The 230,819-nt window shown below is 37.2% G+C and overlaps 2 protein-coding genes across 10 annotated transcripts; one reads left to right on the forward strand and one right to left on the reverse strand.

Moving 5' to 3' along the window:
* Window positions 1-2,620: 2,620 nt before the first annotated feature.
* Window positions 2,621-29,235, reverse strand: DHFR (dihydrofolate reductase). 4 transcript variants are annotated; one of them, XM_067031234.1, is made up of 6 exons: window positions 28,720-29,235; window positions 28,336-28,385; window positions 25,770-25,875; window positions 18,907-19,033; window positions 12,759-12,874; window positions 2,621-4,839 (listed from the first exon to the last, which is right to left on the reverse strand). In XM_067031234.1, the coding sequence occupies exons 1-6, from the start codon at window positions 28,803-28,805 to the stop codon at window positions 4,761-4,763; spliced, it is 564 nt and encodes a 187-aa protein (XP_066887335.1). In that variant the 5' UTR covers window positions 28,806-29,235; the 3' UTR covers window positions 2,621-4,760. The 4 variants fall into 4 exon arrangements, with proteins under 4 accessions (XP_066887335.1, XP_066887336.1, XP_066887337.1 ...); XM_059060685.2 differs by having other exon boundaries at window positions 4,676-4,839; window positions 25,770-25,870; window positions 28,331-28,385; window positions 28,720-28,899; XM_067031235.1 differs by lacking the exon at window positions 28,336-28,385 and having other exon boundaries at window positions 3,367-4,839; window positions 28,720-28,842.
* Window positions 28,944-211,957, forward strand: MSH3 (mutS homolog 3). Of its 6 annotated transcripts, none has more exons than XM_059060650.2 (24): window positions 28,944-29,264; window positions 30,516-30,636; window positions 39,989-40,209; window positions 44,691-44,897; window positions 46,533-46,649; window positions 47,049-47,166; window positions 48,788-48,933; window positions 58,822-58,988; window positions 86,369-86,481; window positions 89,313-89,427; window positions 94,859-94,943; window positions 97,655-97,764; window positions 116,438-116,570; window positions 130,381-130,568; window positions 131,295-131,463; window positions 137,248-137,312; window positions 139,718-139,834; window positions 146,060-146,167; window positions 152,352-152,463; window positions 178,179-178,336; window positions 197,350-197,536; window positions 201,925-202,054; window positions 208,710-208,881; window positions 211,205-211,957. In XM_059060650.2, exons 1-24 carry the CDS (start codon window positions 29,061-29,063, stop codon window positions 211,311-211,313), a joined length of 3,372 nt encoding a protein of 1,123 aa, XP_058916633.1. In that variant the 5' UTR covers window positions 28,944-29,060; the 3' UTR covers window positions 211,314-211,957. The 6 variants fall into 6 exon arrangements, with proteins under 6 accessions (XP_058916633.1, XP_058916632.1, XP_066887334.1 ...); XM_059060649.2 differs by having other exon boundaries at window positions 28,948-29,267; XM_059060651.2 differs by lacking the exon at window positions 28,944-29,264 and adding an exon at window positions 29,471-29,561.
* Window positions 211,958-230,819: the final 18,862 nt, after the last annotated feature.

Genomic DNA, 230,819 nt, shown 5'->3' on the forward strand with positions numbered 1-230,819 from the left:
GCATCAAAATGTAAGATGTATAGATGGATGTTTGGCTAAAAATGTGATAAAGCAGAGATAGCAAAGTGTTAACAATGATAGAATCCAGGTGATGGGTAAATTCTCTCAACTTTTCTGTGTGCTTGAAAGAGTTCATAATAAAATGCTGTTGGTGGGGGTGGGAAATGCCAGGTTTAAGTTACGCTAATTCACCTCTCAAAGAGGACTGGCAGTGCAAAACCAACCTGTGGGCAAACTTTGGCTTTTTTTTTTTTTTTTTTTGCGGTATGCGGGCCTCTCACTGTTGTGGCCTCTCACGTTGCGGAGCACAGGCTGCCGACGCGCAGGCTCAGCGGCCATGGCTCACGGGCCCAGCTGCTCCGCGGCATGTGGGATCTTCCCGGACCGGGGCACGAACCCGTGTCTCCTGCATCGGCAGGCGGATTCTCAACCACTGCGCCACCAGGGAAGCCCCAAACTTTGGCTTTTTGAAGGGGGCTGTGACCAGAGGCTGAAAAAGGGGCAGTCTCATTCAGGGTCCCTTTCCCAAATGATTCTGGCTGGTAGATGGAGTAGAAAATCTCTGCTCTCTCCAGTTTTTCCTGAGTCCAGTATCATCATGTCTCCTTGCAGATTAACCCTCTATTCCTTTAAGTGTTTGTCTTCTGTGTGTCCTATGGCCCTAAAGGTAGAGGTAGAGGTAGAAGACACCTAAAATCTGTCTTCCAATAAACACATTTCACATTTATTTACTTTTACTATTGACTGCAGTGTTATTTGAAATAGCACACAACAACGTGATTTGCTTTTTTTTTTGTCCCAAGGATAAAGAGGTTTAACAGAAATGTCAATGTACAGCAGCACCCCCTTATCCAAGGTTTCTCTTTCTGCAGTTTTAGTAACCCAAGGTCAACCACAGTCCGAAATATTAAATGGAAAATTCCAGAAATAATTAAAGTTTTAAACCTCACACCGTTCTGAGTAGTGTGATGAACTCTCACACGGTGGCCCACTTTGTCCCTCCCAGGACATGAATCATCCCTTTGTCCTGCCTGTTAGGACTTAGTAGCCAACTCATTTATCAGATCAACTGTTCAGGTGTGCATCACCCCTGATTATTTGGCTGAGTATAGATTTATCAGTTGAAAATAACTTCTCTCAATTTTGAAGGCATGCTTCTATTACTTGAGTTTTTTTTTTTTTTAAATTCCCTCTCTCCTTCCTTCCTTCCTTCCTTCTTTCCTTAAAGGTATTTCAAATTTAGTGGGTCCAAAGCCAAAATCAAACTTCACCAGAAAATCCTGTTACCTCCAACTTTAAAAAAAATTTAATTTTGCTTATTTTTGGCTGCATTGGGTCTTTGTTGCTGTGTGCAGGCTTTCTCTAGTTGTGACGAGCAGAGGATACTCTTTGTTGCAGTGCACGGGCTTCTCATTGTGGTGGCTTCTCTTGTGGCAGAGCACGGACTCTAGGCGTGTGGGCTTCAGTAGTTGCAGGACACGCATTCAGTAGTTGTGGCACATGGACCCTAGAGTGTATGGGCTTCAGTAGTTGCTGTGCATGGGCTCAGTAGTTGTGGCACGCAGGATCTAGGGTGCAGACTCAGTAGTTGTGGCACATGGGCTTAGTTGCTCCATAGCATGTGGGATCTTCCTGGAGCAGGGATTGAACCCATGTCCCCTGCATTGGCAGGTGGATTCTTAACCACTGTTAAGACCAGGGAAGTCACCAGGGAAGTCACCAGGGAAGTCCCTACTTCGAACTTTTAAATCTATCCTAAATCAAATATTTTTACTATGCCCAGTCCTCTAGTCTGAATTACCATCATTCTTCTCCTGAACTTCTAATTGATTTTCCTGATTCTGTATATTTTAAAATTGTAAAATATTTCAAACAATGTGTGGCTTTATACTTTTTACTATATTAAAAAGTATGAAAATCTTACATACAGTCATAAACATGGAACTGCTTTAAGTGTGTAGCATTCGCTGTTCCTATGCATGCCAGCAGCCTCTTATTGCAAACACCTGGGACTCTAGCAGTTGGAGTGTGTTCAACCATAAACAGGTCAGGGAGCTGACAAACCTGGGAGCAGCCCCAAATCAATGAGTTGGGGATAAATACTCTGGATTTCCTCCCCTCCATTTCCCAGGTATCTTAGCACTATTGAGTTTGTTACCCAGTGGGAATCTGCTCACTGACCTTGAACTGCCTTCTCACCTTCCCGGTTTTACTTTTCCACATACCAATTGGTGCTTTCTGGTGTCATCTATCAAGTAAACTGCTTCATTCTAATTCTAGTCTCAGGATCTGCTCTGGGGGAAGCTCAGTATAAGACAGTAACATACTCATTTTCTTGTCACTGGACTTGCAGGTTGTTTTGTTTTTCTGTTACAAACAAGGCCGCAACATTCTTCTTCAATCTTCTCAAGATTTATGTAGGAGGTTTTCTCTTGGTATTGAGTGGAACTGCTGGGTCAAAGGGTATGTGCATCTTCATCTTTAATAAATATTGCCAGCATTTTAACAGTCTGACAATGTTAAGTATTGGAGAGAATGCCACATCTGATGTGTATGGATGGTACCTTGCTGTAGTTTCATTTATTTTTTAAAAGTTTATGTATTTTATTTTTCTGTTTTTGGCTGCACTGGGTCTTCGTTGCTGCACGTGGGCTTTCTCTAGTTGTGGCGAGTGGGGGCTACTCTTTGTTGCGGTGCATGGGCTTCTCGTTGCGGTAGCTTCTTGTTGCGGAGCACGGGCTCTAGGCATGCAGGCTTCAGTAGTTATGGCACGTGGGCTCAGTAGTTGTGGCGCATGGGCTTAGTTGCTCTGAAGCATGTGGGATCTTCCTGGACCAGGGCTTGAAACCATGTCCCCTGCATTGGCAAGCAGATTCTTAACCACTGCACCACCAGGGAAGCCCTTGCTGTAGTTTTAATTTGCATTTCCCCAATTACTAGTGGGAAGGTACAACTTTTTATATATTTTTGGCCCCTTGAGTTTCCTCTTCTCTAAATGGCTTTTTCTTTTCCTTATCAGTATCTGATATCTATAAATTCTGGATACTAATAGTTTTCTGGTTATGTTCCTTGCAGAGAGCACCACTGTCTTCTTGTGGTTTGTAAGTCTTAGTATTGATTCCTATTCTTCTGTGTGATTTGTTTTTTTCCCTCTATGGAAGATTTTTGGACATTTCTTTTTATTCCTGATGTTCTGTAACCTAATTTTACTGCTAAGCATAAAGGGCTCAATTTATCATTTTAAGTAATTTTTCATGAAAATAAGTACATAATGCTACAAAAAAAATCTAATCACAACAGACATACCTAACGCAGAAAATAACACTCCCAACTTTGATACTGTCAACAGTTTGCAGCATGCTTTTTCCCCACACATGAACATTTATTAAACATTTTGAGTGTTATACACAATTTGCTTCTTTTATTTAGCAATTTTTGGCATTTTCCTGTCAGTACTTCATTCTTTTTAACTGCTGCAGATGTTACATTTTATAGACATATTGGTTAGTTATTTCTTATTAATCAACATTTGGGCTGTTTCTAAGTTTGAAAAAAAAAGTTGCAACAAATACTCTTGGGTCCATTTCTTTGTTCAGGATTAATTTCTAGAAGTGGAAGTTCTGGGTCCAAACCCAGAATATTTTGAATTTTAATTGATATTGCTAACTTATACTCTAAAAAGGTTGTACCAATTTATAAGGCAGAAGTGCTATTTTTTTGGATACTTAATCTAAATCTTTGCTAACGTGATGTGTAAAACATGTTTTAATTTTCATTTTTTAATTCTTTTAAGTTTAGTTTCTAACTTACTAATTTTGGTTTCTAGCAATATTCATTCTCAATTTATTACCTCTTTGAATTTTTAATTTTAGCCATTATGTTTGATATTAGATTATTCTTTTTCGTAAAGAGCAGCCAATTCTTGTTCTATCATTGTAACATCCCATGTAATCTCACTGAAGATCAGAAACAAAGTTTTTAAGGTGTCAAACCTTCTCCTTTAACCACCGAAAAGGTAGTCTCGTACATGCCTCTTTACTATACCTGTGGAATATCCTGGATTTTTCAACTTATTGACTCCTGGTCTGAGTGAAGAGAATTTTTTTCAGAGTGTGATATAAAGTAATTCACAGTCCCTCTTTTGATCTAATTTAAATAACTGAATGCTAGCTTTTCTGTTTATAATCCATTTCTGACCTTTGGACCCATCTGCCTAGCTCCTAGCTCTATAGGCTCTGGTTTCAACTCATGCTACCAGGGCACTCTCCCACTTTGGACTGTCTTGGTAGATATTCTACCCTAGGCAGGTGCTGGTCACCTATTTTTTTTTTTTTTTTTTTTTTTTTTCCTGTATGCGGGCCTCTCACTGCTATGGCCTCTCTGGTTGTGGAGCATAGGCTCCAGACGCGCAGGCTCAGTGGCCATAGCTCACCGGCCCAGCCGCTCCGCGGCATGTGGGATCCTCCCAGACCGGGCACAAACCCGTGTACCCTGCATTGGCAGGCGGACTCTCAACCACTGCGCTACCAGGGAAGCCCCTGGTTACCTATTCTTGACTCTTGATGGGCATTCAGGAAGTTACAGCAAGAAATGTTTCACAGATGGTGATACAGTCTAGTTAAGATTAATGGGAAATAAAAGTACTTTGCTTAGAAATAATTATCCATAGATCTAAAGTCAACAAAAGTCTCTACAACAAAAAATACGTAATTTTGCTGGGGGAGGAGGAGGCTTGAAATAGATCAGAAAACACTTTCACATTAATTGTTCTTTTCATATACTTCAAATTTGTACTTAATGCCTTTCTCCTCCTGGACATCAGAAGGAACACCTGGATATCTGTAAAAGAAAAAGATGTATAATTAAATATTATGCAAATACACTACACATGCAAATAGTAAGAAAAATTTCAAACTACAGAAAGTTAGAAAATAAAAAGTATAATTCTTCTTCCTTTCCTTCTAACTCCTAGTTTTTCTGCCCCAAACTAACCACTGTTAGCAGTTTCTCTTTTATGTTCCTACTCTGTCACCCAGCTAATATGAAATTTCGTAAGAACTTTTTGCAAGTCTTACATTTGGTATCAAATCTCTTGTGTGAGCAAAGAAAAAATGAAACACAACCTTTAGCTGTTAGAGTGGAACTGAAGTTGTGTGTGGTGCATGGGGATTCTTGATTTCCGTTTTATCAGTGGACACCACACTGCTCTAATTCCCCACTGTGTGGCTTATTTCATATCCTTTACTAGAATCACTGTTTATCTGATCTTTTCTACTCCCTAACACTCACTTAGGTGTGTGTTTCCCTCAGCTTCTAAGTCAAAACCCAGGCCCTCCTTTGGGTATATACTTAAAAGTGGGATTGCTGGATCATATGGTAGTTCTATTTTTAGTATTTTGAGGAAACATCATACTGTTTTTCATAGTGGCTGCATCATATTACATTCCTACCAACAATGTACAAGAGTGCCAATTTCTCCACATCCTCACCAACACTTATCTCTTGTAGGGGTATCTGCACTTCCATGTTTACTGCAGCATTATCCACAATAGCCAAGGTATGGAAACTACAGTGACACATGAATATATAAAAAAAAATGTATACATACAATGGAATATTATTCAGCCTTCAAAAAACAAGGAAGTCCTGCCATATGCAGCAACATGGATAAACTTGGAGGACATTATGCTAAGTGGAATAAGTCAGTCACAGAAGGACAAATACTGCATGATTCTACTTATATGAGACATCTACAATGGTCAAATTCATAGAAACATAGAGTAGAAGGGTAGTTCACAGGGGTTGAGGGAAGGAGGAAACGGGGAGTAGCTGTTCAAAGGGTATATAAAGTTTCAGCAAGATGAGCAAGTTCTGGAGATCTTCTGTTTAACGCTGGGCCTATAGTTTACAATAGTGTATTGTACACTTAAGCATTTGTTGAGAGTAGATCTCATGCTGTGTTCTTATGACAACAAAAAAATTATTTTTCACTGAACACCACTGCTCCCCGCCCCCCGCCCCCACAAAAAACCCCAAACCCGGGTCTTCCACTGAAGGCTCTTCTGACCACTCTTGGCCACAGCCCTAATCTTGGTGCAGTTCCGTAGGTTTGTGCTGGCTGTATCCACTGTGCTCGAGGTGAGGGGTCAGGAAGACTTGCTTTAGTCAGGCTTGTGTTTGAATCTGGTTCTGCTGTGTGACACTTAGCTACCAATAAAAAGTCTTCATCCTTATAGAGAATTTAGCACTATGCCTGATATATTAAGTGCTCTGCAAATGTTACCCATTAATGATATTAGTTTGTTTTGTCCCCCTAACTATTTTCTAACCTCATTGTAGGCAGAGATAACATAGAAAACAAGTTTAAATCTCTTATGATACCCAACAGAATGCTGAGTAATAATAGGAATTAACCTTTTGTTGACCGATTAGAGATTATGCCATTTTGAAAAAAAATATAATTAGAAACATGAAATAACAATAGCATAATAATATGTAAGAAAAAAAAGGAGAATATATTTAAGAGGAAGAAGGTATGTTTCTATTTACTAACCATTTCCTAAGCTGTTTCTGTTCTACTGTTTTAGTAGCAATAGTTTTTTCTTTGTTTAAAGAAATGATTTTACTAGGCCAACTTTAAACCACAATTTTACTTTCTTAGATGAGCCACCAAAAGCAACATTTACATTTGTGCGTGTGTGTAAAATTCTCAAGAGTATCAAGATTGTCAGTTAACAAGGTAAAAGCAAAGTATCAAATCAAAGCTATTTCTAAAACCATGAATAATAATGATTTAGAAATAACTATGCTATGGGCTAGATATGGTCACTAGTCATGGTAACAATGTTTATTTTCTCTGTGAAACAAAAACTTAATTCTGCTTAAGATTAATTTTACTTTTCACAATATTCACGTATTCAGTCTGTTTTAATAATGATAACTACCTCATAATCATAATTCCAAACTTTTCTGAAGAACAAACTGTCTAAGAGCAACCTTTGAACTCCAAGTTTAAGTCTAACAGGATTTGGAAATACCACCTATTTATTGTGAACCACCCAGATAGATGGTCTTTTCTAGAATCTTCAAGCATTAAAGAAGCAAATGAATACAAATAATCATAAGATCTGAACTGACAAAGGATCATGAGAATAATGCAGAGATGATCTGATGGAAGGTCTAAAATAGAGGTAAACAGAGTTCCTGGAACAGGTATCTATAAGAACCAAATCATAACTAAAAATGATGACTCGATAGGAAGCACAGGCTCAGGAGGAGAGGGATCCACAAATAATATGGACAAATATGCCAGGATCCTGTTGGACAGTCAAGAAATAATGGGAATGGAAGAAGAAACATAAGCCCATCTAAATCCTACTTCAGGTGTCTACTGGTGAGGGGCATCTGTCCCAGCTCTGGAGCCAATTACTGCCTCAAAGGCCTCTTCTGGTCTTTAACCCTATTTGACTACATGGTCACATGAAAGGTTGTTAACTAGAAGAAGTCTGTTTGGGGCTCATTAAGTGGGAAAACTGCTGCTATAAAATATTTTGCTCTGATGGTTTGGTTGAAGCCTAGTGTGAAATAGTCTGAGATAGAAAGACTTCTTCAGGCAAGATGAATAAGGGCAGAGCCTTAATGGACAGGCTGTCATGGTGTTGTCAAAAAAAATTATTGCACTGACAATGACCCACTGGGAAAAAAGCGAGACACAAAGTAAAACCATCTTACTTTGTTAATATTCTGCTTTTAGACTTCTACCTCTTGTGGCTTCATCTACATTTTAATTTATTCTCTTCTTGCTTCACAGTAGTCTTCTTTCATTTTTATTTCATTATACTGGCGCTTTTATTACCAGGAAGTTTGGTGTTAATAAAAGATACTGTGTTTGAACTGAAACCTATGTAACCACAAGAGGCCTAGGATAGGGATAATGGAAGTCTAAACAAAGTGGGTAGCTGTGGGGAAAAAATGAAGGGGAGTAAAGAATGATTAGAACTCATTTCTGGACAGTAGGGAGTAATTCTAAGTTGCCCAATGTAGAGAGATTTGGAAAGAAAGCTCCAGAATTGAGCAATGTTATAGACGTCCAGGGACAAAGCATATTCTCTTTGCTTCAGAGGTTTCCTTTTTCTCTATTTCATGAAAGATTTATACTACTTCATATCTCCCTTATCCCTTAGGGGATTCCCTCCATCCCATGTTAAAGAGGCTGTTACTACGTTGCTACAGGCTTGAAAGTACAGATGACCATGATGTGCTGCAGTGGAATAAAGGACTTTTTGTTTTCTTCCATAGCCTTGTTTAGAATGTCCATTTTGGAGCAATTTCTTTGAATTTTGGCTTTGGATAGCAATTTCCTATCTCTGTCTACTCACCATTAAAAATTTCTCAGACATTTAAAGAAGAATTAATACCAGTCCTTCACAAACTCTTCTAAAATGTATTAGAGGAGAGAACACTTCCCAACTCATTCTGTGAGGCTAGCACTATCCTGATAGCAAAACTAGATGAAGACGTTACCAAAAAAACCTACGGACCAATATACCAATATCCTTATGAATATAAATGTAAAAATCCTCGACAAAATATTAGCAAATGGAATTCAGCAACATATAAAAAGGATTATACATTACTACCAAGTGGGATTTATCTCAAAAATGCCAGATGGGTTTAACAGAAAAATCAACTAATGTAATATACCATATTGATAGTGTATTAAGTATTAATTATATGTTTTGTCTTATTAATGACAAAAACCACATGATTATCTCAAGAGACTCAAAAAAAAGTATTTGACAAAACCCAATACCCCTTCATGATAAAAACACTCAAAAGATTAGAAATAGAAGAGATCTTCCTCAGTGTGATAAAGGGCATGTATGAAAGACCCACAGCTAACATCATATTTAATGGATGCTTTCTCTCTAAGATCAGGAACAAGACAAGGATGTCTGCTCTTGCCATTTCCATTGAACATCATACTGGAGGTTCTAGCCAGGACAATTAGGCAAGAAAAAGAAATAAAAAACATCCAGATTAGAAAGGAAGAAGTAAAACTATATTTGCAAATGATATATTTGGTATCTAGAAAATCTGAAGGAATCCATTTACAAACAGAATAAATGAGTTCAGTGAGGTTGCAGGATACAAGCTCAATAAACAAAAATCAATTGTATTTCTATATATTAGCAATGAACAATCTGAAAATTAAGAAACAATTTGATTTACAATAGTATCAAAAAGAACAAAATATTTAAGAATAAATTTAACAATGAAGTGCAAGGTTTGTACACTGAAATCTACAAAACACTGTTGAAAGAAATTAAGGAAGATCTAAATAAGTTGAAAAGACATCAAATGTTCATGATTTGGCAGTTAATACTGATGTGATGGCAATATTCTCCAAAGTAATCTAGATACAGTGCAATCTCTATCAAAATCCTAGCTTGCTTTTTGGCAGAAATTGACAAGCTGATCATAAAATTCATATGGAAATGCAAGGAACATAGAGTAATCAAAACAACAACAACAAAGTTGGAAGACTAGTACTTCCTGATCGCAAATGTTACTACACGGCTGCAGTAATCCAGACAGTGTGGTTCTGGCATAAAGATACACATGTAGATCAGTGGAATAGAACCGAATGTCCAGAAACAAACCCTCACATTTTTGGTCAACAGATTTTCCACAGAGGTGCTAATTCAGTCGGGGAAAAGAACAGTCTTTTCAACAAATAGTGCTAGGACAACTGGTGTGCTGCTTACCAAAGAATGAACTTGGACTTCTTCCTTATAGCATATATAAATGAACTCAAACAGATCATAGACTTAAATTAAGAGTTAAAACTATAAAACTCTTAGAAGAAAACACAGGAAAAAATCTCTGTGAGCTTGGATTAGGTAATGGTTTCTTAGGTATGAAACCAAAAGGACAATCGACAAAAGAAAAAAAATAGAAAAAATGGGGCTTCCCTGGTGGTGCAGTGGTTGAGAATCCGCCTGCCGATGCAGGGGACACGGGTTCGTGCCCCGGTCCAGGAAGATCCCACATGCCGCGGAGTGGCTGGGCCCGTGAGCCATGGCCGCTGAGCCTGCGCGTCCAGAGCCTGTGCTCTGCCACGGGAGAGGCCACAGCAGTGAGAGGCCTGCATACCACACACACACACACAAAAAGAAAAATTGGACTACATAAAAATTAAAAACCTTTGTTCTGCAAATGATTAGGAAAAGTGAAAGTCAATTAGGAAAGTGAAAAGACAATTCAGATAATAAGAGAAAATATTTTCAACTCATATATCTGATAAAGGACTTGTATCCAGAATATTCAAAGAACTCTTAAAACCCAGTAATAGAAAGATAAATAACCAAATTTTAAAAATGTGCAAAGGATGTGAATTGATATTTTTCCAAAGAAGATACAGTATATAAATCTCCAATAAGCACCTGAAAAGATGTTCAACATCATTAGTCATTAGGGAAATGCAAATCGAAACCGCAACCACAATAAGGTACTACCTCATTCCTACTAGGATAGCTATAACCAAAAAGGAAGACAATAACAAGTGTTGGCAAGGGTATAGAGAAACTGGAAGCTTCGTATGTTGCTGGTGGGACTGTAAATGGTACAGTCACATTATCAAAAGTTCAGCAGTTCCTCAAAATGTTAAACTATATGACCCAGTGATTCTTCTCCCAGATTATACCCAAGAGGAATGAAAATATACATCCCCAGAAAAACTTGTACATAAATGTTCAAAACAGCATTACATTAACCAAAAAGTGGAAATAAATAAAATGTCTACTAATCGGTGAATGGATAAATAAAATGTAGTAAATCTATACAATGGAATTCTTTTGGGCATGAAGTACTGATACATATTACAACATGGATGACCTTGAAAACAGTATGTTAAGTGAAAGAAGCCAATTCCAAGAAGGACTTCATATTATATGATTCTGTTAACACGAAATATCCAGAATAGGCATATCTATAGAGATACAAAATAGATTTAGTGGTTCCTAGAGCCAGCAGGGGAAGGGAATGGAGAGCGACTGCTAATGTGTACAGGGGTTCTTTCTGGATGGTGAAAATGTTCTGAACTTAAGATTGTGGTGATGGCTTCACAACCTGAATATACTAAAACCATTGAATTATATACTTCGAACGGGTGAATGTTGAGATGTGTGAATCATTTCTCAGGATATGTTAATATTTTCTTTTCTAAGAGTCAAAGAGCCAGAATTGTATTTGTTTTAAGTTATCAAGGATCTTGAAGGGTCATAGCTTTGGAAAGAGGTCTAATCGAGAGTGACAGGGTTTACAAAGTTATTTAATATGAAACTGATTCATACAGTAATCTATTCTTTTTGTTAGTAGCAAAAAGAAAGGTAAGAAATGATGGATAGCAGAGATCAATATCCACATAATGTGAGAATCAGCAATCTAAGCAGTACAAGAGAAAATAAGGTGGGACAAAGAAACACAGCTGATTAAAAAAATATATATATATATATATGAAATCAATGTGATTTTTCTAAGTAGTCACCTTTGGAGACTATAAGCAAAAGCCTGTACTTTAGCTGTTTAGAAACTTTTTAGAGTTCTTAGAATTTCCAGTTTTCTTTAGACCTAGTTAAGAGCCCAAGAAAATCAGTCACAAACTTCATTTGATTTGAGACCATTACCTATATTACTCTGTAAAGTAATATACTTTATTTTAAAGCTTGGCCATCCATTTATTCAGACTTGGCTCTGAATGCTGCTTTTAGGAGGTATTTCCAAAATCAAACTTGCACTCAAAGAATGACTGTTTTCAACTGAGAGTGTTTGAAAGAATGTGTTAAGAGCTAGTCTAAAAGTGTTGATATAATTAATCTTCTATTCTGCATAGCCAACAGCTGAAAAGTGCTTTTAAACTAAAATGTTTTCAAAAGCAGACAGTTTCATGCTAAAATCAAAGTAAACTACAGAGTAAATCAAGTGTAACATCTTCTTCCACCTCCACCACTAAGTTAGTTCCTTCATCTTTCACCTGAACTACTGTAACTGGTCTCCCTGCTTCACTCTTTTCCCCTCCAGCCCATTGCCCATAAATAGAAGAGTATCACTCTCTATTCAGAACCCTCTAAACTTGCCCTGGGTCTGATCCCTCTTGGGCTCCCCCTCTCTCACAATGCCCACCATGGCTTTCAGGTTCAGGGAACATGCCAGGCTTCTTTCTGCCCTCAGTTCTCTGAGCTAGCTACTTCTGGTTTCCGGAATGCTCTCCTCAGCCCTTTGTGTGGCTGGCTTCTTGCCATTTAGATCTGGTGTAGACATCACTCTTCAGAGAGGACCTCTCAGACTACACAGTATCTACCACATCACAGTATTTCAATTTACCACACAGCAACTCTTTGGATGTTTATCTATTATTTGCCACCCTTCTCCTCTACTATAAATGATGTAATCTCCTGGAGAATAGTGACATCATCTGTCTTGGTAAACATTGTATCCCCAATGCCTAAGACAAAGTCTGATGCTAAATAAGCACTGATCTTACAGAACGAACTAATGCCTATTCTCTAGATTTCAGTGAAGTCATAAAACCTGAATATTCCCAAGTCTGTTAAAGCAGATATCCAAAAATTCCTATAGTTTTTGTCTATAAAACACATTGCTACTTCGAATTCAATCTGAAGAGACATTCTCTTTTCTATAATTCTTAAGCAGGAAACCCAAAGGTGCTTCAGACCAATTAATAACATTTTACTTACTCTGGGATAAGTTTATATTTTTCCAAATCAATTTCTGGAAAAAATGTGTCACTTTCAAATTCCTGCATGATCCTTGTCACAAATAGTCTAAGATGGCCTGGCTTGTTCATGGCTTCCTTTGAAATAAAACAAAAGGCATCAATTTCCTTATTTATCTGTGTCAAAAGTTATAGAAACTCTAATATTTTTGCTTTAATTACATACTGAAGTTTGTACTAGATATTAGAGACATGCTACATATCTTGTTACCTCCAAAGCATGCTATTTAATTATCCTATTCTTTAGTTTGGGACCCTGCAAAGTATGACTTAGTGGGGAATGGCCCTAATCATTTATCAATAATTACAAGGGTGAGTTCAAACAACTCTGGGCTCTAGTTTGCTTACATGAACTCTTTTCTTCATTTTAAGCATTCAGTTTTGTCTTTTATCTTTGGTTGTTGTTTAAGAATTAAAAACCCCAAATTATCTAGTTACCCTCCATAGAAAAAATTTACATATGTATATATGGATAGGATAGTAATTTCATGAGACCTTGACTAATGAAAATCCCAAGGGCATACTCAGTACATATACATAAAATTTAATGCCTCAATTTCTCAGCAGGTAGTTACAATGCGAGTAGGTAATTTATTCTGTCTCTTGTTGCTAATGATTACATTTGGCATTATATTGGTAATGACTTTTCTAGTACTGCCTATAGTACTATTGATAGTTTATACAGAAAAAAAACTGCCCTGGAACAAATACCTTAAAATTCTAATACAAAGTCAGGAGTCCTAACTGCAACTCTAAGAAAGCAATAGCTCTTGATTTTGAAATAGCTTTTGAAACAAAACAAAAACACATATACATATAAATTCAACTGTGTGTAATCCTTAAAATTCCATACAAAGGGCATAGAACAAATTTTACTTTTTATTTTCAATACTATGGCTTACATTAAATCATTTATTCTCTTGCCCCAATCAAATCAGTATTCTACCAATTCTTACTGTACCAAAAATTAGAAAAATTGAAGGGACTAATCACAGAAGCATTGATCTGTATCAAAGTTAATGATACCTGGCCCAACTTTTCTTTTTCTTTTTTTAACATCTTTATTGGAGTATAATTGCTTTACAATGCTGTGTTAGTTTCTGCTGTATAACAATGTGAATCAGCTATACATTTATATATACCCCCGTATCTCCTCCCTCTTGCATCTTCTTCTCACCCTCCCTATCCCACTGCTCTAGGTGGACACAAAGCACCCAGCTGATCACCCTGTGCTATGTGGCTGCTTCCCACTAGCTATCTGTTTTACATTTGGTAGTGTATATATGTCCATGCCACTCTCTTACTTCATCCCAGCTTACCCTTGCCCCTCCCCATATCAAGTCCATTCTCTACATCTGCATCTTTATTCCTGTCCTGCCCCATGGTTCTTAAGAACCATTTTTTGTTGTTTTAGATTCCATATATATGTGTTAGTATATGGTATCTGTTTTTCTCATTCAGACTTACGTCACTATGTATGACAGTCACTGGGTCCATCCACCTCACTACAAATAACTCAATTTCATTTTTTTTTATGGCTGAGTAATATTCCATTGTATACATGTGCCACATCTTCTTTATCCATTCAACTCTTGATGGACACCTAGGTTGCTTCCATGTCCTGGCTATTGTAAATAGAGCTGCAATGAACATTGTGGTAAATGACTCCTTTTGAATTATGTTTTTCTCAGGGTCTATGCCCAGTAGTGGGATTGCTGGGTCATATCATAGTTCTATTTTTAGTTTTTTTAGGGAACCTCCATACTGTTCTCCATAGTGGCTCTATCAGTTTACATTCCCACCAAAAGAGGGTTCTGTTTTCACCATACCTTCTCTAGCATTTATTGTTTGTAGATTTTTTGATGATGGCCATTCTGACTGGTGTGAGGTGATAACCTCATTATAGTTTTGATTTGCATTTCTCTAATGATTAGTGATGTTGAGCATCCTTTCATGTGTTTGTTGGCAATCTGTACATCTTCTTTGGAGAAATGTCTCTAGGTCTTCTGCCCATTTTTGGATAGGGTTGTTTGTGTTTTTGATATTGAGCTGCATGGGCTGCTTGTATATTTTGGAGATTAATCCTTTGTCCGTTGCTTCATTTGCAAATATTTTCTCCCATTCTGAGGGTTGTCTTTTCATCTTGTTTATGGTTTCCTTTGCTGTGCAAAGCTTTTAAGTTTCATTAGGTCCCATTTGTTTACTTTTGTTTTTATTTCCATTTCTTTAGGAGGTGGGTAAAAAAGGGTCTTGCTGTGATTTATGTCATAGAGTGTTCTGCCTATGTTTTGCTCTAAGAGTTTGATCATGTCTGGCCTTACATTTAGGTCTTTAATCCATTTTGAGTTTATTTTTGTGTATGGTGTATGGATTGCAGTAAACTTCCCTCTTAGAACTACTTTTGCTGCATCCCATAGGTTTTGGGTCATCGTGTTTTCATTGTCATTTGTTTCTAGGTATTTTTTGATTTCCTCTTTGATTTCTTCCATGATCTCTTGGTTATTTATTAATGTATTGTTTAGCCTCCAAGTACGTGTATTTTTTACAGAATTTTTCCTGTAATTGATATCTAGTCTCATAGCATTGCCATCGGAAAAGATACTTGATACAGTTGCAATTTTCTTAAATTTACCAAGGCTTGATTTGTGACCCAAGATATGATCTTATCTGGAGAATGTTCCATGAGCACTTGAGAAGAAAGTGTATTCTGTTGTTTTTGCATGGAATGTCCTATAAATATCAATTAAGTCCATCTTGTTTAATGTATCACTTAAAGGTTGTATTTCCTTATTGATTTTCATTTTGGATGATCTGTCCATTGGTGAAAGTGGGGTGTTAAAGTCCCCTACTGTTACTGTGTTACTACTGTTGATTTCCCCTTTTATGTCTGTTAGCATTTGCCTTATGTATTGAGGTGTTCCTATGTTGGGTTCATAAATATTTACAATTGTTATAACTTCTTCATTGATTGATCCCTTGATCATTAGGTAGTGTCCTTCTTTGTCTTTAATAGTCTTTATTTTTAAGTCTATTTTATCTGATATGAGAATTGCTACTCCAGCTTTCTTTTGATTCCCACTTGCATGGAATATTTTTTCCAGCCCCTCGCTATCATTCTGTATGTGTCCCTAGGTCTGAAGTGGGTCTCTTGTAGACAGCATATATACAGGTCTTGTTTTTGTATCCATTCAGCCAGTCTGTCTTTTGGTTGGAGCATTTAATCCATTTACATTTAAGGTTGTTGTTGATATGTATGTTCCTATTACCATTTACTTAACTGTTTTGGGTTTGTTTTTGTAGGTCTTTTCCTTCTCTTGTGTTTCCTGCCTAGAGAAGTTCCTTTAGCATTTGTTTTAAAGCTGGTTTGGTGGTGCTGAATTCTCTTAACTTTTGCTTGTCTGTAAAGGTTTTAATTTCTCCACTGAATCTGAATGAGATCCTTGCTGGGTAGAGTAATCTTGGTTTTAGGTTTCTCCCTTTCATCACTTTAAATATGTCCTGCCACTCCCTTCTGGCTTGCAGTTTCTTCTGAAAGATCAGCTATTAACCTTATGGGGATTCCCTTGTATGTTATTTGTTGCTTTTCCCTTGCTGCTCTTAATATTTTTTCTTTGTATTTAATTTTTGATAGTTTGATTAATATGTGTCTTGGCGTGTTTCTCCTTGGACTTATCCTGTATGGGACTCTCTGCACTTCCTGGACTTGATTATTTCCTTTCCCATGTTAGGGAAGTTTTCAGCTATAATCTCTTCAGATATTTTCTCAGACGCTTTCTTTTTCTCTTATTCTTCTGGGACCCCTATAATTTGAATGTTGGTGCGTTTAATGTTGTTCCAGAGGTCTGTGAGACTGTCAATTCTTTTCATTCTTTTTTCTTTAGTCTGCTCTGCAGTAGTTATTTCCACTATTTTATCTTCCAGGTTACTTATCTGTTCTTGTGCCTCAGTTATTCTGCTATTGATTCCTTCTAGAGAATTTTAAATTTCAATTATTGTGTTGTTCATCATTATTTGTTTGCTCTTTAATTCTTCTAGGTCCTTGTTAAACTTTTCTTGTATTTTTTCCATTCTATTTCCAAGATTTTGGATCATCTTTCCTGTCATTACTCTGAATTCTTTTTCAGGTAGACTACCTATTTCCTCTTCATTTGTTAGGTCTGGTGGGTTTTTACCTTGCTCCTTCATATGCTGTGTGTTTCTCTGTCTTCTCATTTTGCTTGACTTATTGTGTTTGGGGTCTCCTTTTTGCAGGCTGCAGGCTCATAGTTCCCATTGTTTTTGGTGTCTGCCCCCAGTGGGTAAGTTTGGTTCAGTGGGTTGTGGAGGCTTACTGGTGGAGGAGGCTGGTGCGTGTGTTCTGGTGGATGAGGCTGGATCTTGTCTTTCTAGTGGGCAGGACCACGTCCAGTGGTGTGTTTTGCAGTGTCTGTGAACTTATGATTTTAGGCAGCCTCTCTGCTAATGGGTGGTGTTGTGTTCCTGTCTTGCTAGTTGTTTGGCATAGGGTATCCTGCACTGTAGCCTTTTGGTCATTGAGTGGAGCTGAGTTTTAGTGTTGAGATGGATATCTCTGGGAGAGCTATCACCATTTGATATTACATGGGGCTGGGAGGTCTCTGGTAGACCAATGTCGATCTCAGCTCTCCCACCTCAGAGGCTCAGGCCTGACTCCTGGCCGGAGCACCAAGACCTTGTCAGTCATACGGCTATTAGTGTTGGAGTGCTCCTACAGAGGCGGGAGGAGGCTGGGGCTCACTGTGGGGACAAGGACAGTGGCAGCATAAGTTCTGAGAAGTACTCCTTGGTGTGAGTCCTCCCAGAGTACACCATTAGCCCTACCAAAGGGCCTGTAGGCTCCAGTGTTGGGTTGCCTCAGGCCAAATAATCCTGACCCACCATTTTTGTACAGGGTCAGATGGGAAATATTTTAGGCTTTGTGGGTCATATGGTTTCTTACCTTTGTAGGCAAAAGCAGCCATAAACAATACTAAACCAAGGGCATGGTTGTGTTCCATTGAAATCTTATTTACAAAAACAGGCTGGTAGTCCTGAATGTTCTGTAAGTCAGTGTGATGTGAGGCGGATAATGCAAAAACCTACAGATTCTACTTCTTTATTATTTATATTAGTACAGATATATTAAATTATATAAATGTATTTAAGTACTTATATTGTTTAAAGAATACATTTTCAAGTGACTACAGTATTGAATCATTCAAAATGTGATCGGCACTCAGCAAAAAAACCCACTTATTTTCTTAGAAATTCATTCTTGGCTGAAAAGATCAAAGGAAAATGTCCATTTTCCCCCTATTACAAATGGAGAACATTAAAGATTGTAGAAACAGGAACCCAAGAAACAGAGTTTTTATAATGCCACCTAGGATCCTGGTATACTTCTTTCTAAAATAATTTCAGTGTTCATATATTACGACAAGCCACAAAGGGTAGGGGCTGATTTTTCCTCTCCATAAATGTAATCTTTCCTCAGTGTTATAAAAGAGTTATAAAATTCTAGTTATTATCCTCAAAATTTTTAATGCTGGAAGTCATCTGGTATCAAGAAAAAGGAATATTTTCTATTTAACACAGTGTCTTCCCTTATGATACGAAATCATGTAACACTTTCCCCCTACCCTCACTTTATATGAAAATTGTTGAGGGAAAGTCTTGTGCTTTGAACAAGTTCAGATACATCTAGTCAGTGTATCTCAATGGAGAGGCACAGCCTTTCTTCAGTAAGGGACATAATATTTATCCTTGAGGAAAAGATGATAGCTTAGTGTATCTAGGCACATCCAGGGAGGAGAAGACAATGCAGTGCAAGTACAATTCTCAGGAAGGATTTAGAATGTTTCTAAAGTTGGAAACATCAACTATTTTGAATTGAAAATAGACTGGTACAGACCTAAAAACTTACTTTAAAATTTTCATTTAGTTTGTATGATAGTATCAAACAATGAATAGTGCAAATTGGCAATATGTCTAACTTCCAGGAGAAATAATGTGCTTCCTTTGCTCATGGCTTAATTTTTTAAAGTTGAGATGGCAGGGAAGCTGAAAGAAAGAGGGTAGACTATTTCCTTATAGTCACAGATAACGTTACTTACCTTATAAACAGAACTGCCTCCCACTATCCAGACCATGTCCACTATATTTGTTAATTCTGGTTGCTCAATAAGTTTTAAGGCACCATCCAGACTTTTGGCAAGAAAATGAGCTCCCTGTGGAGGTTCCCTAAGATTACAAGAAAGAATTACACATAATTTCTATAAAACCCATTCATACTAGTCAATCTGACTAGGAGGCAGTAATTATAAAATTAAAATCATCATAAATATGAAACCTTTCAATAAAAAGCATTTAACATCAGTATGGCCCATGGCCAATAATTCAACCCACATTTGTGTATGTATGGTCTACAATGAATCAAAAACAGAACCACTTGTGATACTGCATGATATTTGTGGTGGAAAAAAAATCACAACAGTAGTTGTTTCCGGAGGGATGGGCTAAAGATTCACTGGGAAGGGGCTTGAGGTGGCTTTCTGGGAGTGACAGTAATGTCTTATATCTTTGATATGGGGTTACATAGGTGCATATATTTGTTAAAATATAGCAAATGTACATGTAAGACTTGTACATTTCATTGTACATAATATTTATTTCAAAAGAAAAAAACAGTAAAGTAATATTAAACTCTAGTTAATGAGATATATAATGAATTATATAGGGGAAAATATACTAATGTCTGCAGTTTTGGAAAAGCATAAAAATAACAAGACTGATGGATGGTTGGATGGATGATAAAACAAGCATAGTATAAAATAATCTATGTGGTAGAATCTATGTTGTGGGTATACAGGTGTTTACTGTAAAATTCTTTCTATAGGCTTGAAAGTCTTCATGATAAAATGTTGGAAAAGAGTGTTATGTTTGAGTGACTGTAGTTTGGAATGATATTCAAACTGTTAATATGTGGTTACCTTTGGGGTGTGGGGAAAGGATTCTCATGTTTCAAACAATATAGAAATAAATGAATTATCAAAAAATGAGCATGTTATTACTTTGTAATTAAAAATCCCAAAGGGGAAAAGTCAATTAATTTATTGTTTATATTGACTAGCTCAGTCTCTCCCAACCTCCCAAACTTATTTTGGTGAGAGTTTGCAATTCCCTTTATAAATGAAGAAACACGCAGAAATTGCTTTCAGAGTAATTAGACACAACAGAAATCACAATTCAATGTCAAGTTCTTAGACTGATGCTTTTAAAAAATAATATAATTGCCTTTGAACTAGTAGTTCTAACAATGATTAACTAAGAGCTAATGGGGACTATTCATTCTCTTTGCTGCCCCCTTTCTCACCTTCTTGATATCTATTTGACTTACTTCGCTCTTTGTCATCTCTCAAGGAGTTAAGATAGCACAAAAGAATGTATTTGATTCAAAGCTGGAAAAAGACACGGAGACTAGGGTGAAGCTAAAGGAGCCAAGGGATCCCCAAAGGTATCAGGGCAGTTGCAGTGACTAAGATGGACCAGGCCATTCGAGGGGAGAACTGAATTTAGAAGAAACAGACTTGGAGTTGGGGGGAAAAGACAGTCTAGTTAATAAACAAAGTTTACAATGACTTTGAAAGAGTCAAGATGGTTTTAGCAACTGAGGATGTTTAAGTCAGGACTGCTGACAGGAGTTAAGGTAGGATGTAAATTGGTGATTTAGAAACATACGAGGAAAACCGGAAGAGGTATTCTAGAAGTAGGTGGATTACGGCAAAATGATTTAGAAGGTGGTATACATGGTTGGTGTGGACTTCAAAGAAAGGGGACAATCTTTTTGTGAAGACTGTGGAACAATGGCTTGAGAATGATTCAAGGGATTAAGGTAAAGACTACTACTTTGCCCTTTTGCAGTGAGTCTAGAAAGGAAAACAAAGAGCAGATTAAGGATTTGTTTCAGATTTTTGTTATAACAGACATGGAGGAAATGCTTCATTCAGCACAGTATTGCTACTTAGTGGTATAGAAATGTTTCACAAGAAACACTTGACCCTAGATGGGCAGAAAATTAGCAAAAATATTGAGCCAATGGTTGAGTTCATCAGCCTCTTCACAGCACAAATCCTAGAAACTAACACAATAAATACCATATGGCAAGCACTCAATATTGTTACTTATTTCATTGCTAAATTTTCTTTCTATAATTATCTCAATCCGATCCACATTGGATTCCCTCACAAAGGACAGTTGGTATGTGGTAGCACACATACTCTACATCAAGAAGTGTGTGGCCATGGTGGATATTTTGCTTCTTACCCAGAATCTTGAATTCCCTCAGAGGGTTGCCATGAAGATTAAAAGAGATAATGCACATAGCAGGCACTCCAGTGATACTTCCATCCCTTTCCTTAAAAGCCCTATTCAAGGGAGGCTGTTTTTTACCTGATGGATAGCTGTGTTACAAAGAAAATATCTAACATTTATTGAGTACCTACTTGCTCTGACAAGTAGTAGGGTCAGGCAGTGCTTTATACTCATCATACCATTTAATGTTGCCAGCAGTCCTATGTAGGTACTATTATCCCTTTTTACAGATGAGGATATTGAGGTTGAAGGATTAGGTTGCCAACAGTCACACAGCTAGGAAATGGTGGACCTAGGATTTGAGTTCCAGCAGCCTGACTTTGGGGCCTGAGCTGCACTTATTATTCAGACAATAGGCTTTCAACTGGTGGTCATAGGCTGCAAAGGTGTTAGATTCTCCCTCAGGCCTCAGATGGTGTGGCCTAGTTTAGGCAGAGCCCTCAGGCCAGTGTTTTCTGGCCTTGAGCTACCTCATTTGATTACCGTGTGGGTATTATATAAACATTATCCTTTCCATTGTGCCTGATGTAAAGAGGATGGCAGATAGAATTCTGCCCCAATTTCCCTGAGGACTGTTGGGAAAAGTTAAAAACAAAAACCCTAGGCTAGAATCACATCTTAACCAGAATTCAGAAATATGTTCACTTTAAGACCTTTAATACTCAGTCTTTAAAAATGTGATTTCTAACTATTAAAAATTGATTCAAATATGCTTCATCCTCATAATTGAATACTATGTGGCCACTAAAAATATTTATAGAAATTAATCTTTTATTATACTGAGTGGGGAAAAGGCAGGTTACAAAGTGTTGTTATGTGGGATGATTTTATTTTTATAAACTGACTACAGAGCATTTATTCCATGAAAATTCTGGAACCCCTACTTTGCTAGGAGATATGCTAGGTGCTGGAAATAGGGATTTTTTAAAAAAATGCACTTCCTGTACCAAAAAGATTGTGACGGCAGGCAAATAAATAGCTCGGCAGTGGCCATAAAAGTGAAAAGGACATGCAATGGGGATGTATGCAGGATGCTAGATGGGCACAGAGGTTGTGCATCATCTGGTTGGGGTGACAGGAAGAATTCTCTTTGGAGTCTGATCCCTTAGCTGAGTCTTGATGGAGGTAAAAGCATGAGCAAAACACAGAAGTGACAGGCCACTATAAATATTATTGAGGCTTACATTAAGGTTATTTAACAAAAGAAAGCTCCATGAAAATTGAGAGGAGAAGAAAAGTAATCTGTGGTGAGGTTTAAAATACTAAAGGGCAGTATAATAGAGCAAGGTATTGAGGACAGAAAAAAAATGGAGTCTAGAATAAAACAGTGGAGGCGGTGGAAGGAATTGATTTTAAAAGCAGGGCATTTTTCTGTCTCAAGATTGAGGGAAGGAAGAACAAAGTGATACGTTAAGATGAAAATAAGATCATGAGCCTGTCCATTGTGATCTCATTAATATTAATATTTTCAATAAGCTACAAAATTATGTAATTTTGCTAAAATAGCAAGGACTGGGGGAGTAGGACCTGATATCTGTAGGGTACCTTCTGTGTGCCAGAAATTTAACATATAAAATATTAATTAACCCTCAAAATCACCCTAAGAAGTTGTCATTATTAATCCCATTCAGCTGATAAGAAAGTTGAGGTTCAGCAAGGCTCAAAGTTAAAAAAGCCTAAAGCCGCAAAGTTAATAGGTACTAGAACAGGTATTAGAAGCCAAGTTGGCAAGTCTTTGCTACACCAAGTATGTGAGTGGTGGGGAGAGAACTGAAGCTTTATGAAGGGAAGAAAGTTTTAATCACTGTGGAGTATATGATAGAAGGACCATAAAAAATTATTCTGCTGGGCTTCCCTGGTGGCGCAGTGGTTGAGTCTGCCTGCCGATGCAAGGAACACGGGTTCGTGCCCCGGTCCGGGAAGATCCCACATGCCACGGAGCGGCTGGGTCCGTGAGCCATGGCTGCTGAGCCTGCGCGTCCGGAGCCTGTGCTCCGCAAAGGGAGTGGCCACAACAGTGAGAGGCCCGCGTACCACCAAAAAAAAAAAAAAAAAATGCTATGAACATTTGTGTGCAAGTTTTTATGTAATCATGTTTTCATTTCTCTTGGTTATATACCAAAGAGTGGAATTGCTGGGTCATATGATGATTCTATGTTTAACATTTTGAGAAAATGCTTGTTTTCCAAATGAGGCTGCATAATATTTCTTTTAAAGCCACAACTTGATTATCTAGAAAGCTTTGGAAAGGCATTTTTCCTATACCTTATTAAGGAAACAGTTATGCAAAATGACTAGTATCTGGCAGCAAATTTTTGGATTACTTTGAGGATTCAGTTTCTTTTTACATTGTGGGGTGGTGGTGAAAAATTGAATATCTCTAAAAGCTTGCATGAGCAAGAGATTTACATGTGTATATCTCCCCCCTTTTATTTAGGACCTAGCAGTGCCTGGCACATAGCAGGTGCTCAGGATATGTGTGGAACTGACCAGCAAGTAGGGAAGCAGAAGGAAGGACAAAAAATAACTCTAAATTTTTTCTCTAACTGGTATCCCTATTTCCTTGGTGTGTTTGGTGATAAAGATTTTAAATTTTCTCTCTGCCTTAAAAAAAAAAGTGAAATGCACCAACAAATGTTACATATAAATACATAAGAAACAACTGAATCCAATTACATACACCACAGGGGGGTCATAAGGAAGAAATAAAACTCATCATTTGAGAAGATATGCTGGCCCAACTGAACATCTCCCCCACTGAGATTTCTTTATGTTTGTTTTAGCTCAAGCTGGCCATAAATAAACTTGAGTAGTATTCAAGAATATGTTATTAAAGAGTCTCTGGGAATGGCAATACGGTCTGTGAATTTGGATTCTATGATGTAAAGATATAATCAGAATATCCTAGCAACCAGGAGAAAGAGAACAGCATGAAGATCGGGGCAGATGGCAAGATGCACATCAACATATTCCCCATCACCCAAAGGCAATCAGTGAAATATTCTGGTATACTTTCTTCCAGGTTTTTAACCTATACCATTCTAGGAGGGATTTAGGAGAAAATCTATATAAGCCTGAGTCCCCTTAGGCTATAGCTGTGTAGTGTTTTTCCTTCCGTGGTTGGATAGTCTTCATGTGTTCACTTGGCTAGGCTATAGTACTGTTATTTAGAAACTAATCTAGGTGTTGCTGTGAAGGTATTTTGCAGATGTGATTAAAGTTGATAATTAAATGACTTTTATCTGGGTGGACCTAATTCAAGGGGTTGAAAGGCCTTAAGAACAGATCTGAGGCTTCCTTGAAGAAGAAATTTCACCAGCGGGCAGCAGCTTCAGCCCCTTCTGCAGAGTTCCTGCCTGCCCTTCCTGATGGCCTGCCCTACAGATACTTGGACTTGCCTACGCAGCCCCACAACTGTGGAATTCCCTGCAATAAAATTCTTTTATCTATCAATCTGTCTATCTATCCATCTATCTATGTTCTACTGGTTCTGCTGCTCTGGGTGAACCCTAATAATACACATGGGAAAGGAATATTATGACCACCGTTATTAAGCAAGCAGTGCCCTAGGATGCTGCATTTTTTGTGTGATTATATTATTAGTTTAAGAGAGAATAATTACCATGCCAGTCCTAAACTTTCCCTTATAATTCAGGTTCCCCTCTCCCTCCCAGAACCCCCCTGCAAAACCCCTTGAGGTTCCAGAAGTTATTTTAGTGGGCTGGGACCAATGTAAAAAATAACAAAAAGAAACAAAACAGCAATCAGTTTGCATCACATGTAGAGTAAATGCCATGGAAGGCTTGGTGAAGGTAAAAGCACTGGAATTGACTTGATGAAGAGTCTTAATGCTTTTACCTAAACTGCTTCCCCCTCCTCACACTGCCAAGTCCCCAGGGCATTTCCAGGCATCCAGAACTATGTTACCTAATGTTAAATTGGTAAACAGAAAAATTCCTCCCCCAGGCCAACTAGAGACACTGACTAGAATTCCTAGGAAATGCTTCCATTTCAAAACTTTGAAAATTTTAACCTTCAGATGCTGGGTAAAGAACACAAGCACAAAATATTATTTGGCTGTTGTGGTAAACTAGAAATAACAGGGCACAAGACTATGACCAGTTTTTAGCCCATCCTAAAATTTACATCTTATTGCATTTAGGGCTAGGTAAAGAGAGGGGATAACCACTTAAGTTTGGCAAGTTCCATAATATATGTATTTTGATTTCATGTGAAACTAGAAAAGTTTATTAAATTACATTATATAACTGATATTTAAGTCTACTGAATAATGGTTCAAGGAAACATGTAAATCTACACTTGATCTTAGCCAAAAGGCCGAGAAGCGATGGAAACGTGTAAATCTATTACCATAGTTAGATTTAATGTAATTTGTCAATGTGATGAAATCAGTCACTTGAGTAACAGAATAAGTTACTGTCATATGGCATAAATAACTGCTTCTTATTTTGTGTAATCACCTTTATGATATTAAGTAGCTTCATCCACAGTTACATTCATACTATTTTATTTTGTCCTATACTGACCTCTACCATAAGAAATGGAACATGATTTTCTTGTGGTGAATTTATGGTATAGTACTTACTTGAGTTCTCTGCTGAGAACTATATTAATTCTGTCCTTTAAAGGTCGATTCTTCTCCGGAATGGAGAACCAGGTTTTCCTACCCATAATCACCAAATTCTGCTTACCTGTAAAATCATATGCAAAAGATAAATATATTTTGGGAGTATACATATATATTTTTTATATATTCATACATATATGCATAGATATGATTGTCATAGGGACACCTAGTGGATCTGCTTTAAAAAATTAAAATTTAAAACAGCTTTATCAAAATTTACCATTTGTCATCCACTATCTAAGTCTAGTAACTGTTATTTCCTTTGGCTTTTGCCAACTTATAACCAATATACAGTTTTCATCAACTGTAGTCATGTATATTATAGTAGTTAAGAGCAAAGATTCTGGGTTGAAGTGCTCAAATTGAATGTATTCTGTCATCTACTAGGCGAGTCATGTTTATCTCCTGTGCCTTATTTTCCTTATCTATAAAACAGAGATAACAATAGTTCCTACTTGTAGAGTTGTGGCAATTGAAGACTTACAACAATACTCAGCATCTAATATGTACTGTGATAACTGATGTAACAGTATTATTCATATTTGCATACTTTGTAGATTTAAATTAGTCATATTTTTTAAAGACAGCTGCTTAATATTCCTTGCAATTAGCTTAAAACATTATCATTTGAGTTTCTGTGCATCTATTTCAAGTATAACACTTCTATAAAAACTTTACACATGTAAAGCTTCCATTTTTGTTTAATTACTTAGGAGAAAAAAACCCTTGGGAGTCAGCTATCTGGATCAAAGGAACATACTCATTTCTATGATTTTTGGTATGTTCTGATAGACTATCAAAAGGACTGCATGTATGTTTTCTTTTTTTAAATGTAGTTTTATTACTTAAAAAAATTATTTATTTTATTTATTTATTTTTGGCTGGGTTGGGTATTCATTGCTGTGCGTGGGCTTTCTCTAGTTGCGGTGAGTGGGGGCTACTCTTCATTGCCATGCACAGGCTTCTCATTGTGGTGGCTTCTCTTGTTGTGGAGCATGGGCTCCAGGAGCATGGGCTTCAGTAGTTGTGGCTTGCGGGATTCAGTAGTTGTGGCTCGCAGGCTCTAGAGAGCAGGCTCAGTAGTTGTGGTGCACGAGCTTAGTTGCTCCGTGGCATGTGGGATCTTCCTGGACCAGGGATCACACCCGTGTCCCCTGCATTGGCAGGCGGATTCTTAAACACTGTGCCACCAGGGAAGTCCCTGTATCTGTTTTCTTAAAGAATCATCATTAGTTTGATTTTATTTAAACAAAAACACTAAATTTACAAACTGCAAGTCATAAGACTAAGCATTTTTCAGATTTTGCTTCACTACTCTTACCAAATATTACCTTCATATGTTGGAAAAAATTTTTTTCCTCCAAGAATAAACAAACAAAAAACCCCCTATAATTCAGAGTACCCTTATACAATAATACACTATATTTTCAAAGACAGAGCTTTACGTGTTCAATAAGGAGGTATCAACTATTAAAGCTAATGGAACTAATAGGTGAGGAATTCTGATGAGGAATATGGCACAGACCTGACCTAACAACTAAGGTAGAGATGATGAGTGAAGGACATAGGGAGGCGTTAAAAAAAAAAAAAAAAAAAAAAAGCCAAGACATCCTTGGTACCCTTTCATTTGTTCATCCAAGTAATACTATATTTACTGAAAACCAGCAAACAGGTCAGGCATGGGATGCTCTTCCTATTAGCAGGCCATACTTAGGATTTTTGAGAGTGGTTCATGTCAATTTTTTAGCTTCAAGCTTTTGCCATCATGTCTCCACTAGTGACTCAAGGGCCAAATTGAAGTACCTTTTATCTGTCCTGTTATAGTTATGCTGCATCTGCTCCTTTCTGATTTACTGTTTCCCTGTTTACTCTGCTATTCCTCCTCTAATGAATAAACACACGTCTCTTAGGTTTTTTCTCCCTCATGCCCACATTCTTATCCTTGGTTATCCTTTCTTTCCTTTTCAATTCACCTAGTTCCCCGTGCCTGAAATTGTCCCGGATATCCTACAAGCACTTTAAAAATCATCATCATTACAGCTGCACGCTATTCCCCACTCCTTTATTCTCCATGTCACCCAGACTCTCAACTGAAAATCTGAGAGTTCGTTCATCTTTGATGCCTTCCTGCATCACCTTTAACTTTCTAATCTCCAAATTGAGTATCCCGTAACCGCTTTTTGGACTTTTGTCCTCTCCATTGCCATTCAGGCACTATCATCTCTTCCAGCAGCTATTTCAAAGGCCTGTTCTGGTTTCCTTTGCCAGTGCTAACCTCCACAGAAGCCTCTACCTAGCTTCCAATTTTGACCAATACCTGAGTTGTACGCGCGCCCACATAAAATTTCAAAGAATTTTTTTCAAAAGAAAATGTTTAATGAATCTTGGGAACATACACATTTACGTTAGGAAAAAAGGTCCCAGACTAACATGAAAAACTTTTAATTTAAGTAAAATTTGCACTGGTAAGCTTCCTTAGGCAAGACCCTTCGCAAATTTGAATCACTTAAAAATCCCACATTACCTTCTACTGAAGAGGTTGTGGTCATTCTTTGGAAATACCTGTATTCATTCCTACAAGTTAGAGAAACACATAGTTACTCAGAATGTGATCCCGTGGGCTTCATCTCTAACGCACCCGACAAACGGTGCGCTGGGGGGACCTCCAGGACTGTGACTTTGCTCTGGGATAGGACGCGGGGGGAAAAGGCCTAGCGGTGCAGCTGCAGCGGGACGGAAATCACTAAGTAGCCGCCAGGCTCCTGACGCGGAAAGAAGTCTAAGCCTACCTCCCGCCAACTCAGGTCACGAGTCCGACCCCTTCTCGCAGCGTCGACCCGGCCCGGCCCAGGTGCCCCGATTAAGCTCCGATCCAACACACTCGACCCACCCCCGGCCCAGCAGGTACCTGAGCGGGGGCCAGGGCAGGTCCCCGTTCTTGCCGATGCCCATGTTCTGGGACACAGCGACGATGCAGTTTAGCGGACGAACCATGATAGCGGCAGAAAACACTTCCGAGCTAGCACGTCACACTAACACGGGGATTACCCGCCAGTTTGGCGCGAAATTTTGGTCACCCCGCCCCCTCAGTCCTATTTGTGCAGGCGAGACCCCGCCCTCGTCCCGCCCTCCGCCCCGGCGCACTGCAGGGTTGGGACGTGCTCGCGCCCGCAGACGCCCTGGGAACGGCGGCCGCGGGCTCGCGCTCCCAGCTTGTCCTGCTCCGGGGTTGTGGCTGCCTGCTCCGCGATGTCGCGCCGGAAGCCGGCCTCTGGTGGCGCCGCTCCCGCCGGCCCAGGCCCTGCAAGGCAGGCGGTTTTGAGCAGATTCTTCCAGTCTACGGGAAGCCTGAAATCCACCTCCTCCCCAACGGGTGCAGCCAAGAAGGCGGATCCTGACTCTGACTCCGCAGCGCCCCTAGCGTCCACTCTCCCGCCTCAGTTGCCGCCACACGTGGTGGGTTCGGTCCAGGACGGGGCGGGGCCATCGGGGATTGGGCGCGACCGTACGGGCGGGGGCGGTGCTTGTGGGTGGAGCGGGAGGAGGCGGGGACTGTGCGCGAGAATATGCGAGATAACTGGGCTAGGCGGGAAAGGGGCGGGCTCAGGAAGGAGAAAGAGGGAAGAGGCAGGGCCGCGTCCGTCCTAGGTGCAGTTCAGACATTTTAGGGTAATGTTACACTTGGGGTAATAGATTTGAGGCTAAGGTCATACCGGCTCTTAATGGCAGACCTGAGCTCATTCTCATGAGGTTAGAGTCAAAGGATACATATTTTAATCTGCATCCTCTCCCCGCCTCCCCCCCTTTTTTTCTGGAATGAGGGTTGAAGAGGAGCATTATTTATTTGTATGTGTTTGGTTAGCTGACTAGACGAAAACTGCCGTTAAATCTCTAGTTTTAAAGGCTGCAACAGCCTTGCTTAGCATTTCAAGCATTTATGGGTCAAAGTCATGTTGTGCAGTTCCCTGGTGACTGTACCCCTTTGTAGTTCAGGTTATAAAGTCTCATACACAATTTGGGTGGATAAAGTTTCTTAAGATGATACAGATATGATGGCTAGTTGCTGTATGCTTCCTGTTGCTTCAAAATCTAGTTCCCTTCATTTATATTTCTTCCATAGATGATTGTTGCTCTCCTGTCTTTGTTTTTTGACCATAGCCTACATTTTCATGAATTCACTGAGATTTTATTTTATGCCTACCATTTAGAGGTTATTTGGTGAAGGACTTAAGTTTTTGACAGGTTTTCTGCCAGCATATAGTCCATAATCTTGTGGCATTTTCAGTGGTGAACATAAATCAGGTTTGAATGTGAAACAGTTAAATGACAATTAACATTTCAAAAATGATACTGTTTTTAATTATCTGTCTAAATTCAACTTTTCTAAATATTAGGTTTTTTTCTTAAAGGTAGTCTATTTAACATAGGTAAGTAGGGTGATTCATAATCTGAGATAGGGGAAGGCTGATTGAAGAAAAGCAGCAGCCTTGGTTCTAATCCTAGGAGGGCTTGAGGTGCTGAGGCTTATGACTTGCCAGTCTCCACCTTGTCTTTGAAGATGGTAAAACAGTTCACCTATAACCTAAATAGATGACTCTATGAAGGGTGGATGGTAAGAACCTTGCTGTCATTCAGAAGTAAGGTTTAAATTATTTTGCATACATCAAGTTTTGAGATTAGAGATAATATTGTTTTCTAACATAGGTTGCAGAAATCGACAGGAGTAAAAAGAGACCACTGGAGAGTGATGGGCCTGTTAAAAAGAAAGCAAAGAAAGTCCAAGAAAAGGAAGAAGGAAGTGATTCAGTAATGTCTGGGAACCCTGGTGAGTTCTGGGGCAATTTTTCTTAATTCTTACAAGTCATGACTCTGATATTCTCTCATTCTCCTGAGGGCAGAGGAGACTGTTGGAGTATTGTGCCATTTTTTCCTTTGTGGAGAAAGGTCTCCATTGTGCTTGAATAGACTGGCCCCTTCATAAGGGGTGGTGTGGGTAAGAGGTTGGGGGAGTGGAGTTAAGAGCTGGAGTTCTGCAATTTGGCTGTAGTTCTCCCAATTTTCTCTCTTATTCCCTCTAGCAAATTTTTGTCTTGATTATAAAAGTAAAACGTTCTTGTTATAAAAATTTTCAAACAATACAGAAATGTAGAAGGTGGACAGTAAAAGACCTCATACTCTCCCTTTCAGTAAGGGCTACTGCTAATTTTGGGGGATGCTATACATTCTTCCAGGTTTTTTTGTTTATACACATCTATATGTACTCAAATAGACCCCCAAATTAGTTAACTAATAATGATATTTTATAAATTGTATTATACTATATATACTAATTTGCAACTTTTATTCCACTTAGCAGAACATTTTGAACAATTTTCAATGTCAGGACATGTAGATCTTTCCTGTCCTTTTTAATCGTGGAGCTGCTTTTTCTGTATGCTAAAGGGTTTTGTGTAAAACCACTATTCCTGAGCTGTTGGACTTCTAGGGAAGGTATTGGGTACAGATGGTTGAGCAGATTTTTCTCTAGTTTTTGGCCTCAGACAATTTGTGATAGGGGAGGACAGAAAATGCTTCTTTCTTCATTATCCCCAGGAATTTAGGTAAAGAAAATGAGACAAAATTTTTAAAAAAAAGTTTCAATTTAGTGGATCAAGAGGTAAAATTTGGATTTAGGGTTCACATGAAAGCCTTAGTATGAAATAACTATAGAAATGGAGACGTATGGTTAAAGAGAAGGATAAATCTGATGATACCCTTTTTCTCCTCCTACCTGAAGGGGCCATGATGAGAGGCATGACTTGACAGAATTTGCATTTTCCAGGGTTGTCTACCTTTCCTTGCTTCATTTCTCTACATAGATCTGATCTATTCAGTTTTTCAGTAAATTCGTCCAGCTGTTAATGAACCCTCTGTTTGCCTGCCATTGTTCTACAGGCTTTTTTTAGTTCTTTTATTCTTCCAAACAACCTTGCTGTCCTCCTTTTTAGAAGAGGTGGGTGATAGGTGAGGATTGAGGGTTACCACACTTAAGTAACTTTTCCAGGCACCCAGGAGAGCTGAGGTGGAAAAGGGGCAACAGACTTGGAATGTTTTGAAACAAGACCTTTGCTACTTGGTAAAAATCACACTCAGGAAGAAGAAAGAGCTTTCCCAAGTCAAACGCTGGGTGGTTGCTCCACCTTGGGTTTTTTTTTTTTTTAATAACAGATTATTAAGATATAATCACATGTTATACAATTCACCATTTACCATGTACAATTCAATGACTTTTAGTATATTCACAGAATTGTGCAGCCCTCATTAAGTCAATTTTTGAGCATTTTCATCACCCTCAAAGGAAACTCAGTACCCAATAGCAGTCACTTCTCATTTTCCCCAAGCAGCGCCCCCCTCACTGACCTAAGCAACCACGAATCTATTTTCTGTCTATAGATTTGCCTATTCTGAACATGTCATATAATAGAATCATACAGTATGTGGCCTTATTGTCTGGTTTCTTTCACTTAGCCTAATGTTTCCAAGGTTCATCCATGTTGTAGCATGTATCGGTACCTCCTTCCTTTCAAAAGTTGTTTTGATTTAATTTCTTTTTATTGTGGTAAAGTACACGGAACATAAAATTTTCATCTTAACCATTTTTAAGTATACAGTTCAATTAAGTGCATTCATAATTTTGTACAACCATTACCTCCATCCATCTCTAGAATTCTTTTCGTCTTGCAGAATTGAAACTCTATAGCCATTAAATAATAGCTCCACATTCCCCCCTCCCCCAGTCCCTGGCCATCACCATTCTACTTTCTATGATTTTGAGTACTCTAAATTACATCATTCCTTTTTATTGTTGAATAATATGCCATTATATGGATCCACTTCAGTTCTTAATTCTTCAATTTATAAGCTCTTTTTTATACCTAGGATCCACAGGGGAAGGAAGCTTTTATACTCACAAGGAAACTTGATACATTTGAAAAGTGATTTAAATATGTGTTTTGAAAACAAATTGAATAATAATAAAAAGGTAAAACATACATTTGAAAAGAAATTCAAATATATATCTCTAAAAGAAGAGAAGTCACAGAAAAGTATATATTAGAAAAGTCCTATATTTACGAAGAAAGAGAGTTATAGTATTCCTTCAAAGGTTCTTAACCTTTAGCATTTGTGACATCAAGGTGTTTTTTAATTATGGTGTTGATTTCCCTAATATTTTTTTTTCCTCTGGCTGCTTTTACGATTTTGTATTTATCACTGGTTTGCCCACATTTGATTTTGATGGGCCTTAGTCTAGTATTTTAAAAAAAATTTATTTCTTCATTAATCTTTATCCTGTTTGGAGTTCATTTAAAGCTTCTTGGGTTCCATGGGTTTATAGTTTTCATAAAATTTGGAAGAATTTTTTGGCCACATTTTTCTCAAATTTTTTTTCTCTCTTCCCTTTCTCTTCTGAGAGTTTATTAATAGAGATGCTAGATTATTTAACATTATCCCTCAAATAAGGAAGCTCTTTTCATTTATTTTCCAGTATTATTTTCTCTTCTGCTTCATTTTGGATTGATTCTCCTGCTGTATTTTCAAGTTCAGTGATATTTTTTTCCTGTAGTATCTAATATGATGTAAATTTAATTCAGTGAAATGTTCAGTTCAGATATTGTATATTTCATCTCTAGAAGTTCTGTATTGTTCTTTCTTTTTAAAAAATCTCCCATTTTTCTATGTGAATTGTATTTCAGTAAAGCTGTTACCGAACAAAAACCTTCCATTCTGCTCCTCTTTATTTTTTCCTTTTCATTCTTGATTATATGGAACATGTTTATAATATGTGTTTTCATGTCCTTATATGCTAACTCTGTCATCTCTATCATTTGTGGTTTTGTACACCTTGACTGATTTTTCTACTTTTTGCATGTTTAGTAATTAATTATTTGGATTGTATTTTGGTTTTTTTGTTTTTTAAATTTGTTTATTTTTGGCTGCGTTGGGTCTTCATTGCTGCGTGCAGGCTTTCTCCAGTTGCTGCGAGCAGGGGCTACTCTTCCCTTGCTGTGTGCGTGCTTCTCATTGCGGTGGCTTCTCTTGTTGCAGAGCAGGGGCTCTGGGCACGTGGGCTTCAGTAGTTGTGGTGTGTGGGCTCAGTAGTTATGGCTCACGGCTCTAGAATGCAGGCTCAGTAGTTGTGGTGTACAGGCTTTGTTGCTTCACGGCATGTGGGATTTTCCTGGACCAGGGATGGAACCCCTGTGCCCTGCATTGGCAGGTGGACTCCCAACCACTGCGCCACCAGGGAAGTCCTGATAATAAGTATTTTGTGTGTTGTTGTGTGCTGGGATTTGTGTTTCTTTAAAGAATGTTGAATTTTGTTCTGACACGTAGTTAAACTCCTTGTGAATCAGTTTGATCTTTTTAGGGATTATTTTTAAGCTTTGGAAGAGAAGGTCTAGGGTAGCCCCGTTCTTAAGCCTTGACTTCTAGAGTTGGAAAAGGATGCATAGTTGCAATAGCACACCATTATATAGTATTTACACCATATGAGACCATACATGTTAATAATCTTTAGATTATAGATAATAGTAAAATGTAATAAAAGTTTTAGGAAGCAATGAGGTCTGAGTATTTATTACCTTTGTTTTTAATGTAATTCATTTAATTGTAAGTTTATATACTGTAACATCATAGCTGTGTTTTACAACTGGCTCACAAAGTTCTTGAAGATTTCACTTACCAGTATGAGCTGGCTCCAGTTGTCTCTCTGTGTGGGCTAATTTGAGCTTCCTCATAGCATTGTGGCTGGTTTCCAAGAATGAGTATCCTGAGAGAGAGCCAGACAGAAAGCTGTATTGTCTTTCACAGTCTAGCTTTGGAAGTTATATAGTGTCACTTCTGCCATACTCTGTTGGTTGAATTAGTTACAAAGGCCTGTGTGGGTTCAAGGGGAAGGAACATGGATCCCACCACCTTTAAGTGCAGGAGTGTCAGCATCACATAGGAAGAACATATGGGATGGAATATATATATGTCTGGCTATGTTTGGTAAATAAAATCTCCCCAGGTTCAGACTTGACTTTTTGTTATTATTCTTATTTTAATTACAGATAAACAGTGTAGAACTCTGTCTCAAATGCATTTTGATAAACACAAATATCCATTACCTTAATACTATATAAATGTGGACTTTCTAAAATCAATTAAGGATATTATAAAATATAGCCAGAGTATATAAAAATAAGATACAATTTTTTAAAAAGACCCAGGAAATGTATCAGTTATTATACCTTTAAATCATATCCAGAAAGTTCAAATTGAAATCTGCCTTAAATTCATTTTTTCCAGTTTACCCTAAACCATTTTATAAAAGACATCGATTAATATTTATAATTATTACACACTGCAATTAATATCCTAACATCAAAGCTACTTAGTTATTTAAAATTTTTTTTTAATTGAAGTATAGTTGATTTACAATGTTGTGTTAGATTCTGGTGTATAGCAAAGTGATTCAGTCATACATTTTTTTTTTTTTCGGATATTTTTCCCTTATAGGTTATTATGAAATGCTGAGTATAGTTCCCTTGTTATACAGTAGGTCCTCATTGTTTATCTGTTTTATATATAGTAGTTAGTATCTGCTAATCCCAAACTCCTACTTTGTCCACACCGTGCCCCCCACAACCCCCCCACCCCTGGCCTTTCCCCTTTGGTAACCATAAGTTTGTTTTCTAACTCTGTGAGTCTGTTTCTGTTTTTGTAAATAAGTTCATTTGTATCACATTTTAGATTCCACACATAAGCGATATATGATATTTGTCTTTGTCTGACTTCACTTAGTATGATAATCTCTAGGTCCATCCATGTTGCTGCTAATGGCATTATTTCATTAAAAAAAATTTTTTTATGGCTGAGTATAAAGCTACTTAGTTTTATTATTTATTTATTTATTTATTTATTTATTTATTTATTTATTTATTTATTTTTTAGCTACTTAGTTTTAGTGAAAAAAACAAATTTGTTCATGGAATCAAATATGCCATTCCCCCAATTCCCTTTTTTGCATTCTGTAATGACTGCCTATTATACAGGGAAATAAATTTTATCCAACAAACTTTCCATTTTCATTTTATGCTCTTGAAAAAAAAATCACCTTTTGACGTTTAAAACAACATGCCCCAATTTGGAATGAATATTTAAAAACAAGGGCACTAAGATTAAAAATAAGTCTTTTAAAAGAAGAGGAGGTTCTGCCCTTTACCTGGGTTTCTGTTGTTAGACAAGATTTGAAACTGCCTCTTAAATCTATTTATTTTTCTTTTTAAGACTCTCCTCCTTGACTTGTGTCTTATTTTTATCTGCCTAAGCTTAAATATCTTCTTTTGAGATTAAACCCTCAAAAACATTGGCTGTAAGTTATCTTCCCAAACAGAGAATTCTTGAGACCCTGAGATCTATGAACATGGATTTGTTGTTGTTTTTAATTCATTATAGATGTTTAACACATGTAGAGAATCATAAGCTTGATAAATTTCACAAACTGAAGTCACCTATATAACCATCACTTAGATCAAGAAACTGTATTACTAGGACCCCCAGAAACCTCTCTGTGCTCCCTCCCGCTGGCAACCCCTTCCCCCCACCAAGGATAACCACTATCCTGACTTCAGTATAGATTGGTTTTGCCTCAACATTGTGTTTAATTTAACTGATTTAAAATGTTTGTAATATTCCAGAGGTTTTTCTTTTTTCTTTTTTTTAAGATGAATTATTTTATCTGTAAAACAGATTCTTATACAGATTTTTAAAAATCTGTTTATAGTGGCACATATTTATATTTCAGCATCTACTCTGTGCTTTCTTATAGATTAAAATTCTTTATTTAAAATATGATAATTCTTCTACCTCCTTGATCCTTCATAACCTAGGCCTAGAGGAGGAAGCCTGAGTAGAGAAAGTAACTGTTACGTATTTACATTTTATGGTACACAAAAAATTAAAGCTCAAACAGTGAAGGTGTTAATTCAGTGACAGATTTTTACTGAGAAGTTTTTGGTCTATTTAACATGTTGGGACAGCAACCAATGGCCTTATTTCTAGGGTATATCCTCTTAAGGGCTCAGAGACTTTAGTGATAATGCTGGCAAGTCTTAATCTCATATTGTGGCAATTTGATAGTTCATTTCATGGCATCTTCAGAAAAGGAAATAGTTTAAGTGAGGTTTTAAGTATAGGAGCAGAATATGGAGGTTGTTAAGGTTTATTTGGGTACTGTTAAACTAAAACAGGAGAACAGCCAGTTATTTTACCAGCAGAATGGATTTATCTGGGAGCAGCTAAGAACTGCAATTTAGGACACGCAACTATGGCAAACCACATGCAAGTTCAGCAAGGCAAAGGAGAGGAAACTATTTTATAGAGGAGAAGAGGAATTTGGGAGGGTCATTGGAGGAAACTGGGAGTTCAAAGTATAGTGGCTTTTCTTTGGCTGAGTTGTGACAGTCTCTCATTGGTTGAACTGTTGCCAGGCAAGGAGAAAATCTTCCTCCTGCTGGTGGTAGTAAACTAGTGTCACTTCTATAGGAGACGCAAGGTAAGTCTCTTCCTGTTGGGGTCTGTATTGATGCTGGGTGGTGTGTCCAGGAGAGCTCTCCCTGCTGGCCTCCCAACTCCATTTTAGGAGGTGTCCTTTTAAATTTTCATAGTACTCAGTTTTCCATGAGCCAGGTTTTTCACAATAGTTACAGTCTTCCTCAGGCCTAACGGAGGGACTGGTGCCTATATCTGTGTCCCTTCTTAGGCATGAGGGTTTCGTAGCTCTTGGGGGCTTTGCACTTGAGAAGCCTTCCAATTTAGTTTTTTTCATTGAGGGCCTTATGAGGTGTTAGAATCTCTCTTAGGTATCTGTGAGGAAGGGAATGAAAGATTTTGATTTTCCTATGTAAGCTTCATTCTTGCCACAATTAGCATGTTCATATTTCCCCCTGGTTTTCTTTTAGATGGCTCAAGATTTGATGGTTCTAGGAGCATTAAGAAAAAATTGTAATTTTGGGTAATTGCTTGTGTACCAGTTCTTTCTTTTATTTTATAGTTCAGGAATCATAATGGCTTGATATAAGTGAACAAGTGTGGGACACCTTCTTTCCTAACTCTTGAGCGGTGGTGCCCTCGTAGAAAGTCATTGTAGCTTAAGGATGAAAGATGGCTACGCAGAAAAAGGAGAGAAAAAACTTTTAAGAGATGTGGAAGGGTAGCAGAGAGGTTGTACAGAAGCATGGGCTCAATCCAGGATCTTTCTGAACTGACAAAAACCTTTCTGTATTGAGCTTAACTCAAGGATGGAGCTTCGAGGTGGAATCTTCCTTGGCAGTGGTGAGAATAGGGTGTGGGGGGGGGAGGGATGGTAAGGAGGAGGGCAAGAAAGTGAGCCATCAAGTGCTCTTACCACATGTACGCTAAGTCCTTGCTGCACATCCAGCTGAGCAGACCCTGAAGTTTGTGGAAATAAGGCCATAGACATGGAATTTTTTGAAATATGAACTTTACTGTTTACTTAAAAAAATAAATAATGGGAAGAAAAGAGCAGAGCATTCACTAGCTAGAAGAGTCCCTGGCTACTTCACCTTAGTTTGTAACACTTCAGTTTTAGATACTGTTTTTTCACATGAGTGCAATTCGAAGACTTATACCCCACCCTTATCCTGGGAAAGTTTCTTTGTATCGATAGGGGGGAAGTCCTTATATAATATAAAAATTTAGAGTGTATGTTTGAAGAGTGATTCAAGTATACATCCTGAAAAGGGGAGAGTAACAGTAAATAAGGTGAATATATACATTTGAAAAGAGATTTCAAATATACATTTTTCTAGCTACATGGTTAACAGAAGACAGGATAAAGTATAGATCTAAAAAGAGGCTTGAATATTAATATGAAAATATTTAAACTTTTAGAAATGAACAAAACCCAACTCTTGCCCTCAGAGTGTTTTTGCTTTAATGGGAAAGTAAGAGATAATAAATGCAGTCCCAGTTTCTTTATATTAAATAGTAATTACCTAATAGTATTGCTCTAAAGGGTGAAAAGATGTATTCTGGCATATAGTAGATAGCCAACACATGATAGTTTCCCTTATTTTATGGGTTGCTTGCTTATTAATAACTGCTAATTGGCAGAGTGTGATAAGTGCTGTAGAGAAATGTGATCTTGTTATAGGAACATAGAAAAAGAAAATATGACTTTAAACTGGGAGAATTAGCAGAATTTCAAGAAAAAGTAGTTTTGAGATGGGTCTTGAGGAAATGAGTACAATTTGCCATGTGGAAATTGGGGTCAAGGGCATTCTGGGGAGAAAGAATAGCATGAGCAAAGCTGTGGAGACAGGAAGGCACATGTCCTGGGGGTGGTGATTTGGTTTCCTTGGTGAATTCCTGGTGTCAGTATCTTTAGGTCTTTCCCATGGAGCTGGTCAGTTTCCTCAGTCCAGAGTCTTGTGAGCTCCTGCCTGGAGGGAGAGCTCTGGCTGCCTGTGTTCTGAGAGCTGGTGAGAAGAGGCTGGTTTCTCCGCATACAGTAAGCCTGTATTCACATCATTCTTATAGCTCAGGCACAGTACTGCATCTCACCTGTGACTGTTTTGCCTTTTCCAGAGAAATCTCCAGTCTTCTTCTGAGGTGGAAGGATGACAGTTACCCTTGAGTTTGGAGTGGGGTAGGGGTCTTGGGATTAAATTGTTTTGAACCAGTTCTGTTTATTTTAGAACCTCCCTTTTTTCCATTTCCAGAGCTACTGGTGCCCTGATTCTTGAGCCATTTAATAAGCATTTTGTGTTGTAAGTAGGATTGGTTCCTGGTTTTATATATTACTGGTTTAGGATTTAGCTTTCAGGTATGCTAAATTGGTTATTGCTTATCCATTTATCCTTCTAGCTTCAGATATTTTGTTTGAGCTGTCACCTCTTCTTTTCTATCTGCCATGTTGTAGTTTTTAATGGGGTTTCAGGACCAAGTGAAATTAGATCTGTGTTTCAATATGCCATCTTCACCCTGAACGCAAGGTTTCTTTATTTCCTTATCACATTATAGTTAGATTCATTGCTTTAGTGAGAAGCTCCCTCTTTAAAAATCCTATTCTAATTATGAATTGACATAATGAGATAAAATACTATTGTTATATTTTCTTCTGACTTGCTAAGAGCCAAAGAAACATCTGAGGACCAGGATCGTTTTAAAGTCTCTGGAAAAATTGAAAGAATTCTGCTGGGAGTCTGCCCTTCCTCAAAATAGAGTCCAGACAGAGTCTCTTCAGAAGAGATTTGCAGTTCTGCCAAAATGTACTGATTTTGATGATATCAATCTTCTACGTGCAAAGAATGCAGTTTCTTCTGAAGATTCCAAATCTCAAACTAGTCAAAAGGTATGTAACTCTTATATAGATGAATATCCAGTTACTTAGAACTGTAGGTTCTGAAGTGCCATTAGGTTTGTGGGTTCACTCAGGGCACTGGTTCCCAAACTTGGCTGATCATCCAAATTAGCTGAGGGAGCTTTTGCTTTTTAGTTTTTTGTTTTTTTTTTTAAAATTCCTGGAGATTGTGATTTACTATGTATTAAGGCAGGATGAATTGGTTTTATTAAAACAACACAAAACCAAGAAAACCTCCCAGCAGATTCTGATGTACAGCCTGGATTAGGAGCCACTGACTTGGGGGTTCCTTTATTAATAATTAATACAAGCACAGTTCCTTATAGTCCTCCTTATAGTTTCCATGATTAGTCTGGAAAACCACAGTGAATAATTTATAAAGATGTTTTGAGGTTTTTAGTTGAAAGCTTGGCTGATATAATAAATTCAGAGTTTAACCAAACGTATATTGCTTCCTTACTTCTTCCACTGTTTTGTGATTATTAGTATTTTTCACTATTGCAAAATCAAGGAATTTAACTCTTGATCCATCATTGAAATCTATAATTCAGAATTAGTGGTTCTCAGCCCAGCTTTAAATTAGAATCACCTTACTGTCATAATTTTGTATGGTGACAGTTAGTTATTGGAATTATGATCACTTCATAATGTATTTGACTATCAGATCACTATGTTGTACACCTGAAACTAACGTAATATTGTATGTCAACTATATGTCAATAAAAAAAAAATACCAATAGTAAGAACCCTGCGTCAGAATCATGTTTAGTTAGTTTTCATGAAAAACTGGGCATGGATATCATTTAAAAGCTCTCATTTTAATGTGTAGCCATGATTGAAAACCATGGAATTAGAGAACTAGTGCTTTACTTTTTTTTTATGAGTCATTTAAATCTAATGAAAACTATGGATTCATTACTCAGAAAAATACTCAGACCAACACAATTTTGTATCTAATTTTCAGAAGTTCACACTCCTTCCCACAAAGTCCAGATTCATGAACTCCTCCTTCAGCCAGGCCATAAGATCCATTGACTTATTTTACATCATCAGAAAAAAAAGTTGCTTTGTTTTTATTTTTAATCTTTTTTTAATACTTAGAAGCAGTTCACCTGAGTGTAGTGGTCATAAAGTATAGAGGTCAAAAAGTTTGTCTGTATATGTTCACTTTATTAATTGGAGAATTTACCCTAGGGTCTCATGAGATTTACTGTTGGTTTATACATAAAATGACCAACTTGGCATTTCTGATTCACAGCACATTAGAAGTAACCAGTTAGAAGGGACACCTAGAAATAGGTCCTGAAATTCCCATTTTATTATTCTGATCATCCTCAGTTGTCAAGACAAAGTTAAATTGAGTTCAGAATGCTGTCTCTGGGAATACGAAAAAGAGTATATCTGAGAAATATTTTCACCCAAATGGTGGGGAAAAAACGTTGCTTAATACTCAAGTATTCAGATTGACTTGTTTATTCGTATCCCATATGCTTAAAGCTATTTGCTGGATTCCTACTTTCACTCCATATATGAATAAGGTATAAAGTAAGAACTTTCTTTTTCCAGGCAATATATTTTTTTAAGTATTCATTAAGTTTTGCAATATGTGGTTTTCCTGGATTTTAGGTAACAGTCATGGAAATGAAGTAGAAAATCCATCATAATTAAAAGCAAATGCATTCTCCAACCTGGTATATTGACCCACTTTTCTCCTGCCATGCCAGTCTATACCTTACCAGATCTCATTGCTGATCTTCGGAGGTTTGCTTGGCTACGCTATTCAGATAAACTGTGTCTCTACCTGCTATTCCAGCTAAGCTGAATTTTTTAAACCTTTAGCAACTGCAACTGTAAAGAATGTCTTTCTGGGCTTTCCTTGGACTGAGGTCCCCTCCCTGGGCCATATAAGGCATTTCTCTTTCTCTCTTCTCTGCCTCTGCTGGTATGGTCTTTTAGGCTATATAGTGTGTGTGTGTGTGTGTGTGTGTGTGTGTGTGTGTGTGTGTGTGTGCGCGCGCGCGCAGCTAGGCGGGCCTCTCACTGTTGTGGCCTCTTCCGTTGCGGAGCACAGGCTCCGGACGCGCAGGCTCAGCGGCCATGGCTCACGGGTCCAGCCGCTCCGCGACATGCAGGATCCTCCCGGACCGGGGCACGAACCCATGTCCCCTGCGTCGGCAGGCGGACTCTCAACCACTGCGCCACCAGGGAAGCCCTAGGCTATATTTTTAATTTCAGGAGTAGCTGGTAAATTTTTAGATGTTGGCAGTGACTCAGTGACAGTTAATTAGAAGCTGGATTTATCCTTTTGACAAAAATAATTAATCAATAGTCAATCTAAGAAAGAAGTGAAAAATTTTATTTGAGCCAACCTGAGGATTATAACCCGGGAGATAGTCTCTCAGAGAGCTCTGAGAACTGTTCCAAAGAAGTAAAGGGGGAGGCCAGCATATATGTGATTTTGGTAAAGGAGGTATGTGCACTCAAGCACACATCTCTGTAGAAGGCTGCTGTTAGTCACAAGGAACAGACATCTTAGTTGATGATTTTAGTGCTTTTCTAAGTATGGGATGATGCAAGAATCCAGGTTTATTAAAAAAATTTCTCCTGAAAATAACTATCTGAGGGCAAGTTTCAGAAAGTGCCTCATCCTGATCTTCTTCCTGAATTCCTTTCAGGGTGTAATATAGGTCAGCAACCACGTAGCTAATGACTTCATTCTTTTAGAATTGGGTGATGGGCAAACAGTCTTTATTTTATAATCGGTTCCCTTTTGGTCTTAATTTCAACTAAGGTTTGGGAGGCATTTTGTGATCAATTTGTCCTGTGGCACTAGGAATACTCATTCTCAGGTCAGGCAAGGATTTTGTTGATAGGCCACTCACTGTGCTGCTACTGGACTAGGCCCTGTTACCAGTAGCCGAAAGCCTCTGAACCACCTGTCTTATAGTCTGTTATGGTCTAGAAAAAGATTCCCTCTTGTTGCTTCTTATATCTGGAGTTACACTATTAAACTATTAAAATCACTGATCATATAGGATTGTATATTTTGTCAATCATTTAAAGTCACCTAATCATTATTAATTTTATTGGAGGCTCAGTCATACATTTGGTGATGCAGGAAACGATTATAAAATAGGCAGAATATAAGTAATATAGCTAGTAACATTAATAAGGTCATAAGCAAGTATTTAAGCTAAGAAGACTTCCATTAGGTGCCCAGTATCTCCCCAGGTTGTCTGACTGGTATGTTATGCACCAATGGCTATCTTTAAGGGAGATGGTATGTTGGCATTGTATATAAAGTTCACCATAGATGTCTGTGTGTACGAGGCGAGTGGAGGGTCATCACAACCCCTTACAGGATTGAGAAAGAAATGTTAGCTTCCAAGGAGTTCTAAGGCTGGCACCAGAAGGAGGAAAATTGATCTTAATGGTTGAGCAGGTATTTCTGCCAAACCTAAGCATAAGGCAGATAGATGCACAATGCACACTGAAGGGGAAGGAGGGGGCAAAAATGGGGAGAGAAAAATTTTATGTTTAGATTTTTCTTGCCTTGCCTTAAAATATGAATTTTTATGTCATCATTTGTACAGATTTGTTTCATTTTACCTTAATAAGTCTCAGAAGCAAGGAATTTTCTCTAAGCTGTGAACTGGATTTAATTATGGTTTTTATATAGACAGGTGGATATCAGGAATACTAATGTTGAAAATGTAACCTTGTGCTTTATGCTTTCCAAAAGCTGTTTCTCATCTCTTTACCAAACAAATTGTGATTCTTTCTTGGAATAAAGATTATGGAATATACTATCTTTTAGACTGTACTTGGAAATTTAAACATTAAGTGCAGCTTTAGCTGCTGGCTTGCTTGTTGAAAGTGGTTTTGCCTTACCGCTGAGAGAGACAGATCGATGCCTGATGACTTTTTGTGCCTTATATATCTGGGAATAAAGAAAAGAAAATGATTAATTATAATTGGTTTAATGAAATCCAATTTAAAGAGAAGTATAGAAAGCTTTTCTAGTTTAGGCTTTCAAAATTTGCCCCAATAATTATATAGTAGTTTAGTTTGGCTCACTTTTTTAAGTCATTTACTTTGAAAAAATTCCAAACCTGCAAGAAAATATGCCTAATATATGATATACTCTTGTAAACTTTTCACTTGGATTCACCAATTATTAGCTCTGTGCCAAATTTACGTTCTGGAACTATTATTACAGTTAATACTTTTTTTTTTGTGGTACGTGGGCCTCTCACTGTTGTGGCCTCTCCTGTTGCGGAGCACAGGCTCCGGACACACAGGCTCAGCGGCCATGGCTCACGGGCCCAGCCGCTCCGCGGCATATGGGATCTTCCCGGACTGGGGCACGAACCTGTGTCCCCTGCATCAGCAGGCAGATTCTCAACCACTGCGCCACTAGGGAAGCCTTACAGTTAATACTTTTTAAACTATAAAAATCTTTTTGTTTCCAGGACAAGACACTCAGTCATTTTGGATCATCACATAGCAGTTATGAAAACTTACAGAAGACTTCTGATTCTAAACCATCTAACAAACGGACGAAAAACATCTACACCCCGTTAGAATTACAATACTTAGAAATGAAGCAGCAGCAGAAAGATGCAATTTTGTGTGTGGAATGTGGATATAAGTATAGATTCTTTGGGGAAGATGCAGAGGTAAGTTGTTTTCTCAGACACTGTTTCCTGTTTTTTTGTACAGCCTTAAATATTTTCCAGTGTTTTTATTTCATTTTCTGACCTTATGGAGAAGCTAATGTGATCACTTACCTTCAAAAATACTTTCATTTAAAGTAAAAACTAAAAATAGTCACAAGCAAACTTGGTGGATTCTAGATTTGTGGGGAAGGAAGTGAGGGGTCCTTATTGGAATGTTCGTGCTTATTCTACACGGTGCTGGCTCTGTACCTTTCATCCATCGAAAGTCAATTGTGAAAGAACCATAATCATATGAGTATTCCTAATGAAGACTCAAGCAAGAAAAAAAAAATTGAGAGGTACAGAAATTCCTCTTTTTACCCTTAACTTACGAATTTTTCATAGCCAGGAACATAGTTAAATCTCAGTGGAAGAGCACATTAACTCTGCCAGCCGCCAACAAGTGTGTGAAGTCTTACAGGTCTTTGTATATCCGCTGTCTTGCTATCTTAGTCTAAGTTGGGTTTGTATTTAATTTGGAGTGTTTGACGTAGGCCTAAGTTAAGAAGGTTAAAAGTAAATTTGAGTATTTAGGGGCAAGCTTAGGCTTGGTATTGCTGGTGGTGCTGTTGAAGTCATGAATGATTGTGATGATCCCTTAGTTTTAGGCCTGGTTGGATAGTACATCTTCAGAGAGTGATGAGGTGGCTCATCTGCCACCTCATGGATGGGGAATGGAGACCTGGCCAACTTTCGTTCTTCTAGTGCCCTAAGTCCTGTGGCAGGAAAGTGATGTTCTCTAGTTCAGATGGCATGATGCTCTCTTCTGTGTCATGAAATTAGACTTTGAAACAGGATCCGCATGTTTCCTGAGGACAGGAACCACGTGCTTGGCCTCTTATAGATGAAGGGGTGAAAGGAAGTGCTGTTCTCTGCCCTTCTCTCTAGGTTGAGTGCTAAATTCAGCCTTGACCACAGTAAAGACTGATGTCTTCTTGCCCTGCAGTGATGAACTACTAATACAGTTCAGAGACGGGTGGTGTAGGGGAGTGAGAGTGGAGGAATGACTCCAATTCTGTGGCTCCAGTGGGCAATATCTAAGCCCTGGGACTTTGTAGAAAAACGTAGGGAATCAGGTGGTGCTGCCTGATTCTGCATTCCTATCATTCATGCATCAATAAGTAGCTAACCAGACCAGGGGGTTCTCTTCTCACTTCCTCAAAGATGCCCTCTGTCCAGGGAGGTTCATCATTCACATATACTCCGTGGTTTCTCCTAATTTTCAGTTATTTGCATGTGCTAAGTAGCAAATTCTTATTCTATTTCAGTCTCATGGTCTCTGTATTGTTCAGGGAAAGCTCAGCACTTTTTAGGTTTTGATAGATCTAAGGACATAAAAGAAAACCTGTCATTTTTCTGAGTTGTTTAAAACTATAGATGTTGGCTTTGAGGTTAGGCCATGGACACTGTTAAAAAAAGATAAACCATAGGCTTCTACACAGCAAATGTCTTTTAAACTTTTTATTGACATACCGCACAGAGAAGTGCACAAATCCTAAACGTATACCTTGATGGATTTTTAACAAAGTGAACAAACACTGCACAGGGAATCTAGAAGTCGAAATTTATTGATATTTTCTTCTTAAATCTTTTTAGATTGCAGCCCGGGAGCTCAATATCTATTGCCATTTAGATCACAACTTTATGACAGCAAGCATACCTACTCACCGGCTGTTTGTTCACGTACGCCGCCTTGTGGCCAAGGGATATAAGGTCAGCTTTGGCTTCAACTTGTGGGAAAAGGGGATTGGTGTCTCTTCCAGAGAGGGAAATGTTTTCTAAGATGGTAGGCTATAACTGGTTTTGGAATTCGGTATTTTGGAGAAATTAAAATTTGTCATAATTATTGGCAGTATAGCTCCATGAGTTTTTATCATATTAGATATTTAGGGTAAAAAGTTTTTCAACTCTGTGATGGAGTGTTTCTTCGTGATTTATTCACACTTGAAAGGTCCTTGTGGTACTTATTACTTAAACCCTACCTCTGGACATTGTGGACTAATTCGTTTATTTTAAATGCTTCAGAATTAACCTTTCAAAATTTAGAATTAATGTTTTGTTAACAAATTTTCCATCATATTTGATATTCAGTATTTTTTACTCTTGTTGAAGGTGGGAGTTGTGAAACAAACTGAAACAGCTGCATTAAAAGCCATTGGGGACAACAAAAGTTCACTCTTTTCCCGGAAATTAACTGCTCTTTATACAAAATCTACACTTATTGGAGAAGATATCCTTTTCGAATAGGAATTGTTTTTCTTAAATGTTACAAGGGCTTTGTTTTAAATGGCATTTTTAAAAACTGTTCTTTGATTTGATACCTTTTTGATGAGATGAGGCAGTATTGGTAACCTTGACCTGTGATTAGTGAGATACTGAAGAGAGAAGAGTTGATATTGGCTGGAAAGAAGCATTTTTCAAATGCCATAGTAAAAAGAGGGTTCATTGTATTTTAAGAGCAAGAAAAAAGAGAGCCTGATAAAAGATGATAGCAAGTTAGCAACTGATGTGAAATTGCATCTTTCCTAGACCTTTGTGTGCAGTGGTTAGGTGCTTAGGGCTTACAAGCTCCTGTAGATCTTCCTAAGATGAGACCTAAAAAATAACTAATTTACTTCAAAATGTGAAAAGAAAACTACCAAGTTAACACACAGTTAACTGCTTATGAAACATAATAGTAGGTCATCTTCATTAATTGTTAGCATCATAAGAATTTTATTACTTTTAAAAATGGATTGTAAGCTTTCTCACTTGCAAGAACCCTCAGTATATATAATGATTGCCCCCCAGTTTATGGTCATTGATAAATTCAATGAGTTACTTGAAGCAAAATGATTTTAACAGCGAAGTCATAAAATTCTGTCAATTATTTAAAAACCAAATAATTATATATCAAATATGATAAGGAAGCATTTTGTTTACTGTGGAATGGGGTCAGGTCTCAGAATAAAAGAATGTAGGGATAAGGTCTTAAATGATACTGTGTGAAGGTATTTCTGTTATGGTTTATTACAGATGTGCCTATTTAGAGGCCTGCTTAGCTTCTACCCAAATTCTGAAGGCTGTTTTATTCCATTAATACCATGAATACAGAACGGTTATCACTCAGAGTGGACCCCAGACCATTAATAGCTCTGTGTTGTTCTAAGCTGATCAGGCTGTAAGAACTCGGTAATTTTATTGTTTCTTTTGCCCGAACTTGAGTCTCTTTTTCAAAGCCTGCTTCTAAAACAGCACCCCTCCGTGCTTCTCTTTTGCTGCTGCTGTAGCTCTTATCTGCTGATGCCCAAAGTGGATGTTCCCAGACTGACTTTGTCCAAAATCATCTTTCATCCCTGAGAATTTATGTAATGGACTTACTGCACACACACACACGTACACACATGCACATGTATGTATGTTTCTGTTTTCTTTTTTGGTTTTCTTTTCTCATATCTTTAAAAAATTCTCTTGCCATGTCTGAGAGCTGTTAGGTACTTTAACGGAGGAAAGTAATTTACACTATTTTAGTGTATCCATGCTTTGACTTGTGGCATTAAACATCATGAGATTTTTAAGGATTCAAGGCTCAGCATTATCCAAGTAAAGCAGAGAGTTAAAAATTGGCACTTCCACAGGATCTGAGGCATATCATAGGCCCTTTGGAAGTGAGAGGGTAATAGTTGTTGTTCTTATGAATCTTATATCTTAGGGAAGGTAAGGCATGTAACTATGATCAGAATAAATCAGAAGAATAAATGCTGTATGGAAGAGTTTTGCATAAAGCAAAAATGCCCAGGAAAATGAACCATTATTTTAAGGGAGAAAAGCTAATGGGAATGTATCATTTGTTTTTCTTTAATAATTATTACATGTAAATCCTTTAGTCAAGCTGGATGATGCTGTTAATGTTGATGAGATAATGACTGATACTTCTACCAGCTATCTTCTGTGTATCTATGAAAATAAGGAAAATGTTAAAGACAAAAAAAAGGGGAACGTTTTCATTGGACTTGTGGTAAGTACTTTGTAGGTGAAGAATGAATGATAGGGACTTCCCCGGTGGTGCAGTGGTTAAAGAATCTGCCTGCCAGTGCAGGGGACACAGGTTCAAGCCCTGGTTCGCGAAGATCCCACATGCTGTGGAGCAACTAAGCCCATGCGCCACAACTACTGAGCCTGCACTCTAGAGCCTGCGAGCCACAACTACTGGGCCTGTGCACCTAAAGCCCATGCTCCTTAACAAGAGAAGCCACCGCAATGAGAAGCCTTCGCACCACAACGAAGAGTAGCCCCCACTCACGGCAACTAGAGAAAGCCCGTGAGCAGCAACGAAGACCCAGTGCAACCATAAATAAATAAATAAATAAATAAATAAATAAATAAATAAATAAAAGAACGAATGATAGATGTTCAAGGAATCTTTAAATATGAGTAATCATGTATGGTTTATAATGAGGCTATCTGATGGGTTGTGTCCTCAAGTAATTGTACTAGAAAAACATTTTCCTCCTAATTTTATATGTTAAATTACTGGTTATAATTTTCTCAGGTGGCTACTTGGCATTCTATGCTATGGAGGCATCCAGATAGTTTCTGTCCATGGGCTCTAGCAGTTTAGGGTTGAAGATGGACCCAGCGACAGGCATGCATGTGGACAGTGTACAGATAGCAGAATAAAAGTCAACACATGCATGGATAACAAAGGGTTTTACAAATTTCCTCTGGGGATTTGAAGTTAAACACAAATGATTATGGGATTGTCATATCTAGTTTAGAGGAAAGTTCAACAGTTAAAGGGAAATGATAGCTGGCTAGTACAAAACTCTCTTTTTAATAAGCATTAGGAATATTTATAACCAGTCTTCCAGGTAAGTATAATTTGTGAATCATAGTTTTATTGATCTTGCCTTCTGCCAATTTGTGAGCAGATTTGCCCATTTATAGACTTACTTGGACTCTGCTTAAAATCTTCGGTTTAAGGGCCCTTCGGAACTATTAGATTCCTTTGTTCTGTTAAGCCCAAGTAGGACCCTTTGCCTAAGTAATAACTCATTCTCTTTGTTTTTTACAAACTTCTGCAACCAGCTACAATATCAACAAAAATTCTTACAACCTAAATGTCTCCAAAGTACCTTTTAATACCTCATTCTGACTGCATAACTTTGTGCTAACTTGACATTTGCTTAATCAGTAAGCCTTTCTCTCTGGGAGTTTGCATTACTGTTGGATGGCTCTAAATGATTTTTTTACCCTTGAGAAGCACTTTTTATCTAGCTGCAGGCAGTTGAACCTACCTACAAATAGTAAGGTTACTTGCTTTTAAGCTTTATCAGATGTAATGTGCTATTTTATATTTACTTGGAACTCAATCTAAGGAGCAGAGCTGATAGTATACAACTCCTACTTTGTGCAGTTTAGAAATATGCTCTGGCCTACTGCCAAAGTTAACCGTATTGTATGAACTGGCATGCAAAAAATAAAATGAGAAATGATAGTTTGCATCTCAGGCATTTTCTTGGGACCCATTCTTTACCTCACCAACCACTTTTGGGCTGATGACATCCAGAGGTCTGGTCTGGGCTGCACCTCTCTTCTGAGCTTCAGGCTCTTGCTTCCAACTCTTCATTGGACAAGGCACTCAAATTCAGTGTGGCTGAAGTGGATCTCGTCTTCCTTTACCCTATTCTTGCTGGGTTTTTCCCTGTTGTGATGAGTGTCACATTTTCCCCAGTCACTACCTAGGAGTCATCCTTTGGATACTGGTAGTTAGTCTGAAATCAAAGGCTTTTGTGTTGTAGTGCCACTGCCATCAGGCCTGCTACCTTCAGGCTGGGCAATGCACAGCTTTATACAGACTGACTATGGGTTTATCAATGTTACATATCACACAGAGTAGTAGATGTTGCAGGTTTTACGATATAGACCATCTTTCTGATTTAAAACTCAGAGCGGAATTTATCTGTCTGATAAATTTATTACTTGAACTTCTGTTAATAGCTTTTGTAAAAATTTCGTTATAGATTGGGAGATAAACATATATGTGTATGCTAATGTACTTATAGTCCAGCTATCTGGCCACTAGAGAAGGCCTCTGGGCTAGAATTAAGGAACTTCCTCGAGCCAGAAATGAGTGATTTAAAAAAAAATTATAAAATAATTGAGGAAAAAAAATGCATAAAACAGAAATTTACAGTGTAATATGAGACAACCACCCAGGTTAGGAAATACAGCACTGCTCACAGAAGGGCCCCTTCCCTCTAGAGGTAACCATAATCCAGACTTTAAGGTAATAATTCCCTTGCTTTTAGATACAGTTTTTACTACCTTAAAACGTATATAAATGTAAATATGTTGTATGTATCCTTTTGGGTCTTGCTTCTTTGTTCACCATTTTGTACATGGGATTTATCAGATATTGCATGTGTTACCTTAGTAGTGTTTTTTTGTTGTCATTGCTACACTGTATTTCATTTTAAAGTTTTTTTCATTCTTGTGGATTCTTTCCAGTTTTTACTTGTAAAAAGGATACACTATCAACCTTTTTGCACATGCCTTATACATGTGCCTGAGTTTCTCAAGAGTATATAGGTAGGGTATGAATTGCTGAGTTATAAGATGTGGATGTTTTCAGCCTTCTTAGAAAATACCAGGCAGTTTTCTGGAGAGGCTGTGTCAGTTGACTTTCCACTAGCCGTCCACGAGTGTAGGGACTGGTTATTTTTCCTCCTGTTAGCTCATGCAGTCTGTAACTGGCCACATGCCTTTCGTAATTGTCAGTAGTGAGTAAGAGTATGGCTTGTGGAGTCAGACTATGTGAATCTTGCCTCCACCACTTTATCGCCCCTCGACCTTGAGTAAATTACTTAATCTTTTTCTTCTCTTCCAAACTATGATCTTTTCCAGGTTATCTTGGCTATTATTGGCTTGGGGTGATGGAGATGGCTTTTAGTTATCATAGTTATTTCCCTGGATAGACTATGTACATAGTGTTTATTCAGAGTTTGTTATATTTGATTTTTTTTTGCAAAAATTATACTTTATTTTTCTGCAACATCTTTATTGGAGTATAATTGCTCTACAATGGTGCGTTAGCTTCTGCTGTGTAACAGAGTGAATCAGCCATATGTATACACATATCCCCATATCCCCTCCCTCTTGTGTCTCCCTCCCACCCTCCCTATCCCACCTCTCTAGGTGAACACAAAGCACTGAGCTGATCTCCCAGTGCTATGCGGCTGCTTTCCACTAGCTATTTTACATTTGGTAGTGTATATATGTCCATGCCACTCTCTCACCTTGTCCCAGCCCACTCCTCCCTCTCCCCATGTCCTCAAGTACACTCTCCACGTCTATGTCTTTATTCCAGTCCTGCCCCTAGGTTCTTCAGAATCTTTTTCTTTTTAGATTCCATATATATGTGTTAGCATACAGTGTTTATTTTTCTTTTTCTGACTTACTTTACTCTGTATGACAGACTGTAGGTCCATCCACCTCACTACAAATAACTCAATTTTGTTTCTTTTTATGGCTGAGTAATATTCCATTGTATATATGTGCCACATCTTCTTTATCCATTCATCTATCGATGGACACTTAGGTTGCTTCCATGTCCTGGCTATTGTAAATAGTGCTGCAATGAACACTGTGGTACATGACTTTTTGAATTATAGTTTTCTCAGGGTATATGCCCAGTAGTGGTATTGCTAGGTCGTATGGTAGTTCAATTTTTAGCTGTTTAAGGAAGCTCCATACTGTTCTCCATAGTGGCTGTATCAATTTACATTCCCACCAACAGTGAAAGAGGGTTCCCTTTTCTCCACACCCTCTCCAGCATTTATTGTTTGTAGACTTTTTGATGGAGGCCCTTCTGACCAGTGTGAGGTGATACCTCATTGTAGTTTTGATTTGCATTTCTCTAATGATTAATGATGTTGAGCATCCTTTCATATGTTTGTTGGCAATCTGTGTATCTTTGGAGAAATGTCTATTTAGGTCTTCTGCCCATTTTTGGATTGGGTGGTTTGCTTTTTTGATATTGAGCTGCATGAGCTGCTTGTATATTTTGGAGATTAATCCTTCGTCCGTTGCTTCATTTGCAAATATTTTCTCCCATTCTGGGAGTTGTCTTTTCGTCTTGTTTATGGTTTCCTTTGCTGTGCAAAAGCTTTGAAGTTTCATTAGGTCCCATTTGTTTATTTTTGTTTTTATTTCCCTTTCTCTAGGAGGTGGGTCAAAAAGGCTCTTGCTGTGATTTATGTCATAGAGTGTTCTGCTTATGTTTTCCTCTAAGAGTTTTATAGTGTCTGGCCTTACATTTAGGCCTTTAATCCATTTTGAGTTTATTTTTGTGTATGGTGTTAGAGAGTGTTCTAATTTCATTCTTTTACATGTAGCTGTGCAGTTTTCCCAGCACCACTTATTGAAGAGACTGTCTTTTCTCCATTGTATATTCTTGCCTCCTTTATCAAAAATAAGGTGACCATATGTGTGTGGGTTTATCTTTGGGCTTTCTGTCTTGTTCCATTGATCTATATTTCTGTTTTTGTGCTAGTACCATACTGTCTTGATTACTGTAGCTTTGTAGTGTAGTCTGAAGTCAAGGAGCCTGATTCCTCCAGCTCCATTTTTCTTACTCAAGATTGCTTTGGCTGTTTGGGGTCATTTTTGTTCTAGTTCTATGAAAAATGCCCTGGTAGTTTGATAGGGATTGCACTGAATCTGTAGGTTGCTTTTGGTAGTATAGTCATTTTCACAATGTTGATTGTTCCAATCCAAGAACATGGTATATATCTCCATCTGTTTGTATCATCTTTAATATCTTTCATCAGTGTCTTATAGTTTTCTGCATACAGGTTTTTTGTCTCCTTAGATAGGTTTTTGTTTGTTTGTTTTAATGTTTATTCCTAGGTATTTTTTGTTGTTGTTGTTGCAGTGGTAAATGGGAGTCTTTCCTTAATTTCTCTTTCAGAGAATGTGTGTTTCCTTCTATTGTGTTTCAGGTTTTTCATCATTAGTGTATAAGAATGCCAGAGATTTTGTATCCTGCTACTCTACCAGATTCATTGATTAGCTCTAGCAGTTTTCTGGTAGCATCTTTGGGATTCTCTATGTATAGTATCATGTCATCTGAAAACAGTGACAGTTTTACCTCTTTTCCAGTTGGATTCCTTTTTTTGTTTTTCGTCTTGGATTGCTGTGGCTAAAACTTCCAAAACTGTGTTGAATAAGAGTGGTGAGAGTGGGCAACCTTGTCTTGTTCCTGATCTTAGAGGAAATCGTTTCAGTTTTTCACCATTGAGAACGATGTTGGCTGTGGGTTTGTCATATATGGCCTTTATTATGTTGGGGTAAGTTCCCTCTTTGCCTACTTTCTGCAGGGTTTTTATCATAAGTGAGTGTTGAATTTTGTCGAAAGCTTTTTCTGCATCTGTTGAGATGATCATATGGTTTTTTTCCTTCAGTTTGATAATATCGTTTATCACATTGATTGATTTGTGTATATTGAAGAATTCTTGCATTCCTAGGATAAACCCCACTTGATCCGGGTGTATGATCCTTTTAATGTGCTGTTGGATTCTGTTTGCTAGTACTTTGTTGAGGATTTTTACATCTATCTTCATCAGTGATAGATGGCCTGTAGTTTTCTTCTTTTGTGACATCTTTGTCTGGCTTTGGTATCATGGTGATGGTGGCCTTGTAGAATGAGTTTGGGAGTGTTCCTCCCTCTGCTTTATTTTGGAAGAGTTTCAGAATGATAGGTGTTAGCTCTTCTCTAAATGTTTGATATAATTCGCCTGTGAAGGCATCTGGTCCTGGGCTTTTGTTTGTTGGAAGATTTTTAATCATAGTTTCAATTTCAGTGCTTGTGATTTGTCTGTTTATATTTTCTATTTCTTCCTGGTTCAGTCTTGGAAGGTTGTGCTTTTCTAAGAATTTGTCCATTTCTTCCAGGTTGTCCATTTTATTGCCATATAGTTACTTGTAGTAATCTGTCATGATCCTTTGTATTTCTGCGGTGTCAGTTGTTACTTCTTTTTCATTTCTAAGTCTGTTGATTTGAGTCTTCTCCCTTTTTTTCTTGATGAGTGTGGCTAATGGTTTATCAATTTTGTTTATCTTCTCAAAGAACCAGCTTTTAGTTTTATTGATCTTTGCTATCATTTCCTTCATTTCTTTTTCATTTATTTCTGATCTGATCTTTATGATTTCTCTCCTTCTGCTAACTTTGGGTTTTTTTTTTTTTGTTGTTCTTTATCTAATTGCTTTAGGTGTAAGGTTAGGTTTTTTATTTGAGATTTTTCTTGTTTCTTGAGGTAGGATTGTATTGCTGTAAACTTCCCTCTGAGAAATGCTTTTGCTGCATCCCATACATTTTGGGTTGTTGTGTTTTCATTGTCATTTGTTTCTAGGTATTTTTTGATTTCCCCTTTGATTTCTTGAGCGATCTCTTGGTTATTTAGTAGCATATATTTTAGCCTCCATGTGTTTGTAATTTTTACAGTTTTTTTCCTGTAATTGATATTTAGTTTTATAGCGTTGTGGTCAGAAAAGATACTTGATACAATTTCAGTTGTCTTAAATTTACTAAGTCTTGATTTGTGACCCAAGATATTATCTATCCTGGAGAATGTTCTATGAGCACTTGAGAAAAATGTGTATTCTGTTGTTTTTGGATGGAATGTCCTATAAATATCATTTAAATCCATCTTGTTTAATGTGTCATTAAAGTTTGTGTTTCCTTATGTATTTTCATTTTGGATGATCTGTCCATTGTTGAAAGTGGGTTGTTAAACTCCTGTACTATGATTGTGTTACTGTTGATTTCCCCTTTTATGACCATTAGCATATACGGCACCTTATGTATTGAGGTGCTCCTATGTTGGGTGCATAAATATTTACAATTGTTATATCTTTTTCTTGGATTGATCCATTGATCATTATGTAGTGTCCTTCTTTGTCTCTTGTAATAGTCTTTATTTTAAAGTCTATTATGTTTGATATGAGAATTGCTACTGCAGCTATTTTTTGATTTCCATTTGCATGGAATATCTTTTTCCATCCCCTCACTTTCAGTCTGTAAATGTCCCTAGGTCTGAAGTGGGTCTCCTGTAGACAGCATATGTACAGGTCTTGTTTTTGTATCCGTTCAACCAGTCTGTGTCTTTTGGTTGGAGCGTTTAATCCACTTACATTTAAGGTACTTATCGATATGTATGTTCCTATTACCATTTACTTAATTGTTTTGGGTTTGTTATTGTAGGTCTTTTCCATCTCTTGTCTTTCCTGCCTAGAGAAGTTCCTTTAGCATTTGTTGTAAAGCGGGTTTGGTAATGCTGAATTCTCTTAGCTTTTGCTTGTCTGTAAAGGTTTTAATTTCTCTGTTGAACCTAAGTGAGATCACTGCTGGGTAGAGTAATCTTTTTCCTTTTCATCAGTTTAAATATATCCTGCCACTCCCTTCTGGCTTGCAGAGTTTCTGCTGTGAGATCAGCTGTTAACCTTATGGGGATTCCCTTGTATGTTATTTGTTGTTTTTCCCTTGCTGCTTTTAATATGTTTTCTTTGTATTTAATTTTTGACAGTTTGATTAATATATGTCTTGGAGTGTTTCTCTTTGGTTTTTTCCTGTATGGGACTCTCTGTGCTTCCTGGACTTAATTGACTATTTCCTTTCTCATATTAAGGAAGTTTTCAACTATAATCTCTTCAAATATTTTCTCAGTCCCTTTCTTTTTCTCTTCTTCTTCTCAGACCCCTATAATTTGAATGTTGGTGTGTTTAATGTTGTCCCAGAGGTCTCTGAGACTGTCCTCAGTTCTTTTCATTCTTTTTTCTTTATTCTGCTCTGTGGTAGTTACTTCCACTATTTTGTCTTCCAGGTCACTTATCTGTTCTTCTGCCTGAGTTATTCTGCTATTGATTCCTTCTAGAGAATTTTAAATTTCATTTATTGTGTTGTTCATCATTGTTTGTTAGCTCTTTAGTTCTTCTAGGTCCTTGTTAAACGTTTCTTGTATTTTCCTCATTCTATTTCCAAGATTTTGGATCATCTTTACTATCGTTAGTCTGAATTCTTTTTCCAGTAGACTCTGTATTTCCTCTTCATTTGTTTGGTCTGGTGGGTTTTAACCTTGCTCCTTCATCTGCTATGTATTTCTCTGTCTTTTCATTTTGTTTAACTTACTGTGTTTGGGGTGTCCTTTTCCCAGGCTGCGGGTTCGTAGTTCCCATTGTTTTTGGTGTCTGCCCCCAGTAGGTAAGGTTGGTTGAGTGGATTGTGTAGGCTTCCTGGTGGAGGGGACTGGTGCCTGTGTTCTGGTGGGCAGGACCGCATCCGGTGGTGTGTTTTGGGGTGTCTGTGAACTTAGTATGAGTTTAGGCAGCCTCTCTGCTAATGGGTGGTGTTGTGTTCCTGTCTTGCTAGTTGTTTGGCATGGGGTGCCCAGCATTGGAACTTGCTGTTTGTTGAGTGGAGCTGGGTCTTAGCATTGAGATAGTGATCTCTGGGAGAGCTCTCACTGACTGATATTACATGGTGCTAGGAGGTCTCTGGTGGACCAATGTCCTGAATTTGGCTTTCCCACTTCAGAGGCTCAGGCCTGACATCCTGCCGGAGCACCAAGACCCTGTCAGCCACACGGCTGGAGAAGGCAGGCTGTGAGTTGGATGTCAGTCACTGCCCTGTTGTAGCTCTGTCTCAACTGTCTCCAAAAGTCACTGAGATACATTGGGTTATTCCACCATTCCTCAGAACTTGCACATGCAAGTCTGGGATTTGTAGAAGTCCTCCTGATATTCTTCATTGAAATACCTTGCATTCATGGTAGTGAGTGATATGCTAATAGTGTTAGTTCTCTTCAGTTCAGAGACTGGGACAGTCTGAGCCTTCATGTGGCCAAGTCAGGAGCAGCTGGCCAGCAGTCCCAAAGTGATAACATGTCAGATTCCAAGAAGGCTTTTGCAACTAGAGAAAGTCTGCGCACAGCAATGGAGACCCAATGCAGCCAAAAAAAAATATTTTTAATTAAAAAAAACAAAAGAATGTGACTCCAGTAAACAAATTAACATGCCAGAAAGAAAAGCTGTGTAGTGGATGCTGTGGTGAGCCACCCAGACCTCGCCTTCCGGACAGACATTCCCATCCCCCCTATATTTTTTATTTATTAATTTTATATAATGAAATGGTACCTTATTCCTACTCTGGTGGCCAGATTTCTAGAAACATATCACTTCTTACTCTCAGTAATGGCAACCACCATTTGTACAGTACTTTATAGCTTAGAAGGTGTTCATTTGTTTTCTGATTTGACCCTTACTATAACTCTATGAGGGAAGTAGACTGGTTTATCCCCAGTTACAGAGGAAGACCCTGAGGCCCAGGAGAGTTTGGTGACTTGTCACAGTCACTCAGTCTGGTGCGTTAGATCCAGGACTTAGTTGGACTCAGGGTGTCTCTCTAAAATCCCATCTAGCATAGTTAAGATTGGTGAGTCTAACTTCTTGTTTAAGAGTCTTGGAGGGCTACCCTGGTGGCACAGTGGTTGAGAATCCGCCTGCCGATGCAGGGGACACGGGTTCGTGCCCTGGTCCGGGAAGATCCCACATGTCGCGGAGTGGCTGGGCCCGTGAGCCATGGCCGCTGAGCCTGCGCGTCTGGAGCCTCTGCTCCGCAATGGGAGAGGCCACAACAGTGAGAGGCCCGCATACCACACACACACAAAACAAACAAACAAACAAACAAACAAAAAGAGTCTTGGAAAGCAGACAGGTTTTCAAACATTTTAGAAATGCAAATACATACTTGTGAGTGTCGTCTTTACTATTTCCACATTTATTAATGCTGTGTCATAGTTATAATGGGGAAAATATATATATTTCTCTGCCATTATATTTTTGTTTTTAGGGAGTGCAGCCCGCCACAGGTGAGGTTGTGTTCGACAGTTTCCAGGACTCTGCTTCCCGTTCAGAGCTAGAAACTCGGATATTGTGCCTGCAGCCAGTCGAGCTTCTGCTTCCATCAGACTTGTCAGAGCAAACAGAGATGCTCATCCACAAGACCACAGCTGTTAGGTGAGTTGGCACATTGCTGGAAAGTCATGTTGCTTCTGAAACTTAGATCTGCTTCCCAAACTGATAATAATGTTGTTAAAAATGATTTTTCTTTGTAAAAATATTTCATCAGTAGTAGTGGAAATTCTGAAAAAGAAAACCAAAATGACCCTTAATATCCCCATAATGAACGCTTTTAGAAGTTGTTCTTTTTAAAGGGGGTTATGATATTTAATGAAATTATTTGATAATTAATGGGTTTATGATATTATTAAATGATATTATTTGGTAATTAATCTTCAGTTTCTGCAGATAACCATTTCTTAGAAAGTTTATATAATTTTGGAAATGCCTTATTTGTGCTGCAAGTTTCAATTTGTGGCTGAGTCCACTAGTTAAATTTACTAGATCTGTGGTCACTCCTCTTATTTATGAGGCAGTGTGCTAGGCACCATGGCGTATGGAGGGAGAAAATGTGCTTGTGATATGTGTCTGGCAGAGTTTATAATCCATTGGGAGAGGCAGATGTATAGAGACCTAACTGGATTCCCAAAACATGATGTATTGCATGAGAGACATGAAGGTGCCTAGCTGAGAAGATTCTGTACTGTTACCCAACGAATTTGGTGGGAGAAGAGACTTAAAAGGTGGTCTGGGGCTCGGGTGAAGAGGACTTTATATATTGAGGAATTTGGACTTTAGACTAGGCTGGAGAGCCGACGAAGATTTATGTTTAATAGGTTGACAAATGAATTGGAAAATCAAACTAATCGATTCAGTGAAGTTCTGTATGTTTCTTTGTTCTTCGAGTTGAATGTTCCTTTTTCATCTGACTTGAAATTCTTTCAAAGTAGCTTTCAAAACATGTTTTTCTGATTGTGACACTAATCTATGTTCATTTAGGAAAAGTTAAGAGTTAAAAAAAACCCATTAAAATAACAAGCTATTAAGTCAGATAACTACTGTTAAACATCTTGGTGTATTATTTTTGTGTTTATGTATCATCATTTTTTGTTTATAAACTTTGATTCATGTTGCAAAATCAGTTTTGTAGGGCTTCCCTGGTGGTACAGTGGTTGAGAGTCCGCCTGCCAATGCAGGGGACACGGGTTCATGCCCTGGTTCGGGAAGATCCCACATGCCGCTGAGCGGCTGGGCCTGTGAGCCATGGCCGCTGAGCCTGTGCATCCGGAGCCTGTGCTCTGCATTGGGAGAGGCCACAACAGTGGGAGGCCTGTGTACCACAAAAAAAAAAAAAAAAAAAAAAAATCAGTTTTGTATTCTGTTTTTTTTTTAATTCCCCATGTATTTTTTTACTTTATTATGGAAAATTTCAAATGTATAAAAAATTATACTGAATAGTTTAGTGAACCCCGTGAATCCATCAACCAGCTTCAATATTTCTCAACCAGCCAATCTCATTTCATCTATAACTCTACTCTCTCCCTCCCTGGATTATTTATCTGAAGCAAATTCTAAAGAACATCACTGTATCTGCCAATATTTCAGTGAGTATTTATGAAGACAAGATAACTACATAATATTCAGTCATATAAGTAGATCATACAGTAATTTATTCCCCTTTTGTTAGATTGTATTCATTTATTTCAGTATTACAAATATTGCTATGATGAATATCCATGCATAGAAATATTTGTATGCATTTCTGATTATTTCCTTAAGCTAAATTCCTAAAAGTGGAATTAATTGGTTAGAGAGTACAAACGTTTAGAAAACTCTTGATTGCTTGCTAGAATTGGTAATATTAATTTATATTTCTACGACTATAGTATAGGCAGGTTGTTTGAGCCCTTGCTAGTATGGGAAGTGATCATTGAAATAATTTCTGCCAGTTGGATAGATGAAAAATTCTTGATGAATTTCCCTTATTTTGTTCTTAATCCTTTTCTGACAGTGTTCAAACTTGGATAATTAAAAGTCAGACAAGTAGACTGATAAGGGATGCTGCCTTTGGAGGGCTAAAAAAGTTAATAAAATCTCTAAAGATTTTAAAGATAGTCTTCTAAAACTATATTTCCCATATTTTATATCTTTGATTTTGTTAATTTTCCTTTGTACCTGAGTGTATATTTGATTAAGTTAGGTGTAATTGAGATTAAAGTTGATCAGTTGAATCAACACTCTCATTTTTCTGATTTCTACTTATTTTGTTTTAGCTTTTATTTATTTTCACAATTTATGATTTATTTTTAGTAGAATACTATGATTCAAACCAGTACTACTGAACAACAGCTAGAAATGAAGACCACATTAAGATTTTGAAACAGCACATCGTTTAGAAATCTATCACACAAGGTATAATGCCCAACAGACAAATGTATAAATTAATTTAGACGAGTAGAAATTCTTCAGTTGGCATAGATTATCCCATTTTGGTGGCAAACACTGTTTTAACTAGACAAAATATTTGAGACTATATTATCATATCTCATACTATGATTATTATTCATTCTCTCAGAATATTAGATATATTCAATTCTAGCTACAGTATAATCACAGCATTCTAACTAGAAAGTCTTCTTTTTTTTTTTTAACATCTTTATTGGAGTATAATTGCTTTACATTGTTGTGTTAGTTTCTGCTGTATAACAAAGTGAGTCAGCTATATATATATACATATATCCCCATATCTCCTCCCTCTTGTGTCTCCCTGCCACCCTGCCTATCCCACCCCTCTAGATGGTCACAAAGCACTTATTTTTATAAAACAATAAAGGCAAATTTCAATAAAACATTAAAACATTCCACAAAGACATTGCCAAAATGGAATTTTTTGGCTGGCAGGCAGCATCACCTGGGAATATTCCTAAATGTTTACTCATCAAATGAGATTCAAAAGCCATGTGGCATACCAAAGATAGTTTGGGTGTCATATGTGGGTATTACCAAATTTGATGACTGTCTTTGTCTTGTTTTGTATTTTTCTGGTTAGCATTGGGAGTATGTAATTTTTCCTGTTTTTACTAAGCACATGTGATTTTTTATTTTATTCACATAATGGACTAAACAGTCAACAATTAATCCACATTTCTGTGTAGTCTAAAGCTGATCTACATCTAGGTATAAAATGGAGCAGTAGAGATTCAAAAGTCAAACGGTCAAGCAGTGTGGCCTTGTGACATAGGGTTTGGGTTTGAAAATTGGCTTTCCTCTTAGTGACTTTGGTTGGATTACTCAGTTGTGTTGTCCTTCAGTTTCCTTTTCTGTAAAATAGAGTAAGTAAGAGTGTTTACCTCATAGGATTGCTGTGAGGATTAAATAAGTTAAAATAAAGGCAAAGTGCTTGCAATAGCATCTAGCATAGAAAGCTCTCTATAGATGGAAGCTGTTCTTTCTGTTATTCCCATCAGCCATTATCTCTTTGAATACTGCCTCTCCCCTCTGCTCCACTGGACCTCCTACTAGAAGTATGTTGGACCTTCATATTCTACTCTCTGTACATGGCCCTTTATGGTGTCATCTCCCATCCACAGCTATGATTTTCATATGGTTTTTGGCCCTTGGGGATTACCGTTTTTAATTTTTTTGACTCTCTTGAAAAAACATTTTTGCTTATATATTAATTCGCTATTTCTCTGTATTTTTAGTGTCCTGCCTGGACCAATTAAGTCCTCGATACTTAATGGTAGCATTCCATTATTTTTATGCTTAGACATATCGCTCCTTATTCTGAAAACACTTACATAATTAGTTATATATTTTTTTAGTTGATTTATTATTTAAAAAAATTTTTACATTCAACTTCTAATTCACTTTTTATTTTGCTTTTTGCTTTACTGTGTGAAGTGTGGTCCTACCTTAATTTATCCCTAAATGCTAATGGGACCACTTTAACATCCATAAAATTTAGCCTTTATCAACCTGAGATACAATTCCTAGCCTTATTTTTTTAAAAAAAGAAAAAAGTTAGCAACGGGGATTGGGAATGCTTTTAATTAGGGTATGAAGAGCTTGCCAAAACTCTGTTCCATATTTGCTACCAGTAAATAACATAGCATTGAATTTTCAAGGAGAAAGGTTTGTTTTGTGTTTCTGGTGGTATCTTCTTCTTTGTTTTAAATAGTGATGGGTAGGTTCTTGAGTCTCAGATTTAGAATTCCTTTTTTTTCTTCCACTATAAACCTGAAGTTAAAACCAGCAGTTTTTGTCACTTAGTGGTTGATATTTTATTAATACTGAAGACATAATAAAGCTTTGTGAGAAAAGGCAGAATGCCTTGGAATTACAGAATATCCATTTTAAGAACGTATTAGGTTTTTTGTTTTGTTTTGTATTTTTTAACTTTGACCACAAGAGGTCTCCAAAGCATTTCATATACCATGGATAACAATTTAAAGACTATGAAAAGCTTCATTTTTATTTTTATATGTCTAGGTCCAGAATTAATTTGTATTGTATGATAATTTAGAATGAATAACTATTAGTCAAAGATAGTACTAAGCTAAAGTTATTCTTTCTCAATAATGATAAACTCAATTTTTCTTCAGTGTATTATCTTTTATAGATAATTTATGTAAAATTTTATAGATCATTTATGTAAAGTGTGTTTATAGATTTCAGTTTGGTTCTTAGGAAATTAGTCTTACTATATTAATTGTTATCTTTTCCATTTGTTGTAAGAATGTATACATTCTTACGTTCTCTCTATAGAGAGAAACAAAGGGAAAGTAATGATTTTAAGCACTGTATTAACTGCAGTTAAGATCACTTTAGCTTAGAGATGTTATACGTTTATAAAACTGGTCAAGAGGAAAGGTGTAGAAAACAATAAGCAAATATTAATTAATATTTACTAGTTCTCAAAGAAACTGATTTTTGAGGCAAGTCATATGAGCAGAGCAGATGATGGTCAACTTTGAGTACAGAGAGGGAGAGCTTTCTGGGCCCTGACATAACCAAAAAAGGCCTGTTGGAGGAGGTTGGCTGGCATGGGGGCATTTGCAGGACAGGGGGCTTTGAACTGGTAGTGGGGAGGGAGGACGGCATGTTGTGTGTGTGGAAATGACATGAACTCTGGGGTCCACAGGCTAGAAATATTAGAGGAGGTGTGAAGACAGTGGGGAGACTTTTCTGATTGGAGGAGAACTTTCATGTTGAGAGTTGGGGGAAGAGAGAGTCAAGGATCTTAAAATCCAGCAAGGGGGTGTGGACTCCTAATGGAAGGCAGTCGGGTCTCTGGGCAAAGAATGGCATGATAGAAGAGGGCTAGTGTGAGTGTTGAGATAAAATAAATAAATAAACAGTTCCCATAAAAGAAAAAAGTGTACAGAGAAAAGGATAAGATCAAAGAGTTTGGAGAATGTCAGTAATTGGGAGTCGGAGGAAAAAGGATAGAAAGAAACATAAAGGGAGTGGATAAAGAGCCAGGTAGAGAACCAGGACAAGGTAGGGTTATGTAGTTGTAGTCCATCTGTTGCAAATGATATGGTCAGTGGTGTGTGTTCATTTTTTACAATAATAACTCTTAAAATTTTCTGAAGCTGCATGACATTTAGAAAATTATACTTGGCTAAAAACTAACAGTGACCATTTGATAACCATTTATCAGTCTGGTGAGAAAGGAAGTCTAGGTTCCCCCCTTGGCCTTTGCTAGCATGGGTGGAGTTGGACCACATTTTTTTTCTGTGGTGTTTGGCTGGAGTAGAGTGGTTATTGTCTAAGAGTTTTCTGTTTGCTTGGCTGCACCTTTCCTGGGTGTTTGGGGAGAGCAGGATTGTTGGAGCTTTTTTGCCTGCTCCTGTGGGCCTTTCCCGATTGTCAGATTCTTCATCTCCAAGGCTGGGATATATGTGGCAAAAGTAAACTCAGGGGACTCACCTCTGTGTCACTCCTCAGGTCTTGAGTTCCCTGCTGCTCTGCTTTCTATCCGCCTTTCAGAGTGTCTTCTATTTGTTTTATGTATAATGTCCAGGGAGTACTCAGCAGGAGAAAGAGGGAAAAGTATGTTTACTCCTCTTTCCCAGAGCAGAAGTGCTTCTAATCAAGATCTTATTTTAGAAATTGCTCTGAGTATGAATGAACTTTGCTTCCTTGATATTACTTTAATTTAATTAAAATAAAATTTAAAAAGCACTTGGATTATGTTGATAATCCAATGTGCAAATCTTTACTATAGTTTTGTATGTGGAGTGAGTCTGACTCAGGGAAAAAGAAAACTCCGTTTTCAAAATTTTTATAATTGAAAAAATTGAAAATTTGTTTTGCTATCACCTAAAATTTAAGCATGTTGGTTTTTTTTTTTTTTTTTTTTTTTTTTTTTGCGGTACACGGGCCTCTCACTGTTGTGGCCTCTCCCGCTGCGGAGCACAGGCTCCGGACGCGCAGGCTCAGCGGCCATGGCTCACGGGCCCAGCCACTCCGCGGCATGTGGGATCTTCCCGGACCAGGGCACGAACCCGCATGCCCTGCATCGGCAGGCGGACTCTCAACCACGGCGCCACCAGGGAAGCCCTAGCATGTTAGAATATTTTTAAAAGCACAACCAATGGGGAAAGTCCTTCTTCCATTCTTTGGTGAATTAACAATCTGAGCAGACAAAAAGTAACCATAGTGAAGTTTTACCAGTCCTCCATCAGAGTGCTGCCACGAGGATTAAGTCATATTAGCTTTTTATAAAGTTTCTCCTTTATTGCTTATTACCAAAAAAAAAAAAGATTAAGTGTTTAAGTTAAAATTTGAAAGGAATTGAAGGAAACTCAAAACCAAGTGAATTCAGAGAACCTGGAAAAGGGCATAAATCAGGTGTAGAGTCTTAGGTCAAAAGAGGAGTGGCCGTGGAACAGGGAAGGTTGGGAGTGGGTGACTCTGGGCACTGACCACCACTGGTGGAGCCGAGTCACACTTGGTGTACTTACTTGATAGAATTTCAAGCAGTTCACAAATATTTTTTACTTTCATAGTTAAATATTTATTTAAGGTATATTAAAAATGTATAATTAGTGAATCAAACCTGTGATTTCATAAATTTTTACGGCATAGGAAGATTCTTAAGTTGGTATTTGTTTTGAAAAAACAGTGGGTTTGTTTAACAAAAACTACTGAGTTGTAGTAGTGGTGTACTTACAGATGTGGGAACATTCTTGAAGGTGGAGGGGGAATGATGAGGTAGGGGAAACATGCTGGAGCATGCTGGAGCACACTTTAGGGGCAGTGTATGTCATGTTTATCTGCTTCTTGTCATTTAGGTTCTGTATGAGTGTTAGAGCTAAATCCAGTATAAATGGGACCATTGCTTGAATGAAAAAAAATCCAAGCCAGAGTTTAAGAGAAATGCAGGTGATGTATTTGAGGTCCAGGAAGGGCATTTAAGCTGCCTGGAGTTGGGCTGATCTCCATTTTTTACAGCAGTTGACCTTTCTAATTGAGGTATTTTATTACACTTTAAAGTTTATTTTATTAATTTAGATAGCTGGCAGTAAATTCTGATTGATTATTCTTTTCTTATCACTAAGAAATATTTGTATTGATAGATGTTTGCAGTGGATTCTCACCTTTAGATCCATCCTCTGATTTGCACATTATTATTCATCCATCCATTCATTCATTCATTCTTAAAAATATTTATTGTGTGCCAAGCTTATTACTAGATGGAGAAGATACAAAAATGAGTAAGGTCCCTACCTTCCAGATTCTTACAGTCTACAGGACTGGTAGTCATGGAAACGAACAGTTATAACAAAAGTGCCAAATGTTATGGTCTTATAGAGTCACTGGTAGCATAAGAACATGAAGCTTTGTCTATGCAGTTAAGCGAGGCTTCCCAGAAGAGTATACCAGAATTGAGACTTGAGCATGACAGCCAGGCTGATGGGGGTTTGGGAGAGAGAGTGTGGCTTTCTCAGGGAAAAGAAACTAGTTCGGTTGGCTGCCCTGCCAGGGTGAGTGTAGCAGCCTAAGGCAGGACCAGATGTGGGGTTTGGAGAGAAAGATTGTATAAAGTGGAACTGAAAGAGAATCAAGGTTGGAACAGTGGAGAGAGAGCAATATTAAGGAGGGGTTGGATTAAAGGTCTCCTCAGAAAAAGACCGAGAAGGGATGGCTTGTGACAGAAACTGTGTCATAATAATCTTTTGTGTCCCCAGGACCTATTAGAGTAGCTTGAATATAGTAGGTACTTAATAAATGCTTGATGAGTGAATGACTAAACAAGTAACTTTTGGAATAAGGAGAATAATGAATATTTCCTGTTTGTTTTTCTTAGGAAAGATGAATTGGGTTTTATAAACTTGAAGGGATTGTTGTAGTAGCTGGAAATTCGTACAGGATATATGATGGTAAATGTGTATTTAAATGGTATGAGGATAGTCAACTCATTTTGGGAAGACCATATTAATTTCCTATCATTTGACAGCAAGGTTCCAACCTCATCTCTGGCACTTGAAACTTTTTCTACTGTGATGCTCATAGGAAATCTTTTTTTGTTTTTTTCTCTTTCTGTTCTGTTTTTCTTATTTTCTTTATTCCTTGTTTCTAGAGTAGAAGATAGAATGTAAAGTTGGCTCCTTTTTCATTCTGTTTCATTATGTTTATTATATAATAATTTCACTTCACTATTTAGAAAATTCAAAATTAGAATATTGATTGTGGTAGTAGATTAAGTAGCAGAAATAAATCTAATACACATAGGAAAATGTGTCTGAAGGCAAACATTTAAAGAGGAAGTCTTAATATATTAAAAATTTGTTTTATATTGATTTCCTTCTAAAAATTATATTAATTCCTTCTCTGGTAGAAATGCCATTGTATTTTCAGTAGTTTTCTTGGGGCAGATAGTTTTTACATCTCTAGCTAGGACTTTTAATGGGTAGCACTTTTTTAAAAATTTATTTATTTATTTATTTTTGGCTGCGTTGGGTCTTTGTTGCTGCATGCGGGCTTTCTCTAGTTGCAGCGAGTGGAGACTATTCTTCATGGCGGTGCATGGGCGTCTTATTGCGGTGGCTTCTCTTGTTGCTGAGCATGGGCTCTAGGCGCGTGGGCTTCAGTAGCTGTGGTTCTCAGGCTCTAGAGCGCAGGCTCAGTAGTTGTGGCACAGGGGCTTAGTTGCTCTGCGGCATGTGGGATCTTCCTGGACCACGGCTCGAACCTGTGTCCCTGCATTGGCAGGCAGATTCTTAACCACTGTGCCACCAGGGAAGCCCTTAATGGGTAGCACTTTTAACTCCTATATATGAAAATCCAGATTTTAAAACACAATAAATTAATAGATATTCTACAAGAGTGTTTGCTGTGTGGTTTATCTAAATAGTGAGCGTCTTTGTGCATTTTCATTGAGTGTAACTCCTCAGGAATATCTCTATTTTAAAAGAATAATGGGGTGTACATGTTATAGGTTTATTGATAGTAGTCGAATAGGAAAAAACAGAATTTGAGGAGTCTGGAGGAGTGATTACTACAGAGAACTCCCAAGGTGGGGCCAGTTCACTTGAACAGAAAGTTGGGAAGCAATCGTGTGAGATGTGCAGAATCGTTCTACTACTGTTACTTGATTTTTGTAAATCACCTGTTCGTTTGGGGCTGGAGATTTAATTTCATAAAGTTTCCTAATTAACTAAAACATTTTATTCTGAAGTTACATGATCACCAAGGTAATTAGTGGCAAAGCCCACTAGATCTCCAGTCCTATTTGATGTTGATAAGTCCGCCTCCTGCCATCATTAAGATGTAACCTAATAGCAATATGAAGTATAAAAATCTCGTTAATTGAACTCTTAAAAAAGGTAACCATCTGTCCTTAGGATCTCTTCAGTTATTTTTTCTTCCCTTTCCCTCTTCATAGTTCAAAGATTCATTTCACTTTCTTCCCTTCTAACAAAGCTTCCTTTCACTGTCTACCTTAAATCAAAACCTTGGTTCAAAGCGCACCCCGCCTCCCCACCAGGCTTACTTATGTCGGAGCCTTTGTGGTCGCAGACTTATCCATTAGTCTTTTCAATGACTCCTTCCTGTCAAACCTTTCTGCTGAAAGGAGATTTCTTTCTAATTTCCATTATTTTTGTTGATTACTCTAGAATTATTCCCTTACCTCTTATTTTCAGGCCAGGAAGTTCTTCTCCCTCCCATCCTCTTTTTGTGGATTCTTTTTAACCACTAACCCAAGTCTTCATCCCTAGAGCAATAAAAGTCTGTGAAGTCCTGGCTTGCCTTTTCCCTCTACCATTTTTCTTCCCTACCTCCCTTTTCCTCTTCCCTTCCTTACCCCTTCTCCCTTCACCTTTTTAAGGAAAATACCTGTCTAGTATTTGATTCAATATATAATTTGATTTAATATACATAATGCTGAGGTTGATGGCGTTTCTCCAGGCTTGTTTGGGAGCCCCTTCACGCAACAGCAGCTCAGAAAACTCTGACAAGTTCTTAGGACTCTTTCCCTCAGCACCATCATGAGCTCTTTCTCTTACTTTGTACCTTCAGCTCTGATCAACTCTCTTGGCCATGCTGAGCTGGGCTCTCCGTCTCATGGGAGTGGACATGGGCCCTGAACACACTGTACTAGATTGTGTACTAAATTGCCCCCAGCCCTAACAGGAAGGCTGGTGGAGAAAAGAATTCATGATGAGTGGATCTCTGTGTCTTCCCTGATGGCCATGTTGGACCATGACCACACCACAGGGTTAGTCCTTACCTGGTGGGGCCATTGAGATCAGGGGAGTGCTGAGTATCACATGACATCTTTAAGATGGTTTGTGTCCAGCCAGGGAGGCCTGCATCTGACCCACCCATCAAGGCAGTGCTTTTTGAGCTGTGGTCACAAATCATTAGCGGACTATGAAAACAATCTTATGGGTTGCAATTACCACTTAAAAAAAAGAAATACAATAGTGTAGAGTCAAAGATAGATGGGTGCATTGTATGTAATAAGCTAAGTATTGTTTTATGAAACTTTGTTCTGCCATTTGCTGTACATCCTAATCATGTATTTAACCCAAGAAAAAGTTGCTTCCAAGACAGATTGACTTCTGGTCATTCCTGTTAACAATAAATCAGGTAAGGTATACAAAACACATTAGCTAAATAATGTTTCCCTTTCCATTCAGCTTCACAAACAGTTATTGTACAGTTACCCTGGATCTTCTTAAGATTAGAAGATCCATGACCTTTGCCCATTAAAGGCTACCAGTCTACTTGGAAAGCCAGCACATATACAAATCGCTGCAGTACAAAGTAGATTATATAGTGTGTGTGATAGGAAAGCAAACTAAATATTAAGAGAGTACATGAGAGGGAGAGGATAATTCTGTGTAGAGCAACACTGTTCAGTAGAAATGTAATGTGAATCACATTTGTAATTTAAAATTTTTGGTAGCCACATTAAAAAGTAAAAAGAAATAGGTGCAATTAATCTGAATAATATACTTTATTTAATTCAGTATATCCAAAATATCATTTCAACATATAACTGTTACATCCCTCTTTATATATTAAATCTTTACATTCCTTTTTACAAAGTTTTCGAAATCTAATGTGTATTTTACACTTATAGCACACTTCAATTCCAACCAGCCCCATTTCAAGTGCTCAGTAGCTCCATGTGATTAGTAGCTGCTGTATTAGACAAATGCAGTTTTATGCAATGTAGGGAAGCATCATGCAAGAGAAGGCCTAGAAGGAGAGGCAACACTTAACTAGAGAGGTGTTGGGAAAATACATTGCACAACGAGAGAAAAGTTTAAACAAAGGTGAAATAAGAGTTTGTAGGGACTTCCCTGGGGGCGCAGTGGTTAAAAATCTGCCTGCCAATGCAGGGGACATGGGTTCGAAGATCTGGGAAGATCCCACATGCTGCGGGTCAACTAAACCCGTGCACCACAACTACTGAGCCTGTGCTCTAGGACCCGCGAGCCACAACTACTGAGCCCATGTGCTGCAACTACGGAAGTCCACGTGCTCTAGGGCCCGTGTGCTGCAACAAGAGAAGCCACTGCAGTGAGAAGCCCATGCACCGCAACGAAGAGTAGCCCCTGCTCACTGCAACTAGAAAAAGCCCACATGCAGCAATGAAGACCCAGTGCAGCCAAAAAAAAAGAGAAATTCTAAAGATTTTGTAAAAAACAGTGACGCTCTTACTATATACCAGGTATATTCAATGATGATTACTCATATTAACTCATGTAATCTTCACAACAAAAGTTTGAGGTAATTACTATTATTATATAGTAATTACTATGTAATTTATAAATTATAAATTTTTTATAATGAGGAAACAGGTCTAGTAGCATGTATGCATATATTCATGTATCTGTCTTTCTGTCTCCAAAGATTACCTTGTCCCAAACCCAGGACCTGTGAATATGTGAGGTTAAATGACAGAGAGGAAATAATGGAGCTCCTCAGCTGATTTTAAGTTCGGGAGAGTACCCTGGATTATCCAGGTGGGCTCCATAATCACAAGTCCTTTAAATGTGGAAGGGGGGTGGCAGAAGAGTCAGAGTGATGTGCTGTGAGTGTTTGACCCGCTCATTTTGGCTCAGAAGATGGAGGAAGAGGCTACAAGCCAAGAAACGTAGACTTGCCTCTAGAAACTGGAAAGGGCAAGGAGCCAGATTCTCTCCCAGAGCCTTCAGAAAGGGAACACAGCCCTGTCAATACCCTGATTTCAGCCCAGTGAGACCAGTGTTAGAATTCTGACCTGCAGAACTGTGAGATAATAAATGTGTGTTGTTCCAATAAGCCACTAAGTGACAGGTGTTTAATACTGTTGAGATATAATTTTTGCAAGTAGGAATGTAAAAACTAGTTTGCTTCTGACTAAAATATTGGGAGTTTGGAAGTACTTGATAAAATGATTACTGCCCTTTTTAAGTAATTCCTGGTTGCCAAGTCAGGCAGTCATTTATGTATCAGTAAGGATACTTTACAGTCTTTATGTAACTTTTAACTCTCAACCCCCGGATATCACAGAGTTTACTTGTGGGTGATTAAATTGAGCAAGACAAGAGATTGCCCACCCATAGAGAATAAAATCCTATTTCTTCTGCCTTCTGGAGAACAGTGGGAGCAGCCTGGCCTGCAGGTTGATTGTCATAGTCTACCTCTTTCCCACCTACTTATTGCTACAGAGAGACACAGAACTTAGCCTCTCAACACATTCTGTCATTTTTCTGGGGCTGCAGAAGAAAGGGCTTCCTTGGGTTAGTTCCAAGGCCCTGTGAGCATTAAAGTATTTTTGCCTGTAAAAGGAGAGAAGCCTCTCTCTCCCTCCTTGCTTGCTTGTTTCCTTTCACTTTATCTTTCCCTCTGTACTGACAATGCGAAGATTTTACTTAAAGGGTATGTGTTTTATTCAGTTTTGCCATTATCCTATATACTAAAATACTACCTTTGTCAAAATGCTGATATTTTACAATTCTCTGCAAATACATAGATAAAAAGCATTTTTTTAAAAAAGAACAATTCCAGAGTTAAATACTGGCTAAATGTTGGAAACAATAGTGGAATTCATTCGTCCCCCGGGGCCTCGGTGATGTGAAGTGTTTATAGGTGTCTTTTCTCTAACGGCAAAAGTGGAAAACTTAGGCTTTTCATGTGTGGTGCTGTCTTTGCCCCAGGAGCTTAGTGAGTGCAGCCTCATCTTCCAGAATTCTCTATGTGGCTTAGGGAATGTGTATGATTTTCCTGCATTCCTTCTCGGAGGCTCTAGGCCACGCTGATTGCTCCTGAGTAATGTCAGGTGCTTGTTGCCTACTAAACAATCCTTGTGTCTAAATCGTATTTTCACATATAAATAAAAAGGTGGTGATTTTGTTTTACAGATAGATTTTCACTTCCAGACTTTTCTATTTGATTGGATGTATTTAAACAACAAGTTATGCAAGAAGGTTAAATTGATTGATTTTACAAGAGTTTGAGTTGAAAACCCATTGCTTAAGTAAGGTAACATGAAGCCAGGAGTATGGCACTTTCTCCTGTCTAGTCCCTTGTCCCTTTCTCTGGGCTCTAGTTGCACTAGACTAATTGCTGTGTTCTAAACATGTCATGTACAACAAGAGATGGTACAGGACAGTGGTCTTGAGTACAGAGAGACAACCTGTGTTTGAATCCTAGCTTCCTTGGTTTTTTGTTTTTGTTTTCGTTTTTTAGCTCTGGATCTTATTAACCTCTGTGTGGCTCTGTTTTCTTATACAAAATCAGGTATATAATAATGGAACTTTTTCACAGAGTAGTAGTGAGGATTAAGATAGTTAATACATATAATGGGTTTAAAACAGTGCATAGAACATAGTAAGTGCTCAGTAAATATTAGCTCTTTTTTTCATTCTTCACTTGTTTTTTTGCCATTCTTAAGCTATTCTTATGTGGTATGGTGTGTTTTCTCCTCATCTGTCTTCTAAAATAGTCTGTATTTTAACAGTCTTATTGCTTTTATGAAGCTGTCCTGCAATTTTCAGTTGGGATTCTAGCCTTGGCTGTACATTGAAATCACCTGCGTATTAAATACTGCTGCCTGCCGTTTTTGCTCTGTGCTAGATTTGGCTTGTAGTGGCTTGTGAGAATGGATGGTTATATTTCCATGGAATTTTCTTTCAGGTAAGCTTTGATAGCTTAAAATCAGCCATGGTGAGAATATATACACTCTTGAAATTTGCAGATACTACCATAAGCATTCTTTTCAACCTACTTGGTATTTTAGTGATTTGTTTATAAGCGTCTCTAAATAGATACTGAGCCCTTTAGTAGGGTTGTGTTAGTTTGCTAGGACTGATGTAACAAAGTACCACAGACTGGGTGGCTTAAAAAGCAGAAATGTATTGTTTTACACTGCCGGAGGCTAGAAGTCCAAAATCAAGGTTCCAGCAGGGTTGGTTCCTTCTCAGGGCTGTGAGGGAAGGCTCTCCCAGGCCTCTCTCCTTGGCTCATAGATGGCCATCTTCTTCCTATGTTTCTTTATATAGTCTTCCTTTTGTGTGGTGTCTGTGTCCAGATTTCCCCTTTTCATAGGGACACCGGTCATATTGAACTAGGGCCCACCCTAATGACCTCGCTTCAACTTGATGACCTCTGTAAGCACTCTGTCTTCAAAAAAGGTCACATTCTGAGGTACTGGGGGTTAGGAGTTCCACATAGGGATTTTAGGAGGACATAATTCAGCCCGTAACACACAGCAAGGAACTCCTTTTTTCCATTTATTCCTGTAGTGAAGATTTGTTGAATTGAAAAGGAAACATCAGTTAGTTATTCATGTACTATGAATTCCAGATCGTCAGTTTGTTGATTTTATTATTTTTTTTGAAGCAGCTGTTTCTTGGGATAATATCAGAGTTCGTTATTTGTAGAGAAAAATAGTTTAGGAAGATTGGTTATTTTAAGTTGTCTGAGGCAGGCTCGAGCTTGTTAATGAACTCAAAGGCATATGATCCGAGTGAAATGGTCTTGATTTTGTGTCTGTCACTGAGAGAATGCTTTTAATCATGCATGAAAAAAATGTTTGAGATGAATATCCACTAAGCTGAGAATGTTTTAATGCTGATCATTCTCTTGAGGATTATATAAGACTCTCAGAAAAGTAGGATTTCTTTTGCTTTTTCTCGAGGGCATATAATGTCAGGTAAAGATTTTGTGATTTTTGTGATTAACAAAAATGTCTTTGAACCACAGGAAGCGTAAATTATTTTGTAAAAATTTGCTTTGTCTTATGATGATTGTGTGTATGTGAAATAGTGGATGACATTTAAACTATGATCATCTCAAAGCATATAAATATGGAATTTTTGTGTGTTTGTTTTTTTTGGTTTTTTGGGGGTTTTTTTGTGGTACACGGGCCTCTTACTGTTGTGGCCTCTCCCGTTGCGGAGCACAGGTTCTGGACACGCAGGCTCAGGGGCCATGGCTCACGGGCCCAGCCACTTCGCGGCATGTGGGATCTTCCCGGACCGGGGCACGAACCCGTGTCTCCTGCATAGGCAGGCGGACTCTCAACCTCTGTGCCACCAGGGAAGCCCTGGAATGTACTTTATGAAGTTAAATGTTTTTCTTCAAAATAAGATACTTCTCTGCACCATTGCTTTTTGCTGAATAAATACTTGAATTAGAATCTTATTCCAAAAATGTATTTGAAATACACACTGGCACAGGAATTTGTTGGTCTAAATGTTCAGATTTTTTTTTGGAATTTTATTATTTTTTATACAGCAGGTTCTTATTAGTTATCCATTTTGTACTCATCAGTGATTTGTTCTCTACATCTGTGTCTCAATTTCTGCCCTGCAAACCTGTTCATCTGTACCAAAATGTTCAGATTTTTTAATAGAAAATTTTCAGCTATAAATTATATATGGCAAATACATAAAGCTTTAAATTAGTTTTGGAATAAAGCTTTAATTTTTAATCAACCTTAAGTATAATTTACATGCAATACAATTTACACATTTTAAATGTATGAGTCAAATCAATTTTGATAAATATATACATCAATATAACCACCAGTCCAATTAAGATATAGAACATTTCCATCTTCCCAGAAAGTTCTCTGTGCCTCTTTGCAGTCATTTTTCTCCCCATGTCCACCTCCTACTCCAAACAAATACTGATCTGATTTGACTGTTACAGAATTTCACATAGATGGAATCATTACGTTATGTACTCTTTCATATCCAGCCCCTTTCAGCATAATGCCTGTGAAATTCACCCATGCTTTGAGTGTATCGGTAGTTTGTTCCTTTTTATTGTTCAGTAGAATTGCTACAAAACTTGTTTATCCATTCACATGCTGAACATTTGAGTTTTGGTACTGTGACTGATTGAACATGTCAAAAGTGGTTTGCGAAGTTTCGTGCTGATGATTTCTCGCTGGACGATGCTCCACTGTTGGGTAGACCAATTGAAGTTGATAGCGATCACATTGAGACATTAATTGAGAACCATCAATGTTATACCACACAGCAGATAGCCTACATAATCAAAATATCCAAATCAAGCATTGAAAATCATTTGCACCAGCTTGGTTATGTTAATAGCTTTGATGTTTGGATTCCACATAAGTAAAGAGAAAGAAACCTTCTTGACCGTATTTCTGCATGCGATTCTCCACTTAAACGTAACGAAAACGTTCTGTTTTTAAAACAAATTGTGATGGGCGATGAAAAGTGGATACTGTACAATAATGTGGAACAGAAAAGATTGTGGGGCAAGCAAAATGAACCACCAACAACCACACCAAAGGCCGGTCTTCATCCAAAGAAGGTGATGTATTGTGTATATCGTGGGATTGGAAGGGAGTCCTCTATTATGAGCTCCTTCTGGAAAACTAATTCCAACAAGTACTGCTCCCAATTAGACCAACTGAAAGCAGCACTCTATGAAAAGTGTCCAGAATTAGTCAACAGAAAACGCGTAATCTTCCATCAGGATAACGCAAGACCACATGTTTCTTTGATGACCAGGCAAAAACTGTTACGGATTGGCTGGAGAGTTCTGATTCATCCACCGTATTCACCAGACATTGCACCTTCAAATTTCCATGTATTTCGGTCTTTACAATATTCTCTTATTGGAAAAAAATTTCAATTCCCTGGAAGACTATAAAAGGCACCTGGAACAGTTCTTTGCTCAAAAAGATTAAAAGTTTTGGGAAGATGGAATTATGAAGTTGCCTGAAAAATGGCAGAAGTTAGTGGAACAAAACAGTGAATACGTTGTTCAATAAAGTTCTTGGTGAAAATGAAAAATGTCTTTTATTTTTACTTAAAAGCTGAAGGAACTTTTTGGCCAACCCATAGATTCTTTTCCCATATGAGTCATTACAGAGTATTGAGTAGGGTTCCCTGTGCTATACAGTAGGTCCTTATTAGTTACCTATTTTATATATAGTAGTGTGTACATGTCTAGGTAACTGGTTTTAGAGTTTAGCAACTTCTGTTAATTTTTCTAAAGGTAAACTTTAAAATTAACCTGTATCTTTTGTTTTGTCATCTTTGAAGACTGCTATTTAAGTGGCCTTTGAGTGACTTCTTTTGTTTCTACCTGTGAAATGAAAATGCTTTGTGTCTATTTAAAGGCATTTCAAGCATCAGAAGTAGGTGAGGTGCTATTTTGGGGAGGGGTAGTGGTTTCTGAAATCCCACATTAGCTTTTCGTCATCTTCATCCTGTGCTCCCCTGGAGTGAAAAAGGTACTGTTAGAGACACGTCTTGGTAGCTACTGAGAATATCTTTCATTGCTGATGTGTTTTTTCCTTTGTGCCTGTCCTGTCCAATTTCATCTATTCTAAAGCGCTCTCCCTTTTTTCCCTTTTCCTTTGAGCACATGACTATTCCAATCTTTCATTCTTAAGTAGCAGTAATAATGTTAATAATAACAGCAATAACTAACACTATGTATTAGACACTATTCTAGGGGCTTTATAATATTTATTGACTGATTTAATCTTCACAAACCCCCTGTGAGGGAGCTACTATTCTTTTAATACAGATTTCCAGGAAACTGAGGCAGAGAGCTGTTAAGTCTGGGATTATCCAGCTACTAAGTGGCAGAACTGGGATTTGATCCAGACTTCCTGGCTCTGAAGCACAGGCTCTGAACCACTCCATTATACGGCTTCTCAGTAAAAACACAAAGAAGCAACCATTCCCTTCTTTCACCTCTGCTTCTGGACTTCAAAAGGAATCATGTTTTATAGCACTGTTGACATTGTTTTGGTTAATATTCCATGAAACTTTCATTCCTTTATAATGCATATTACAGTTTGTATTTCTATCTCTGGCAGTAAAGTTCCTGACAAAAAGCATGTGTGCTTCAAACAAAGTAGCTTTATTTCTGAAGGTATTACTTTACAAACTGCAGTCCCACATATCCAGTAGAAAGCACAGGCCATCCTAGCATGTGGTTATTCTTCTGGGAAAGCGTCTTAGAGGAGGTGAGTCATGGCTGGCTTGTTAAGTAAGAATATGTGCACAGGGCTGGGGGTATGGTATGTGGAAATGGGTGGCAAAAAGACCCAGGATTGGGATGGACTGAAAGATTAAGAAAGGATAGAGGTTTTAAAATATTGTTCCAAGGGAGTTCATCCTTAGAGAAGATTTCCAGGGTCGGGGAAGAAGAGCTGGGAGGTTATGACTATAGGCAGAAATGATGCCTTCTCTAGGCCCTTGGGCCTTCTGCCTCCATTCCCTTCCCCTTCGTTTTTCTCTTCCCCCTGATTCCCCAAGTTTGAGCACTCTCTGACCTCATTGCGGAAAGAAATACTTCCCTGTCAGGTTAGCAATTTCCAGACAGATGAGCAATTTTTTGTTGGAGTGTTACCTTTTTCTTTTTTCCTTAAAGTAACAACTACTATAAAAGAAAAAGTAAAATCGAAAGCTAGAGAAAATTTTAGAAAGGCATGAGTTTACCTAGTGTAGACTTCTTACCTTAAGATAAGGTAAGATAAGATAGGACCTCCTGTCTTAGTCTTTTGAACAGCAGGCACAGCTGCCATTCGTGCAGGCATTGGTTACTTCCTGGGCCTTAGGCCTCCTCTGTCTGAGGCCCCATGGAGTTTGCATAGTGAGTGAGGAGAATTCTCAGTTCTTCTGGCTCCCCAACAGGCCTATCCTCTGGGGCTAGGTCCTAGTGTTTCCTTACTTCGGGTCTTTCTAACCCTGCGGGGGCTTGCCCTAAATCTGCTTTTAATTTCTAGCCCCCAGTGGTAACTTGTCTAAGGTCCCTTTATCTCTGCTTGGTGGGAAAGTGTGTGTGTAGTGGGGGCCGGGGGCTTCCTGGTCTCTACATTCTCTGACTTGTACTCTGTCTCCCTCTTGATTTGGTCTGAAGCAGGCTCACCAGCTGAAATCAAACTGGGTCTTTCTCACCTCAGTTCACTGTTGCCCATCTGGCCGACCGTAGAGGTTGCCATCTTTCTAAGATGCTGTCTGTGTGATTGTGTCCACTTCCTTCTCTGGACAGCAAAAACTCCTTTTTTGCTTTTTGAAAACTGTATACTTTATAGTGAGTTCTTATTGAATTTTTAAAAGTTAAAAATGAACATATTGGCTCATGTAAGTGAAAAGCTTGAAGGTAGGCTGGAATTGGGCATGGATGGATTTAGGGGCTCTTCTCTTTTGTCTCTCCCTCTGGCGTTTGCCCTCCTACATTCCACAAGGTAGCAGGAAGGTTGCAGCCATTCCATTTCCTGGACTCCTAGCCTCCCAGGTTTAAGTCCAGGGAAGTGGACAAACATCTTCTCCTGGGAGCTCCTGTGTAAATCCTATAATCCACTCTTTCCTTTTTCTTTCTCTCTTCTTTTTTCTTTTTTTTAATTCCTAAGAAACCTGTGCCTATACCAAGTTCATAGACGTATTCCTCCATATTTTTCTAGAAGCTTTAGAGTTTTAGCTATTTATTTATTTATTTATTTATTTATTTATTTATTTATGGCTGTGCTGGGTCTTCGTTTCTGTGCGAGGGCATTTCTCTACTTGTGGCAAGTGGGGGCCACTCTTCATTGCGGTGCGTGGGCCTCTCACTATTGCGGCCTCTCAAGGAGCACAGGCTCCAGACGCACAGGCTCAGTAGTTGTGGCTCACGGGCCTAGTAGCTCCGTGGCATGTGGGATCCTCGCAGACCAGGGCTTGAACCCGTGTCCTCTGCATTAGCAGGCAGACTCTCAACCACTGCACCACCAGGGAAGCCCTCTTTCTCTCTTCTAAAGAAACAATTTTATTTTTTGAATAAGTAGTATATTCCAATGGTTCAAAAATCTAAAACTCTTGTAAGGATATGGGATGAAAAGCTTTTCTTCCATCTTGTCCTTTTTATCATTAAGTACCTCTCTTTGTCTTGTTATATTGCTTTTTGTCCTGAATTTTATCTTGCCTGATAAGAAAATCTTGTCCCATGCTTTCTTTTTATTTGCACTAGCCTAATATATTCATCTGGGCAATTTTTTTCCAGCCAACCTTTTCTTTCTAACCTTTTTGAATTACTTTAAGTTTTGCTCCTATTGGTAGTGTAGAAAGTTTTTCTTCTTCTTTTCAAAATAAATAAATTTATTTATTTATTTATTTATTTATTTATTTATTTATGATTGCGTTGGGTCTTCATTGCTGTGTGGGCTTTCTCTAGTTGCAAGAAGGAGGGGCTGCTCTTTTTTTTTAAGGTGTAAATCATATAATCAATCTCCAAAATTAAATGTTAGCAAACTCCATCAGTATACTAAAAAGGATAAATACAAGATAGTGTGATGCCTTAGCTGAAGAATATAAAAACAGTTCAACATAAAGAAATCTAATAATATAACTCATCACATTAGTAAGGTAGAGGAAAAAAATATATGATCATCTAGACAGATGTGAAAAGTATTTTGATAAAATTCAACATCCATTCGTCCATTATTAATTACAAGACAACACCAAAAATGACAGCAATGCTTCAGGAAACTTCTATACTGTGTAAGATTATACAGGTGAAACAATAGCAAGCACTAGTAATAGACCCAAAAAAGTCAGAAGAATAACAAGAATAGTTACTATGACCACTAGTATTCAGCATTAGGGGCTACTCTTCATTGTGGTGCATGGGCTTCTCACTGTGGTGGCTTCTCTTGTTGCGGAGCATGGGCTTTGGGTGTGTGGGCTTCAGTAGTTGTGGCTCATGGGCTCCAGAGTGCAGGTTCAGTATTTGTGGTGCATGGGCTTAGTTGCTCCGCGGTATGTGGGATCTTCCCGGACCAGGGCTTGAACCTGTGTCCCCTGCATTGGCAGGCAGATTCTTAACCATGGTGCCACCAGGGAAGTCCCAGTTTTTCTTCTTTTGTAATCCAATCCGAGGTTAATTTTCTTTAAATAAGTGAGTTTAGCCCATTTACATTTGTCATTATGGTAGATATATTTGATATTAGTTTGTCCATATTCAGTTTTCTATTTTTTTTTTTTTTTTTTGCGGTATGCGGGCCTCTCACTGTTGTGGCCTCTCCCGTTGCGGAGCACAGGCTCCGGACGCGCAGGCCTAGCGGCCATGGCTCACGGGCTTAGTTGCTCCGCGGCATGTGGGATCTTCCCGGACCAGGGCACGAACCCGTGTCTCCTGCATCGGCAGGCGGATTCTCAACCACTGCGCCACCAGGGAAGCCCCAGTTTTCTATTTTTATATCTTAAAGAATCTTCCACTATGGCCTGTTTTCCTTGCTGTTTTTCTGGGGTTATTCTGATATTTTCATTCTAGTGGTTGTCTTTATAATTTGACATAATGCCCTCAGTCTTCTAAGAAAGTGATGGTTCCCTATTATAAGAAGTAATAAATTAATGAATTTCATCCTAATTCTGATACAGAGGCATTGTAACTATGTTACATAGCCTGTTTTATTCAATCTCGATCTCTATTGCATTCTGTCCTCAGAGGAAAGAATTTATCACTCAGCAAGCTTGGAACTCAATCTGTATTATTATTATTATCAACAAGTACACTGTCAGAAGAGGCCTTGGGTTTTCCTAGAGTAGATTGTCAGCCTTTAGCAAGGCTCTTTTTATCTATAAAAATTATAGTTTCAAAAGTCAGCATAGATCATAAATTGGTAAGTTGACATTTGGTCACAATTAAGCATTATCAAAATCTTTGTAGGTAGTTTGCTACTCAGCACCAGAGAATCACCAATTTTATGTCCAAGTTGACATTCATTACTGGGTCTAAATTTCCCCCTTTTTTAAGTGTAGGTTCCACACTTGTTGAGAGTTTTATTGCCTCTTAATTTTTCAAAAACAATATATTTGGCAACACAGAAGCATGTAACATATGAGAAGGATTTTTTAAAATTAGAAATCTTGGGACTTGCCTGGTAGCCCAGTGCTAAAGAATCCACCTTACAATGCAGGGGACATGGGTTTGATCCCTGGTCAGGGAACTAAGATCCCACATGCTGCAGGGCAACGAAGCCCGAGTGCTGCAACTACTGAGCTCATGTGCCTCAACTAGAGAGTCCGCGTGCCACAAACTACAGAGGCCACGTGCTCTGGAGCCCGCACGCCACAACTAGAGAAGAGAAAACCCGCTGCCACAGCTAGAGAGAAGCCCGCATGCTGCAACAAAAGGTCCCGCATGCCTCAACGAAGGTCCCGCGGTGCCGCAACTAAGACCCAATGCTGCCAAAAATAAGTAAATCTTTAAAAAAATAAAATAAAATTAGAAATCTTAAAACAGTCCAGCTTTGCATACCCCATGTAGTGATTGAGACTCATATGCTGACATTAGTCCTCCCATCCAGTGCAGAAGGGCAGTTGCCACCCCAGGCCCATGGAAGAGGAGCACAGCCTCTGTTCAGCCTCTTTTCTGTTCAGAAGGCTTCAGCCTCTGGTCACAAACAGCCTCTGTAGAGGGTGGGAAGGTGTTTTTTTAATAATTTTTTAAGTCCTAGGTCAATTATGGGACCATTGTTGACTTCCTTAATTTTGGGGGGAACAGATATTTACTGCTCACCTCTAATAGAGCAGCTAAAAACATAGACTGTCTTTGGAGAAGATTTGTATTTCCACTTTGTACTCTAGTCCTACAATGGCTGCCAGTATTGTTTGTGTAGATGAGTGTCTTCAGTCTGCAGTTTGCCTGTGAGTCACCCCGAAAACCCTGTTGAAAATGAAAATACCTCGTCTCCTCCAGCTTCTTGCTGAATCTAGATGGAACACATTTGGGGTGTGGCATCTGTGCTTTTAATGTGTGTTGCAGGTGATTCTGATGCAGGTATTTCACAGGCTACAGTTTGAGGAAACCAAGATTGACAGTTCTCTGTTGAATATAGAAATTTTACTAAAATCTAGTTTGACAAAATTCTGGTTGGTTATTACTCTCTATGTATACAGTGTTTCAAGTAGACTTTTGTTTCAAAGATACAGTGATTGGATTTTACCATAAAGAAATCTAGGGAAACAGAGAAGTGATTTCACATATAACTCCAATCAGTTTGTGGAAAAAATGTTTGCATGAGGGTATTTTATATACAGATTGCAGAATGTTGAATTTAACACTCTTGTAATGCTTCCATGAAAGCCTCAAGGGTAACTGACAAGTCCATCTTTATCAAAATTAATGTGTTTCTAAATCCTTATCTGCTTCTCAAACAAAATATTAGAACAGTAGTTGAGTTACCAGCTGTCTTGTGTGTTCCCTCTAGGAACTTGTACAAAAGCATTGTGGAACTCACCTAAGGTCATTCATTGCTTTTTGAGTTACTAAATAGCTTTGCAGTAGGCTTCTAAAAATCCAGGTATTAAGGGTGTCTACAGGAAGATAAAAATTGATAAGAGATTTGCAATAGTTAGTCTGATACTCTCTCCATTGGATTAAGGTGGAAAAATCCTCTTCAGCATTACAGATGGGAGAAAATCCTCCCTCTTAGATTTCTTTCTGAAGCAGCTTATGCCTGTCTAGTCTTGCAGTAGAACAGAAAAAGCCTTTGGAGCTAGGTATGCTGGCACAGATTTTCTGGGGGAAAAGAAAAACACTAAGAAATCAAATTTATAACTTTATTTAAGCAACGCAGAACATCATGACAAGTATAATATATTCCAGGAATGCAAAGATCATTCAGCATCAGAAAATATGAATAATATCTTACCAGATTAAGTGAGAGGAAACAATATGATTATTTTAATGCCTATAGAAAGAGCATTAGCTAAGATTCAATAATCCTTTATGACTAATATTTTATTTTTGCAAAAACTGGGAAACTTAACAGACCTCGGGCTAATACGTCATTTATTCCAAAACCCATTAGTAAAAATCATATTTAAGAGTTGAAACTTTGGAAGCATTCCCATTAGTATCAGTAAGAAAACAAAGGATGGCTGTTAGCCTTACCTTTGTTCAATGCAGCCCTGAAGGTCTTAGACAGTAGTGTAGTGAAACAGGAAAAAGAAATGAAAAATAGAAATTTTCTTCTTGAAGATGATATTAATTCATACATAGACAATATAGGAAAAAAGTGTTTAACATTGTTGCTACATATAAAAATTTAGATTCATGTACACTGGTGATAAGCTTTTAGTCAATGTAATAGAAGAAAAGATTCCCTTCACAGTCGTATTAATCTATAATATATCTAAGAGTAAGCACAATTAAAGATATATATAACATGGAGAAGATTACAGAACATTATTGTTAGGTATAAAAGACATGAATAAATACAGATAATATGCCATCTTTAATAATAGGATATCTTGATTTGTTAAGATATCATTTCTCTCTAAATTAATTCATTGCAAATCCAGTCAAAAGCCCAATAAAGTTTTTGTGAAACTTGACAAAATGAACCTAAAATTTCTAAAGAAATTCAAAAGCCCAAGAATAGCCAAGACAATCTTGAAAAGCAAGGTAGGGGCCTTGCCACAGATATTGATACCAAACCATGGAAATTACAATACTGTGATCCTGATACAGAGATAGGCAAAAAGATCAGTGGAATAGGATAGAAGCCAGAAACAGGGTCACACATATTTAGAAATGTGGAGGCAGCATTCTAAATTAGTAGGAAAAGATGAAATGTTTTATAATGGTGCTTGATCCTTATTTGATAATCATGTGGAAAATAAAAGTGTATTTCTACCTTCACACCATCCTCCAAAATAAATTCAGGTGAATTAAATTTGAAAAGCAAATCCTAAAAATTTACTCAAAAATAAGAAATAATTGAAAATTTAAAAACAGATATGAAGAGACAAAATTGAGCTATTTGTAGTGAGGTGGATGGACCTAGACGCTGTCATACAGAGTGAAGTCAGAAAGAGAAAAACAAATGCCGTATGCTAACACATATATATGGAATCTTAAAAAAAAAAAAAAAGGTTCTGAAGAACCTAGGGGGTAGGGCAGGTAAAGACGCAAACGTAGAGAATGGACTTGAGGACATGGGGAGAGGGAAGGGTAAGCTGGGATGAAGTGAGAGAGTGGCATGGACATATATGCACTACCAAATGTAAAATAGATAGCTAGTGGGAAGCAGCCGCATAGCACAGGGAGATCAGCTCAGTGCTTTGTGACCACCTAGAGGGGTGGGATAGGGAAGGGTGGGAGGGAGACGCAAGAGGGAGGGGATATGGGGATATATGTATACATATAGCTGATTCACTTTGTTATATAGCAGAAACTAACACACCATTGTAAAGCAATTATACTCCAATAAAGATGTTAAAAAATATGTCCATCTTCATGTATAAATTTTAGAAATATAATTCTGAGTGCGAAAGCAAGTTGTAGAAGGATAGGTGTAATAAAGTACTGCTTATATGAATTTAAAACATGAAATGATACAGTGTATTGTGTAAAGATGCTAAAATATATTGTAAAGTATAAAAACATACATGGTGCTAATATGCACCAAATTGAAGGTTGTGTTTACCTCTGAAGATGATAGATGAATATGACTGAAGAGGGACGTGTGCAGGATACACCTGTATCTGTAATTTTTTTTTTTAGATAAAAATATTCTAAACCAACATGTGGCAAAATGTTAACATCAAGTGAATGTCCAATAGTAAAGAAATGGTGCAATAAATTATGGCTTTTACATACTATCAAATATTTTTCAGCCATTAAAAAGAGTGAGTTGTAGCTAGGTCACTTTATATGGAGGGATTTCCAAGAGTTATTATTTAGTGAAGAAAAGAAGATGCAGGGAAGTTTGTATAAAGTCATCCCCTTTTTATAAAACAATGCATGTATGAGTAGGTGTATGTGACATACTTACGTATGACCATATGAACATGAAAAAGATGAGGAGGGATTCCTCCTAGGCTGTTAACAGGGGTCGGGAGTGAGGTGACTAGGAAAGGAGAGGAGGGGAGGGGAGGGGAGGGGAATGGGGAGTCAAGCAAACTAGAAAATGGAAAAGACAATGATGCTCTACTAGCATGGTTGATGATTTGATGATTTTGTTTATGTACTTACATGATCATTTATGTATACACACACACATATATGCATATTTTTTAAAAGTGTAGAACCACTTATAGAAAGAGTGAGAGTTGACTTAAGGGGAATTTACTATGTTTGACTGGAGGCTGTGGTAGAAGAAATGGACTTATTAGCATAGTGCCAACCAAAGATGCCACTTCAAAGAAATTAATGATGTATTCTGTTTCTAGTGGATTTCAACAATGGATGCAGTTAAATGGATGCTTTTCCATTTTTCTCCCTTTTGTGTTTATTAAAGTAACTGACTTTAATTTTAATGAGTTTTTAATAACAATATATATAAAGTACTGACAGTGTGCTAGGTGATATAAAATACCAGTAGTAAAAGTAATAATATTTTATGAAATGCAGCCTTTTGACAGGGAAACCTTAGCTCTTTTTCTCTTTTTTTTCAACTTGGGAGAGAATAAGGAATGAGTCTTATTTATTTTGGTCAGGTCAAGGCCTAAATACAGTTAGTGCAAGATTATGGATAATTAATTTTTTAATTTTGCATTTTTTTCTTTCAGCGTGCGGGATGACAGAATTCGAGTAGAAAGGATGGATAACATGTATTTTGAATACAGCCATGCTTTCCAAGAGGTTACAGAATTTTATGCAAAAGTCGTAGTTGACAGTAAAGGTAAATATTTTATACATGTTAGCCATGTGTCCTCAAATTTAACTGAGTTGAAATTTGGATAAAGGTGCAAGTTTGACTTAAACTCTAATGGAAGCTAGATAGTTATTGATTAATAACTGGAAGTAGAGGGGAGAGTTCACTGTTCTTGTACTCATCAGAAGCACAACTGCAGCTGCTTCTTTGTAATTATGACCATTTAGTAACTTGATGTTTTTGACATATTCATTGGAGTGTAACAAGTTAGTTACTGAAGAACCTTCCTTTTTGCTTCCTTTAAAAGATAGCCCATCTTCCCTGGTGGTGCAGTGGTTGAGAATCCACCTGCTGATGCAGGGGACACGGGTTCGTGCCCCGGCCCGGGAAGATCCCACATGCCGCGGAGCGGCTGGGTCCGTGAGCCATGGCCACTGAGCCTGCGCGTCCGGAGCCTGTGCTCCGCAACGGGAGAGGCCACAACAGTGAGAGGCCCGCGTACCACACACACACACACAAAAAAAAGATAGCCCATGATTTTCCTGCAATTTTATAAAATGTCTGGGTAAATCTCCTAATGAAGGCTAGCATTTCCAAAAATTGATGGCCAGAATTAAAATACCAGAACATTAGCGACAGGGTCATAATATGTTGGATTACCATTGTTTGTCTAGTTCACATTTTCTCAGCCAAGTATCTGTTTGATTTGGTCTGTACCCCTCATTCCTACCAGTTCAGCTTATGCTAAGATCCAATTTTATCCCCTATCATAAGCTGCAGAGCTTTCACTGTTAGACCAGCCTCCCCCAGCTCCCTCTTAGGCATCAATGTCTTGTTGGCATTTCTTTCCCCATCCCTTTTAATGTCATGGTGTCTTGACCAAATTGAATCAAGTGTCTGAGAGTGTAACCCACTTATAATGGCAGTCCAAGATATCACCAAGGGATCATCATCTTATGTTCAACTAAAGACAAGACTAAGTCATGAAGCTATCATAAGCCACTCTTGGCATCAGATTCACTTAGAAGGATATAGGACAGAAAATCCAGTTTGCCAACAGGATGCTGTTCCTCTTAGTGGGAGGAGTCCTCAGCAGTCTTTGCAGCAGTCCACAGAGTCTTTGGGTGCTTAAAATCCCCTCCCTCCTTTAGTGACTGCTCAGTTGCAAAGAAAGCAGACTTTCATCAGGGGGATGCATGATCTGCCCTGGCTTAGAAGCCCCATGCCCTATAGGAAACCTTATCTCTTGCTGGAATTTCTCCAAAGGACATGCCAAGTTCAAAGAGTCAGTGTACTCAAGGAAGGCCAAAATTCTGGAGTCTGGTATTTATAATTTCCCCTAGTTCAGATGCAGTTTACTGATTTCAGGTCATTTTTACCATACGCAATGCTACGTCATAACACAATGGCACTTCATCTTTGTCAGGTTTCCTGGGGAACAGAGCTAGACAGTTAGAAGATGAAATTCTCAGTAGAAGGGAAAAGAGTTTTATTAACTCGTTATTTACACCTTGGTTTTATAAAAAGCTATAGTTGAAAGTAATGTATTTTATATTACAGATTTGTAGAGGATATCTTGTAATTTTTTCTAAAGGTTATAAATAACTACTTCAAAAAAGTTAAAACATAGTTGTGTGTAAGGAAAAAAGTACAAGTCCTTCCCCTCAAATCCTTAAGAATTTTTTGATGTACACATCTACACATAAACATACATATTTCTATGTATTTGTTTAATATAACTTGTATTTATTCTTTGAACTAATTTTTATTGAATGCCTATTTGAGGTATTTTACGTACTGTAAGGAATTAAACAGACAAAAATTCCTGTCCTGGAGTTTACAGTCTAATAGGGGGAGGTGTACAATAAAATAGTGTTTAAAGGTGATGAGTACTATACAGAAAGGCAGGGAAGAGGTGAATTTTTAAGTAGAGTGGTGAAGGAAGGCCACACTGAGAATGTGGCAATTCAACAAAAGTTTGAACGAAGATTAAAGGAGTTAAGGGGGGAAACCACATGGACATGTGAAGGAAGTGTTTCAGGCAGAGACAACAGTTAAGTACAACATATCTTAAGTGCTTGGTGTGTTTAAAGAATATCAAGGAGCCTGGGTGCTGGGACAGAGTAACCAAGAGGGAGAATATTAGGAGGTGAGCTCAGAGATGAAAGGAGATGGAAGGCAGGTTGTATAGGGACTTTTAGACCCTGTACAAACTTGTGCTGCTTCTCTCAGTGAGTTGGGAAATGTTGGAGGATTTGTAAGCACAGTAATCCAGTTATGTGACGTACATTTTAAAAAGGATTCATTTGGCTGCTCTGTTAAGGATACCCTATAGGGCACAGGGATAAAGGTGGGAGACCAGATGGAAAGCCATTCCCATTAGTAGGTGCATAATAATCTGGATGTACTGAAATTTATTTAAGTAATACCTTATTGATGTTCATTTAGGTTGTGTCTCATTTTTTAAGAGGGAAGAGATATGGGGATATATGTATATGTATAGCTGATTGACTTTATTATAAAGCAGAAACTACTAGAAAAGATTTTTCAACTCAACTTTTTGGTATACACATCTTTAACAAGCATTTTGGAGTATTTCTGGGTCAAAGGGGATGAGCATTTTACACTTTGAAAATAGTTGCTCTGTTGCTCTCCATAAAAGGGTCAACCACCATCAGAAAATGCCCCTTTTTCAGTACCCTAGGTATTTGTAAACTTCTGTATTTTTCCAAAGGGTAATTTTAGGAGATAAGGGTCTGAATTATTATTTCAAAAATCATAAACTAAATTTTATTTAACTTAATGTTTGTTTTTAATAATGAATAACTTTAATGAAGGTGCATATTCTGTTTTTTTAGGTTCTCAAAGTTTTTCTGGCATCATTAACTTGGAAAAGCCTGTGATTTGCTCTTTGGCTGCCATAATAAGATATCTGAAAGAGTTTAACTTGGAAAAGATGCTTTCCAAGCCCAAGTAAGTGATTTCTCAAAAATAAAAAAAGGGTGGTGCTATATTAAAAAACATTTCTTAAATTGAATTTCATAAATACTATTGAATTGAATTTTGGTAAGTACTAGGTAAGAAGTTTACCTGCTCTGGATAGAATATTCTGGGGCCAGAATGAGTTGTGTGGTATTGTTGCTGAAGATTATTAAAAATATTAATTGACATAAATTAAAAGAAAGCTTAAGAATTCTTTCAGTTTGTATTCATGATAGCTATTGAATGTATTATAGTGTTGACTACAACACTATAATATAAAATTGTGCTTTATACTAATGTACAGTTAATTGAGAAGTAGTATTAAGAAGTGGTATTGAAAAGCATTCATAAAACTTCATCACCTTTCTTATTTTGGTTTCAATTCTTATTTCGCAGACCATAAAGTTGAAGATAAAGAGGACAGCTACTAACATAGACAGCTTTTTTTTTTTTTTTAAATTTATTTATTTTTGGCTGCACTGGGTCTTTGTTGCTGCACGTGGGCTTTCTCTGGTTGTGGCGAGCGGGGGCTACTCTTTGTTTCAGTGTGTGGGCTTGTTGTGGAGCACGGACTCTAGGCGCACAGGCTTCAGTGGTTGTGGCTCATGAGCTCAGTAGTTGTGGCTTGCGGGTTGTAGAGTGCAGGCTCAGTAGTTGTAGCGCACGGGCTTAGTAGCTCCGTGGCATGTGGGATCTTCCTGGACCAGGGCTCGAACCCATGTCCCCTGCATTGGCAGGTGGATTCTTAACCACTGCACCACCAGGGAAGCCCCTTATAGACAGCTTTTTGAAAGAGTGATTAACTTTGTAGAGTTGAGAGATTTAAAAGCTGGCAATTGACATTCTAGAAAAATGCTAGTTTAAAAGCCAGTGGAATAAAAAAAGGATAACAGAATAATTTTCTTGCTTTTCCATATTCTACCTTCACTAGCCCCTTATCTTTGGCTCTGTGAAGAATTACCCTATATCATATCGATCCTGGATAAGTAAGCTGCTTCCTCTTCTGCGGAGGTGGGGTGGACAGATAGGAGCTATCTCAGTAAAATATCATTTAGTACCAAGATTGGGAAATCCTTGTCTATGTCTATTTTAATCCCACCCTGAAAGCAATACACTTCCAAGACTTCTACCCAATGCCCTAAGTATTTTGAGGTATTTCTACTCTCTTTAGTCGGAGAGCAAACTATTCTAAGCCCTATGTGAACCCTTGTTCATCCTACTGTTTCTTGTGGTTCTTTCCCTGATCTCATGTGAGGTCCTCTGCATATTTAAGGATCAGTGCTTGGCCAAAGACTTTGAGGGGACCCTCTGCATATCTCTGTATGCAGCTCTGTCATCTCTGGTATTCTGTCTCACAAATTCTACTTTCCTTGGTCTCTCCAAGGAGTTAGTCATAGTGTTTACCTCTTTTGTTTTTCTTCTCTCAGGGATCACAGTTCTATGCTGCCTGATGTCCAACTGCCCGAAAACAGTTTTAAATGTACATATATATGTATATGTATGTGTATATATATATATATATATATATATATATACACACATATATATAGTGTGTATGTTGTGTGTGTATATATATATTTGTATAATTTTCTAGTTGTGGTTAAAGGACAGTACTCATGCATTTAATCTTTTACGAATGAAAGCAGAAGTGAGGTGCTATGATTGAACACCATAAAAAAAACAACAGAAGAGGGAGATGTGTAAAGTAACATCAGCTATCCTAAAAAATGTCTGTGTTCTGAAACTTCTGGAAAACTAATTTTCACTTAAAAATTAGCAATGGGAAAAGAACCAAATTGAAATCCCATATAAAATTATAATAAAAAAGAATAAGTGGCAGGATAATGTCCTTACAGAAAGTGAATACATGCCAGAAAGACATGCCCACAAATTAAATAAAAACTATAACTTACTACTTCAAAATGAGCTAAAAGGAAATGATGCTAAATGTGAAAGGACAAATGAGAATAGATGAGAAATAGGAAAGATTTGAAATGAGGTGATAGGGTTTGAGAATAAACTATATATTAAAGAAAAAGATCAATTTAGGAATAAAGAGTAAACTAGAAGGAATACAAAAGTAAATAAATACAACAGAGATACTTTTAAGAGAAACAGAATTTGAAAAGAGAGAGATGCAAGAAAAGATTAACATGGCAAACCTGAGGAGACAACTATCCTTAGGAAACCCTACATGCAAGCTTGACCTTTGACTGGCATCTGAGACCTTGCCTTTGGGGAGGGTTTCCAGCATTCTCTGGTAAGAATGGCTCACTGTGCCTGAATGGTTTCTGCAGACAGTATGGTTTATGCTGAACACCTACTTGTTTTCTGGGAGCTGGAATTTTGGTACACAGTAGGAAAGAGGTGCCTATGTGAATGCAGCCCCCAGTGAAAACCCTGGGTGCTGAGTCTCTAATGAGCTTCTCTGGTGGATATTTTACACATGTTGCCACAACTCACTGCTGGGGAAATTAAGTACATCCTGTGTGATTTTACGAAGAGAAGACTCTTGGAAGCTTGCCCTTGGTTTCCTCTGGACTTTGCCTTATGTACCTTTTCCCTTTTCTGATTTTGCTTGGTATCCTTTCACGGTAATAAATCATAGCTGTGAGTATGACTATATACTGAGTCCTATGTATTCTCCTAGTGAATCGTTGGGGATCTGTTATACACCCTTCTTATTTTCTTCTTTACTATGCATACTGGCAGCATTTAGGAATGCAAAGATAATTGTTTTAAGTGCAAATAAATTAGAAATGAATCTACAATAAAACTGAATTTTTGTCATATGATACAATGTATAATTCATAAATTAACCATCAAAAGGTTAGACAAATGGTGAATGTATGAACTCTGAAAACTACATAGAGAACTATTATCCACTATAGATTTCATATGTAATGTGGTAGGGTGTCTTTTTTTTTTTTGTCTGTTTTCATTTTCAAATAATATTAATAGTATTTAAATAGAATCTTTGTAAGGGGTTGATCTTTCACATAAGGTCTACACCTTTGCTGCCTTTGTCTAAATCAGAAAGATTGGTTTTTGTTTTTGTTTTGTTTTTCTTTAAGTAGTATAGGAATGATGTAGAATCTTACATTTCTTTGGCAATTTTCAGAAAGAACATTTTTCTCCCATTTATAAAACTTGAGGGAAAAAAAAGCATCCTTTGTATTATTGTTGTCTGAAATATTAATGAAGTATTTTCCCATGTTACTTGGAAGATTTCTATGGAAGTTCACTCAGGATGAATACTAGCCAGGCATTGTTTATAAGGTTTATTTCAAAGCACATAAAATTTGGCTTTTTCCAAAGGATGAATAATTAAGAATTGCTTGATCAGTGATCATATACTGTCAAATTCCTAAGGATGCTGGCAGATATAACCCTGACTTCAAAAGTATATATATAATTCCTAGTGGAAATAGACACTGACAGAAGGAAGTTTCTTTTGTATTTGTAAGGAAGAGTCGGAACTCCAGAGTACATTATCATACAAACATATGGGAAACCTGAAGCATAGTTAGTTCTTATAGTTGCTTGGTAATTATCATTCCATAGGAATCAGTCTAACTTAATATTGCCCAGTGGTTGATCTCTTTTATTAAGATCAGTGCAGATGTCAATGCTGCTGAATTGTGGGTTCTTAATGCCAACTAAGCATCCTTCGAGAGTCTGTGTCTGATGAAGGTACTCAAGTGTTCATTAATCACCCCTAGGGTGTAGGTTAAACCTGTCAAGAACAGGGGAAGTAAATGACTTTTCTTTAAACACATGGGAACTGTTTAGATAGCAACTCAGAGTCCAGGCTAGCAATACTTCCAACTTGTATCTTTGACCATGAAGGTGTGTGAACATCTGTCAGCTGTACAGCAAATCACTTCTAATTGTTTCTTCCTGAAAATAATGTTTTACATTTTATTACTGTCTCTGGGTGTTTCACATACATTTCTGGGCTTTATGACTCAAAGGAAACCAAACAAACCCAAACTGGTCTCCCCATAGAAAGATGGCAGACCTCTGCTGAGCATATACTTTCTGCTAGGCTCTGCAGGTGCTGCAAAATGTATAAGACACAAAGAACCCATGCCTCCAAGGAGCTTAGATCTATTTATGAGGATAGCAGAAAAAGATAAATTACTGTAATGCAAGGCAAATTAAGTTAACGGTTATAAGAAGGAGAGAATGGCCTACACATACCTACTATCAGTGTTGGAGTTGCTTCCCTCTAAAAATCATTAACAAGTCATCCTTTGGAAGCTAGGTCAAACCTAACCTGTTGCAGGTAAATTACACTGCCAGGGGACAGTGTTCAGTTACTAGGCAACATTCCTAATATGCATTAAGTTATTTCTTTTTCAGGGCTCTGGAACCTTAGTTGTGGGAGTCATCTAGAAGTGGAGGCATCTCTCAATGAGCACTGGCTCCTTGGGCTCTGATTTTAGGCTCTAGATTGCTGGATGAAAGCTCGCTTCCATAACTGGCTTAGGAAACTGGATTTTATTTACATCTTATTACGGACATGATGAGTGGGATTAGTTTTATGATGCAAAAAACACTCAAGCTTTCCTTCCAAATAATTTTAGTGACTTGCCGTTATTTTTCTTGCTTTGAAAAGTGAGCCATCAAATCTGTAAGTGCTGTGGACAGAAATGTCAAAGGACTGGCTTATAAAGGAAATTAATTACTGGATTAGTAATTCATTGATTAATATACTTTTTAACATGACAGACTAATAAGGACAAAATTTGAATTGTGCATATATTTGTTAATCACATTGAACTCAATAGTCAAGTTTATTTGAAATTTATTGAACTTTTAATCTAGTTTGGGATAGTTACAGGGACATATAGAGAATGTGAATTCTTTGAACTTAAGGAAGTAATTTCTACTTTTTCAGTTTTATACTCTACTAAAACATTAGCCACATTAATTTGTGATCTTAATTATAGAGTAAATAACATTTGCACATACTGGAATGTTGATTAAAAGCTTTTAAAGTGTTTATCAGGATGATCTCATGCTAAAGAATAAGGAGGACATTTTTAAGTATACTGACATATTTTTCTAGCAAATTGCATAGCTTTTCCTGAAGAGACCACCATTTGCTCTGCCAATGATAAAAGACTATGTTTGGTTCTATTACTGGAAATATAAAAAAATTTAAAAATTGTTGGTACCATTACTTCCCTTCCTTGTTCTTGGTTTTGGTGTGACAACAGCTGTCCTTTCACATCAGTTTACCTAACAGCGCCCAGCGTTGATAGAAGATACTCTCATAATGAATATTCTTTTTGTCTTCTTTTGGTTCGATTTCCTATCACAGGAAATCATGTTACTGGAGTATTTCTAATGCCTAAATTAGTTTTTCTATTTCTTTATGCACTTGCATCATGGCTCATATTTCATTCTTTTACAGGAATTTTAAACAGTTGTCAGGTGAAATGGAATTTATGACAATTAATGGAACAACATTAAGGAACCTGGAAATCCTTCAGAATCAGGTAAACATAAGGCATATTAGATTCAAAATGGTTTTGAAAAAAAATTTGGGATAAGGTAGCAGTCTGTTCTTAGATACGCAGGTGAAAACAGTGTTGTCTTCAGCTGACAGCTCTGCCTGACATCTACTGGTAACTGCAGTGCTCACTTTTTTTGAGGACCAAATACATGAAATACTTACTTGGGGGTTACATTGGGAGCTATAGAGCGGTGCTTTTTTTTTTTTTTTTAAGATGTTGGGGGTAGGAGTTTATTAATTAATTTATTTATTTTTGCTATGTTGGGTCTTTGTTTCTGTGCGAGGGCTTTCTCTAGTTGTGGCAAGTGGGGGCCACTATTCATTGCGGTGCGCGGGCCTCTCACTATCGCGGCCTCTCTTGTTGCGGAGCACAGGCTCAAGACGCGCAGGCTCAGTAGTTGTGGTTCACGGGCCCAGTTGCTCCGCGGCATGTGGGATCCTCCCAGACCAGGGCTCGAACCCATGTCCCCTGCATTAGCAGGCAGATTCTCAACGACTGCGCCACCAGGGAAGCCCCAGAGCTGTGCTTTTTAATGATTGAAGCGACACATCCATCCTGATAATTTCTTTATCAAATATTTCTTTGGAAAGGCATCATCTTTGGAAATTAATGTAAAGTGGATTTTTTTGGTCTGCTTGGTTATGTTTTTTCTACATACTTTTAACTGATTGTTGAAATCTCTGCAGTCTTACTTCATTATCCAGCATATAAAACAAGTTTCTCTGATACTCAGTTTGACTGTAAGATGCATAATATTTCACTTCACAAACTTCCATCATTGTTTACTTGCCCTTTATTGATGAATGAGAGGGATAATGGAGACATTACAATTATTGCTTTCATGTATTAAACTATCACTTGGAAATATGAGATATTATATTGTAAACTAATGTTATTATAACATAAAGTCACAGAAAGAAAAAGCAGTTCCAAGTCATTTGAGTAAGTAGTGGAAAAGCTGAACCATCTGCTGTGAATCACCAGAACTGCTGTGCATTAAAGTAAATGCTGAATTTATTCTCCTGACTCCTGGGTTTGTATATTGCCGTCTAGTTTCTCTCACTTGGTTTCTCCCTCTGCCAGGCTGTCCTTGTATACTGGAGTCAGCCTTCCTTTTATGCAATAACATTATCATGTCATTCTGTCATCCGGAAGTTGAGCATATTTCCCGCAAGTCTTTCTCAACATCCCTGAGGTAGCAAACAAAAGGGCATTTCTGGGGTGAAGAAGAGCCCACAGTCAAAGCCTGTAGACACAGCCCCAGTATTCCAAGATTTCTTTACTTCTGCCACATCCTCCCTGTTCACATCCTATTACAGTGGAGTCAGTTCTGAAATCACATTCCTAAGGCAAAAATCATCCGTCATCAGAATACCCTCTAAAATCCCTTTCTTTATCAGGACTTGGGCCCTTGTAGAATTAGAAGCTGAGAATTAGCATCTTCTCCTTGTCTTTGTGTTTCGGCTTTGGCCTCCTTTACCTTAGAGCAATGGAAGGGGTCATGAGGAGGGAGCTGGCTGGCAGGGAGAGCAAAGGTATAACAGGACTCAGGTCTCCCCCACCTCTCCCTCTCTTGTCTGAGCCTGCTTCTCCAATGATGCCAGGTAATTAGAGAATGATTCCTGGGACCCTTTACTGTGGTCCAGGCAGTCAGGCTCTTGTCTCAGAAAGGGATGGTGCAGTCCCTGATGTGGAGTCTCATAGGTCTGCTCTGCCTGCCCAGCTCGTCCTCAGGGAGCCTTCCATGACCACTGTAGTTTCCATGTGTGCTCTGCTTTAAACTCCTAAAGCCTGGAGAGGTTATAGCACACTTTTTATAGTTGATTTCTGCCAGGTGGCATTGTGTTCTCATTAGGAGTCTTTTCTCCCACACTTGGATGTAAGTGCCCTGAGGGAGGGACCATGTCTTAATATACCTTTGCTATTATTCTACTGAGCACTTATTCTGTAAGTACCTGCTCATTGATTTGAAGGAAAAGGAAAGAGTAAAAAAAAAAAAAAAAAAAAATCAGGTGAAAACAACTTTATGTTCCAAATAGAACTTAAACCTATTATTAGACATTTTGTACTACAAGGTAACCTTGGTAAAATTTAATACCATCTATAGTTAATTGTAAACATTTTTTAATGGCTTAACTTTAAAGTGGCAAAGCATAGGTAAATTTTTGCTAAGGATTTAATAAAACAGACTAAAATCAAACCCTTCAGGGGTACAGTCCTAGAGTGCAGTACAGGTTCACTTCTCTCCTTAAACTTGTTCAGTGTTGTCATAAGAGTATCTGTCTTTAGAATGGCAACTCTTAGGTAGTGGGAGATACTGAACTGCCAAAGGAAAATGAAATTATCTTCACTGTGCTTTCTAGGGTAGGAAAGGATGCAGTTATACTTTTGAGATGTTTAGGACAAACATTTCAAAAGAGACTTCTCAATAATTTATTGTTAGTTAACTAAAAACTATACATAGACTGTATCTTTCTTGTGTAAAATATAAGTACTTTGTGTGTGTATATAAGGATGTGTGTATGTATACATTCATTGACATTAAATGAACACCTGTTTTGAGCTCTGTCTTATGCTAGGGCTTAACATTTAAAATTGGGGTCTATGGAATAATGAGAACGCATGAACAACTAGCAGTTTTGCTACAAATACAATCATCTAGTTAATAAACCTTGTCTTCTGGTCTTTTTTAGACTGATATGAAAACCAAAGGAAGTTTATTTTGGGTTTTAGACCATACTAAAACTTCATTTGGGAGACGGAAGTTAAAGAAGTGGGTGACCCAGCCACTCCTTAAACTAAGGTAAAAGGAATTGTCTTTTGTGTGTTTAATCTGAACACTGTTTTCAATCGGGGAAGATTTTATTTTGTATCTGGCAATAGACTATTATCGGGAAGATTTTTTTCCTTGTCCCTAAGAACGAGACTGCTTTCAGTTGGAAGACATGGGGTCTGCCCGGAGAAAGTGAGTTAACCAGTTAGTTTGGGTCATCAGTAGCATAAGGGTTTAGGGAGAGAGAGGCTGGGGAGATGGGGCACTGCCTTTTGTTGAGGGCTTTGAAGGCTGGGCTGAGGAGCTGGTAGCCAGAGGAGGTTAATCCAGTGATTCTGCACATGGGAGTGATAGGATCAGAGCTGGCTTGTGTGTGGGAGCAGACAAAGTGGTCATGGGTGGGGAACAAGTTAGCAAGTTCACGGAGAGGTTCTGAGGACCTGAGCTAAAGAAGTAACAGTAGGAATCTGAAAGAGGGCTTAGATGTGAGATGTTTAAGAAGGTAGGATGAGTAAACTAGGTGTGCTTTCAGGGAAGGTAGGTGAGTCTGGTGCCTAAAACACAGTGGTTTCCAAGCTTGTCTGCACGTTGGAATCACCTGGGAAGCTTCTAAATACTTAACGCCTGTATCCAACCCCCAGATACTGTGATTTCAGTGGCCTCCAGTGTGGCCTGGGAGTTAGAATTTTTAAAAGCTCCCAGATGATTCTGACATGCAGATAGATTTGGGAGCTGTGACCTATGCCTGTCACATAGTAGGAGTCCAAATAATGTTGACTGACAGACTGAATGAATGCATACTATTATTTATTGTGTTTTTACTATGTACCAGTATTTAATATTCAGAATCATCCTCTGAGGGTGGGTCTTTGAGATGAGTAAGCAGATTCAGAGAGCTTCAATAACTTGCTTAAGGTTTCACAGCTGGTAGAGCCTAGATTTAAAATCAGCATTGTATCCATCTTGAACAGCTTGCCATATGGACGGACCAGAGAGAGTATAGTGCTGGTGCTGTTAGTGGGCTCTGTCAACTGAGTCAGTCCCACTAAGGCTGCAGCTCACCACCCCCTAGCCCACCGTGTTCTCACCTTTGCAGTGGTATGGTACCTCCTCACAAGGCTGCTGTAAGGAATAGAATGAGGCACTAATCTTCTGCCAGTTTTGAGCTCTTTATCGTATAGCAAGCACTATGCTAGGGGCTTTACGTGCATCGTCTCTTAAACTACACAGCAGCCTCACTAATGGCTGCATCTTATGCTGTGCTTAGTAAATAGCCATCTTTGGCAAAGGATAGCAGATGCTGTTACTGTTAGTCCTAAGCCTTAAGATAACTGTTCTGATGATGATTGGTTACTAAATCACTTCAGCTTTTAGTGGGTCATTACAATTTCTTTTCTTGACCATAAAGACCTTTGGACAGGGGAAACTGACTAGGTAAAGAAGGAATTCTGAAAATGGAAGTATCTACTTTGGTTCAGTATTCAAACGAGATAAAGATACCTCATGGAGCAAAAGCAGACAAGATGGCTTTCTGTAGATAGTCTGTGGACAGCAATATAAGGGGTGTTGCCTTCTGGCTGATAGAAAGGCATCTAAAGCATCCACATTATTATTTTATTTGGTTGGTTGAAATATTCAACAGAAACAGACTTGCTAGCAGACTTTTTCATGCAAATTAAATTTTTTATTTCTGTTGTTAAATTTGTTTTGTATAAACATGATTAATTTGAGATAAATTCAGTAGACCATGTTGTATACTCTTTGGGGGTTGATCATGTACTCTTTGGGACCCTCCTTTCCCAGAAAGGCTGAGAGAAGGTACTCCATGCATTGAACTCCAGTGCTTTCAAGTATGAACTTTAGACCAGCCTAAAACATATATAGCTGAAAACAGGCATACAAAACTTCTTCCTTTGCCATTTTTATGTTAAGTCATAGTTTTAAAACTTTAAGCTTCCTAATCCATTAAAATTGAATTCAGGGACTTCCCTGGAGATCCAGTGGTTAAGAATCTGCCTTCCAGTGCAGGGGATGAGGGTTCGATCCCTGGTCAGGGAACTGAGATCCCACATGCCGTGGGGCTGAACTTGTGTGCCACAATTAGAGAGCCTGCATGCCACAACACAGAGCCCATGCGCCACAACTACAGAGAAGCCCGTGCACCGCAACTAAGACCCGACACAGCCAAAAATAAATATTAATAAATAAAAATGGGTTTAAAAAAATTTCACTTCAAAAGAATTCCAGTTATATCTTAATTGCACTTGCCATGTCTTCCAAACAAATACCTAGAGAAAATCTTCAGCTGATTAGTCAGTAGTTCAACTATATATTTATTGTTGTTGTTGTTTTAGTACTAACATTAGGTGCCATGCATCCAGGCTAATATTCTGTCTCTGACATAGGCAGCCAAAGGTTAGTTTAGGGCCTAGTTTTCGTCTATAGTGAGATCGTACAACAAATAATTGGTGACAAGGGAACTTAGCAAGATATAAGATGGATCTCCTAAAGTTCTTCAAGAGCCCACTATTTGTCAGTCATCCATGAATTCTCTTAAATCCTTTAGGATCTTTTTAATATTTTTAGCCTATTTTAGCTTCCAGGGCAATCACACAGTTCATAAATTCAGGACCAAGTGTTTCAAGTTTTAGAGGATTTTCCACTCCCACTACTTTTTATTCTATAAAATGGCCTCTTTGGTGCAAATTTTTCTAGTGACTTTCTAGAAAGTATAAATGGCTTTTACCCTATACTTACTGATTCAAAGAATTCACTTGGGTTATTGAGGTCAGATGTTACTCTACTGAAACCACATTGGCTTTTATGAATAGGTTATGTTCTTATGTGTTATGCCCCATACGTTTTATCAGTTCTGAAATTTTCGGCAAGAAGATTCTTCATTGTAGGTCTCTGGCTTCTTATAACTGAATGCCATCTTGGCAAGCCATTAGTCCTAAGACCTTTTAAAACTAAATTATATTGAATTCATTTTTTTAGAGATTCCATCTTTGAATTTCTTCTGCTCCTTTTAGTTGATATGGTTTTGTCAGTCTTTTATACATATACTATAGGTACTTTATTGGTTTTGTCCACAAGCCCCAAAATGCAAATTCTTCTTGTAAATAGTGACTGGTTGGGTGGGGGGAGGGGCAGAAAACTTTGAAAAGTGTGTGATGAGTATCTAAAATGGTATTTTAGGCAAAATATTAATTTCCAAGGCAGATTTGGTCATCTTAGAAGAGTATTCAAGATTCAGTAACTTACCCTATATTTTGAAATATTAAGCAAAGGTAAGTTCTGAGTTTTCTCCGTGAGTACCTCTTCTTCTGCCTGCACCTTAAGTGTTGATGTTACCTGTGGTTCTTTCCTGGGGCATCTTCTTACTTTCAGCACTACTTAGGATCTTATCTGTGGCCATGGCTTCTCCTGTAACTCATGTGCTGATGACTTTGTTTCCATTATCTCCCGCAGCTCCAGACCCACACATCCAGTAGCATGTCTCTGCCTCGGGAAATGTTCAGCATGAGTATGCAGAACAAATTGGAAATAAGACATTTCCTTCAGTGAGATAGTGATTTCTTGGAAATGCAGCTGTGTGTGTGTGTGTGTGTGTGTACGTACATGCGTGTGCATACACACTAATAAAACAGCAGATTATTAACCACAAAGGGAACCTGAGAAATCAGTTCCTCCCCTTCTAGTGGATGAACTCTTTTGATCAATGATGAAAACATTGTCTTTCTGCAAGAAGTAGTATTATATCATCTTGCCTTTTTGTAAAATCACTTTTTATGAGAGGCACTCAGATGAAAGCCCTTTCATGAAAGACTTTTTATTAAGGAAACTAAGCATCTCCATGCCTCTGGTATTGCCCTTCTCTGTTTCTATCTGCATTACCCAAAGATGATATTTTTTTAAAAATGTATATCTGATTATGTTTTGCTACTTACTGTTTACAGTTCTCACAGCACACTAAGGTGTGATTTATTTCTGGACCTTTGTACAGTCTGTTCCCTTTTTCTAAAGTGGAAACTACTAATTTTTGTCTCCCTCCTAACTTGCTGGCTGCTTCTTCAGTTTCCTTTGCTCACTTTTCATCTTCTCTGTATCTTTTAAATATTGGAGTTCCTGAGGCCTGAACCTTAAGAGCTCAGCTTTTTTCCTTCCCTTATCCTTCCCTCCCCTTCTCTTCTCTCCAATGAACTTACCTATGTCCATGACCATATATATCAAAATGTCAGTGATTCTCAAATTTGTATCTTTGGTCCTTACTCCCCTCTATTCTCCAGGCTTATATATTCAACTCAGGCTCCTAAACACATAGGTGTATCACAGTCATCTCAAACTTAACGTATTCAACCCTTTCCTCCTCCTGGTTCCCTGTCCCCTCCACCTAATGCGTTGCTTGGGCCAGAAACCTGGGAGTTACTCTGGACATTTCCTTTTGACAACCACATCCAATCTAATACTAAGTCCTATCGCTTTTACCTCTAAAATATATCCAGAGACTGTGCATGTCTTGCCATCTTGACTGCAGTCAGTCCCACTTGGACTGCTGCAGTATCCTCATAACTGATCTCTTTTTTGAAAATAAAAGCTGAATCATGTTACTCACCTGCCTTAAACTCTTCATTGGCTTTCCATTGTGCTTCAGATAAAATTAAAATTCTTAAACATGGCTGTTCTGTCTGACTCTCCTCTGCATTCATGCATTCATTGTCGTCTGTTCACTCTGGCCTTCCTTTAGTTCCTGAGCATCCCAGAACTTTTTCTCTTCCCATGGTCTTTGCATTTACTTGTCTCTCTACCTAGAATATTATTCTCTTTCTCTTCAGTTTTTACACAGCTAACTGCTTTATTCTTTAGGTTTTACCTTAAAGTGTTAGTTCTTCAGAGAGGTTTTCTCTGACCTCCTAATCTAAATTATGTTCTTCATATTATTCTTGGATAGCATATAGGACTTATTATGATTGATAATTGTTTATCAGTGTTTGTTTAATATCTGCCTGTCTCACTCATCTGTGTGTTTCGTTTATAACGAGCATTTGATAAGTATTTTTCACCTGTGCTCATTTTTCTACATTTGCACTTTTTAAACAAAATATGTGTTATTAGTGTCAAATACACATAATGTAAAATTTATCTTAATCATTTTTATGTGTACATGTCATTAAGTACAGTACATTCATTAAGTACATTTTAAGTGTATTAAATACGTTAGTATTGTGCAACCATCACCACAGTCCATCTTCAGAGCTCTTTTCATCTTGCAAATCTGAAACTCAGTACACATTCATGAATAACTTCTCATTACTCCTTTTTCCTAAACTCTGGCAAACACCATATTACTTTCTGTCTCTATGAAGTTGACTATTCTAGGTACCTCATATAAGTGGAATAACACAAGGTTTGTATTTTTGTGACTGTCTTACCATTTAGCATAATATCTTCAAGGTTCATTCATGTTGTAGCATATATCAGTATTCCTTTTTTTAAATTGAGGTATAGTTGTATAGTTGATTCACAACATTATCACTGTGTTGTATACCTGAAACATATAATATTGTAAAACATAGTGATTGAATATTTTTATAGATTATATTCAATTTAAAGTTATTACAAAATAATGGCTATAATTCCCTGTTTGTACAATATATCCTTGTTTATTTATTCTATACATAATAGTTTGTATCTCTTAATCTCATACCCTTATCTTGCCCCTCCACCTTTCCCTCTCCCCCTTGGTAACCACGAGTTTGTTCTCAATGTCTGTGGAGTCTATTTCTGTTTTGTTGTATAAATTTGCTTGTTTTATTTTTTAAATTTCACATATAAGTGATACAGTAGAATATTTGTCTTTCTCTTTCTGACTTATTTCACGAGCATAATACTCTCTAGGTCCATTCACATTCTTGCAAATGGCAGAATTTCATTCTTTTTTATGGCTGAATAATATTCCATTGTATAAATATACCACATCTTCTTTATCGATTCATCTATTGATGGACATTTAGGTTGCTTCCATTTCTTGGCTATTTAAAATAATTCTGCAGTGAACATTGGGGTGTATGTATCTTTTTGAATTAGTGTTTTTGCTTTCTTCAGATATATACCCAGCAGGAGAATCACTGGATCATATGGTAGTTCTATTTTTAGTTTTTTGAGAAACCTCCATGCTCTTTTCCATAGTGGCTGCACCAATTTACAGTCTCACCAACAGTGTATTAGGGTTCCCTTTTTACATATCCTCTCCAACATTTGTTATTTGTAGACCTTTTTATGATAGCGATTTTGACAGGTGTGAGGTGATATCCCCTTGTACTTTTGATTTGTGTTTCTCTGGTGATGAGCGACATTGTGCATCTTTTCATGTGCCTGTTGGCCATCTGTATATCTTCTTTGGAAAAATGTCTGTTCAGGTCTTCTGCCCACTTTGGAATCTGGTTTTTTTTTTTTTTTTTTTTTTTTTGATATTGAGCTGTATGAGCTGTTTTTATATTTTGGATATTAACTCCTTATTGGTCATATCATTTGCAAATATTTTCTTCCATTCAGTAGGTTGTCTTCTCATTTTGTTGATGGTCTCCTTTGCTGTGCAAGAGCTTTTAGGTTTAATTAGGCACCATTTGTTTATTTTTGCTTTTATTTCTTTTGCCTTAGGAGACAGATCCAAAACAATATTGCTACAATTTATGTCAAAGAGTGTTCTGCCTGTGTCCTCTTTTAGGAGTTTTATGGTTCAGGCCTTTCATTTAAGTCTTTAATCCATTTTGAGTTTATTTTTGCATATGGTGTGAGGAATGTTCCAATTTTGTTGATTTACATATAACTGTTCAGTTTTCCCAGCACCACTTACTGAAGAAACTGTCTTTTGTCCACTGTACATTCTTGCCTTCTTTGTCATAGATTAATTGACCATATGTACGTTAATTGACCATGGGCTCTCTATTCTGTTCCATGGATCTATGTGTCTGTTATTTGTGCCAGTATCATACTGTTTTGATTACTGTGGCTTTGTAGTATAGTCTGGTAAGTATTTATTGAATGGATAATGAAAAGAATGACTCATTAAAGTCCTAATTCAGACTCCTCCTTTGAGAAGTCCTCCTTCTTCACCTTTTTCCCACTATAGAAAGTTATCTCCTCTCATTATGTCCTGTTTCTTACTACTCCACCCCAAACACACACATAGAATACACTGGCAGCTCATAGTACTTTGAATATAACAGATAATTAAGAAATTATGAACAAATGAATCCATTTGAAAATCTTAGGGTTCTCAGTAGGCTTTGAAAATAAAGGCAAACCTGTATAAGGGAAGTTTATTTTTCTAAGAAAAACTTCTTGATTTTAAAGGAACCTTAGAAGCAGTTTTCTTTCATGTGACTCCTTGTTTTAGTGCCACAGAATTGATTCTGAGAAATCATTTCTTCTCTTTTAGTGGAATAATTGCTTGTTCAGGTTTGAAAACATCGTACTTAACAGTGGAAGAAATGGTGTGGCAACATCTTGCATTCTTGTCAAACCCCTAGTGGAATTAGAATAGATAGAAGTTGATCAGAGAAAGTCATGTGACTTAGTAAGGAAGCCAGGCTGGGTGACAGGAAGGGGCTATCATCCACCTCAGGCATAGCTAGTTTTAAGTATCATGTAAAAAGGTCTAGCTCATAACTCTAAACACATCTGAGTCAGAATTTATTTGCTTAGAAATATTTGGGGTCAATGTGATTTTCTTATGGCTCTTAAAGACCATACCTGTAGAATCTGAATTACATCATTGGTGATTTAAACAGTGTATTAGTTTACTATGGCCGCCGAAACAAAGTACCACAAACTGGGTGGCTTAAATGACATAAATTTGTCTCACAGTTCTGGAGGCTAGAAGTCCAAGATCAAAATGTCAGTGGGCCTGTGAGGGAGAATCTGTTCAGTGTCCCTCTCCTAGCTTCTGGTGGTTTGTTGGCAATCTTTGGTGTTACTTGGCTTGGAGATGTGTTGTCTTTTATCTCTGCCTTTATGTTCACATAGTATTCTCCCTGTGTGCATTTCTCTTCATTTGGCATTCTTTTAATAAGAATATAGTCAAATTGGATTAGGGGCCTACCCTATTGTAGTATGACCTCATCTTAACTAATTACATCTACAATAACCCTATTTCCAAGTAAGGTCACATTCTGAGGTACGGAAGTCTTCAACATATATTTTTTTAGGGACACAGTTCAATCCATAACAGATAGGCTCAATTATTTCATATCTTTCCTCCTCTTGGCATGGGCAGATCAAATGTACACATCTCTGGAATGGAAACAAGTGTTTGATTATTATTTAAATGTATCACACGTTTATTCAATATCTGTAGTGAGGTTGTAAAGAACACTGAATTTTGTAAATTGCAAACATTATGCAATTTTGCTCCTATAGTACAGTATTCTGAAAAATCTTTCATCTCCCTTACCTTTGAAAAAACATTCTGGATTGTGTCTGTCCAGGTGAAGGTATTTATGCAAAATGTTAGATTGATTTTAGGGATGAAAAGGAAACATTTTTTTTTAAAAAAAGAGAGGAAATATTTTGGTAGAAAGGAGCAGACATCCAAATCTAAGAGTTGAGGAAAGAAGAGTAGCCAAGGTGGGAAGAGAGAAGTGCTTGAGAGGTGACTGTTGCTCTGTAAAGTAGTCTCTATGTGGGGGGAAACAGAAGATGAAAACTCAAGAGGATCATATGAGTGGAAAGAAAATGGCAGAAAGGGAAACCAGTGTCTAACTGTGCTGCATTTTTCATCTGTGTTATCTCTGTTCTTTCAAGTATCCTCAGAGATGGTTACTGCTTCTATTTTATAGGTGAGAAAAACTGACACTCAGGTTCATTAACCAAGATCATCCAGCAAAGCACATAGGGGCATATCTGAAAGCACAGTTTTGGAGTTAATGAGATACCTGAGCTTGAGTTCTGATTCCCTCATTCAGTTGTGTCACTTGGGTCAAGTTATGAACTTTTGTACACCTCAGTTTCTTTACCGGTAAAATGGGAATTGCATTACCTACCCCATAGTGGTGGTGTGAGGACCAAATGAGATGGTACATATAAAGGATTACTGTGGTTCCTGGTATCAGTTGTGCACTCAAGAAGATAGCTGTGAGCTTTGTGATACCAAAATATTGTAAGCAACCTAGTTAGTAGTAGGGGAGTGGAAAAATAGTTATCTGGTCATACATTAGAATATTATATGGCAGTTAAAATGAATGACTCAAGTCTACATGTTTCAGTGTGGATAAATCTCATAAAAACAATGTTATAAAAGAATACATAGAGCACAATAACCATTTATCTGAATTTTGTAACACATTTATGTTGTTTAGGGGTTCAGACATAAGTGGTAGAAATATAAAAACAGGAAGAAGAAAGGATATTTACTAACATCAGGAAAATGGTCTGGGAAGGGAGGAAAGGGAAAGAAATACAGCTGGGGTAGTGTTTTATGTGTGTTTGCAATGTTTTATTCTTAAAAAGTAAATAATATAGAGAATATAATACATACACACACACACACACACACACACACACACACACACACACACAAATACATATGAATTTTTTTAATGGTACTGCTACCACCCCTTCACCACCGTCCTAATCAGGTGAAAGTGAGATTCAAACCCAAGCCCATCTCTCTGGAAAGCCCATGTTAGACTTGAGAGCATCTGTTTTCCACCACATCTTGTTTTAGTAAGATGGGAAGACAATCATAAGATGACCTGGTTGGGGGCTTCCAGTGGTGACAGGAAGGAGGCTGTGTGTCCATGATGTCAGTTGTCCAATATCTGTCCTGTCAGTTCTCCTGAATCTTGTATACAGGTACTTGCCTGTATTTTATCTTTTGCCTGTAGCTGTAGTCAGAATCGTGAGGAGAATTTTCAATGACCACTGGCAAGGAGGTAGAACCTTTGTGTGAGTCGCTTCTCAGAGTGACACAACCATTAGCATTTGAGCACTGTCACTGTATGTGGTTGGGCTTGGATCACAGCCTTTTTCTCTTTTATTTAATACTTTAACTTGACTAAGTCCTGGGAATTTAGGAAGTTCAACTTTCTGTTCTGATTGACCAAGTGCACATTAACACTTAGTAGTAGTATAAGTTAGTTATTTTAAACTCATTTATTTATTTTTGGCTCTGTTGGGTCTTTGTTGCTGCTTGTGGACTTTCTCTAGTTGCAGTGAGAGGGGGCTACTCCTTGTTGTGGTGCATGAGCTTCTCACTGCGTTGGCTTCTTTTGCTGCAGAGCATGGACTCTGGGCACACGGGCTTCAGTAGTTGTGGTACGCAAGCTCAGTAGTTGTGGCTCGCAGTCTCTGGAGCACAGGTTCAGTAGTTGTGGCACATGGGCTTAGTTGCTCCGTGGCATGTGGGATCTTCCTGGACCAGGGATCGAACCCATGTCCCTTGCATTGGCAGGCAGATTCTTAGCCACTGTGCCACCAGGGAAGTCCCAGATAGTTATTATTAATTTGTATTATTTAGTGTCAATGACACAGTGTTCCTATTCTCAAGGAGTTTCTAATCTAATTTGGTCAAGGTGTAATCTAGTGAGGAGAAGGAGATGCAAGTGATGGAAACTTTTATACCTAAAATAAAATGCTTGCGACTCACTGTATAGCTCAATAACATAATTAGAACAAATGAAGAATACTTTTATAATTCAAATTAGATTTTTATAAAACTGCTTAAGAGAATTAAGCATGCTAAGTTTATTCTTGGCATTTAAATCACACAAATATTTAAGAAAATTGAAAATTGTTGGTTTTAGGAAATAGGTCCTTGACTAGATTTTTGTATAATTTTCTAAAGTACATTTTAGTGATAGTTAATTTTCTTGAATAATTAAATGACTTTTATTTTGGTAAACCCATATGTTTAGAGTATTAATATTTGTATGTCTAATTTATAGAATTTATAGCCCTGGCCTAAATGACAAAGTAATAGAATATTATATATTTGCTCCACTTAACATTTAGTTTATATTAGCAAAACTAAATACCATTTTAACTCTCTGGAACGTCCTGAAATTAACTACATGAGGAGGCCCTGTTTATTCTTTGTGGTTTCCCATGTTCCATGAGCCTGCCAACAAATGTTCACCTGTGGTGACTCTGCTCTTAGCCCAGTGAGACGCACTACTTCTCATAAATGGGAAGGAAGAGTGGTGGGTGAAGCAAAACTGGGAGCTGTGACTGATGGTATTGACCCCATGCCTCTTTTCCTTTGCTGTGTGGATGCAAGTGAGAGCGGAGAAGGGGACTGCTGCCACCAAGAAAAAAGTGATCCTAAATGCCTCTTACCCAAACGTCTGCCCTGTTATTGCATATGGATTAACCAGCATCTTTTGGGATGCAGTCTATTCAGGAACCTTTAGCTGGTCTCTGCTTTGTTCTATAGTTACCAGGTTTCCAAGAATTCTTAACCACAGGCCCACCTTCACTCAGGTTGGTTATTCTAATTTGTTTTATCTCTGTGGTCTGGCAATTTCTAAGTTGTGAAATTTATTTAAAATTGTCCCATTGTGCGTTATGGTTCCTAGCGAAAGCAAATACAGGTCCTGCCTGAAGGGATACACTCTCATCTAGGCCTCCTAGGAATCTCAAAGAGCAAGTTCTGCTGTAAGCTCATAAACCATAATTACAAAAGACGTGGAGAAACAAGTAATCATGAGTTGAGTCAGCAGAAATTATAAACAGTAGACTTAGAATCCCAAGACCTTCAGATAAGGGGATTATAAAGATAAATATTGAACCTCCAAGTTAAAAGAAATACAAAAGAGAATAAAAACATGAGCACAGAACAAAAATACCATCAAAAGAGATCAGGTTGATTTTTTAAGAAGAACTACATACAACTTTTAGAAACGGTGGGTGGGTTAGACCAGAATAGATGCAATATCTGAAATCCAAGATGATATCTGAAGAAATTACCTAGAGTGTAGCACAGAGAGACAGTGTGATCAGGGATAGAAGAGATTGAAAGACAAATCAAGTCTAACATAATCCTCATCAGATTTCCAGTAGAAGAAAATGAGAGAGAATAGGAAAAGAGACAATATTCAGAGAGATAGAAGATGAGAGTTTCTCATATTTCATGAAAGATGTGACTCCTTAGGTTTAGAAAGCACAATTGAATCAAAGTGCAATTGAAAACAAACAAGAAATCCACATTTTGCTAAATGATGATGAAACTACACATGACACTGAATCAGAGATAAAAATCCTATAGAGAGCAAGAGAAAGATCACCTGTAAAGTAATGGAAATTATATAACTGATTTGATTTCTAATTTCTCTACCTGTTGTGTTCTTCATCTGCTTTCTTTTGACAATGTCTTTTGAATTTATTGAGTATTTTTTATCATTTATCCCCACACCCCACAAAGCTTGATAGTTTGTATGTCTCTTCCTGTTGTCTGTTGTTTCTATTGATTCTTACTCATCTCGTTTCTTTTTATGCTTGAATGCTGGTTATATTATTTAGAAATTTTATTTTTAAGAATAAAGTGAGAGAGCAGCACTATTTACAATAGCCAAGACATGGAAACAACCCAAGTGCGCATCATCAGACAATTGGCTTAAGAAGATGTGGTATATATATATATGCAATGGAGTATTACTCAGCCATAAAAAGAGTGAAATAATGCCATTTGCAGCAATGTGATTGGACCTAGAGAATATTATACTTAGTGAAAGTCAGAGAAAGACAAATACTATATGTATCACTTATATGTGGAATCTAAAGGTAATACAAATAAATCTATATATAAAACAGAAACAGACTCACAGAGACAGAAAACAAACTTATGGTTAACAAAGGGGGAGGGGAGGGAGGGAGGGAGGGAGGGACAAATTAGGAGTATGAGATTAACAGATACAAACTACTATACATAAAAATAGATAAACTGTATAGCAAAGGGAATTCAATATCTTATAATAACTTATAATGGAATATAATCTGAAAAAAATGAATCACTTTGCTCTACATCTGAAACTAACACAATATGGTAAATCAACTATACTCCAATAAAAATAAATAAATAACACGAGAGCTAAGGTGAGGGTGTCTTTTCCCAAAGAAGATTTTCATTTGCTTCTGCCAGATTCTCAGTGATACTTCCAGTCTAGGACATCTTAATTCAAGTTCAATGTTTGACATGTTTCAGTTCATCCAAATGATGCTCACCTAGTCTACAAGTTTACCCTTACTATGAGGCCAGCTCGTTTTTACAGCAGATTCTTCTGGCATATCTTTTTAGTGCAAAAGTGGTTTTTACTGCTGGATTATTTCTTTGGGTTCTTGCTTTCTTTTAGATTTTTGTATAGTTTTTCCTTACCATTTTGTTAGTCCTTTGATGCTTTCATGAATGTGTTTTATGTTTTGTTTGGCTTTTTAAATTGTCCTCAGTGGGAGGGATGGTCTGAAAATACCCATTCCCATTATCATCAAAAACAGAAATCATATTCATGCTCTTTTCAAAGACTCAGATTTGTGGCCTGAAATAATAATGGAAGGTAGCTGTCAGAAAATTGTTCTATTTAATATTCTGAAAAGGGTGAATTGTCTCTTGGTAAAATGATGCCTCATTTGAACATGAGTAATAAAAATCCTTAAAAACTTGGGTGATTTACAATTTGCAACAAAGTAAATATTGTGAATAGCTCTTTAGAATGTAATTTCATAAATAAAATAAACTCTTTCTTTCATGATCTATAAGGTTTTGAGTGTGATATTTGTGGATGGCATCCCATTGCATCTCATTACCCAAGTAACTCCTTCTTCCTCCTCTCTCCCTCCCTCCTTTATCTAATCAGTCACAACTCCTGTTTGTTTTACCTCTTTAATATCTCTTGAAACTATGTGCTCTTTCCATTGCTATATCCTCTACTTGGGTTCACATCATCAATGTCACTCTGCTGGATTACTGAAACGGCCTTTTACCCAGTCTTCCTGCCACTGTTCTTATGTCCTTGTCAACATTAGCCATTGGCTCCCTTTGCTCTCAGGATAAAGTCAAAGCTCCTGTGTGGCTTGCATTACTCACATGACCAGGTCCCTGCTTACCTTTCTAGCTCCTACAATCACACTTTCACTCTCCATCTTCTATTTTTGCAGTTGGTGCTTTATAAGCACTCAGTAATTGTTCATTGAATGAATGAGTGAATGGTGTATGTGAAAGGCAAAGCTAGGTGGATTCAAATAATGATGGTTAGGACCTAGGAGAAGGCCTATGATTCATGTTTCTACCAGAAAGTTGTTTAGGTAGTTGGTTTAGTCATATCGCATGAGTAATGTGTTAATGTCTGAATTTAATGTACTCATTTTATATCATCTCTTTAGAGCTAACCTTTCAGTAAAAAATCAGAACAAACAACAACAAAAAACCTCTCCCCAGTAGTTTATTTCTTTCCTCCCCAAATAACCTGATGTTAGAATTATAGAGGCATCTCCACAAATAGCAACCAGCAGGTACAGACTGATCACATGTCCTTACTATGGCAGTAGCTATAGGTGATACACTGTGTTTCTGAGTGACAGCCACATACAACAGATATTAACGTCATCACTCAGTTCATTTTCAAACGTGAAGGACTCTAGCGACACCCACATTTACTCGTTGGATCTTTGGTGGTAAAGAAGAATATTTGTCATCCCCAGGACCTCAGATTCATTGTTTTTTGTCATATGGAATGAAATGAATGGCTCAGGTGTCCTCTTTTCATTTGTTTAGAATGTATCATGTGGTAAGATCAATTGTAGAATACCATAGGGCACCTTGGAATAATATCTTTATTCTCATATTATTGACAGTGCTATTTCCTGTTTTGTTGATCTCTCTTATTGCACCAGAATAATTGTTTTCTGTTCTGGTGGTCTGACCTATTATTTTATTATGGTTATTTAGAAAGTCTTATACCTGCTAATTAAAGAACAGTTCTAAGATATACCATTTTATTTAAAAAACTTGATTAGAAGTCATTTTTTATTGATTTGCATTCTGATCTGCTTATAGGAGATAAAAGTGGAAGTATAGCTGCCCCAGTGATGAGAAATTCATGGTGGTAAACAGTGCCTCACGCCCTGTCCACGTCTCCCCCTCTCCCTGCCGTGTTAGACATCTGTAGTTGGTTATGGCATTCTTTCTCAATGTACCTACTAACCAATCTTAGCACTGTACTTCAGGTCACTACTACCAGTCAGATGTAGCACTTGAGATGCCAGAAGTAGCTTTCCTTGTGTAACCCTTTCCTGTTCACTTTGCACAAAACACCTTTTTGCATATCTATGCCTAAAGGCTTGTCTACACATAGTTATTTCCAAGCTTATGTTTTGAGTGCTGTTTCTCTCTCCCCTGAGCTGTTCTCTGTGATGCCTACCAAACAAATTTCATAACCAAATAAAGGTCTCTGTAATAATAATGGTGGTAACAGCTAACATGTATTGAGTAGTTACTACGTACCAGGCACTGTGCTAAGTGCTTAATATGTGTTATTTCATTGAATTCTTGTAACAACTCTATGAGTTAGGGACCATTATTATTTCCATTTTATAGGTGGAGAAAATAGGGCAGGTCTAAATTACTGGTAAATGGAAGAGCCTGGATTTGAACTGTGGTCATTTACGTTTTCAGCCCAAATTCTTAAGCTCTGAGCTGTTACCTCCCTAATAAGTGAAGGCTGGGTTAATGTGAAAGTGATTCATAGTGAACAGGCTTTTGTCCGGGCTGTCACAAGGCTAAAAAAAGCTACTACCTTTCTATTTTCCAAGAAAGTATTTTTTTCAAAGTCTTTTGGAAGACTTCATAAATAAGATTTAGGTTTTTATTAACCTCTTTTGCTTTTATCTTTCCATATTTCAGACAACCTTTATAATTTTTGAGGGAGTAGCTATCTGGCTGTCTTTAATACATTCACAGATGGCATTATTTTATCTGTCCTCATACCATCTGCAGCATCAACTTAGTCTATTTCAATTGGTGTCATCTTTCATTTGTGCAGGAGTGAGTTATTAAAATAAAACTTTATATTTGTATAGCATTTGGGGTAAACGTTGTGATAAAATAAATCAATGTTTTACCCTAACAATCTTATGCAAAGAAAATTTAATTTTTTATTTTTTCACCTCATCTTGTTTTATTTTATATGTAGTCTTTGAAATTCAATTGAATCAAATTCAGCAGCTACGTATTGAGCACATATCATGATCTCAGAACTATGGGACTGAAGAAATGATGCCCATTCTCACCAAGCTTACTGTCTAGTGGTAAAGATAGTAGAGAAGTAAATATAGTTGTAAGTTCCACTATGGAACGAAAATAGAGGGTTGTATGGAAAAGGATGGCAAAGGATGAAATATAGTCTAGTGAGCCTAGAAAGCCCTTTCAGAGGAAGGGTGAGAAGGAGTTTGCCAAAGTGGAAGCTGGTAGGCAGTAGGAAAGGGGAAAGGAGTCTTCAAGGCAGAGTGAGGAGCAAATGATAAAGCCCTGATGTCAGAGAACTTGGAGTGACCGAGATGTTGGGAGAAGTTCAGTCCAGCTGGAACTTAGAGTGAAAGGAAGAGAGTGACAGGTGATCTGAGACGAGACTTTTGAGGTAAGCAGGGATCAGTTGTCTTATACGTCAATTAAGGATTCTGGATTTGAATCTAAGATTAATGGCAGATCATTGATGAGCTTAAGGCAGAGGTATGGCATGAACAGGTTTGGGTTCTAGGAAGACCACTCGGGCGACAGTGTGGAGAATGGATTGGAAAAAGGGAGTGCACATGGGGTGGAAAGTTTGGAGGCTGATTTGGTAGAACATTTCTCTTTGTGAGAAATGATTTTTACTTAGACTAGGGTAGTGGCAGTAGACATGGAAAGAACTGAAGAGATTTAAGAGGCCATCGCATTGAGAATGGAAGAATCAGCCTGTGTGTCTACAAAGATCTGGCTTATTCTACTTTGTCATGCTAAACCAAATGCCTGTTCTACATAGCGGAGGGTGAGCCAGAGAAAAAATGGAACAAAAATGAGACCTGTGGACTTCCCTGGTGGTCCAGTGGTTAAGACTCTGGGCTCCCAATGCAGTGGGCCTGGGTTTGATCCCTAGTCAGGGAACTAAAGATCCTGCATGCTGCAACTAAGACCCGGTGCAGCCAAATAAATAAATATTTTTTTTAAAAAATGAGACCTGAAGTTAGTATCTGTTTTGTGAACAGGCATGACTTCACAGGATAGTTATAAGGTTAACAAAGATAAAAGCACTCAATTAATTGTGAAGTACTCAATTTAATAGTTATCTAGGCAGGATTCTGATATAAGGTTTGCCCTTCACATCAGTGTATATGATATCAATAGAACTTTGATAGATGTGTATTCAACAGCTGATGGCCCCATTTCCCCCCAAATGTCAGTTCATTCTTTCATTTGCTTGCTTGTTTGTTCATAAATTGATCCAAAAAGCATTTATTAAAGGCCCATTTTCTACTAGATATGTTTACTTATTTCAGTCTTTTCACATATGGCCATCATACCTAGTGTAGGCCTTTGACGTGTATAGGTGCTGGATGGGCCTTATCTCATTTAGGATACATTTAGTCAGGTTTCCATGTTGAGTTGACAGAGTCTCACCATTTCTCCCCAAGTGGCCCATCACCTTGGGTGTAGCCATTCATAAAATCCTGCAGCCCTGGCCTCCCATGTCTCCTGATGTTTTTCCTCTGCACTTTCCTTTTTGTTTTTTTGGCTGTGCTGTACGGCATGCGGGATTTTAGTTCCCTGACCAGGGATCGAAACCCGTGCCCCCTGCCATGGAAGTGTGGAGTCTTAACTACTGGACCACCAGGGAAATCCCATCCCCTGCACTTTCTATTGCTGCTCCCAGTCTTTGCCCAGGCTCAGTGTGCCTGGTCCCATTTCAGTCAAACACTTGATCAATTCAACCACCACCACCAAGTATTCTCTCAAAAAAGTTGGTTAGCTGAAAGAATTGCTTTTTGATTGAGATGGTCCGTCCTTTCAGTCAGAGTAGGAAATTCATTTGCCCACTGTAGACCCATTTTATTAGCCAGGTAATACAAGCAATGGTAGCAAGTAAGTTTTCAATCTCAGTGGTCTAAATACAATACAGGTTTATTTTTTGCTAATGAAACGTTCATTTGGTAGCAGATGTGGGAGTGGAGGGTTTTCTGCTCTACTCACACACCCATGCTGATGGAGTCAGCAGGTGAGGGGCTCACAGAATTGCCCTGGACTCAACATCCAGTTGGCAAAGGGGGAAAGAGTGAATGTGAAAGATCACAGGAGGTTTTTATGGGCCAGGGCTAAAAGTGGCGTAATCATTCCTACCCACATTTCACTGGCTAGAACTTGGGTACATGGCCATACCTCACTGCAGGGGAGGCTGGGAAGTGTAGTCTGTGTGTTTGCTCTGGAGGAAGGAAAACTTAAGGAGCCAGTCTCTGCTGGCTAGTTAATGACTAGCCATCTAGTTAATGACTTTCCTTGTGTGGTACCTGCTCTTCGATTTCGATGATAAGGGGCAGAGAAGGGTCAGAGGTATGGAGGAAGAATCTCCTTTGTTCTTTTCTGAGTGGCTGCTCTCACAGTGCTGGGCATTAGAGTGAGAAATGTCTGCAGTTTGAATTCCTAACATATCTGATAATTGCCATTACTCTGTTCTCACAGGGAGATAAATGCTCGACTTGATGCTGTATCTGAAGTTCTCCATTCAGAATCCAGTGTGTTTGGCCAGATAGAAAATCATCTACGTAAGTTGCCTGACATCGAAAGAGGACTCTGTAGCATTTATCACAAAAAAGTAAGTGTGATAGAAATTGAATCTTTTAAAACTGATAATGTTCTTCAGCTTGAGGACACCAGGTGCTAATGGGAAACATCTCAGAGCTTTATTTTTATTTTATTTTGTAAAATCTTGCAGATAACATGAGAGAATCCTTAGGGATTTTAATTGCGCAAACTGAGATTATTCCAATTTTTGCATTGTAAATAGTAAAGTTTGCCCACTTTTGTTAACTATAGCAATACATAGAGGCCCTTCTGTTATAATACAGGATGTTCTCCTGTTTCAACCTCAAAGTATGGACCATCATCAAAATAGGAAATTTACTTAGACCATCTACTTTTAGAAAGAGATGCCTTATTTCTTTTGACCTCAGAACAACTTCTTATTTGACTTAACCAAAGGAGAAATCTGCTAGTAAAATATTTGTGGTGGTATTATTATACAGACAAGTTTGGATATTGAGGGTAAGTAAAAAGCATTCCTTTGATTTTCATCACTTAAGCTTTACAGTTTAAGTCATAACAGTAACAAGTGAGGTTTGTTAGAGAAATAATTTGCTTTATCTTCAAAATATGCCTAAAATTTTTAAAAATTATCAATTAGTTATATTTATAATTGTTAATAAACTTTTTATAGTGTCTTATCTACTGCAGAAGTCACTCACATACATTAGACTCTTTGTTCCTTGTAAAAAAAAAAACTTGGTGAGGTTAAGAAGGTTTAGCACCTTCTTACTGGTGGGAAATTATGTATATTGCTGTCTTTATATAATGCTACAACAGCTTGCATTACCTTGACTAAATGATGATGCTAAGAAGAGGGTTAGTAACTTGTTACTAAGTGACAGAATTCATATTTAAATGAGGGTCCTTGATTGGGATTTAGTGGCTTACAGTTTTGGACATTACCATTTTTGATGTAGTAGCAGTTTTGAATACCATTGCATTTTTTTCCCTGGTTGTCCCTACATAAGCAAATTTTATTTTTTGCCCAAATGTAAACCCTTGCCAATTTAATAATTTTATTGTAGAATAATTTTTATGTGCCCAAACTTTAGTTGTGACCAATTTTTCACAAGTCTTTACTTTTTTTAGGCCTTTTCCCCCATAAAGTTTTACTAGAATAATAACTACTGCTTCCAAGAATACTTGCAGTGCCCAAGAGGACTTACGTAACTGTTCCATATGCTCCGGCTACATTTGAAAAGAAAGAACAAGTTGAAATTGGGAAATACTAATCCCTAGGGAAAAAATGTGTGCATTGGTTAGGGGTTGGCAGCATCTGTTGTACCATTGCTTGGTGCACTGTGTTGTTGTTTTGCTGCCAATAGTAGAGGCTACCCTGGTAGTTGAAAGTCTTACGGTTGACTCTTTTGAGGTTACAGAATGGGTGTCAAACCATTTGTTACTTTGTTTTCGACCTTGACCCAGTGGCTGACAATCAGGGCATATAACCGGTCATCAAGCAACAGATCTCCAAACACATTTTCTTCACTACTTGAAAGGATTCACTGACAGATGTTAGAGGTTTTTGTTTTTCTCAAAAGAAAATAGAAGCGAAGCTGAAAAAATTATCAGTTGCTAATCAGAAGAGCTGAATCAAAGTATCCATGGCATGAAAATGGGTGCTGTGTTTTCTATTATGCCTTTCTGCTTCTCTTTAAACTGTACCTTAATATTTGCATTTCATAAAGTTTGTGTACTTATAAAAGTTTTAAAACTCTGGTAAATGTCAGAATCTAGTTCTTTTTAAAATTGAGGTATAATTGATAAACAATGTTATTTTAGTTTTAGGTATCAATATATAACATAAGGATTCGATGTGTATATATATAAATATATTGCAGAATGATCACCACAGTAAGTCTGGTTAACATCCTTTACCATTGCATAGTTACAAAGTTTTTAAAATTTTCTATTGATGAGAACTTTTAAGATCTACTCTTTTAGCAACTTACGAATACTTTTCGACCATCTTCACTCATTTTGCCCACACAACCACCCCCTGCAACCACTAATATGTGCTCTGTATCTATGAATTCGGGTTTTCTTTTTTTGTTTTTGTATTTAGATTCCACATATGATGGAATATGATCCTTTTAAAAGTAACCAACAGGCAGAGCAGGAATGACTTTTTAGAGTTTCAAACTATACTGAAGGAACTTGTGACTCACTCAGAAGCTGTTCCTTGTTGCTGTTTTAGTGTTTACACAAGAACGTGCCTAAAGATTGATTTGAAAAGTGAAGATTAGAAATGATTTGGTAACAGACCAACTTTAGGAAGTCTGAATGCTTTAAAGCAAATTTTTATAGATTAGTTAGCTGGCTCTTGGAACATACCATCAAACACATGTCTGTTCTTTATCATTAGATTACTCTAAATAAGCTTCTGCTGTATGCACCAAATGGTGAGTGATATCCTGGGTACAGATTGTGCCAATTATGTGAAATTCAGAAAATGGTAAGGAACACGGTTTGGATGTTGTGGAAGTGGTAGGCCTAGGCCATCTGGCTGTGTGGAAAGTGTCGTGGAATAGGCACAAATAGGTATTTTTATGATGATAATAATAGAGGATACCAAGTGGGCCAACTCTTAAATAAAGTAAGCATTTCTTTTGATAGTAAGACTTCAAATTTAAATCTTAGAAAATAGTGGTAGTCATAGGAATTCATATTAACTGCTCAATAACTATTTTGTAAGAAAATGATACATAAGTGCTAAGGGTGGTGAATACATTTAAAGGATTATAGCACTTAGTAAATGTTGAAAGGAGAGTGTTTCCAGAATTTTGTAGGCGAGAATAGTTTCATAGCTAGACTGGTAGAAGCCCAAAGCCATGTTGTCAGTATGGAGCTTAGGCTGGGGTTCTTCCAGTCCTGTGATGACCTGCCTCGGCACTTGGGCATGTGTTCTCAAGCTCTTCCACAGAGAAGGTTGCTGCCAGAAATGCGGTTGAACATGAGAGACTCCAGGAGCAACTGTTTTACCCTTATCCTCAGCTTTCTTGCAGCTCCATTGAGTCATTTTGCTTAAGAAGTTTGGGAGCGACCTGCCATGGGCACTTAGGACTTGATTGCAAGCACTTCTGGTTTTCACCTTGCTTCTGTTGCTGACTGAAACTTTATATCATACCTGAACGTGAACCATCAATCCCCTTTTTTGCTTATCAAATTACAATTACAATAATTACAAGACATTATTATTCAGAAATTCTATTGAAAATGTTAATTTTTGCTCTTTTATTAGAATGTACTATTAAGTGATTCTAGGTCAATTCTAGGCTGTAAATTAATTCTAGGCTGCACATCTATACAAACAGTGCAGCTTCCTGTATGTATCTTTCCTAGCAAGCCATGGCCTTTCTGGAGAAAAGGTGCTTTATGATGCATTTTGAACTCAGCTTTTGTTCAGTTGGACCTAACTTCTTTTTTTTTCTTTTTGCATAATTTACTTCATTCCTTGTAGTTAATTATTATCTTTCTAAATATGTTCTTAGCATTCATCCATTTATATATATATATGTATATATATATATATACTATTTATGTTGTGTACTTATCATTAACTCAAACTTACATTGTCCTCTCATCTCCAGATATTTATTTTCATCAAATATTCTGTTAATTTCATTTTCTTGAGCCTTCCTACCTGATCCAACCTGGACTGGTTGCCCTGCTATACCTGTTGAATAGCTATCTTTTTATTTTTTAAAAAATATTTATTTATTTATTTATTTTTGGCTGTGTTGGGTCTTCGTTTCTGTGTGAGGGCTTTCTCTAGTTGCAGCACGCGGGGGCCACTCTTCATCACGGTGTGCGAGCCTCTCACTATTGCGGCCTCTCTTGTTGAGGAGCACAGGCTCCAGATGTGCAGGCTCAGTAGTTGTGGCTCACGGACCTAGTTCCTCCACGGCATGTGGGATCTTCCCAGACCAGGGCTCGAACCCGTGTCCCCTGCATTGGCAGGGAGATTCTCAACCACTGCACCACCAGGGAAGCCCTAGCTGTCTTCTTAGATTCCCTTTATTTCCCTTGAATTGAATCTTCTGTTTTCTGTATTCCATACTTCCTCTTGGTTTATTTTTTCATTTTGGTAGAGTACATTCTCTAGAAGCATCCTGAGAAAGGGAACTGGAAGTAAGTTTTGAGACATAGATGTCTGGAAATGTCTTTTTTCTTTTACTCTCACACTTGATTTGTAGTTTGGTTGGGTATAAAAATTCTAAGCTATAAATTATTTTCCTTTAGAATTTTTGTTACTTCATTGTCTTCTTCAATAGCTTCTACTATTGTTGTTAAACAGTCTGAAGTCATACTGGTTCCTGATTCTTTGTGTGACTTTTTCTTGTTGTTGTTCTTTTTTTTTCTCTCCTTCTGGAAACGGAAGACTCTCTCTGTCTCCCGTGTTTTAAAATTTCATGATGATTTGCCATGATTTGGTTCTGTTTTAATTCATTGTATTGGGCTCTTTCAAGCTGGTAACCAAGTTCTGGGAAATTTTTCTGAATTATTATTATTCTTTAAAGTTTGGATGTACAGTTCTAAATTCAAAATTATTATTTTTAATTGAAGTATAGTTGATTTACAATGTGTTAATTTCTGCTCTACAACAAGGTGATTTAGATATGTGTGTGTATGTATATATATATATACATATACACATTCTTTTTTTAATATATTCTTTTCCATTATGGTTTATCACAGGATATTGAATATAGTTTTCTGTGCTATACACTAGGACCTTGTTGTTTATCCATTCCATATATAATAGCTTACATCTGCTAATCCCAACCTCCCACTCCACCCCTCCCCCAACCCCCTCCCTCTTGGCAACCACAAGTCTATTCTCTATGTCCATGAGTCTGTTTCTGTTTCATAGATAGGTTCATTTGTGTCATATTTTAGATTCCACATATAAGTGATAATCATATGGTATTTGTCTTTCTCTTTCTGACTTCCTTCACTTAGTATGATAATCTCTAAGTCCATCCATGTTGCTGCAAATGGCATTATTTCATTCTTTTTTTATGGCTGAGTAGTAGTCCACTGTATATATGTAACAAATCTCTGAATTATTTTTTGATGATTTCTTTCTTTCTGCAGCTCTGTTATTTGAGTTGATTGATTCTTCTGGACTGATTATCGAACTTTCTTCTGTATTTCCATCTCTTTACACTTTTGCTTTACCTTCTTGGAAATTTTATCATATTGATCTTCTGCCTCTTTTGTTGCATTTTTCATTTCTCCTCTGATAGTTTAAGTTCTAAAAATTTTTGGTTGTTATCTTGTTCTCTGAATGTTTCTTTTTTATTCTTTTTTTATTTTCTGTGGTATGTGGGCCTCTCACTGCTGTGGCCTCTCCTGTTGTGGAGCACAGGCTCTGGACGCGCAGGCTCAGCGGTCATGGTTCACAGGCCCAGCTGCTCCGCGGCATGTGGGATCCTTCCGGACCAGGGCACGAACCCGTGTCCCCTGCATTGGCAGGCGGACTCTCAACCACTGTGCCACCAGGCAAGCCCTGAATGTTTCTTTTTTTAAAAAAAAATAACATGCCATTCTTACTTCATGATTCTCTGTTTATTTCAATACTCTTATTTCAATATTCTCTGTTTAACTGAGGATATTGTTAACATTGTTTTAGAAGATTTCTTCTACCTGTATAGGCTCTATTTCTTCTAGTATTTGTTGGTCCATTAATTGATTGTTTGTTTTAGTTTTTGCATTTCATATTAGAATTTTTAATCTGTCTGATCATTTTTAAAGAGTGGGAACTAAAATGCTGATGGCAAGGTCTGTGTAGTTGAATATGGCTTGCAAATTATGAGGTGAACTGTAGCGTGAACTCAATGGTCCACTTATTGGAGGAACTCCTGGTATATGCTATCTTTAGAATTTTCCTCTTGGGCTTGTGAGATTCCCCAGGGACTCTTTCAGTTTTCTGACTGCTAATGTTCTGGGAGCTCAATGGGGACAGCTGGGAATCTCAGCATTCAGTTTGTACTCATTCCTTTAATCCCTTGCTTTTGGTGATACTCTCATCCTTCACTGTGCCTGAAGCTGGTTCACACACCCTATGTTTTACCTTCTCCAGAGAAGAAAACTACAGTTGACCCTTGAACAGCATGGGTTTGAACTGTGCGAGTCCTCTTATAGCAGATTTGTTTCAATAAAGATGTACTACAGTACTACATGATCCATGGTTGGTTGAATCCATGGATGTAGAAACACAGATATGCAGGGCTGACTGTAAAGTTATATTCAGATTTTTGACTGTGTGAAGGGTTGGCACCCCTAACCTCCACATTGTTCAAGTGTCAACTGTAGTCTTCTGTAGGGTAGGAAAATAGTGGTTGTTTAGTAGCATATTGAGGAATTTAATTGCTGCTTAATTCACTTTCAACCAGTTGTTTTCTCCCCTCCCAACTCCCGTACCCCCAGCTTCCACTTCCACTTTGTGCCACCAGTTCCTGAGTCTTAGGATTCTGTGTATAACTCAAGTGGGGTCCTACTTTTCCTCATAGCTGCTTAAGATTCAAATACCTTGAGGCTTCTAAGTCAATTACTGTTAGTCCATTTTCTTTGTAGCTTCTAAGGGGTTGTTGCTGTTGTTTTTTCTCCTAATTATTCTTGAGGTTTCATGACTTTTAAAACAATCTTGGTCTGTACCTTCAAGACAGAGTGAAATTAGATGCACATGTTTAGCCCATACTCTTTATCCCAAGCTCCAAAAGTAAAAATTATTCACATTCGAAGATGGAATAGAAGGACATGTGCTCACTCCCTCTTGTGAGAGCACCGGAATCACAACTAACTGCTGAACACAGAAAGGCACTGGAACTCACCAAAAAAGATACCCCACATTCCAAAGACAAAGGAGAAACCACAATGAGACGGTAGAAGGGGTGCAATCACAGTAAAATCAAATCCTGTTACTGCTGGGTGGGTGATTCACAAACTGGAGAACAATTATACCACAGAAGTCCACCCACTGGAGTGAAGGTTCTGAGCACCATGTCAGGCTTCCCAACCTGGGGTCTGGCAGTGGGAGGAGGAATCCCCAGAGAATTGGACTTTGAAGGCCAGTGGGATTTGATTGCAGAACTTCTACAGGACTGGGGGAAACAGAGACTCCACTCTTGGAGGGCACACACAAAGTAGTGTGCACACCAGGACCCAGGGGAAGGAGCAGTGACCCCATAAGAGGCTGAACCAGACCTACCTGCTAGTGTTGGAGGGTCTCCTGCAGAGGTGGGGGCGGCTAACCGCTGGGAAAGGACACTGGTAGCAGAAGTTCTGGGAAGCAGTCATTGGTGTGAGCCCTCCTGGAGTCCGCCATTAGCCCCACCAAAGAGCCTGTAGCCTCCAGTGCTGGGTCACCTCAGGCCAAACAATCAACAGGGAGGGAACATGGGCCCACCCATCAGCAGACAGGCAGATTAAAGTTTTACTGAGCTCTGCCCACCAGAGCAACACACAGCTCTACCCACTAGTCCCTTCCATCAGGAAGCTTGCACACGCCTCTTAGATAGCCTCATCCACCAGAGGGAAGACAGCAGAAGCAAGAAGAACTACAGTCCTGCAGCCCACAGAACAAAAACCACAATCACACAAAGACAGGCAAAATGAAAAGGCAGAGGACTATACACCATATGAAAGAACAAGATAAAACTCCAGAAAAGCAACTAAATGAAGTGGAGATAGGCAACTTTCCTGAAAAAGAATTCAGAATAATGATAGTGAAGATGATCCAAGACCTCGGTAAAAGAATGGAGGCAAAGATCGAGAAGATGCAAGAAATGTTTTAACAAAGACCTAGAAGAATTAAAGAACAAACAAACAGAGATGAACAATACAATAACTGAAATGAAAAATACACTAGAAGGAATCAGTAGCAGAATAACTGAGGCAGCAGAACGGATAAGTGACCTGGAAGACAGAATGGTGGAATTCACTGCTGCAGAACAGAATAAAGAAAAAAGAATGAAAAGAAATGAAGACAGCCTAAGAGACCTTTGGGACAACATTAAATGCACCAACATTCGCATTATAGGGGTCCCAGAAGGAGAAGAGAGAGAGAAATGACCCGAGAAAATGTTTGAAGAGATTATAGTCGAAAACTTCCCTAACATGGGAAAGGACATAGCCACCCAAGTCCATGAAGCACAGAGAGTCCCAGGTAGGATAAACCCAAGGAGAAACACACTGAGACACATAGTAATCAAATTGACAAAAATTAAAGAAAAAGAGAAATTATTAAAAGCAACAAGGGAAAAACAACAAATAACACTAAAGGGAACTCCCATAAGGTTAACAGCTGGTTTCTCAGCAGAAACTGTGCAAGCCAGAAGGGAGTGGTACGATATCTTTAAAATGATGAAAGGGAAGAACCTACAACCAAGATTACTGTACCCAGCAAGGAGCTCATTCAGATTTGACGGAGAAATCAAAAGCTTTACAGACAAGCAAAAGCTAAGAGAATTCAGCACCAACCACCAAACCAGCTCTACAACAAATGCTAAAGGAATGTCTCTAAGTGGGAAACACAAGAGAAGAAAAGGACCTAAAAAACAAACCCAAAATAATTAAGAAAATGATAATAGGAACATACATGTCAATAATTACCTTAAATGTGAATGGATTAAATGCCCCAACCAAAAGACACAGACGGGCTAAATGGATACAAAAACAAGACCCATATATATGCTGTCTACAAGAGACCCCTTCAGACCTAGGGACACATACAACTGAAAGTGAGGGGATGGAAAAAAATATTCCATGCAAATGACAATCAAAAGAAACCTGAAGTAGCAATACTCAGATAAAATAGACTTTAAAATAAACAATGTTACAAGACAAGGAAGGACACTATATAATGATCAAGAGATCAATCTAAGAAGACATAAGAATTGTAAATATATATGCACCCAACAAAGGAGCACCTCAATACATAAGGCAAATGGTAACAGCTGTAAAAGAGGAAATCAACAGTGACACAGTAATAGTGGGGGAATTTAACACCTCACTTACACCAAAAGACAGATCATCCAGACAGAAAATTAATAAGGAAATACAAGCTTTAAATGACACAATAGAACAAATAGATTTAATTGATATTTATAGGACATTCCATGCGAAAACAGCAGATTACACTTTCTTCTCAAGTGCACACAGAACATTCTCCAGGATAGATCACATCATGGGTCACAGATCAAGCCTCAGTGAATTTAAGAAAATTGAAATCATATCAAGCATCTTTTCTGAACACAACACAATGAGATTAGAAATAAATTACAGGTAAAAAACCATGCAGAATGCAAACACATGGAGACTAAACAATATGCTACTAAATAACCAAGAGATCACTGAAGAAATCAAAGAGGAAATCAAAAACTACCTAGAGACAAATGACAATGAAAACACGACAATCCAAAACCTGTGGGATGCAGCAAAAGCAGTTCTAATGGGGAAGTTTATAGCAATACAATCCTCCCTCAAGAAATAAGAAAAATTTCAAATAAAAAATCTCATTTTACACCTAAAGGAACTAGAGAAAGAAGCACAAAAAACCCCAAGTTAGTAGAAGGAAAGAAATCACAAACATCAGAGCAGAAATAAATTAAAAAGAGACAAAGAAAACAGTAGCAAAGATAAATAAAACTAAAAGTTGGTTCTTTGAGAAGATAAACAAAATTGATAAACCTTTAGCCAGACTTATCAAGAAAGAGAGGGAGAGGACTAAATCAATAAAATTAGAAATGAAAAAGAAGTCAAAACAGACACCGCAGAAATACAAAGCATCTAAGACACTACTACAAGCAACTCTATGCCAATAAAATGGACAACCTGGAAGAAATGGACAAATTCTTAGAAAAGTATAATCTTCCAAGAGTGATCCAGGAAGAAATAGAAAATATGAACAGACCAATCACAAGTAATGAAATTGAAACTGATTAAAAATCTTCCAGCAAACAAAAGTCCAGGACCAGATGGCTTCACAGGTGAATTCTATCAAATATTTAGGGAAGAGCTAACACCCATCCTTCTCAGACTCTTCCAAGAAATTGCAGAGGAAGGAACACTCCGAAACTCTTTCTATGAGGCCACCATCACACTGATACCAAAATCAAACAAAGATAAGACCAAAAAAAGAAAATTACACACCACTATCATTGATGAATATAGATGCAAAAATACTAGCAGACAGAATCCAACAAACACATTAAAAGGATCTACACAATGATCAAGTGGGATTTATCCCAGGGATGCAAGGCTTCTTCAATATATGCAAATTAATTAATGTGATACACCATATTAACAAATTGGAGAATAAAAACCATATGATCATCTCAATAGATGCAGAAAAAGCTTTTGACAAAATTCAACACCCATTTATGATAAAAACTCTCCAGAAAGTGGGCATTGAGAGAACCTACCTCAACATAATAAAGGCCATATACGACAAACCCACAACAAACATCATTCTCAATGGTGAAAAACGAAAGCATTTCCTCTAAGATTAGGAACAAGACAAGGATGTCCACTCTCACCACTATTACTCAACATAATTTTGCAAGTCCTACCCACTGCAATCAGAGAAGAAAAAGAAATAAAAGGAATACAAATTAGAAAAGAAGAAGTAAAACTGTCACTGTTTTCAGATGACATGATACTATACATAGAAAATCCTACAGATGCCACCGGAAAGCTACTAGAGCTAATCAATGAATTTGGTAAAGTTGCAGGATATAAAATTAATGCACAGAAGTCGCTTGCATTCCTATATATTAACAATGAAAAATTTGAAAGAAAATGTAAGAAAAACATCCCATTCACCATTACGACAAAAAGAATAAAATACCTAGGAATAAACCTACCTAAGGAGGTAAAAGACCTGTATTCAGAAAACTGTAACACTGATGAAAGAAATCAAAGGTGACACAAATAGATGGAGAGATATACCATGTTCTTGGATTGGAAGAATCAATATTGTGAAAATGACTACACTACTAAAAGCAGTCCACAGATTCAGTGCAATCCCTATCAAAATATCAATGGTATTTTTCACAGAAGTAGAACAAAAAATCTTACAATTTGTATGGAAACACAAAAGACCCCGAATAACCAAAGTGATCTTGAGAAAAAAAATGGAGCTGGAGGGATCCGACTCCCTGACTTCAGACTATACTACAAAGCTACAGTAATCAAGACAATATGGTACTGGCACAAAAACAGAAATGTAGGTCAATGGAACTGCATACAAAGCTCAGAGATAAACCCACACACCTATGGTCAACTTATCTCTGACAAAGGAGGCAAGGATGTACAATGGGGAAAAAGACAGTCTCTTCAATAAGTGGTGGTGGGAAAACTGGACAGCTACATGTAAAACAATGAAATTAGAACACTCCCTAACACCATACACCAAAATTAACTCAAACTGGATTAAAACTTAAATGTAAGACCAGACACTATAAAACTCTTAGAGGAAAACATGGGAAGAACACTCTGACATAAATTACAGCAAGATCTTTTTTGACCCACCTCCCAGAGTAATGGAAATAAAAACAAAAATAAACAAATGGGATATAATGAAATTTAAAAGTTTTTGCATAACAAACGAAACTATAAACAAGACGAAAAGACAACCCTCAGAATGGGAGAAAATATTTGCAAACAAATCAACGGACAAAGGATTAATCTCCAAAATATATAAACAGCTCATGCAGCTCAACATCAAAAAAATAAACAACTGAATCCAAAAATGGGCAGAAGACCTAAATAGACATTTTTCCAAAGAATACATACAGATGGCCAAGAGGCACATGAAAAGCTGCTTAACATCACTAATTATTAGAGAAATGCAAATCAAAGCTACAATGAGGTAACACCTCACACTAGTTAGAATGGACATCCTCAGAAAATCTACAAACGATAAATGCTGGAGAGGGTGTGGAGAAAACGGAGCCCTCTTGCACTGTTGGTGGGAATGTAAATTGATACAGCCACTATGGAGAACAGTATGGAGGTTCCTTAAAAAACTAAAAATAGAATTACCATATGACCCAACAATCCTACTACTGGGCATATACCCAGAGAAAACCATAATTCAAAAAGACACATGCACCCCAGTGTTCATTGCAACACTATTTATAATGACCAGATCATGGAAGCAACCTAAATGCCCATTGATAGACGAATGGATAAAGAAGATGTGGTACATATATACAATGGAATATTACTCAGCCATAAAAAGGAACGAAATTGGGTCATTTGTAGAGATGTGGATGGACCTGCAGACTGTCATACAGAGTGAAGTAAGTCAGAAAGAGAAAAACACATATTGTATATTAGCGCATGTATGTGGAATCTAGAAAAATGGTACAGATAAAGAGATTGCAAGGCAGAAATAGAGACACAGATATAGAGAAAAAATGTATGGACACCAAGGGGGAAAGTGGTGGTGGTGGTGGTGGGATGAATTGGAAGATTGGGTTTGACGTATATACACTAATATGTATAAAATAGATAACTAATAAGAGCCTGATATATAGCACAGGGAGCTCCACTTCACTGTACAGTAAGTAGAAAGTAACACAACATTGCAAAACAGCTATACGCCCCTGAAAAAATTATTCACGTTCATGTTACAAAATTACAACAGTATACAGGAGTGTAAAATACAGAGTAAAAAGTCTCCCTTTACCACCCTCCTGCATATCCACTACCCAGAGGTAACTAGAGAAAGTTACATGTGTACTTTCCAGAAATTTTCAATTTATACTTTTATTTCTGTAGAATAATATATATTGTTGAAAGAATCACAAATGAGATTTTACTGTGTAAATACATATATGGTATATAGTATAAATGTATACTATGTATATTTAATACACGTTGAAACTACAGAGTTCCATATCAACCTGCACATCAGTATTTACAGATATCTAAGTTTTTTAACTGTTTTATAGTATCACATTGAATGAGTTTTTCCTAATATCTCAATTGCTGGATACTTGTTTCTTATTCATCTTTTTAATATTATTACCAACAGTGCTACTATAAAGATTCATATACACAGTTCTTTCACTACTTGTGAAAAATAATTTTAGTTAAATTCTTTAAAATGGAATTGTTTAGTCAAAGGGTATATACACTTTTTATTATAAATATATGCCAAATTACTCTTCAAGAAAGTTATGACTCTACTAGTAGTATATAAAAGTGTCATTTTTCACACTCTATGTGACTTAGCTATTATCATACTTTAAAATCTTTGACATTCTGATGAGTGAAAAATGCTATATTATCATTTTAATTTGCTTATCCTAATTATATGTGACATTAATCATGTGCTTATTGGACATTTTTTTCTATGAGCTTCATATTCAGTTCGTTTAGCCACTATTCTTTGGATTATTCATCTTTTCCATGTCAATTTGTAAAACCTCATTATACTTGAGAGAATTTTGCTCTTTATCTCTTAAATGTTTTGTAGATATTTTCTCAGAATTATTCTTTTTATTTGTGAGATTGTTTACTGTATTTTTGTTATATGGTCAACATTTTAAAATGAAAAAATACTGAACAAGTATTGGCTTTCCTATCCTTGACACAAATTATTTTCTTTATAGCTTGAAAATATTATCTTATAAAGTGCTTAAACTATTAACATTTAGGACATATCAACAAAAACTTTATTTCAATTAACTAATTTATACAGTAAATTAAAATTTTCTTTTATTCTGATTCTACCTTTAAAATGACCACTAATTAAATTTCATTTTCACATATGTTATGCTATTTAGGAAAAATATTTCTATTTTCAGTGTTCTACACAAGAGTTCTTCCTGATTGTCAAAACCCTGTATCACCTGAAGTCAGAATTTCAAGCACTAATACCTGCTGTTAATTCCCATGTTCAGTCAGAGTTGCTCCAGACATTTATTTCAGAAATTCCTGAACTCCTCAGTCCAGTGGAGCATTACTTAAAGATTCTCAACGAACAAGCTGCCAAGTAAGTAGGAGACCCTTAGTTCTTCCTTTCTAGCAGTGAAAGTAATGTATTTGCGATTTGATGTGTGGATACTTAAGCTTCTATAGAAGTAATGATAGAAGTTGCATGTAAAACTAGAAGTGTGATCAGATACTAAAGGCTCTATATTACAGCTGGAAATAACACTTAGTGTTTAGGCAGTTCCGTCATACAGAACAAATGTGATACTTCTCCAGGTATCAGGTGATGAAAAGATAAAGTCCAGGCCGAGCAAGTAGTAGCAGTTTATTAATCGAAAAATAGATGGCAGATGGCATCTTGTGCTTATTTGCTAGATATCCAGAGATCCTCTGCTTTATATTCAGAAACTGTGGAAGCAAAGTTACCCTCTAAGGAGTAGTCATTTTACAATTTATCCCACAAAGAACTCTATGTATAAGAAAAAAGATTTGACAGTATTTACATTAGTGTTTATTTTCTGAATATACAACAAATGTTGAATTTCATCTCTTGGTTTCACCATGGCAATCACGAATTTGCAAAATGAAAATAATATTAGGGTAATTTTGTCTGTCTTCAAAGAAATTGAGAAACTCACCCATAAATAGTTAGTGGAAGAGCTGGAATTAAAATCTTGTTCTCCTGACTTCCCACCCTTTGGTCTTTCATTATGTTTTGAAAAATAATTGTTATTTGGTATAAGTAATATACTTTAATATATGTATTTGCATTTTCTCATTTTTTTAGGATTGGGGATAAAACTGAATTATTCAAGGACCTTTCTCACTTCCCTTTAATAAAAAAGAGGAAAGACGAAATTCAGGAAGTTACTGACAAGATCCAAACACATTTGCAAGAAATACGAAAAATACTAAATAATCCTTCTGTACAATATGTGACAGTATCAGGACAGGAGGTAGTATCAAACATACTTTTCTTTTACATTAGTTTTCCTCAAATGGAAAGGATATTTTAAAATGTAAATAAAAATCAGGATAGATGAAAGTATTATTGGTTTTTTTTTTCAGATTTTCTGTTTTGTTTCTTGGAAATATATTGTAATAGCTTGTTTTGATAAGAATTTTCTTTTAATAACAGTATTTGGTTTGCTTATTTACTTTAGTCTCGGTAAAACCATGGAACTTAATGTTACATGTGTTTTAATATTATCTATTGAAATTGTAAAGAACCTTGACTATCGTAAATAATAACTTTCAAGACTTCATTTACCCTAAATCCAGGAGAGAGAAGTTAGTCTTTGACTCCTGGCCTGCAGATGATGAAATGATACAAACCACCTAATGTAGTGAATAACCTACACTAACTGGATCACAAAGTGATTAAATGGCAGGGCTTCCTTTTGAAGCAGTATAGCTGCTAAAAGAACAGAAAAAACTATAGCAAAAAACCTACATTTAGTGGATCTTCCATAAGGTTATGGTGCTGTCTAGAATGTGTTTTTTGGTATGTGTATTTCTGTTTAAAGTTTGATATTAGTATCTGAATGAGAACCAGGAATAAGTACGCTTTTTAAAGTGTTCTTATCTCTGTCAGTCCTATTCTGAGTCTTGAGGTGTTGCTACTTCTACATCTTATGTTTAATAAAATATAAAGATTCCAACTGAGGGAATCTGAAAAATTCTACGTTGTTAAAATAGCAAATTAGAGAATTTGTGAATAATTTCTATAGGATGAACATTTTATTCAGAATTTTAAAAAATAGATATTTTTCTAGTGGGGAAAAGCATAATTACAAATGTTTTTAAAATATTTGCACTGCTTTATCCATTTAGCTAAAAATGTTGACTTGTTTGATTACTTGAAATAAGAAATTCTACAGTAAACTATAATCTTTATTAAAATGTTTATTCATGTAACAGACCAGCGATTAAGTCAGCCTGTCTTCTAGATAAAATTAAGATATTATACTAAGGCAGACATTTCATAATGCATTCCACATAGAGCTCTATATAACAGAAAAATGACTTCACACTACATATACTTACTTCTCACTCTTCCCCTGAACAGGCAAATACCAAATACTTAATTGTATCTCTTGGTTTCACTGTATAATTATGACCTTGCAAAGTAACACGTGACCTCAGTGCCACTGTTGTGTTCTATTTGTTGAAAATGAGATGATCAAAATTGCTTAATACATTAATAAAGTAGAAAAGTGGTTACCTGGTATTGCAGTGGGGAAAGCTGCCAGTTCTACCACTTACATGCTACGTGACCATGGAAGAGTCACCCCTGTAGTGAGACTACTGTGAAGACCAATTGAGTTAAAATACATGAAAGTATTTTCTAATTGGAAAGCACTGTGCACATATTATTCATATAATAATAATAATAGTAATATAGTTACCATTTGTCAAGCACTTGTTAATGTTCAGAATGGTGCTGAGTGCTTTGCATATATTATTAATCCTTGTAACAACACAAAAAGGGATTATTCCAGTTTTGCAGGAAAGAAAACTGAGACTTGGCATAGTATAGTGAGATAAGTTACCCAAGTTAGAAGCTCATTTCCAGCCCAGGTCTGCCTCCAATCTTTATACCATGTCGTTATTTCACTGAACTCACAAATATTAATACAAGGGATTATCAACATCATAGATTTTATTTGATAAAATCCAGACATTTTAGAGCTCATACTATTCAGACTTAAATAAAGCTTAAGGCTTTGGAAGACAGCCATGGATTCATTTGGCAGTTTTAAAGTAAAAATGGGGAAAACTGATAAGGAATTCATAAGGGATAGTAGATTAGTTATTTTGTATCAGTATAGCATTGACATTTAAGAAAAAGCGCAAGGTAGAGATTAAGTAATTGGATTACAAAGGATTAACAGAAGGTAAATTATCTTATTATTTTTAACCTTTATTAAGTTAAGGTGATAAGTTTGAGGCAAGAAATTTTTTAGTTTTTAACAATAGGATGGATTCTTGTTGGTTTTTTTTTTTTTTAACCTGTAGAATCTTAATAGTACATCAATACAGAATCACTTTTATAACATTTTTTTTGGAATTAGTGATTCTGTTCATTTGAACACCAAATGAATTCTAAATAGTCAGCATTGTTATAATCAAATTCTGTTTAAATATTTGTACTGAAGTTATAAGCAAATTTAGGGATACTCAAAGGAATAAGAACAGACTCCATCAAATATGATTACCTCTGAGAAGTGAAGGAGGAAGGAAGGAAAACCCTGTTTTATACCCTTCGGTTCTGTCTGAAATTTTATTTCCATACATATAACTTTGTAATATATTTTTTAAAACCTGTTATAGCAGCCCTATGTGGTACATGGATCTTGTTAAAATTAGTAAAAATAGATAGATACTGTCAAGTCAGTGTTACTTTTGGCACCATTCATTTTTTTCACCTTTGTTCCCAGTCTTTATGTACTCATTAGAATACTAAGCTTATTGACTATGGTGAATTATTGTGTCTGACTCTGAAAGTATTGGTTTAGAAAATAGTGAAAGAAAGAAAATCCTGGAAAGAAAATAATGAAAGCAGAAATTTACATAGCTTTACATAGTTAGTTCATTGTTTCTGTGGCAGTCTCTTTCATGTTTTATGTGTGGAGAGAATTGTCTCAACCTTGAATCACATATGGAATAGGCATGGGGTGATATTTAGACTTGAGGCAGTATTGATTAGTAGTTTTCTTAAGGAAAAGGAAAGAAATATTAGTGGAAAATCTTTAGTAAAAATTTTATTAATTCACAGCATGTAGCATATCCAAGTATCTGCTTAGCATGTTTAAGACATGGAAAGCAATCTCTGTTATATTTTACATCTAAATAAAAAATATTTGCAAATTCCTAAGACATAGTGGGAAAGAAAGTGGGGAGAATAGGAATGGGTGAAGTGTGGCCTTGGAGAAAACAGAGAGCAGTTTCTGGAGTGTGATAAGAATTTCAGCTAATTTAACAATGATGCCAGTCCAGTGATTACACGGGCTGTAGATTGAGTAACAATATCTGACTTTTAACCAGGACAGAACTGTATCCCAGCAGAAGAATATGAGGGATTGTTACAAGGAATCTGGACAGACTTCTAGCATCAACACCTAAGAAACACAGTCACAAACTATAGAGTGAGGGAAATTGCTATGAGAACACTTAAGATTTCTGAAATATATATTAATTTCCAATTTTTGTTAGTTTCCTTTTCTTTAGCAATAAAGTCTGTAAACAAAAGACCTGTCTTCTCATTCTTAGAATGTTCATGAAATAGAAAATTTCCTATTCCATAGCTATTGTAGAACAGAAAAGAACTTGCTAGTTGATGACAATTCTGAGGAGAAACACAGGCTGAAAAGATGACACACAGGACCAGCACCTGAGGACGTGACCCCAGGGGTTTAACAAGCAGGAGGTCCACGTATCTTTCCTGATTCTCACTCTGCTTTCCATCCTGTATTGGCTCTATAAATGGCTTGCTTGAGGAGCTGTGGTCCTTAGAATAGACTCTGAATACTTACAGATTGAACAGTTATGGTCCAAACTATTCCCAAGGTGCTCCAAAGGGCTGTGACCAGTGGCAGTTGGTAATGAGTATAAGGCATGCGTCTGAATCCAGAGCTGCCATGCTGCAGAGTTATGGTGAATAACTTAAGTACACTATCCTATCCTATCCTCTGGCTGCCCAGAGACCTCACTGAGGCAGTTGTAGCTTCTTTTCAAAACTTCCACCATCCTTAGGCAGTAATTCCTATGGAGCTCTGTGTTACACGTGTCCTTCCCAAATATTAGTGATCTAATGTGGTCCTGAATTTTGCTGTTTGCCTTTGACATAGCTCCTCCCACAATTATTTTTTAAAAAGACCAACATGTTTTCTCATAGAACATTTCAAAATAATATTTAAGCAGAATTTTTTAGCCTACTCTTAAAGTGATTTCTCATCAGTGATATTTATTTTGTGAATTTTTTTCCTTAGTTTTTTTAGCCAAAGGGGACTTTTAAAGACTCTTCACTCTTAACTCTTTAACTGGATATATCAGATTTGAAATTGTATTAATTCCCTCTATAAAAGAGGACATCATTAGTTACAAAATCTTTGCTAAGGATGAAAATTATTAAAATTAACCATTAATTCCTATTATAATTAATGTAAAAGCTACAATGTTTCTATTAATAGAAAAGTAAACTCAAAAGCCAGGCTGCTACTTTTTTTTTTTTGGTTGCATAGGGTCTTAGTTGCGGCATGCGAGCTCTTTGTTATGGTGTGTGGGTTTCTCTCTAGTTTTGGAGCGTGGGTTTTCTCTCTCTAGTTGTGGCATGTGGGCTCCAGAGTGCATGGGCTCTGTAGTTTGCAGTGCGTGGGCTCTAGTTGAAGCACACGAGCTCAGTAGTTGTCGCGCACGGGCTTAGTTAACCCCGCGGCAGGTGGGATCTTAGTTCCCTAAGATTGACCAGGGGTCGAACCTGCATCCCCTGCATTAGAAGGCGGACTCTCCACCACTGCACCACCAGGGAAATCCCAGGCTGATACTATTAATAATATGCATATTATAAATACCTGAAATGTTGTAAAACATGTGACAAAGTTCCTGTAGCCATCTCAAAATTAGTGTCCACCACAGAGCTTCTGGGTCCCATCCCATACAAAATAAGTGTATTTTTATTTGTTTATTTATTTAAATAAAACATTAAATTTCATTGCAATAATACAGGAAAGTAAACAGGAAGAAGAGATGATATATAACTAGTGCTAAAACTGGAAGGTGTGTCGGGCTTCCCTGGTGGCTCAGTGGTTGAGAGTCCACCTGCCGATGCAGGGGACACGGGTTCGTGCCCTGCTCCGGGAATATCCCACATGCCGTGGAGTGGCTGGGCCCGTGAGCCATGGTCACTGAGCCTGCGCGTCAGGAGCCTGTGCTCCGCAACGAGAGAGGCCACAACAGTGAGAGGCCTGCGTACCACAAAAAAAAAAAAATGTGGAAGGTGTGATTGAAGTAGTGATTTCATTTACTTCCTGGATGATTTCGGAAAAGCTTGTAGAGTACAGTTGGATCTGTAAAGATATGGTTCATATAAATGAAAACTTAAAGAAGATACTCGTGAAGAAATCCCTTCCTCCCTTAATTGCTGAGGAAGTTAAGTGCTTTGTCTGAGGATACTTTTAGAGGACTTAGGTTTCTTGGATAAAAACTATTATGATGAATCCTCTTCTGTTCAGAATTAGGGACTGACCATATCTCAAACTGATATAACATCTAATAATCAAATATTTTAAAATTTTATGTACTTAGAAATTCAATCTTATTACTAAGTAATAGAATTCTTAAGATAAGTGGGTAGTAATAAATGAAAAAGGTCATTAAAGAAAAATTCACCATTCGTAGTATGAACATAACAATGTTAAAACATTAAAGCGCCAAGTTATATCCTTTATTACAAACTTTTTGCTGAATACAAATTGTACTTTATCCCAAGTATTGAAACCCTAATTAATAATATTTGGTTGTACAGACATACATGAACTCTCCCAGTAAAAATACTGGATTTATTTTGAATGTTTAGATTAATATTTGCTAGACTATTATAGCACAGTTTTTTTTTTTTGAATTACAATCATTACATTTATTTTCGGCTATTGTAGAACAATTTTGAGGAAGATTTAAAAGATTTAAAAATATAATGGTTAATGATTTAAATATCTAACCTTTATTTGTATTTATTTTAGTTTATGATTGAGGTAAAGAATTCTGCTGTATCTTGTATACCAACTGATTGGGTTAAGGTTGGAAGGTAAGTTTAAAAATACATGTTTTTTCTTATTAACATGAATTATGACATGTGTTTATCTGCATGCTTCTGGTATGTTAATAACCACATCCTTGACATTAAAAGCAATTTTGGCCCTTCAGTTTCTTTATGGCGCTTTTAACTAGAGAAATAATTATCTTAAACTCTTTATCATGGATTTTAAAACATTTTTTCTAAAGGGTATCTTATTTGTGTACACTTGTTTTCTTGTTTTGTGAACTACTGTTTTATTCTTATACCTCAGAGAACACTTTAAACACATGGAAAAAGAAAGTTGCAGAACCTTCAATTATAAGATTAATTTGGTTGCTTGAACTTCTTGATGAATGCTATACCTGACATTTCTTTTAAGAAGCTGACATTTCATTTTGTGCCTCACTGAGCTTGCTTTCCATGGCACATAGTTATAATAGTTCTTTACATGTTCTTTTTTTTTTAAAGTTATATCATGAATTGATGAAAATAATTAATCAGAAACAAAATTAGAGAACCACGTTGAGACCCTGTCTTTTCTCCTGGGTTAGGCATTAATCCCCAAGAGGGGACTCTTTTAAAGAAGTGGTTTCAGAGAAGTGTATTTCCTCTTGTGAGTAGCATCGTTTGTGAAATATTTATTACTACTGTTAATATGTTTGCATGAACTTGAGATGAAAATACTACATTTGCCTGAGATAGTAGAAGAGGGACTAGTAGCTGGTAATGGTATGAAGGAACTCTATGTTAAGAATGGAAGGAAATTTTAACATTATTTTGACATGATGTGTGAATGATTATTAATTTAAATTATTATTTTAATTAAAAAAGAAAACTATTTGTTATCCATGGCCACTATCAAAGGATTCTGAAGGCACAGTCATGGGTTTCTTTACCTCTAATACCATCCGTTTTTTTTTTTTTCTATGTTACCAGAAGCTATAATTGAATTTTGGGTACGATTGATTTTAGGGAATGTTTCCTCATTTTGCAGGCATTCTTTATCTCTTTTTGTCCTGTGCTACAGCTAATGAATGGTAATATGCTTTGTGAAGAGAAATTACTAGAAATCCTGTTAGTCTATCTAGAACAATCACTAAAATGTCTCACTAAATGAGTTTTGTCAGAAGAGAACTATGATTAAGTATGTTTGCATAGAAATCTAGACGACATACTTTAAAAGCAATAAGCAAGGCATAAATCAGTGCCAGCGTCTTTTGAACATTTCAGTGATGTAAATTGAATGAATAAATAAGATGGTTTGGGGGAAGTTTCACTGTTATTTTTTATCTGTTGTTTAGCTATCAGAGCCTTGACAGGAATAGGTTAGAATATCAAGTCAGATTTCTAATGTGAAAGGCTCACTTATAATCCAATAACTTGCCAAATTAAAGGTAATTGTGACAGCATGTTACAGGAGTGAGGGTGCAAACAAAGATCAGGATACACTCTGTCATCACCTGCCTATCACTCAATCTTGACCTTTTCTTCTTAAAGTTCCCATCATAGTAATAGCATCAATAGCAGTAATCACCACCACCATGGAACAACTCCTAACATTGAGTACTAACGACATAGGTACTCTGCTAAGCACTATCTGATCCTCTCAACAGTACCTATAAGGTAGATATTATTATTATCCCTCTTTGATAGATGAGGAAAGTTTTTAGTTTAGAGGAAGTCAGTTTTATTGGCCCAAAGTCACATAGCTAGGAAGTAAGTGGCAGAGTTGAAGCCTTGGTCTGGATTCTCTGACTGGGGACCCATAGCATCCCCCATTGTGTTCTGCAGCTTCTTGAGGAAGAAGCAGAGATTATATGCAAGCCCAAAAGAGGAGTACATGATATTTCTTCCCATCCAGGGTCACTGTGAATCTATAGTTAGATCATGAAGAACTCTTCTTTGACTGCCTCCTGAATTAATACATTGCTATTCTTTGTAATGCTTTTTTTTCACTGAAATACTTTAATCATACAAAAAAGTATAAAATATAAAAAATAATACCACCCTCACCAATATGTCCAACTCCCCGCTTTGTTAGGACTTCCTTTGTTATATTTGCGTCTGATCTTTTTTTAAAAAAGCAAGCATTTTCATTTAGTATAATTTAAAGAAAAAAGCTCTTATGAAACAGAAATTCTAAACTTTGACTTTGCCATATGGATATAACTTGAAATGAATTTTAAAAGCTTCCTGAACAAAGTCCTGTGAACTTCAAGTATTTTATTTACAACAAAGATCTTTAGAGTCAATAAAGTTCAGGATCATAATTGAAGAATGTTCTGTATTTACAGCTGTTTACTTTCAGTGTTCATCAGAGAATAATAAATAACTACTTTAATTTTCTGAAGTGATGGCATTACTGATTTCTTAGTAACCTTGATTTCCTATTTATGTTTTTTCTTGTCTTCCAGCACAAAAGCTGTGAGCCGCTTTCACTCTCCTTTTATTGTAGAAAATTACAGACATCTGAATCAGCTCCGGGAGCAGCTAGTCCTTGACTGCAGTGCTGAATGGCTTAATTTTCTAGAGTGAGTTTACAATGAAAAATATAATCTGACTTTTTGCTATGAGAAATAGACCGGAAAATCTTTCCATCAAAAAGAAAAGTAGAGATTACTGCTTGTGACCTGCCATAAAATAGTTGAGTACATGTGTTCTCTGATTTTATTTTTAATCCATTGAAATGTAAGCTCATTTTAGACTTTGGTAAGAGACCAAATATACTTTATTGTTACTGTACTAACATTTTGTTGCTAAGGATGCTTAGTAGCATCACTTTGAAATTCTACCTTGGACTTTGTTTACTTCTCTTGTATAAAGGCTTAAGGTTTTCAGAGTTGGACAAGTATGGATTAGTTATTTTGTTTTTATTATCACCATTTAATTTTTTTCTTATATTTTTACATCCTTTACATTTTCCCCCTAACTTTGTAATTTGAAAAATTTTAAATCTGTGGGAAAGTTGAAATGAAGATGTATATACCCTTCACCTAGGTTTATCAAGTGTTAACATTTTGCTACATTTGTTTTATATCTCTCTTATACACTTTTTTTTCTGAAACATTTTAAAGTAAGTTTTAGACATTGTAATACTTCACCCCTAAATACTTAAGCATACATCTTCTAAAAATAAGGACATTTTGCTGTATAATCCTACCACCATTATCATACCTAAGAAAAATTAATATTAATTTAAGAAATATTGAATTGCCTCAATTCCCCCTCCCCCCATATTTAATTTTTTAATTTTTTTTATTGAAGTAGAGTTGATTTACAATGCTGTGCCAATCTCTGCTGTACAGCAAAGTGACTCAGTTATATACATATAGACATTCTTTTTTCATATTCTTTTCCATTATGGTTTATCACAGGATATTGAATATAGTTCCCTGTGCTATCCAGTAGAACGTTGTTGTTTATCCATCCTGTGTATAATAGTTTACATCTGCTAATCCCACACTCATAGTCCTTTCCTCCCCCACCTCCCTCCCCCTTGGCAACAAGTCTGTTCTCTATGTCTGAGTCCCCCTCCCCCCCTTTTTTAAAAAAAACTTTCACATGTTGCATTTGGTTATTATGTTTCTTTAGCATATTTGAATCTAGAATAGGCCCCTACCTTTTTGGATTTTTATGAGATTTTCTTTTTTGAAGAGTCCTTGCCTTTGTCTCAAAGAATGTCTCATTCTGGATTTATTAATAGTCACGTGCTCATATTAATAGGTTTAATTTGCTGGTGTGCCGGTAAATGGTTAACAGCCAACTCTCTGGAAGAGCAGTAGTGTGTGTTTGATTTCTATTGTGTCACTACTCCCACCTGGACTGATTGCAATCTCCTGCTGGACTGGACTGGGAAGAGATGTGCACAGCTAAGTTTCAAGAGTCCATGGGAGCCAGCTCCAGACCAGCACACATCTAAGCACTTTATATATGTTAGCTCATTATTCCTCACAGCAGCCCTATTAGTGAAATATTATTATCATCCCCAATTTACAAATGAATAAAGTGAGATGCAGAAATGAAAAATAAGTTTCTCACAACCAGGGTAAGGATTGGAGCCCAGATGCAACCCAGGGTGTCTGGTGGTAGGGTGTGTGCCCCTTACCATTAGGCTGTAGAACCTGCCCATGATGAATCAATCCATGGGCATCAGTCTAAACAGAAATCTCATAGTCTTTCTCTTTAAAAACTTGAACAGGGCTTCCCTGGTGGTGTAGCGGTTGAGAGTCCGCCTGCTGATGCAGGGGACACGGGTTCGTGCCCCGGTCCGGGAAGATCCCACATGCCGTGGAGCAGCTGGGCCCGTGAGCCATGGCCACTGAGCCTGCGCATCCGGAGCCTGTGCTCCGCAACGGGAGAGGCCAGACTTGAACAGTATTCAGTGAAGTCTTCAGGGAGCTTTATTCCATTTAAATTAACCAATCTGACAAGTGAAGAAAAAGGCACCAAAAAGATAATATGTGAGTTTATAAAAGGTAGTAAATTGTTACCATCTCTTGTTGCCCAGCAGAATTTTGAATTATAAGATCAGAAAGAGATTTTGTTACTGACCAGGGTTTTTTGCCTCCTTAATCAATAGAAATTGATCAGAGGCCAGACAAGAAGTTCAGGCAAGGCTTTATTGGGGCCCCTGCTGCAGCAGGGGGGAATGAGAACAAGCAACAGGTTCTCTGGCTCACTCAGGGGGACCAAGCTGGTTCCTGATACGGGGTGAGGGTAGGGGTGTGTCCAGGGGTCAGGCTGGAGGGGTGGCTTAGGTGACTTGCCCACCCCTTACGTGATGTTGTGAGCTGGGGGCATGTGTAGCGCCCTGCTTTTGCTCCTGACCCTGTGCTTTTGCTTGGGGCTCTTCAAAAGTGGCAGTTGGGTTCTTTGGTCTCTTTGTATCTTTTGTCCAGAATTTGCCCCAACTGGGCATGTGAGCAGTTATTTTTAGTCCCATATAGTTCCTTTGTATTTTGTTGCTCAAGGAGAGGTTTGTCCAGGTGTAAGCGTTGCAGCACTGCAACAAAGGGTCCCAGGTCCCAGCCTATCTCAATTCCAGTCTACTTATCCTGAATCTTTTGAGGTTATCCTGTCTCAGTCTAGAATTCAGGGATGGAAATTTGGTCTGAAATTCCTTTTTCCAATTTACTTTCAATTACCCATGTTAAGGGTTTTTAGGGTCCTTGAGTCTCTCAGTTTTCCTGACTTCTGCCTTAGTAATATCACTGGGAACGTGAAAATTGGACTCACATTTCCCCTTTCAAGCTTCGAGGGCCATGTCCTAGGGTCCTGGGATTTGGTGAGGTTGTTCCTCTTCACTCTCTGCATACCGTACATGATTTTATAGGTCTGGGTTATGTTCGCCCTATCACGATTCTAGAATAAAGAAAGTTCAGGTCTTCCAGGCTTAAAGATTTTGGCAGCATCTGGATTCTTTCTGTCTCTTTATCTCTTTGAAATGTCTCTGATTTGCCCCTTCCTCTCCTGTCCTCTTCTCACACCTCACCGTTCTCACTGTGGCAGCCCTCTGCTGGGCCATTCTACCCCATTAACCCAGGAAAATCCTGCTTTCGTTGTACCACACCTTTGCTGTAGTTGGGTTTGAGCTAACATTAAATAAAACATCACAGAAGAATATGATACTCATGATATATTGCTAAGTGAAAAAAGGATGGAAAGTATCAAAATGTGATGCTAATTTAATATGTGTAAATTCACTTACATGCACAGCATACAAATCTTTGTATTTTAAAAGATTAAATATATGTGCTATTATTATTAATATGCTTATTGATCATTTGTTTATCTTTGGAGAAGTGTGTGTGTGGGTGGGTGTGTATAGTCTCAAATATTAAGTGATTAATTCTGGATGATGAGGTTATGGAAATTTAATGTACTTTGCAGATACATGATATCAAAAGTTTCTATAATATACATATATTACTTTCAAAATGAGAAAAATAAGTTAAATTTTTTATCTTAAAAAAGAGTAATGGCTGAAATTTAGCTACAGCATTTGCAGCTAGAGCCCCAACTTGAGAACAGCATTGATTGTTATGGCATACTGTTTATTGAGGTGCCAGATGGTGTGAATATAGTGTCATTTCAGAAATTATTAACCTCATTGAACGTGACACCAGAGGATTGAATACCAGCTATACAAAGTGTTTTTGTCTCTTACTGAGATACTAACAGTTGTCTATTAGTCACATTACTTTTTATCAAAATATCGTAAGAAATCAAGGCTGTAAGAAAGTCTGTGAATAGAACCCTCTCTCAAAAAACTCTTCTTTTGTGTTCTAGAAGATGGGCTGTGGATATTGAATAATCTCAATTGCAAATTCTTTAAAAATTGAATTATAATACCTCTCATACAGTCATTTGGTTATTTTAGAAATTCATTTGCAAATAAAAAAAATGTTCTCCTTTTTTATTAACTTCAGATATCATTGAGCAACATTTGATAGTAAACATCTGATGGTAAACTGTCATAACAGCTTTAGAACACAAGTGTCTTAATCTGCTTCCCATGGACCCAGCAATATCTTTTGACCAGAGGTTAAGTCACAGTGGTTAGGTGAAGTTGTTTGGTGGCTTAGTGATAAAGTTGCATGTTGTTATGACATAAACCCAGTCTATCAGATTGTTATCTGAACTGCCCAGTTTTCAGCTTGTCATTTGTCTAAGTATGAATGATCTCTTTGAAATTTGGCAAAGTGTAGCAAATAGACTGAGAAGTCAAACAAGGCTTCTTAAGAATTATGAAGTTATGATGGTGATGTTTAAGGTTTATGATAGTTCTAAAATTTTTTTCACTTGCCTTATTATACAATTGACATGAAAAAGAACATTGTCGTCCATATCAAAATAATTACCTTCTCTCTCCTGTCTTTTTTGTTGTTAAACTGAAATGGTACTGACTGAGAGTTATGTTATTCATTTCAATCCCGGAAGTTAGAAGATCATCAGGGAGTTACCCTCAACCTAAGGCTGTTGAGTAGTGACAAACTGGGGTTTTAGTAGCCTGGACAAGACTTGAGAAGGATGGAGTGAGAGTAGGAAAAAATTGGCTGCTTTTTTTTTAATTTTATTTTTTTAAGTGCCACAGGTACTTTGGCACTCAGATCCAGAGAGGCAAGAGTAGAAACATCAAATGTGGCTGCTCTCTGGCAAAAGAGAGAGTGCCAGGATAGGAAGACCAGATGGGTCCATAATTAGAATTAGGGACGGAATCAGCTACAGTCCAAGGGATAGATGAGTGGTCAGACCTAAAATCGAAGCCAGACCAGAAATGACAAGGCCTGATCACTGTGCAACTACTCAGGGGTGTTACATCCGTGCAGCACGTGGCATCTTCAAAACTAAGAGACATTTTTAAGGTGACAACTTGGTGCTCCTGTCTGATGGTAGGGGCCAGTCTCCTTTGTGTTCGGGATTTTGCACAGACTCTTAATACTGTTAGTGGGATTCATGTTGTTTGTTTTGATTAACTTTAATTCAGGGAGAAATAAGTAAATTGTATTCATTATGCTCCATCTACTCAAAGAAGTTTAAAATATACTGTAATGTAAAAGTATATTTTTCAGTTGACAAATTTTTCAATTCACAGTTAATGCAGAAATAAAACTGGATATTTCATGTGTTGTTTCTAGTATCTGAAAAAGTCATTTACATAGAATAGATTAGTCTAATATGAATAAAAATTCAGAAATTACAGATTCTAAAAAATCAATACAGTATTACAGTAATAACTAACCACATAGTAGCTTAATCTGGATGTCATTTTCAAGCTAGGAAGCACTCTAAAAACCTTTGGATTTAAGAAGCAAACAGACTAAACCTCTACGTTTCTGAAACCCACAGTACAATAGAGAAATATTTTTTAAGAGAAGCATTCAGCATAACAGTCATCACTTTTGGGGGGATCTTCTTTAAAAGGGTATAAGGGACTCCTGTGACAAGAGATAATGGGATAATCTAAGCAAAAAAAAAAAAAAAAAAAAAAAAAACAAAGAGAAGGAAACCCCCTGGATACATTCCTATATTTTTTCTTGAATAAGTCTTTCAGTAAAGTCTTTTAAGCTTTTAGATCACCAGCTACTTAATTGGTCCAAAGATCTGAGTCAGTGACAGACCTTTCAAAAAACAAGTCTAAGATTTAATTTCTATATGAATTATTAATAAGACAACTGAAGGTTACTGAAAAAAAGTACCTTTCTTCTTGCTTGCCTTCAACGAAATTTTATTACAGTGTCAACTCTATGGGCTAGATGTTAAAGAAGTAAATCAGATGGATTTGGGCTCTACCATCGAGAAGCTTCCAGTCAATATGAGAGAAAGATAATAAAACTGTTATTCCTAGTTTGGATAATGCTGTGAAGGAGAAGCACAAAGGGAGGCTGACCCATTTGGGTATTTCATGACATTATTTAAGCTAAATGAAAATGATCAGTGCATTAGTGTTCATTAGGTCTGAGTTGAAGTGTCATGGTCAGATGAAATGTGCAGTAAGGTATTAATAGTAGACATCTTTGTATAGAAACTATTTTAAATATATATATTTCTTTCCAAGTGAAACAAAAAGAAGCCTCAGTAATCAAGTTATTAAACAGAAAAGTAGTTCACTGTAATTTCCACCTTTCTTAACTGCTAGGTATGCCTGGTTATTTTGTTTATGCTCATCTTAGCTAACAAAGTGATTACTTATTGTGCAGCTTTTACAGGTCTAAGAAATCAATTTGCTCACCTTTTTGTTGTTGTTGTTTCTGTAGGAATTTCAGTGAACATTATCACTCCTTGTGTAAAGCAGTACATCACCTAGCAACTGTTGACTGCATTTTCTCCCTGGCCAAGGTCGCTAAGCAAGGAGATTACTGCAGGTAATGTGTTTTTTATTTCTCCCCTTTTCCAGTGCTTTAGAACAGATAGAATTATTCAGTTAATTTTAGTGTTTTTATTGTAAAGTATTAAAATTACTCAAATATGTTGAACTCTTGGTAAAGCTGAATGTCATACACATATAGCTTGATTTAAAATTAAGAAATTCCTTTCTTGCTGTACCATTGAGTGCAATGAAAGCAGATATTCAGTATAACTAGAGGGGAATGTTACATATTTCAATTTTTAGGTTTATGTGGGTGACATTTTCATAAAGACGCAATCCTTTCATTTGTTAGCGTTCACTGGAACACTTTATGATATGTTTAACTTTATAATTATAAAAGTCTCATTTAAATATCATCTAAATCAGATATGGGGGAGAGTTAAGGTATGATTCATTTTGAGGAAAATTGTACTCAGTTGCTCTTCCTTAAGTCCAAATCTTAAGCTTCAGCTAAATCTTTGGCTCAGTGCTCTACCCTCTAGGCCCACTGGGGCACAAGAGTCCTGCTTTCCAGACCCACTGGGGTGGCAGTCCTGTTCCCATAGATTTGCTTGGCAAAGGTTGGGCCCCTAGGACTCCAGGCCACCCAGCTCCCACAGTGGCTCTGTGCCTGGGCCCTGCCCATGAGGTAGGTCTCTTTGGTGGCTCCACTTCTGCTGGCGCTCTGTGCCTGAGCTCACTCTGGCAGCTGCCCCAGACCGGAATTTTGCACTGGTGGCTCTCTGTGACTCCTGTGGGCATTGCCCTATCGGGGGCTCTCTGGGGTCTCTTTTATAAGAGTACTAGCCCATTCTTGAGGGTTCTGCCCTTATGACCTAATCACCTCTTAGGGGCATAGTTTTGAATACCAGCCTGGTTTTTGACAACTGACCTTAAACAAATTTCGTAATCTGTCTGATCCTCAGTTTCTGCATTGACAAAATAATACCTGCCTCTTAGAAATGTGCAAATTAAATGCAATAAAGGCATTATGAAACTTCTAAGCAGGACCAGGTAGATGATAAACACTTAAACAGCAATTGTTACTCACAGATGTTTATTCAAAAATCAGAAAGAATTAAGTATTGTAAAACTTTTTTGTCTTTAATAAAAAATATCTGAGTTTAAGGGTTTTTAGTATGTTTATACCTATATTAATTTATTTTTAAAAAATCATTTTTCATTTTCTATCAATTCGCAATCTTGTCTGTCTCTTTGAACATGGTAAGCATAATTATCTTAAAGTCTGTGTCTGATGATTCGAATATCTGTAGTCCTTGTGGGCCTATTTCTATTGTCTGTTGTTCCTGTTCATTTTCATTCATGTATCTCCTTGAATGCCTGGTTATTTTGATTATCTTCTAGGCATTGTATTTGCAAAATCATCTGTAGAAATAATTTGATGTTATATTTCTTCTGAAAGAGTCACACCTCAATACACTAACGTTCTGGCATCACTTAGTCCTTATCAGGGCTTGAGGTGATTCAGAGATTCAAAGGCTCAAAGATTCAAAGGTTCAAAGATTCAGAACCTGCAGTTCTCACTTCACATGCACTCTTATGCCTGATGTGCAGCCTTTTGGTGTCTCAATCCAGATTAAAGCTGTCCATGGTGCTCAGTGTCAGCCGTTCCCTCAGTAATTGGCAGTCTCCCTGACCCTCTGTTCTACCCCAGATCCTGCCCTGGTAATTCCTTGCTGTCCTGTTAGTTGTCAGGAACCTTCAAGTAGCTGTTTTCTGTACTTTATCCAACCTCTTACTTGTCCTCAGTGGGATTGTTCCAAACCACATCTTCTATCAGTAAGACAATTTCAGGAAATGTTGCACGCTAAAATACTATTCAAATTGGATACTATATATTTTATATTAAGAAAAATCCACCTGAAAAATTTAAATGAAAAATCACGCCATGACCTTTAAATAATATACTCGGTCTCTTTTTTAGCAGCCATAAAATTGAGTGTAAATAAAACCATGAAATAGGAAATGTTATCTTTTTTTCCTTAGATTTCCAACTTGTTTAAAGATTTTAGTGCATATGAGTTATTGCAGTTAAAATTGATTATTTGGCTTCATAATTACAGTCTCTTCTTTCTAAATGCTATTAGGACATTTTATTCACTAGAGTCTAAATCTTCATGCAGAAGTACTTATTCTAGGTCTTTCTATCCAATTCGTATTCTGGACATTATACTGTTTTATTAATATGGATTATGTCTTGTTTCTCTGGGGCATTTAAAGGAGAATGATGCAATTTTAAATATATAAAATAAGTAAATTTGTTCAAGTTCAATGTTTCATTCTTTTCAGGCAGAATCCAGATTTTCTCTGCTTTTTCTTCAGTGCCACAAGATGCCCCCAACATGATTTTTGTATCTTTCTTGCTGTAACTGTCCTGTCCTAGTATATCATCTCAGCTCTCTGAATAATCATTTGCTTCTTACTATACCAGGAAGTGTTTTGTCATTATGTAATTTTGATAGCAACAAATAAGTCAGTGTAGATTTTAGAGCAGAACAAATCACTCAAATTTTTATTCTAAAGTGAAAACCTTCCTGGGAAATCATATCAATGTCATGAATATATGTTGATTTCACTTGGCAGAGCACTTAGAATTTTATTTTAAAACTGATATCACTTACAGTTGGTTTCATCTTTTTTCTTTTACAGTAGATTCGTAACTCATTTAGCTAAAAATTGTATTTTAAAATTATACCCTAAAATTCAAAAACTGTCCTTTTCTTGTAATTTTAAATGTCCTTTTCCAAAGGATGATTTAGAATTGTTTACTCAGAAGGTACTTTAGTGACTTTCTTTGAGACATGTAAGTGTACATTCTTGGGGTTTTGTTAGCCAGATATATTTAAGAAGAATTTAAGTATTTATTTAGGAAAGTAGTATTTCTTGGTGTTTTCAGTAAGTTCAGAAATGTGCTTATATGTGAAAGTTCTGAGTCTAAGCACTTGAGGAGGTCATTGATAGGATGTTAAGATGAAAAAGACCAGCAAGTGGCCAAGAAATTGATGAAAAGATGTTCAATCTTAGGAATCAGTGATTGCAAATTAAAGCAATGAGGTCACACTGTTAAAAATTAGAAAGTTTGATAATACCAACTTTAGATAAGTGTATGAAAAGTCACCTTTCATATCCTGCTGGTGGAAGGGTAAATTGATACAGGTGTCTCATCTGTTAAAAAATATGCATACCCTATGATTTGGAAATTATGCTTCAGGAATTTCCTCTGGCTTAGAGAAACACTTGGAAATATGCACATGCACACGTATATATGTGTGTTCGTTGGAGCATTGTTTATAATAGTGAAAATCTAGACAGTCTAAATGTTCAACAGTGGAGAACAGCTAACTTATAATTCAGCACCTTCCAAAGAATGCTGAAGTTCTGACAAGAAATGATCCGTAGGGCTTCCCTGGTGGCGCAGTGGTTGAGTCCGCCTGCCGATGCAGGGGACACGGGTTCGTGCCCCAGTCCGGGAAGATCCCACATGCCACGGAATGGCTGGGCCCGTGAGCCATGGCCGCTGAGGCTGCACGTCCGGAGCCTGTGGTCTGCAACGGGAGAGGCCACAACAGTGAGAGGCCCGCATACCACAAAAGAAAAAAAAAAAAAAAAAAAAAGAAATGATCCGTAATCTTCAGTATTCCATACCATCTGGGTTCACTGGACCTAATTTCAGCTTTGAGTTCTTTAAAGGTCTTCCAAAAAACAAAGAGACAATTTACCTTTTTTTTTTTTTTTTTTTTTTCCTCTTTTTTTTTTTTTTTTTTTTTTCCTCTTTTTTTTTTTTTTTTTTTTTTGCGGTATGCGGGCCTCTCACTGTTGTGGCCTCTCCCGTTGAGGAGCACAGGCTCCGGACGCGCAGGCCCAGCGGCCATGGCTCACGGGCTTAGTTGCTCCGCGGCATGTGGGATCTTCCCGGACCAGGGCACGAACCCGTGTCTCCTGCATCGGCAGGCGGATTCTCAACCACTGCGCCACCAGGGAAGCCCTACCTTTTTTTTTTTTAAAGGAGAATAAAATTTATTCTGTCTTGCATTTACCAGATGGGTCCATTGGACCCTTTTATAAATCTAAGATGCATTTTGGGACCTTTAATTATTTTTATCTTATGTCTGGAATGCTTTACTATTTCATCATCCTAGGAATGATTTCATCACTGTTTATCAATTTTTCCCAGTATGCTGTAAAAGTCTAAAATAAGAAGGAAGCTGGAGAATGATGATGCAAAAATGAGATAGAAATCACTGTCACATCATTCTTCATTTTTCTCATTGTATTTTCTGAAGAGTTACATCATCTTTCAAGAAGGTATATAAGAAGACTAGAGATGCCACTCTTGTAGTTTGCTTCTAACTTTGAGTGAACACAGTTGAGAACTCAGAATTTTTCATTTCTCACCCATAATACCAAAGAGAAAAAATCTGACGGAAGACATTTCATTGTAACTAGGTTATTCAAAAGATGAATATGAAGGGAAAGATAGCAGTGCTCTAGATACTAATGATGGTGGTGAAATTTCTTGTGTAAAAAAATCTCAGATTACGAGTGTGCGGATAATATCCTAGGTGCACTGTCTCCAACTCAAGAATTAGCATGTGAGTAATTTATTTGTGAGGGCAAAATGAAATGTAGTATTCTTATCCAGTTTGTTATTCCAAAGGAAACACACAACATGCAATACTTAGTGACAAGAATCGGGACCATCCTGTTTTGCTAAAAGGACGTCTGGGAGTATTCTTTTATGATATTTGTGTGCTCAAATTTACTTGATACTATTTGCTGGTGGGTAGGTGCTGAAGGCAGGAGATTGAAAGAAAATAGATGATATAAAATAAAAATACTCATTTGATTGATTATTCTAATTACATTTATAAACATAAGTGCAAAAATGTTTTGCAGTTAATGAAGCAAAGAAGATGGCTGTCTTCTCTTTTACAAAATTATGAGGTTTAAAATATTTCAAAAAATTCTTCAAACATTGCATTTTTGTTGCAAGTGGGAAAAGAATCAGAAATACTGATAAGCTAAAACCTATTAGAAATGTATTGAAATCTAGAATTAGTATTTATAAATGAATATGGTCCAGGTGCATGCATGACAGCTTATGAACAGTTATTTACATTCACAGTGTGTTGCCCATTCCAGGTATATATGCCTTCAAAACCAGGAAAATATAGAATAAAAATTTGAGATTTGCTGTATTTGAATTCTTACTAAAATTTGTCATGATTTTTTTCACTATTCTTTTATTCTCAGTTCTACAAATTACTTGTAAAATGATTTAGAAATATTTAAAAAATAAATGAAAGAGTCCATTGGACCTCTATCGTAAATGGTGAAATCTGCCTTTTATATGTATTAAGGAATATTAAGAGGGGGAAAAGTAGTTGTGGAATGATATCTTACAGTATGATTATTTTTTTAAGAAGAAATCACAAAGCAATACAATGAGTGTATATAAACTTAAATGCAGAGAAGAAGGTTGGAAAGAGTAGACTCCAAACTGCTCTCAGTGGTAACCTCTGGGGAGGAGACTGAGAGAAGGACATTGCTCATAAGAGCTTGGATAGATAAAGCTTATAGATAAAAACAGAAAGATAAAACCTTAAAAAACAAAACCAGCACGGCAAACAAACATTTTTTAGATCAAAAAAAGTGAAAGATACTAAAGACCATATAAAGATGTTTTAATTAAACAGAATATGAAAATTTTAGGTCCTTCTGTCCTCAAGTCCAACACACAATTTTTATTAATGTAATAATTAAATCTAGAAATAATTTTGAATGATTTTCTTTATTTTGCTTATTACTAAAAATGATTTAAGTAGCAATAATCTGAACTGTAATTTTTATTAATGAAAATATTTTAGAGAATAGTAGAAAAATAAAAAATAAAAAGGATCTTATAAAGGTAGATCTCAGTTACGGAGCCATCATAACACTCTGTAAAGTTTGTGCTTCAGAGCACTATAATTATAATAGTTGTCTTTCCAATTCTGATTCTACAGTTGAAATGTAACTTTTATACTCAAAGCCTTATTCTGAACATATGTTCTTAAAGTCCATGTTTAAGGTTTTGTTGTGTGTCTGACAGACTGGCCACAAAAATTTTCTTGTTCTTAGAGATTTTTTTAAAGCGTTATTTCCTTGCCTTGTAAATTGAAACATGCTTCTTTTCACAGACCAACTCTACAAGAAGAAAGAAAAATCATAATAAAAAATGGCCGGCACCCTGTGATTGACATGCTACTGGGAGATCAGGACCAGTATGTTCCCAATAGTACAAATTTGTTGGTAAGTACCACATCATGGCCAAAAATAAGTGAAAGATGATAACACTGATCTCAAACTTTTAAATACCAAATAATGTTTTAAAAATTTACACAAGTTTTACCTTAGGCTTTAAATCAACTAATCCTTGGCTATAGTTTTATATTCACCACCAAATATGGAATCAGTGCTATTCCCAAAGAAAGATTATCCATAGAGGGAACAATTTAGCAACTAAAGAATTAGCCTTAATTAGTTATCCTTGGTAATCCAGGAAAAATATTTTGTATTTATAAACGCTCGCAGATGCTAATGGGGTAGAATCATACCATGGTTTTGCAGATTCCTGTTGGTGTATAGTATAGGCTTTGTCTTGTGCTCTACTGTTTTCAAGCATTCTGTGAAAGAATCACAGATGCTTCAGCTGATTTCAATGATAAGAATTTTTGTTATATGGGCTAGAGTTCTCTTATACTACATTAATGATTTAAAATACTTATTCATTTAATACATACTTACTGAGTTCCTATTTAGCCCCAGGTAGTGAAGCAGAGTATTAGGACAGAGAGTGGAAAGCAAGACAGAAATATCCCTGCCCTTAGAGAGCTGGTGGTCTAGCAGAGAAGATAGTTTATTACAATACAGCTTGGTCAGGCTAGGGTACAGGAGACCAGGTGTCATGGAGCACCTAGCAGGTTGACCTAACCCAATGTAGGGGGAGCATTTGCGAAGTTTCCCAGGGATGAAATATTGACTGAAGAGAGCGAGTCAGTGCAGGCCAGGGAAATGGAGAGGAGTATTCCAGTTCAGAAACCAGCATGGTAGAGTCTGGGAGTGAGACAGGGTGGGTTCAGGGAACTGAAAGATGTTGAGGAAGGTTGGGACATAAAGTGTAAAGAAAAAAGTGTCAGAAATAAGGAAGAGGCCAATTTGTTTAAAGCCATGTTAAGGAACTTAGATTTTTTTTTTTTTCCTAAAGGATTGAGAATACTAGCAAGAGAATGTTTAAAGCTGGGGAAAAAAGTGAACTCTGTGTGTGTGTGTGTGTGTGTGTGTGTGTGTGTGTGTGTGTGTGTGTGTGTGTGTGTGTGTTACATAGAATTACATTGTCAAAGATAAACAGAGCCGTACACTACCACACACTAATTAAAATGGTAAGGGTAATTTTATTCAGTAATATTGCATAGGGAAAAGAGTCCAGCTTGAGCTGAACTCAACTTCAGTTTGTACAGAGGTGACTGGGTGTCTTAAAGAGAAAAAGAGGGAGTAGGGAGGAGTGGTGGGCGTGGGTAGGTTCAAGGAAGTGGGAACAGAAAAATTGAGAAAGGGGATTGGTTAGTGTGAGACCCTTATGGGTTTATTAACTGGCAACTGTTGCTAATACTCTCCCACAGGGACTGAGAAGGACAGTGAGAGTTATCTCCATGAATGTTTGCATTTCATTGTTTGCATTTCACGCAGCTCTAGGTGGTAGAAGATTTACCTCTTAGAGGGGCAGAGAAAGGATTTATAATTGCAAGCTTTCTGAAGTAATTGCTCTAAGAGAAGGTTCGGGGTCTCTCTGCCTATCACCACGTTTTGGTTGGAACAAGTATAAACTCTCTCTTGGCAGTGTTGTGCTTTTGTAGGCAGACACTTTAAGGGGGACTGCAGTCATCCCAAGAATGCGGCCTTGAGCAGTTAGAAGCTCTGCTGGCTTTTGTTCTGCTCTCTTAGTGGGGAGGGTAAATGAAGTCATTTGTGCTGAGAGGGTTGCAGTTGTTATAGGCCAAGGTTGGGGCCTAGTCAAGAAGAGGGCTCAGAGGAGCCTGACTAGAATTTAGTCAAGGAGGGAGTCTTTGTCAACACAGAGGAAAATTATCTGGTGATGAGATGAAAGAATTAATATGTAGGGAACAGTTAAGTGAGAGAGATTGTATCAGAGAATGAGATGCCTGACTTCAAGATTTTAGAGGTAGTGTTCTGGGTGAGGGCAAGATCCTAGGTATGGCTATGGAAGGTGAATAGCAGAAGTCGAGAAGGTCTTCGGAGATGAGGAGATCAGGGAACAGCATTTGAGAAAAAGGCAACCATATGCACATTGAAATCATCTAAAACAACAGGATTTGTAGTGGAAGGTGAAGGTGGTCCAGGTTTCACAGATTCCGAGGGATGGAGACTGGTGACCTGGAGGTAGATGTAGATGCCTGTGGTGAAGACAAGTAGAGATGGTAAAGCCCTGAGGAAGCAGATATGGGAGAACGTTTGAACCCTGAGATACATGTGACAGGATGTGGCAAAAAGCTCATCCTTGAAATGAGAGGACTGCAGGGGAATAACAGCCAGCTTTCAGTCTAAGTCAACGTATGAAGGAAATGTTAAGCAAGGAAGTTAGAAACATAGAAGTATTGGGGAATTTTTCAGAGGATAGTGAGAAAATTGAAATGTAGGGGAGCAGTTGGAAATTAGGTCAGAGAAAGGAAGCCCAGGAGAGCAAGGGAGTGGGAATATCACAGAGTATTCCATCTTGGGCTATGAGCAAGGGTGACAGAGATGTGAGCCTGGTGAATTTGGTTGACCACAAGGGTGGTGAGTGAAAGGAAATGCTTTGAATTACGTCTAGTTTAACGATACCTTCTGATATTGCCGACTAAAAAAATGCACAACGTGAGAGTTGTGAGTTAAGTTTTATGTGGGACAAAATGAGGACTATAGCTCGGGAGACAGCATTTCAGATAGCTCTGAGAAACTGCTCCAAAGAGGTAGGGGGAAGGGTCAGTATTACATATGATTTTAGTGAAGGGGATGCGTACAGTCAAGTACACGTTTTGGCGGAGGCTTGCTGCTAGCCACGAGGAGCAGGTGTCACTGTTAATGATTTTAGTGCTTTTCTAGATATGAGGAGATGCAAGAATTGGGCTCAAAATGTTCTCCTGAAAATATCTAACTATCTGAAGTCCTGTTCTGCCAGTTTTTCCCAGAGCACAGAGTGCCTTATTCCTGATCTCCACCCTTCCAGGGTGTGTTGAAGGTCAGCAACTGCAGTGGTTTTTGACTTAGTCCTTGTAGAGGCAGATGGCAAGTGGCAATTTTTAGTTGGCAATATCATACAAAGACTTGTAGGAGTACATTACCAGATCCCCAGTGTCTGTAAACATGTTTATTCTCATTAGGGAATTTGTAAGTTACTTAATTTATCAAACCAAGTTAATAAGTACTTGGAAGTACTTATTACAGGAAGTCTCTGTGAACATAAGAATTTCTTTTTCAGTTTCCATAATACCAGTAGGGTGTAACTTTTCTTGAGAAAGTAATAGCGTTGTACCATATAGTACCTTGGTTTACTTATAAATCACTTGAAACATCATTTCCTGTTGTTATTCCCATCCCCCAAAACACCAATCAAGTATGTTATTCTTGACATTGAATTTGTTTTTTCCTTTTTAATTCTTTTTTCCCCCTTTTAAGTAATGTATTACACTATTTTAAAAAGCAAGATTTGAGAAACTAAATTAGCCTAATTACAGGAATGTTTCAAAGAAACGTTGAACTCTTACTTTTAAATTTTTACAAAATAAGTAGAGTGATTTATTCCAGCAAGCACCTCAGAATATTCCAGAATATTCATTTCTTTTACATATGCTTTTTCTAACTTGAGTAGGAGTTGATATAGAACTGTTGCTATGGTGAAGTGCATTCTTTTTTGCAGGGTATAAATTTCTATATAGGGATACTGTTGAAAAAGAACTTACTATGTAAAACTCAATTTTAAATATTTTATAGGTGTTAATTATAAAATACACTCTGAAAATAATTTCCTGAAAGTCAAGTGGCATCGTTGCTTTTGATAGTCATGTAATTTTAAGAAATGGTCTTTTGCACATGTAATTATACTTTTCCGTATTCTGTATTGTATGAACTCATTGTAATGCTTCTAAACAAGCCAGCTTACTGTCCGCTTTTCCTCAGCCGGTTTTAAGAATACTCATTGTTTTTCACATCTCACAATCTTGCGTTGATTTATGAATTTTTTACTAGCATTGTTTTATGAATATTTTATTCTTACAGATTTTGACACAGTTACTTCGTGTCAATATTGTGCTTGATTTCAGGCTTACAAAGAAGAGACACAATACCTCTCTAATCTGGTGGGAGATAGATCCAATTAAATTAACACTGATGGAGTACTTATAAAGGCTATGAGGTAACTAACGGATTATCCAGTAGAAAAATTGGCAACAGACTTCAACAGGCATTTCAAAGTAGAGGATATCCGAATGGTCAATAAATAAACTAACATTTTTTTTTAACCTGCTACATTGGGTTTTCTGGCAGGAATATAACAAAGAATCAAATAGAAAGGAACTGTGACTTTGATGTGCTTGTGGGACATTTGGTGGAGATCCCAATATGAAGGTGGATATAAAAGACAGGAGTGGGCTTCCCTGGTGGCGCAGTGGTTGAGTCCGCCTGCCCACGCAGGGGACACGGGTTCGTGCCCCGGTCCAGGAGGATCCCACATGCCGCGGAGCGGCTGGGCCCATGAGCCATGGCTGCTGAGCCTGTGTCCGGAGCCTGTGCTCCGCAATGGGAGAGGCCACAACAGTGAGAGGCCCGTGTACCGCAAAAAAAAAAAAAAAGCCAGGAGAGAGGGCTGAGCTGGAGTTAGGGATTTAAGAATCATCACGATGCATGTACAGGGAGTTTAGATTCTGGGTCTGTCACTCAGGGAGATTGTATAAAAATGTAAAGAAGGCTAAAGAAAAAGCCCTCTCAGGCATGACATAGAAGAGTCATTTCACTGAAAGTGGGTTTAGCTGAAGAGAATTTTTCAAGTATCTTTAAAATATATCCCTATCTAATTTTTAGCATTCAGTTATTGTTTCATCTGAACATCAAAAAAATAGAAATACAAAAAATTAAAAAAAAGCAAGGTGCTATTGTGTATTCCTTCTTATCCTTTACGACCTGGCTCTGCCTCCTCTTCTAGGAAACCTTGTTTGACTTCTGCAAGCATAATTGAAAGGAATACGCTTTTAAACCCTCCCTTTTTGGTTCCCTTCCCTGACTCATTACATAATCTGAGTATTTGTAGACTTAGCAGCCACTGGATCTGCCCACCTCCAGTTTATTCTCCACTCTGCAGCCACAGGGCTTTTCCTAACCTGTCATATCACTCCCTGATTTGAATTAATGCTTAAAATTCCAGTCGTATAGTTCCCAACGTACTGCACCACTAAGGGACTTGGCAGATGGTCTTCCCTCTGCCTAGAATGTCATCTTCCCCCACACCGTCCGCACCCACCTCCCACACACCCACCTCCCACCCCACACGCCCTCCAGCTCCTGCTTTTCTTTAAGTCTGGTCCTGGTGTCACATCCTGCACTAAGGCTTCCCTACCAACGCTGGGATGGGTACCCCTGTCACATACCCACAACACTCTGTATTTCTCCCCAGTTTAGTCTTTATGCCACTAAATTGTAATTGCCTTTTTTTGGTTTGTGGTTCCCAGTGGATTATAAGCTTGAAGAGAACAGGGACTTTGCTTCTCTGCTTTAGTTATAATCCTACTGTCAATCACGGCTCTCTGGCACGTAGCAGGCATCTAATCAGATTTGTTAAATAAGGATTAACTTGAAATCTTGAGCAGTTTCCAAGTCTTACTCCAAATCTGTGCTTTTTTCTTCTTCACAAAATGTTGTTTTTCAGGATGTTATATGCGAAGTTCACAACTTACACAGTAATCATACTATAGAACTAGAAAGGGACATTAGGGATCATTTAGTGTAACCACCTCTTCATACTTGTGAGTAAACCAAGGCCCAGAAAGGGGAGTTGACTGCCAGGGGTTACCCAAGTTGAATAGTCTTGAACTATTTCCCAAAACATGAAAGTATGCCAAGGCAAGCCAGTGCTTTCCAACCTTTTTCACTTCACAGCACACCAACAAAATGATGCTAGTGCTGGTACACTGGAATAAGAAGGAACCAGTTTTTTTTTTTGCTCAGAGCAAAAGGAGGTTGTCCCGGGAGCTCTGACTGCCCCAGCTCCACCTGCCACTTTGAGGGTCAGCATCTTGGAACACCTGTAACCTGTGAAGCAGACCAAGACAGTTTGCCAAGACATACTGTTACCAACCAGAGTTCTTAGCCTCCTTAATCAATAGAAATTGATGAGGCCAAACAAGAAATTCAGGCGAGGCTTTATTGGGGCCCCTGCCTCAGCAAGGAGGAGCGAGTGAGAACAAGCAACAGGTTCTCTGGCTCACTCAGGGAGGCCAAGCTGGTTCCTTATATGGGGTGAGGGTAAGGGTGTGTCCAGGGGATGGACTGGAGAGTGTCTTAGGGGGTTCGCCACCCCTTTGGTGGTGCTGTATGCAGGGGGCATGCTCAGTACCCTGCTTTTGCTCCCGGCTCTTCAGAAGTGGCAGTTCGGTTTTTGGTCTCTTTGTATGTTGTTGTCCAAAATTTGCCCCAACTGTGCGTGCATGCAGTTGTTTTTAGTCTCATATAGTTTCTTTGTATTTTGTTTCTCGAGGAGATGTTTGTCCAGGTACAAGCACTGCAGCAAAGGGTCCCAGGTCCCAGCCTGTCTCAGTACTGCTTGGGAAAAGCCAGCATAATCCACAGCAGTCTCAGGATTGTTTGCTTTTTAAACCAAATGACTTCGTAATGGATGGATTTTTTTATAGCAGTCCAAGGTGGAGTTTTTAGTTCGTTCATAGTTTTGGGGGTTTTTTAATATAAATAATATAAATTTACCTTTTGGGGAGGGAGAAAGGGAAAAGTGTGGTTGGTGGCTTCTAAATTTGTAAGAGGGAGGAAAATGAGTCAAATACGCACAGCAGGAAGATTCCCAGGAAGTGCTCGAACCCTGTGGATCTCTGTAACCCAAGGGAAATCCACAGCCCAAGTATTCTAGAGTGGGGCAGGATGGACACTAGAATCCTGGTCACAGTCCCTTATCCTGAGATCAAGAAGGTGCCTTAGAACCTACTACCATGTGGGCACATAATAGGAGCTCACATATTTGTTACAAGAATGATACTTGAAACTAGTCAAGTTGAGGTAGTGTGGGAGGAGAGCAAAGACCACAAACTTTTCATTTCCTCTCTTCTCCCAGAAATGCTTGTTTTGTCTATATAAATGTTAAAAGTAAGAGTGATTACAATAATGTGCATACCCTGTTGACTTTGTACCTAATGACAAAGCAGAACAACAATAATGCATACCATAAAGTATGTTTGAGTTGTAAGCTTAATTTAACTCTATGGCTAGATTATTCTCATGATTCTGCTATAAATGTGTTTTCTTTTCAATTGAAGTATAGTTGACTTACAGAATTATATTAATTTCAGGTGTACAATATATTGATTCAATATTTTTATAGATTATTCTCCATTTAAAGTTGTTACAAAATAATAGCTATATTTCCCAGTGCTATACAATATAGCCTTGTAGCTTATTTATTTTACACATAGTAATTTGTATCTCTTAATTCCCTGCACCTATCTTGCCATTCCCCTGTTCCCTCTCCCCACTGGTAACTACGAGTTTGTTCTCTATATCTGTGAGTCAATTTCTATTCTGTTATATTCCTTTGTTTGCTTTACTTTTTAGATTCCACATGTAAGTGATAACATAAAATATTTGTCTTTCTCTGTCTGACTTATTTCACTAAGTGTAATACTCTCTAGGTCCATCCACATTGTTACAAATGGCAGACTTTCATTCTTTTTTATGGCTTAGTATTATTCCATTTATATATTCCATATATATATGTATATATATATATATACATATATATATGTATATATATATATATATATATACACCACATCTTCTTTATCCATTCATCTGTTGATGGACACTTAGGTCGCTTCCATATCTTGGCTATTGTAAATAATGCTGCTATGAACATTGTGGTGCATGTATCTTTTCAAATTAGTGTTTTTTGTTTTCTTCAGATGCATACCCAGCAGTGGAATTGCTGGATTATATGGTAGATTTACTTTTAGTTTTTTGAGGAAGCTCCATACTATTTTCCATAGTGACTACACCAATTTACACTCCCACCAACAGTGTAAATGGGTTGCCTTTTTCAACATCCTCACCAATATTTTTTATTTGTAGACTTTTTGATGATAGCCATTCTGACAGCTGTGAAGTGATATCTCATTGTGGTTTTGATTTGCATTTCTCTAATGATTAGTGATGTTGAGCATCTTTTCATGTGCCTGTTGGCCATCTGTATATCTTCTTTGGAAAACTGTCTATTCAGGTCTTCTGCCCATTTTTTAATCCAGTTGTTTGTGTTTTTGATGCTGAGTTGTTTATATATTTTGTATATTAATTCCTTATTGGTCATATCATTTGTAAATATTTTCTCCCATTCAGTAGGTTGTCTTTTTGTTTTGTTGATGGTTTTCTGTTCTGTGCAAAAGCTTTTAGGTTTAATTAGGTCCCATTTGTTTCTTTTTGCTTTTGTTTCTTTTGCCTTAGGAAATTGATCCCCAAAAATACTGCTATGATTTATGGAGTTTTATGGTTTCAGATCTTTAATCCATTTTGAGTTTATTTTTATATATGTTGTCATAAAATGTTACAATTTCATTCTTTTAAATGTAGTTGTTCAGTTTTCCCAGCACTACCTATTGAAGAGATTGTCTTTTCTCCATTGTATATTCTTGTCTCCTTTGTTGTAAATTAATTGATCATTAGTGTGTGGGTTTATTTCAGTGCTCTACACTCTGTTCCATTGATCTTTGTGTCTGATTTTGTGCCAGTGTCATGCTGTGTTGATTACTGTAGCTTTGTAGTATTGTCTGAAGTCTGGGAGGGCGATACCTCCAGCTTTGTTCTCTTTTGTCAAGATTGCTTTGGCAACTAGGGGTCTTTTATGGTTCCATATAAATGTTAACATTATTTGTTCTAGTTCTGTGAAAAATGTCATGGGTATTTTGATAGGAATTACGTTAAATCTGCAGATTGCTTTGGGTATTATGGACATTTTAACAATATTTTTTCCAGTCCATGAACACAGGATATCTTTCCATTTCTTTGTATCACCTTCATTTTCCTTCATTAATGTTTTATAGATTTCAGAGTATAGGTCTTTCACTTCCTTGGTTAGGTTTATTCCTAGGTATTTTTTTCTTTTTGATGTGATGTTAAATGGATTGTTTTCTTGCTTTTCTCTTTCTGATAATTCACTACTAATGTATAGAAAAGCAACTGATTTTTGTATATTAGTCTTGTATCTTGCAACTTTACTGAATTCATTTATTAGTTTTTTTTTTTTTTTTTTTTTGCGGTATGCAGGCCTCTCACTGTTGTGGCCTCTCCCATTGCGGAGCACAGGCTCCGGATGCGCAGGCCTAGCGGCCATGGCTCACGGGCTTAGTTGCTCCGCGGCATGTGGGATCTTCCCGGACCAGGGCACGAACCCGTGTCTCCTGCATTGGCAGGCGGATTCTCAACCACTGCGCCACCAGGGAAGCCCTCATTTATTAGTTTTAATAGTTTTTTTGGTGGAGACTTTAGGGTTTTCTATATATAGTATTATGTCATCTGCAAATAGTGACAGTTTTACGTATTTTCTTCCAATTTGGATGCCTTTTATTTGTTTTTCTTGTGTGATTGCTGTGGCTTGGTCTTCCAATATTATGTTAAATAGAAGTGGTGAGAGTCGGCATCCTTGTCTTGTTCCTGATTTTAGAGGGGAAGCTTTTAGCTTTTCACTGTTGAATATAATGTTAGCTGTGGGTTTATTTTATATATGGCCTTTATTATGTTGAGATATGTTCCCTATATACCTACTTTGAGAGTTTTTATCATGAATGGATTTTGTCAAACGCTTTTTCTGTGTCTATTGAAATGATCATGTGATTTTTATCCTTTCTTTTGTTAATGTGGTATATCACATTGATTTTGTGAATATTGAGTCATCCTTAGGCCCCTGAAATAAATCCAACTTGATCATGGTATATGACCCATTTTATATATTGTTGGATTTGGTTTGCTAATACTTTATTGAGGATTTTTGCATTTATATTCATCTTAGATATTGGCCTATAATTTTCTTTTCTTTTTTTGTAGTGTCTTTGGTTTTGGTATCAGGGTAATTGTGGCCTCATAGAATGAATTTGGGAGTGTTCTGTCATCTTCAGTTTTTTTTGGAATAGTTTGAGAAGGATAGGTATTTGCTCTTCTGTGTATGTTTGGTAGAATTCCCCTTTGAAGCCATCTGGTCTGGACTTTTGTTCACTGAGAGGTTTTTTTAATTACAAATTCAGTTTCACTACCAGTAATTGTATGTTCGGTTTCAATACTAGTGACCATTTGTTCAGATTTCTTCCTGTTTCAGTTTTGGAAGGTTGTCTCTTTCTAGAAATTTGTCCATTTCTTCTAGGTTGTCCATTTTGTTGGCATATAACAGTTCATAGTATTCTCCTATGCTTTTTTTGTATCTCTGTGATATCTATTATTATTTCTCTTCTTTCTTATTTATTTGGGCCTTCTCTCTTTTTTTTTCCTTAATGAGGTTTATCAATTTTTTTTATCTTTTCAAAAAATCAGCTCTTAGTTTCATTGATCTTTTCTATTTTGGGGAGGGTGGTTGTCTCTGTTTTATTCATTTCCTCTCTGATCTGTATTATTTCCTTCCTTTTTCTGACTTTGACCTTTGTTCTTCTTTTTCTAATTACTTTAGATGATAGGTTAGCTTGTTTATGTAATATTTTTCTTGTTTCTTGAGGTAGGTGTGTATTGCCATAAACATACATGTAGCTGCTCTTGCTACATCCTATAGATTTTGGAGTGTTGCATTTCCATTTTCATTTGTCTCAAGGTATTTTCTGATTACCTCTTTGATTCCTTCATTGACCCATTGGTATCTTAGTAGCATGTTGTTTAGTCTCTGTGTGTTTGTGTTTTTCCCATTTTTCTTTCTATAAATGATTTTTAGTTTCATATGGTTGTGCTTGAGAAATGCTTGATATAATTTCTACCCTCTTAAGTTTGTTGAGGCTTATTTTATGGCCTAGCATGAGAACATCCCATGTGCAGTTGAAAAGAATGTGTATTCTACTGTTTTTGCATAGAATGTCCTGTAGATATTAAGCCCAGCTGGTCTAATGTGTCATTGGAGACCACTGTTTCCTAATTGATTTTCTGTCTGAATGACCTGTGCATTGATGTAAGTGGGTATTAAAGTTCCCTACTATTATATTATTGTCAATTTCTCCTTTTATGTCTGTTAGTATTTGCTTTATATACTTAGGTGCTCCTCTGTTAGGTTCATATATGTTAGTGAGTGTTATAGCCTCTTCTTGTATTGATTCCTTTATGACTATATAATGCCCTTTTTTTTGTCTTTTGTTATAGACATTGTTTTAGAGTCTATTTTGTCTGATATAAATGTTGCTACCTCCACTTTCTTGTTTAATGTGCATGAAATACCTTCATCCCACCCTGACTTTCAGTCTGTGTGTTTCTTTAGCTCTGAAGTAAGTCTCCTGTAGGCAGCATATAGATGGGTCCTTTTTAAAAAAAATCTCAGTAGCCACACTATGTCTTTTGACTGGAGCATTTAGTTCATTGACATTTAAAGTGATTATTGATAGGTATGTACTTATTGGCATTGCCATTTTGTTACTTGTTTTCTGGTTGTTTTTGTAGTTCTTCTCTGTTCTTTTATTATTATTTTAGTTGCTTCCCTTTTGGCTTGATGATTTTTCTTTAGTGGTATGCTTGTGTTCTTTTCTCTCTAGTTTTTGTTTATTTATTGTAGGTTTTTGATTTGTGGTTACCTTGGGGTTTATTTATGTTGACCTATAACTGTATCTACTAGTTTTAAATTGGTAGTCATTTAATTTCAAACACATTCTAAAAGATGTGTTTGAACAATTTTTTACTCCCCCGTTAGAGGACAGTGGTAATGAAAAGTTCCACCAAACTGAGAAGGCATCTTGAGACCAAACGATGAGGCAGGCAGCCCCATATAATCAATGGGTCAGTTTATTATAGGGTAACTTACTCACAGGGTGCGATTGGGATTGAGGAGACAATGATACGGAGGCATTCGTAGGTGCAGTCTGCACTGCCGAGGGGCCATTGGGACAATTTTGTAATTGACCTAGGGTGTGGGGGATAGGTGCTTGGAAACAGAATATGCATTCCTAAATTAAATTTATGAATGGGTAACTAGTCTTGTGGGCAGTAGGAATACATCAGTGAAGGTTTTCATCATTGTTTGGGGACTAACAGAGCATAGAGGCCACCTGATCCTAATTATTATTAAACAGTATCTGTTAACTCAAAGCTTTTAATGACAGAGAAGTGATTTACTGCATAGTACAGTCCTGGGTAGCGTCAGTGGAAGGACAAGAGAGACTCTAAGGGCCCAAGATGGCATCAGTTAGGCTAACAGCTATATATCCCCTCTCCCACATTTTGTGTTTTTGATGTCATATTTTACATTTTCATGTTTACCCCTTTATGGTTGTTCATTGTAGTTATAGTTCCTTTTACAATTTTTTGTCTTTTAATCTCATACAAACTTATTTAAGTGGTTGATCCTCAGCTTTTACTATATATTTGCCTTTACTAGTGGGATTTTCCTTTTCTATAGATACTTACTTCATGTTATAGTCTCTTCCACTTAGCAAAGACCTTTTAACAGTTCTTTTAGGGTAGGTTTAGCATTGATAAACTCTTAGTTTTTGCTTGTCTGAGAAGTTCTTTATCTCTCCTTCAGTTCTAAATGATAATCTTGCTAGGTAGGTTATCCTAGTTTGCAGCTTTTTCTTTTTCAGCACTTTAAAAATATCATACCACTCCCTTCTGACCTGCAAACTTTCTGCAGAAAAATCAGCTGATAACCTTATGGGGGTTCCCTTATATATGACTTTTTCTCTTGATGACTTTAGAATTCTCTTTAACTTTTGCCATTTTAATTATGGTATATCTTAGTGTGGGTCTATTTGGGTTCATCTTGTTTGGGACTCTCTGTGCTTCCTATACCTGAATCATCTCTTTCATTCTTCAGGTTCAGGAATTTTTCAGCCATAATTTGATCAAATATATTTTTGACCCCTTTTTCTCTCTCTTCTCCTTCTGGGACCCCTATAATGCAAATGTTGGTTCGCTTGATGTTGTCTTAGAAGTCCCTTAAACTGTTCTCATTTTTTAAATTTGTTTTTCTTTTTGCTCTTTTGATTGGGTGATTTCCATTATTCTATCTTCCAAATCATTTGTGCATTCTTCTGTATCACCTAGTCTGCTATTAATTTCTTCTAGTATGTTTTTCATTTCAGTTATTCTTAAGTTCTGACTGGTTCTTTTTTATACTTTCTTGGTCCTTGTTACAATTCACACTGTGTTCCTCTATTCTTTTCCCTAATTCAGTTAGCATGCTTAGTACTAATGCTTTAAACCCTTTATCTGGCAAATTACTTATTTCTGCTTCCTTAGTTGTTTTTTCAGAGGTTTTCTCTTGTTCTTTTGATTGAAACAAATCCCTTTGTCTTATTATTTTACTTAACTTTCTCTGTCTGTGTGAAATTAGGTGAAACAGTTAGCTGTTGTGGTCTTGAAGGGGTATCCTTGTGTAGGAGTGACCTTATATAGTCTGAATGTGCCCAGTGCCTTTGGTGGGAGAGCTAGATCTCACATGAGCATGAGTCACATCTCTCCCCAGGGTATGCTAGAAGCCATCACCTTGGTAGGTGATGGGATTGGAGGTGGAGGGCCAGGGCCAGAGCCAGGTGAGAACTGGAGCTTCTCCTCTGCTCCATGGCCAACACAACCCTATTGGGGGCAGGGGCAGGTCCCAAGGTGCTGGAGCAGAAGCCCTGAGAGTTGGATCCAAGCTGGCTCCATTCCCTCAAAGTGTGTGCTCTTGCTCTCCCCACTCCCAGCACCAGTACCCTCACCCCAGAAGGGAGCAGTGCTGGAGCAAGAGAGTCTGGGTGCAGGCTGTTGGCCTCAGCCACCATCAGATCCTGAGACTGCTTCTGATGTGCTGCCTCTGTAAGTGCCAGTAATGGGTGCCCCTGCCCTGTTCAGATGCTGTTCCCAGTCTGAGCCGCCTTTTTGCTTCACAACTGAGTACTCCCCTCAGCTGCTGCAGCTCTCACCCTAGTGTGAAACTGCACCGTAGAGAAGGCGGGGCCATTGTGGGCACTTGGCCTAGATCTGGGCATGGGCTGTGGTGGTCCTGGCCACAGTGAAAGCCCAGGACCACTTCTGATGTGCTGTTTCTGTCAGCGCCAGTAATGGCTGCTCTTACCCCATTCCGATGCCATTCTGGGTCTGGGCTGGCAGTCTCTTGCAACTGAGCATTCTCCTCAGCTGCAGCAGCACTCGCCCTAGCATGGAGCTGTATCACAAAGCAGGTGGGGCCTGAGCGGGTGCTTGGTTCAGACTAGGGCATGTGCTGGAGTGGTCGCAGGAAACCTTCCAGAGTCCAGTGTAGTTTCAATTTACTTTCTGCACCTTGTTTCAAGAGTAAGGAAGTTTGTGTGCACTCTTCATGAACGTTGTCTAGATTTCTTTCAGCCTTCCTGTTAGTCCCACTGGCTTTCTAACCAGCTAAGGGGACTCTTCTTCCCCGTGTTGGACCCAGGGCTGGGGCACCCAATATGTGGCCTGAACCGCTCACTCCCCAGGGAGGATCCCCCTTCTCGTCTATGTCCTTTCCCAGGGGAATAGGTCCTGACCGGATCGCTTCTCTTCCCTTCCTACCTGATTCTTTGTGGATCTTACTTTTTATTTATTTATTCTTGTTTAAAAAAATATTTTTTATTGAAGTGTAGTTGATTTACAGTGCTTCAGGTATACAGCAAAGTGATTCAGTTATATATATACGTATATGTATATAGATTATTTTTTGGATTATTTTTTGTAATAGGTTATTAGAAGATACTGAAAATAGTTCCCTGTGCTATACAGTAGTTCCTTGTTTTTTATGTATTTTATATATAGTAATGTGTATCTGTTAATCCCAAATTCCCAATTTATCCCCACCACCCCTTCCCCTTTGGAACCATAAGTTTGTTTTCTGCATCTATGAGTCTATTTCTATTTTGTAAATAAGTTCATTTGTATCCTTTTTTTTGATTCTGTGTATCTTACAGCTTTGGTTATACAAGTGTCTTTCTGCCAGTCTCCAGTTTATCCTCAGTGAGAATCACTATAAATGTGTTTTTCACATAGCATGATCATCATATATTGTTAATGATTGGAGGAAATATTAATGGCATTTGAATATTATTTTCTATCACTTCTGTCTTCTCATGCTCCTTTCTTCCTGGATAAACTGCTTTTTTTTTTTCTTCTAAATCAACAGATCTTTTTAAAACTCTTTTTAAAATTATTTTCATTGGTGTATAGTGGATTAACTAATGTTGTGTTAGTTTCTGTTGTACAGCAAAGTGAGTCAGTTATACATACACATATATCCACTCTTTTAGATTCTGTTTCCATACAGGTCCTTTCAGAGAATTGAATAGAGTTCCCTGTGCTAGGTTCTTCTTCTTCTTATTATTATTATTATTATTTATCTATTCTATACATAGTAGCGTGTATATGTCAATCCCAATCTCCCAGTTTATCACCCCCCTTCCCCCCACTGGGAACCACAAGTTTATTTTCTACATCTGTGACTCAACTTCTGTTTTGAACTTCTGTTTTGAAAATAGGTTCATTTGTACCATTTCTGAAGATTCCACATATAAGTGATATCATACGATATTTGTTTTTCTCTTTCTGACTTACTTCACTCTGACAGTCTCTAGGTCCATCCACATCTCTACAAATGACCCAATTTCTTTCCTTTTTATGGCTGAGTAATATTCCATTGTGTGTATGTACCACATCTTCTTTATCCATTCCTCTATTTATGGACATTTAGGTTGCTTCCATGTCCTGGCTATTGTAAATGGTGCTGCAATGAACATTGGAGCGCATGCATCCTTTTCAATTATGGTTTCCTCTGGATATATGCCCAGGAATGGGATTGCTGGATCATATGGTAGCTCTATTTTTAGTTTTTTAAGGAACCTCCATACTGTTCTCCATAGTGGCTGTATCAATATACATTCTCACCAACAGTGCAAGGGGGTTCCTTTTTCTCCACACTCTCTCCAGCATTTACAGTTTGTAGATTTTTTTTTTCTCTTTCATTTTCTTGTTTGTAGATTTTTTGATGATGGTCATTCTGACCAGTGTGAAGTGATACCTCATTGTAGTTTTGATTTGCATTTCTCTAATAATTAGTGATGTTGAGCATCTTTTCATGTGCCTCTTGGCCATCTGTATGTCTTCTTTGGAGAAATGTCTGTTTAGATCTTCCACCCACTTTTTGATTGGTTTTTTTTTTAATATTGAGCTGCATGAGCTCTTTGTATGTTTTGGAGATAAATCCCTTGTTGGTCGCTTCGTTTGCAAATATTTTCTCCCATTCTCTACATTTTCTTTTCGTTTTGTTGATGATTTCCTTTGCTGTGCAAAAGCTTTTATTAGGTCCCATTCATTTATTTTTGTTTTTAATTTCATTCACTCAGAGGTGGATCAAAAAAGATCTTGCTGCAATTTATGTCAGAGAGTGTTCTACCTGTGTTTTCCTCTAAGAGTTTTATAGTATCTGGTCTTACATTTAGGTCTTTAATCCATTTTGAGTTTATTTTGTGTATGGTGTTAGAGAATGTTCTAATTTCATTTTTTTCTTTTACACGTAGCTGTTCAGTTTTCTCAACACTATTTATTGAAGAGACTGTCTTTTCTCCATTGTATATTCTTGCCTCCTTCATCATAGATTAAAAATAAGGAACACTTCATGAATTTGCCTGTCAAGGATAACTGCTTTTTAAAGTGTTCTGACCTGTGCAGAATGTTCCTCTTCTCTTTTCCTATCTCTTACTCATCTCCAGTTATTAAACTACTCAGCCTTCAAGACCCAAAATATGCTACTGCCTCCTTAGAGCCTTCCCCATCACTGTGGCCAGAAATAATTTCTTTCTATTCTAGCACTTTCTCTGTTCCTTTTTTAAAGAAATTCTTATCATGTACTACTTTTTGGTACATGAGTGTAGTGGGAAATTGCCTGACTGTGATGGGAGATGTAAATTCAAATCCTGCTCTGCTGTTAGTTTACTGTCATCTCAGATAGGCCACCATACTCGCTGGGTCTTGATTTCTTCATCTATAAAATGAAGGGGTTGGGCAAAGTAACAACTAGCTCTCAGTGGAACGTAAATTGGAAAGCATGTAGATGTTGGAAGGATTTGGACTTTTATCTTGGTATCTCAGCATACAGCCTGTACTTCTCTCCAGCCTAATTCTCCCCCTTTCTGTTTGGAGTTCGCCTTGGATTAAAAGTGCAGGGATTTGGCTGAGAGCTTGTCTGGACGAAGCTTTCACTGAGGAGTCTCCTACTGTAACGTGCCATTGATTGACGTTTTCAGGGAATAAAACACTTTGAAACTGTTGAACTTTTTCAGCAGTTTGCAGCTATTATAAAAATAGTTCTACCATGATTCTTTTTAAAGGATAGATGTCAACATCTGTACTTGTCAAGGAAGAAAGCGGTTTTTGCAGAAAATTAGGTGATACTCAAGTCTTGGAAATTAACATTGAACAATTTTAGCTTTTTTTTTTTCTGGTATGCATTTCCTGACTTCAGGGATATTCTGACTGATCATCACTGTAGTTTACCCAGTGAGAAATCCAAAGATTCTGGCTTTGAGCTACAGCAGCACTCCTATTTAGTAGTGACTGATTTCTTGTGATTGAGTTAGGGGTTCCCTTTGAGACATCTGTCAGGGTGGTCTTCACTTAGCATCCTAGTTCTACTATTTAGTAGCTCCGCATTACTGGGGAAAGTAATAGGTAGCTTCTCCAAGCCTTTCTTTCCTCACCTGTAACATGAAAATACAGCGATACTAGTATTACCCCATGAGACTGTTGTGAGAACTGGATGAGATGATGAATATAAAATCTTGAGCACAGTGCCTGGCACTTGTTGTCTATGATTTTCTTATGATACCTCAAAGTTTACCTTTTATTTTTTTAATCTTTACCTCTTTTTTTCTCCCACAGAATATGGCATTAAATGTGGAACTTAATTAGCTATCTTAAAACTTACTGATTTAAATTCAGTGTTTTGACTCTTAGTACACAATACTAAGATCTTATGATATGCTATACAGACATTGCCAATACTAAGGTAAAAACTTTAAAGAATGAAATTCTAGCCTCTCCAAAGGTTCTTCAGAGTAATAGATGCTATCCAGAAACAGTCCCTTTGGTGCAGTACTTCAGCTTTTATTCCCTGTCATTCATCCATCCATCCATCCATCTACCCATCCATGTGTGGTTTCTTGAGAACTTGCTCTGTTCATGGCATCTTGCTTGATGCTACCACAGGTTTGGGCACTGTCTAGGCCAGTCCTGTTGGGTACATTACTAGTAACTTCAGTAAGCTCCAGAGTGTGTAGTGGTTTTTTGCCAACTTTTGGCTTCTGGCTATTCTGTTAGAATGCTTACTCATCCAAACTGGTCTTCCAGATAGATTTAATGTATCTTTCATATCTGGAACCCTTCGATGTGTGGTGCCTCAAATAACATATGATCCTCACTAAAAGATACATAAACACATTAGATAGGTGAAATTCCTTGATCATGTATGTACTTGCTATGTCATCTTGGGAACTAGAGAGGAAAGGCAGTCACATATTCCTGATTAGTTTTACAGAGAGTGCAAATGACTTTTTGAAATGTGAGTTCTATATACTTTATAAACTTGGGTTATATATTAATCTTTTTGACCAATCTTTATAAACTTTATAAAGTATTCATCAATAATTTCTTAAGTTTTACTTTTCAGGTTTAGGTCCTTAATGAATCAACCTAAAATCTATTTTTATATCTTGTGTGAGGTGGGATTCCAATCTCATATCTTTCTATATAATCAGTTGTCCTACATCTGTTTTCAAATAATCCATTCTTTTCCATTAATCTGCAAAATTATTTCTGTCATATATTAACTTTTCATATTTTCATGGAACTGTTTTGGACTCTTATTTTTCACTGGTCAGTTTTTTGGTTGTTGTTGTTTTGTTTTTGGTTCCTAAGCCAAAATCACACAGTTTTATTTACTATAGCATTTAAATAATGTTTTACATCTCTCCACCTATTCTTCTAATAGAACATCTTGAGTTTTCCTTAGCATTTGCTCCTCCATTTCATTTTAGAGTCAACTTAACTAGTTCTTTGGGGGGAGAAAATTGAGATTTTTATTGGAATTGCATTGACCCTAGGGATCACTTTGGGAGAAAATTGGCATCTTTATGATATAGATGTGGCATATAAATTTGTTCCTCTATGAATGTAGTATATACTTATTTTGGTTTTCTTTAAGTCCTCTCAAGAAAAGTAAAAAATTATTTTCATAAAGGTTTTTTTACATCTTTATCATATTTATTACTAAGTATTCCTTTGTTGCTATGCAGGTCATAACTTTTTTTTGAATTTTATTTTATTTATTTTTTTATAGAGCAGGTTCTTATTAGTTATCCATTTTATGCATATTAGTGTATATACATCAATCCCAATCTCCCAATTCATCACACATACATATAGCTAAGGTCATATGTAATTAACTGCCATCTCTTTTCCTCCCTCTTTACCTCCTACCGTCATTGGCAACCATTATCCTGATGTTATTTATTATCCTTATGCATGGCTTTTATTCTTTGATATAGATGTATCTTAATATATATAAATATTTTTGTATATACTTAAAATTTATATAAATATGTGCCACTGGACCTATCTTATTGTATTCTGCCTTGTAAATAATTGTTTTAATAATTGTACAAAGTAGATCTTTTCATTTTCCTAGTGATAGACAATTTCTATTTTTTGTCTGTTACATATACAAACAGTATTAGAGTGAACAGCTTTATAAATGTCTTTTTGAGCACTTGTGCATTTTCCTAGATTTCTAAAAGAGGAATTGCTGTGTCATATGTACCAGTATATGGACTCTTTAACGTCAGTAAACATTTCCAAATTGCTGTCCACATTCTTGCCAACATGCTATGTAAACAGACTTTTAAACTTTTTGATGGTATGATGAATGTAAAAAGTTATTTCTTAAAATTATTCCTTCAAAAATTTTCACTATGGATATTTCTTTATTTTTTCATATGAATGTAGGGAATAGGTCCCTTGAAAAATACTGCTGATTTCATTTTCCTTTCCCTGATTAACATGGTTTTGGCCTTTCATGTTTCTTTTTTCTATAAATGTCATATTCATGTCCTTTGCCCATTTTTCCACTGTTTTGGTATTATTATTAAGTAGGAATACTACTTCTTTGTTATATGCCTTTTCATTTTGTGTTTGATGACTGCTTTTAACAGCAGTTTTAAAAATTCAATCAAATGTATTAGTCTTGTCCTGTATGATTTATATTTTTGTGTTGCTCTTCCTATCTTGTTCAGTAAATCATTCTCTACCTTCATGACATTAAGTCGTTCTCCCATGTTTTCTTCTAAAAGTTTAAGATTTGCTTTTCACATTTCTTTCTTTCATCCATCTAGATTCGATTTAGGGACTCTGAGATTCAAGCCTAACTCTGTTATCATATGGATACCCAGTTGTCCCACCATTGTTTATTGAACCATGGTATCTTTTTTGCTAATTTATAAAATAAGCAAAATACCAAGTCATGTATAGGTTTGTGTCTGGGCTTTCTGTTACCGCTATGTTTACCTGTGCCTAAAGCAATATTGCACTTTTAATTACTATAGCTTTATTACAAAGTCTCCTCTCACAATTGTGGTTCTTCAAAATTGTTTTTTTCTTTGTTTTTTTTTTTGTTTGTTTTTTTTAATCTATCAAAGAAATTTCAAAATTAACTTCTGGAATTGTATTGCTTGGTAGATTAATTCATGAGAATATATTCATTTCCTTTTTAAAATAACCTTTATTGAAATATGCAGAATTATGCACAAATCATAAGTGTACAGCTTAGTGAAATTTCACTAAGTGTACCCATTTAAGTATCCGAAAACCAGGTCGAGAAGTAGAACAATAGAATGGAAATGAACACATTCTAAAAGCTCCGCTTGTAGAGTATGAGAGGGCCTCCCAGTAGCTACTTCCCCCCTGAAAGGTAATCACTGTCCTAATTTCTTTTACCAAAGAATAATAATTTTGGTTATTTTTGCTTGTTTTTGAGCCTTATATTAATAGAGACATACAATATATACTCTTTGTGTCTGGCTTCTTTGATTCAACATTGGTTTTATGCAGTTCATCCATATTTTTTGCATATTGTTTATTTCCATTGTCATAGAGAATTTCATTGTATAAATGATAACTTTTCTGTTCTATTGATAAACATTTGAGTTACTTCCAATTTAGTACTATTATGAAAAGTATTACTGTGAACATTCTTTTACATTTTTTAATATACATCATATACATTTCTGTTAGACATGTACCTAAGAGCAAAATTGTTCAGATATGTTTACTTTCAGCTTTAATAGATTGTGCCAAACAGTTTTCCAAAATAGTGTACAATTTACTTCCCTAGTAGCAGTATATAAAAATTCTAGTTGTTTTGCATCTTTGCCAAAGCTTAATATTGGCAGTTTTTGGTTTTAACTTTAGCTATTTAGTGAAGTGATGTGATCTCTCTGATTTGGTTTACATTTACTTAATGATTTGAAGTAGAATGTCATCTTACTGGCCATTTGTGTTTTTTCTTCTGTCATTCATTCATTCATTCATTTATTTAGGCTGCATCGGGTCTTTAGTTGTGGCACTGCGAGGTCTTTGTTGTGGCCTGAGGGATCTTGCACTGCAGCACGTGGGCTTCTGTCTAGTTGTGGCTTGCACGTTTTCTCTCTGTAGTTGTGGCACACGGGCTCCAGAGCATGTGGACTCTGTGTAGTTTGTGGCATGCAGGGCTCTCTAGTTGAGGCGCTCAACAAGCTCAGTAGTTGTGGTGCGTGAGCTTAGTTGCCCCATGGCATGTGGGATCTTAGTTCCCCAACCAGGGATCGAACCCACATCCCCTGCATTGCAGGACGGATTCTTTACCACTGGACCACCAGGGAAGTCCCTCTCTTGTCATTTAAAAATTTTTTTTCAGCCATATTTCTTGAGGTTGTCTTTCTTTTGATTTGTGGGAGTTCATTATGAATACTGTATTCAAGTCTTTGGGAAATACTTAGTACATATATCTTCTATTCCATAATTTTTCATTCTCTTAATGACATCTTTTAATGAATAAAAGTTCTTAATTTTAATGTACTCTAATTTTCAACGTTTTTCTTTACAGTTAATTGTGATTCATGATCAGCTTACGAAATCTTTGTCTACTCCAAGGTCATATGTTATTGTCTAACAACCTTATAGTTTTTCCCTGTCTTTCAAATCTATAATGCACCTGGAATTGATTTTTGTGATGTAACTTAAGAAATAAAGATTTTAATTTTTTCTATATGGATATCTTTTTGACTGAGCACCAGTTATTAAAAGGAACATCCTTTGTCCACTGTGCTACAGTGTCACTTTTGTCGTAAGTCAGGAAACTGTATACATGTCAGTCTGTTCTGGACTGTATTCTGTTCCACTGGTCTAATTGTGTCTGTGCTGGAATCACTCTAGTTTAATTATTGTAGCATTACAATATTGAGCCTTCTATTCTATGAACATGGTGCTTTCTTTAATTTACTTAGGCCTTCTTTAATTTCTTTCAATAATGTTTTGTAGTTTTCTCTTTAGAAGTCTTGGTCATTTTTTTAGGTTTATTCCTAGGTATTTGATTTCTTTTAATACTATGGTAAATTATATCATTAAATTTTTAAAATTTGCAATTACTTGTTGCTAAAATGTAGAAATAAAGTTGGCATTTGAATACTGAACTTATGCCCAGAGCTCTTGCTCAATTCATTTGTCAATTCTAATAATTTTCATAGATTACTTTAGATTTTTCTGGAAACACGGTTTTTCCTGTATGTCATTATTCCTTTATGTAGGAATAATGACAGTTTCATCATTTTCTTTCCAATTCTTATACCTTTTATTTCCTTTTCCTGCAATTTTTTAAATGAATGGATATTGAATTTTATCAAATGCTTTGTGTATGTCATTGGAGAGCATCATATGATTTCTTTATTCTGTTAATGTGGTGAATTACATTGATTGGCTTTTGAATATTAAACCAACCTTGTATTCCTCAAAAATTCTAAATGGTTTGTATATCCTTGGATTGTCTTATTAATATTTTATTAAGGAGTCTTGCATATATTATATATTTATGTATGAAACTGACCTGTATTTTTTTTTTCTTGTAATGCTCTTGTCAGGTTTTGATGTCAAGATTATGTTGGCTTTCTGAAATGATTTGGGAAGAGTTCCCTCTTGTTCTCTTCTCTAGAAGAGTTTTTGTAAGATTGGTGCTATTTCTTTCTTACATGTTTGCAAGAATTCAGTGGGGAAGTTATCTGGGTTTGGGATTTTTCTTTTGGAAGGGCTTTTAATTACAGATTTAATTCTTTAATAGGTATAGGATTATTCAGATTTTCTATTTCTTGTGTAATTTCTGTCAATTTTTTTTTTTTTTTTTTTTTTGCGGTATGCGGGCCTCTCACTGTTGTGGCCTCTCCCGTTGCGGAGCACAGGCTCCGGACGCGCAGGCCTAGCGGCCATGGCTCACGGGCTTAGTTGCTCCGCGGCATGTGGGATCTTCCTGGACCAGGGCACGAACCCGTGTCTCCTGCATCGGCAGGCGGATTCTCAACCACTGCGCCACCAGGGAAGCCCAATTTCTGTCAATTTTTAAAAAGAAATCTGTTCATTTAATTTGAATTTTCAAAACATTTCATATGCCAAATGTTCATTTGTTTATAATAGGCTTATTATTTTTTAACATCTGTAGGAGAATTTTTAAAATTTTAATCATAAGTTTTATCATTCTACTTGTACCAGGTTTGTTTCCTTTGCTCTTACTGTGCTAGGCTCTTTCTGTTCCAAGAAACAGATTCACTCAAGTTCCTTCAAGTAATGGAGATTCATGAGGCTCATTATAAAGCCATATGTAATCCTAAGAGAAAGGAATCACACAGGAAGAGCAAGATCTCTAGTATACCTTGGCTTTAGGGAGACTGGAAATGTATGGTTAATAAGGATATGGCCTGGAGTCTGTCATACAGAGTGAAGTAAGTCAGAAGGAGAAAAACATATACCGTATGCTAACACATATATATGGAATCTAAGGGAAAAAAAAAAGTCATGAAGAGCCTAGGGGTAGGACAGGAATAAAACACAGACCTACTAGAGCATGGACTTGAGGATATGGGGAGGGGGAAGGGTAAGTTGTGATGAAGTAAGAGAGTGGCGTAGACATATATACACTACCAGACATGAGGTGGATAGCTAGTGGGAAGCAGCCGCATGGCACAGGGAGATCAGCTAGGTGGTTTGTGACCACCTACAGGGGTGGGATAGGGAGGGTGGGAGGGAGGGAGACGCAAGAGGGAAGAGATATGGGAACATATGTATATGTATAACTGATCCACTTTGTTGTAAAGCAGAAACTAACACACCATTGTAAAGCAATTCTACTCCAATAAAGATGTTTAAAAAAAAATAAGGATATGGGACATGTTTAGAGACGGAACAGGTTTACTTTTTAATACCTTTAATAGTAAGACTTTCTAATGCTTTACTCTAATGCCCCCATTATTTGCATGAAGTTTCTTAATTCCTCTTGGCTCTTCTGTATTTTTTCTTCCCCTGCCCTACCTTTTGTTTACTCATAACTTCTTACTCATGGTCCCCAGTGCCTTGTAGCCTCATTTTGTGTTTCTTTTCAACCTCTCCTCCAGTTTGACTGAACCTCTCCATGGTTCTTGATTTCAGCTCCCAAGAGATTAGTTGATTAGTTTCAGAAGACCCCTATGTGAAGCCACCTCTTAGGCTGTTGGTCAGTTACCTATTGGTTACTCTTGACCAGGCAGGTATTGCCAAGAGTGGTGGGTCCACATAGCATAGCACATGGATGCCTTAGGCTAACTCCTCTGCAGAGGGCTGCAGCTGGACAGTTTCTCTTAGGATGAGTCTGTACATGGGAAGTACTAGAATTATTTAATACAGGTAAGTTCTAGAAATTAAATCATTGCAAGTGTTGCAGCTTTTCTCTCATTTTCACTTATTCTGGTGAAATACCAGTGAGTAATTAAATCCTGATAAAACCAATATCTAGAATTTGGTATTATACATCCCTTTAGCCGTTATCCCTCTTTAACTGAAAATATTTCATGTGCTACCAACCCAGATTAAGGCTTTCTGCTATTAGATGTGTAATACCTATACTTTTATTATGGACAAATGGAATTTGATAGATTTTAAACGTAAGTAATATAAAAAACAGACATAGGCAGATTGATGATTATTTAAAGAGAAAGCCATAGTATTTATCTCATTTAGGTTGCTTCTTGTTATTTCCTTTTTTTAAGTCCAGAAACAACCATGTGTGCTGCTAAGACTTCACTGATCTGTAATAGCACAGTTCGAGTTGAAGACAAAAAGTTCCTCTTTCCCTTTGTGATACTTAATGGGTGACATATTTAAACACCACACCTTAATCTTTTGCCTAATGCATTCTCATTTTGGAATAAATTGTAGCTATTACATAGAAGCCCCTCTAGTACAATAAGTGAAATTGCTTTTTAATTTTCTAGGGGGACTCAGAGAGAGTAATGATAATTACTGGACCAAACATGGGTGGAAAGAGCTCCTACATAAAGCAAGTTGCATTGATTACTATCATGGCTCAGATTGGCTCCTATGTTCCGGCAGAGGAAGCAACAATTGGAATTGTGGATGGCATTTTCACAAGGTAAAAACATTAGTTCTATTTGAATATATTTCTGACAATAAATCAAGCCCACATCGTCACATGAATTTTCTTCTTATGTACATAGTTAGGTGAACAGATTTGCTGTATAGGATTTTGCTGTTTAGAATTTAGGAACTTAAATCATTTCATCATGAAATTAATATCAGAAGAGACCTAGGAGGTCATTTTGTCTGGTCATTTTCAACTTGTTTTTAGTTACCAAGTTCTTTCTTAAAGGAAATTATTTGTAGAAGTTGAAAATTAAACAGATAAAAGCAGATCTGCTCTGCCTTAATCAAAGGTAGAAGGCTTGAACCTAAATGTCCATCGACAGATGAATGGATAAAGAAGATGTGGTACATATATACAATGGAATATTACTCAGCCATAAAACAGAATGAAATAATGCTATTTGCAGCAACATGGATGGACCTAGAAATTATCATATTAAGTGAAGTAAGTCAGACAAAGACAAATATCATATATCACTTATATGTGGAATCTAAAAAATGATACAACTGAACTTATTTACAAAATGGAAACAGACTTACAGACTTAGAAAACAAACTTATGGTTACCAAAGGGGAAAGGTGGAGGGAGGGATAAATTAGGAGGTTGGGATTAACATATACACATTACTATATATAAAATAGATAAACAACAAGGACCTACTGTACAGCACAGGGAACTCTACTCAATAATCTGTAATAACCTATATGGGAAAAGAATCTGAAAAAGAATAGATATATGTATATGTATAACTAAATCACTTTGCTGTACACCTAAAACTAACACAACATTGTAAATCAACTATACTGCAATATAAAATAAAATTTTTCTTAATTTCAGAAAAAAAGAGGTAGAATGCTTGGAGACTTGGCTTCTAGGCTCTATAAAGCAGGCTGCAACCTAGTCTACCCTCCTTATTTTATAGGTCGGGAACTGACAACAGACTGGAAAAGGCACTGGCCCAAGATAATTTAATTCATGTTCTTTTTTGCTCTAAGGACATAACATGCAACTGGCTAAGACTTACCCTCAACCTATAAACCTAAATTGCATGCCATATTAGGAATATAGGTGAAATATCGTGGTCTCACCAATTAGGATTCATAGTTTAATCTATTTACTCAGATTTATCAGTTCTTAAAATATTATTTATATCTCTTACACTTACATTTTTAGGAAAAAGTAAATATAGTCTATAGTGTATAGTCAAAGTGTATGTGTAGAATGTCTGATTTATTTTCCTGCTTATTTAATAATTGACCCTTGAACACATCAGAATATATCACATGCTAAGGTTCATATAGTTGAGTAGACATTAAAACACTTTAAGGCTTGGTTTTTAATCAGAGAATGAACAAAGCAAAGCAACCTAAATTCCGTTGGATTGGCTAAAAGGTTTGTTCCTTTTTTACCGTAAGACGGCTCTAGTAGTTCTTAGTTGTCTTTACCTTCATTTGAAACAATTTTGTTAGTTTGTATTGTGACAGCTGTCATATCAGCGTTCATTTTTAAAAAAAATCAAAATTGGTGAATTTTTGTGTAGCCATTTTAGTATTGATGATGGAAGAAGAAAGCAACATTTTCAGCGTATTATGCTTTATTATTTCAAGAAAGGTAAAAAGGCAACTGAAATGCAAAAAAAAGATTTTTGCATCTATGGAGAAAGTGCTGTGACTGATCATATGTGTCAAAAGTGGTTTGTGAACTTTTGTGCTGGAGATTTCTTGCTGGACAGTGCTCACGGTCAGGTAGACCAGTAGAAGTTGATAGCGATCAAATTGAGACATTCAATGAGAACAATCAACGTTATACCACTCGGGAGATACCTGACATACTCAAAATATCCAAATCAAGCATTGAAAATTATTTGCACCAGCTTGGTTATGTTAATCGCTTTGATGTTTGGGTTCCATGTAAGTTAAGTGAAAAAAACCTTGACTGTATTTCCGCGCCCGATTCTCTACTGAAACATAATGAAAATGTTTTGTTTTTAAAACAAGTTGTGACGGGCGATGAAAAGTGAATATTGTACAATCATGTGGAATGCAAGAGATCGTGGTGCAAGTGAAATGAACCACCATCAACCACACCAAAGGCTGGTCTTCATCCAAAGAAGGTGATGTATTGTGTGCATCGTGGGATTGCAAGGGAGTCCTCTATTATGAGCTCCTTCTGGAAAACCAAACGATTAATTCCAACAAGTACTGCTCCCAGTTAGACCAACTGAATGAAAGCAGCACTCTATGAAAAGTGTCCATAATTAGTCAACAGAAAATGCATTGTCTTCCATCAGGATAACGCAAGACCACATGTTTCTTTGATGACCAGGCAAAAACTGTTAAAGCTTGGCTGGGAAGTTCTAATTCATCCACCATATTCATGAGACATTGCACCTTCAGATTTACATTTATTTCGGTCTTTACAAAATTCTCTTAAAGGAAAGAATTTCAATTCCCTGGAAGACTGTAAACAGTTCTTTGCTCAAAAAGAGAAAAAGTTTTGGGAAGATGGAATTATGAAGTTTCCTGAAAAATGGCAGAAGGTAGTGGAACAAAACAGTAAATATGTTGTTCAATAAAGTTCTTGGTGAAAATGAAAAATGTGTCTTCTTTTTACTTAAAAACTGAAGACACTTTTTGGCCAACCCAATATTTGATGCCATATCACCAAACAGATGTTATTTTGATCTCCATATATTTGTAAATGAACTCAAAATAATAAATTTAAAAAATATTTCTTTAGTTTTTAAACTTATAATTAATTTTCTATTTCCTAAGAAAAAATACTAGGTATTTTATTTTGGTTACATTATTAGGAGGAGTGACAGAGAAATTTCATCATTAGAAAAAAGATAAAAAGAAGAGAAAAATAAAAAGAGAAAAAATATCTTAGGCAATGTAAGGTAATTTGTCTGGAAGAGAATCTTGTTGGCAAAATATCAGGAATGTTTTTAGATACAAGAAATAGAAAAGAAAATAAGGGTTTACTTTTCTCATTTCACAAGGAAGCTTGAAGTAGGTGACCACTTCTGATGCTTCAGTGGCTCTGCAGTTTTGCTGTCTTCTCCTCATAGTTACAAGATGGTTGCTGTGACTCCAGACATCACAGTGATATTCATATGAGGAAAAAGGGAAAAGGAATGCAAAAGCTTCTCCTTTTTTCGGGAAATCAGTACCTTTTCAGAAGCCTCCCAGAAAACTTTCACTTACATTTCGCTAAACAGCACTGTGTCTCGTGGCCATAATTACAAGCAAAACAAAGTATGAATTTGATTTTATCCAGCTTTTATATCGGAGTTAGACAGGGGACAGGTGTTCAGGAATGGATTCAGAGGTAACCAGAAAATAGTTTCTGCCGCAAGGAATGAATTCAATGATAATAACAATAACTAACCTTTGTGATGATAACATATTTATAATATTAGTATAATAAAATTCTTACCAATGTATAGAACCTGTTCTATGTATATAAAATATTTGTATAAAGTATATTCGGTGAGAGCAAATATAAGCCTTCTGGAAAAGGACAAAGTGCATTAATTCAACAAATTTGGATCTTTATCCATTCATTTTCATTTGTTCATTCATCCATAATATACTAACTTGACATCTAACATATGACAAGCAGTCAGAATACAAAGCAATCATAGTTTCTGTTCCCATGAAGTTTACCTGATGGAGAAGATCAGCATAAACCAAAAAACTGTATAAAGAAATGTAAAATTTGCAGCTGTGAAAAGTCTACAAAGGCTAGGTATGTGAGGCTGTGGCAGCCTGTGGTGCTGGGACCTGATCTGGTCAGGAACGTCAGGAGAAGGCTTCCTTTAGCAAGTGATGTGTAATCTGAAGGAGGCGTTAACTAATCAAAGGAAAGAAGAGCATTTCAGACCAAGAAAGCAGCATGTGCAAATGTTCTTTCACATTAAAAAAAACCATAGTGAGACAACAGCTGAAGGGTGGCCCTCTAGGGGAGCAAGATTCTCCATGAAGCTGAAGACAATAGGTAAGGGCAAGTTACACAAAGTGTAGGCCGTGTTAGGAGTTTGTGTAAGAGCCATGGGAAACAATTGAAGGGTTTTAAGCAGGGCTTGGTATGATCACATCTACATTGGCTGAAATGCAGAGAATGTTTGGAGGAAGGACACAGTTGATCAGCACAGTCTTATCAGTAGGCCCTTGTGGTGGCCTTGGTGAGAGGTATCAGTAGTTTGGACTGGGTTGTAGTGTTAGTTTAAATGGAAAGGAGTCATATTTGAAAGGTAATAAATAACAGGAAATAAATCAACAGGATTTGATGATAGATGGGATATGAGGCCGAGATAAATGGAATTTTCAGTGATGACAGTGGTTTGTGCATCTGGGTGGAGAATGCCAGCATTTACTGGAAGAGAGTGATTTTTTTCCCATGGATCCTGACTTTATTTTTGGGTTTTTAAAAAATAAATGTATGCATTTATTTATTTATTTACGGCTGTGTTGGGTCTTTGTTGCTGTGCGCGGGTTCTCATTGCGGTGGCTTCTGTTGTTGCGGAGCATGGGCTCTAGGCGCGCGGGCTTCAGTAGCTGTGGCTTGAAGGCTCTAGGGCACAGGCTCAGTAGTTGTGGCACACAGGCTTAGTTGCTCCGTGGCATGTGGGATCTTCCCGGACCAGGGATCGAACCCGTGTCTCCTGCCTTGGCAGGCGGATTCTTAACCACTGCGCCACAGTGCAGTGGTTAAAATAGGGATGCCCTATTTTTGGTTTTTTGATTTACAATGTTGTGTAAGTTTCAGGTGTACAGCGAAGTGATTCAGTTATACATATATCCATTCTTTTTCAGATTCTTTACCCATGTAGGTTATTACAGAATATTCAATAGGACCTATACAGTAGGTTCTTGTTGGTTATCTATTTTATATATAGTAGTGTACATATGTTAATCACAAGCTCCTAATTTATCCCTCCCCCACTCATTTCCCCTTTGGTAACCATAAATTTGTTTTTGAAATCTGTGAGTCTGTTTCTGTTTTGCAAGTAAGTTATTTGTATCATTTTTTAAAATTAGATTCCACATATGAGTGATATCATATACTTATCCTTGTCTGACTTATTTCACTTAGTATGCTAATCTCTAGGTCCATCTATGTTGCTGCAAATGGCATTATTTTGTTCTTTTTTATGGCTGAGTATTGACTTGGTTTTTGTATGTAGTAGGTAGCAATACTCTGAGACCATAGGGAAGCTGTCATGTAGTCAGTTGGATATCAAGTTGGAGTTCAGAGGGAGAGATGAAAGGTAACAATATACATTTGTTGTGAGACATCTTTGTATAAGTGGGAAGTGAGATCCTGGGTGTGGATGAGATCATGTTAGCAGAGAGTAAGTATAGTGAAGAAGATAATGTTCCAAGGCTGAGCCTTAGAACTGCCAACATGTCAGTTGGCTGAGTAAGAAGATAAGCTTGAAAAACCAACAGAGAAGGAGTACCCAGAGAGGCAGGGGAAAACCAGGACATCCCAGTGTCATGGGAGCACAGGGAAAAGTGCTTCAAGGAGGAAGGAAGTGGTCCACAGTGCTGAAAGGCTGAATGAGATGAAGCCTGTAAAGTCCACCGTGGTTTTAGCAAAATGGATATGACTGGTGATCTTCGCAAGAGCTGTTATGGTGGAGTGGTGGGGCCTCACTCCAGTTAAAGAGGGTTAGAGTAAGTGAGAGGTTAGGAAATAGAATTAGTAGGTGACCCTGGAGCAGATTGGCTGCAAAGAGGGGGTGAGAGATCCAGTAAGGGACTTGTTTTATTTTTGAGTGGTAGACTTGAACATGTTGAGGAGGGATATCTAGTGGAATATGTTATGTCCATGAATTTATGATTCTAAAAAACTGTATCAATCACCTTAGAGGATATTAGAATGAATTCGTGATACTTAAAACAAAAAATCACTAGTCACTTTGGAGAATGAAAATTGAAAAATAAAGGGGAAGAATCATGTAGCTACCATGCCTTTCCAAAAATATGATGAGAAGAATTTTCTCTTTATGGAAGTGTTCCAGCTAACAGAGAAGGAATAATAGTATTAGAATATCACCCCCTCTTTTTTTGCAATCCCTAATGTAGTTATAGATCTAGGCAATAATTAGAAATGGCTGCTAATGTCATGAAAAGAGAGACGACCAGACATTGGCCAAAGTTTGTAACACAAGCTATGAAGTCTGGGCAAACGAATCAAACAATCTATTTGGATATCTAGATCAATCTGAAACACAGAGAAATATTGATCTTTTATACTTCAGGAATTTTTTTTTTTGGTGGGGGCTGCACTGGGTCTTAGTTGCAGCACACGGGATCTTTGTTGTGGCATGCAGGATATTTTTAGTTGAGACATGTGGACTTCTTAGTTGCGGCATGCATGTAGGATCTAGTTCCCTGACCAGGGATCGAACCTGGGCCCCCTGCATTGGGAGCGCAGTCTTACCCACTGGACCACCAGGGGAGTCCCTATACTGCAAGATTGATCACAACTTTAAAACGTTAATTAGCAAAGAATCATTTCAGTCAAAGGAATAAATAGATTATAAAGATATAAACACTGAAATATGGGACATTCTCTTATGATTTACCATTTAAGTAGTTGTTGTTTCATAGACTGTTTATAAAAGCAGTCTGCCATGGGCCCTGAGTATCCCTGCATGTCCCTACTGAGTACACCAAGAAAGCCCCTGATTGCTCCCTACCTGGGCATTTGTCAGGGTTGGGCTCGCAGCAGGCAATCTTGAGGGAAGAGGTAATAACATCTCCCCACAAAGAGGAAGCTTGCTTCTTTTCGTTGTACAAGTAGTGAATCCTCAAGTTCAGTTTTCTGCCTTGTAATACAACCCACTGCATGCACAGCATCCATGGTGAGCCCTTTGCCTTGCCCTTACGGGACTTGACAGCTGATGCAAACCAATATGGGTAAAAGTCCTTTGTTTCTGATTCGGGGTTTTCATGTCTTTTGCTAGCTTCTGTGAAACCATATTGGCTTAACATGATATAAATAGGGTAAAATCCCAGACTTTGCCCAGTTCTGGATGGGTCAGTAGGATTCTCTTATCTCTTGCTAATAATAAGTGCCCTTAAAATGTGAGTAGATAGGTTATGTGTGGGAAAGGATGGAAGCTTTAGAACGAGAAAGCTCAGGTCTCAATACAAGTTCACCAATTTCCTGACCGTGTGCTAGTTACTTCATTCACCTAGAGCCTTGAAAGAAGTATGGTGTCATGGAATTTTAAAAAAAAAATGTTGTAGTTGAGTACAAATCCCACTTTTCTACTTAACAACTATCTGACCTTTGGAAAATTACTTGACTTCTCATTGTCTCAGTTTTTTCATCTATAAAATGGAGATAATACTGCTTAATCACAGATTATTGTGGGAATTAAGTACATGAAGTGCCTGGTATGTAATAGGTACTAAATAAATTTGAGTTTTGTTCCTTCTTCTAGAGTCTGTGTCATTAGTATTTTGGATTAAAAGTTTGTCTTCATATATATATTGGTATACTACTCCTTTTCTAATCTTAGCTTCAGGTCTCACATCTATAAAACAAAAAGTATGATAATACCAGATTTTGAGAATAATTTTTAAAGGGTGTGAAATCACTGCGAATTGCTGGTCTTAGCTGTCATCCTTGAAAGAAGTTAACCAAGTATTCCGCACTCTAAACCTTGCCAACATCAAATTCATTGTTTCAGTATAGTAGTATTCATTTTGAGTTAACTCCTGCAAACACATTAGTTTACTCATCTACTTGGGGATACATTTTATAGTTACCTGGTCCTGATGGGCCAATCCAGAAGTAGTATTACATGAAAGAATATTCTTATTACAATACCTGAACAAGAGCTGGTTATGAAGCTTGGCATTCAGTTTGATTCCACTTTTGTATGACAAATTATATATGTAAATATATGCAGAGAAAACCATCTAGATAGAAGGCTGCATTCCAAAATATCGTAAAAGATATGGGATTATGGTGACTTTTCTTTAGTTTGGTTTATGAATATTTTCAAAATTCTGAAATAAACAGGTAACAAAAGTACTCCCCTGCCCAAAAAATGTTAAGGGTTATATCAGTCAAAATGAGATGTTTCATAGGCGTCTAATGAAATGCATATATGGTCATTGTCTGGGAATACCTTTTCCCAGGACAGGCTTCTCTTCCCTACTCAGTAGCCTGGAATTTGGGGTTCTAAGCTTTAAACCTTCCCAACAGCATATCAGACCTTATTTTTCCGAAGTTTTAACCCAGCCTCTAAGTAGCCCTAGTTCTTCCTCCTTTAGGAATTGATGGCTTTCTGTCCGATCAGTATGCAAGACTGGTGTCCTTAATTTTCATAACAGAAACATTGCCCTTTGCACATTTAATATCTTTGATTTTTTTAACCCTTAATGTACATTGGATTTTTTTTTTTTTTTTTTTTTTTTTTTTTTGCGGTATGCGGGCCTCTCACTGTTGTGGCCTCTCCCGTTGCGGAGCACAGGCTCCGGACGCACAGGCTCAGCGGCCATGGCTCACGGGCTTAGTTGCTCCGCGGCATGTGGGATCTTCCCGGACCAGGGCACGAACCCGTGTCTCCTGCATCGGCAGGCGGATTCTCAACCACTGCGCCACCAGGGAAGCCCCATTGGATTTTTTTTAATGGAGCTTTTAAAGTATGTTGAAACCTGGACCCTGCCCTCAGAGGTTCTAAGTTGGCCTGGGGCAGGGTCTGGGAATTTGAATTTTACATGTGTCCAGGTGGTTTTGAAATGTGGGCAAGGCTGAGAAGCATTTCCCCAAGCCCTTGCTGGAGAGCTCAGTTATTTAATTCTAAAAGTAAGAGAAGCTTATTATGAGAACTATTTACAGTGTAGTAGGGTATTAAGTGAAATGTTTACTTCTCTACAGGTCAGCATCTATTTATGGTTTTTCATGTAACTTTCCACGAGTTTAGAGGTATACATAAGTCTTCTCTCTTAAATGGTCTTATACTAAGCATTATTATTATGTAACTTGCTTTTATTTCCTAACCTGGGGAAAACTGAATTTCCCTGTCAGTTCTTACAGATTAGTCTCACACTTTTATTGGCTGTGGTGTGTCTGCTATGCAGAGGTTCCCTGAACTCTTAACCTCTGAGACCTCCATCTGGGATGCACTGCTCTAGTAGAAGGACCCTGTTCCCTGTCCATTCCCCCTGTCCTTGCCTTATCTTCCTGTTACCATTGGAAAGGAGTCTATGTGGACCACATTCAGTTATATCCCTAGGATTTTAAATTTTTACTAGGATATGGTTTAATATTATAACCTCATATTTTTCATTTGTTTATTATGAAATTATTCAGACATATTACAATCCCCCATGTAGTTTCCAACCTACTAAAGAAATAAAGCATTGCCAATCCAACTGAACCCATAATCCTCTCTGGTCCTGTTCCCCTCCACCCCATCCAGAGTAACCCTTTTTGACTCTGGTTTTTATTTCATGAGTTTCTCTATATTTTTACTACACAGGTATGTTTTGAAATAATATATGGAATTATTTGGTATGCTTTTAAACTTTATGTTTGGTATGCTTTTAAACGTCATTCTTCTGCAAGTGGCTTTTTCCTCCTCAATGTTATATTTATGAACTTCATCCATATGGATACATATAATTCTAGTTCACTCAATTTTCTCTAATTATAGTAGTCTATTGTATGCATGTATCATAGTTTATCCATTTTTCTTGATTATTATCTAACATGATTCAAATTTGTTGCAAATATCAACAGTGCTGATACCTGTCTTACACACATCTAGTACACGTGTAAGTTTTCTGATTCTGGGCTTTATCTAGGAGTGGGACCATAGAGCGTAAGGAATATGCATTTTTCTTGTTCTTCAAGGAACATGGACCAGTTTAGAATCCCACCAGCAGTGCGTAAAAGTTTGTCCCTACGATTTAAATTAATTAGAACAAGAAATACCCATTTGATGATGTTTCTATATAGTCTCAAAAATTGGTCATAAGAGCATTTTCATTTCTATTAATATCTTTTACATGAAGTACCATCTGATAGACCACATTTTATTAATGCTAAGGAATTTTTTTCTCTCCATGTGCATGCTGTGCCTGTTTATAAAGAGATTTGAAGCAATTTATTGGCCTTCCCTGACAAACTGCCAGGCCTCATGTTTTCAGCCAATGGCTGCTTCCCTTTTAATTCCTTTTTGTCTTGACTGCCAAGAGGTTAAGAGCTAAATTTAAGGCACAAGTGTAGAAACAAATTTGCTTTAGTTTTCCCCATCTCTTCTTATATGGGAGTATTTCTCCATGAGTATTTCTCTAGCATGATTCTTAGAACAGCTGCATCAGAATCAGAGATGCTTGTTTAAAATGCTGCTTTCTAAGGCCTGTTACAGACCTATTATATTGGAATCTTCAAAGTGAGACCCTAAAATTAGCATTTTAAAAGCTCATGCTAAATTTGCTGTCTCAAATTTGAGCATCTACTATATGGCTTCTAATCTTACTTTCATATTCATTGTAACTCTTCTGTTATAAATATCTTGTTATTCTAAATCACTTCAAATCCTTTTTTGCGTTCAATGGAAAAAATATTAAAATCTAGCAGATGTGTGCATAAAATTTTGGCTCCAAACTTTGTCTTTTTTTTTTTTGGTCATGCCGCGTGGCATGCGGGATCTTAGTTCCCCAACCAGGGATTGAACCCCTGCCCCGTGCAGTGGAAGCATGGAGTCCTAACCACTGGACTGCCAGGGAATTCCCAAACTTTATCTTTAAATGGGTTATTTTTGCATTATTAATTGGACATTTACAACACCAGGTTTAAATTCATGTTTTCCATAAATATTCATTGAGTGCCTACTATGTGGTGTGTGCTGTGCCATAAGAAGAATAAATAAATGCATGAAAAGTTATAAATAGGAGGCTTTGGAAGTCTTTTTCTGGATGTTGTAACCTCATGAACCTTTCTCTGAATAAGAAGGATTTTTTTAAAAGTAGAATTTTGGCAAACATATACATTTGGCCCTAATTGGTGATATATGTACTCATTGGTGAAATATTATATTTCTAGACACATATTTCCAAGGATTATTAACATCTTTGAGTGCATCACTGAATTAAGATCTGTTTCTTATTATCCTGATAAGTGGAAACTTAAACCTCATTCAACTTTTTGGACTCAGTAATTAAGTTTTAGAAAAGCGATGAATTATTAAGTCTGGTTGAAAAAAAAACAACAAAACAATTGGCTACTCTCAGCATAATTTATGTCAATTACATGTTGGTAGAAAGGGGTATTTACATTAAGTGGCCTCTGGTTAATAATTTTCAAGCCACCCTCCCTATGTAAACTGTTTCTTATGGTCCCCAGCTTCAGGAATGCTTTGTACCCAGAATAGCACCATTGTGTTTACTTTGAGAGAGAATTGGAAGGTAACAGGTCTTCAAATGCTTAAATTAAATTATCTTAAATGTTTGCTTTTGGCTGTGTGGATGATAACTGGTTTGTTTGCCGAATTTAGTTTAATTCAGCACATATTGATTGAGTACCTACTGTGGAGTATTTGTACTCTATTAAAATATATGTATACTTCTTGGACAGAAGGAAAATATCTTGACTGAGTACATGTCTTCTAGTTGGTAGTAAATACCAGCACTAAAAACCACATTATATTTTACGAAATGAGTGGGCTGTTGAGAATTTTATTGGCAACAGAAATGTTGCCTTATGAGTGCCTCTCTGGTTTATTTAGCTCCTGTAGCTGTGTCTGCCAAACAGGAGATATCTCACTTCATCTTTTTGATGGGAAGTGGTCGTATGAATTTAATGCTTCAAAGTCACCTGAGGGTTTAGTTTCGTTTACTTTTAAGTGCAGATTCCAGACATGTCCCTGGAATGTAGATTCCCTGGAGATACAGTTGTTATCAGTATGATGAAGGAGACTCCTGGACTTTGTAATTAAGAACTCGTGCTTAGGTCTTCCCATTTTTGATTGGGCTGTTTGCTGTTTTTATATTTTTGGAAATTAATCCCTTGTCAGTTGCATCATTTGCAAATATTTTCTCCCATTCTGTAGGCTGTCTTTTCATTTTGTTTACAGTTTCCTTTGGTGTGCAAAATCTTTTAAGTTTAATTAGGTCTCATTTGTTTATTTTTGTTTTTATTACTCTAGTAGACAGATACAAAAAAATTACTCTAGGAGACAGATACAAAAAAATATTGCTGTAATATACATCAAAGAGCTTTTTGCCTATATTTTCCTCTAGGAGATTTATAGTATCTGGTCCTACATTTAGGTCTTTAATCCATTTTGAGTTTGTTTTTGTGTATGGTGTTAGAGAATGTTCTAATTTCATTCTTTTAAATGTAACTGTCCAGTTTTTGGAGCACCACTTATTGAAGAGACTGTCTTTTCTTCATTGTGTATTCTTACCTCCTTTGTTGTAGATTAATTGACCATAGGTACATGGGTTTACTTCTGGGCTTTCTATCCTGTTCCACTGATTTGTGTGTCTGTTTTTGTGCCAGTACCATACTGTTTTGATTACTATAACTTTGTAGTATAGTCTGAGGTCAGGGAGCCTGATTCTTTCAGCTTCATTTTTCTTTCTCAAGATTGTTTTGGCTATTCAGGGTCTTTTGTGTTTCCATACAAATTTTTAAATTTTTGTTCTAGTTTTGTGAAAAATGCCCTTGGTAATTTGATAGGGATTGCGTTGAATCTGTAGACATTTCTCCAAGGAAGACATCCAGATGGCCAACAGGCACATGAAAAAATCCTCAACATTGCTAATTATTAGAGAAATGGATATCAAAACTACAATGAGGTATCATCTCACTCCAGTCAGAAGGGCCATCATCAAAAAGTCTACAAATAATAAATGCTAGAAAGGGTGTGGAGAAAAAGGAACCGTCCTACACTGTTGGTGGGAATGTAAATTGGTACAGCTACTATGGAGAACAGTTTGGATGTTCTTTAAAAAACTAAAAATAGGGTTGCCATATGATCCAGCAGTCCCACTCCTGGGCATGTATCTGGAGAAAACTATAATTCAAAAAGGTACATGCACCCCAATGTTCATTGCAGCACTGTTTACAGTAGCCAAGACATGGAAGCAACCTAAATGTCCTTTGACAGATGACTGAATAAAGAGGATGTGGGGGGGGTGTGTGTACACACACAATGGAATATTACTCAGCCATAGGAAAGAATGAAATAATGCCATTTGCAGCAACATGGATGGACCTAGAGATTATCATGCTAAGTGAAGTCAGACAGAAAGAAAAATATCATATGATATCCCTTATATGTGGAACCTTAAAAAAAGGTTCAATTGAACTTACTTACAAAGCAGAAATAGCCCCACAGACATAGAAAGCAAACTTATGGCTACCAAAGGGGAAAGCGGGGGGATAAATTAGGAGGTTGGGATTAATATATACACACTACTGTTTATAAAATAGATAACCAACAGGTACCTACTGTATAGTACAGGGAACTCTACGCAATATTTTGTAATAACCTATAAGTGAAAAGAATCTGAAAAAGAATACACACACACACACACGTATATTTATATATATATAACTGAATCACTGTGCTGTACACCTGAAAGTAATAGGACGTTGTAAATCAACTATACTTCAATTGAAAAAACTATTTTAAAAAAAGAACCTCTGCAAGTGACTCAGAAACATATCCAGGTTTAGGAGCTATTATTTAGTTTCACCACTTGACAGTTTACAGAAGGAAAAACAGAAACAGAGATTCTGATTTGCTCGAGCTCATAGTGTGAGTTCAGTTATAAGAATGCCTCCTCTGGTTGTGTCGCGTTTCCCTGTATTGATCTTATTAATTAATCTGGTTAGTCTTTTCCCTCATGACTGATTTATCCTTGCTTTGATGGCCTTAATTATTTGTGTTGTTTCACAGATAATAGTTAAGAAATAGTTAAATATTTTTCTTTGAATTTCTTGGGACTATCCCACTGAATAGACAAGTAGATGTGTTGGAGAATGATTTGCCCAGTCAGCACACTGTGGGTTTCCTTTGATAGGAAAACACCTGTGTCCTTATGTGGCCTGCATGTGCTTTGTAGGTGGTTCTAGTGAACATGGTTTCATGTGAGCCAATACAAGTTTGGCATTTTCCTGGATTGCTGCCTTGATTTTCAGCTATGTTTCCATTGACACTGAAAGACTGTTGTAGTGTTTTTTTGCTTGGTTATATTTGCAGTTCACTATAATAGCTGTTACAAATTGACTTTAGATACTATAGTGTGATCTGATTACAGCTGTTAGAAGAAACAATTACCCTAGATAAAGAAACCTTTTTCATTATCTATTATAATAATTTCATTGCTGCTAATGAGGTGTTTTTGATATTGGTAGAAGAAAGCTGGTTATTTATCTTGGTAATTGCAATCATTTTGCCTTGTCTTAACACAATGATACAGTAGAGTATAAAGTGTTTTAAATGTACTGTGAGTTTTAAAATAACATTTGTTTTTCTAATGATACCATAAAGCTTGTTCATTTAAAACTATAGAAAAGCTCAAAAAGGAAAAAAATTTAAATCACTTGTAATTCCACTACCTGGAAATCGTCCTTTAGGTGTATGGCCTTCCAGGCTTTTAAAAAATGTACACGTGTAGTGGTAAATTATTTGTCATTTCATTCCATTGCTGGGTTAATGTTTATGTGTAAATGTGATACAGATCTACTACTTCACATTTTTTATACCTTTTCAATACCATGCTGTATCTACACATCTTTCAATATTTGGTATTCTTTGGAAGCCTTTTTTCTCTTCTTAGACTTTATTTTTTTTCTTCCTTACACCATCCTTCTTAAGTTAGAGTACTTTGCTATTCAGGAGATTATTTCCTTCTGTAAAATTTACATAATATTCAAAAAAACAAACTAAAACACCCATACTGTACAGAATTCTGCAGAGTTTTTATTGAAGTGAAGTGAGTAGAACATCTTCAATTCCAAAAAGAAGGCAAAATTAGCTAATATAAAAGTCCTCCTATACAGAACACTTACAGGACAAATAGAGTATGATTTCACTTATCTGAGGAACTAGAAGAGGCAGATTCATAGAGGCAGAGGCTGAGGGGAGAGAAGAACAGGGAGTTATTTTTTGATGGGTTATTTTGAGATGATGAAAAAGTTCTGCTAATGGATAGTGGTGATGATTGCACAACATTGTGAATGTGCTTAATACCACTGAATTATACACCTAAGAAGTGTTAAAATGGTCAATTTTACGTGTACCACAACTACTAAGCCTGCGCTCTAGAGCCCAAGAGCCACAACTACTGAGCCTGCATGCCAAAATTACTGAAACCCGCATGCCTAGAGCCCGTGCTCCACAAGAGAAGCCACCACAAGGAGAAGCCTGCGCACCGCAACAAAGAGTAGCCCCAGTTTGCCATAACTAGAGAAAGCACAGCAACAAAGACCCAACAGAGCCATAAATAACTAAATAAATAATTTTTTAAATGGTAAATTTTAGTTTTATATATGTAAAATATATGTACTTTTATATTATTTTAAAAGCACTTAAGGTATGTCCAAAAAAATCCTGATGCAGTACAATAATCATTTCCTCTAGTTAACAGTTTTCATATTTAAGCTCCAATTACTTATCATTCAATATAAGGAATCCTTTTTTCCACCTGTTAATTTCAGAATTTCTCCCTCATGCCAGCATTTTCCTTTCATAAAACCCAGAGATTGTGGTTTGAAGGGACAGAGCCCCACCCTATTTGCTATAATTTAGAAACATCTAGAATGTTATCTCAAAATATCAAGACCTCATAAAAACAAAACCTTGTTCAAATTTTCATGAAAGTGTTCTTGATTTTAGAAACTGATTCAAAAAAGTAGTAATTTCTTTTCTCCATTAATGCTTTATTAAGCTTTGTTGACCTATATAAGGGTTAGACGAGGAGGGAGTAGGGGATTAGAAAGATTAGTCAGCCGCCACTCCTAAAAATATCAGAGTGATTTTTTTTTTTTCTTAATCACATATCTGTAACCTGTCAGAGCAAACTTACTCTGAGATGAAACCTAAAGAATGCATTTTCCATTTTTCCCTGCATTTGAATACAAATATAGGCAGAATGATAATAATGACATATGTTCTGAATTCCTTAAATCTCTAACATATTTTAACATTTGAAAAATTTCAGAATCACTGTCCAGTAGGATGTGTTGTAAATGCTTGTTGGATTAATAGAAAATTACAGACCTTTTGTTAATGGTGTTATACCCTGCCTTATTTCCAAAACTTATTTTAGACAGTTTACTGGGATATATACAATAGAGCAGGACAATAAGAAAGTAAAATGGTATTCAAAAATGAAGGACAAGTAAGGATAGAAACCTAAGATAAAGTCAGTGTTGCTATTTGTCATTATAAGGTGCTGTCCAGTTGTTTCCTAGTAACCAAGACCAAAAGGAAAATGGATTTATTGATAAAATTCTGTGTCCAGCAGAATCATATAAAATCTTTATATTGCTGAAATTTATTGGAAAAATAAATTTAAGAAGAGGAATTCCTTAAAGGAAATTTCTTAAGAGAAGTTAACAGAAAGTATTTTTATCAATAAACAGTTCCCACAGTTACAAACACATACTTCCCCAGTGGCCTCAGTGACTAGTTAAGGCGCCACCATTTCTTTAGTGTCTGCTGGGCAGCATTGCTACTTTATCATCAGGTGCTATGGAAAAATAGAATTGTGAAAAAATGTTTTGGCTCCTATAATGGAGTGGCTTTCAGACTGTTCTACAGGGTGTTAGGAGTCCCACAGAGCCCCCTCTAGAAGGGGAAGTGAGGCCTCATAGTGCCGGGTTCTTGACCAAATCAGCGTTCCTTTTATCTCATTGGCAGAGTGAGTTTCTTTGTAAAATTTCATGTGAACAAAGGATTTAACAGGTAAAAGGTATTTGAAAACTACTGGTCTAATAGTAGAGTTGGGACCATTGTTTAATAAAAATACACCCAAGATCCCCTGAAATCTGGCCTGACCTCCTTAAGGATAGAAATCCTGTAATACCATAAGACACGTTGGTACCATGGTGTTTTGCTACACACGTTTTGATGCCATGTATATAAAGCCATCCACCCACCTGTCTAGAGATTAAATTTCATCTAGACTGCTTGGTATGTATATGGTTTCTATTTTTACATTCAACTTTTAAATTCATATACATTGATTTTGGAATATGATGTGAGTAGGGACACATCTTTGTTGTCGGTTTTTATTTTTTTTTCTGAAAGAACCAATTAGCTACCATCTTTTTTTATTGATTGATCATTCAGCCTTCCCTTCTTATTTGAAATCTCACCTTAGAATATCTTTCCCCAAAGCATTCTACAATTCCTGCAGTTCCCAATGAGACCACTCTGTTACCGTAGTGTTTCTAGAAAGCACTTAAGTATACGTAAACTGTTGCATTAAAATCTTAGCCAGTGCTTGCTTGTTTTTCTAACTCTTGAATGAAAGATACCCGCCCCCAGATATCTGCCTTATCAGAGCTATTTTATCATCAGCGAAAGATATGTTCTTTTTGTCAGTTCACAACCTGTCAGGAATAAAATCAAACATTGTTAAGTGAGAATCAAACATGGTTCTGAAGAATTCAGAGTGGTTGCAGGGATAGGAAAGTTTAATATTCTTGCTTTATGGTAGGGAACATATTAGTAAAGTAAACATTGAAAATTGAGGCAAATAACAGGATTTAAACTTTGAAAAAGTAACCAGAATGCTCCTGAGTTAGCAACATTTCAGAAATTATGTTTTGTAGTTATCGATTTTAAAGTAGACAGAATCGACAGCACTATCACCTCCATCATAGATGTAGTTAATAACAGTTTCTAAATGCCACTGATTACTGGAGCAGTTCTCCTAAGGTGCCACCAGTCTTTGGAAGTGAGGGGGTGGACATCATACTCCATTGCTCCTGCCCAATACGTGGCTCCAGCCACAGTATAGTTAAGGCTCGGTTTTACCATGAGTTTTTCCAGAAATAAGAGACATATTATGCTGCTGTAGGTCTTATGTGAACTGTTGTAGAAAAACTAAATTGATGAAGGTATTTTGCTGAGAAAATAGTCACCAGCGTCCACAAAGCTGGCTAAGTGGGTCAGAGTCTGAATTCTAGGTTTTGCTGCAAACTGCATGACCTGGAGTGCAAATACCTAATTTTTCCCCTCAGATTTCTTTTTACATTCTCCCACATGTGTTCTGTAAACCATTACTGTCAGAAGGTGCTCCAGGAGAAGTTTCAAGGGTCCATGGTTAAATGAGTTAGAAATGCTGTGTACTAGATCAGGTGTAAGAAATGCACAATATTTAGTAGAATATTAAAGGCTCTAAGAAGTCTTACAGGAAAGAACCCTTACATCTTTTGAACCTGTTTCTTGACATCTCTAAGAACACTGTTCCAGGAAGTCCACTTTAGGAACCTGTATTAGGTGTCTGAGGTTATTTAAACTTCCATAATTCTAGTTCTAGTAAAAAAAAAAAAAAAAAGTTTTATTTCAACATGGTACTTTAATTTGTAATATCGGTGTGGAATCTTCTTCAGGAAACACTGGAAAAAGCCTTTGATTGTACAGCATCCTAGTACTCATGGATTTTACACACAGTGAAACAGAGAAGCATTGTTTTCCCCTGTGAGTACCAAAACCTTGATTTGAAATGATTGGTCAGAAAGAGGCCGAGCCAGAGGTTTCCCTGCTTTTCAAGAGCTCTGTCCAGTACCTCAGGTTCTACCCAGAATGTTTCTATACGGTGCCATTTGATGTTAGACACTCTTTATATCCAACATATTTTCTTTTGTTTAATACAATTTCAGCTGTTATTGGCTCAAAATACATAGACCCCTGTAGGAATCTTTTATAGTTATTGTTCAGAAAATAATGTCTGGCTTCCTAATAATGAAGTTCAGGGAAAATCAGGATTTTGTCCTCTTGTTTGTAGGATGGGGGCTGCAGATAACATATATAAAGGACAGAGTACATTTATGGAAGAACTGTCTGATACAGCGGAAATAATAAGAAAAGCAACATCACAGTCCTTGGTTATCTTGGATGAATTGGGAAGAGGGACAAGCACCCATGATGGAATCGCCATTGCTTATGCTACACTTGAGCATTTTATTAGAGATGTAAGTATCTTGCATACCTTTTTGTACAGGAATGGTGCATACTGTACAGATTTTTTTCCTGACCTCAGTTTCGAAATATTCAATATTATCCTGCAGTTGATCCTATTCCTGCAATTGATCATTCAAATGCTATACATGGAACTCAGGTAGATTTGGCCCTAAGTAACGTTTGTAGTTCTTTGATGTGTCTTGCTTTCTTTTGTTGAGGCAGAATAAACTTGGTCAGTAGGAGAAAGGCCTCCTTGGCAATATTTCCACCTAGAACTGTATCTTACTCTCCTTGGCAAACTAAATCAAGAGCAGGGCCCATCCACCTGCAACCCAATCCTTGAGAAAAGAACCAAATAAGAGATAGTGCCAGTTTTGCCCTGTGAAATACTTTTTTCAACAATATCTTAGATCTCCTTATAAGACCTTTGATCTGATCTTTCAGTGTCTCTATCTTAGTAACACCTTCAGTGCATGTGTCTCTTTTTTTTTTTTTTTAGAGTTCATTTCTTTTTTTCTTTTTGGCTGCATTGGGTCTTTGTTGCTGTGCATGGGCTTTCTCTAGTTGTGGCGAGAGGGGGCTACTCTTCATTGCAGTGCATGGGCTTCTCATTTCAGTGGCTTCTCTTGTTGCGGAGCACAGGCTTTAGGCATGCGGGCTTCAGTAGTTGTGGCTTGCAGACTCTGGAGCGCAGGCTCAGTTGTTGAGGTGCACGGGCTTGGTTGCTCCGCAGCACGTGGGATCTTCCTGACCAGGGATCGAACCCATGTCCCCTGCATTGGCAGGTGGATTCTTAACCACTGCGCCACCAGGGAAGCCCCAGAGTTCGTTTCTAAGCATCTGAATGTGAACTTTTGTTTGTGTCAAACTTTGCACCCCTGTCATCTCCATCAAACTGTCCCCTTTATTAACTGTCTCTGTTTTTGTTAATTTTGATCTCTCCTTTTTTTCTCTCACCTTAGCACCTGCCCCTGAACCTTGTCTCTTCTTTGGTTTTTCTTTTTCTATTTTGTTCTCTACCTTTTACACTTTTCTGTTTCTCTGTGTCTTCCTTCCATTTTCATTTCTTCCTTTCTTCCTTAAATAGCCAATAAAAGCACATTTTTGCTTGTATTTCTTTGCAAAAATAAAATCCCCTTTTCTTTAAAGTTTTGTGGCCCTCAGTTTTTTGTTTAAACATTCAGTTAGATTACATAGTTAATGATGACATATTTTCTGTTTTAAAATAAATACTTTTTATCTATAAAGAAATTCTGTATTCTTCAAAAAGATATAGCTCAGGAACTTTTCTTTAATCATTGTAGAAACTACAGGTTCAGTATAGTTCTATATCTGCCTCCAAAACACACTTTTTAAACATTCATTTAAGAATACTACTCACTCAAGAGGGAGGAGATATGGGGATATATGTATATGTATAGCTGATTCACTTTGTTATAAAGCAGAAACTAACCATTATAAAGCAGTTATACTCCAATAAAGATGTTTTTTAAAAAAGGATACTACTCAGCTGTAAAAAAATATGGAATTTTGCCATTTGCAGCAACATGGATGGGCATTATGCTAAGTGAAATAGGTCAGACAGAGAAAGACAAATACTGTATGATATCACTTATGTGGAATCAAAAAATACAACAAACTAATGAATATAACAAAAAAAGAAGCAGACTCACAGATACAGAGAGCAAAATAGTGGGGAGAAGGAAGCAGGGAGGGGCTTTTTAGGGGTAAGGGGAAAAAGGGTTATTATGGGGTTATATGAAATCGTGTGTGAAACTTCGGAAAATTGTAAAGCACTACAGAATTTAAAGAATCTTTAATAAAAGATAGATTAATTAAGACATTCATTTTGAGCCTTCAGGAACAAATTATGACAGAGCTGAATTTGTCAACCTTGAGTTTCCTTTAATTGTATCTACTCTATAGCAGTGTATCAGTTACTATGACTGCATAACAAAATACCCTGAAACTTAGTGGCTTAAAACAACGATAATCATTTATTGTCTCTCAGAGTATCTGGAGGTGAGAAATTTGGGAGCAGCCTGACTGGGTGGTTTTGGCCCAGGGCCTCTTCTTTTTTTTTTTTTTTTTTTTTTTTTTTTGCAGTACGCGGGGGGCTCTCACTGTTGTGGCCTCTCCCATTGTGGAGCACAGGCTCCAGCCGCGCAGGCTCAGCGGCCATGGCTCATGGGCCCATCCGCTCCGCGGCATGTGAGATCCTCCTGGACCGGGGCACGAACCCATGTCCCCTGCATTGGCAGGCAGACTTTCAACCACTGTGCCACCTGAGAAGCCCTCAGGACCTCTTCTGAGTTTGCAGTCAAGTTGTCACCCAGGGTTACAGGATCCTCTTCCAACATGGCTCAAACACATGGATGGCAAGTTGGTGCTGGCAATTGGCCAGGGCCCTCAGTTTCTTTCGCTATAGGTCACTCCACGGGCTGCTTAAGTATCCTTACAGAGTGGCATCTGGCTTCCCCCAGAGGAGGCATTCCAAGAGGCCAAGGTAGAAGCAGCAGTGCATTTTATTTTGCCATCATGTTGACTACACAGGGCCAGCCCTGATCAGTGTGGAAGAGGCTACTCAAGAGCATTGGGAAGCAAAGATCTCTGGAGCCATGTTGGAGGCTGGCTGCCAAAAGCAGTTTGTCACAATTTCAAAGAGTCATTTAAGAACCTTCAGGAACAAATTAGGACAGAATTGAATTTGTCACTTATGTTTTCATTGCTTCTGTAGCAGTTTTTGGATATTTTAAATGTTGATGAAGAAAGTGTTAGTTTTAGATAAAGTTTATCTTGGAGTTAAGTCATTGAAGAGGATTCTTCAGGAACAAGAGTCCCTAACTTTTTTATGGATGAAGATCTTTATTTTTCATGATGTCTTTTGATTGCTGGGATGGGGTAGAGAGGAAAAGGAGGAGTCAGGGAGGCTATGTGTTGCTGCTGCAGGGTGAAAATGGCCTTGAGGGGGGGCAGTGGTGTAACCCAAACCCTTAGGTCTTCCAGCTAGAAATGCCCGTCAGCTCAGGGAAGTAACACTGGGGAGACAGCTGGTCCTAATATATTTCAGGGCAGATTTTAAGAGCAACTTGTCAAAGAAATCCTGCCTTAATAGGTTTATTTGTAATTGTTTTTAGAGAGAAGGCATATGTTCTGACTTTTAATAAGGCGAATTGCAGATGAATCAAAACTAGAGTTCTTCAATTTGATTACCCTCTTCTGCTAATTTTTAGACCAAGATTTGGTGTTAACTTCCCTTAAGATAGGGATTTTTAGAACACATATAACTGTGCTTTAAAACATTGCTAATTAAGTAATCCACAAGTCTGTACTGATACTAACAACACAAAAATAAATTTTAAAATGGTGAAGGTAGGGAGGAAGAAGGGAAAGCTCTACTTTACAAAATTCCAGCTAATAGAGAACGCTTTGTTTTTTTTAATCGACATTTATTAACTACCAGAATAATAACTGATTCAAGCAATGATGATCAACAGATAGTAAAACCTTTGGATGAAAGATTGTTGGAGAAAATGATATTCACACAGTTTCAAAGTATCACTTCCCAAGTTATTTATTTATTACAAAGGAGAAAGGTGTCAGTACAGTGAAGGAATCTTCTGGCACACACTTAAACCAAATAATCAGCTTTAGCATCCCCAATAATCAGATTGACATCATGTGCCTCCTGATGTGATACTGAAAAGGGTATGTCACCTACGTATATATGTAATATTGCTGGTAATAAGTTTTAATTCGAATTGAATGAGGCAAATCCAGATTGAGGGAGATTATGCAAAACAGCCCTCCTGGATACTTCAAAAATTTTAAAGACATAGAAGTGAAAAAAGAGAAGTCTGGGGAACGGTTCTAGATTAATGGGGACTAAAGAGGCATGAATAAGTGTACCACATGAGTCTTGATTTTTTTTTTAATATAAAGAAATTTCTGAAGAACATTATTGGGACAGTAAGGGAAATTCATGGACTATATGTTAGTAAATAGTGATATATCATTGTTAAACTTCTTGAGTGTAATAATTTTATTCTGGTTATATAGGAGAATGTTTTTGTTCTCAGAAGATAGAATCCTAAGTATTTAGGGGCCAAGTGTCATGATGTCTACAATTCTAAAATGGTTCAGGAAAAATGTGTGTGTGTGTGTGTGTGTGTGTGTGTGTGTGTGTGTGTGTGTGTGTGTGTAGAGGTGGGGGGAGGAAGAAAGGGGAAATATGGCAAAATATTAACAAATGGTTGTCTAGATAAAGAATACATGAGTGTTCATTGTACTTGTCTTGGAGCTTTTATGAAGGTTTGAAATTTTTCAAAATAAAGCTGGAGAAGAGTTTAAAATTAAAATTTAAAAATAAAATAACTTTCATTATGTCTCACTGCTTTAGGTGAAATCCTTAACCCTCTTTGTTACCCATTATCCACCAGTTTGTGAATTAGAAAAAAGTTACTCACAACAGGTGGGGAATTATCACATGGGATTCTTGGTCAACGAGGATGAAAGCAAACAGGACCCAGGTATGAATTGTTCTTGCAGTAAGTACAACTAGGATTCTGTTGGTTTTCATAATTTATAACTTGAAGTTCATAGGAGCATGACCTTATTGCTTATTAATCATAAAAGCTGTGAATGTTGATTGTAATTGACATTTGTCCAAATTCATTTTCTCTAAGCTTAGGGTCAGATAGAATTTGCATTTATCCTCACCATGTCTGAATCCTTCTCTGGCCCTCCTTATCTCATTTTTCTACAAGAAGAAGATGGGGTGAGGGGGTCATTTAGGTTTTATTCTTAGATCCATCTCAGGAAAGATGCCCTAACAGTCAAGTGTATTAGTTATCTTTAAAAATACTCAATACATTTCCCAAAATATCATTTAGCATTAATGCCTTACTAAGAGCAATACTCTATACTGGCCATACATGTTATCTTAATTTGACAAGGAAAGTGAATCTCAGGTAAAGTGGGTTCCCCATGTCAACCACCTGGGTGGGGGCTGAACTGAGCCTAGAATCCATGTCCTCTGCCTGCAGGTTCTCTTCTGCTCTGCTAGAAATGGTATATGGGAGCTATAGTATTTTTCCTAGCCTTCCGCTTACTACTCATGTCACAGTAATGAAACATTTCGTGAAAAAGAACATCATTAGCCAATAGAAAAAATTCAAGTGCTGTAAGTAATATAGTAGATTTTAGCTTTTTTTTTTTCCCCTGTTCAATAATAATTATTTTAAGCTCTGGGCCAGTGATGGTTTCTGCAGTTGGTGTGCTACAATGGAAAATCCATTATCAAAAATACTCCAGAGTCCAAATTTTATTTTGGAAAAGTAATAAGTAAGGATGGACCTGAAAAAGATATCAGGCAACTGGCCCAAATAAAACAAAGCACTGGACCTAAGATAAATGTAATGTTAGGCAGTCCTGGCCTTTCACCACCATGTGGTCTTGAAAAACACATCATAAATTCTCTCATGGAAGCAGTTTTGTATCTATTCATCTGCATCCAAAGTGACAGGAGGAGCTTATAAGCTAAAATCCAATGGGATAAACAAAACAGAGTTCACTAGCAGGGAAGGGTCAGTGGTAAGTGTTTGATGTGAACTGACTACTAACCCAGACCCTTACATCTTAAATGTTTTGGCATTTTATTTTATTGATTTAGATTTTTATTCATGAACATAATTTTTAAAAACTAAATGATGCTAAAGACTCACGCTAACAGGCAGTGGTCCCCTGCTTCCATCCTTTTATTACTTCACGGCCCCTCCCCATCCCAGTCCCAAGGCAACTGCTTTTGACTCTTTCATCCATTTCTTCTATAGTTCTGAATACTGTGCTTATTTTCCTATCTCTTAGTTCATCAACCTGACACAATATTTACTGACTTCTGTTAAATGAGGGTCTTCCGCCCGCCCTTCCCCTTCCTCCTGGTATAGTAGTTTTTTCCGTTTCATTCACATTCATTGTTTTCACTATTACTGCCAGTAGGTATTGCTTACTCATGAGCCAAGTATGGAGACGAGTATGTTTTCTTTCTTTCACAACGTTTTTCTTGAAGGTAATAATTGTTTTTATTCTTTCATTGTTTTATTTGAGTCTATTGTTGAAAATTCCTGTATCCTCCAATAGCTTTGCAAAACACCTCTCTAGACAGTTTTCCACATGACTGAACCTGTTGGTTCCAGTTTTCCCCACTGGTATCATTCTTCCTGGAGCCCTTTGTCCTCCTGCTCATCTGAACTGGTTGTTTCATAGGCCTGCTGCCCCGCTGTTGCTATCATCCTAGGAAGTTTCTTAACCTCTCCTCTGTGCATTTGATTGCAAGTAACAAAACACTTGGGCTCACACCAGTTCAGACAATGAGGATACTTATAATCTCGTATTACAGGAACCTCAGGAAGGGTGGGCTTCAGCTCCTCTTCTATGCACTTCTCCAGGCTTTGTCTTCCTGCCCTGCTGGTTTCATCATCAGACTAGCAGCAAGATGGCTGCAGCTCTTTTGGGCATCGCATCCAGAATTGACAATGTCGGAAGGAAGAAAAGGGACCAGCTTTTCCCGTGACTCTTTCTTAGGAGCAAGGGAACTTTTCTTAGATACCCACTAGCATCTCATCAGTGTCCTATCTTACTTTCAGGATTGAATCACATGATCATTCTTAAACCAATTCCTAGAAGTAAGAATGGAAGGGATAACTTTGATCAGCCTAGACTAATTGGGATCAACATTTGGAGCTGGATATGACACTGCTCCCTGAGATAAATGGTCAGGGAGTTAATTCCTTTATAAAGCAGGGTTTTCTTAGAGGTGGAATAGATTTTGGATAGGCTACTAATAATATCAACTAAAGAAGGTAAAGTTTTTAAGATTTTTCGTGAATGAAAATGTCTCCATACCTTCACACTTGATTTATAATTTAGCTAGGGCTAGAATTTTAGGTTGAAAATAATTTTCACTCAGAAACTTGAAGTATTCCTCCATTGCCTGCTGACTTCCAATATTATCCCTGACTGTATCTATGCTTCATCCTTTACCTCTGACCTAATTCCTCTTCTGTCTAGATTAGAGGCCATTGGTCATCGGTAAAATGCCCCAGCAGCCTTTTGGGTGACTTCCAAGATACTATGCTTATCTATTTCCTTTGGTGTGATAGATAAAGCAATGGACCAGCAGTAAGAAACCTGCGTTTTAGTCTGCTCCAGTCCATAGGATGTTGGAAAAGTCTCCTAACCTCATCCATCTCTAAATTTTTATGAATCTATCCTAAAAGTGACTTCAGAAACTATTTGATCAGCACACATCTCTTTAATACCTGCCTAGAGGAGTTTTGCTTTAAAACAGTTTTGCTGAGTTTCCCTGTAACAAACAGAAACTTGAATGATTACTTTCACTGGCTCTAAGCAGTGTCAGATAACCTTTTCAGTAATACCTGTTTAAGAAATTGGTCATAGCTTACAAGTAGGGTCCTCACTAAGAGCGTTTATTTGAAGCTGTAAAGAAATGAGTCGTTTTACCATCTGCTCTGCGACCTGGCTCTCTCCACCTCCGTGTTTCCTTTGTACACTCACACACGCCTCCCTCTCTCTTTCTCTCTCTCTTCTCCCTCTTCTTCCCTCTCTCTCTCCCATGGAAGAGTGGTGAAAGATAGTCTTGAAGTAGAATGTAACTATAAAAATAGCTCCTTCAGGTGATTATGGAAGAGTGGTTACATTATTTACCTTGATGCTGTAAGAACTACCATAATTAGTACTGAAGTAGAGACCAGCATATGATGACAAATTCAGCAGTTGTTTGTACTGATGTATGTTAATGAGTTTTTTGGGAGTTATATCATATTTTATATAATTTAACTATATTTTATAGCTATATTTAAGAAACATTTTTTAGCTAGCTATATTATATATACTACGTTATATGTATATAAAGCAAAAAAAAAAGGAAAAAGCCGTCAGCAAAGCAGTGTTTAAATGAGGAGGGTTTGTGGCATTTAGTAGGCTTTCAGAAAAGGATGGATGGATGGATGGGTGGGTGGATAATGAATGGATAGATGGACTGACAGATGAATTAATCTCTTTTTTAGAAAGGTCAGTGTGGAGGCTAGATTATAGAGGAGAGACTGGAGGTGGAGAAATCAGTTAGGACTAACCCAGTTGAAGTGATAAAGGCAATACTTGTCTTTGAGATGAAAAGAATTGGCTTTTTTGATACCCCACTGCTGTTCACTTCAGTTTGGGTCTTGTGAGCATTGAAGGGTAACAAAAAACTATCCGGGTTAGCAGGTACTGGTTTCTACATGCTTCTTCCCTAGTCTTTTCCCACCCACTTTGTCACCTGTTCTTTGTGTAACTTGTTTTATTTGGAGGCCAAAGGTATTCTTAGTGTTTTGTAATGTGAGTTTTAGTCTCTGTATTCCTGAGAGTGTCAGCAGTCTTTTCACCTCCCACCTCTAGCACCCACCCTTAGAAAGGTATTATTTGTCTGTTGCTGAATTCTTAAAGGAGATTAAAGAAAATTCCATTATCCTTTTTCTCCATTGTGTTCAGTCTTTTGGCTTTTTAGCTTTTAACTGGTAAAAGAATAGAGCAGACACATTTATCAAATGACATAATATATGAGAAAAGCTCCTGATAAACTTAGAATAAGTATACTAGGGTCTCAGAAATCATTGTGAATCTGGTTCATCTTGGACATTTTTGCAATACCGTGCAATTATATTGAATTTTGTAATAAAAGCTGCATAAGCCCGAGTTGCTTTAGATTTATCAAAGATTAAACTGTATGCAGCTGTTGGGGAAGAAGAATTTGTTCTCTACCCTTCTTGGTTCTTTGGCTGGTCTAGTAATCAAATTAACATAAGACAGATTAACAGGAGAAAACCAAATTTAATTATGTGTCTATGGGGGCCTCATAAGAGTATGAGGGCAAGTCGGGCAGTTGAGGCTTCTGTGCCATCCTGAGCTAAGGAATGGAGTAGGAGACTGGAGCATCAAAGGGGAGGAGGGTAATTCACAGGGAAATAAGAAAAACAGATATTTGGTAATTAGATGTTTGTCTTGCCCTATACATAGGTCATTCAGATAAATGTTATCTGTGTTAACCGTCTGTCTCTGAGCCAGGGCCCCCCTCTACCTCCGTCTAAATTCTTTTAGGCCGTTGAAGGGGCAGCTAAAAAGCCCTTCCTGAGCCTGTTGGACCTCCCCTGTCTTCAGCTCCAGACACTCTGCATGCCAGAGTGGCACATTTGGGGGAGGCTTGTTCTGAATCCCTTCACAGCCTTGTCTTTGTGTTATTGTACTTCATTATATCCCAATTCTTTAAAAGTTTTAACTTCATGTATACGTACTATGTGGTAGACTGGTTCCCCAGGAAGCAGATTCTGAGGTTTACATACCAGAGTTTATTGGGGAGTGCTCTCACAATCAACACCCGAGCAGGACTGGGCAGTCCCGGGCTGTGTTACAGTTATAAGGCTTCAGCCAACCCTGCAGAGAGCTCTGACGAGGGTTGGTCCTTCAGAGTTACAACTTCGGGTGAGAGAGCCAGGCCTTATACCTTTTATTAGTTATCTATTGTTGCATAATAAATCACCCCCCAAAACATAGCAGCTTAGCACAGCAAATATTTATTATCTCATAATTTCTGTGGAGCAGGAATCCAGGGGCAGCTCAGCTTAACACCTCTGCCTCGCAGTCTCTCACAGGCTACCTCATGGTATCGGCCAGGGCAGCAGTCACTTCAGGGTTTGACTGGGGCAATCCACTTCCCAGCCCACTCACATGCTGTTGGCAGACCTCAGAATAGCCACTTCCAAGTTCACTCACATGGCTGTTCGTAGGCTTCCAGGCCCTCACTGACTTGTTGGCCAGAGACATCAGTTTCTTTCCATGGGACTTCCATAGGGCAGCCCACAATATGACCACTGGCTTCCCTTAGAGCAAACAAGCCAGAACGTGAGAGTGCCCAAGACAGGCCACAGTCTTTCATGATGTAATCTCAAAAGTGACATGCCATAATTTTTGTCATATTCTGTTAATTAGAAACAAGTCCTTTGAACCAGCCCACACTCAAGGAGAGGGAGTGACACAAGGGCTTGAACACTAGGAGGCAGGGAACTTTGGTGGCCATCTTAGAGGCTGCCTACAAGCCCCCATAGCAACCAGTCACTGGATGCAGGTTGCCCAAGATGGGACTTGACCTTGGGTGAAGCAGTTCTCTTCAGCTGAGGAAGTTCTCAAAGAGAACACACAGCTGAGGGTTGCAGGCTTAACAGCCTTCCTGACAGTTGGGGCAGTAAACCCTTCAGTCCTGAGTGGGATTTGGGTGGTACCAAACAGCATCCACTTCAATATGTATAGCTCTTAGTTAACTAGGATGTTTAATAAGCCAGAATTTCTCAGTCTTGTTATTTAAACTGTGCAACATGTAATATTTCCTTATCTGTTTTTGTGGTTTTGTTTCTAGCACTCTTAGAAACATCTTTTATATATGTTACTTTACAGAGTGTATTACAAGACCGGAGAATATATTCTTTCACTGGAAAACACTTTTTTTTTTTTTTTTTTTTGTGATACGCGGGCCTCTCTCACTGTTGTGGTCTCTCCCGTTGCGGAGCACAGGCTCCGGACGTGCAGGCCCAGCGGCCATGGCTCACGGGCCCAGCCGCTCCGCGGCATGTGGGATCCTCCCGGACCGGGGCACGAACCCGTGCCCCTTGCATCGGTAGGCGGATTCTCAACCACTGCGCCACCAGGGAAGCCCGGAAAACACTTTTTTAAAAAAATCTGTTTTTAAAGGAGAAATTGTATTGTACCATGTATCAGAATCACTTTTTTTGAAATAGGAGTTCAGTTGAAATTTTTCAGCAAACAGCATAAAACTAAATACTTCTTAGCTTACAATGAGTAATTGTTAAAAACCATTTTAACTGAGCTAAAAGATAGATTCTAAATGCAAAAGCATTTTCAAAGCAGTATTTACCCTTTTTGAGATATGTAGTATTGATAAAAGGAGCTAACAAGGGATTAGGAACAATGGATTTCTTTTTCAGTTTATAAATTTTAATTGAATAAAGTTATAAGAATTTGTATGTTGTCTTTCATCCTCTAATTTCTTTCAACTTTCAAGCATGGTTTTCTTTATCTCTCTCTCTCTCTCTCTTTTTTAACTCTACTTTTTAGGTGAAGAAGACCAGGTTCCTGATTTTGTCACTTTTCTTTATCAAATAACCAGAGGAGTTGCAGCAAGGAGTTATGGACTCAATGTGGCTAAACTAGCAGATGTTCCTGGAGAAATTTTAAAGAAAGCAGCTAGCAAATCAAAAGAGCTGGAAGGATTAGTAAATATGAAAAGGTCAGAATGATTGTGCTGCATTTTTTGATTTATAATGAAATCTTCCAAGTTGTCCCAGAAGTCCTAGGATTGTCCTGTAAATGAACATCAGAACTTCCTTCAAGTGTCTCTTCAAGTATTGTGAAACATTTAATTACAATAAAATGAAAACAGCTCTTACCAAAGCTCACGTGAATTCACTCATGCCTCTCTAGTCAAATCTTTTTTAAGTTGATAAATTGGGTTTTTAAATCATTTTTCTAAAGAATTAACTCCTTAATTTGTACCAGTGCATTCGTTGCCTAAAATATTCGTTTATGCAAAAAATTACTAATGGAAACCTCAATATATAAAATGTTTAGAGTACTTCTTTTATTCATATATTGCATTCAGATACGCAGTGATTGCATTCAGAAATGAAGAATTCTGTCAGGACATGAATGAAAATAATAGTATCACATACCTAGGTGATTAGAGTCAGTATCCACACGTCACTTACTTTGTGGATTTGTTTGTGACAAAATTTTCATTCTAACCGACTTCTCCATCATCTAGGAACGCTTTTGTGAATGTACTCACCTTTTATCCTGTATAGCCAGCAAGTATATAGTCAGTATATATACTAATCTTCATATAAACCTGAGACATACTTTGGAAGGAAGATATTCCTAGGAAAATATCATACTAATAAATAATAAATTATAGCCTTTTTTCTCCAAATATAAGATTATATTATAAAACAACATAAGCTCCTCACCTACCTCCTACCCCACCCCTTCTCTGCTTGGAGAGTCTGATCAGCCTGGAGCAGGACATTATTGCCCTGGTCCATAACCATATGACCAAGAGTGAACAGGCTGTTAGTCCAATAGAACATCTTGGCTGACCACTATACTGTAAGAATATGTTTTAGTTCTGGAAATCATACCCTATTTAAATATTGAAATATTAACACCTAATATTAGTTAAACAGTTGCCAACTTGTATACTGACGTACGGTTGTGCAACCAACTTCTCTTTCTCCTCTTCCTTCCTCTGTGGTTCTGCCTTGCACTCCACACTTTGCAGTGGTAAATGGTGGTGAACCAGGTCCAAAGTGCTGGAATACTATAAAAGACATGTCGTTTCCTCTGTTGACATTCTCTTCTGGATCCTTTCCTCAATGCCAAGTTAGAAACATGTTTTTATCAGTGACCGCTTATTTCTAGTTATTTGTAACAAAATAGATTAACATAAAATTTTTCTAGAGAGAAAAGTAATCATCTATGAGAGTTTAAAAATAAGCTTAGCCCTTAGTTCTTTGGGCTGATTTAAATCGTCTCTTGTCTTCTTATTTTTCTTTTTCCCTAAAGAAACTAGAATAAAACTACTACAGAAGATACATAAGCAAGATGGTGATAAAATATGAGAGTTTATACATGTTGCTGCTATATAGCCTATAAAGCAAGAGCAGTGAAATTCACAGGTTATTTATAAATATTTTAACTCTTCCAACTAGTATATGACATTTTGAAATCTAGAAAGTTATCTTTAAAAAGAATTATAGAAAGAGGTTGCATTGGGATGGAATCTGATGATTTATCAGGATACACTGCATTTATTGTTTTTCCTTTTCACTAAAAGTGCCTGTCACATCGATTCCATTGGTGAGATCAAAGAAAGCAAACTGAATCCGGTGCATTCATGTGGGTTTGGTAATAGCTAATATTTATTGAATGCTTGCTGTGTGCACCAGCAAGTCTGGGCAGTCAGTCCTTTGCAGCAGCCTAGACACTGTGCCAGTTACTGTTCTTATTGCTTTACATACATTAACTCACTTAATCCTTACGGCGGCCTTGTGAGATAGGTACTGCTGTCATCCCCATGTTATAGTTGGGGAAAATGAGGCCAAATGGGGGTAGGAAGCTGACCAGGAAACCAGGGTCACTGAGCTAGTTGGTGCTGGAGCAGTGATTGGAACTCAAATACTCCCTCTTCAGACCCTAAGTAGGTCTCTGTTATGTTGGCATTTTACTCTTTCCATAGCCTGCATTATTTTATTAAATCAATTTTACTTTTCATCCTGTGAGCACACATAGCCTCTGGCTGAGTTAGAAGAGGGAGGAAGCTGGGCTCTCCCCTCCCCGGAGGCAAGAGAGCTGATAAACAACTTTGGTCTCTTGATTATAATAGCAGCACTGAAAAACTTGTTTCTCAGGAAGGCTGATGCTTACTGACATAGCTTCCCAACCACAGGACCTTGCCTGTGAGTCTAATGTTACAGACTTTTCATAGCTTTCCATGAGATGTACTGGCCTCCAACAATTGCATTTATAAAAGAAATAGTATTTTATTTTCTCTCCAGGAAAAAGCTAAAGTGTTTTGCGAAGTTATGGACGATAAATGATGCAAATGATTTGCAAAAGTGGATGGATGAGTTCAAACTGGAAGAAATTACAGACTTCTCTTCCTGATGGAAATGAAGACTACGTTTTGGAACCAAAAAATAGAGAATTAAAAATGCCAACTGTATAAAACAACTCTCTAGTAACAGCCCATCTTTGTGTGACCTGAGCATAAAACCTGACCGTGGTATATTCCTGTTAGAAACAGGGAGGCCTTTTGTGTAGAAAGCCTGTTTCAGGTTCCTGCCATCCTTTTAAAAGTATAAACACTTTTGAATATTAAGATTTCTATCATGTCATTAGAAAATCTCATGGACGGTAAGATTCAAATAAAATCAAAAAGTTCTAAGTAAAACCTGGAGTGATAGAATATACAGTTCATGAACTTTTAGAGTGATATAAAAATTTAGTGCATAATTTTATTTGTTTCAGTTCAGATAATTTGCAACTGGTTGAAATGTCTTGCAGGAATATACCTTTTCATTCGAACTAAAATAATTTTATAATGCCGCCAGTTTAATCACTGTAAGCATAAGAATTTTTGAAGAGAAATAGAAGGAATTATCAGGCTTTTAGAAACGAGCACAGAAAGAGTAAGGTCATATGAAATTTGAAAAGCTAAATATCGTCATAGTTTTAAGTAATTTGAAGATTGTTGGATTAAATTATTTGTCATTCATTCAAGTAATAAACATTTGATGAATACTTGCTATAATATATGATTTTTTTTCCTGTTGAATTTGGGGGTTCTCAACTATTTGGGACATTTGTTACTTTTTAGGTTTAATTGTGGAACCAAGGTTGCTGCTCCTCCCAAGTACACAGAACTGAGCTTTCTCATTTTATAACTTTCTACTAACTGATAGAGCAAGTGTATGGTCTTCCCAGTATTGAACCTTATAGCTATGTTGATTCATAACAATGCTCCCTCCCTGCATGTTTAGGGTGACAGCGCTCAGCTTTGTCCCTGAGCTTTTTATAGCACTTACAACCTGGCTTCTCATATCCATATTCTTTTTGTTTCTAAATATATGATCTTGCACAAAGGCTTTCCATCCTGTTTCCCACTCGGTTTTCATGCCTACTCAGTGAAATGCCTTCACTTGATGGCCACGTTTCTAATTTCTTCTTAGATTCTTTCTTTTTTTTTTTTTTAGCTGCACTGCGTGACTTGCAGGATCTTAGTTCCCCGACCAGGGATGGAAGCTGCGCCCCTTGCAGTGGAAGCCTGGAGTCTTAACCACTGGACCTCCAGGGAAGTTCCCTTTAGATCATTTCTTACAGTGGCCCTAACCAGTGAGCCCTGGACACAGTCAATTAAGTCTCCCCAAGTTGATGAAGAGCGGTTGGTTGCTACACTTTTGAGTCACGCTTTAGCCCTGTGATTCCCCATCTTTATGGAGTTAGAATATGATGTAGTTTGATTCCTCCATCCTTCCAGAAATATTAACATACAGTGAAATTCTCAAGCGTATCTCCAAATAGAGTTAGTTGGGATTTACTCTTTAAATTTTAAAGATAACACTTTCTAAGCAATGTTTCAATACTCCATAAGACCATAAATGTTTTATATTAACAGAGGTAGTGCTGTAACCTTACTGGCAAGCCAGCAGAAAAAGGAGATGAATCCAGGAATGTCACGCTCATGCCTGAGGGAGCGGCAGGAACCAGCAATCACAGGTCCTATCCAAGTGGATAGTTGGGGCTATCTCTGGCTTGCCCAGGCCAGTGTCAACATTCAAGCAGGTAAGAGTTTCAGGAGCAGTGTGTCCAGGCAGTGACGGTCCACAGTGTCTGGCAAGTGACAATGTGGAATATTACAAGGTAGAATCTCTAACATAAAGCAGGATATCAGCCAGCCAGCCAATTTGCAGGAGGTCAGGCCTGCTCCAAGTTTGGAAGAAGATCAGCACTGCCAAACTGCAATTCTAAGTGATGCTCCTTCCCAGCCAGGCTGCTGAGTTGTTGAAGGGAAAGTTGTGTCAGAGTCCTAGACATGAAGATTGCACACGTGCCATGGAGATTGGCAGGAAAGATGCCATTGATTGGGTATGTACTCCAGGTATCAGACTTAAGGAGTGCTGCAGTTCTAACATTAGATATAATGTCTTTGAGATCCTGATTTAGTTATATACCTGGAAGTGGGATTGCTGGATGATATGGTAGTTCTGTTTATTGCTTGAGCAACCTCCATACTGTTTTCCGTAATGGCTGTACCAATTTACAGTCTCAGCAACAGGATACAAGGGTTTCCTTTTCTCCACACGTTCACCAACACTTGTTACTGCTTGTCTTTTTGATAATAGCCATCCAAAGGGGTGTGAGCTGCTATCTCATTGTGGTTTTATTTGCATTTCTCTGATGATTATAGTCAGTTTTATAACATTTTTATCACCCTAAAATCTGTTCTCATTAGCAGTTACTCTCCATTCCTTCCCCAGATCCCTAGTCCTAGACAGTCACTAACCTGCTTTCTGTCTCTATAGATTTGCTATTTTGGACATTTCATATGAATGGAATTATACAATATGTGGTCTTTGGTGTCTGGCTTCTTTCATTTAGCTTACTGTTTTCAAGGTTCATCCATGTTGTAGCAGGTAGCAGTACTTCATTTTTTATTACTGAAAACTATTCCATTATATGTATATACCACATTTTGTTTATCCATTCATCAATTGATACACATTTGGTCTCTTTCCATTTTTCGGCTATTAGGAATAGTTCTACTGTGAACATTTATGTACAGATTTTTATGTGGCAAGCCACAAGATTTTTTTTAGAGCCCCCCCCCCCAGTAATTCTAAAGTGCAGTCTGGTTTGTGAACCACTAGTCTCATAGATTACAAGTGACTAAACAATATTTTTCATTGGATTGACAATCATTTGGTCTCTCTCTCTCTCCTCTGCTTATCTGTCATTTAGACAAGGCATGGCATACAGTAGAACCCCAATAAATATTTGTTGAAATAGAAAAGAAAAGCCACACCCTTTCATATTAGAAGTCCAACGAAATGACTTTTCATTTCATAATCAAGATACTATTTCACTAGGGATTCAAGATCCATATAGAAGTATACTATATCTTAAAACAAAAAACTTAAAATTTCTTCTGCCAATTTGTCCAAGTTAGAGCCTGTTGTCTTGGTGGTAGTGGTAAGGTAGCTGGTGAAATAGTGCTCACTGCATGAATTCCAGAGTAAAGACTAGATTGAATCCAATGTGGACTACAAATTATTGTAGAGCTTTACTAAGTTCCAAGATCAGTATTAATTACTGCTGTGCCAAGTAATTATAAAAGTGTCATTTGATGATTCACACTAAGAACATGAGTGGAGAGAAAAAGGAACTTGGATTAATACCATCTGTGGTTTCTAACTTTATAATTACCATCAATGCCTCTTTGGAACGTTGTGGTTAGTATAGATGATTATCGTTAGGTTTATTAATGTTCAAAGAGGTATTACCATTAGGGAGATATCCATTCTGGTTTGCCTGGGATGAATCTGGAACATTCTGGTCTATACCTGTTTTTCCTGGTATACTTGTTACAAGCCCCTTTCACTCAGAAGTGTCCTGTTCTGAATAATAAATTACGTGGTTACCCTAGTTTTAGGTGCTAATTCATGGACACACTTACCAACTTGATGGATTTTGAATGTCGTCTTTAAAAATTGATTTTTTTAACCCACTGTATGAACTGATTTTTATCTGAACGATCTGCCTGTTGTTTTTTTGCTTATTTATAATAAATGCTTTACATTGTGGCATTTAGAAACTACCACTCTGGTAATTGGCATGTTAGAGCTTTACTACCTAATCTGTTTTTGAGACTAAATCCCCAGAGATAACTTTGTCATCGGCCTTGTCTCCATGAAGATGGTGAAGAGTGTGCACCTATATGATCATGAGACACATAACAGGGCTGTCGTCTGGCAGAAATAATTATTGATCTCAGGATGAAGAACCCTTTTCTCCAGTTGTTTTGTCCTTTGCTCAAATCATCCTTTCATTGCCTTTGACTATATCCTTTTTCTTTTTAACATTCAGAACAGTCATTTTATTTTCTACATCAGAAATATTATGTGCCATTTTAACCTCCTTTTCAGCCTCATGATCCTTTTATTAAAACCTTACTTCCATGGAGCTCCTTCATTGGATGTAGGGATGTCCCGCCCTCTATCAGAATCACCTAAGGAGGTTTTATTCTATTTTATTTTTTTTAATTTTATTGAAGTATAGTTGATTTACAATGTTATATTAATTTCTGCTGTACAGCAAAATGATTCAGTTATACATATTTATATTCTTTTTCATATTCTTTTCCATTATGGTTTATCACAGGATATTGAATATAGTTCCCTGTGCTATACAGTAGGACCTTGTTGTTTATCCATCCTATATATAGTAGTTTGCATCTGCTAATCCCAAACTCCATACTTCTCTCCCCTATCCCTCCCTCCCCCTTGGCAACCTCAAGTCTGTTCTCTTTATCTTTGAGTCTATTTCTGTTTCATAGATAATGTTCATTTGTGTCGTATTTTAGATTCTACATATAAGTGATATCATATGGCATTTGTCTGTCTCTTTCTGACTTAACTTCGCTTGGTATGATAATCTCTAGGTTCATCCATGTTGCTGCAAATGGCATTGTTTCATTCTTTTTTAAGGCTGAGTAATATTCTGTTGTGTATATATACATATATATGTATATATATACAGACAGACACATATATATACACAATTATACACACACACACACACACACCACATCTTCTTTGTCCATTCGTCGATGGACATTTAGGTTGTTTCCATGTCTTGGCTATTGTAAATAGTACTGTTGTGAACATAGGGGTGCATGTATCTTTTTAAATTATAGTTTTGTCTGGATATATGCCCAGGAGTGGGATTGCTGGATCATATGCTAACTCTGGTTTTTTGAGGAACCTCTATACTGTTTTCCAATAGTGCCTGTACCAGTTCACATTCCCATCAACAGTGTAGGAGGGTTCCCATTTCTTCACACCACCTCCAACATTTATTATTTGTAGACATTTTGATGATGGCCATTCTGACTGGTGTGAGGTGGTACCTCATTGTAGTTTCAGAATCACCTAAGGAGGTTTTAAATACAGATTTCTAGGCCTCACTTTAGCTCTGCTGAATCTGAATCTTTGAGGTTGGTACACAAGAATATCAGTCAATGTTAATTTTTGTCCTCATCTCTTCTTTCCCATTTTCTCTCCCCTTTCCTTTTCTCACCTCTTCCTACATGATTAGTGGTCTTGTCTCCAAAGAGATTTGCTAAAACTCATATTCCTTGGATCATAACACTTCTCCAGGATTCTGTCTGATTCAGTAACTCTAGTATGGAACCCAGGGAACTTTTTTTTTTTTGGATAGACTTTATTTTTTAGAGCAGTTTTAGGTTCACAGCAGAATTGAGGAGAAACTACAGAGACTTCCCATGTACCCTGTGCCCACACAAGCACAGCCTCCACCACTGTCAGCATCCCCCACTAGAGCAGTACATTTGTCACAATTGATGACCCTTCATTGTCACATCATTATCACTCAAAGCCCATGGTGTATATATACTAGGGTTCATTCTTGGCACTGTACATTATATGGCTTTGGACAAGTGTTTAGTGGCATGTATTCACCATTATGATATCATATAAAATAGTTTCATTGCCCTAAAAATCCTGCATACTCTGCTTATTCATCCCTTTTTCTTCTCTAACCCCTGGTAACCACTGCTCTTTTTATAACCTTTGTCTTACAGTTTTGTCTTTTCCATTGCCTCTGTCATTTAGTTGGGATCATGCAGTATGTAGCCTTTTCAGATTGGCTCCTTTCACTTAGTAATACGTGTTTGTTTTCTCCATGTCTTTTCATGGCTTGTTAGCTCATATTTTTGGCACAATAATATTTCATTGTCTGTTTTTATTACAGTCTATCCATTCAACTTACGAAGAACCTTGTAATTGCTTCCAAGTTTTGCTAATTACAAATAAAGCTGCTATAAATATCTGTGTGCAAGTTTTTGTTCGGACACAGTTTTGGGTAAATACCAAGGAGTGTGATTGCTGGGTTGTTTGGTAAGAGTATGTTTAGCTTTGTAAAAAGTTGCCAAACTCTCTTCTGAAATGACTGTGCCATTTTGCATTCCCACCAGCAATGAATGAGAGTTCCTGGTGCTCCACATCCTCGTCTGCATTTGGTGTTCTCAGTATTTTGGATTTGGGCCATTCTGATAGGTGTGTAAGTTTATTGTGGTTTAAATTTGCAATTCCCTAGTGACATATGATGCTAAGCATCTTTTCATATGCTTATTTGCCATATGTATCAATATATCTTTGGTAAGCTGTCTGTATAGGCCTTCTACCTGTTTTTTTAATTGCAAGGTTCATTTTCTTATTGTTGCGTTTTAAGAATTCTTTGTATTTTTTTTAATAACAGTCCTTTATCAGATGTGTCTTTTGCAGGTATTTTCTCCCAGTCTGTGGCTTGTTTTCTCATTCTCTTGACAGTGTCTTTTGCAGAGAGAAGTTTTTTTAATTTTGATGAAATCCAGCTTATAAACTATTTCTTTCATGGATCGTGCCTTTGGTGTTATATCTAAACAGTTGTTGCCATACCCAAGGTCATCTAGATCTTCTCTGTTATCCTTTAAGAGATTTATAGTTTTGCATTTTACATGTAGGTCTGTGATCCATTCTGAGTTAATTTTTGTGACAAGTGTAAGGTCTGTATCCAGATTCATTTTTTAAAATAGACTTTATTTTTAGAGGAGTTTTTGGTTCACAGCAAAATTGAGTGGAAAGTACCAAGAGGAAAGTTTATTTTTGAAATGAGACTCATAAGTAAGTGATCTTGATGCAGATAGTTAAGGAATTGAGTTGAGAGAAGCATGGTCATAATGCCTTCAAATTCGTATTCATAAGAAGTCAGTTCGCAAATAACAGTGGGCCTTTAATTTCCCCAAACTCCTTGCATTTCTTTGTAACAGAATATTAGGCAAAAGAAACACATGAAGTTGTATTTTTGTGTTATGAAACTTAAAGGAGTGTCCATAAAGAGCATGCATGATGCCTCAAAACTGTTCGTAAGCTCTCTGATATAATGGTATTTTATATTCTAAGTAACATTCCAGCCAATGTAGAGCATAATCAGGAAAGGAGAAAATCTTTCCAAGCATCAACTCTGCTTCATGACCTTGAGCACTATAATTTTCTAGTGAACAGTAGCTTTGATATTATTAGTACACAAGCTAAGTTCTAAAATATTCTTTCACTGTAGGCACAAAAACAAGATGACCTTAGTCAGAAAAGAGTTGTTGATGGAACGAAAAATTAACTCTCACTTTGTAAGCAACAGGCTTACAGGTCCCTGTGTAAATTAATGCTGGTCAGCAGTGGTTTAACAAACCTGCAGTATTAGAAGCTCCCAGAACAATCACTCCTATGTCAAATAGAAATCTTGAGTGAGGTTTGAATAAAAAAGTTATTGAATTAGTGCTCTCTTGCAGTGAGAAAATGCAATTCCTTATTTATAGGAAGGAGCAAGTTGAAAATATAACTTTTCTACGAGGAAAGTACCAGAGACTTCAAGGCATCTTATTTAAATGTAAAAACTACATTTATTAGTAGCAGGTGAGTGTAGGTAGCCAATTGCAAGAAATTTTACTATATTCAATTTAGCTAATGGCCTCAAAACAGAAGAAATAAAATGTTACATAAATGTCTAACCACAGTTAAAATATTATTTTCGACTAAAATGATTCCTTCAGAATAGCAATTTATCATAAATTCATTGATCTGTGTTTAAGTGAATAACTGCAAACTTAGTTAATAGTGATAGATTCTATTTTAAGTTGCAAGAACAGAAAGACACTAGAGGATACATTGAAAGTAAGGAAAAAAGAAACCGCAGCCTAACTTGGGCTTATGGAAAAGGAGAAATTTGAATGATTTTCAGAATATAGCATATACAGTTCTATTGCTGTTGTTTAGTTATTTCATCAGCAACAGGGTTCGTTTTCTCCTTATGTGACAGCTGTTCCACCATTGTAGTGAATCAGCTTTTCTCTGTTTTTGCTGCCTCTGCCATTACTGACTTTGTACCCTGTTTCTCTCTGTTTTCTGGTCTCTGCATTTCCGTCACTAACGCTTACTGCCTTCTCTCCAAGGGTCTCTGTTTCTGCCCCCACTACCATTTTCTCCCTTTTTTCTTCAGATGCCCTAAGAAGGCAGACTTGATTGGTTCAGTTTATCATGGTTGTTCCTGTTGGGTAGCTTGTCTTGGGCCACCACATGAGCAGCTGGTTGGCTTGGAGAGTAACAACCCCAAGATCAAGCATCTACTCTGCTTAGTCAGTTCTGTCCAGAATGGCAGCTTCACTTTACCCAGCTTCACCTTACTATGAGTTTTGCAGCAACTTGGGGCACCAGTACAAGTGATTGATCTGATTTCATGAAAGTGCTGGAGGTTTGTGCAATATGTGAATACACTGGAAATCAGCCTTCTAGAAACAAAAAACCTCACTGGTTCATCCTGGTTGGAGGAGTATTCTGACATACTCATCTGAATTAGTGAAATACCTGAAGTGTACAGAACATTTTGCACTATCTATTTATAGATTCAGTAACATCTTAAAATTGAAAGGGAGACTATAACTAAAGGAAAGATAAAAATATCTGATTGGAAATACCATATGGTATCACTTATATGTGGAATCTAAAATATGATACTAATGAACTTATTTAAGAAACAGAAACAGACTCACAGACATAGAAAACAAACTTATGGTTACCAAAGGGGAAAGGGTGTAGGGGAGGGATAAATTAGGAGTTTGGGATTAGCAGATATAAGCTACTATATATAAAATAAACAACAAGGCCCTACTGTATAGCACAGGGAACTATATTCAATATCCTATAATAAACCATAATGGAAAAGAATATGAAAAAGAATATATGCATATGTATATGTGTTATATATATACATATATATATAACTGAATCACTTTGCTGTACATCAGAAACTAATACCACATTGCAAATCAACTATACTTCAATAAAAATAAATAAATAAATACATTTGTATAACATAGATAACTAATAACCTGCTGTATAAAAAATAAAATTTAAATAAATAAATGTATAACTAAAAATATCTGGTAGGTATGGAGAAATATAAGTGTTTTCATTACTACACAATAAACTTGTTGAAATGTTAGTGTGTTCATGAAGAGTTAAGATCTTTAAATGATGAATCCAGAGTTAATGTTGAAATGTATATAGCATGACATGGAAAAGCTTTTTACAATTCTTGGGGAACAGAATAAAACTAGATACTGGTGGGAATAAATGTACTAATGATAATGGCAGATCCTTATACTCTTAAGGTATTTAGGATTAAATCTCTGTTGAATGGGTTATAGAAAGAAATCCTGATGAAATACAAATAGGAGTGTGTTCTCCTCCTAGTAAATAAAAACCCTCTCAAATCCCATGACTCTAGCAGGCAGCCTAAAGATACTTCTAGATAAAAATATAAGGAAAATATTACAGTGAGTCTAGTACTTTTTGGTTCCTAGCTGAGTTCTAAATTTCTGTGCCCTGCCATTTAGTATCTTCAAACAAGTCATATAAAATATCTCTGGAACTTGATTTTGTACTCTGTAAAATTTTAATCAGTATAGTAACAAGTGACTCACTTAGCTTATTCGTAGGATTGTTCTAAGGGTCAAGTAGAAATGCATAAGGAAGAGCTCTATAAGCTATAACATGCCTGATAAATATCAAATATTGTTACAAATGACATGCTTATTGTTTGAGTATGACTGATAGAGATGACTAAATGGCCCAAGTTAGAAATCACACAATACTGGCATTGAATGTATTATGAACATACTTGGGGAGACTTAATTCAATCTAATTTTGGATAGTCTCTAAAATAGTTTTAAAACTTCTCTCACCCAGAATCAGGAGATTCTAACACAAATTGTTTCTATGAGAAATCCTCAAGGATTTTTTCCTGGGACAAGGTTCTGAATTCTTTCATTGCTTTGAATAGGGTTGTGACAGTCCTAGAGCCTACTGAAAGCAAATGAAGGGTAGATATGGAATTTCTTTTGTTGAGAAAATTCTTAAATTTTCTAACTCCCCTTTTACTCTCCCCTCCCTTTGTTTTCCTCTAGCAAGAGACTGGTTTATCCATTTTCTAACTCCTTATAATATTTAATATTGTTTGAGCGATTGTGCTAAGCACTGAGCTGAGTGCTTTAGATATTTCCCATTTAATCTTTGTAACAACCCTCTGAGGTAATATCTCCATTTTTCAAATAAGGAAATACAGGCTTGGAGGGGAACTAAGTAACTTGCCCATAATCATACATAACTGAGTTCTGAGCACTGAGTTAAAGACTCAATATTCAAACAAAGGCAGTTGACCCCAAAGTCCTCGTATTTAATAATGATGCTTATATATTAACATTTTAAAGCTATGAATTTTCCTCTAAATACAGCCTTAGGTATAATCCCATAAATTTTGATATTTTCGTTGTAGTTAATTTCCAAACATGATGTAAGTGCAGTTTTTATTTCTTCTTTGGTCTAAAGTTGAGACAGTTTTAAAATCATCAAGTATTTGCGGTTGTTTTGGCCAAGTTCTTAGTTGCAGACAATACCTTTCCTTTGCAGTTCACAAAAGATAATTACTAGACACCAGATGTTCTACTATAACTGCTGCAGAGAAACCACATTCAAAGACAAAACCTACCTGAGGAAGCATGTGATCTTTACAAAGTCAGTTCTGCTAAGTCTCACACAACTATATCTTGTTGGTGAAAGGTAGTCCATACATAACTTTAGCTTCAAGGGAACGGGAGAAATCCCTTTGGTCTTTGACCTTCCAGCTCTTTTCTAGAGGAGGAAATACTACAGATGAATTGAAGTTATATTGATTGAGCCAACCTTCAGCATCTGCTTTTGTTATTAATTCTGAGGGGTGTTTTTCATCGTGGTCTGAAAATATCAGTTTGAACTGAGTGGGTCTATTTATATAAGGATGTTTTTCAATAAATATATTGGAAAATTTTTTGGAGATTTGTGGCAATTTGATAAAACTTAGAAATCAAATAGCCTAGCGATATCAAAAAAGTAAGAAAAAGGGATGTCATCCATGTATAAAATATATGCAGATACTAGTCTATTTTATCATTTATTACCATAAAATATACACAAATCTACTATAAAAAGTTAAAATTTACCAAAATTTACACGTGCAAACACAGGCCATATGGCACCATCTGCAGATGAGAGAAATGTAAACAATCATAAAGTTGCAGTATTAAGTCATAATTGCATAAAATTAACTGTAGTACATACTACTATAATAATTTTGTAGCCATCTCCTGTAGCTGTTGCAGTGAGCTCAAGAGTTGTGGCTATCCACTTAAAATGCTGTGTGATGCTAGTCGTCTCTGTGTGAGCAGTTTGTTTCTCCAGTAAATTGTGTGTCACAGTAAAAAGTGATCTCTTGTGGTTCTTGCATGTTTTTTTACCTTGTTTAGTGCAATACCACAAACTTTGAAAAACACCATGGGACCCATACAAAGTGCTGCTAGTGGTGCTGGAAGTGCTCACAAGAAGCAGAGAAAAGTTGTGACATTACAAGAAAAAGTTGAATTGCTTGGTATGTATTATAGATTGAGGTTTGCCACTGTGGTTGCCCGCCATTTCAAGATAAATGAGTTCAGGGTAAGACACAATGTAAAAAAAAGAAAAGGAAATTCATGAAGCCATTAGTGCAGCTACGCCAGCAGACACAAAAACCTTGTACATTTTGCAAAATACATTTTTAGCTCGTATTGAAAATGCAGCTTTTATGTGGGTGCAGGATTGCTATAAAAAAGGTGTATCTATAGACTCTAATATGATTTGAGAAAAAGTGGAGTCATTACATGCCAACTTAAAGCAAAAGAAATGTAAAGGATCTAAAACTGGAGAATTTAATACCAGCAAGGGCTGATTTGATAGTTACAGAGGTTTGGCTTAAAAAATGTCAAGTAACAGGAGAAGCAGCTTCTATTGACCAAGAGGCAGCAGACAAGTTCCCAGATGCCATTATGAAAATCATTAAGGAGAAATGATATCTGCCTGAACAGGTTTTTAATGCAGATGAAAGTGCCTTTTTCTGGGGGAAAAAAGTTCCACCAAGAGCACTTATTAGTAAGGAAGAGGAGCGTGCGCCAGGATTTAAGGCAGGAAGAGATAGGCTAACTACTGTTTTGTGAAAATACAGTCAGGTTTATGACCAAGACAGCACTTACCTATAAAGCTGCTGACCCCTGGACCTTAATGGGAAAAGATAAACAAGAGCTCTCAGTCTTTTGGTTGTGCAACAAAAAGGCCTGGACAACCAGAACACATTTTCTGGATTGATTCCAACAATGCTCTGTCCCTGAAGTCAGGAAATACCTTGCCAGTAAAGGACTGCCTTTTAAAGTTCTTTTGATATTGGAAAATGTCCTTGGCCACCCAGAACCCCATGAGTTCAGTACTGAAGACATCAAAGTGATCTACTTGCCCCCAAACACATCTCTAACTCAGCCTTTAGATTAGGGGTCATAAGGACCTTTAAGGCTCATTATGCATGGTCCTCTATGGAAAGAATTGTCAATGCTGTGGAAGAGAACCCAGATACAGAGAACATCATGAAAGTCTGAAGTGATTATACCACTGAAGATGCCATCATAGTTATAGAAAAAGCTGTGAAAGCCATCAAGCCCAAAGCAATAAATTCCTGCTGGAGAAAACTGTCCAGATGTTCGCATGACCTCACAGGCTTTACAACAAAGACAGTCAAGGAAATCATGAAAGAGATTGTGGATATGGCAAAAAAAAAAAAAAAAAAGTTGGGGGTGAAGTGTTTCAAGATATGAACCTTGGAAAAATTCAAGAGCTGGTAGACAGCAAAGTAGAGAAATGAACAGAAGACAACCTGATGGAGATGGGTACTTCCAAACAAGTGCCAGATGATGAGGAAGAAGATGTAAAGGAAGCAGCGCCACAAAACAAATTGACAGACAATCTGACAGAAGAGTTTTGATTATACAAGACTGCTTTTGACTTCTTTCACGACACAGGCCCTTCTATGATATGGCACTGAAACAAAAGCGAATGGTGGAAAAAGGATTAGTGTTGTATAGGAACATTCTTTAGATGCCTGAGAAAGCAAAAAAGACAGATTACTGTGTGTTTCCATGAAGTTACACTGAATGCGCTTGCCTCTCCTGCCTCCTTTTCCACCTCTGCCACGCCTGAGACAGCAAGACAAAGCCCTCCTCTTCTTCCCCTCCTCAGCCTACTCAATGTGAGGATGACAAGGATGAGGAACTTTATGATGACTCACTTCCACTTAATGAATAGTAAAGAATCATTGTGCCATGCAGTTAATAAACTTATCTGTTGTATATGTTTGTGTATCTTTTTGTGGAAATCTAATAACTACGGCAAGAATTATATGAGATGTTTTTGTGTCATCATGATCATCATCACTGCCTAACTATTCATGTTGTAGAACACTGTGTGCAAGACTTGCATGGAAGCGGATAGCCTATCTTTCCATAGGCATAAGGTGAGTGATATTTAATATAAAATTAATGTGTTAGCTTTCTTACTGCTTTATAACTTTGCTGTCAAAAAAAATTACAGTACCATACAGTATTCCTCTCTTTTGTAACTGAAGAAACCGCATATCAGACTATCGTCACAAGTAAGTGGTTTTTTTAAAAAATTGAAGTATAGTTGATTTACAATATTAGTTTCAGGCATATAACATAGTGGTTTGATGTTTTTGTAGATTATACTCCATTTAAAGTTATTACAGGGACTTCCCAGGCGGTCCAGTTGTTAAGCTTCTGTGCTTCCAACGCAGGGGACATTGGTTGGATCTGTGGTCGGGGAACTAGGATTCCACATGCTGCGTGGTGTGGCAAAAAAATAAAGTTATTACAGAATAATGGCTTTATTTCCGTGTACTGTACAATATATCCCTGTTGCTTATTTATTTTTTACATAGTAATTTGTATCACTTAATCCCCTACCCATATCTTGTTCCTCCTCCTTCCCTGTTCCCACTGGTAGCCACTAGTTTTTTCCTGTATTTGTTATATTCATTCGTTTTATTTTTTAGATTCCACATACAAGTGATAACATAGAGTATTTGTCTTCCTGTGACTTATTTTACTAAGCATAATACCCTCTAGGTCCATGCACATTGTTGCAAATGGCAGAATATCATTCTTTTTCTGATGGCTGCATAGTATTCCATTTTTTATATATACCACATCTTTGTCCATTCATCTGTTGGTGGACACTTAGTTTGCTTCCATATCTTGGCTATTATATGAACATTGGAGTGCATGTATCTTTTTGAATTCGTGTTTTCGTTTTCTTTGGATATATTCCCAGGAGTGGAATTACTAGGTCATATGGTAGTTCTATTTTTAGTTTCTTGAGTAAACGCTTTACTGTTTTCCATAGTGGCTGTACCAATTTACATTCCCACCAAAAGTATACTAGGGCTCCCTTTTTTCCTTTACAACACTTGTTATTTGCAGACTTTGATGATAGCAATTCTGACTAGGTTTGAGGTGATATTCATTGTGGTTTTGATTTGCATTTCTCTGATGATTAGCAATGTTGAGCATCTTTTCATGTCCCTGTTGGCCATATGTATATCTTCTTTGGAAAAATGTCTATTCAGATCCTTTTCCCATTTTTAATCTTTTTTATATTGAGTTGTATGAGCTGTTTATGTATTTTGGATATTAACCCCTTATTGGTTGCATCATTTGCAAATATTTTCTTCCAATCAGTAGGTTGTCTTTTCATTTTGTCGATGGTGTCCTTTGCTGTGCAAACGTTTTTAAGTTTAATTAGGTCCCATTTGTTTATTTTTGCTTTTGTTTCTTTTGCCTTAGGAGACAGATCTAAAAAAAATATTGCTACGATTTATGTCAAAGAGTATTCTGCCTATGTTCTCTTTTAGGACTTGTATGGTTTCAGGTCTTATGTTTAAGTCTTTAAAAAAGTAAGTGTGTGGGTTTTTTTTTTTTAATGTAGCAGTGTTTCCAGTACTGTATTATGAATATGATTGTAAACTGTATGCCATAAAAATTTTATGATTCATTCATTAGTGTATAGGTTAGGCTACCGTGAAGCAATTGTATCAGTTACACTAGGCTACCGTAAAATAATCATATTGCTGCTTCCTCATTATCAATGCATGATTGTTATATCTGTAAATAAATGTGAATTTCTCTTTAACATTATCTTTTCATTTTTCATGTCTAATGTTAGTAATACATATAGTATCTATAGTGTTTTGTATCATATAAGACAATATTGATGTAGGTACTGACAGATGACTCATCTTGTAAACAGATGTAAACTTACAGTATCAATAAATATAATACAGTACTGTAAATGTATTTTCTCTTCCTTAGGATTTTCTTAGTAACCTTTTCTCTAGCTCACTTTATTGTAAGAATGCAGTATATAATACATATACCATGCAAAATATATGTTAATTGGCTGTTTGTTATCAGTAAGGTTTCCAGTCAACAGTAGGCTATGAGGAGTTTAGTTTGGGAGAAGTCAAAAGTCACTGTCACTGGGGTGACAGTGCCCATAACTCTTGCATTGTTCAAGGGTCAATTGTATTTAGCGTTTCCTCAAAAAATTATAAAAATTATAGTCTATTTGGTATCTACACTTACCACATATGTTTGTATTTATTTCTTTGTTCAAGTGAAAGTAATGCTTATCTGCAGCTTTTTCATACCAAAACTTTCCTATGAGTTCTTTATTGTAATGCAGCAGCTTAGATTATAGTTTAACAATATTTTTTAGAAAGGTTTCATTGGATATTGTATTTCCTGAATTCTTGCATATATGGACATAGTTTATTTTGCACATATATATGAATGGAAGCTTGGCTTTTTAGGATCTCATTGTTTCATTCAAGCACCATAAACTTTGCATCATTGCCTTTTGGTATTTAATGTTGCTGAAGAAGAATATGAGGTCAGTCTTATTTTCCTTTAGGATGACATTTTTGCTGTGCATAGATACTTGTATGATTCTCTTTATCCTTGAAGTTCAACAGTATAACCAGAATTTGTTTCATTAATGACCATATTCTCTTATATTTTTAAACATGGTGATCCCTTTCATTCTGCATGTTCTAGCTTTCCTTTCACATGGAAAATTTTTCTTCTACTATATATTTGAGCATATATATATATATATTTTTTTTTGTTTGTTTGTTTGTTTGTTTGTTTCATGTCCTGTTATCTTCTTTAGAAAACTCAGTTACCATATGTTGACTCTTTATTGTTTTCTATATGGTTACTCATTTAATAATAACGTTCAAATCTGTATCCTCATCTATTATTTCTTATTCTCCATTACTATCCCCTTCTCTTTACTTTTGATTTTTTCAGATCCTAAGACAGTATAGGACACATTTTCCCCTAAAAGTTTATCAAATTGTCAGGAGGAATTCTTCAGATGTATATTCTGCTTTTATCTTTTCATGTTATAACCCTTTTCTTAATTTTAAAAATTATTTTTGCATGGGTCATATACAATTATTTTTTAAAATCTTTGAATTGAGGCAATTCTATGTAGAACTGCTCTTTGCCCAGTATAGTAAAAGTAATAATTCTCCTGCCTTTTTCTTTATGTTTTCATCTTATAATCTTCATGCAATCATTCAGTTATGTTCTGTGCAGGCAGGCAGGGAGCAGTGATATTAGGCAGCAAGAAATCAGCCAACCCACTTCAGGTATGCTGTCTCCAAATATATAATGACATAATTATTGCATCTTCCATCACTGGGGTCTGTCTAGTTTGGCATAATGGGGAGAGGATTCTAACAATCCCAGATTTCTCACATCCATCTCACTTCAGAGTGCAGAACAGTGTGAGGTCCTGTGGCTCACAAGCTCTTTGTTTGGAAAGTCTGGTCTTACCTATTTCTGTACAGTCATCTTTTTTCTGGTAGAGCTAGTTAGTTTCATCATCTCCTCACCTTCCTCCTTGGTTAGGAAACCAGATGGGGGAAATAAAAATGACATGGCTGACAGACAAAATCATACATATGAATGGCTCCATATATATTAAGTACAGAAAGAAACAAAACCAATATATGTTGTTAGAAGGGCTCACTTGGAAAAGGACAATCGGGGCTTCTGTAGTGATGATAATATTCTTTCTTGAGATGACGCTAGTTATATGGGTGTGTTCATTTAATTCATTTTGTGTGTGTAGTATACTTCAGTAAGAAGGTTTTGTTTTTAATAATATGCTGAAAGGTCATTCTTCAAATGCTTCACTGTAGGCTGATGTGAAAGTGAGTGCTTACTACCACTGCTGTGTTTATCCACACCCTCAATCTAGCTATATCCAATGTGAGCATTGTTGAGAGGGCTCACCATATTTTCCCCTCCCTCCCTACACCTGTATCCTTCTTGAGATAAGATTAGATGTATGTCAAATTTCTGCATCCTCCTTCAGTTTTTTTATCCCAATTTTACTGTATTTGACAAACGTTCTTCAGTGTCTATACAGTGGGATTGTGGCTGCACTGATTTCATTATAGATATTTCCTTCTTCATGTTTGGTCCTGTTTGTTATTTCTGGGTATCAGAGGGGAAAAAATAGATTTATGCATTTAATGTTCCTCTCATGTTTCCTGGAACTTTAATCTTTCCTCTTTTTAAAATGATGAATATTGGCACAATTTTGACCCTAAACCTAATCATAGACGTCCTGCTTGGGATCAGCTCATTTTTTTAAAATGAAAAGTCAATCACTATTTCTTCTGAAGAATCCTTTAAATATATATCTAATGCACATAGTTTCTGAGGCTGTTAGGTGTGTTCCGAGAAGAACTTTGTTTAAGAATTCCTTCTTAGTTCTCTGCCTCCTCTTTGTAGCTGCATCTTGCCCTGGTGGAGCAGCACATAGAACTGTTTCTTTGTGTAAAACATGCCACTAATTATTGTAGTCTCACGCATTTTAATGACTGTTGTGCTTTATACTCAAGCTCTGAGGTATACTTGTTGTGAAGGTTGAGTCAAAATGAAGTAGAGGTATAGCAGTTTCCGATGACCAAAGCAAAGAAGAAAACTCAAGGATGAGAAAATCTGTCTTTGAAGCTCATACTCTGTTTGGGTTGTGATTGATTTTTTTTTGTGCTCCATTGATAATATTTTAACAATGTCTAATATTTATAATTAATAATATTAGACACAACTTATAACATTCATATCAACAGTTGTAAGATAGATGATAAAACATCTGACTACTCATGCTTATTTCCCCAAATATTCCATTTCCATGATTGAGGAATAATATAAAGTCCCTTAAAAAATAATGAGTGCAGACTTTAATTTCCACTTAAGGTGCAGTAAGCACACTCCTCTTTGTCTTACCTGTGATTAGCAGAATAACTGAGGGAGAAGAACAGATAAGTGACCTGGAAGATAGAAGAGTGGAAATAACTACTGCAGAGCAGAATTTTTAAAAAGAAAAAGAATGAAAAGAATTTAGGATAGCCTCAGAGACTTTTGAGACAACATTAAATGCACCAACATTCAAACTATAGCGGTCGCAGAAGAAGAAGAGAAACAGAAAGGGTCTGACAAAATATTTGAAGAGATTATAGTCAAAAACTTCCCTAACATGGGAAAGGAAATAGTCAATCAAGTTGAGGAAGCACAGAGAATACCATACAGGATAAATCTAAGGAGAAACATGAAAAGACACATATTACTCAAACTATCAAAAATTAAATACAAAGAAAAAATATTAAAAGCAGCAAGGGAAAAGCAACAAATAACTTACAATGGAATCCCCATAAGGTTAACAGTCGATATTTCAGCAGAAACTCTGCAAACCAGAAGGGAGTGGCAGGACATATTTAAAGTGATGAAAGGGAAAAACCTATAACCAAGATTACTCTACCCAGCAAGGATCTCATTCAGATTAGACGGAGAAAGTAAAACCTTTACAGACAAGCAGAAGTCAAGAGAATTCAGCACCACCAAACCAGCTTTACAACAAATGCTAAAGGAACTTCTCTAGGCAGGAAATACAAGAGAAGGAAAAGACCTACAAAAACAAACCAAAAACAATTAAGAAAATAGTAATAAGAACGTACATATTGATCATTACCTTGCATATAAATGGATTAAATGCTCCAACCAAAGGATATAGACTGGCTGAATGGATAAAAAAACAAGACCCATATATATGCTGTCTACAAGAAGCCCATTTCAGACCTAAGGACACATACAGACTGAAAGTGAGGGGATGGAAAAAGATATTCCATGCAAATAGAAATCGAAAGCTGGAGTAGCAATACTCATATCAGACAAAATACATGTTAAAATAAACACTATTACAAGAGACAAAGAATGACACTACATAATGGTCAAGGGATCAATCCAAGAAGAAGACGTAACAATTGTAAATATTTATGCAGCCTACATACTATCAC

The sequence above is a fragment of the Kogia breviceps genome, chromosome 4 (genome assembly GCF_026419965.1).
Source record: "Kogia breviceps isolate mKogBre1 chromosome 4, mKogBre1 haplotype 1, whole genome shotgun sequence".
NCBI classification, from domain to species: domain Eukaryota; kingdom Metazoa; phylum Chordata; class Mammalia; order Artiodactyla; family Physeteridae; genus Kogia; species Kogia breviceps.

Coding starts and splice junctions, on each gene's coding strand:
- DHFR (XM_067031234.1), bottom strand. CDS start 28,805: ATGGTTCGTCCGCTAAACTGCATCGTCGCTGTGTCCCAGAACATGGGC. Junction 25,876..28,335: donor CACAACCTCTTCAGTAGAAG/GTAATGTGGGAT, acceptor ATGATTTTACAG/GTAAGCAGAATTTGGTGATT. Junction 4,840..12,758: donor AAATATAAACTTATCCCAGA/GTAAGTAAAATG, acceptor TTTCTTTTACAG/ATATCCAGGTGTTCCTTCTG.
- MSH3 (XM_059060649.2), top strand. CDS start 29,061: ATGTCGCGCCGGAAGCCGGCCTCTGGTGGCGCCGCTCCCGCCGGCCCA. Junction 197,537..201,924: donor TTGAGCATTTTATTAGAGAT/GTAAGTATCTTG, acceptor TCACTGCTTTAG/GTGAAATCCTTAACCCTCTT. Junction 202,055..208,709: donor TGAAAGCAAACAGGACCCAG/GTATGAATTGTT, acceptor TCTACTTTTTAG/GTGAAGAAGACCAGGTTCCT.